The sequence below is a fragment of the Budorcas taxicolor genome, chromosome 7 (assembly GCF_023091745.1).
Source record: "Budorcas taxicolor isolate Tak-1 chromosome 7, Takin1.1, whole genome shotgun sequence".
Classification (NCBI taxonomy): Eukaryota; Metazoa; Chordata; class Mammalia; order Artiodactyla; family Bovidae; genus Budorcas; species Budorcas taxicolor.
The window spans coordinates 56,726,836-57,008,518 of NC_068916.1; the positions used below are offsets into that span (position 1 = coordinate 56,726,836).

Sequence of the window (281,683 nt, forward strand, 5' to 3'; positions counted from 1 at the left end):
CAGACCAAGGATCAATCCTAACACCTGCTAAAATGGAAGCCCCAAATTTTAACCACTGGACCACCAGGGAATTCCCAGAACATCTTTGTTGAATGAAAGAGTAAAGGAATGACAGATGATCACTTAGATATCCTTTGTCTCACAAGCTCTGGGCACACCATGGAAATGACAGAGACAATCATTCTATCCCAACATTCTTAAAATGCTGCTTCCACCATCGAGGACTCATACAGTCCAACATGACCAGAAGTACCTCGAGGCTGTAGAAACCCTAGTCCAAAGCAGTATCCAGACAAGTCCATCATCATTATGTGGATAAGCCCAAGGGTATCCACCAGACTCGAGATTCTTACTGTCAGTAATACAACCAAAGCTGGACCAAAATCCGGGAACTGGTTCCAGTCTAAAATGGTCTGGAAACTCATTCTGGTTCAGACCTTTCTAGCATAAGGCCAGTGAAGTAGGCATGTTTGTATTTATCATAAAAGCAGTAAAGAAACAAGAAAGCTTCACTGCTCTACAGCCCATCTGATGGGAAGGGGGAGGATGTGTGCAGTTGCAAGTTCAAGAGCTACCCAGCACCCTGTGTGCACCAGCTCTCTACGCCAGACCATGGCTTCATACCAAGTCTTCCAGCAGACTGCCTTCTGCCTGAGGGGCCCATGGCTGGTGGGGTCAGAAGCAGGGGATGGAACACTATCCGGACAACCAATAATACTGTCAAACCCTAGCTACATGGGGCTGTGCTGAGTTGCCTTGCAGGTGGGGTAGGGGGAGCTATGTGGCAGATCTGAACATCTTCATGGAAGGAAGCAGGAAGCAGACACTTACCATCTACACCCCATAGGTCTCTTGCAGGCGAGTCATGGCCATGGGACCAGCTGTCCATCAAGAGGCTCCTGGTGGTCAAGGTTGTTCCCATGAGCCTCCTCACGGGAGGAGATCCATTCAGGGGGCAGATCTGATCCATTCAGGGGGCATCTCCTCACTGGGGCATACCTTGAACCTGCACATTTCCAAAAACCACTTCCTCTCCTCTACCTTGAAGCAGTCTAAGTCTTATCTCCAAGACCTGTCCAAGGACGTGGATTTCCAGGTCACTGCAGAGGCCCTAGCCCTTGCTCCTCAAGGGTACAGGCCCCTTACCCACTCACCTTGACCAATAAACTGGTTCTGGAACAGTCCTAAAAACCCTTAAACACAGAGCAATGTGTAGAACGTGGAAAACTGTGCTCGGATGTTGGCCCATAATATAATTCTTCAGAGATAGCCACTGGTGGGGCTTCCCTGGTGGCTCAGCTGGTAAAGAATCTTCCTGCAATACAGAAGACCCAGGTTTGATTCCTGGGTCAGGAAGATCCCCTAGAGAACGGATGGCAACCCACTCCAGTATTCTTGCCTGGAGAATTCCATGGACAGAAGGGCCTGGCAGGCTGTAGTCCACAGGACCACAGAGAGCCGGACACGACTGAGCAACTAAGCATGCACGCATGCAAGAGGATTTTAGAGATTGATGTGCCATAAGCCTGCAAGGCAAATCCAGTTTACAGATGACCTCGTGCAGTATTTTTTTAAATATTTCAATTAGTTGCCATGAATTAAACATCAAAAGGTTCTTGTATCTGAGATATTTTTGTGGAGATTTGAAGGTGGGTGAGAGGGAAATAGAGTATCACACAGTAGCATGAAAAATACCATCACTTACAGCTTCTCTTGGAAAATTCAAAAATCCACCACCCTCCCAGTAATGACTATCTGAAACTGAGTAGTACCAGTTACTTCCACACAGGGTGTGCTCTCAAGGTTGTTACAGTCCCTACCTGACCCATTTATAAAACCAGTCTGGCCCTCATACGCATTTGAGTTTGCAATCATTAATGTCAATCCTTATGAAACCCTTCCATAATATGAGTATTAAGAGGCACTGCCTATAATTTTCTCTCTTTTAGTATATCCAGATCAATACACACAACTCTACCTATACATTCCTCTGAATGACCACTTTATGGTCCCTTCCTGACAGTTATTTAGGTTAGCCCCATTTATCTTCAGTTACAAACAAAAAATAACAGTAAAAACCCTTGTCTGTATCTTTGTATATTTGGGCATTTTTCATTTTTTAAAATTGTATTTATTTACAAGATAATACAAAGTGTACTCTTTTCGGCTGTACCGGGTCTTCGTTTCTGCACGCGGGCTTTCTCTAGTTGTGGCGATCGGGAGCTACTCTCTAGTTGTGGAGCAGGGGCTTCTCATTCCGGTGGTTGCTCCTGTTGTCGGGCCCGGGCTCTGTGGAGCACTGGCTCTAGTAGTTGTGGTACACAGGCTCAGTTGCCGCTTGCAGGTGGAATCTTCTGGGACCAGGGATTGAACCCGTGACCCCTGCATTGGCAGGCATACACTTAACCATTGGACCACCAGGGAAGTCCTGGGCATTTTTGTCGAATAAACTTGAAAATGTGAAATTAGTGAAAGAGAATAATGCATATTTAAAATGTCAATACATAAGGACAAAATACTGAAGTTGGGTTAGAATCCAAGCCATATTTTGTCCCCAAGCAAGAGGCAAGGAGTGGTTGAGACTGGAGAGAGGGATCAGAGATGAGTTTCCCAACTCACAAACATAGAGAACAGACTTGTAGTTGCCAAGCGGGGAGGGAGAAGAAGTGAGGGATGGACTGGAAGTTTGAGATCAGCAGATGCAAACTATTATACACAGAATGGGTAAGCAGCAAGGTCCTAGTGTATAGCACAGGGAAATATATTCACTATCTTGTGATAAATCATGAAGAAAAAGAATATAAATATGTGTCTAACTGAATCACCTTGCTATACAGCAGAAATTAATTTAATACTTGGTAAATCAACTCTACGTCAATAAGTAAATTTTTAAAAAAGAGATGAACTGTCCAGCATGTGAGCCCTCTTCTTGAATAACCACGCTCTTATACTCCTGATCTACCCACAGATGATCACCACAAAGATAATATTGCAAATGGAAAATGCAGATGCAGCAGGACAAATATATTTTAGGGTTCTAGCTAAAAATTATTTCACAGTCACCTCATAAACTGGGCATGAAAACAAAATGATGTAATAATTCTGGTTATATTTATGGGATTCTCCATTTGTTGTTATAAGCCAAAGGAATTTTTTTCATTTTTCATTGGTGTACAGCTGCTTTACAATGTTGTGCTAATTTCTGCTGTACCACAAAGTGAACCAGCTATCAGTTCAGTTCAGTACAGTGGCTCTGTCACGTCCGACTCTTTGTGACCCCATGAATCGCAGCACGCCAGGCCTCCCTGTCCATCACCAACTTTTGGAGTTCACTCAGACTCACGTCCATTGAGTCAGTGATGCCATCCAGCCATCTCATCCTCTGTCATCTTCTTCTCTTCCTGCCCCCAATTCCTCTCAGCATCAGAGTCTTTTCCAATGAGTCAACTCTTCACATGAGGTAGCCAAAGTATTAGAGTTTCAGCTTTAGCATCAGTCCTTCCAAAGAACACCCAGGACTGATCTTCTTTAGGATGGACTGGTTGGATCTCCTTGCAATCCAAGGGACTCTCAAGAGTCTTCTCCAACACCACAGTTCAAAAGCATCAATTCTTCGGCGCTCAGCTTTCTTCACAGTCCAACTCTCACATCCATACATGACCACTGGAAAAACCATAGCCTTAACTAGATGGACCTTTGTGAACAAAGTAATGTCTCTGCTTTTTAATATGCTATCTAGGTTGGTCATAACTTTCTTTCCAAGGAGTGAGCATCTTTTAATTTCATGGCTGCAATCACCATCTGCAGTGATTCTGGAGCCCCAAAAAATAAAGTCTCTCACTGTTTCCACTGTTTCTCCATCTATTTCCCATGAAGCGATGGGACCAGATGCCATGATCTTCATTTTCTGAATGTTGAGCTTTAAGCCAACTTTTTCACTCTCCTCTTTCACTTTCATCAAGAAGCTTTTTAGTTCCTCTTCACTTTCTGCCATAAGGGTGGTGTCATCTGCACATCTGAGGTGATTGATATTTCTCCTGGCAGTCTTGATTCCAGCTTGCGCTTCTTCCAGCCCAGCGTTTCTCATGATGTACTCTGCATAGAAGTTAAATAAGCAGGGTGACGATATACAGCCTTGACGTACTCCTTTTCCTATTTGGAGTCAGTCTGTTGTCCCATGTCCAGTTCTAATGGGTGCTTCCTGACCTGCATACAGGTCATACCCTCTTCTTCTTGAGCCTTCCTCTCACCCACCCACCCCCACCCCGCCCTCTAGGTCATCACAGAGCCCTGAGCTGCGCTCCCGGTGCTGCACGGCAGCTGCCCATTAGCCAGCTGTTTACGCATGGAGTGTGCGTATGTCAGCCCTAGAACCCCAGTTAGTCGCACCCTTCCCTCCCCCACCATGCCCCCATGTCTGTTTTCTCCATCCGCATCTCTACCCCTGCCCTGCAAATAGGCTCATCTGTATTATTTTCTAGATTCCACATGTATGTGTTAATATACCATACTTGTTTTTCTCTCTCTTACTTCACTCTGCACGACAGACTCTAGGTTCATCCACATCATTAGAAGTGACCCAATTATTTCCTTGCTATGGCTGAGTAATATTCCATTGTATATATGTACCACATCTTTATCCACTCATCTGTCAATGGGCATTTAGGCTGCTTCCATGTCCTGGCTATTTAAACAGTAAAATCAAAGAAATTTTTCTACAAATATATTGATTAGTTTTTATTTAGTTCTTTGATACTTCTTGTTGTTTTATCTATTAAAAAAAAATACTCCCTATACTTTCTCTCTTTATGTTTCAGGCTTATTTCCATTTCTGTTCCTTGTATATTACCCTGCTATTACTGTGTGAAGGTTGTGTATGTTTCCAAGTTTTGAGCTTTACTGAGGGGAACTAAAGATTAAAATCTAGGATCAAAATTACAACAAGGATTTGACTAAAATAGTCTCTCTTTATGTGATAAATGCAGCAAGTGGGATGACTTGGAGATTAACAGTAGAGATTGCCTGGACATAAGTCCTGACGTCCCCCCAAGCACTAGCTGGGGCCAAACAAAAACCTCTCTAAGCCTGTCTCCTCATCTATTAAGACTGGGGTAAGAACAGGGCTACAGTTCTTTGCATAGAGTCTGTCACAAAATAATGTTTATTGTTAGTATTTATTCTAACACAATGGCCACCTCCACTCCCTCTTAAAGTGTATAAGATGCTACAATGCCCAAGACCACATAAGCCACTGGGCAGCTACTCTGTGAGTTGATAATCACGTAATGACCAAATCGGAATGAATAACTCCTTCAGAAAAGAAGCCAGAAGTTGGGCTCAGTGTTAAGCTGTACTTTAGATACAACATGATAAATAATAAGAGGTCTGGTAAGAGGATAATGGCTAACCTTTACTTAGCCCCAACTCTGTATCACACTCTTTGAAGCATTTTATAAGCATCTTCTCAGGGAATGCTTACAGCGATCCTATGGAGTGAGCACTATTATTATCATCCCTGTTTTACAGGTGAGAAAACCAATTATATGATGTTTAATCAACTTTTTCTAAGTGAAGTCGCTCAGCCATGTCCGACTCTTTGTGACCCCGTGGACTGTAGCCCACCATCCTCCGTGGGATTCTCCAGGCAAGAATACTGTAGTGAGTTGCCATTTCCTTCTCCAGGGGAATCTTCCCAACCCAGGGATCGAACCCTGGTCTCCCGCATTGCAGGCAAACGCTTTAACCTCTGAGCCACCAGGGAAGCTCCTAAATATTAGCACTTTAAGTGAAGTGAAGTGAAATGAAGTCACTCAGTCCTGTCCAACTCTTTGCGACCCCATGGACTGTAGCCTACCAGGCTCCCCCCTCCATGGGATTCTCCAGGCAAGAGTACTGGAGTGGGTTGCCATTTCCTTCTCCAGGGGATCTTCCCAACCCAGGGATCGAACTCGGGTCTCCAGCATTCCAGGCAGATGCTTTAACCTCTGAGTCACCAGGGAAGCCGTAACTTTCTCTAAGTCATCCTCTTATTTAATAAGATGGCACTTCAGAAAGAAAAACAAATATTGTATCATATCACATATCTGGAATTTAGAAAAAATGGCACAGATAAACTTATTTGCAAAGCAGAAATAGAGACACAGATGTAGAGGACAAACGCATGGATACCAAGGGGGGAAGAGAAGGTGAGATGAATTGGGAGATTGGGATTGACATATATATGCTATTGTGTATAAAATAAATGACTAATGAGAACCTGCTGTATAGCGCAGGGAACTCTACTCAGTGCTCTGTGATGACCTAAATGGGAAGGAAAGCCGAAAAAAGAGGGGATCTATATATATATATATATATATATATGTATGTGTATAGCTGATTCACATTGCTATACAGCAGAAACTAAAACAACATTGTAGAGCAACTATACTCCAGTAAAAATTAAAAATATAAAAGATAGCATAGACCTTTCGACTTCAGAACTTATGCTGTTAACCACTATAGTAAGTTAGAAACAACGGCAGAAAAGAGTCAGTTACAGCTAGGGCAAAGTAAGGAGTTTGGCTGCTGTCGACTAATATCTTTCAAGCAACTACTGTGCACTAGACTATTCTAAGGGCTACCCACACATATTAGGAAGTTTATTCCTAATGTCATTCCTGACAGTTACGTATTCCTGATAGCACTTTTGTGGATTGGTGAAGCTTAGAACTTGTGAACACCGAGGACACAGTGCTGTTAGTGACAGAGGCGAGTTTCAAAGCATGTCTGCAGATTCCAAGTGTCAGGCTTTCTTCTTAGGAATGCAGTAAGAATTCCAAGAACAAATGACTCAACCTCACCGGTCAGCAAATATTTATTTGTCCCAGGCACAAATGAACGACACAGACATGGTTCCTGCACCATGAAACAGGGATTATTTGGAAGAGAAATAATTTATAGGGCTGAGTGAGTAACATTTTATATATTGGATAATTAATAAATAATCAGCACATCACAGGGCCCAAAAAATGTCTAATTGACTTGACAAATACTTACAGTAGTTATAGCAAAATAATTCTAATCCTTTCTTTTAGAAAAAGAGGAAGGTATCTGTTTATCATGTATTTTCCTATTATCCTAGAAGGCCTACTTATGAAGAAAGGCATGTAGGACTAATCAGGGCATTCAGGAAATTACTAAGTTTTGCAACTTTCCCACCTCTGATCAAAAGGACAAGATTGTGGTTACCCAATAGCCCAGGCAAAGAGTCAACTCTTGCACAGACTTGCCCTGAGTTTAATAAGTATTAAGGTTGGATCCTGCTTATGGTTTTGAATCAAAACATTTACTGATTTCATCAGAAAGGAAACTGTAAAGGAAGAGGAGAAAGACTGGTTTTGAGTGAAATAACTGATCACAGCCCTTTTCTTTTGTAAGTCACAGTATCTGTTACGGATTAATGTGTCTACATACAGCAATTTCAGAGCTTTGGTATTCATTTTCCTTTTCAATGGCTATCTTATCCATTGTAATTCATAGACTATTAGTGTTATAGGATTTAACTATTGTAAATGTTTTCGTAAATCTATGGTGATTTAAGCTATTTTTATTATCTTTGAAAACTTTATTACACCAGTAATATATGTTCATTGTAGAAAAACTACAAACACACCTGAGCAAAATTAAAAAATTAAAATCAATTGATAAGTCCAGTGGGCAGAAGTAACTATCACTGACATTTGGGCATATGTTCTTCTAGTCTCAATATTATATTTCTATTTAACATTTTTACATAACCTGGGCTCATATGGCTTGTGAGTTTCTATCATCACTTAATTGTGTATGTCCTTTATGTCATTAAATATACATCTCCACTATAATTTTCAATAGTTTTAGTATGTGTCTATCTTCTACCCATCTACTCCACTATTAATTTATCCATTTATCCATTACCCTATTGTTGGACATTAAGGATGTTTTAAAATACCACAAATAATTATATGAGGAACATATTTGGGTATATATCTGTTCCATTAGTATAAATTTCTAGAAGTGGTATTTCAGAGTCAAATAGGGACATATTTGTAAAACCGTGTCTAATTTTTTACTGGTTTATTTTTTTTTCTTTCTTTCTTTTTTTTTTTTTTTGAAATAATTATAGACTCACAAAAAGCTGCAAACATGGAAGTAGTATGGGGAAATCCCTTGGACCCTTCGCCAATCTTCCCTGAGTGATAATATCATATATAAAAACAATACAGTATAAAAAGAGGAACACTGGCATAATATTAGGTAGGTCAAAAAGTTCATTTGGGTTTTTCTGTAAGATGGTATGGAAAAACCTGAATGAACTTTTTGGCCAACCCAATACAATAACTAGGCTACAGACTTGACTCAGATTTAAACAGCTGAATTATTTTTTTAAATATTAATAGAATGGCAAGATGTATTCTCTCTTTCCTACATCTACAGATGCCTTTAAAACTCTCACACAGCTGCCTTTAGAACTCCTTTCCAACCCTCTGTAGAGGAAAGAATACAATGATGTGTGGTAGACTATTGTCTTTTATTAAAAATTAAGGGGAAGAAATGCAAGTAAGACTCTCTCACCCAATGCAGAGGTGGTTGAATCAACATTTATGGCACAGAAAATGGGTAGGATTCTGTCCTTCTTTTGGTTCTTTGCATCTCTCCAGTTCCTTTACTAGGGTGGTTTCAAAAAGCGGGGGTGCCCCAACACAGAGTCATAACAGTGAGTCACACCGCGAGAAAAGCATCCATTTCTCTTTCAGGCCTTTGAGCGCATTTAGGAGAAAGCCTCAGTTTAGGGCTGCTCTTCAGCGCCTCTCTCATACTTGCTAATTCTCCCTTTAACAAACTGTTTAGGCTGCAAGTTCAGAGGTAGGCAGGCAATATCAGTCAACTGGAATTCAATAGCATTTTATTAGTTTAATGAAATGCACTTTTGCCTTCAAATTGCAGCAGATGAAACTGGTTTTCCATTTACATAGTATTTTTGAAGCTCCCTTTTAAAATAAATTTATTTCAACAAAAAAGTGGTTTGATGTAAAAAAAAAAATGTGATTATGACTAAAAGCAACCAAACAGGGATCTAGTTCCCCAACTAGTTCCCCAACCAGCGATCCAACCTGCACCCCGCGCAGTGGAAGCACAGAGTCTTAACCATTGGATCACTAGGAAGTCCTGTGAGAGCATTTTGGTCAATAAGAAATTGACCAGTCACTTGGCCTGGCGTATTCTCTTTAAGAGTTGAGCTTGGGAGAGAGGCAGAACAGCCTGACTCCTGGTTCTCTTATAGGATCTGCCTACACAAGTGAAAAAGGTGAAGACAATTCTATAGCTATTAAGCACTTATTCAATACCTCATTTCACAGACTCCTCAGAACAACTCAGTGAGATAAGTTTCATTAGTAACTTCATTGGAAACATGAGGAATCCAAGGGATAGAAGAATGGAATAATCAGCCCAAGTAATCCATCTAGGTACTGGCAGGGCAAGGATTCAGACTAGGTGACTGCTGGTTCCTACCATTGTCCTGAAGTTTAAAGACCATTAGTCATCTCTGGGCTTTCCCAGAGGCTCAGCAGTAAAGCATCTGCCTGTAATGAAAGAGATGCAGGAGACTCGGGTTAGCTCCCTGGGTCAGGAAGATCCCCTGGGGGAGGGCATGGTAACCCACTCCAGTATTCTTAACTGGGAAATTCCACAGACAGAGGAGCCTGGCAGGCTACAGTTCATGGGGTCGCAAAGAGTCAGCCACAACTGAGCACGCATGCATGCACAGTCATCTCAAGAAAATCTGGCGTAACTCTTAGCCTTGCCAGGACTTTGGGTCACTGTGGGTCTGGTGATTGCATAGGAATTCCCTAAAGTGTATTCCTGACCTGCAGACATCCTTCTGATTAGAAAGGAAATTTCAGTTCAAAAAAAGACAAAACATCTAATAGCCATTCAACCACTGCCATTCTGCTTTCCTACACATTTCCACTCTTTGAAAGATGTCCACTTTTCTCCGATCCTTGAATAGCTCCAAAGGTTTCCCAATACCATTAGAAAACCAAATCACAAAAGGCAAATTCAGCATCATGGAAACAGATAATAGAGCTTCATTCAAATATTTAAAACCTATATTCAAATTTATACTAGGTACTGAGAACAGAGAGCTGGGAATTACAAAGCATGGCATCTGCCAACAAGAGTCCAGGGATAGTCAACAGAGTCTTCATGACCCCTTGACATAATACCTCAGATTTCCAGCAACTGAACTCCTTTAATGGACTTATGGATTTGTTTACAAATGATTGCTGCTGCTGCTAAGTTGCTTCAGTCTTGTCCTACTCTGTGCAACCCCATAGACGGCAGCCCACCAGGCTCCCCTTACGGAAAAGCTCCTAAGACCTCCAAAGGGTTAAGAACAGATCAAATGAAAAGAGCACATCTCTAAAATGATAACTCCAATGAGTAAACCAATTTTATTGACAAAACTGTCTGTACACCTGTTTCATGATTTAATTTTAAATTTGAAAGACACTATCTTAGCCTGAGACAAACACTTGCTTGTTTGAAGGTAATTTATTTGGGAGCAAAGGTTAGGGATGAAAGAGTGATACAGGGAATGAAGGAGAGATGATACGAGGATGCATTATTGCATTAGCCACCCAATGAGTGAGTGGTACTCATGCCACAGAACCTTCTGAACATGCATCTTAGTCACTTCAGTCATGTCTGACTCTTTGCAGTTCATGGGGCTCCATGAACTGTAGCCCACCAGGCTCCTCTGTCCATGGAGTTCTCCAGGCAAGAATATTGGAGTGGTTGTTGTGCCCTCCTCCAGGGGATCTTCACGACCCAGGGAGCGAACCCTCACCTGTTATGTCTCCTGCATCTACAGGCGGTTTCTTTACAACTATCGCCACCTGGGAAGCCACTGAACCTTCTGAAGAGTCTTATGAAATCTCAAGACTTCTCACTCCAAAGGATGAGAGGAAGAAGCCTTTACCATAGACTCACCATTAGTGAAAGGTGGTCCACACTTTTGGATCATGCACTTGTGACTAGAGAACAAGTTCCTATGGTATCCCATATTGCAACATCAGAGAAGCTCTGGAGCGGGAAGCAGGAGGTACGTGGCAGGGTCCTGACAGTGCCAGGTAGCAACCACTTGAATCTGCAAAACTTCTTAGTATGAGATGTGAGGCAGAGAACAAAGTGACATTCAAGAGGTCTCCAACATAAAACTATTATCAACAGCCCAGATACATTTTTTTTTTTTCTGGCCACACCACAAGGCATGCAGGATCTTAGTTCTGGACCAAGGATCAAACCTACACCAGTTGCATTAGAAGCGTGGAGTCTTAACCACTGGACCACCAGGGAAGTCCCTGCTCAGACACAGTTTTTAAAAACATTATGCCATTCATTCATAAATTCACCCAAAAAACATTTATTAAGCATTAACCACATGCCAATGACTATGTTAAGTACAAGCGATAAAGTAGTTTGTCTATTATAAGTGCTTTGCTCTCTTGGAACTTGCAGTCTACTTGGGAGGAATCAAGGATTCAATAAATTATTACAAAAATTACTGAATTACAATTGTGATAACTGTCATGAAGCATAGGATGATAAAGTTTCTAGTAATGAGAATCAAGGAAGGCTTCCTGGAGGAAGCAGCATTTAAGCTAAAACTTGCAGAGGAGGAGGTGAAGAAAACAAAGTGTGGGAGTGTAACTAGAAGAGAGCAACTAGAAAGCAAGCTGCAGGCAGAAAGAAGAAATATGAACAAATACCCTATGGCAGAAAAACTTAACTATCCCGAGTGAAAAGAAAAATCCAGTGGGACTAAGTGGATGAGCGAAGGGGGAGACATGGGCGTAAGTCAATGACTGAGCAGGAACCATATCACGTCTGGCCTGACAGATCAGAAAAAAGATCTCGATTGTATCCTAAGGTCAATGGGAATCTACTGAGGGATATTGCACAGGGGAATATTTACGATCAGATTTAAAAAAAAAAAAAACATAAATCAAGGTATGCTTGTACATACAAGCAGCAGAAACTCGTAAATATCACACAGCAGGTATATTTAAAAAGAGCACAGTCTGTAATCAGTACATAATCGTACAAATATAAACAGGAGTGCTGATGGGGTGAGGGTGGTTGGTGGCCTGAGCCTGGAGTCTGGGAAGCCTTGCAGAGTTCACCTTTTTGTTTGTTTTGGAGGACGGCTTGTTCAGTTGATCTGACGCCAGGTTTGCATTTGGGTAAGCCAGGATGAAATCCCCATTGAAAACTCTTCCCCTGCTTCAGAAGCTTCAAAAGAAAATTTCTCCTCGAATTTCCACTAAGACTAACCTCGTAGGTGGGCGATAGTAGGGACCACCTACAGGGTGTGACCTGAAAGGTGCTAGAACACCACTCCTGTTCAGTGTAAACTTTCTCTGCCCCACATTAGTGTTGGAAATTCTACCATCACCATTTTATTCTGAAGAAATTATAATTGTTAAATATAGTAGCACTGGATCTATTCTGACTTCCTGAAAGGGAATGTTCTCAGGGATGGGAGAATCTGCAGATGGGGTAGGTTACAGGAGGCATCCATAATATTGTGTATGAATCTTCACATAACACTTAAGTAAACATACATGGTGTACTTAGGGCAAATACATAACTTTATAACACGGGGAACAATAATGATAAGGAATCTAGGCCCTGGGATTAGGCCAACCTAGATCACAACCTCTGTGACTTTGGGAAAGTTATAGCATCCGCCTTGAAGGGTGGTTGGCAGGAAAAGGAGATAGTCTGTTCAAAGGCTTTGCACTGCTCTGGGACATAAATGTTACATTACTGGTCCTTGTGCAAGCATGTGTGTGCCAGTGTGTGAAGGTGCCGATGTGGGTATGTAAGAGAGAGAGAGGATGTCCAAGAACAGGAGAGGGGAGCAGGTAGAGTTCCCACAGGAGTGGCCCTCTCTGCAGGGTGGAAGGACAGGGGCCGCTCACAGAGGAGGCAGATCAGCTTTACCAAGCGGCGACAGCAAAGGGTCTCAAATGGCAAGGGGCTTCCTGATAAGCACAAAATCTAAACTGGAAATTAATTGAAGGAGACAGGTAACAGAGTAAGGTGTGGTAGTGTTGAAGCTCAAAACACCCTCCATAAAAGGGAGAGGGGGAAAAAAAAAAGAAACTGATCTCTGAAACTGACACAGATCCAAACTAGGACTCTGCACCTGGGGGGAGATATGACTTCATCTGCTCCATCCCTAAGATCTCCCCTGTTTCGAACGTCAAGCATGCTTGCTTTTTCAGAACTGACACGGAAGAACTTTCTAAAACAAACAAATCACCACAATCTGTTTGCTTTCTGCCTGATAAGGAATTGTCAGTCTTATGTCTGAGAGAGAAGACACGCTCTCTAGTCCCAGCGCTGCCCCTAGCTTACTGGGCAACTTCAAGGAATCTCCCAACTTCAGGAATCTCTCAGCTGCCTCATCTGCCAAAGAGTTTGATCGGTCACTTTCGTCATTATCTCTTGACTTTCTGCTGTCTTAGATGAGGTCCAGCTCACCTCAACCATCTCTCCTCCTCTTAAAGCTGTATCACCACAGGACATGGTAGTGAAGGCCACAGATCACCTGCCTCTTGCTCACCGTGTCTCTTGGGATGACTTATTTAATGTCTCAGGTCTCTGTTCCCTTCTTCATAAAATGAGGGTAAGAGGCCAGTGTATCATTGGGCTGATAGAAGGATTATATGAGTTCATGACGATAAAATATTTACAACAGTACTTGGCACAGATAAGGGCTACACTACTCTGTTGTTAGGTATTAATGATGATTATTATTATTTACTTTATTGGATAACTTTGTAGTGTAGTGTTAAAGTGTTAAATGAAATATACTATTGATAAATCAAGAAATAGAAGTATAAGCATTATTTGGGGCTATAAAAGGCTCCAGTGAGTAGGATAAGGGAAGCTGGAATATCACTTTTTCTTTTTACCTTTTTAAATTTATTATTATTATTTGGACCATGCTACATAGCTTGGTGACTTGTGGGATTTTAGCTTCCCAACCAGGGGCCAAACCCAGCCCTTGGCAGAGAAAGTTCAGAATTCCAACCACTAGACCACCAGGTAATTTCTACTTTCCTTTTTTTTAAAGCCCTCCTGTCCTTTGATTTTTCAAGGATGTGTCTGGACTACCACAACACTGTTGTTTTGTTTCGTTTTTTTAATTTCATAAGTTTGAGCAAATAGATCGCTCAAGTCCGTCTCAAATCTCACAGTTCAAGGACTGGCTGATTTTATAGAGCAGTACTTTTTAGGTGACCAGTTTATCTTTGTGTTCACAGCTACCTTAATACGCTTGAACTTTTCAGGAAATCCTCATAAAGGTTTGAAATAAACACAATCACCTTGGCATGTTCATAACTTGAGTGTGTTTCAATTTCCGGGAAAGGACAGAAAATGAGGAAGGGGAAGTATAAACTTTGTAAATACTTAACCTTAGAGGAAATTGACTTGTATTTTACCCGCTTGTAATCTTTTCCCTGAAATCGACTCCCACAAAGGAGGGAACGATTGGTAGCGGACTGTGAGAGCGCAAAGGGCAGAACGGCGGTGAAAGCGTTAACCGGGCTGGGTAAGGCGATCCTTGAAATGAGTTAAGACTCGAGTTAAAGTTTTCAAAGCGGCAGCAGCAGCTCCAGGGGAAACGGAAGCCGGTGGAGGGAGCCTGGCGGAGCATCGAGGACAGTGCTGAGCTGAACTCAGACCCGGGTGGCAAGCTCAAGGTTAGTGGCCCCCACCCCGCACACCTCCGCGTGCTGACATCTTTGGAGCTGTCTCAGAAGGCCGGGCGCCTTCTCCCAGCCTGGCTTGTCCTGTCTGCCTGTCTCCACCAGTGGGGCCACTGGCTCGTGCCAACCCTCCCGCTAGCGTTCCCCTAAGCCCTGGAGCTGAGAGGGACCGGGACCTGTTCCCAAGCCACTTTCCTTAAGAGGGGGACTTCTAAGACACCCACAAGGAAACTGTTTCTGGAACAAGGATAATTTTCAGAATACACACACGCACGCGCGCGCGCGCACACACACACACACACACACACACACACACACACACACCCCTGTATTGGCTGCCCCATCTTGGTTCTTGCAGGCTGTGACCACAATCCCAAATTCCTATCTGCTTCAGTTGAAACAGAACAGTTGTCAAAGTAACAAAACAGGCTGTGCAACTTTATCTATGGGAGGGATAGTGTCTCTGAGGCTAAGATAATCAAGGTAAGAAGGCGGGAAAAAAAGAGGAACGAAAAGAAAGAAAAAACTTTCAAGCTCCACAGCCTGGAGTTGAGGCAAAACAATTTTTGAAAATTAGGTTCTCGTAGAAATTGTACATTGCTAGAACAAAATAAAGGGGGAAGATGTACTGTGAAGGACAGAATTCTACAACTACGGGAGATTCCCATACACTTATGTAAACAGCTTGTTATCAGTGTGATGCAGATAACAGATACACTTAAAGAAGAGAAAGAGAGAAAATAGCTTCAGGGAAATTACATCCTGAGGGGCCTTTCATTTGAGATCCAGACGGAGTGCTGGAAAGCTTCCTCCTTGGAGCCCCGGGTCAGTTCTGTCTCCCTTCTGTCGCCTTGCTCACGGAGAGGCAATGAGTAAGTTAGTCCGGCAAGCAGTCAGAAGCTGTATTAGCTGCTCCCTCGCGTCCTCCAGCAGGCAGGAGTCGAGGTCTCTACCTGCTAGCACTGAATCAGAATGAGTCATCTGAAACTTGGGTGCGGAAACAAAAGTCCCTGCGAACCGCCTTATGAGGCTCTGCCTCCTGTAGGTGGGATATACCTCTGAAGGCAATCACAATTTTTTCCGTCTTCCTTTCTCCTTCAGACAAGCGGGCATCCTGACGCTCTCAAGAAGCCCCGTCTCTGCCCCACTGGCTCAGCTGACCAGACCATGTGGACTCTGCCCCTCCAGGTCAGGACTGGAGTTTTAAAATAAAATGGATGACGTGACGTTACTTGATCTTCTGGAGTGTCCCGTGTGCCTTGAAAAGCTCGATGTCACCGCCAAAGTTCTCCCTTGCCAGCACACCTTCTGCAAGCCATGTCTCCAGAGGATTTTCAAGGCCCACAAGGAGCTGAGGTGCCCCGAGTGCAGGACCCTGGTGTTCTGCAGCATCGAGGCGCTGCCAGCCAACCTGCTGCTCGTGCGCCTCCTGGACGGCGTGCGGGCCGGACAGGGCTCGGGGAGAGGGGGGTCCTTCCGCCGGCCTGGCGTGCTGACCCCGCAGGACGGCAGGAGGAGCAGGACTCACCCCAGAGGTCCGCAGTGCAGTCCTTTCCGGCTGGTGCCTAACGTCAGAATCCACATGGATGGGGTAAGAAAGATCTCATCTGTTCCTTCGTGTTTCCTTGGAGGTTGGGTTTGTGCGCGCCAGCAGCTGGGGCTTCTCTTCTTTTAGCTCTGTTTCAAAGAGCCGCTGCCGAGGATTCCCTGAGGATAAGTTTCTGTGGGTGGTGATTGTCGTACTGAGACTCAGTGGAACCCTGAGCCTATCCAGTCCAATCAGGAACTCTTAAAATTCTTAAAGCTACCCAGGTCCTCCCTGCTTCTGGTCCAGAAGGTGGTAGAACATGGAAAGCCTTCTTGACTGTTTATTTATTTATGTGTTTATTTTTTACTGCACTGGGTCTTTCTTGTGGTGTGCAGGCTTCTCATTGCAGTGGCTGCTCTTGTTTGGAAGCACGGGCTTAGAGCCTGCGTCAGTAGTTGTGGTACACAGCCTAGTTACTACTGCCATGTGGGATCTTCCAGGACCAGGGATCCAACCCGTATTCCCTGAATTGGCAAGCGGATTCTGAACCACTGGACCACCTGGGAAGTCCTTTGATTATATTCTTGGTCTTTCATTTCTGCTGTTCTGAGGCCAAACCAGGGCATGGGAAATGCACAGAGGATGAGAAAAAGAAAAACAAATCCAACAGCTTGTCACTTTTGCAATCTCAGATAAGTTACTAAATGTCAGGTTTTGTTTGCATTTTACCCAAATCCATCTTTCCACTCCCAGTCATAAAGTGCCATGATGACAATGCTCGTTCACAATCACTCAAAGTTATCAAGACACTGGACGCACAAAGTTCGATCAGGAAGGAAGCATCTATGTGGGTGGAGTGATTGACAGGAAAGGCTGGGCTGTGAAGTACAACCGACATGTACAGGAGCCCCGAAGATGTGTCTTACTTTACAAAACGAATAAACCATACAGAAAATGCACATCAGAGCCTCTAGGTGAGCCACAGGAGATCACCCAGTAATGCATTTTGTGTTTGGACAACGTGAATCATCCTGTCCAGCCTTGTGGGCACATCCTCGGGACTTTATATGACCTGCCTGTGAGCCTCATTCTGGGAAGCTGGGGAAGGGGATAACTCAAGAGAAGATCATGGTCCTGTGGCTCCAGGAGGATTATTGGCTGTCATCCCCAGAGTCAGTGTGTCCAAGTGGGCATGGCACACCATGGGTGGGTGGTTGGCATACTCAGAAATTCTGTGAACTGCCACATAAAGCAAGCTTTAACCCTGGCAGTTAACCACGACTTTAACCATGACTCCCTGCTGTGAAGAGTAGCAGAGGGTGGGAGGGTCTTCCCCGGACTCCTTCCCAACGAAGGACAATAGGCTCGGGAGTGCATTCAGGACAAGTTTCCAAAATATTCTTCTCAACAGCCTATTACTCCTTGGGCTCCCTGCACCCTTAAGCCACCCATGCAGCAGGGTAGTGTGGAAACTTTCCAAAAGGAGAGCAGGAAGAAACCGGGCTTCAGGGAGATTTCTTCACAGCAGACTTTTTGTTGCCATTGTGTGAGAGCACATTCCACAAAAGGGCTTGGTGCCCTCCTTTAAGGCTCCTTGTTAGCCCTGGGTCTAGTCAACAATCAGAATCCACAGGCTTGGAAGAGGAGGGGTAGGGGCTCCAGCTTTCTCAGGCAGGCTGTGTTTACAGAGCATCAGGCTGAACCTCGGGTCAGCAGATCTCCCTTTGAATTCCTGAGACCCAGCAACCTCTCTCCTCCCTCACCCTGCAAAGTCCGACTTGCCTCCCTGCAGGGCGGAGTATCATCCATCACTCAGAGAGTGCTGGGAGACTGGGAGGAGGCAAGTCCCCTATGATCTTCGCATATTTTTGTGCATGCTTTCTTCTTTTTGATGTGGCTATGTTGCTAAGAAAAGGTAGCAACAGATGGATCCACAGCTACCTACTTCTTGAATCACAGCAAATTCCCAGGTCCCTCCTGGCAATGGGGAGCTACAGGAACTAGAGCTCTTATTCTCTTATAGGAATAAGAGACAGCCAGTAAGAACCTGCATGTCCCTGGAAGTCTTTCACGAGGACCCATCACTTCAGACCAAGGGGCGGGTGACGGGGTTGTGCCCATCCTCTGAGCTGCACTGGACCGAGTCCTGCCATGAGGCTAAAACAAACCAAGCCGTTGAGGGCACCTGCTTTCCAGCAGCACCTGGTTTAGTGAAGATGCTCTGTGAGAGGGCAGAGCCAGGGGCCACTCCACACCCTCACCCATTTCCTCCCTTTCCTGAGCCCACCTTTCTCCATGTGGCTCATTTCATACCTTTTGACTCTCTCAGTGGGGATGTGAACAAACTATTCCTGGATGTAAATACAGCTCCAATTCTGCATCCTGTTTTACTCCCCCCAGATCTAGCTGACTCTCCTGAAGTGTTAAAGCAATGGTGCATCCCTGGGTTCAGATAATTGCAGATTATCTGAGAGTCTACACACTGTTCTGAGAGGTGGAGGTGTGGCCTTACATCCTCAGTCAAACCCTCATCAAGATACTTGCCCTCTTGGCCTCAGTTTACCCAACCCAGTCAACTCTTAATAATATTTGCTACCCTTCTCCCTCCAGGATAGTGTAAACATTATCTTTAAAACATACTCATATCACTTTAGAAAACCTATGCTGGGTAAATGCAAAGCATCATCATTATCATTCATTTAAACTGACCATATGACTGTGGGCAAGCCACTTCAGCTTGCTGGGTCTCAATTTAAAATTCTGTAAAATGGGAAAATGTATTATAAGAGTGGAGAGCCATGGTGAGGCTTAACTAATGAGTGTTTTCAAGGCACTTTGAGATCCTTAGATGAAAGGCATTTGGAAGATCGTTATCATAGTAAACATTATTATTGACTGTTTATTGTGCCCTGTCGTGCATGAGACATTCTACAAAACACAGCAGGAGTGATAGTCCTTGCAGGAGAGTGTAATAGGTGTTATTATTGAACTTGAGTCTACAAAGAGTCCAGGCCAGTGTAAAAATAAGTATAAAGTACTCTACTAATCGGGCATAAACAACCTGTTGTCATGGGGTACCATTTTGCAAAATACCTCTTCCAGAGGACTCAGTGTTAAGGTGACAGTCTCAAAGAGTTCATTTAATTTCCTGTTCAGGAGCTTTTTAAGTCCACAGTCTGTTCTGCTCACCTTGCCTCATCTAAAAAACAAGCTCATTGAGATCTTTCTGTTGGCTCAAAGGGGTCTGGTACTTTCTGTGCTAGCCAGTATGCCAGGGTGGAACCAAGAGCCACACTTCATCGTGCCAACCCAAGAGAGAAAAACAAAAATAGTCCATTGTGCCTACCTGTCTAAAACCCTCCCAAGCCAGTTGTGTAAAAAGAAAACTTGAGAAATGGCTGTAGGTTTCTACAGCATGCAATTATTTCAAGCCAATAGGTAAGATCAACAGACTCCTGGAGGACCCATGTCAGTGCTGATGTCACTGGTTCTTATTCCTTCCCGTATTGTGGCCGAGCCAAAGGAACTTTGCAAGTCTTCGAGAAGATTATAGGCTTCTGAATTGCTGATCGCTCTTCCTCCTTCCTCCACTACCCTTTAATAATATTTCTGATTTAGAACAGGGAGGAAAGCAGTGAAGCTAAAAACTTGCAAAGTTAGGCATTGAAAAAGCCACAATTCGGATTCTGATTCTGCCTCTCGATAGTTGCATACTTTGGATGAACCTCAGGACCAGCCTCCAATTCCCCTTCTGAAACCTGGAGATAATAGCAGTACCTACCTCTGAGGGTTGTTCAGTCAGTTCAGTCACTCAGTCGTGTCCAACTCTTTGCGACCCCATGAATCGCAGCACGCCAGGCCTCCCTGTCCATCAACAACTCCCGGACTTCACTCAGACTCACGTCCATCGAGTCAGTGATGCCATCCAGCCGTCTCATCCTCGGTCATCCCCTTCCCCTCCTGCCCCCAATCCCTGCCAGCATCAGAGTCTTTTCCAATGAGTCAACTCTTCACATGAGGTGGCAAACTACTGGAGCTTCAGCTTTAGCATCATTCCTTCCAAAGAAATCCCAGGGCTGATCTCCTTCAGAATGGACTGGTTGGATCTCCTTGCAGTCCAAGGGACTCTCAAGAGTCTTCTCTAACACCACAGTTCAAACGCATCAATTCTTCGGTGCTCAGCCTTCTTCACAGTCCAACTCTCACATCCATACATGACCACAGGAAAAACCATAGCCTTGACTAGACGGACCTTAGTCGGCAAAGTAACGTCTCTGCTTTTGAATATGCTATCTAGGTTGGTCATAATTTTTCTTCCAAGGAGGAAGCATCTTTTAATTTCATGGCTGCAGTCACCATATGCAGTGATTTTGGAGCCCAGAAAAATAAAGTCTGACACTGTTTCCACTGTTTCCCCATCTATTTCCCATGAAGTGATGGGACCGGATGCCATGATCTTCGTTTTCTGAATGTTGAGCTTTAAGCCAACTTTTTCACTCTCCACTTTCACTTTCATCAAGAGGCTTTTTAGCTCCTCTTCACTTTCTGCCATAAGGGTGGTGTCATCTGTGTATCTGAGGTGATTGATATTTCTCCCAGAAATCTCAATTCCAGCTTGTGTTTCTTCCAGTCCAGCGTTTCTCACGATGTACTCTGCATAGAAGTTAAATAAGCAGGGTGACAATATACAGCCTTGACGTACTCCTTTTCCTATTTGGAACCAGTCTGTTGTTCCATGTCCAGTTCTAACTGTTGCTTCCTGATCTGCATACAGATTTCTCAAGAGGCAGGTCAGGTGGTCTGATATTCCCATCTCTTTCAGAATTTTCCACAGTTTATTGTGATCCACACAATCAAAGGCTTTGGCTGAGGGTTTTTGGGGAGAAATAAATGAGACAATTCATGTCACTTAGCTTGCAGCACCATGACTGGTTCATATTATGTGCTCAATAAATTTTAGCTGGTATTGTTATTGTTATTAAAGCAACTCGAGACTTTCCACACTAAATTATGCACCATCTCCTGTTAATCAAGTGTCCCCCAGAGACGGTCTTTGGTACCCTGATTTTTGGTTGGTATGTGTGTCTCCAAAGGATGTGAGGCCATAATTCAGGTGTGTGATTCCTCCCAGCATGAGCTGGCTTGGTAGCTCATTTCCAAGACCCTTTAGGAGCTAGGAATGGATTCTAGGAGAAAACAATACTTGCCAGCTTCTCTTCTGCAAATGGCGAGCTCAGCAAAACACCATACACAGAGCAGCAACCTGGTCCAGCTTCCCAGCATTGCCAACGCCTCCTCAGCATCTGTCTTTCCTTTCCCCTGCATCTTTCTATCCCCAACACAAATGTCGCCGTCCTGGGTCTTGCAGGGCCAGACTCTCTCCCTTCTTTGTTAAACATCATGCCAACCACACACATTCCTATCTTGCTCACCCTACCTCAGCGAGAACACACCTGCCACCTCCAGCACACAGACCAGGTGGCTGTGTCCTAGAAACTTCTTCAGCTGGTGTGGCAAGCAGCTGAGATGGAAAAATGAGGTCAAAGGCACAGGGGGGAACTGAGGCTGGGGAGAAAACAAAGGGCATCCAGGCCCTTTCCTGGGTCTCAGCTGCTGTGTCCTACAGCAGTGCTGGGACACACATGGTCATCTCTGCTAAATTTGCAAGGCAGTTAAAACCATCCTAAGCCCCTGAAGATAGCAGGCAGATGGCACTGGGTCAGCGAGGCCTGGATGTGGCAAGTGGAGGAGCCAAGTTTGAGAAGTCAGGAGACCCAGATAGTTCTCCGGCTCCTCCCACATTTGCAAACCTTTTACAAAACCATATGGTTCCAAACTGACTTGACCCCCAACCTCTGTCAATATACCACCTTCTTAGTTACAGTCCTCCCCATTTCACTGATTACTGTTTAAGGACTGTGGTCAAACAGAGCTGAGTTTGTGCTAGTATTCAATTAGTTTTGAGTTGTGAGGCCTCAAGCAAATCACTTAACCTCTCTGATCCCCAGTTTCCATATTTGTGCAATGGTGATATTAACGGTGTACATATGTCATAAGGCTACAATGAGATGATGTATGTAAAATGCTTAGTATACTATGGTGAATGTTAAATAACAAAATGGTAACAATAAAGGACAAAGTTTGGAGCACTGGATTTGGAGCTCTTTGTACCCACACATAAACATACAGAGACCTCTGTTCAAAAATTAAGCGAAGGGGATAACAAAAGAAAAAGGGGTTCGTGAAAAGACAAAACTAGGGACTTCCCTGGCGGTCCGATCGTTAAGACTCCATGCTCCCAATGCAGGTGGCCTGGGTTCGATCCCTGGTTGGAGAACTAAGATCCCACATGCCAAGTGGTGTAGCCCAAAAGCAAAGGGACAAAACTACAGTGATGAAAAAGTGTGGTTTTCAGTGGTGACCAGGGGTTATGGGTTGGGAGAAGATTTATAAAGGATAGCGTGAGGGAGTTTTATGGGATGAAGGGACTATCCTGTATCCTGTTTGTGGTGACAGTTAAATGAATCTATATATGTGTTAACATTCATATGAATATATGCCAGGAGGGGAAAAAGTCAATTTTACTGTATGCCAATGTTTAAAATAATATTTTTAAAAATGAAAGGAAGCTCTTGTACATTTCTTTGAGTCTCTACATGATTTTCACCTGGCCTGCTCTGATGTCCCTTCGTGTCTGTGTATATTGGGTCAGTGCTATTGTGGAGAAGGATTTTGCCATCATTTAAGCAATCAGGGTAATTCCTGTGGGTGGGCTTCTCTCTGTTCTAGCAAACTATTCTATTAACTGCTTCAGTTTTCTCATCAGTTAGAGGTATCCGGCCAGTAGACAAACAGCAGTGCATCCCCTGGTGGAGATGGCCCAAGCAGATGGCTGGGGCGGAAGGTTCTCCTTACTCAACCTCAATTATCCATCATGTGCAGTGGGGCGTGTCACCTAAGGGATTAGGCAGTGCATACTTTGTGTTGTTTCGATGCCTCTTAGGAAAGGTTGTCTGCCCACGTGTCCCTTCATACTATGAAGACAGTATGGAACAAGGGAAAGTGCTTGTTCAGCCCTTGACACGCAAACAGCATCCCCATCTATCTCATTCCAGATGCCACTGCATAGCTTTTGGCTGAGCAGGGACCAGCTCATATATGGTTCTCTTCGATCTCAATATCTTCCCCCTTTTTCATTTATTTAATTTAGTTTATTTTTATTATTTTATTTTGACTGCTCTGGGTCTTTGTTGAGGTGTGCAGGCCCTTCATTGGGCACACAGGATTTCTCTAAGTTGCATCGCACAGGGGCTTTTTTTGCTATAGAGCATGGGCTCTAGAACACCTAGGCTCAGTAGCTGTGGTGCTCAGGCTTAGTTGCCCTGTGGCATATGGGATTTTAGTTCCTGGACCAAGGATCAAACCTGTGTCCCCTGCATTGGAAAGCAGATTTTCAACCACTGGACCACCAGGGAAGTTCCTCTTTCTCATTTTCAAATCTATGCTTATGTCTTAGATCTGTCTTTGACAAACTGTATTATGCAAGTGATTAATGGAGGTTCCATAAAGCTCCAGAGTCAAAGAAACCTGAGGTTGAAACAGAGTTAAACCTTTTATCTTTGCTGCAGGACTTTTCCGTCCTTTTAGTGCTAAAGAATGGTGAATCTCCAAGGAGCAGACAATGATAAGAAATGTTTCCCAAATTCCTGTGACAGTGGTAACCCTAAGACTTTTATTAGTGCCTTGAGTTATATTAATTGTCCACAGAACAAATTTTGGGAAATGTTGTCTTGTACTAATGCAGAGATAGCTGAGCCCTCAAAGAAAATCCCTATTATAATTAGAGACTATTGATGCATTCCAAGAAGAGTTGTAGGCAAGTTTTTGTCGTTAGAAGATATTTTTGGAAAACTGTTTGTTTGAAACTTGCTACCACCAGTTTCTGCAGTATTTATTTAGCTCCTATCATTTTATTTTTTGGTCATGACACACATTATATGGAGTCTTAGTTCACCCACCAGGGATCAAACCCACATCCCTTGCATTGGAAGTACAGAATCTTAACTACTGGACCATCAACGAAGTCCCCTAGCTTCTGTCAGTAGTCAGCCATAGGTACTTTGGGAATCTACACAAGAAAGTAAAGATTCTACCTTCCCAGTGCTTACTGTCTGATGGTCAGTTCAGTTCAGTTCAGTCACTCACTCATGTCCGACTCTTTGCGACCCCATGAATCGCAGCACGCCAGGCTTCCCTGTCCATCACCAACTCCCGGAGTTCACTCAGACTCACGTCCATCGAGTCAGTGATGCCATCCAGCCATCTCATCCTCTGTCATCCCCTCTTCCTCCTGCCCCCAATCCCTCCCAGCATCAGAGTCTTTTCCAATGAGTCAACTCTTTGCATGAGGTGGCCAAAGTACTGGAGTTTCAGCTTCAGCATCATTCCCTCCAAAGAAAAAACCAACTAATTAGATACATGTATTAAGCATATGTGTATAAATATATACATACATATCCCTGATTCAAAGATATTATCTATTATAAGATACATTATTTAGTTATAGCCATAAAGGGAATTTAAAAAGCACTACTATATTAGATGTTCACTGTAAGATACATCCAATTTTAGAAATGTTAAGATATGAAAAAAGGACTGTCTTACTGAAGAGTACATATTGTCTGATTCCATTTATATAAAATTCCAGAAATGGCAAACTATAGTGCTTTTTGGGTAATGCAAATGTTTTATGTGGTGTTATATAGGTTTGTCTAAATTCATCAAATCATACACTTAAAAAGAGTACATTTTTGGTGTATATATATATAACCGAATAAAGTGATTAAGACAAAGAAGTCAGACTCAAAAGATATTGGTTTATGAAAATGTCAGATGAGGAGGTGGTTCAGGTTAAGGGAAAGAAACATCCTTTAAAAAATATGGACATTTTAATGGTAGGAAGGACACAGTCAGAGAATGAAAAGGCAGGGTCTAGTCTGGGCACGTGAGGGCTATGGAAGATGGGATATCTTGAACAGAATGGAAGTTGGAAGAGAGGGAGAAAAAGGTGGAGAGGAGTTGGCATGACTGGTTATCTGCTTCAAAACCACCACTAGGAAGGCACATGTCAGTTACTCTGTAATTAAGTCTCTCTGTGTCTGCTTCCACATAATCACGTGGCCTATGGGTTGTATCTACCTGATGGATTCAGAGCAGCCAAACAAGATATCTCTGCTCTGAAGAGATGGCCAAGCTCCCTGGGTAAACTGAGGAGCAGTTCCCACTTCACTGGCAGACGGACCACTCTTTTTCATTGAAATGGTCAGGTTACCTGATAACCCCAGCATGCAGGAGCACTGGCCAGCACATCCGCAGCAATGGGGGAGCACAGGGCAGGGAAAGACAAGTCTATTCGTCATGAGCTGCTTCCTGCAACTTGGGTCTGTGTCAGCCGCCAGGGTCACACTGCTCCCGATGCCTGGCTCAGAAGCCAGGGCATTCAACAGACTGCTTCTAGGTGCCTGCTATGTGCCAGGCTCCATCTTGAAAGCTCACACCATTGAAAGTTCACAGCAGGAATGCTCATGGGCTCAGAGTCCAGGACTCAAATAGCAGCTGAGTTCACTTTAGATCTCTGCCATTTTTCCAATATTTTATCCAAGCACCAGCACAACAGGCAACTTGTCCTGGTCTGGGTCTCAGTACCATGCTTGGAGCACATACCTACAGCCTGGCCCAGATTAGGAACCCTCAAATGTTTTTTGAATTAATGAATGAACACATTCATGTTTTTGGTAGACTTTATGGAGTCATGGAATAATAACCCCTCATAATATGGAAATGAACTCTTCCTGAATTGAGCCATGACAAAGCTCTATGAGGAATGAGCAGCATATTATATTAGGCATAAAGCCACGTGGTGGATGAAATATTCTGGAGGTGAATCACCTTATTAAATACCTTTGGGGTGACGGACAGACCATACCGCGCAGAAAACATAGTGGGCCAAGTTCAAAGCCACTTAGCTCATGAATTGTTAACCCTAAGAAGAGAGGAAATGTGTTTCCATATATGACCAAATTCCTGTATTGGAATCCACAAATGCTATGTACTGCTCTGATGGTGGGAAAAATATTCATAGTGAGTTAATTTATACTTAGCCCCAGTGACAGAAAGGACGGAGCATCAGAAGAATTTGCCAGTGAGTAATGTACTAAATTGGCCTGGCCTCCTCCATGAGGGAAGCAGCATTTCAGGTAGGAACACGGCTCCTGCACCTCTCAGGCTGACAAACCTATGTCACACATGTGTATAATATAGAGAACATAAAACTGGCATCTTTAGCATTTTTGTGTGTATAGGGCATCACATTAAGGATATTTATGTTGTTGTGCACCCGTCACCACTATCCATCTGTCTCCAGAAATTTTCATCATCCCATACTGAAACTCGGTACCAGTTAATAGCTCCTCATTGCCTCCTGGTGTGTATGTGTGTGTGTGTGTGTGTGTGTGTGTGTGTGTGTGTGTAGATAGATAGACAAATAGATATTCACATGTATATTTTTAAACTTCTTTGTGGGTAAGAGGAATAAGTCTTTTAATGTCATTTTTAAATATCTATTCTAGTTTTCTGCTGCTTCTGACCTTAGACTTCCAATGAGATAAGCAAACAAGATAATGCTGTGATTCAGAACCAAGGCTCTCCATTCATGTGTGCTGGCTGTATGCTTCTGGTCAAGTCGTTTAGTAGCTCTGAGCATCATTGTTACAAGATGACAATAGGAAACTTAGCTCCTGGGGTTCTTGGGAGGATTCAAGAAGGCAGTTCCTGGAAAGTGCTTAGCACAGGGTCTGGACGAGGTGAGCTCCTAGTAAGGGTGAGCTGTCTGCTTGCACTCACCCAGGCAGGTTAGCTTGTAAAGCACTACCACGCTTATTGCGGTCAGCCTGCTGTTTTACTGCATTGAAGACATGGGGGTCACAGTGATCGTGGCTTCATTTGGAGGATAAGTCAAGACAATTCTTGTAAAGTTCTTAGCACAGGGCGTGACACATACTACTTCCTGATAATAATTGTGAGGCATTATTATTATTTCCTATGCCTCATTCAATCAGCAAGCATATACAGGATGCCTTTTATGAGTAAGACCCAATGCCAGGCTCTAGTGAAGAACAAAAGCAAATAATATATGATTCTTATTAACATGTACACATGGAAGAGACCCAGGAAAACTGAGTAATTCACCAAAATGGCTGAAACCCTGCCTTAAAGAGCTCATGGACTTTTGGGAGGCAGCCACTTGAGGTAATAATTACGAGGCAGGTAATAAGTGTTAAAACAAAGGACTTACTGTGTCAGGCACTGGGTAAAGCACTCTTTACTACAGAATCTACAGAATCTCATTTAACTCTACAAATCTGAGATGACTGCTACCATTTTGTCTACTTCACACACACGAGGTTTGTGCTCAAGAAGAGTTCATATAAGAAAACACAATGGGAGGAAATGACTGCAGATCAAAACTGAGCAATCCTGTGTTTGTGTTCAGGGCAGTTGTTAAGGTTGCATTTTATTTTATTTTTTTAATGCAGCGTGTTGTCTAGTCACTCAGTCATGTCTGACTCTTTGCAGTCCCATGCACTGTAGCCCACCGGGCTCCTCTGTCCATGGGACTCTCCAGGCAAGAATACTGGAGTGGGTTGCCATTCCCTTCTCCAGGGGATCTTCCTGACCCAGGGATAAACCCGCATCTTTTGCATTGGCAGGCGGATTCTTTACCACTGAGCCACCAGGGAAGACCTAAATGTAGCTGGTCTTTTGTTTCTTTTTAATTTTTTTTATTTATTTATTTGGCTGCACTGGGTCTTAGTTGTGGCACCTGGGGTTTTTAGCTGCTGCATGTGAACACTTTAGATGTGGTATGTGGGGTCTAGTTCCCTGACCAGGGATTGAACTCCAGACCCTGCATTGGGAGTATGGAGTCTTAGCCACTGGACCACCAGGGAAGTCCCTGCAGCTACTCTTATTCTTGACCATTCACAGCAACCCATGACACTGAGGACAGCAAAGCTCAAAATACACTAAGAGGCTTGTACACTGGGTGGGGAGTCCTGGCATCATGGTCCCCACACCGCTGGTTTGAAAAAATATGCCTTTTGGCTGCCATTCACACTCACAACATGGAAAGCCAAGAGGATTGATGAGAGAGCTTGGATTATTCACTGTTAACCTTCCCTGAGAAGCTAAGGAGAAATAAGGCAAATATTTCCCAGGGTGCCTGATGCAAACCACCCCCGTTTAAGGTTATCAGCCACCTGCCAGTGTTGGAGAAGGCAAGTGTGGAACCACTTGCCTAACTGGGAAATTGGTCCACATAGCCACATAGCTGCAGCCCATCTCAGTGTCCCTTTCACTCCTCCAGGAAGTCAGGCCTCTGTCCCAAGTCCCAAGCCAGTCGGCCACGGGTTCCTCCTCAGGCTCTCAGAGGCTACCCTCCAGCCTCCCAGCATATGTAAGCTCCTGAGGTTAAGGGGGTGTCTTATCTTCTCTGTACCCAGCAGAGTGCCTGAAATGCAACCAGCATTCAATATATATTGAAGTACTGAATGCATAGTGTTGGTGATAATGCAAGAAACTGCAGTTAGATTCAGCATCTTCAAGGCCCTGGTGTTTTCCCCTGAGACAAGAGGAAAGGAGACATCCCCTCTATCTCATCCCCTGTATCCCTTTCAGCCCCTGTCTTGTTGACCAGGGTGTTTCCTGACTCAAGGCCAGGTGTGTTAGGAATGGCACATAAGTGCTTGCAGGGGATTCAGAGGTGAAAAAAAGAAGTCAGACCAGTATGGAGCTAGATAGAGAGAATACCACAACTGGCAAGTGCATTCCTCTGAGTAGGTTCCCCTGGTTTTGCAGAATTAAGGATGATATCGCCACACACATAGGAGTATTTTAATTGGTTGCCAAGGCAATGCAGCAGAGTCAGTGGGCATGAAGCAGGAATAGATCTCTGCAGAGCTGTGCTCAGATTGGGTGCTTGGCTGTGACATTAACGAGCTGCCTAGATAGGAGAATGGCAGGGCTGCCATAAATCTTATTTGGGGCTTTTCTTCAGTATATGGAAATGGCAGAGAAAGGGAGGGGCAAAAGAGAAAACTTCTCTTTCTGGCCCTCTGGAGAAGCAGGAGAGGTAATCTTCTGGATTTCAAGTTTCTCCTCGGAGTGGTGAACTTTTGTGGATGAGGGAAATCTAAGGAGATTTGGTTGCATGCTGGAAGGAAGAAGGAATAGGATGATTGAAGAACAGAAGGAGATGGCAGTGTTTTCTTCTTCTTGAGAGATCATAAAAAGGGCCCAGGATGCAGGGGCCTGTATTTTCACAAAAGGAACACTTTCCATCTACTCCTTTTACTTCCCTTTGCATGAGCAAGGAAAAGAATTTGCTATTAAATACATTTCTTTTGGGGGCTTCCCAGGTGGTGCTAGAGGTAAAATACCCGCCTGCAAATACAGGAGACATAAAAGACACAAGTTCGATCCCTGGTTGGGAAGATCCCTGGGGAAGGCATGGCAACCCACTCCAGCATTCTTGCCTGGGAAATCCCAGGCACAGAGGAGCCTGGCTGCCTACAGCCCATGGAGTCACAAAGAGTCAGACATGACTGAAGTGCTTAGCATGCATGCATGTTTCTATTTATTTTTTCATTTTCTTAAGTTTTTGAATAACTTAAGTTTTTTTTTTAATTCACAATCATAGAACTTTGCGGTTGAGACAGGTCCTGGGTTTTCTAACTTCTCTGTTTTACTTGCTGTCCCACAACCTAGAGAATCAGGCAAATTTCATCACATGGAATGCTCGTCCTGATGGCCTGGGCAAGGAGGGTGGGACCAAAAGAGAGAGAAGCCAGAGGGGGAGGTGGACATTGCTCATCAGCACCTTAATAACTATGACCATCACACACCACACACCGTGTGCAAGACACTGTGAAGTAAGTATGGTTTTCTTGAATTCTCCCAACAACCTCTGGAGGTCCATGATGCTTTCTCATTTTACGGATGAAAGAAGAGGCAGGATTTGAACCAGGTTTGCCTACATCCAACGGCTGGGCTCTTAACAAGATCAGTTAGGGTGTCCAGAACAAGCATGGTGCTCCCTTGGGCACCCCAGGGAGCCCTACGCCATCTGCCATTGCCGGTCACTTTCTGTTGGCACCAACACCACCATTCTAAAGTGGTTGACAGACTTCCAGAGTACGAGGTGATCTCTAACCAATCCAGCTCCATGTGCATGATAAGCTGTGTCTTAACTGGATGCCACTTGGTCATAAATTGAAGGGTTTAAGTAGCAGAAGGGAGTCTAAGTGGGGGAATAGAGAGGGAGACCAGAGAGGGGGAAATGGAGTCAGAGAAAAGAGAAAGGTAGGGATAGAGAAAGGCAGAACAGACGCATGGGAGATGTAGACGGGGCAACAAAAACCAGGGAGGAAGGAGGAGGAAAGGGAGAAGTTGATCAAGGGAACAAGTGTGTGGGAGTAGTGGGGGTGGGAGGAGCAACCTTGGGGAGATGTGTTATCAGGAGACATGTCAGGTTTTGATCCAAAGCTGGTCTGCTTTTCTCAAAGTTAAATAGAGTTAGAACAAAATATTTATGCTCCATTCCTTTCAGAAACCTGTCATCAGGACAGGCAAAATGGTCTATTATAGATAAGGAAAAATAGAGCCTGAAATTCAGGAAAGTCAGCTTTTAATCCTGGCTTAGCTGAGAACCAGCCCTGTGACATGAAATGCATCCGAGTGCTTACTAAATGTTAGCAGTTACTATGGGTAAAGAAAAAGTCAGATTCTCTGAGTCTCTGAATTCCACTGTATCAGAGATTTTACAGAATATGGAAATGATTCAGAAGTATTTGAATTTGTGTTTTAAAGGAAAAGATGCATAAATTTCTCCCTTTTCAAGGCTTCTCTGGTGGTTCAGTGGTGAAGAATTCACCTGCTGATGCAGGAGGTGCAGGTTCAATCCCTGGCTCAGGAAGATCCCCTGGAGAAAGAAATGGCAATCCACTCCAATATTGTTGCCTGGGAAATCCCATGGACAGAGGAGCCTGGAAGGCTACAGTCTGTGGGGTTGCAAAAGAGTTGGACACAACTTACACATTGTTGCAAGTGGCAAAATTTCATTCTTTTTCATGGCTGAATAATATTCCATTGTATATATGTATACCACATCTTCTTCATTCATTCACCTGTTGATGGGCACTTGGGTTGCTTCCGTATCTTGGCAAGTGTAAATAGTGCTGCTAGGAATATTGGGGTGCATGTATCTTTTCAAATTACAGGTTTGGGTATTTTTCACATGTATGCCCAGGAATGGAATTGTTGCATCTTGTGGTAGTTCTATCTTCAGGTTCTTGAGGAACCTCCACACTATTCTCCACAGTGGCTACACAAATTTACATTCCTACGTGTTGGTGGTTTTTGTTATTGTTTAGTATTAGTATTGCCCCTGTTTTTGCATAGTTGTCCATCTTATTCTACTGGGAGCACCTGGTCCAGGATCCAGTTGCCTTTTGCTCAAACTATCTAAAAAGTAAGCAGTTCTGTCTTATGAAAGATCTCTGAAGTATCTCCACACTGGAATTTCAGGAAGCAATGACACAGTCTTAGAGAATGTCTCTTGAGATCTCTTCCAGTAAAGAGCCTCCAGCTGTAATAAACCTTGCTAAATCAATACTGTAACAGGAATGCTACTCTTGAAAGCACTATGGAAGACAAATATTTTTTATTCTGTACATTTGGGAAGAAACATGTAACATTATGTGGGTGCAAGATATGTGTGTTAGTCGCTCAGTTGTGTCCGACTCTTTGCAACCCCATGGACTGTAGCTGTCCAGGCTCCTCTGTCCATGGAATTCTCCAGGCAAGGATACTAGAGTAGGTTGCCATTCCCTTCTCCAGGGGATCTTCCTGACCCAGGAATCAAACCTGGGTCTCTTGCATCGCAGGCAGATTCCTTACCATCTGAGCCACCAAGGAAGCAAGGTAGGTTAGTGGTATAAACTAAACTCAATGAAAGGAAAAAATGCTACATTGCAGTAGTAGTACCACTAGTAGGTACTCATTACACAATTATATATTGGGTGTTCTCACTATGTACCAGGCAGAAAACTAGACCACAGGATATAACCATGAACAGACAGACATAAAATGTACACTCTACTGGGATCGATAAAAGAACAAAAAAGCCATGGTCTTAGTTGGGTTCCCCCAGGAATCAGACTCTGACACAAGAGTTAAGTGCTCGTAGATCATTTGGGATGTGTGAGGACATTGATCAGGGCGTGGGGACCTCATACAGGAAAGGGAGGTGACTAGCTAAGGTGTGTTTTGAAGCCACTCACCACAATGGGTTACTGATGCTTAACCCTTTGGAAAAACTGTGGGAAACAGTGTAAAACTCAGATCTTAGAATTATTGTGGCCAAGAGGTGAGAGATCTGGGGCATTTAAACCCCTATACCTGTCAGTCATTGGTTAAGAGCTACTCCAAGGGGCACAGTATGTTCTAGAAGCTCAAAGGAAGTCTTCCAACAGAACTGCAGGTGCTGGCTATTGGAAATGAAGCTGAATTGCAGAGAAATGGGAATGGGACCTGAGAAGATAAAGGCAGAGCACTAACTGTGTCACTTACATACACACGAAACAACCAAAATAATCACAAATTGTGCTAAGTGTCTGCTGTATAAACTAACTTTTATCTATACAAGGATATGAAATAGAGGATGAAAGGGAAGATCCTTGATCAGGGGAGGCATTTGTGTGGAGATCTGAGTGATGAGAAGGGAGCTCTGTGATGAGGCGAGGATGGGTTCTGGTGATGGAGGACATTATGAGCCTGATCCCAGAAGGAACTCGCTGAGTTTGGGGAACTGACCGAACACCCACTTGGCTAAGGGATGATAAGCAGTGAGGTGAGAGGCATAAGAAAAGGTTGCAAGGGAAGGTCTATAGGGACCAAAAAGCCATGGTCAAGCAGATGGATCTTGGATCCTGGATACAATGAGAAAGACTAAACCAGGGACACCATCTGACCTGATTTTCAATTTAATATATTACTTTGGCTCTTGGGTGGGAAGTGAATTTCTGGGGAACAAGAATAGAAGTATTGGGTTGACCAAAAAGTTCATTTAGGATTTTCTGTATAATGTTATGGAGGAAGCCAAGTGAACTTTTTTAGCCAATTGAATAGAAGATCAATTTCAAGTCTTCTGGATGTGTGACCTGGACTAAGATGGTATGTTTGATGGAGAGAAGTGGATGGGTTTGATAATACACTTGGAAGTAGAAACAATGGAACTTGATGGATTTGGGCATGCAAACTGGACCCTTGATGTGTCACTAACCTCACTGAAAACTCACTATGTGAAGCACTTCCATTTAATTCTTGCAACTTCTGTGTGAGACAGATACCATTTACCTTCATCCCATTTTACAGGTAGGGAGACTGAGGCTCAGAAAGAATGATTTACTTAGGGTCTCACAGAGATCAAGAGACAAAGCTGGGTGTAGTCATGTGAAAGTGAAGTCGCTCAGTCGTGTCCGACTCTTTGTGACCCCATGGACTGTAGCCTACCAGGCTCCTCCATCCGTGGGATTCTCCAGGCAAGAGTACTGGAGTGGGTTGCCATTTCCTTCTCCAGGAGATCTTCCCAACCCAGGAATCGAACCAGGGTCTCCCGCATTGCAAGCAGACGCTTTACCATCTGAGCCACCAGGGAAGACGGATGTAGTCATAGCTGGTGACTTTAAGATGCTCTACTGTCACATAACAAACCCCTCTCCCAACAACACAAGAGAATACTCTACACATGGACATCGCCAGATGGTCAACACTGAAATCAGATTGATTATATTCTTTGCAGCCAAAGATGGAGAAGCTCTATACAGTCAGCAAAAACAAGACTGGGAGCTGGCTATGGCTCAGATCATGAACTCCTTATGGCCAAATTTAGACTGAAATTGAAGAAGTGGAGAAAACCACTAGACTATTCAGGTATGATCTAAATCAAATCCATTATGACTATACAGTGGAGGTAAGAAATAGATTTAAGGGACTAGATCTGACAGAGTACCTGATGAACTATGGATGGAGGTTCGTGACATTGTACAGGAGACAGGAATCAAGACCATCCCCAGGAAAAAGAAATTCAAAAAAGCAAAATGGCTGTCTGAGGAGGCATTACAAATAGCTGTGAAATGAAGGGACGTGAAAAGCAATGGAGAAAAGGAAAGATATAAGCATCTGAATGCAGAGTTCCAAAGAATAGCAAGGAGAGATTAGAAAGCTTTCCTCAGTGATCAATGAAAAGAAATAGAGGAAAACAATAGAATGGGAAAGACTAGAAATCTCTTCAAGAAAATTAGAGATATAAAGGGAACATTTCATGCAAAGATGGGCTCAATAAAGGACAGAAATGGTATGGACCTAACAGAAGCAGAAGAAATTAAGAAGAGGTGGCAAGAATACACAGAAGAACTGTACAAAAAAGATCTTCATGACCCAGATAATCATGATGGTATGATCACTCACCTAGAGCCAGACATCCTGGAATGTGAAGTCAAGTGGGCCTTAGAAAGCATCACTACGAACAAAGCTAGTGGAGGTGATGGAATTCCAGTTGAGCTATTTCAAATCCTGAAAAATGATGCTGTGAAAGTGCTGCACTCAATATGTCAGCAAATTTGGAACACTCAGCAGTGGCCACAGGACTGGAAAAGGTCAGTTTTCATTCCAATCCCAAAGAAAAGCAATGCAAAAGAATGCTCAAACTACCACACAATTGCACTCATCTCACACGCTAGTAAAGTAATGCTCAAAATTCTCCAAGCCAGGCTTCAGCAATACATGAACCGTGAACTTCCAGATGTTCAAGCTGGTTTTAGAAAGGCAGAGGAACCAGAGATCAAATTGCCAACATCCGCTGATTCACTGGAAAATCAAGAGAGTTCCAGAAAAACAGCTATTTCTGCTTTATTGGCTATGCCACAGCCTTTGACTATGTGGATCACAATAAACTGTGGAAAATTCTGAAAGAGATGGGAGTACCAGACCACCTGACCCGCCTCTTGAGAAACCTCTATGCAGGTCAGGAAGCAACAGTTAGAACTGGACATGGAACAACAGACTGGTTCCAAATAGGAAAAGGAGTACATCAAGGCTGTATATTGTCACCCTGCTTATTTAACTTATATGCAGAGTACATCATGAGAAATGCTGGGCTGGAAGAAGCACAAGCTGGAATCAAGATTGCCGGGAGAAATATCAGTCATCTCAGGTATGCAGATGACACCACCCTTATGGCAGAAAGTGAAGAAGAACTAAAGATCCTCATGATGAAAGTGAAAGAGGAGAGTGAAAAGTTGGCTTAAAGCTCAACATTCAGAAAACGAAGATCATGGCATCTGGTCCCATCACTTCATGGGAAATGGATGGGGAAACAGTGGAAACAGTGTCAGACTTTATTTTTCTGGGCTCCAAAATCACTGCAGATGGTGATTACAACCATGAAATTAAAAGACGCTTACTCCTTGGAAGGAAAGTTATGACCAACCTAGACAGCATATTAAAAAGCAGGGACATTACTTTTCCAACAAAGGTCCATCTAGTCAAGTCTATGGTTTTTTAGTGGTCATGTATGGATGTGAGAGTTGGACTGTGAAGAAAGCTGAGCACCAAAGAATTGATGCTTTTGAACTGTGGTGTTGGAGAAGACTCTTGAGAGTCCCTTGGACTGCAAGGAGATCTAACCAGTCCATTCTGAAGGAGATCAGCCCTGGGATTTCTTTGGAAGGAATGATGCTAAAGCTGAAACTCCAGTACTTTGGCCACCTCATGCGAAGAGTTGACTCATTGGAAAAGACTCTGATGCTGGGAGGGATTGGGGGCAGGAGAAGGGGACGACAGAGGATGAGATGGCTGGATGGCATCACGGACTCGATGGACGTGAGTCTGAGTGAACTCCGGGAGTTGGTGATGGACAGGGAGGCCTGGCGTGCTGTGATTCAGGGGGTCACAAAGAGTCAGACACAACTAAGCGACTGAACTGAACTGACTGATAGTTGATTTACAATGTTGTGTCAAATGGCTGTTCTTGATATTAAATGAAGGACAGGGGAGCCTGGCGTACTTCAGTTCATGGGGTCGCAAAGAGTCGGACACAACTTAGTGTCTGAACAATAACAACAAAATCTGAATCACTGGGTTGTCCAGAGCCAACTCTGACCAGCTCCCTGGGTGCCTCCAGCCAGGAGCAGATTTGGGGCCATGTCAGTCTTGCATCCTTAGGTGCTGTTTCAGGAGACTTGTCTCTGAGGACTCAGAAAGACAGATTCCTTTAAAGGAGAAACCCATCCAAACAAATTCCTCCCATGACTGTGCCTCAGGCCTGACTGAGACTGGGTGTTACATAAAAGGCGCTCTTAACCCAAGTTTATCTCAGGCTTTCTTTTAAAATGCCACCTTGTAAGGAGTCATAAAGCACAGGTGCTGAGAGCTGAAAAGGATCATAAGAAACCAGCTGCCACAGTGTCTTCCTATACAAATATGGAGTCTGAGGCTTAGCAAGAAGAAAAGACTAGCCAAGGCTACACAGTTTACCTGTGAATAGATACCAGGAGCAAGGCCAGGCTTTCTGAATCTTGGCTTGAGTACCCTGTATTTTAACTGCCTTGCCTCTTGCACAGGCCATTGTAATGAGTTTGCTGGACTTGGATTGGAGGCCTCCAAAACAGATTTCAGCATAAAGCACTCCTTTAGAAATGTGAGCACATTCAGATCATGTGTAGTTTTGCAGCGTGGCCTGGTAAGGGCACTTTGAGACCTCTGGCCCTCAGCTGCAGTTTGGGCTGAAAAGCATGTAAACATTTCCACGGTCTTACAGTTTACACCCATTTGGAGCCTCAAGAGGCAGTTTCTAAAGACTTGGGGGAAAGAACAAGGGACAAACTACACAGAGAGACATAGAGCAAGATTGGATGGCAGTGAAAGAAAAATCTTTCCTATGTGAAACAAAAGGTAAGAAAGAGGTGAGCCTGGCATTGGCATCAAGTGGCTCAGTTTCGTGGGTACTGTTCTCTGAAAGCCCTTTCTTATGCAACCATTCCCCTAATAGCAACCACTATTTTGGTTTTGTCTTTTAAACATTTTAAATTATTTCCAAAAAATAGAAAAGTGATTACTGGCTCAAAGGGGATGAATCTTTTTGAGCCTCCTGACACATAATATTCATTTGCTTTCATCTGTGTTCATCTGAACTCTTTTACTTGCAAGTGACAGAAACCCACCTCAAATGAGCTCAAACAGAAGTGGGAGTTTGTTAACTCATGAGACGGGAAGTTCAGAAAACTGGTCTCAGGACCTCAAAAGACCCAGATTGTCCTGCCAGATCACTCCTATATCATAACTCCACTCCTTTCCCTATAACGGCATTATTCTCCCCAGTTACAAAGAACATTCTCCGTAATGTGGGTGGAAGAAGGTGCGTCCGCCAGGGTTCTTAGTTGCAAACAAGAGAATCCACCGCAAATAATAATCGTAGTAGTAATAATAGTGTACTTCCCTGCTGGTTCAGTGGTAAAGAATCCGCCTGCCAATGCGGAAGACTAGAGTTCTATCCCTGGGTCGGGAAGCTCCCCTGGAGAAGGGCATGGCAACCCACTCCAGTATTCTTGCCTGGAAAATCCCATGGACAGAGGAGCCTAGCAGGCTACAGTCCATGGGGTCACAGAGAGTTGGACACGACTGAGCAACTAAACAGCAACGAAGTGTAGAGGTAGTAGGAATAAAAGTAAGAAGGGGCAGGATTACTGAATTCACAGAATTTCCGGAAAGGCTGCAGAGACTGACTTGAGGCCACTTTGCCAGGAACACCACCTCAAATGACCAAGTGCTGACTTCCGGGGCGGACGTTGCAGACACTGAACACAATCTCGCCCTGCGCCCACCAGGGCCCTCCTCCTACTACTGCAGGTGGAGGTCACCTTTGTATTATCCCCACCGCCTTCCCACGGAAGTGCAGATGAGTCTTCCCTGGGTGCCTTCTTGTGTCACTCACTCCCAGTTTGAAGTCCAAGTCAGATCTCTGTCACTGACAGAGCCTGGCCCCTTGTTGAAAGTGGTACCGATAAAGCTGGCATTTACAGCTTCGTAATTTTGAGGCAGTTTCTCCCATGCACTAAAATTCATAAGAAGGGTGACTTTCTAAACACAGAAAGGGAGTTCAGATACATGGCACTCAAAAGAATCACGACCACATACTACAAGAAACGTGACAGCAGACAGCTGAGAGCTACATCGCTCTAGCTCCACGACCCCAGAAAGAAAGAAAGCTCTTTTCCAGCACCTCCTTGCTCAGTGCCTGTGTGCATGAGTGCTCACTAGTCGTGTCCAGCTCTTTGCCTGGCACATAGTAAATACCTGTTGGACTGAAATAATCCTGAAACTTTAACAAATAAGACCTGATTCCAAATCCCAAGACTCCTTTGTGTCTGATACTGACTAAGCTAAAATGAAATTAAAGTCCTGTGTTCCCCTGGTTTCCTTGTATCTAAAGTGTTTCTTCCCTGACTTTTGTTTAAAGGTGGGCAGGCAGACATACCTCATTTGTGTCTAATGTTCATGGCTGTCTGATTTCTTCTTGCAGAGGGAGAAAGCGGGATACAATATTTCTGATAAATGGAAACCTGGCATTTTTACCAATGGAAGTCTGCTGAAATAGAAGATGAGATTCTTACCTAGGAAGAACATGAACAGCATGTAAAATTGCTATTGGCACTTAAAGATACATTAGTAGGGTCAAAACTGGGATCAAAAAGAGTCCAATAGGCAAGGCAGATGACAAATACAATTCTTGGTTTCATTGAAAACAAGGCAGGAAGTTAAAGTGCAGTCCCTCAAAGAGCTGTCACAGGTAGCGTGATATTTGATAGCAGCACGCCACTGATGGAAAATTTTATACAGATGCTGAAATTAGCTTTGCTAACACATCCTCCAACAGCGAGCATTACCCAGCTTTGACTCTTGGAAAGTTGCCTGTGGAGATAAAATGAAGAGGGTAAACTGGTATGGTTTTTGAAGACAGTAGGATTTTTCAGGAACCACTGTATTCCTGCATCTGTGTCCATCCTTTTTTTTTTTTTTTTTTTTTTGCTTCATGTCAATTCAGAAGAGTGTAGTACGGAAAAATCCTTAGAGGGTTATCTTTAGTTATCACTTGTGACAGTCTTTCCCTAATTTGGTAGTAGAAACCAGCATGTATTGAGTCATTAGAATTTTTTCATTTCTCAGGAAAGCTCGATGACTCTTCCCCAGACCATCCTGCCTCTTTCTCCCTGTGGGGAAGGAGGGAGCCAGAGAAAGAGATAACCTTTCAGAGGCAGATGAAGTAAACACTCAGAAAATCCTAGGTGCAGATAGGGAACTATTTCAGAATTCTCTGGAATGAAAGGAATCAAGACCCTAAAATACACAAATAATAATGGTGATTCACAGTTAAAAGAACTTGGTGATTCTGGTGTAAAGAATTCAAAGTCAGGGCATCTACTTAGCCTTGTCTTAGAACCACAGTGGTTTTTATCATTTTAACTGAAATTGCTGATTGAAGCCATCAACTTATCAAGCATGAAAAGTTGGCCAAACCAGATGTCAACCTGAAATGTCAATTTTTATTATTACTGTTTAGACCAGCTTATCCAAGAAAATTTCCCTTGTGTCAACATAGTTTATCAGCTCTATGTGTGAGGATGTTTTCAGTTGCAATTTGCAAAACTCCTTGCCAAACTAAGTTAAGCAAAAAAAAAAAAAAAAACATGGAAGAGAGTGACTAGCGGATGTGTTGTTTCGTGGAGATTTGAAGAATAAATCTTAGGAGTGGCAAGGTTGGTGGGTTCATGGCAATCTGAATTCCATAGCTCTCTGTCTCTGCCCTACCTGCCACTGTCTTTTTCACTCTTAGAAAAGTTCTTTCCAGGAGAAAGATATTGGCAGCCAAACTCTATAACATTCTTAAGGCTGTTACTCTTACCGAAACTGAGGGTATTCTCCTTGACAATTCTATACCAGAGATGCTGATTAGCTTGCCTTGGGTCTTATGTGACCCTCTGAGGAATTGCTGTGGATGAGATGTAAGGAATACTCTGATTGGTCAGGACGAGGTCACGTGGCCACAGAGAGCAGGGTGGGGTCAGCCATCTGCACAACAGGGACAGAATTATTAGGGAATAAAGGGAAGGTAGCTCACAGAAGGAGAAGAGCCTGTGCAAACATCTCAGTAAGAATACACCTAAATCCTGGGCACATCTTTAGTATTATTTAGGATTAACTATATGCATGGCATTTATTCATGGCAGTTAAAAGCAAAAACAAACCAAAACACCAAGTACCTCCCAATGTTTTATTATATCCCTGAACTGTCTGACTTTCCATCCACCCTTTTTACCACCCCACAGTTGAGCACACCAAAATCCTGCCCACACTTTTTAAGGCTCCTGTTCAAATGCTACTTCTTCTTTTTCTTAATTTGTTTTAATTGAAGTATAGTTGATTTATAATGTTTTCAGATTTACAGCAAAATGATTCCATATATATAACAATGAAGTATCACCTCACACGGGTCAGAATGGCCATCATCAAAAAGTCTACAAATAACAGGTGCTATAAGACAGATCAACAAGATGCTACTGTATAGCACAGAGAAATAGATTCAGTATCTCCTAATAACCTATAGTGAAAAAGAATCTGAAAAAGAATATATATATATACATTCCACTGTAAAAGGAGAAAAGAAAAGAAAACCCTTTTATATGTGGTTGTATATATTTGTTAATTTCATACACCTCATTTATCCCTCCCCAACCCTCTTCTCCTTCGGTAACCAAAAGTTTGTTTTCTATGTCTGTTAGTCTATTTCTGTTCTGTAAGTAAGTTCCTCTGTGTCATTTTTTTTTTATTCCATGTGTAAGAGATATCATATGATATTTGTCTTTCTCATACTTCGCTTAGTATGACAATCTCTAAATCTATCCATGATGCTGCAAATGACATTTCTTCATTTTTTTGGGGGGGTGAGTAATATTCTGGGGTGTGTGTGTGTATGTTTACACACACACATCACATCTTCCTTGTCTATTCATCTGATAATGAATATTTAAGTTCTTCCATTTCTTAGTTATTGTGAATAGTTGTGCTATGAACATTGGGATGTGTATATCTTTTTGAATTAGAGCCTTTGTCTTTTCAGAATATGTGCCTAAGCATGGGATTGCCGGATCATATGGTAACTCTATTTTTAGCTTTTTAAGGAACCGCCATACTGTTCTCCATACTAACTGGCACTCCTACCAGTAGCGTGGGAGAGTTCCCGTTTCTCCAGACCCTCTCCCCAGCATTGTTATTTGTAAATGACTTTTTGATGATGGCCATTCTGACTGGTGTAAGGTGATACTTCATTGTTTTGATTTGCACTTCTGTACTAATTAGTGATGTTGAGTACCCTTACATGTGCCTGCTGGACATCTGCATGTCTTCTTTGGAGAGATGTCTGTTTAGGTCTTCTGCTTATTTTTTGATCGGGCTGTTTGTGGGGATTTTTTTAAATATTAACCAGTATAAGCTGTTTGTATATTTTGGAAGTTAATCTCTGGTCAGTTACAAAGTTTACAAATATTTTCTACCATTCAGAAGGTTGTCTTTTTGTCTAATTTATGGTTTTCTTTGCTGTGCAGAAACTTTTAAGTTTAATTAGGTCCCATTTGCTTATTTTTACTTGTGTTTCCATTATTCTAGTAGATGGATCTAAAAAAATAAAAATTGCTGTGATTTATGTTAAAGAGGTCTATGTTTTCCTCTAGCTTTACAGTATCTGGTCTCACATTTATTTGTCCCTGCCTGAGATTCTGTCTCCCTCTTCAGTTCCTATAGCAAGCCTCACCTGGCACTCACTTTGTCCTGCCTCCATGTATCCTATATATGCATGGTTTTACTGTACACACTGACCCCACCACCTCTGCTGCCAGATTAAAACTCAGAAAATACTTGAAAAAGATAAGCAGGCAACAGAAGAGGAAGAAAAGAGGCTAAGTCAGAATCCCCTTGGGACTCCATGCTTCCCTGACCATAACACTTGTCTCCTTTTCTGATGGTTATTTCTTGCCTTTTTCTCCTCCTGGACTCAGTTTCTTGAAGGCAATGACTATGTTGCTCAATTATTTCTTTCTTTTATAGCTTGCACAAAATAAATACTGGATGCATGGATGGATGGATAAACAAAAAATGAATGACTTAATAGAGTTAGCTGTGGGCTGGCATAAACCTTCCCCTTACCCAATAAAATGGAGAAGGCAATGGCAACCCACTCCAGTACTCTTGCCTGGAAAATCCCATGGACAGAGGAGCCTGGTAGGCTGCAGTCCATGCAGTCACTAGAAGTCAGACACAACTGAGCGACTTCGTTTTCACTTTTCACTTTCCTGCATTGGAGAAGGAAATGGCAACCCACTCCAGTGTTCTTGCCTGGAGAATCCCAGGAACGGAGGAGCCTGGTGGGCTGCCGTCTATGGGGTCACACAGAGTCGGACACGACTGAAGCGACTTAGCAGCAGCAACTACCCAATAAAAAAGAGGTCCAAAGAATGAAGGATTAAGCTCAGCTGGGTAAGAAATGAAAAACTGTATACTGGGAGGTATAAAGTTGAACATTGAACACAAAAGAAAGAAAGGAAGAAAGAGAGGAAGGACGGAAGAAAAAGGAAACAAATGGAGCACAATACCTTAAACTATTGCATAAGAGAATTTGTTTTCATATAATGAAAAACTACTAAACTGTTTAGTCCTGTCAGGCTGATTAAACACCAAACCCCCTCCTATCTTCACTTGTATCTACCTTTCAAGCCCCCTGAACACAGGGGCTGAATTAAGTAACATCAGGTGACCCTCTCAACCCTCTCCCTCATCCCCAGCTCTTTGATTCCTTGGAGTCCCCCTTAATTGTTTTGGGTTTTTATTGCCGTGTCACCATATCATTAGAAAGTATGAAAACTGCAGTTCTAGTTCAATTCTATTTACAACAAAACCAGAGGCGAGCATGTTATAGATGCGTGCCGTGTCAATTTTGACTATGGGCTCTTAAGTGATCTACTTCACAGTTCCACTTTGTTCTCACAAAAAACGCTCAGTAGAAGCACATTTTCTTGTACGTGCCGAGAATAATTAAATGGCCAACTCATTTTCGAGGCTTTTGTTATTTCTGACAGGTTTTTCAAAAAGCAAAAGCTAGAAGAGCCCTACTTTAGCCAATTGCAATTTTTCAGGTTTTCTCCTAGAAATGGCAGTGCTCTGTTTTGTCAGAGGTGTTTACCCTCGGTTTCTGTTTGATTCTGTAGGTAGTTATCAAATGAAGAGTGATGTGAGTTCACTTGTTTATCTGGGGCTGTATTAGACCAACAGTCAATGGTCAATTGACTCTGTGTTACACATCATCCTAAGACTATTCTGAGCAATCATCATTTTGCTATCTTGAGCCATCACCATTTTGGACTAGGATGATGGCAGTCTTCTGTTAAGCTGCCAGAAAGAAAAGAAAGTTGAAACTCAATTGTATTCATTTCAACAAACATTGCCTTTTGCACAGAGAGCAATACAGTGGGCATTTTGGGGTTTTCAAAGTTGAAAAGAGGCGAGGTAATCAGTGTTGATATGAGCCACTCTAAGCGTCATTCATCCTTTCAACGGATATTTGTCAGCCACCATATGCCAGACACACTGCAAGGTGTGGAGGGGCGCAGTGGAGAGAAATGGAGATGCAGCTTCCACTCTCAGAGAGCGTGCCAATGCATCAGAGATGCTAAGCAGTAAAACACATAGACACATGTAACATTCTAAGGTGTGTCTGGTAATAAGATGAAAAAGGTCCAAAAGATCTAGCCTACTCTTGGGGAGGGACATTTTAGACAGGAGTTGATGTTGTTATTCAGTCACTAAGTCATGTCTGACTGTTTGTGACCCCGTGAACTGCAGCACACCAGGCTTCCCTGTCCCTCATTATTACCCAGAGTCTGCTCAAACTTGTGTCCATTGAGTTGGTGATACCATCCAACTGTCTTGTCGTCTGTCATCCGTTCTCCTTTTGCCCTTGGTCTTTCCCAGCATCAGGGTCTTTTTCAATACTTTTTTTTAATTAAAAGAAGTTGATGAAGGAGTCTTTCTTAAAATGAGAATCAGAGATGAGAAAAAGTTACTTCCCAAGGGAGTGAAGGATCAGTTGGGATGACCCCACTAAAGAGCTGGGCAGGAGTATCTGAGGCAAGGGTGTAGCTTGTGCAGAAGTCCCGGCAGAAGAGAAAGTGAGCTATTAGAGGACCCACCCTCAGGCATTGTACAGAAGGGGCAGGGAGTCACAAGGGGAGAGGAAGGCAGGGGCCCAGTCAGATTTTAAAGGCTATGAGAAGCCACTGAAAAGTTTCAGATGGAAAGGATATGATCTAATTTAGGTTTCCTAAGGATCATCCTGGCTGTGTTTGTGTGAAGGACTGGTGAGGGCAAAGCGGAAGTAGGCACACTGTGAGGAGGGCAAGGCAGAGAGAGAAGACAATGGAAGCGAGACAGAGAAGTGATCTAGCTGAGACCTATTTTGGGACTCAATTCCTTCACCTTTAAAGTGGAATCAATAACACCTGTACCTTGAGGTTGTAAGAAGAAAGGAAGGCAACGTATGCGATGGTTTATAGCAACGTTTGACACGTAAATGCAACCTAGATAGCATATTCCAAAGCAGAGACATTACTTTGCTGGCTAAGGTCCGTCTAGTCAAAAGGCTATGGTTTTTCCAGTTGTCATGTATGGATGTGAGAGTTGGACTGTGAAGAAGGCTGAGTGCCGAAGAATTGATGCTTTTGAAGTGTGATGTTGGAGAAGACTCTTGAGAGTCCCTTGGACTGCAGGAGATCCAACCAGTCCATTCTGAAGGAGATCAGCCCTGGGATTTCTTTGGAAGGAATGATGCTAAAGCTGAAACTCCAGTACGTTGGCCACCTCATGTGAAGAGTTGACTCATTGGAAAAGACTCTGATGATGGGAGGGATTGGGGGCAAGAGGAGAAGGGGACTACAGAGGATGAGATGGCTGGATGGCATCACTGACTCGATGGACATGAATCTGAGTGAACTCCGGGAGTTGGTGATGGACAGGGAGGCCTGGCGTGCTGCGATTCATGGGGTCGCAAAGAGTCTGACACGACTAAGCAACTGAACTGAACTGAACTGAACTGAAATGCTCAGCAAATGTTAACTATTGTTGCTTGCATAATTTTCAGACCAATTTTCAGAATGATTGAAAAAAAAAATAAACAAACCTCTCTTCTCTCTATTGAGGACCTCTTGACAGGGGTTCTAGTTCACAGTTCAGTTCAGTTCAGTACAGACCCAAGAGACAGAGGAGATGTGGTTCTTACACTCAGAATAATCCAGACTTCATGGGTGGGAGTGAAGAGATGATAAGATGGGTCCTTATGAAGCAAATAGAATTAATGACTTCATAAACAGGGACCAAAGATCCTTCAAAGGGCCTTTTCTTTTTACCCTTTAGCTCTTATCCTTTAGGCGAAAATCTGCCAGTTGGAACCCTGATACTGGAACAGGAGCCCTAGTTTGAGCTAAATACTGTTTTAAATGGTTCCTACTTAGGCAACTGCTTCAAAACAATAATTTTGTGTAGAGAAAAGGTGCCCAGCCTTTAAGTAAACTCAACATAGATATGAATTCACTCTTCTAATTCTCCTTTTTACGATTCCTGTTCAAGTTGGTCACTGACCAGGTACCAAGCACTGAAAGCAGTCTGTAAACTGTCAGTGGAACAAAGATGCCTCAAGGTAAAATCCTTCGGCAGAAGTGCCAAAAGAGAAATAATGTTTGTTTAGTGCCTGTCAGACCTCGTGAGGTAGGCTGTGTTCCTCTGCTTCACGGTGGAGGAGACTGAGGCTGTGTGAGTTCAAGGTATCAGCCTCAGAGTGGGGCTCTGAACCCAGGTCTGCCTACCAACAGGGTGTGGACTTTGGACCACTGTGGGCTTGTTTCTCTCTTCTAGTCAATAGTCAGGACTCCTAGAAGCTGAATTTATGGCAAGTTATTTCACCAGCAGTAGACTCCTTAACTTTGTTTTGTCGTTGTTGGGGTTTTGTTTGTATTTTATTTTATTTTATTTTTTAAATTTTTATTTTTACTTTATTTTACTTTACAATACTGTATTGGTTTTGCCATACATTGACATATCTTATTTTATATTGGAGTATAGCCGATGAGCAACGTTGTGATAATTTCAGGTGAACAGCAAAGGGACTCAGCCATACATATACATGCATCCATTCTCCCCCAAACTCCCCTCCCACCCAGGCTGCCACATAACACTGAGCAGAGATACCTGTGCTATACAGTTGGAACTTGTTGGTTAACATTTTCCATAGAGCAGTGTGTACATGTACTTCTTAACTTTGATTTCAGGAGATCCTTGAATTCCTGACACTCTGTGGAAAACCATACACATGTCTGCCTGTGTGCAATTTCCTGGAGAGAGAGTCCATACCTTCATCAGATTCTCAAGACTGTTTAAACTTGGCTTAATCTATCAAAATTTGAGATATGTGTACTTATTAATTTAATAATCTCACTTGTGAAATATTAGTGAAGTGCTTAACAATATTTGTGTATAGATGCTCAAGCTCTGCATCATTGCTTATAAAAGAAAACACTGGAAACAGCCCCAGTTGTGAGAAATGATCAAATAAAAGGTGATCTATCTATACAGCAGAATATGTATTGCCATTTTTTAAAATGAAGATAGATCTAAATATACTAATAAAGCCTGTCCCAAAGTATAACTAAATGAACAAAAGCAAGATGTAGAGCATATCTATATGTGCTATATGGATATTTTGTTAAAATTATGTTTACATATGTTTGTGCTTGTATATGGGTGTGTATATGCATAGAAAAAAATCCTAGAGCATTATTCTCTAATATAATGTGAGCCATGTATATAATTTAGCTTTGCTTGTGGCCACATTAATTTTTAATCATGTATTTTAGTTAATCTAATACATCAAAATATATCATTTCACATGTAATCAATATAAAAATTATAAGATCTTTTCATTCTTTCTGCACACTAAGTCTTTGAAATCTAGTGTGTACCTGCAGCACATTCAATTTGACTAGCCACGTGGTAAGTGCTCAGTAGCCACATGTGGCTACCATATTGAATAGTGCAAATCCAGAATCATAGACATCAAACTACAGTCTGCCTGCAATGCAGGAGACCCAGTTTCTATCCCTGGGTTGGAAAGATCCCCTGGAGAAGGAAATGGCTACCCACTCCAGTATTATTGCCTGAAGAATTCCATGGACAGAGGAGCCTGGTAGGCTATAGTCCATGGTGTTGCAAAGATTCAGACATGACTAAACAAGTAACACTACACTACTGTCCAGGAAGTAGAACAGAGGAGAGAGCAAAAAAGGGAGCTATATCCTCTTAATACAGTTTATAATGTCTAGTTTTTTTTTTTAATTTTAAGTCTTTATTGAATTTGTTATAATACTGCTTCTATTTCATGTTTTGTTTTTTGGCCAGGAGGCATGTAGAATCTTAGCTCCTCCGCCAGGAATCGAACCCGCACCCCCTGCATTGGAAGGCAAAGTCTTAACCAATGGACCCCCAGGGAAGTTTCTAGATTTTTTATAGATAAGATTTATTTCTTCTTAATCACATATATTTTAAAGAACTGTTAGGAGCAGCATAGAGGTACCTGAATTTGTTCTCAAGTTCAGCCAGATATCCAGCCAGACTAGAACATATTTGAATGTATTTTGTAATCTAGAACAAATTTTCTAGATCCAGGATATGTAAATATTTACATGCTGCTGCCAAACAGATAAATCAAGCCATCAAGTGTTTATTAAAAATGTACAGTGCACTGTCAGAATGTCTGTCATCAAAAATAACATAATTAAATGTTGATGAGGGTATGGTGAAAAGGGAACCCTCATACACTGTTGGTGGGAATATAAATTGGTGTGACCGCTATTGAAACAGTATGGAAGTTCCTCAGAAAAACTAAAGAGTGTTTACCATATGATCCATCTATCCCACTCCTCGGTATAATGAAAACACTATTTCAAAAAGATAGATGCACCTCAGTGTTCATAGCAGCATTATTTATAAGCTAACCTAAGTATCCATAAAAGATGAATGGATAAAGAAGATGTGATGTATGTATATACAATGGAATACTACTCAGCCATAAAAAATAACGCATGTTGCCATTTGCAGCAATACAGTTGGACTTGGAGGGTATTATACCATGTGAAATAAGTCAAACAGATAAAAAAAAGGCAAGTGCTACATGATATCAGTTATATATGGAATCTGAAAAAAAACAGCAAGCTAGTGAATAAAACAAAAAAGAAGCAGACTCACAGACAGAGAGAACTAACTAGTGGTTACTAGGGCTCCCCAGTGGCACTAGTGGTAAAGAATCCACCTGCCAATGCAGGAGACATAAAAGGTGCAGGTTCCATCCCTGAGTCAGGAAGATCCCCTGGAGGAGGGCATGGCAATCCACTCCAGTTTTCTTTGCTGGAGAACCCCATGGACAGAGGAGCCTGGTGGGCTACAGTCCATATGGTCACAAAGAGTCAGCCACAACTGAAGCGACTTCACACACACACACACACACACACACACACACACACACACAGTGGTTACCAATGGGAAAGGGGGAGATGCAATATGTGAGTAGTGGATTAAAAGGTACAAACTATTCAGTATAAAATAAGCTACAAGAATATATTGTACAACTCAGGAATATACCCAATATTTTATAATAACTATAAATGGAGTGTAACCTTTAAAATTACAAATCAGTATGTTGTACACCTATAACTGGGATAAGATTACACATCAACTGTACATCAAGTTAAAAATGCATACTGTGAAAAAAATCTAGTGAAAGCTAAACCCCATATGGGTTATGAAGAAGAAGGAAGCACAACTCTTGCCCTTGAATTTAGAATTTTGCTGGAAGAAAAGACTTATTTATGGAAAAACTAGAGAAAAAAATTCAAGGCTGAATGGCATCATCAAGTAGGCAGTGTAGGGCTAACAATGCAATGGGAATTCACAGAAATAGGAATTGTGGGAAGTAGAAGGAAAGGATGGAAGAGAAGGAGATGAGAAACAATTTCAATCATGGATGAATTAGATCAGAAGGACTCCAGGTTGTCATGTAGCTAAGTGGTGATGGAAAGGGCTGGAAGGCAGATTCCAGCACCTCCTGTTTCTCTCCCTGGTTTTTGTAGCAGCTACAGAGGTGAGGGGATAAACCAGCTTAGAGGAAAGAAGGATCCCAGCTGTGAGTTGTCAAAGAACACCAGGCAGATCAGGATGGGGTGGTCAGTATACCCGCCAACATGTGTGTGTGGTTCCCAGGATTTTGAATGACCAGAGTCATCCTGTAGCATCACATATCGTGAGCATATTCTTCTAGGACTTGTTCTCTCCCTACCCCTTTAATCTGAAAATACTCTGCTTAACAAGAAAGAAGAGATTCATGTGCAAAGAACCTACTCATTCTGCCTAATAATAATAATGGCTAATCATGTTCAAGCTGGTTTTAGAAAAGGCAGAGGAACCAGAGATCAAATTGCCAACATCCGCTGGATCATGGAAAAAGCAAGAGAGTTCCAGAAAAACATCTATTTCTGCTTTATTGACTATACCAAAGCCTTTGACTGTGCGGATCACAATAAACTGTGGAAAATTCTGAAAGAGATGGGAGTACCAGACCACCTGACCCGCCTCTTGAGAAATCTGTATGCAGGCCAGGAAACAACTGGACATGGAACAACAGACTGGTTCCAAATAGGAAAAGGAGTACGTCAAGGCTGTATATTGTCACCCTGCTTATTTAAGTTCTATGCAGAGTACATCATGAGAAACGCTGAGCTGGAAGAAGCACAAGCTGGAATCAAGATTGCCGGAAGAAATATCAGTAACCTCAGATATGCAGATGACACCACCCTTATGGCAGAAAGTGAAGAGGAGCTAAAAAGCCTCTTGATGAAAGTGAAAGTGGAGAGTGAAAAAGTTGGCTTAAAGCTCAACATTCAGAAAACGAAGATCATGGCATCCGATCCCATCACTTCATGGGAAATAGATGGGGAAACAGTGGAAACAGTGGCTGACTTTATTTTTTTTTGCTCCAAAATCACTGCAGATGGTGACTGCAGCCATGAAATTAAAAGATGCTTACTCCTTGGAAGAAAAGTCATGACCAACCTAGATAGTATATTCAAAAGCAGAGACATTACTTTGCCGACTAAGGTCCATCTAGTCAAGGCTATGGTTTTTCCTGTGGTCATGTATGGATGTGAGAGTTGGACTGTGAAGAAGGCTGAGCGCCAAAGAATTGATGCTTTTGAACTGTGGTGTTGGAGAAGACTCTTGAGAGTCCCTTGGACTGCAAGGAGATCCAACCAGTCCATTCTGAAGGAAATCAACCCTGGGATTTCTTTGGAAGGAATGATGCTAAAGCTGAAGCTCCAGTAGTTTGCCACCTCATGTGAAGAGTTGACTCATTGGAAAAGACTCTGATGCTGGGAGGGATTGAGGGCAGGAGGAGAAGGGGACGACCCAGGATGAGATGGCTGGATGGCATCACAGACTCGATGAACGTGAGTCTGAGTGAACTCCGGGAGTTGGTGATGGACAGGGAGGCCTGGCGTGCTGCGATTCACGGGGTCACAAAGAGTCAGACATGACTGAGCGACTGAACTGAACTGAACTGAACTGAATGATGACCAAACCCTTTCTCTCAGGGCTTTACATGTATTAACTCATTTAATTCTCACAGAAACCTTGGGTAACTGTACCAACATCATCCCATTTTATATCCTGGAAACTGAGATTCAAGAAAAATTAAATATTTGAAATACTTCTCCAACATTTTATTACATTTTAACTTAATTTTAAAAAATAAAAATAAATTTATTTTTTCTCTAATGAATTGCAATGTCACCATTATCTCATATTAATTGAAGTGTGTCATATTATGGACTTTATTTTATGCCACACTTTTATTATAAAGACTTCATAGAGTATATAAGTATCTGAGAAGTCTAGTCTCTAAAATTTCTCTAATTTTTCAATGTTTCCCTGAATTACATGTTTACATATAAATTTGAAAATCAACATGTATTGCCTGAAGAAAAATAAAAGAAACATTAAATAGCTTGCTTGCCCAGATTTCTACTGCCAGTAAGGGCTGAGTTGGCATTTGATATAGTCTGAGCCCAAACAAGCATTCTTCCATTCCCTCGTAGTGGCTTGTTTGTTTTTTGAAGTAACATTGATTTATAACATTATATGTTTCATGTATACAATATTATATTCCTTCTGTATAACCTACAATGTGCTCACCACCAAAAGCTTACTGTCCATCTGTCACCAGTTGATCCGTTTTACCCATTTCACTCTCTTCCCCCACTACCCATCCCTTCCCCTCTGGTAGCAACTACCCTGTGTCTATGTGTTTGTTTTTTTCATTGACTTTATTTCGGTTTGTTAATAGCTTTTTTTATTCCACATAGGCATGAAGTCATACAGTATTTGTCTGTATCTGTCTGAATTATTTCACTTAGCATAACACCCTCAAGGTCCATCCACGTTGTTGCAAATGGCAAGATTTCATCTTTTGTATGGCTGAGTAGTATTCCATTGTATGTGTGTCTTTGTGTGTGTACACAGCCATATCTTTTTTCCTTCTTTATCCATTCATTCGTTGATGGGCACTTAGGTTATTCCCATATCTCATGTGTTATAAATACTGCCACAGTGAACATGGGGTACAAATAAATTTTTGGATTACTATTTTCATATTCTTTGTATAAATACCCAGAAGTGGAATAGCTGGGTTATATGGTTAGTTTTGTTTTTAATTTTTGTGAAGCATCTCCATACCTTCTTCCATAGTGGCGGCACCAACAGTATGTGAGGGTTCCCTTTTCTCCTTATCCTTGCCAACACTTATTATTTGTTGTCTTTTTGATAATAGTCATTCTGACAGATGTGAACTGACATCTCACTGTGGTTTTGAATTGCATTCTCCTGACGATTAGTGATGTTAAGCCTCGTTTCACGTGCCTGTTGGCCATCTGTATATCTTCTTTGGAAAAGTGTATTCAGCTTCTCTATGCGTTTTTAATCAGATTTGCCCACCCAGGACTCTTGACCACTGTGCTATGTTTGTTTTCCTTCCTATTGAGTGTTGAATGGGTCCCATCTTACTCTAGCAAATGAAATGGAAGTCAGCATGAGAAAACTATTCTTTCAGTTTTTCCCAACCCCCTGGGAATTAAGAGCTTTGAGAATTTTTTTTAAGAGAGAAGTGAACTTGGTGATTTTCAGATGTTCTGACAATTAACAAATGTGTAATTTTCCCTGACATGCTTAGAAATGCAGTTTGATCTCCACATTATTCTCAGAGCATTTGAAAAGGAGGGAAATCAATCTTTACAAAGCTTTGACTCATTTCTGAGTCATAAGGAATATTAATGAGAATCCAGTTCCAAGGACTTCCAACCCTAAATAGTCTCAAGTTTTGAGGTTTCCTTTGCATTAGGCTGGTTCTTCTTAGATCAGGGCTCTGCTTTGTCTTGTAAGAACTTAGAAATTCAGCCCCAAACAGCCTATGAATATTATTTGCATGACTGTGTCTGGACTTGAAAACTCTGCAAGAAGCCATACAAACTAAGCCTTTGGGCTTGGAAACTCTTCCTACCAGTCAAAAGCAGACAAGCAGGCTTTATTTGTTTGTAAGTAAATGAAGCAACAAGCCAGTAAGTAGCAGTCTGCCTCTCTCCTTCCCTCTGGACCCCAGCATCAGGAGGTAACTGTGCTAGTTGCAGGAGCTGGTTGAGGGAGGAGGAGAGGGGATGAGTGCATGCGGGGCTCCTCACATGTGTCATTTCACCTCTACAGGGACTATACAGGGTGGGGGTTATTCTTTCCACTTGACTGATGTGGAAACTGGAAATTAAGATGGGTTGTTTTTCTGAAGTCTCCCAGCCAGCAAATAGCTCTAAAGCCTGTGTTTATTCCTCAACACCATGCTGTTTTCTAGGATGGGGGAAGCAAGCATCCAGGCTTGAATGACTGATCAAGACGTCCACTGTGTCCAGCCACGTGCTAGGTGTTGTGGTGAGGACAAAAACAAACATCACATGGTCTTAGCTGATCCCGGCAGTGTTGGTACATAAGACTGTCAATCCAGAATGGGCAGATTAAGACCCATCCACACAGTTAAGACACAAGACAAAACACAAGACCTGGAATAGCCAAAAAGTGAAAGTAACAATGATGATGTCTAACAAATTTGAGCATTTAACAAATCTGAGCATTGTATATGGACTAGTTCTTTTAGCCCCACAACAACTACATGAGGTTGGTGATATTGTTATCATCCTCATTATAAGGAGGAAGAGACTGGGCCAAGGTCACTCAGCTAGGAGTGGAAAAACTGGGATGTGAACCTACTTTCTCTCTTCAGTGAATATACTTCTTGGAATTTAGAGCCAGAGAGACTTTGTTTTAGTCCTTACTAGACCATTCATTCTGGCAACCCACTCCAGTGTTCTTGCCTGGAGAATCCCAGGGACAGAGGAGCCTGGTGGGCTGCCATCTATGGGGTTGCACAGAGTTGGGCATGCCTGAAGCGACTTAGCAGCAGCAGCAGAAGGCCATTCATTCATCTGATGACCTTGAGCATGTTATTTAACTTATTTTGCTTGCATCAATTCCTCTGGAAAATAAATAAATAAAACTAATAATACCGAAAGAGGGAGGGAGGGAGGAAAGAAGGAAGAGAGAGGTCACATTCTTAATCATATTAGGTAGAGAAAACAGGAACTCCTTGAGCATCCCAGCAGAATAGCAGAGGCTCCATTTCTACTCTTCAGGACCAGCTGGTGTGCTGCCTCCAAAGGGAGTGCAGATGTAAAGGATGTGGAGGATGTGGAGTCCCCCCATCACCATGACTACCACCCCAAATACTTGACTTGCTCCCTGCAGATCAGGCTCCAGGGTGCTATTCACAAGGTAATCACCAGTGACTGTCCACAGCTGTAGACAGGGCAATGGCCTAGATGCAAAGTCCTCTCCTAACCTGGGCACTGCCTCAACATGTGAGTATCTGGGGCCACATGACGCCAGCAGGAAACACCTGCTCTGCAGCTGCCCCTACATCCTTTGTCCCCTTCTGGGAGTTACAGAGGCTGCATGTATTATCTTTACCTCGGATGATCTACTGCCGTGGCAAATCACCTGGCCCATTTGGTTGAGAGATTTTGAGAGGAGCTGGGCCTGGCATTGTCCATTACCCTGGTCCTCGTTTGAGCTCCATGGGGGTGAACCTTGGTCCTACTTGCTGCTCTAATCTCAGTGGTAAGCACACAGCAAGGTGTGAGGGATACAGAGGAACCAAGCTATGAACCTTGGCCTTAAGGAACTCACACTTCACTGGAGTGAGACAGGCGTGTGAACACACAGTTAAAATGTAGTATCTTAAGAGCTATGGTTGGAGAAGGCAAGGTCCCCTGGAGAGAAACTTGACCTGTGCTTGGAAGTCAAGAAAGGCTTTGAATGAATGACACCTCAGCTGAGACTTGAAAAATGGATAAGAGACAGCCAGTTAAAGAACATGGCAAAGAGGGTTCAGGGCATAGGAACAACATATTCCTGTAGCAGGAAGGTTCTGAAACGAGAGATCTAGGAACAACAGAGAAAGAAAGAGCAACAATGAAGCTAAAGAAGTTGACAGTGGCCTTTAAGCCATATTGAGCTTCCCAGGTAGCACTAGTGGTAAAAAAACAAACAAACAAAAAAATCTGCCTACCTATGCAGAAAACACAAGAGACATGGATTCCATCACTGGGTCGGAAAGATCCCCTGGAGGAGGAAATGGCAACCCACTCCAGTATTCTTGCCTGGAGAATTCCATGGACAGAGGAGCTGGTGGGGTACAGTCTGTGGGGTCACAAAGTAAAGTGAAGTGAAAGTCGCTCAGTCATGTCTGACTCTTTACGAGCCCATGGACTATACAGTCCATGGAATTCTCCAGGCCAGAATACTGGAGTGGGTAGCCTATCCCTTCTCCAGTGGATCTTCCCAACCCAGGAATCGAACTGTGGTCTCCTGCATTGCAGGCGGATTCTTTACCAGCTAAGCTACCACAGAAGCCCTGATCGTAAAGAGGGAAGCCACCAGGAGTCTCAAAGAATCAGACACAACTGAGTGAGCATGCATAACATTTATTACCCATGTATTATGTGCAAGGTCCTGTGCCAGTCATCTTTACGTTCATTTTATCCCCATGTGCAGTAGGTGTTACTAACATTCCCATTTTGCAAAAGAGAAAACTAGGGTTGAAATCAAGTCCATTTCTCAAGTTTACCTAGTGTAAAAAGAATTTACAATTTACAGAATTTACAATCATTTCTACTAGATAGATGCCACTGTCCAAGTTTATAACTACTATTCTATGTTTTAAGAGAGCCGAGAATGGGAGAGAAAAAGAAAATAAAAGAGAGAAAAAAGAAATAAGAGAGAAAAGGGTTTCCAAGTAAATGCAAATTTGTTCCTAAAAGAATTGGCAATCAATAAGGAAATCTTAGGTCTATAATATATTGGATTGGTTTCAGCAGGAAGCAGCCAGTTAGAAAAACGTGAACTTGAACTGAAGCTGATAGGACCATTGATGAGTCTCAGCTTCTGAACCCTTTTCTGGCCCACCTGGGTTTTTCAGAACCTGGAATGAAGCGCTGTAGTCTGGGACCTTGGAGATGCCAGCTCATCCAGGCAGTATCCTGTACCCACCTTCTGCCAAATTTCTACAGAAGCACATCTGGGCCCAGGTGGCTGGGCCAGAGCCTGGGCTTGTTTTTCACGGCTCATTTGCAATGTCCTGTTCTATTCCTGGGCGCTCCATCCTTCCCAGGTGACACTGGAGCTCAGTTTTCCAACAGTCACTGTAACTCAATTGCTCCAAAAGTGCTACTCAGCGTCAGTCCTTGGAACTAGTATTTTCCAACCCTTGCTCCAAGAAGGAAGGCTGAACATTGTACAGCCCTGACTCCTCTCCGATGTCTGCACGGAGCAGCTCTAGGCAGCACAGGAAGCCTCCTCCCACAGACAGATGACTCTCAGCCAGCAATGTGAGGGAAAGGAAGGGTTTAGACACAGACCCCCTGCATCAGTTTGGGGCTGGCAGTATGATTAACCCCAACCCCCACCCCCACTGCCTGCACTGTTTGACTTGACAAAGACCCCAGCTGGTCCCCTCCTGCCCAGAGGGAGAGATGAGTAAAACCAATGACTTTACGGTTCACAGTCAACCCTGTGGGAGTCTGACCAAGCCTTAAATTTGAACTGAGTTCAGACTTTACGCTGCGCCCTCAGCAGAGAGACCAAGGAAACAGAAGACATTTTGTCCTCATACCTGGCCCCTGCCACTCACAATCTGTGGCGTTGCTCGGGGCCTCATGTCCCTTTTCTGAGGGTTGGGACAAGAGGACCTACCTCGTGGACTGTTATGAGACTCAGGTGAGATGCTGCCTTAGGATGTAGTACTAACTAACCAGTAAATGTAACTTATAGCAGACACTCAATAAGGAATGAAGGATGTTGAAAAGTTCCACACCTGCAGTGAACAACGTATACAAATACTGTGCAGCTTGAGCAAGACTGTGACACGTGACATGCACAGCAACAAAGAACTTTCCTTTGCATGTGACGGATTTAGTAATATTTGTGGAGTTAATTGACCTGGAATATCGAGCAAGTACAACCAAGAAGCCGCTCCTATAACACTACCTGAAGAGGGATCATTAATAAATGTAGGATGCAAGAGGCCGGGCTTCGTCCTCAGACTCCACCACCTGTTTATCAGCTGTGTGACCTTAGGCAGCCAATGCCTCCTCTCTGAGCTTCAAATTTCTTTGCCTGTAAAACATCAGTAATAACTGCCTCAGGACTTCCCCGGCAGTCTAGCAGTTAAGACCCCATGCTCCCAGTGCAGGGGGCACAGGTTCAGTTCTTGGTTGGGGAACATAAGATACCACATGCTGCACAGCACAGCTGAAAAAAAAAATGCCTAATAGGCTGGTTGTCAAGACTGAATGAGATATTGTATCTAAAGGTGCTTTAGCCTGGTTCCTGATCCACAGTAAACACTCGATGATAAATAATGACTTTCATTCACTCCTTTACAGACTGAGTTAAGGAGGGAAAACAAAAGGGAATTTTTCAATTGACATGCACATGCCTAAAGATGAAAATGACTAACTGCTTAGAAACCATCATGCTGCAGTTTCACTCCCCAAATTGAGAGAAAGATTGCCTCATTCATGCCCGACTGGGAATTTGAATAGTCTTGTTCTAACTGGAAAAGTCAATGAGAAGTGAAAGATATTAGTCACTGACTGATAAAGTATCTGAGCTGGATAGACTCTTAGACCAAACTGAGCCGAAGTGATATCGCCACTGTAACCCAGTCAGCCCAGGCAAGCCTAGGACATCAAAGAGAGGCGCACATGCCTCGGCCATCCAGTTGACAGCTAGGCTCTCCACCCAGTCTTCCCCATGGTTCTCTAAGCTCAGGTCATTTGAAACCATGTAGAGCCGACCCACCGTGTGATTCTGGGCAAGTCCTGTCATCTCAGTTAGTGTTTAATAATAGAGCGTGTTAGAACAGAAAGTCACTCAAAGACTCACCCACTCACCACGTTGCAGAGTCTGGCACGTACCCTTTTGTCTATACACACACTGCACGGGGCAAGAACTCGTTACAGTGAAGTGCATTCATGTCATAAGAGCAGTGCACGACCTGGACCAACCCACACCCTCATCTCAGTGACAGATGAGAAAACTGAGGCTTAGTGAACGTCAGTTGAACAATTAGAGGCAAGCAAGGAGTGAATGGAAGCCAGAACCCAAGTTTTGTTTTTGTTTTTAATTTGGCTGCACCAGGTCTTAGTTGCAGCATGCAGGATCTTTAGTGAACTCTTAGCATGCAAACTCTCAGTTGTGGCATATGGGATCTAGTTCCCTGACCAGGGATTGCACCCAGGCCTCCTGCTTTGGTAGCTTGGAGTCTTAGCCACCAGACCAGTAGAGAAGTCCCTCGGGTCTTCTGACTGCTAGCCCAGAGCTCTTTTTCTTAGGTCAAACTACCTCCCGCACCTACTATAATAAAAGAAAAGACACGGTAGCTAATGGTTGCTGGCCACCTATACTTTGTTCTGACATATATGTGTATTATTTTTCCACAGACTCAAGGAAGGGAATTAACAGCTATTGAATACCAACTATATACTATAGATGCCTTACATACATTAAAGTCTCATCATACACCTCATCTTTTATATGTAGAATCTAAAAAGAAATGATACAAATGAACTTACACAACAGAAAGATATTCCAGACTTACAAACAAACTTATGGTTGATAGAGGAAGGGATAGTTAGGGAGTTTGCGATTGACATGTACACACTGCTGTATTTAAAATGGATAACCAACAAGGTCCTACCCTACAGGCACAGGGAACTCTGCTCAATGTTATGTGGCAGCCCGGAGGGGAGGGGCATTCAGTGGAGAATGGATACACGTACATGTATGGCTGAATTTCTTCGCTGTTCACCTGAAACTATCGCAACATTATTAATCGGCTGTACCACAATACAAGATAAAAAGTTCAAAAGGAAAAAAAGTCTCATCATACACCCACAGTAATAAAAGATAGCATTTATTGATTAAAGATAGCCAGGTGCCATTCTAGGAGATTTTTTTTTGGCCGCACCTTGCAGCTTATGGAGTCTTAGTTCCCCAACCAGATATTGAACGCAAGCCAGGCCCTCAGCAGTGAAAGTGTGGAGTCCTATCTCCCGGACCACCAGGGAATTTCTTGTAGGAGCTTTATGTGTATTTGCACATGGAACCGAGCCAAAGAGGTATCGTGGGCTGAATCCAACCTCTGCTTATCCACCCTTGACATTTGACTGTATCAGCTGCTTGGCAGGAGGGCAGGCCTCTAAGTGTAACTTACCTGCCCAAATATACACACAGGCTACACGTGGATATGTGGTGCAGGGGTCTTGACAGCATCTCCACGTGGCTAGTCCTATTACCACTCACTTGCTGAGATGTCACAGCTAGGTAGTGGAGTTGAGGCAGGATTTGAAACCAGAAACTCGGACCCTTGTCTCATATGTGGGCTTTGTGAGAGGCAGGTTGAGACAGGAGTTCTAATACATCTTGAGGACAGAAATTCTGACTGCTTTACTGACGTAGCCCCAGTGTCCAAAAATGTATCAGCACGCACAAAAACACTCTGTAAATCTCGTGGACTGCTTGACACCCATTTTACAGATGAGGAAGCCAAGTGTCAAAGAGGCTAAATGACTTGCTTCAAGTGACACAGAGAGTCAGAGATGGAGCTGGGATTTGAATGCAAGTCGCTCTGACTCTAAAGCCCCTGTTCTTTCCACAATAGCATTCTGTCATTCATAAGCATTTGCTGAGTGTATTGAACTCTATGTACTCAGGAATATGGAGCTACAAAGATTAATAAGATTTAGTGCCTACCAAGAAATTGGAATCCTAACTGCTGGCAAGAATTCTTATTCCCCTGAAAAAGGACAGAGATATGTTTATGTATGGCTAGGTCACCTTGCTGTACACCTGAGATTAACACAACATTGTCAAGCAACTATACTCCAATATAAAATTTAAAAATTAAAGAACTCATATTCCTAGATTCACGTCCCCCGATTTCTTACTTCAAAGCAGATCCAAATAGTATAAGCCCGCAGTACATTTTAAGGCAAGAGAGTTTCCCAAGCCCAAGACTGCAAAAGTGGCCGCTCAGTATATCGGCCACACCTATTTCCTTCTCTGCACAATTGGCTGGAATTTCCACAGAAGACTGTTGCAGGGAGAATGGATTAAATCTATGCAAACCTGGGGCAGCCAGATCCACATCCCAGTTCCTCTATATTCCTTTGAAGTGATGTCCGCAGGTGACTTTTTAGATATATCTCCATGCCCTCTTTTTTTTTCGAGATTTTTTAAATGTAGACCATTTTTAAAGTCTTTATTGAATTTGTTACAGTATTGCTTCTGTTATTAATGTTCTGGTTTTTTAGAGTGAGGCATGTGTGAAATCTTAGCTCCCCAACCAGGGATCAAATCCAAACCCCCTGCATTGGAAGGCAAAGTTTTAACCACTGTTCCGCCAGGAAAGTCCCTCAGTGCTCTTTTGCTTTTTCCCCATTTACCAAAAAAAAATGAGATACTTAAGTCAGAACATTAGGTTAGGAAAGTTACGCTGTTCTAAAAGCAGCAATCACGTTCTGATGAGGAACATTAATTCAGGATTTGCTTCATTTGCCTTCCTGGTTTTGTGTTCTATCATATTTAAGAGGCAGAAAGTGGTTAGAAGAGAAGCGTGGTTTAACAAAATATCTCTAAATTCGTTAGTTGAATTCCACAGGGCTGTGTGAGCAATCTCATAATAATCCTACATCAATACGAGAGAAGTTGTAACTAGTTCACTTGGTGTAATTATAGGGCAACTCACTTTCTGCCAGGCTTTAAAGATAGACTTTCAAATGTTCCTTTTGTTTTTTTTTTTTTTGGCCTCCCGCTGTGTGTGGGGAGCAGCTCAGGCTCCTGGGATACCAGCCAGAGCTAAATGGGGCCAACCGGAGAGAGAGGCACCAAGATTTGGTTCCTGTCTCCTTCTGCTCAGACTGCTGAGAGGCTAAACCTCTTGCCAAAATGGTCTCCTGTAGAAAGCTCAGGAACTGGAACCAGTACAGAAGTTCTCCCATCTTTTGATCAGAGAAGAGTTGGTCAAACCACTAGGATGATTGCAAGATACACAGCACAAAGCTTTAGAGTTTGCGCCAGAACCGTAGTTCCCCACAAGTGGTCCCCAGACCAGCAGCATCAGCATCACCTGGGAACTGGTTAGCGATGCAAATTATTGCACCCCACCCCAATATACATAAGAAATTCTGAGATCACCAGCAATCTGTGTTTCAACAAGCCCTTCAGGCGAATCTCAGGTGCTCTAAAATTTGAGAACCTCGTCTCTAGGGACATGATATTGAAGAGCATGATCCTACTAGCTTTGTCCAGGACATGAGAATTCTCACTTGTAAGGAGAGATTTACTCAAACAAACCATATCTAAGCATTAAGATCTTTGGAGCTGAGTAGAGCAGGGCTCAAATCCAGGCTCTGCCTTTTACCAGCCATGGGGTTTAGACACAAGTGATTTAACTGCCCTGAGTGATAGGGTGCTGGTAAATGTTTAACAAACAGCTCAGTGGGAATGCAGTTTTTGCTGATTTCCATGGTATAAATACTCCCATCTCAGCTAATTTCAAGCTACCTTCATGATGGTCAACCAACTCAAACAATTCGTGAAAATGTAACAATTAGCTCTCATAAACCCATGCAAGCTGGTGCCAGCACACCACTGCCTCTAAGACTCAGTTTTCTCATCTGTCAAGTGGATGAATTTAGTATTTACCTTGTAGACTTGTTGAAATGCTGAAGAAAGACAATAATGAGATACTTATATGTGCAGGCACTTAGCATGCCTTATGTCACTGAATTCTCATAACCATGAGTTGGGTACTATTTTCCTTTCTATTTTATTTATGAGGAAAGAGCTGAAGTGTCCATGGTCCCACACTTAGCAAGTGGGAGAATCTGAGCTTGACTGCAGAGCCTGTAGGTGACAGACATGTATATAGACTTCTTAGCACCATGCTAGGCCCAGGATGTCACTCGGTAACTGGTAGCTATTATCACCATAAAAACAAACTTTTTTTTTTTTTTGGCTGTGCTGCACAGATGTGGGATTTTAGTTCCCTGGCCAGGGATTGAACACATGCCCCCTTGCATTGGAAACACGGAGTCTGAACCACTGAACTTAACCAAAGAAACAGACGCTGCATTCACTTTCTTCTGGGAGGAAGGGCCAGTGTCAGGGCATTCAGGCTGCTGTAGCAAATACCACAGACCAGGTAGCTTATAAAGCACAGAAATTTCTTTCCCACAGTGCTGGAGGCTGGGAAGTTTACAATCAAGGCACCAGCATGGTCTTGTTCTGGTGAGAGCCCGCTTCCTGGTTCACAGTTCATGTCTTCTCCCTTCTGCCTCATATGGCAGAAGAGCTAGGGAGTTCTGTGGAGTCGTTTTTACAAAAACACTAATCTTGTTCATGAAGACTCCATCTACAAGATCCAAGCACCTTGCTAAGCCCCACATCCTAATTCTATCATCTTTGGGGGCTAGGATTTTAACATAAAAATATTCAAGGGACACAACATTCAGACCAGAGCAGCCAGGTTGTCTAATGGAAAAGCCAGCTGTGTATTAGTCGTGGTACTTATTTAAGCTCCTCCCCTCCCCAATTTCGTATAGTTTTCCCCCAGGCTTTTTCTGTGCTTACACACTGATAAAATATATATACCTACACATGTGAGGGCTTCCCTTGTGGCTCAGTGGCCAAAGAATTCACCTGCCCACAGAGGAGATGCAAGTTCAGTTCCCAAGTTGCCAAGATCCCCTGGAGGAGATGGCAACCCACTCCAATATTCTTGCCTGGGAAATCCCATGGACAGAGGAGCCTGGTGGGCTACATCCATGGGGTTGCAAAAGATTCAGACACAACTTAGTGACTAAACAGCAGCAAATATGTAGTTTTCTATTGGATCATAGTACACATATGTACACATAGTACACACTTTTTTTTTTTTTTTGCAATTTTCTTTTCTTTTTAACCTAAAAACATATCATGGACATCTCTCTGATGGTGGTCCATACCAATCTGTTGCATCCTCTCTCAAGCTATTTAGCACTCCTCCCTGGCTAAATGCCAGCATTTATTTAACCACTTCATGACTGAAGGACATTTAGACTATTTCCAGTTCTTCACTCTTATAAATTACTCCCCTCTCCATAATCTTTTATAAATTGTTGCATATGTCTGAAGGAAAAATTCCTAGAACTAGGATTTCTGGGTTAAAAAAAAAAAACCCACCCAGTTTAAATTTTGATCAGTGTATCCAAATTGACTTCTCAATGTGAAATTGAGAAGGTATTCGAAAAGAAAGTGCCTCATGTAAAGGTGCACAATATTGCTCATTATCAGAGAAATGCAAATCAAAACAACAATGAGGTACACCTCACACCAGTCAGAATGGCCATCATCAAAAATTCTGACAACTATAAATGCTAGAGAGAGTGTGGAGAAAAGGGAACCCCTACATTGTTGGTGGGATTGTAAGCTGGTACTATGGAGAACAGTATGGAGGTTCCTCAGAAAACTAAAAATAGAGCTACCATATGATCCAGCAATCCCATTTCTGGGCATCCAGACAAGATTCTAATTTAAAAAGATACATGCACCCCTGTGTTCATAGCAGCACTATTCACAATAGTCAAGAGATGGAAACAACCTCAGTGTCCACTGGCAGGTGAACAGAGAAGATGTGGTGCACACACGCAAGGGAATACTGCTCAGCCATAAAAAAAGAATGAAATGATGCCATTTGCCGCAACACGATCCAACTGGGGATTATCATAGTAAGTGAAGTCAGAAAGAGAAAAACAAACACCATATAATGTCACTTATAGTGGAGTCTAAAATATGACACAAATGAACCTATCTGTGAGACAGAAACAGACTCAGGGACATAGAGGGCAGGCTTGTGGCTGCCAACGGGGAGGGCTGGGGGAGGAACGGAGTGGGGATATGGGGTCAGCACATGGAAGCTCTTATATGGAGGATGCATAAACAACAAGGTCCTACTCTATAGCACAGAGAACTAGATTCAATATCCCTTGATAAACCATCATGGAAAAAATATAAAAAAGAATATATATGCATGTATGTTTATATATATATATGTATAAATGTATAACTGAATCACTTTGCTGTTTAGACCTCTAAAAGTTTTTGTTATGAAAGTTTCTTAATACAAAAACCACAAAATAATAATTCTGAACTGCTGTGTAACTATCACTTGGCTTCCACAATTATCCAGTCTTATTTCATTTATACCCTGCTTTCCCCTCCCACTAGATTAAATTGAGATAAAACTCATGTATCATCTTCTACTATCTGTGCACATCTAAATAGGTACCTTTAAAAAATAAGGATTCTTTTTTGTAAACATAGCCTCAATACCATTATCACATCTAAAAATTCTTTGGTATCATCAAAAATCCAATTAGTGTTCAGATTTCCCCAATTGTCTCAGAACTTTGTTTTTATTTATCTGTAATTGAAGGATAATTGTGTTACAATATTCTGTTGGTTTCTGTCATATATCAACATGAATCAGCCATAGGTATATGTGTCCCCTCCCTCTTGAACCTCTCTCCCACCTCCCACCCCATTCCACCCCTCTAGGTTGTCACAGAGCACTGGGTTGAGCTTCTTGTGTCTCAGAAGTTTTCAATGATTGTATTGTTTGAATCTGGATCCACCAATGACCACACATTACCACTTGATTGACTTGCGTTTTACATGTCCTTTACTCTCTCTATTTCATACACACACACAACACTTTCTCTTATCTCTCATTAGAGGAATTCGGTCATTTGTCATATAGTTTCCCACTTTTTGAATTTTTCTTATTGCATCCTTGTTGTGTCATATAATATGTTCTTCAGTTCTTTGTATTTCTCACTCTCTCTCTCTCTCTTTTTTTTTTTCTTTTTTTGGCCATACCACGCAGCTTGTGGGATCCTAGTTCGCCAACCAGCATCAAGATTGTTCCCTCCACAGTGAAGCGCAGAGTCCTAACCACTGGACCACCGGGGAATTCCCCTTTCTGTATTTTTTTTAACTGTTATATCCAGAGCTGTGCTGTCCAGTATAATAGCCACTAGCCACATGTAGCTATTTACATTTATATGAATTAAAAATAAATAAAATCTAAAATCCAGTTCCTCCTTAACAATAGCCATATGGCAAGTACTCAGTAATCATGTGTGGCTGGTGGATACTGTATTAGACAGTACACGTTTCCATCATCACAGACAGCCGTTTGGACAGAATGCTTCTAGATACATCATCATATCCTCTATGACTGTTTGATTATTTTTTCCTCATTTGTGCTCGAGATAAAGATGACCACCCCAAAGCTTGCATTACTAGGCAGGCTTTGGTAATATAAGAGAAGTCACTCACGCGCCAGACCACCCCCACCTGTTTTAAGTGGCAGCCATCTGTGTCTACAGACAATGATCATATGTTTGCAATGAGACATGGAGCTACGTATGAGATTCCGTGACGCTAAAAGGTCAGCAGCTCCCAGCGCACTAGCAGCCCTGACCCCTCCCTGCCTCCTCAGAAGGAAATTGAGGGAATCACCGCTAACACGGAAGGCTCAGGCTTGCAGTTATAGGGCATGCTGGTTCCAGAATACTCCCAACCATTCCTCCTTTCCCAGAGGGGCAGGTGCTTCTGTCTGGAATCTTCTTCCTGCCTTGTGTCTTTGTCTTGGCATGTGTGTAATGAGCACATTTCAGAGCACACCAAACAGGTTTCTCAGCTTGTTTCAGTGACACTTGGCAGAGCCCGGGGCAGGGAGGGGGGCCACCACGAGGCAGGGGAGGGGAGCGGCTGCTATGGAGATGAGCAGTCTGCCTGGCTGGGCATTCTAGAAGAAACCCCATGCCAGAATCCTGAGAAAACCTCAACCAATCTATGAGAAAAGGGATTCTCTGGGGATCCTGATAGGAAATAGTACAGAAAGCAGAGCATGCTGTGAGTGTACGGTTGGGAGACCGTCGTTCATGGGTTCATTCATTCTAAAACTACTTATTGGCCATAGACTGTGTTTGGCACTAGGATCAATGGTGAACTCAATAAAAGTTTCTGCCCTCAGTGTGGGATGGACGTGTACACACTGCTATATTTAAAATGGATAACCAACAAGCACCTACTGGACAGGCTCGATACTATGTAACAACCTAAATGGGAAAAGAATTTGAAAAAGAAAAGACACATGTCTAACTGAATCACTTTGCTGTACACCTGAAACTATCACAGCATTTTTAATCAATGGCATGCCAATAAAAAACAAAAACTTTAAAAAAAGTTTCTGCCCTCCCCAAGTTTACAGTCTTGGAGGACGCAGATCCATAAACAAGCCATTTGAACAACCCCATGATGGGGGTGGTACTAGGGAGTGTCATTAAAGTACCTGGAAGAGATCCCTGCCCCTGATGTGGACTTTCAGGGACACACTGTATAAGCTGAGACCTGAAAGTGAAGTAGCAGTTGGGCAGGAGAAGAGGAGGGTGGGATGCTGAAAGAACATCCTGGAAGAACATTAGAAGTAAGTGTGCACGAGGCATTGGCAGCACAGGAAGATGCGTGGTTGGGCCGCAGTGGTCAGTATGGGAGGAGAATGACCAGGGTGAGGAGTGGAGAGACAGGGACTGAGCAAATCCCAGCTTTGGGAGCTGAGGCAGGTCCTAGCTTCCTGCACCTCGATTTCTTCCTCCACCAAATAAGCATAACTCTACCCCTGCAGCATGATGGTTAGAGCCCAATGACCTAACAGATGCAGAAGTGCTTTACCACCCATATCCCAAAGTCCCAGTTGCAGAAAGACAACTGTACTTGTCTATACAGTCTTTCACCCCTGGAGCCAGTGTGAATTAGAGAGCTATGTCACGGCATCAGGCTATGTCATGGCATTTAACTCAGCTCCTCTGGGCCCATGAAAGGCAATAACACATGTCTCCTGTCCTTCCAACTCCATGTTCAGTGACACCAGGTTGGTAGCCCAGGTAGTGTATTTACATCATGGCAATTGGCAAACACTACAAATCAGAGCCATCTTTTCCTCTTTGTTGGAGAGCTTGTTAACCAGCACACCACCAAGATGAGGAGGAAAGGGATAGGAAGAGGAGGAAACCTGGGGCAGCAATTATCAAGGAATGTCCATCCACAACAAGAAAGATTCTTCACAGAGTGGGTCTCTCTTTTTTCTGCCATCTGAAGCAGGCCCACCAAAGCCAGCCCTCAGGGAAGAGAACAGCAGGGCCACTCTTTCATGCCAACCTGCTCTCAGACATGCATGAGGAGTGCCAGTGACGCCCGGGTCACAGGGCTGGGACTGGAGCCTCTCAGATCAACAGCTGCTGGAAGCCGCTGTCTTTGGCTCATGTGGCCAGCAAGAAATTGGACTTCAATGTTCTGAATAGGCAGAAAAAGATACCTCCTTGCTCCCTTCTGCTCCCTTTCCTGGGGCTGCCAGCTGGCATTTTTTGTCACTCATCATGGCTTCCTGCAGCAGAGATTAGACCCTTGATGAAAAGGACGTGTGGGCAAGAAAAAGTCTTTAGCAGTAGCAGGCTCCAAGGCAGGTATACATTGGCGAAATGGGGATGCAGACACAGCTCAAAGCTCATTTCAAGTAATGGGGCCTTTTTTTAAGGATGACCTAGAGAAATACTGTTTTTGTCTGTGGCTAGCATGCCTGGATACTTTTCAATCCTGAAAAATAACTAGTTGGGCCTGCTAGAATTTTATGGCAGGAGCAGAAACAGCAAAATATCAAAGATGAAGTTGAATTTAAGTGGCAATGGTGTGGCTTAATATTCATTCTTTCATTCATTCAACAAATGCTTTCATTCAACAAATACAAGTATTGAGTTACTACGTGCCTCTAGAATGTAAGTCCCGTAAATGCAGAGACAGCATCTGCCTAACATACTGTAGGTTTTCAGTACATTTGTGTTGAATAATAAGTTGATGGCATTGCTTTGTCAGGTGTGGCTGCTTTGCACACACCATGTTGCTTCAGTCATGTCTGACTCTGTGACTCTGTGGACAGTAGCCCACCAGGCTCTTCCATTCATGAAATTCTCTAGGCAAGAATACTGGAGTGGGCCGTCATGCCTTCCTCCAGGGGACCTTCCAACCCAGGGATCAAACCTGCATCGTTCACATCTACCGCATTGGCAGGGGGGTTCTTCACCTCTAGTGACACCTGGGAAGGCCAAGAGTAGTACAAAGATGGACAAATTGTAGACCGTGCTGAGGCAGAGTTCAAATCTGGTGGACAAGCAGACAAGTAAACCAGCAGTTATGATACAAGGTGATGAGTGTTGTGCCAGGGGAAGTGTAGGGTGCAGTGGCTCACAGGAAAGGAGGCTCAACTCAGCCTTGTGGGATGAGACAGCAAAGGCTTCCCAAAGACCGAGATGCAGAAGACAGAGACTCCATGCCAAAGATATTGGCATCTATTTGATAAGACCTTATGGAAAAAAAACAACCATCCATGTATTCTGCAACATCTCATATTCCTAGGAAGACTACAGGCTTTATCTTACTGGGAACATGACTGCAAATAACTGCTGGACTACTTCTATGGCTTAGCCCTCAGAAGCAGTTTCTATTTCTCAGGGACTTTCAGAGGATTTCCCTAAATTCAAGCTTCCCACTCCAATGATCCAGGGCCGAGTGTGACAGACGACTTGTGGGTCTTTAGTATTTCTCTGATGTCCAGTCACTCACTCCTAACATCAGGTCCAGCTCTGTAGGCAAGCAGGGTACTCTCCTCTAAGGTCACATCTGCTCCATTTGATGAAAAGGAGAGGGATGCTGTGAATATTTATTTCAAAGAGGCAGACATGACTGCAGAGGTGCAGAAGGTCCTGGTGGTGACAGTCTTGTCTCAGGGACAGCTGAACTGAGAGAGGAGATTGCTAACTTCCAGGGCTTTCTATTTTCAGCAAAGGCCATACAGACTTTTTCTTTGGGTTATCACCAGATTAAGATGCCAGTAAGTCTGAGTGGGCACACATACACAAAAACACCTGAGGCTGAAAGCAGGGAGACTAAGTAAAGCATTTGAAACCCAGGTGTAACTTTTGAACAGCAGAAGACAAGCCCAGCCACTTCAGCTCTGCTTGCCAAAGTCACTCTCCCTGAGGGTCTGGGGCGCTCACATCCCTTCATTGCTCATCACATCCTGTCCTGTGTGGCACCTTTGCTCAGCACCCATTCTCCGGAGGAGAGAGAGCAGAGAGAGTGGTGGGACAAAGCGCCTCTACCCAGGACTCCTCAATGGCTAGCAACATTTTGCCAATTTGGTTTTGTCTCATCCATTGCCCTATTTCTGGAATATTCTGGTATATTCTAAAATAGTTCCCCTAACAGGGAACTCTGCTCAATGTCATGTGACAGCTCAAATGGGAGGGAGTTTGGGGGATAATGGATATGTATATATGTATGGCTGAGTCCCTTTGCTGTCCACCTGAAACTATCACAACATTGTTAATCAGCCATACTCCAATACAAAATTAAAAGTTTAATTAAAAAGGAGATCCTTTTTTATTAAAAATTAAAAAATAGAGATCCTCCTGGGGCTTTAATCATCCACCTAATTTCCCATTATCATGAGCATTGGAAGGAAAGATAAAATTCACCTTCTTCGCTTTGCAGTTAAGGAAACTGAGGCCCAGAGAGGTTCAGTGCTTTGAGAACCAAGTCTGTAAGTTGTGTGTCTCATCTTGCGCTACCTCCAGTGCTCAGACCCGATGGCTCCATGATCAGAAACACCGTGCTGTTTAAGTGCGTCATTCCTCCTTCCACTCCAGAAACCTCCACGCGGAGGTAAAAAGATAGAAAGAACTTGGGGGAGAAAGCCAGTGTACATGGGAGCAGAGCTTTCCCCCCAAGGGGAGAAGTGGCAGTGATTGTGGGAGGGTCATTTGACTCATCTTTCCTCCCTCTGTGTGGTGGCTTGGGCTCAGTTTCTCAAACCATATGGAAAGACACTCATAAACTAAGCACCACACCTTTAGGAAAAGCTCTCTCGGGGAATGGGAAAAATGAATGAGGGCAGAATGGCCCCCCAGAATGGGTGAGGTGGCTCCTCCCTTTGTCCTTCAGGCTCCCACACACCTCCTGCCCTTCCTTCAGGGTTCCCTGTGCCCTCCTGGAGGAAGACAAGGCCACCAACAGCTTCAGGACCAGACACCTGGCTCATCTCAAAAGCAACCCCAAGCTGGCTATGAATGTGTCGGGGATTACTTCCTATGCTGGGGGGATGAAATCACCTCCAAAGCAATCTCAGAGAAATGTTTGGGAGGAAAAATGAAAGCATGCTAATAGTGACCCTGAAAAGAGGCTGCTGGTCGTGAGTGGTTCTCTCTCTGACCACTGCTGTGAACTCCTGCTTTCTTCCCCCTTTTTCTGCTTTACTGTGCTGTGTTTAGTTGCTCAGTCATATCTGATTCTTTGCAACCCCATGGACTGTAGCCGGCCAGGCTCCTCTGTCCATGGGGATTCTCTGGCAAGAATACTGGAGTGGGTTGCCATATCCTCCTGCACGGGATTTTCCCAACCCAGGAACCGAACCAGGGTCTCCTGCATTGCAGGTGGATTCTTTACCAACTGAGCTATCAGGGAAGCCCCCATATGGACCACAGCCCTGTCTAACTCAATGAAACTATGAGCCATTTGTGTAGGGCCACCCAAGACAGACGAGTCATTGTGGAGAATTCTGACAAAACATGGTCCACTGGAGAAGGGAATGGCAAACCACTTCAGTATTGTTGCCTTGAGAACCCCATGAACAGTATAAAAAGGCAAAAAGATATGACACTGAAAGATGAACTCCCCAGGTCGGCAGGTGCCCAATATGTTCCTGGAGATCAGTGGAGAAACAACTCCAGAAAGAATGAAGAGATGGAGCCAAAGCGAAAACAATACCCAGTTGTGGATGTGACTGGTGATGAAAGTAAAGTCTGATGCTGTAAAGAGCTATATTGCATAGGGACGTGGAATGTTAGATCCATGAATCAAGGTAAATCAGAAGTGGTCAAAGAGGAGATGGCAAGAGTGAACATCAATATTTTAGGAATCAGTGAACTAAAATGGACTGGAATGGGTGAATTTAATTTAATTCCTGCTTTAGGACCCCTGATAACTCAGGAAGAAAGCAGGAGGGACCAGGGGAAAGAAGGCTGGCATGTTCCGGGTACCTTATTGATATTTGATTCAGACGGAAGGAAGAAATGCCACGTCCACTGACTCACAGTGGCTGGAGAGAAAGAAGGTACATGTGGGTCTGTGGGTCTATGCCCTCCCAGCTCTCTGCCCAGAAGCAGGAGAGGCCTGAGACAGAAGACTTCAGGGAAAGAGGGTAGAGATACATGACAGAAGTCATAGGACAGAAGAGACTTTTTTAAGTTGGAAGATAATTGCTTTACAATGGAGATGTTTAGCTATAGAACCAATAATAAGAACCTTCCTTGTACTGGTTCTTTTATTCCTCAGGTTCTCTCACCTCCCTATTTTCCTCTATGACACTCCAACTTCTAGTTATATACATAATTGTTTACTTATAAGTTTGATCTTTGTTTCCCCCTACAACTAGACAACACCTGGCATAGTTGGCACTCAAAAACACCTAAGGGACTTCCCTGGTGGCCCAGTGGCTAAGACTCTGTGCTCCCAATACAAGGAGCCCGGGTTCAGTCCATGGTCAGGAAACTGGATCCCACATGCTGCAACTAAGAGTTTGCATGTTGCAACTGAGAGTTCACAAGCCACAACTGAAAGATTCCATGTGCCACAACTAAGAGCTGGTGTAACCAAATGAATATTTTTTTTTAAATACTTATTGAAAGAAAGAGTGAGACATAGGGCTGGAAAAGCCAGTCCAGAATGTATAACAGCAAACTGATTACTCCCCTCTCCTCCACTGGGCAAAAAATATCTAAGCATTCTATTTTAATACTTATTTGCTAAGAATTTTACTAAGTATTCTGCATAACTTATCTCATTAGGCTTCTCAGCAAACCCATGAGAAAGTGTGTTCAGGATCCCCAAGAATCCCCAGGATTCAGTGATTCCCTAGACAGGCTCACAGAACTGAGCAAATCTGTTATACATACCCCACCAGGCTCCTCTGTCCATGGGATTTCCCAGGCAAGAATACTGGAGTGGGTGGCCATTCCCTTCTGCAGGGGATCTTCCCGATTCAGGGATCGAACGTGGGTCTCCCGCATTGCCGTCAGATTCTTTTCCATCTAAGCCATCAGAGAACCCCCTTATATGCAGTTACAGTTTATTACAGTGAAAGGATACAGACTAAAGTCAGAAACAACAAAAAAAAGAAAAGCACATAGAATAGAATCCAGGAGAGACCTGCCACAGCTTTTAGTCATCCTCTCCCAGATGAGTTTCACAGACAGCACTCATTTCTCCCTGTAACAGTGCATGACAACACACATGAAGTATTGCCAACCAAGGAAGCTTGCCGAAGACTCGATGTCCAGGGTTCTTACTGGGGGTCAGTCAGGTAGGTGTGACTGGCTTCCCATGCAGCTGGCCTTAGTCTCTAGCCCCTCCAGAGGTCAAGGTTTTACTGCATAACTCAGCCTCTCCCCAACATAAATCGCATTGCTCACTTAGACTATCTGCTATGTCCCAAGGCTCCAAGCAAACAGTTCCTCTCGTCAGGCAGGATTTTCTAGGAGCTTAGAGGTTATGTCTCAGGTGAATGGGCCAAATCTTCCACTGGAATCTGCAGTTTGGCTAACACAGATTTGCTGAGTTTACTGCACAAGAAGTATTAGTATTAGCCCCAATTTATGAATGATCCATACTAAGAGTCAAGAAGGCTAAGTGATTTGGCCACAGTTACCAAAGCCAGAATGCAAACCAACATCTTCCTTCACTTTGACATCTGTGTTCCATTGCACCCTAGTACCACTCCCTGAACAAGTAAAATTCTCTACGATAAAAACAAATTCTCACAGTATGTCTCATAAGCCTGGCCTCAGATAGGAATGTCCAGATTCAGACCTTCTGGTGATCTCAAGCCCCCAGCAACAGATGGTCTGGGACTTATCAAGGCCAGCCAGATATGATGTTGTTGAGTGAGTGCTGGGAGGGTGGGGGTCTCCCTCCTCACCAGAGGTACATGAGCACAAGGGCCAGCCAGCACTTTCTAAAATATACTCCCTTGCCTCCGCTATCTGCTCCAAAAGGATTGTCACCATGAGGGAAGGAGGCAGGATGGCTCAGTTGGCCAAGAAAGCAACTAGGAAGTGAGGACCCAGGCCAGTCAGCTTGACCCTTTGCCTCACGAGCAGAGTGAAGTCACCGGGGAAGTAACGTTTACTTTACCCAGCATTCCCCAGGCCTGGCCTGCCAATCTTGCAAAGTGGTTCAGATGGCAACACAAAGTCACACTAGCGGAGTGGAGCCTCTGAGAAGCCTGCCAGCAAACAAGCCTGTATCAACTCAGTGATTCCTGAGCCTATTTGAGTATGGAACCCTTTCTGAGTATGTGTAGCACTAAATGGTTAAAATTCAGGGCAATTTGGAAAATAGGACCTAATTCTCCTTTTTTTTTAATTTTCTAGCTCATGCAAATAGATCTTTCAAATAATTATTATCAGTTATAATTAGTAATCTAATATGCATTCTTTTCCTCCAAGAATGGCAATTCCTGGATTTTTCTGGATTAATTCACAAATGCATTCATTCACCAAGCATTTATTAAACACCTGCTTGTGTCCAGGCCTCAGAGATAGAATTTCAGAGGTGTTTCAGACATGAACCCTAAATTATCCGGTAGGGAATTCATAGCCTGGTGACTGATAACTTGAGCCAAAGGCCAGAATGTTTTCTCTTGGCTCCATTCTCCCGTGACGGGCCACCTTGTGACCACCGCAGGGAGGTAAGCAGCTAGGTCAGCGTGTTGGATTTGGCCCCACCCAATGCCAGGAGTAGAGAACCAGGCCAGCCTCTTTCTAAACAAGTGGGGAGTGCCACTCATGCATGGTAAACAGCTCGTTACCCAGGAGCAGGCTGAACGCTCACTGCAGCAAAGCTTTTTCCCTTGTCTGCATTCCTGTGATGGTTCCATTCAATCTGGGCTGCCTTTCTCTTACCCTGTTATCAATCCACCTGCCTCCTTCATTTTCCAGTTGGAAATAAGCTCAGAGCTTGTTGGCAGATAGACCTGCTGCTGTTTTTGAATTCTGCCATTTGATTATTTCCCTGTTTTGCAGTTTCACTGTCTATAGGGTTATAATATGTATTAATCAAGACTTTTTCAGTTTCAGGGGTCAGAAAACGATTCCAGGCAATTTCAATAATAAACAGTACATTGAGAATATCATCTCATTTAACTGTGTATCCTTCAGGCAAAGCTGGATGTAGACATTCACATTTTATTGCCAAGGCTCTATCCATCAATACCTATTTATCTTATGATATCGCTAGTTCTTGTGCCTTCTGCACCTTCATTCAGGAAGGTGTGTCTGGTGTCTGGGAAATATCATCACTGGTAGTCCAAGGCTCACCACCTCCAGGCTCATGATCCAAAAGAAACACTCTCTTCTTGGGTGTCTATATATCACACATCAAAGAAGATTCTAACTGACCCAGTTTGGAGCACATGCCTGCCCTGTACCAGCATTATACCAGGAGGATTTGGGCATTCTGTTACTGAGCCAAACTTGGGTCCACTCACCCACGTGGTAAACCCAATCTACTGACATCAGTTGTGGTGAGGAAAGTGCAGCATTAATTGCAGAACACCAAGCAGGGAGAATGGGTGGCTAATGCTCAAAACACCCAAACTCCCCAAAGGATTTCAGGGAAGGGATTTTAAAGGCAAGCTGAAGGAGAGGGTTGCAGGATGCCTGATCAGCTCATGGATATTTTTCTGGTTGGTTGGTGGAGAGGTAACTGGGTGGTATTTAGTGAGTTAACAGCATCAACCTTTTGGTTTTGACTGGTCTGGGTTCTACCTGTATGTGGTCATCACTTTTTTCACCTGATGGGGATTTTAGTATCTATAAAACAACTCAAGGACATGGCTCAGAATATTATCTATCATCCTTGATGAGAAACGAAAGGTCCTTGACTTTGTATTATGGCTAAACTATTTATTGTGTCTTACTTGGCTGTCCTTATTTCTGCATTTTCTCATCTTAAATTGTTTTCTGAAACTCAGGGAAGCCTTCGGAGGCTAAAACTTTTTTCATATAAACAAAAAGCAGAGAACATGGCACTGGATAGGGGTTAGTTCTGTCCCCAGAAAGGCCCCCACAGGGCCTTGCTCAGTTTATTAGTGGCCAGCCTGGGCCACATACCCATGTGTATGTGGTGTGGCCAGAGTGAATGACATGCCTCTGAGAAGATGGATCCAAACAGGTGGATCCTCAGAGAAGGGACGCTTGCCATTTTACTAGTAACACACATAAATACTACAACATAATTTTACCATGAATATCTCTACATGTCCCTGTTTCCTTATTTCAGTGTCCTGTGCTTTATCTTCCCTCAAAAGATGGCCCTCAAGGCTTTCAGACCCTGCTGAGGTGACAGATTAATAGACTGGCACATAGACTTATTAAGCCTTTTCAATCTCAGACAAGGATAGCTTGTTAGCCACACACTCAGCCTTCCATTGGATTATCTGGGTTTTTGAAAAGCACCAGGAAAAACATTTGGTTATGACCTGACTGAAACCTCCACACTCACTTTATCCTCATCGCCCCTCCCACTTGCACCTGTCAAGACAGGAAACAGTCAGGGTAGTAAAAGCTGTTTCCGGCAATAAACCGGGTGATGGCTGATGTGGAACTTGGAGTCATTTCCCCTTGAGAGAACCTTTGAGGACCAGATAGAATCAACAAGCTGAGTCTCTCCAGGTGCTTAACTTTTACATGAGGGCTCTGGAGTTCAATAATTCATGCTAATGCTACCAGCAGCAAGCAAATCATGCTAATGCTACCAGCAGCAAGATTTTGATTATAAAACAATACCCCAAATGAATTTTATGATGGATGACATACTAGGTGATTTCAGGAAGATGAAACAGAAGTCAGGGCTTTGAGGTCAAATGAATGGAAGTCAGTCTCAGGGCTGCTGGTCATTGGCTGTGTGACTTTGCCTGAACGTTGAACAGCTCAGAACTTCTGTTTCTTCATTGATAAAATTAAGATAAAACTGTTTCACAGGCTTTGAGATCATATGAATGAGATAGTACATGGAAAGTGCAATTATTCTTGTTGTTTAGTTGCTAAGGCCTGTCTGACTCTGTTGCAACCCCATGGATGGTAGGTTACCTGCCATCTCCTCTGTCCATGGGATTTTCCAGGCAAGAAAGCTAGAGTGGGTTGCCATTTCCTTCTCCAGGGGATCTTCCCAACCCAGGGATCAAACCCACATCTCCTATGTCTTCTACACTGCAGGTGGACTCTACCACTGAGCCACCTGAGAAGCCCGCAGCAGGGCAATAAGACAAATTTCTATGGCTTGTCAGAACCACAATAAGTGTTCGTTCATTTCCTTTCCCTCTTCAGATTCTCTCTCTTTCTTCTTCCTCATCCCCACCCCCACCTCCACCACCTTTACAACATAGAAGCCAATGTTTCCGAAAAATATGAATGTAGAACTGAGAATAAAAGGGGAGAATGAAGAGAAAAGGTGATGAAAAATATTTTCATGTTAAAAGTAGAATTTGCAACCTGCTTCCACAATCCTTTATCTCTACTGAGGGGATATGGAGATAAGATGGAGATGGTCAGACAATTAGTACTATCTCAGGGTTTCAAAGTTTATGTCTCTTCAAAGAGATTTAAGCAGTTTGTGCAGTTTCAGTTTAATATACTTGCTCCGTGGTGATTAAAATATATAAGCCACTTGTATAGGAATGTCTTCCAGAAAAGAAAGGAAAAAAGCAACTTGGCCATTTACAACACCTACATTGAATCTCCATTGCTCCTATTTTAGTTAGAATAAAATGTAACTCAGACCAGAGGCATCAAACTGGGACGAAGGGGAAAGTGTCATAAAAATGCAGCTAAACAGTTCATGAACTTAGGCAAATTTTTAACTTCTCTAATCCCCAGTTTTCTAATCACAGGTGGTGAGAATTAAATAAAAGATATTGTGGAGTGCTTAGCACAGTATCTGGTACATAGGAAGAAACACTGAATAAATATTAGATGTTGATATCATCTTATTATGCAAAGTCAAAAGGGCTTAAATTCTTTTTCCCCCTAACTTTTCATTCCTCCTTCCTTTGCTTTCCTTTCCTTTTATGAATCAAAAATGACAGTGTATTAGGCAAGATGGAAGTTCATTTAGCTTTCAGATAAAAATTGGGAAGTAAAGTAATCCAGGACTTGCCTAGTAGTTCTACAATGCAGACTACTTCCCCCCCCTTTTTAGGTGAGACTTTCATCCTCATTGTTCAAAGTGGCAGCTAGAGCTCCAGCAATCATGTCCACATTCCCCATAACAAAATGGAGGGAAGGAAAAGAAAGTCAGTCCTTCTCAGTAAGGACATTTCCTAAAATGTACTTATATCCTTTCGGCCAGATGTAGCTGCCAGTTGAGTTCAGTTCAGTCACTCAGTCATGTCTGACTCATTGCGACCCCATAGACTGCAGCGTGCCAGGTTTCCATGTCCATCCCCAACTCCCGGAGCTTGCTCAAACTCATGTCCATTGAGTTGGTGATGCCATCCAACCATCTCATCCTCTGTCATCCCCTTCTTCTCCTGTCTTCAGTCTTTCCCAGCATTAGGGTCTTTTCCAGTGAGTCAATTCTTCGAATCAAGTGGCCAAAGTATTGGAGTTTCAGCTTCAGCAGAGGCTGGTAAATGTGACCTATGTATGCCAAATACTGACGTACCCAGAAAAATGTGATTTATATTATAACATAAAACTGAGAGAAGGCATAGAGACTGACAACTATTACTCCCTGATATAACTCACCCTGGGAGTCTAACATATTTAGATCATTCCCCAGAAATCCTCTGCTCTCATTCTGCTTGCACCTGCTTACTTCTCATGTAAGGGAACAGCTTCTCCAAAAGGTAGTTCCATGGTTTGTTAATCCTACTTAGCTTGGCTTATTTTCCTCCTAAATTCCTCCCATACCTTTCATTTCTCATCCCCCAGCTTCATTCATTTTCTTTTTACCATCCAATTTTAATAGACAACACAATTACTTCATTGTAGAAAATTTAGAAAACACAGCAAAGCACTTAAACTTTTTTTTTAATATTCAAAAATCTCACCATTTAGAAATAACCACTTTTCAAATGTTAGTGTATAGCCATCTAGCATTTTCCTCAGGTAAACATATATATATATATATATATATTTATAAAGAAAGCCTAGCATACATAACTGTTTTTAATCTCTTCTGTTATACTTAACAGTATGAGTAACTCTTATGTTGTTAATTATAGATCAACATCATCAACTTTAATGATTGCAGGGTTTTCCATTGTATGGGTGTATCATAATTTATTCAGCTGTTTCTGTTTATACACAACACTGTGTTAAACCTCCTAGTACATACATCTCAGCTCATTTACCCACCAAATGAGCTGTGTTCCTGTGGTTGTCTGTCTCCCCAGGGACCAGCAGAAAAGCACTGGTCTGCCATCCCATTAGCAATACGGTGCTGTTCGGGTCTTATCTCGATCCCTAAGCTGTTTGCAGTTCATTTCTAAATGAACATTGAAGACTCAGAAGGTCCTTGAAGAACTGAATTAATGTCTCCTTACCTCCCCCTCATAAATAGCAAGACTGTCCCCAGCCAAGGGGCTACTCCACCCGATGACTGAGGAAAACACAAAACACAATACAATTAGAGGTAACACTGAAGGGCTTTCTATAAAACCCAAGGTACTAGAACTTTCCATTTGTCAAACTGACTTCAAGCAAGACCAGAGTGAGACTGTTTCTCTGTGGAGAAACCAGTTTCAATTAGGAAAAAAAATGCATTTGACTGAAATAATTGTTTAGACTGACAACTGATTTGACAAATAACAATTCTTTTGCTGATTATTTTTAAGTGATGATTGATTTCTGATTGTTAATTTGTCTTAGTTGTGCTTGCTAAAGACACAAACACACAGGGGGTTTTCAGTTTCTAGACAAGGCTGGAGACAAATTATGGTGTATCATTCTCACATAGCACTTTCTATTTTCAGGGAGTTTTCACCTCAGTTTTCTTCCCATTAACACTGAGGAGTAGGTAGAACTGATATCATTAGCCCTACATTACAGATGATCATTCTAAGAAGTGTCATCTGTTGAGCACATTCTGTGCACAATATGAAGTAATACACAAATGCATCATTAATATCCTTTAGTCCTCACAGCAACTCTAATAAGGTAGATATTGTTATCACTTCATCTTATAAGTGAACATGGTTTAAGAAAGATGAAATAACTTGACTGTAGTCACACAAGAGCAAAGAGGTGAAGCCAGAATTCAAAATCAGTATTCCTAGCAAGAGTCACAGTCTTACCCAAGTTCCCATAGTTGCAGAGTCAAGTTCAAAGTCCTGCTCCCTGCATAGTGATTAAGAACAGGGTCTCTAAAATCAGATTGTCTGAGTTCAACCCCATATCACCATTTCCCAGCTGTGCCACCTTAAGTGAGTTACTACACCCCTGTGCCTCAGTCACTCCACCTTAGAAACGGGGATAATACTGTCTGTCTCAAAGGTTAAACAAGGTAATCCACCTATGGCACTTAGTGCATGGAAAGTACTCTGTACTTAGTAACTAATGTGACCCCCTTGGTCCCTCCAGCCTCTAAGCCATACATATTTTCTTGATCTGTGTCACTGCAGGTGCCTCGAGCGAAGGCCTTATGCAACTACCGAGGGCAGAATCCTGGTGACCTGAGGTTTAATAAGGGAGATGTCATCCTCCTCCGAAGACAGCTGGATGAGAACTGGTACCAGGGGGAAATTAATGGAGTCAGTGGAGTCTTCCCAGCCAGCTCCGTGGAGGTCATCAAGCAGCTGCCCCAGCCACCCCCACTGTGCCGGGCCCTCTACAACTTCGACCTTCGTGACAAGGACAGGAGTGAGAACCAGGACTGCCTGACCTTCCTCAAGGTGAGGATCTGAGAAGCCACCAAAGTCACCAGTGATCACATAAAGGCTGTGGCAGAACTTAAGTTGTTTGTTTAATATTTGTTGATTTTTTAAAATTACATGTTATACAGGCTTCCCTGGTAGCTCAGTGGTAAAGAATCCACCTGCCAATGCAGGAGACACAGGTTTGATCCCTGGCTTAGGAAGATCTCCCGAAGGAGGAAATGGCAACCCACTCCAGTATTCTTGCCTGGAGAATCCCATGGACAGAGGAACCTGGTGGGCTACAGTCCATGGGGTCTTAAAAAGTCGGACACAACTTAGTGACTAAACATCAGTGAACAGCGTGTGCCTATATATGTTATGTGTTTGTATACTTCAAACTATATGGAGGTGAAGTCACCAGAGAAATCTAACAGGAGTCTGATGGAGGTCCTCAAACATTTGTATTGCAATTATGAAACTAAGTATCCATACCCTCATTCATTCATTCATTCTGCAGTCACTTGTGACCACCTGTTCTTTTCAGACACTGGGGAGACAGCATGAACAAGTCACAGCATCTGTGCTTGGGCAGAGTAGTGGGAGAAACAGATGGTTAGACAGAAAATTGTAAACATAGTTTAATAGCATGCTCTCTAGAATTACGGATCTTACCTCTTCATTGAGTGTCTGTAAGGATATTCTTGCTGACCAAGGTCACTACTGCTTGTTTACAACACTATTTTGTCTGTAGACATTGCCTTCAAAACACTCCAAACAGCAACTACTGAAGCCTGCATGCCTAGAGCCTGTGCTCCTCAACATCAGAAGCCGCCGCAATGAGAAGCCTGCACACCACAACAAAGAATGACCCTCACTCTCTGCAACTAGAGAAACTCCGTGTGTAGCAACAAAGACCCATCACAACCATAGATAAATAAGTACATTTCTAAAAACCACTCCAAACACACACAATAACATAATTATATCTTTACACATAAATAACCTCTTACAAGATATATTTTCCAAGGACATCAGTTACCCTACGATTTTTTTTACCTCTCTTTTTTATTGGCTGATTCTTCACCATTTGCAAGTAACAAGTCTGCTGAAGTCTAGACCATAGCCATCCCTGTATATTCAGGGTGAGGGGGGTGGATCCAGGACACACTGAGTCCTGAGGATGCAGGGTCCGTGGATTCAGAGGGTCAACTGTACTCTAAGTCTCAAATCTGAGCAACCTCCGGGAGGTAGTGAGGACAGGGAAGCCTGGTATGCTGCAGTCCATTGGGCTGCAAAGAGTTAGCAACGTAGCAACTGAGCAACAACAAAATTCAGTACTTATTATTCCCTAAACATTCACATTTTCTCATAGAAACTAAAGTTGGGGTAATTTTTATTCTTTGCAACTTAAGTCAAATACAAGTGCAAGTAACACTGCTACAGTAAGTTCAGGAAAAGTCTTTTGTTTTGTAAAACATTTTTATTCCATCACTCCCTGAAATGAGATTTGCTTCAGATTCCCTCAGACCAGATAACTTCACTGTCCTCCATATTATGAAATACTGATCTTTGTTATTGTCTTCACACCTCAGAGTGAGTCCCCTAAAACATACCATTCAGTAGCTGACCTGCACATTTTATACTTTTGCTACAGCCAGAGGACAGCAGTTCAATTCCACAAGCGTTTATTGAGTATTTACTTTATGCCTGGCATTAGACACTGAACTCTGGGGACACAGCCAGAGGAAGATATAGGCAGGGAGCATATCTGCTTTTGTGTCCCCTCTCTGGGAATTTGCAAACTGGGACACTTACCCAAGAACTTGCTCATTCATTGAATTCATCCATGTACCAGGCTGTCTATGCAGATACAGTGAAGAGTCATTGTCCATATCTTCATGGAGCCAGCAGTCTAGTGGAAGGAGCAGACACATAAATGGGAAATTATGACAAAGGACTCAGAAGAGACGATTTGCTCCCTCCCAGAAGATTATCAGTGCTTCCCCAACGGCTCATCATTAAAGAATCTGTCTGCCAATTCAGGAGACACTGGTTTGATCCTTGGGTTGGGAAGATCCCTTGGAGGAGAAAATGGTAGACTGCTCCAGTATTCTTGCCCAGAAAATCCAATGAACAGAGAGCCTGTCGGGCTATAGTTCACAGAGTCACAAACAGTCTGACACGACTGAGCACAGCACAGTGGCAGAAGGCTGTCATAGGCTGAGACTTCACTGGGAAATCTCATGGTCTTCCTAAATTCAGCATGTCTAAAAAAAAACTCAAGATCTTTTCTCCCAAAGCTACTCTTTTCCTGGTATTTTCTGTCTCAGTAAATTTTCCAGTTTATTCACACTTGCATTCATTCATTCACCCATGCATGCACTCAAGAAATACTGTTTAAAAATTGTGAATCACTGTGTTGTACACCTGAAACTTATATTGCACATCAACTATACCTCAATAAAAAAAAAATATAAAAACTGATTGGTTGACTGCTAAAAGGAAGCCACTGTATAAGGTCCTGGGGACAAAAATGATCAAGATAGATCCAGGCCCTACAGACACAGAGTTTATGGTTCGATGGGATAGACAGACAATATAGCAATCATAACATAAACATGTGTAATTGCAGATTATAATAAGGACAAAGAAATCTAAGAAACGGTACAGTGCCATAATGAGTTTAGATTTGGATTCATCTACATTACTAAGGGACATAGATCAGAGAGATCAGTGGATGAATATTCAGATTTAGATGGATGAATATTCAGACTTAGATCGATGAACAGGTGTGGACATGGAAAGATGTTCCTGACATGATATTAAGGGAAAAAAACAACGTATCCTATATGACTTCATTTGAATGAATACAAAAGAAGCCAAATGAATATACATGCTAGAGTCAGAGTGGAGGTAACCTCTTGCTAGGTGTCAGGGAAAAGCACGAGAGCCATCTAGGTGCTGGAAATATTCATCTCTGTTGCTCCAGATCGGGGCTTTGTGGATATATTCAACTTAAAAACTTCATCAAGCTTTACATCTAAAATATTTATGCTTTATTGTATGCCTGTATACATGTTTTTGAAAAAGTTTTTAAATTTTTAATTTCTAATTTTTATATTAAATATAAAATATATTATAATTTTATATATTTATTTATATATTTTTTAATCTTCATATAAAAGAACCTGGGGAAAAAACATGTTAACCAAGAGGTTAACACTGATTGTATCTATATTGTGATAGAATTCTTTATTTTGCCTATTTATGTTTCCAAATGTTTCTACAAATCTCCATATAACCTTTGATAATAAAAACTTGAATAAAAAGCCATTTTGTGTTTGATACATTAAAAATTGAACATGTTCTGAAAAGTGTTCAAAATCAGAATACAATGCATTCTTCCTTTTGCTAAGTCTGTCTCCCTACGTCTTCCATGTTGATTTCTCATCAGATTAATTTAAATGAAAAGCCCTGATTCTGCAGGTGATGGAAAATTAGAGACATTTCCAAGTTTTCTTAATGGATTTCCTTGATACTCCAGATTATTTCTACTCCTCTTTTGGTCTTAGTGACCCAAATACTGCCCTTAATGGAGAAAAGAGTATTTTAGCAGAGAGATTTTATAAATAGATTATGAAAGAGTTACCTTACTTGCACCTTACACTGTCTGAGATTCCAAGCTGATCTCCATGGAAAGCTTTCCCTCCCAGAAAACTGAGAGTAAATGCTAACCAAGAGACTTTCTCTCTTTCAGGATGATATCATCACTGTGATCAGCCGAGTGGATGAGAACTGGGCAGAAGGCAAGTTGGGAGATAAAGTCGGTATCTTCCCAATCTTGTTTGTGGAGGTACGTGACTATCAAATCTACATCTGATGCGAGGTTAGAATTATACATGGACTACAGTGATGCCTGAGAGAATTTTCTATTTGATATGAGGCTTATTTCACAACTAACTAAAGTCTTGAAAGATGCTAGTCCATAATACCCGTTTCTGAACTTCTCTGCTGGTCCAGCGGTTAAGACTCCATGATTCCAGTGCAGGGGGCACAGGTTTGATCCCTGGTCCAGGAACTAGTGTCCCATATGCCATGCTGTGAGGCCAAAAACAGTTTTTTTTATTACAAAACACCCATTTCTGGCAACAGTGTGGGAAAATAGGCCTTTTCATTCTGCTGATGGGAGTACAAATCACTGTCATCTCTCATCTGCAGACTCAAACTCTTATCAAGAATATTGAAAATGTACATCTCCTGTGAGTCATGAATTCCACCCATGAGAGTTGATTATAAGGAAATAATAAAACAAATGTGCTAAGAAGTATGTACAAAATGCACAAAAATGTTTACCATAGCATTGTGCATAGTGGTGAAAAGTCAGAATATGGATTTAGTTTTTAATTATGGTGATGGAAAAATACAAGCCCACTAAAAATAAAATGTTTAAAGATAACACTCAATATCAGGGAGTATCTGGCATTATGGAAAGATGTTTGTGATTTATTGTTCAGTTCAGTTATATCAGTAGCTCAGTTGTGTTCAACTCTTTGCAGCCCTATGGACTGCAACACACCAGGCTTCCCTGTCCATCACCAACTCCCAGAGCTTGCTCAAACTCATATCCATTGACTCGGTGGTACCATCCAACCATCTCATCTTCTGTCGTCCCCTTCTCCTCCTGCCTTCAATCTTTCCCAGCATCAGGGACTTTTCCAAGGAGTCAGTTCTTTGCAGCAGGTGGACAAATTATTGGAGCTTCAGCTTCAGCATCAGCCCTTCCAATGAATATTCAGAACTGATTTCCTTTAGGATGGACTGATTGGATCTCCTTGCAGTCCAAGGGACTCTCAAGAGTCTTCTCCAACACCACAGTTCAAAAGCATCAATTCTTCGGTGCTCAGATTTCTTTACGTCCAATTCTCACATCCATACATGACTACTGGAAAAACCATAGGTTTGATTAGACAGACCTTTGTCGGCAAAGTAATGTCTCTGCTTTTTAATATGCTGTCTAGGTTGGTTATAGCTTTTCTTCCAAGGAGCAAGCATCTTTTAATTTCATGGCTGCAGTCACCATCTGCAGTGATTTTGGAGCCCAAAAAAATAAAGTCTGTCACTGTTTCCATTGTTTCCCCATCTATTTGCTATGAAGTGATGGGACCAGGTGCCATGATCTTAGTTTTCTGAATGTTGAGTTTTAAGCCAACTTTTCAGTCTCCTCTTTCACTTTCATCAAGAGGCTTTTTAGTTCTTCTTCACTTTCTGCCATAAGGGTGGTGTCATCTGCATATCTGAGGTGATTGATATTTCTCCCAGCAATCTTGATTCCAGCTTGTGCTTCATCCAGCCCAGAGTTTCTCATGATGTACTCTACATATAAGTTAAATAAATCAAGGTGACATTATACAGCCTTGATGTACTCCTTTCCCAATTTGGCACCAGTCCATTGTTCCATGTACAGTTCTAACTGTTGCTTCTTGACCTGTGTACAGATTTCTCAGGAGGCAGGTAAAGTGGTCTGGTATTATCTCTTTAAGAATTTTCCACAGTTTGTTGTGATCCATACAGTCAAAGGCTTCGGCATACTTAGTGAAGCAGAAGTAGATGCTTTTCTGAAACTCTCTTGCTTTTTCAATGATCCAACAGATGTTACCAATTTGATCTCTGGTTCCTCTGCCTTTTCTAAATCCAGCTTGAACATCTGGAAGTTCTAGATTCATGTACTGTTGAAGCCTGGCTAGGAGAATTTTGAGCATTACTTTGCTAAGCATCTGCCTGCAGTGCGGGAGACCCAGGTTTGATCCCTGGGTTGGGGAGATCCCCCAGAGAAGGAAATGGCAACCCACTCCAGTATCTTGCCTGGAAAATTCCATGGACTGAGTAGCCTGGTGGGCTACAGTCTATGGGGTCGCAAAGAGTCAGACACGAGTGAGTGACTTCACTTCACTTTTGCTAGCGTGTGACATGAGTGCAATTGTGTGGTAGACTGAACTTTCTTTGGCATTGCCTTTCTTTGGAATTGGAATAAAAACTGACCTTCTCCAGTCCTGTGGCCACTGCTGAGTTTTCCAAATTTGCTGGCATATTGAGTGCAGCACTTTAATAGCATCATCTTTTAGGATTTGAAATAGCTCAACTGAAATTCCATCACCTCCACTAGCTTTGTTCGTAATGATGCTTCCTAAGACCCACTTGTCTCTGCGCTCCAGGATGTCTGGCTCTAGGTGAGTGATCACACCATCGTGATTATCTGGGTCGTGAAGATCTCTTTTGTTTAGTTCTTCTGTGTATTCTTGCCACCTCTTCTTACTATCTTCTGTTTCTGTAGGTCCATAGCATTTCTCTCCTTTATTGTTCCCATCTTTGCATGAAATGTTCCCTTGATATCTCTAATTTTCTTGAAGAGATCTCTAGTCTTTCCCATTCTATTGTTTTCCTCTATTTCTTTGCACTGGTCACTTAGGATTCTTAACTAAAATAAATTTTAATGCTTGTAGAGTTTCAGATTTAGAAAATGAAGTTCTAGAGTTCTGTTTCTCAACAATATGACTGTGACTATAATTAACATTACCAAATTGTATACTTAAAGATGATGATTATAGTAAATTTGCTATGTATTTTTTCATCACAGTTTTAAAAAAGCAAAGTAACTGCATGAAACTAGCTTTATAAATGTGTGTGTGTGTGCATAAATGGATAAAGGACTGGAAGAATATGTTCCAAGATATTAACAGTGGTGATCACCAGATGGTATGATTCTAAATGATTTTCATTTTTTTCTCCCACCCTGTATTTTGTAAATCTTCAGAAATTAGCCCATATTACTTCTTTTTTTTTTCTACTCTAAAAGAAAGAACGAACACCTGTTAGGTTATCTCCCTGTTTCTCCAGATAATATATCATCTATAGCCTCTAACCTCTCTAGCTGTCAGCCTCACCCCAGCTTGAAGCAGGTTATCACCAATTTGAAAGAGAGATTTCATTGTTTAACTACATTTGTGGAGTGCTTACCAAGCACAAAGCTTTAAAAGTGAGCAGTGCCGAGCTATAAAAGAAGTAAAAGGTGTACTCTTGGCCCTCTAGTAGGGTGGGGTGAAACAAAGCAGAGGCCGAGTTGCAGAGAAGTGACCAGCATTTCCATTTGAAGAGCCAGAGCAGGTTGTGAAAGGAGTGCCCAGAACACAGCCCAGTTGTGGGGTTCCCTCTATACCACCCCCTACTCAATCTGTATGGAAGGAAGGAAAGATGGAAGGGAGGGAAAGAGGAAGGGCCCAGAGAGGCTGGGCCTCCTACTCTCACCACCAAATGATAGTGCTTTTTCTCTTGTTGAAGCCCCATCCAGGTATACCCACCCAGTTCTCTACTTGTTCAATTTCACTCATTTTATGAGGCTCAGCTAGAAACCTATTTTTCCATAAAATTCCAGTAACTAGTTGGAACATTTAGCTGTCTCTTTCTTCTCTGAACACCTGATTGTACTTCACAGGCTAGCCCAACACAGAGCAGATACTTTGTTAAATAATAATAATTTTAGCTTCACAAGCAAATGAATGAAAAAATATTTGGGAAATGTTCCAACTGACCAGGAAAAAAACTCAGAAAACCATCCTTTCAACATGACCTCATCCCTCATCCTAAATATATATTCAATCATTCAACTAATTTTTCATTGAATGCCTGCTGTGTTAGGTCTTGTGCTAAGTTCTAGTGATACAAGTTAGATATGGGTCCCTAATTTCAAGGACTGTAAGGTGAGACATTAATGAGTAATTATAAGTGTGATGAATGATGCAAAATGTGAAGGAGAGGGAATTACTGGGGGGAAGAGGGTATGATGTGCAACTTACTTGAGTAGGGTGTTGGCAGATGCCTTGTAAGCCAAGATCTGACAGATGATTAGGAGTTGTTTAGGTAAGAATGGAGGAAAGAGAGTTTTGGGGACTGGAGGTAACATGTGCAAATGTCCTGCAGGATAAGGAAGTGTGGTAGCCTCCAAAGAACGAAAAAATACTAGAGCTGAAGCTTAGAGAGTAGGAGAGAGACAGGAAAACAAAACCAGGGAAACAAATGGGAACCAGACCAGAGGGGACCTTGTAAACCTTCCTGAATTAGTCAGGATGAGCCAGGTTATGCCATGGTAATCAACAGCCCCCATATCTCAGTGGCTTCACAAGAAAAGCTATATCCAATCCATATTACTTGCTCACCACGCAATGGTGAGAGGCTGTGCTCACAGAGTCATTGAGGAATGCTGCAGGATGAGGCTGGGCCATCTTAAAGCTATGCCATCTGGAACACATGGACTTCCTAGGTTTCAAGGCAGCGGAAGAGTAAAGAAGAGGGAGTTGTATACCAGCAAAGGCCTCAGCTCTGTGACGTTGGTCACTCCTACTCATGGTTCATTGGCCTGAATGAGTCACATAGTCCCTTCTGTCCTGAAACCAGCTGAGAAGTATAGGGGTCCACATGGAATATTTGCTAAGCATTCCTGCCATATCATAAGAAGTTTGAACTTGACCCAGAAATCAGTGGGCACAATTGAAATATTTAAAATGAGGCAGTGACTCCACCAGGTTTGGGTTTCTTTTTTTGATTATTATTTTTACTTTTTGGCTATGCTGGGCCTTCGGTGCTGCACATGGGCTTTCTCTAGCTGTGGAGAGAGGGGCTTCTCACTGTGGTGGCTTCTCTTGTTGGGGAGCACTGGATCTAGCCCCACAGACTTCACTTGTTGCTTCACGTGGACTGGATAGTTGCGGCTCACGGGTTCTAGAGCACAGGCTCAGCAGCTGTGGCACACAGGCTTGGTTGCTCCATGGCGTACGGAGTCCTCCCAGAGCAGGGATCAAACCCATGTGCCCTGCACTGGCAGGTGGATTCTTTACCCACCCGGGAAGTCCAGATTGGGGTTTCTTAAAGATTGCTCTGAATGCAGCGGGAAAAATGATTTGAGGAGGATATCCTGCATGGATATCCTGCATTTTAAAAAAAAAAATTTTTTTTTTTTTTAAAGCAGAAAGATCATGAGCTACTCCATCACTCAGTTAGAAAATGACTGTGGCTTTGACTAGCAGATTGGAAACAGTGGACAGATTCCAGGACCTGTTAGTAGGTAGATCCACAGGAGCAGGGGACGAGGGAGAGGATGTGGTCAGAGATAACACCCCGCTTTTGGCTTTGTGTGCCTAGGTCAGTGGTAGGGCCATCTGCTGGATGAGGCAGCACTTGGTGAAGAGGAGCAGTTATGATGTTTGGGAGATGATGGTTATGTCTCCAAGGACAGAGATCAGCTACAACTAATCCCTGTGCTGAGCTCAGTTTCTCCGTCAGGTCCGACTCTTTGCAACCCCATGGACTGTAGCCCACCAGGCTCCTCTGTTCATGGGATTCTCTAGGCAAGAATACTGGAGTGGTTTGCCATGCCCTCCTCCAGGGGATCTTCTCAACCCAGGGATCAAACCCAGTTCTCCTGCATTGCAGGCTGATTCTTTACCATCTGAGCCAGCAGGGAAGCCCAAGAATACTGGAGTGGGTAGCCTATCCCTTCTCCAGGGTAACTTCCCAACCCAGGAATTGAACTGGAGTCTCCTGCATTGTAGGTGTATTCTTTACCAGTTGAGCTACCAGGGAAGCCCCTCAACTAATCCCTAGCTGGATGCATAGGAGGTGCTTAAATTTTTGTAGATTAGAGCTTGCATAGTCCCTTGTATTATTTCAAGAAGCTTCTTCATCAGTATGGGAAAACAAGGCATCATTGATTTTATTACCCATTTCTGATACCCTTCTTTCCCAAAACGTCTGCATTTAATGATTATTCATTTGGATACTTTCCCCACCACTCCACCTCTAAAATTAGTGATTACAAGAACCCTCACGATCATCATCAAACTAGCCATCGCTTCATTTGTTCTTCTAATTGCTAGGAGGGGGAAAGATAATCAAGTGGTTGCTCTAATCTGGGAACCTGATTTTCAAAAATTACTTGAAATCCAAATTGAGCTTTTTAAAGCAGCACTTAAATGTTGACTCCAGTCATTTCATTAAGACCAGCACTTGCTGAGAACTCTTTAAATAAGTTTTGAACCACCAAGGCCATGCAGAACAACTGGAAGGCAGGAGAGCTTCCTTCTGGGAGCAGCAAGGTGGGGCGTTTTTGGCATCAACAGGATTTTTCTTGTTAATGTATCATTTGACTTATTGAATTGCACCTGGATAAAAGGTGCTAAAACAAATGCCAAGCTTATGCCAGTTTTTGTCAGGACTCCTCCTGCGGGGCCTGCCTGGGTCATGTGAACCTCGCTCAGCCCAATGAACCTCAAGGATATTGTTTTGAATGAGTGAGTGCAAATTGAAGAGCTCTGCAGTCCTTCCCCGACTGAGCTATTAATCACACTGGCAGAGGACAGCGAAGACCTACAGTCACATGGGGCTCTTTGTCTGTGTTGCTGATGGAAAACACTCACAGTGTTGCTCACCTAGGGACAGAAAAATTAAGTGGAACCAGAAAAAATATATATTTATTTCATTGTGGCTGTGAATGACCAGAAAGAACTTTACTCATTCAGCTCAGAGGGTGTGTTATCCCCTTCCTGGGGGAACAGTAGCAGGAGGTGTGCTCTGGGGGGAAGTGAGGCATGGTCCAGGCTGCCACTAGAACTGCCCTAAGTAACTTCAGTAATTTCCCAATTGATCACCCTCCTTCTGGCCTGACACTTCTGAATAGCAGCCAGAATGAGCTTTTGATGCATTTATTTTTGTTTATATACAGTAAAATGTGCTCTTTTAAGGGACAACTTAACCATCGTCTCCCAACATCATGATTGCTCCTCATCAGCAAACGTTACTTGATCCAGCAAATGGCTCTACTGCTGACCTAGGCACACAAATCAGAAAGTGGGACATGATGAATAACCACTTCCTCTCCCCGACCCCATGCTTCTGTCAAACTCCCAATCCTGTGGCTCTGCCTCCTGAAAGGCCCTGGAATCTGTCCACTTGTCTCCAATCTATTAGTCAAAGCCACAGTCATTTTCTAACTAAGTAATGGAGCAGCCTCTTAATAGGTCTTTCTGCTTTTCTGATAAATGTATACAGTATAACCACACCACCATCAAGATGTAAAATAGTTCCTACACATCCCCAAAAATACGAAGGCAGACTGCCCCTTTGAAGTCAGCTCCTTCCCTGACTCCTGCTCCCGGTAACCCCACTGATCTATGTTCTGCCCCTGCAGTTTTCCTTTTCCAGAAGGTCATAGAAATGGAATAGAAAAGAATGTAGCCTCCAGAGTCTGGCTCCCTTCACTTAGCATAGCACCTCTGAGGTTCACCCATGTTGTTGGGTGTATATGAAGCTCATCCATTTTTATTGTCAAGTCACATTCCACGGTAGGGATGTGCCAGAGTCAGTTACTCACTCACCAGCTGAAAGACACTGCGGTTGTTTCCAGTTGTTTGGCAGCTAACACTAAAGCAGCTATAAACACTTGCATGCCAGTTTTTGAGTGAGCCTAAGTTTTCATTTCTCTTGGGCAATTACCTAGGAGTGGGACTGCTGGGTCAGATGCTAAGTAAGAAACTGCCAAACCGTAGCATGAGCTTTTAAATAAAGGCATAAATCAGATCATGTCACCCTTCTACCCCAATCCTGCCAAAGGCTTCCTGTAACACTTAGAATAAACTTGAAGCCTCCCAGCCTGGTGTGATACAGCTCCTGCCTGTCTCCATGGTCTCCTCTTTACCACCTGCTCCTCGCTCCTTCTAGACCATTCTCCTTTCTGATTCTTTCACGTCTTTTTCTCAAACAGTCTGAGCTTGCCCCCTCTTGGGGATTTTTCCACTAGCTTACCCTGCTACCTGGCGTGTTTTTATCCCCACCTTTACATGGCTGGTTCCTTCTTGGCATCTGTGTCTTAGCTTGAATGTCACCTTCTCAGCAGGTCTTCCTTGACACCTCACCAAACTCCCCAAATCTGGGGCCTCCTCCCCCTGTCACTCTCTGACACATCAGAGCATTTATTACCGCCTGAACTTTATTTATTTATTCATTTGGTTGTGCTGGGTCTTAGTGGTGACACATGGATCTTTAGTTTTGGCAGGCAAACTCTTAGTTGCTGCTTATAGGATCTATGAATAGCTCCTATAATATTACCAGGAATGAAACCCATGCCCTCTGCATTGGGAGTAGGACGTTTTAGCCACTGGACCACCAGGGAAGTCCCTGCCTGATATTTTCTTGTTTAGCTGTTTATGTGCTGGCTCTGCCATGTATAAATCACCCCTTTGGGGCCTCAACTCTCTTATCTTTAAAGTAATAATGCCCCTTTCCCACTTGATGATTTTTTTCCCCAATAGTATAAGCTTCTGGAGACAGAAACTACATCTTCTTTAAAATTCTCTATCTCAACTCTATTAATCATCTTAATCATCTGAACATTTTCATTAGAAACTTCTTAATGAAAAAACATTTCTTAAATGAGCAAATTCCCTTTTCCCTCTATCGTTGAATTTCAGAATTAGAATGAGATGTGCAATTTTAGAGAGCAACTGGTGACAAGCATCATGATGAAGATACTTTTAACTGTCCTGGAAAGTTTATTCCCACCACCCCATTTGTCAGCATATTTCCAATTTCTGAAGGACATGAACTCATGGGCTGCTTGAAAGGCAGAGTATTCGAAAAATACAGTACAGTCAGTGGTGGTGCCGGTACTAGAACCAGCTGAAACTCGATGGCAAGGGCTGCTGTTAGGTTTACAGGAATCCTGCTAGACAGTGCTTACATGCGAGACAGTGGTAGATATTTACACCACAAATCATGGTAAGGTTGTCTGTCTGTTTTTCTGATGTACCAGCACTAAGAGGTATAGAACAAGAGAGGATGGAGATCAAAGTATTTAAAAGAAGCAGTAAAAGATGGTCTTAGCCTTAGATGATCCAGGGTCCTGAATGGATTTACATTCTGGTCAAACTTATCAAACGTGTGAACTTGAGCAACTTCATCCACCCATTCTTCCACAAATACTTATGGAACACCCACCCTGGGATACAGCAGAGAACACCCTGCCCTCAGGTAGCTAACAGTCCAGTGAAGGAAAGGAAGGCAAATGATTGCAGTGTACAGTGGGAAAGCATGGGGGCTTCGGGAACAATGAGAAGGACAAGCAGCTGAGTCAAGGTTGGGGGAGGGGCGACTCAGGGGGAGCTAGAAGAAAAGGGAAGGGTCTTCCAGGTAAGGGAAGCTGCGATGAGGCTCAGAGGGATAGGCAAATCAGAGCAGGGTATCATGGCTTGTTTTAAATTCTTCAGCCCTCAGTAGAGTTGTACCTACGTTGCAAGAGAGTTGTGAGAAAAGATTGATACAGTAGAGAGATTGGGACTTTATGGATAAAAGACGGAAACTGTCCAAGGAGTGACACTTGACGTGGTGGCATTGGAGCTGGCTTCAGACCAGCCTGGGTAAGGTAGAGCTGCTCACACGAGGTCAGGATGACTAAATTCGTATTGGATCTTTCATCTTTTCAGCCAAACCTCACCGCAAGACACCTTCTAGAGAAGAACAAAGGCCGTCCATCATCCCACATGAAAAACCTGTCCCTGGTGTCCTCCCCCTCCAGAGGCAAGGCAATCAACGCGCCCACCCTCCGAAGGGGCCCGGGATCCAGGAGGAAGGGGCCCAGCCAGTTCTCCATCACAACAGCCTTGAACACCCTCAATAGGATGGTGCATTCTCCCTCGGGGCGCCACATGGTGGAGATCAGCACCCCAGTGCTCATCAGCTCCAGCAACCCCTCTGTGATCACCCAGCATGCGGAGAAAGCAGATGCTTCTCCCAGCTCCATGGGACAGGTAGGGAACAAACCCCCAGGAGAAGGCCACTCTGGAGTTGGGCAAGTGGTCCACACCATGTCACAGGCAATACTGGATATTCAGTACCTTCTAAGCCCTTATAATGCGTTAATGATAACTAATGTCATATGTATTATATGTCAGAGCTGTCTTTACATGATCTCATTTCACCCTTGAAACAGCCTATGACCTAGGTATTATTATTATTATTGTTACCCCTGCTTTACAAATGAAAAGACAGGTTTAGAGGCAGGGGGTTGCTTTCCCATGCAAAGAGCCATGGCATGGTTCCTGCCCCTTAGAGAAGATCCCTCCTGAGCAATAATAGCATGGTTTCTGGGATCACAGTCTGACATTCACTGTTTCATCCTCTGGCAATGTGTCAGACATCACATGGAAGGGAAGGAAAAGAAAAAAAGAGAAACTATGGGTTACTGGGTGTTTTCAGGACTAGCTATATACTTTACAAGGCTCAATGAAAAGTGAAAATGCAGGTCAAAAATGATTAAGAATTTCAAGATGGCAACAGCAGAGCATCAAACCGAGTGAAGGGCCCTTTGGATGAGAGAGCCCCATGTGACTACACATGTCACACACTCATGAAGCCAGCCGTGGTGTGTTCCTATGACTCGTTTAATAAGATAATATATATAAAGTGCTTAGTACCGTGCCTGGCACACACTGAGTACCCAATAAGCATTAGCTCTTAATACTATTATTATTAATATTACCAGTTATTATTAAGCCTGGCCCCTGAATTGCCTACTGTAGGGAGATAAGCCAAAAAGCAATCCTGACCACCCGGCCACGCAGACATACTTCTAACAGCATGAGGCTATTTAGGTTGAAGGATGCTTTAAAAGATGAAGGACCGGAGATATGAGGAAAAGTAATTAAGAACTGCATGTCAGGTATTCTGCTATAAACACTCTTTGGAACCATGCAGGTGGCAACTTGAAAGGACAAACCTCAACCTGCAATTTTTTTTTAAGCTGTAAATCTTGTTTTTAAACATGATTCTCTACCTTGGGATTAAATGACTTAATTGGACTCTAATCCGTTATTAACAAGACAAGGAGGAGGAGAAAGTCAAGGGCTCCTCAAAGACCTGTGAGCTGGTCTAAAAGGAAAACAATCACTTCCAACAGCACTTCAGGCTTTATGCCACGTCTGCATCTCTAGAGGGCTGGCTGTGGATGTCATTCTGCCCGCCACTTGCATTACATACATACCGCACACACATACAGTTACACTCTCCCCTGCTTATACACTCTTCCTTCATTAAAAAAAAAAAACATGAATTTCCTTCACTTCCTACACACACATTCCAAATACTTTTTTACAAGTACACACACAGTTTGTGCCCAAAGTTCAACACTCCCTATACACACACACACACATTCTCCAACGTGGGGACCTAGTGACACACTTAAGTGAAAGACCAGCAGAATTTTCTTAAACCGTCCTTTCTATACAGACATAGGTATAGGAAGCACAGCCCACATCCTAGGCTAGCTAGGCTAGGGAGACCTAGGCTAGCTCACTCAGCTATAAGTTAGCTTTCCAAAGGATTTAGCCAAGAGTCACTTTTCATGTGCTTTTTAAGTTCTTTTTCCTGGTCAATTTACCTCATAGACAGAGAGGCTAGACCAAAGTAGAGAATCCTAGCAGGATTCCAAACAAGTATTAACTAAAAACTAACACGCTGTCAATTGTCTCGGACTCTTTGCAACTCCATGGACTGTAGCCCGCCAGGCTCCTCTGTCCAGGGAGTTTTCCAGGCAAGAATACTGGAGCGGGTTGCCATGCCCTCCTCCGGGGGATCTTCCTCACCCAGAAATTGAACCTGCATCTCTTGCGTCTCCTGCAGTGGTAGGTGGATTCTTTACCTCTGATGCCACCTGAGAAGCCCAGGTATTAGGTGGCCAAAAAGTTCATTCAGGTTTCTGTACCATCTTATGAAAAACCCCAACTGAACTTTTTGATCAATCCAACAGTATTTCTTCTTAATTTTCACAAATGGTGAGAATTCCAAAGTGTAGCTTTGGCATATCCTGTCCCCAAGGAACCACTGCACAGTTCTGATAGCCTTTTCTAGATTCAGATGGTGTGGGATTATCAGTATTTCTACATTTGCCCAGATATTGTCAAAAACACCCTTGTAAAATGTCCCACCTAAGAGCTATATCTAAAGATGAGGAGCAAGTTGAGCCAGTGACAAGGTCTCCTATTTCCTTTGCCTCTAATGTCCTTCAGAGCTGTGACTGGATCTGGCTTCTCAAGCCCCTCCTTCCTTCCACATCCCAGCACCATCTGTGGTACATAGTCCCTAGTAGGTTCTCAGTAAATCAAGGAATCAAGACATTTGACTTAAACATCTGGGCAGATAGTAGTGACATATACATAGAGAGGGAAGACGGGAGGAGGAATTGTTTTCCATAGAAAGACCACAGGTCATTGTAACTCTTCCAGCCAGTAGACATCTGTTGAGTGCTTACAGTGTACTAGTAACCATAGCAAGTCCTAGGTATTCTATACCAAAACAATAAGAACAGCAATAATAATCTCAGACATTTATTGAAAGTAAAAGGATAGGAAGGAGGGAGGGAAGGAGGGGAGGAAGGAAGGAGGGAGGGGAAGAAGGAAGGAAGGACAGGAGGAGGGAGGGGTTTTCTTTCTTGCCAGTCTCCTGAGTGCTGCCCTGCATTCTAAAATACGGTAAGAGCCTTTGTAGGAGACGTATTCTTACCACTTTATAGCAAAGTAATTAAGGCCCCAAAAGAAAAATGGTTTGGCCAAAGTTCATGTAATTAGTGACCAGTAAGAGTCTGTATTGACCCTAGAATCATGTGACTCTGGCTCATGGACTCTTGTCACCCCACTATGCCATCAGCAAAGATGTCATCAGGCAAAACCATTACATCAATGTTGATTATCTTGAAAGTCTTCAGCCTCCCTTTTCTTGCTTATCTTCATTTGACTCCCTGTAGACTCCAAGGCCTTCCATTATTCTCTTACCTGCCCACCCCTCAGTAAAGAATTTGCCCTAAGCCTTCTGCCCCTCAAGAAGGTCTTCATTTAATATCACTTTGTTCCTTTATGAACTACCAACTGTGCCCATGTTTTATTCACGGCACTAAAGGCAGCAGGAGTAAGTTTTTGTCCCCAAGGAATTCACAGTCTAGCAGGGATATAAAACATAAATGATTGTAGTGGAGTTAGGACTTCCTGAAATGAGATGAAGACCCTGTTGGCACTGACCTCAGTCATGAAGATACTTGGAATTTTGCAACCAAGAACCGTCATAGCGACAGGTATTCCCTTTCCAGTTTTTCCCAAGCCTTTTGGTGATATCAGAAAGTCTCAGTTTGGTGCTGGTCTTTCTGGAACATCCTGTACCAGGGTACTAATCTCCTTGAATCAGGAAGAGAGAGCAAGGCTTCAGGCACCAGTTGCCCATGTCTGAACTTCATAACGCTGTGTGCTTTTATCATGTTGTTGGATGGTTATCTTCTGTATCACGTAAGAGATGCCAGTTTTATGTTCACAGAAGTCTATGAAAAAATTTTGCTGTATTAAAATTTTAAAGCTTTTTTTTTAAAGAACAGTATGTTAACAAGGTACAAGTGGGAAGTAGATATGGCAAAAATCTATAAAGATGGGAGGCAGTATAGTTTAGAAAGCAGAAGTCCAGAGTAACTACATGCAGAACTAAGACACGTGTGAAGTGCTACGGACACAGATAAGAGGGCATTTGTTAGCTTCATTCTCCCCGTTGTGGCCTCCATACTCTTGAAAACCCAAATCTGATACACTGCTTCTCCTCCCAGTGAAGGAGTGGGTTTCCATGCCCTCCTCCAGGGGATCTTCCTCACCCAGAAACTGAACCTGCATCTCTTGCATCTCCTGCTCCCTACAGTCTTCAGAGGCAGTAATACTGGCATTAATTAAGTGGCCACTGAAAGTCAGAAACTATAAAACTTTTTCCCTTGCCTCCTCAGAGCAATTCTCTCAGGGTTACTTGAGATGCTGCTTCAGCCCTAAAAATGTTTGCCAAATAAGACATAACTCTCAAGAAAAAAAGAAAAGAAGAAAGAAACTATAAGAGATGATGTACAGACATTATGACTCTTCTCACAACTCTTCAGAGTAGGTGTTCATATGCCCATTTTACCAAACAGCCCAAACTATGGGACAGAAAAATCTGGAAACTTTTTCAAAGCCTTAAAGCTGGAAAGACCCAGGATTTGAGGGCAGATCTGTGCTCTCTCTCCTAAATAGTTAAGGGCACTCCAGACCCTCCCTGATCTGACTATAGTCTTCCAGCCTCCCCGCTTCTCCCCTATACGTGCACACATGAGCATGCAGACCTGCATGCTAAGTCACTTCAGTCGTGTCCAACTCTTTGCAACCTTCTGGACTGTAGCCTGTCAGGCTTCTCTGTCCATGGGATTCTCCAGGCAAGAATACTCGAGTGGGTTGCCATGCCCTCCTCCAGGGGATCTTCCTGACCTATGGGTCAAACTCAAGTCTCTTACGTCTCCTGCATTGGCAGGTGGGGTCTTTACCACTAGTGCCACCTGGGAAATCCACACATGAGCATATACACACAAAAGTTGCAGTGATCTCCTCAACATTCATGAGCACAGTAGATACTGGGCCACCTCTTGGCTTTTTGTCCTTGTACCCAGCATAGTGCCTGCATTATTCTGAGCAATGAATAATGTTTGTGAAATAAATAAATGTTGCTCCTCCTAGAATTTATTTTTGGTGCAATTGCCTGTCACAAACACATCCATACCCCAAGCCCTGTATGCATACTATTTCTTCAAGGAGACTCCTGCCACTCCTCTTCTGCAGAATTCATTCTTCCCCTGTGTTCACATCATATTGTCTACAGTTGTGTTCTCTGTGCTGGAAGTACCTCATGTATATCTTAAAGGTTCACTAGATTGAAAACTTCTTAGGGGCAGAATTGGAGTTTTATTCATTTATGTTACTGTTGACATTCCAAAACCCCAATAAGTTTTCTAATAGCATATTTTGCCTCAAGAATCAAAAACAAAGACAGAGGCCTCTAATTTACTTAAATATCAGGTTGGCCAAAAAGTTCATTCAGGGAATTTTTGCCAACCCAGTAACTACCAGTCCCCTTCCACTCTTCTGATTCCCCAGAAAACAAAAGAGGTAAGACAGAGAGGGGAAGGCAGGTCACTGAAGTCATTCCTTGCTGTGCGCTTCCCACACCCAGGCCTCCTACATCCCATCCCAGGCCGGGAACAGCCAGTCTAAGCATCGTTTCCCTGGCTCCTGGGAAGATGAGCTATCGTGCGCCTTAGGGAATTCTGAGGTCTATAAAGCTGACTTTCCTTTCGATCTAATATCTGAAGTATCCTGAATGAAGCCGTCTCTGGGAGCTTCAGCTCTAAGTCCAGGTCTCCTACGTCCCTTTGTCTCCACCTTTTGGAGAAGTCTCCCTACCCGAATTTCCAGTACCCAGGATGGCCATGAGAGATGCTTTTTACTGAGTAGTAAGATCTTTTTCTTTCTTTGGACACAGTCTCAGTGCTAATATATGTTTAAGATTCTTAGCTAATCCTCCATCTAAGGTAATTTACAGAAATAAGCTTAACCCTATGCTTATATTCTTATTTTGATATCTCCCAATACAAATTTCTTTTGTCTTTAAAATTTTCACACAGCAAATCCCTACTCACTAATGATGCTGTCGGAGCTCTCTTGAACTGGCCAAACTGGCTACAAAGAGTCATGGGTGGAAGGTGGGGAGGCTCCATTAAATGGACACTTGGCCCCTCAAATGTTCTGTATCATGTCTTCATTATCTGTCCCAAAGTACCTTCTATGGAACCTAACAGGTGCTTGAGATATCTTTATTAAATTGTCAAGAGCACACCCCTTAGGTGAAGACAGCCCCTTAAACTGTGCTCATACATTATCAGTTAATGCCTTAGCAGAACTTCCCTGGCAGACATCTGAAAGCAAAAAAAAAAAAAAAAAAAGACACAGAGTAGAACCAGAGGGCCTCTGCCACCCTCTGCTTTGCCAGATCCCTGGGTAAAGAACAGTTAGGAGCCACCTAGAGAAGCAGTGTCACGTAGGGGAAACCCCTCCAGCCTTAGACCCAGACACCTCTCACCCATCCCAGTGGTGAGACTTCAGACAAGTCAGGAGCCACTCTAAGCTTCATTCAGTTTCCATCAAGAAAAGAGGAAGAACTCCTACCTCACAAAGTTGTTGGGAAAATCAAAAGATGTAAAACGGATATAAAGTGTTTGGCTTCCATTTTTATTACTCTCAAAAATGTTAGCAGTCAAAATTTCTTAGTAGTTAGTTGCTAGATTTCTCTTAAATCACTCTCCTGTAAATTTTTGGAACTTTTCTGTAACAGGAAATTTCAAAAATATACAAACGTTAAAAAAAGAACACAATGAACCCTCCTGTACATATCACCCTGTTTCAGCAATTATCCACTCCTGGATCAATCTTATTTCAGCCATATCCTCACTCATGAGCCTGCTCCCCCATCAATTGTTTTAAACCAAAACTCAGATATCATATTATTTCATCCGTAAACATCTCAGTGTCTCTTTAAAAATATCAGTATTTTTCCCTAAGAGTTTAACATAAGCACAATCCCATTATCACAGTAATTTCTTTAAAGCATTATTCAGCCCATGTTCCAATTTCTATATTTGCTTTATACATGGTTTTCTTACAAGATAGTTTGTTTCAATGGCATCTGAATGATGTAAACACCTTGCATTGGGTTGATGTGTCTGTTAGATTTCTTTTATCCTACAGGTCCTCTTGCTTTTATCCACTCTCTCTCTCTCAGATCCTCTTGCTTTTATTCTCTCTCTCTCTCTGTCTCTTATTTATCCTTTGCTATGGACATGTACAAAAGAGCCAAGTCATTTGTCTTGTTACATTTTCCACATTCTGGGTATGACTGGTTATGGCTATCCAGTGTCAACACACTCCCTGCCTCCATTCATGAGAAGCCATTCATGACCATTTATTGGGGGTTGCAAAAAGGTAACATTCTAAATCTGTCAGCCCTCCTGAATTTTAAATTACAATGCTTCTTTAAGAATGATTACTACTTTCTAAGAGCTGATGATGTGTAAGATCCTATCCTGTGACTTTTAAATAAATCATCTCACAGTGATCTCCAAACTTGTATATCGTAGGCCCTCAGCGTCTACTGGGGAATCCAAAGTTAACCACTATGTATTTATTCTCTACCACCTGCTCCATGTTTGTCTTTCTCTGTCTTCCTTGTTTGTTCCCGGGCGTTCCCCTGGTTCAAAGACAGGACTCATTTCTCAGCACCTTCTCTTTTCTGGCATGTTTGCTACCCCTGAACTACTACCCCTTTTTCCACTGGTCGCTGCCAGCTAGGCTAATCTCCCCGCCTGCCTGTGCCAGTCTCCTTGTTTACAGCCTTATCACTGCCCTCAGGCCACCTTCTCAACTCGGCCTCTGCAGCCATGTGTTCACCCTCCTGAGGATCAGCCCTCACAGCTGGGCTAAGACTGGGTTTGGTCTGCCTGGAAGAAAGGACTTCCGGGTTGCTGTGGGGATAAGGAGATGACTTTATGTTTCCAAACGTGGGTTTAGAGACTGGTTTTGTGTTCATGCGTCTGCAAGAGGGAAAACATAAATCAGCACAGGAAGGATCTCATGAGAGCCAAGGAGAAATCTCTCCCATTGTAGATTGTTAGAAACCCAGTGCTGAAAATGCTGAAGGAGCCTATGGAGACTGTTAGATTTGGGGTGGTTTTTATGTTTCCCTATAGAGGAAAGGCTCTTAGTATGAATAGAAGGGCTCTGAGTCCTTCTCAAAGGTTCATGCCATGGCCTTACCTCCTAATGATTAAGTGACAATGAACTAAGCACCTTTTCCCACCGAGCCTCTAGTCCTCATCTGCAAAATGGGTAGGTCCTTCCACCCAGGGTCTTTTCAGGGATGAGCCATAACCCACTAAGCTGCCGCCATTGTTTTTACCTGCCTGCTTCCGAGCAGAGCGTTTTGAACAGCGGTCCTCAACCTTTCGGGCACCAGGGACCGGTTTCGTGGAAGACAGTTTTTCACAGATGTCGGAGGCAGGAGGCAGGTGGGATAGTTTCAGGATGCTTCAAGCACATTACTTTTATTAGGCACTTTATTTCTATTATTATTACATCAGCTTCATCTCAGATCATCAGGCATTCGATTATGGAGGCTGAGGACCCCTGGTTTAGAACATAGCATCATTTGGTGTGATTGAGGAGAACCCCTGGCTTAAACCAGGCAATGAGCCAGACATCTTCCAAGATCTATGTGACCCTTCCTCTGAATTCCCTAAGGTATATTTTTCACAACTCCTGACTGACATGAGAGTGATCTTGTCTCATTTTATATGTAAGAAAATTGGTAGGAAGAGGTGATTCCATAAGAGTCAATGTCTTTCCCCGAAATGAAATAAACTAAGTGCAGTTTAAGACCAAACGAAAAGTCCTTTTACTACAGCATTTAATGCCTCACCCTTGAGCCAGGTCGTCCAGGCTGCAGCAGCAGCTCTCGGCACAGCACTCATGCTGTCACCCCCTGACGTGCCGCTGCGTCGCCAGTTAGGCCTAAGAGTCTGACCCAAGGGCTCCCTCCCATCCAGCCACATGGCCCTGGGGCAAGCATTTTGCCTCTCTAGGTCCCAGCTTTCTCATCTTCTAGGTGGAATAATCAAACAGACCTGAGGATTCTGTTGCTGTGTTAGTGAATAGCACACTCAAAAGGTAAATGGCACCCAAAGAACTGTTCCTATTATTTAGTTAATGATGGTCATGGTTGTGGTTCCTCCGGTTGTCCCTCTTTTACACAAGAGTCCTGTTTCCCTTCCAGCTACTGCAAAGCGTTCTCTGGCCCAGTAATGTCAGGTAGAGTTCTCTAAGAGCTCATTAACAAAGAGCTGCTTGGCACTTTAGGAAGAAGTAGTATAGTGAGAGGATGAAAGTAAGGGCTTTGGGGGTCAATCAGCTCTCATTCTGCTTCTTACTGAGCAGCATAACATCAGGCAAGTTACTTAATCTCTCTGGGCCTCTGTTTTTTCATCTGTAAAATGGAACTGGTGTAGTGATTCTTTGATTCTTTTTTTAAAAAAAAAAACCTCTTAAGATTGCTGTGAGGATAAAATGAGGTGATGCGTGTACATGAGCTAATGGCCAGGGTTTGGCAGAGGTAAATGGCTCAATAAATGTTCACTGTGTGATTAACGTTGGGTCAGGTCCCCATGCCCGTGCCCCGGGGCTGGCCTGTGCAGAGCGTGCCGTTCACCAGCAGCACGCTTCAGAAGGATGCTCTGTCAGAGCCTGCCTGGGAGTGCAGAGGCTTCCAAAAGTCCCTGTGTTTCATTGAGAAGCAATGACAATTGTGGAAGTAGGGAAGGAGTATGGCTTTGGGCTTGTATCCAGGGGCCCCTGGGGCAATTGTACTTGCTCAGCTCAGCCTCTCAACTGTAACTCCAAGGGGAACCCATAGGAGAAAAGCCAGGAGAAAAGACTGGACAAAGGAGGAGACCAGGGTGGAGACTGAGGCAAGGTCTTGTTTCCACCATCTTCTGTTGGTACCTTTCAGCTTTTTCTCTAAGCCACATCCTTACCTGATCTGGTTGCCCAAGTGCCTCATGGTCCACCAGTGAAGCAGCAGTTGGGCACTGGGCACAGGCAATATAGTGGACCAGATAGATATGGTCCCTATGCTCATGGACACTCCAGACCAGCAGGAAAGACAAATACTGATCAAAATACTATAAATACCTGATTACATGGTTATAGATGTGCAAAGTGCTGTGAAGTTGAAGAATGGGGAGTGAAGAGACTCCGCATGGTCAGGGAAGCCTATTAAAAGGCTTCCCTGAGGCTGTGACCTTCAGGTGGAGACCTAAAGGATAAAGAGAGTAGGCCAAGGGAAAGGAGAAGTTGAATTGAGTCCCTCTCCTTGGCCCCAGTGACTTTATCCTGAAGTTACACCAGGAAACAGCAGCTCTTGGTGCCCTGTGAGGTCCCTGAGGTCCCTGGGGAAAAGCCATTCTTGTTTCTGGTGACCAAAGCAACTTTAGTAATTAACCTGGCTTGCTTCTTTGATTCAGCATTTCTCCAACAAGAGCTTAAACTTTACATCATCATTCTGCCCAATTAATCCTGGGGCCCCAGCCCTGCCTGGGTGAAAAAAGGAGTGGCCCAGCCTGCACTGCAGACAGTTTAACACAGACGCTATAGCTCTGGGAGCCGGGAGCAAGAGTAACTGATCCCCAAGGCCACCGGGGTCTGCAGCATACATAGACACACACACACACACACACTCTGACAGAATTCAGCAAGAAGAAAAAATAAGAGAGGAAAAATAAAATAGAAGGACAAGAGAGAGAAAAGCGGGGTATAAGGAGGGACAAGGAGGGTTGTATAGAGAAATGTGGGATCATGGACAGTCCTTAATGGCACAGGGACCTTGTCCATGTGGCTCAAACTTGCAAGGACTCAGTAAGAGCACCTTTCACACAGACCTGTTAGGAAAGTGAATGAGATATTTACAGAAGGATTTCTCAACCTCAGCCCTGCTGACATTTGGAGCTAGATAACTTTTTGTTGTGGGGACTGTCCTCTGCATCACAGGGTGTTTAGCAGCAGCCTTGGCTTCTACCTACTAGATGCCAGGAGCACCCACCACCCGGTTGTGGCAACAAAAAAATGCCTCCAGACATTGTCAAATGTCCCCGAGGGTCAAAATCAGCCCCAACTGTGGACCGCTGATGTGCAGGACATAGCCCAGGGCCTGGCATACAGTACATGCAGAATAAATAGCAGCAAAGGGGACTTCCCTGGTGGCCCAGTGGTTAAGACTCTGTGCTTCCAATTTAGGGGGCACAAGTTCAATTCCTGGCTGGGGAACTAGACCCACAGTGATGTTGGCCAAAAAATAAAACAAAATTAAATTTTTTTTTCCTTTAATGGCAGCTAACATGAGGTCTGTGCAAGGCAAACACCCTTTCTGAATAGCAGCCCTTTCTTCCCAAACAGATGCCAAGAATATAACAGCTTTGGAGGAAACTGGAACTTTCCAAAGGCAGGAGAGGTAGACTTGCCAGTGCCATCACTGGACACGTGCAATTGGAGACTCATGTGCCCGGGATGGAGAGGCTCAAGGGAACCTGCGTATTGACTGGATTGTTGGGACAGGTCCACTTTCCACTCTGCTCAGCTCGGAGGGGAAGGAGCTAATTTGTGTCATGAGTAGCAGGTGTCAGGCCCAGTGCCAGGGTCTTATATACAGACCAGCTCTGGGAGGACTGTGAAGAGATGTAATTACTTCCATGTTAGATGGAGGAACTGTGACCTAGAGAGGCTAAGTAATTAGCTAAATACTATGCAGCAAGTACATTTCAAGATTTGGGTCTGACTCTCTTCCAAGCCCATACTCTTTCCCCACCCAGGTGGCAGGAGTGGGACTTCTCATACACTCACTTGATCATTCGCAGGGACAGTTTGAGAGCAAAGCGAGGGCAGCAACCAGGCTCAATGGGATGGAATGATGGGATTGATTAGTAATGTCTATCATGGGCCCAGGAGTAGGAAAAGGAGGCAGGTGTGCCATGTATTTGCCATCCATGTACAGGCCCATAATCCACGATTCTGTGACTCTGTAATCATCCTAGCTGGCATGATCTGCAGTTGTACTGGACTAGAGGTACATCTGGGGTTTTTCAGCAAATTAGCTGCTTTCATGTTTTCTCAAGTCATAGCTGAAAATCAAGCCTTCTCCGTAAGTGAGGGTTTCCACAGAAGGCACAAGGAGCCTGCTCTTAACAAACTTCTCTCAAAGGAAAACAAAATAAAAGCTTCTATCACAGTCCTTTGTTAATGCTTGAGGAATTTTATTTTCAGTGAGTAATCATGTACTCAAAAAAGAAAAGGAAAGAGAAACTTCTGGGGGAAATTAGCCATCTTTTTTTCATAGAAAAAAGTTGTTTATTGTATTTTCAAAGCACAAGCTTTGGAAGATGCCATATCCATCCTTCTCCCTCTCTTCCCATTCCTAAACAATCCAGCCCTGGTGGCGAATTGCGCAGCTAATGCATATACTAAAACCTGCTTACAGGTGCAGAGAACATTGCAAACACCAGGTTGTCTGTTTCCAGACACGTCAGCGAGGGCAATGTGCTTTCTCATGGCTGAGTCGAAGGCAACTCTGAGGACAAGAGGGGGCAGAGTCACAGGAACAGACCCTTCCCTCCACTGGGCTTAGTTCAAGCTGCCTAACTGAGCTATCTGCTCTGCCCACTGCCTTGGCCTTGACCTTGACCTGAGCTGCCACTGATTAGGGAAGGCACTTTGCCTTCCCCATTCTATTCACAAACATGACATGCCCACCACGTGCCAGACAGCCATTCATTCGATAAAGATTTGCTGACTTCCTGTTATGTGCCAAGTCCTGGGCAAGCCTTGGGAAGACCAATCCTTAATATATTTGAAGCAGTGTATACCAGGTCATAGAGAGCATTCATGATTTTTCAGTCATTTTCTTGCATTCCTTTCAAGTGGGCAGAACGTGAATGAGATTGGAGAATGTCTGCCCTTGATGTTCAAAGTCATATTCCCCATGCCTAAGATTAGGCCCTTGCTGGGCCCTCATCTCTCAGTCGCCAGAGAAGGACTATACTCTACAAACTATTTCTGCTATTGACACCTGGAAATTATCCACTATTCATTTATTTGGGGGAGCAGTTTAAATAGCAAACTACAGGCCACTGGCCAGATGCTGCCTTCAGCCTGGTTGTGTATGGCCCATAGCTGTGAAAGATTTTTGCAGGTTTAATTGGTTGGGGATAAGAGAGGCTCAAAAGAAGAGTACTCCATGATGTGTAAAAACTAAATGAAATTCCATTTCCAGCATCCAAAACTAAAGTTTTTTTGTCTTTTTTTTAAACTTTCTGGCCATGCTGTGAGGCATTGCAAAATCTAGTTCTCTGACAAGGGCTCAAACCCAGCCCCAATGCCCTGCATTAGGAGTGCAGAGTCTTACCACTGGACCAGCAGGGAAATCCCCCAGAATAAAGTCATATTGGCTCACAGCCCCACTCGTTCTTTCTGTATTGTCCCCTCCAGTATTCTGGCCTGGAGAATCCCATGGACAGAGGAGCCTGACAGACTACAGTCCATAGGATCGCCAAGAGTCGGATACAATTAACACTAACACTATTCCTAAGGAGTTCTGAGGTCCTAAGGCCTTGGTGAGAACGTGTATACCTGGTCACACAAGGGAAGAGGCAGCACAGAAGCCTGGGAGACACCAGAGGCACCAGCTGGTTGAACCCCCTCAGCCATTCATCTCTGCCTCTGGGTGTATGGCTGTCACCTCACATCTTGTTTTGGCATTTATGAAACTGCTGTCTTCTTACCCTAATCTCCTTAACCATAAGGTAACTGGGGCCTCCTGTCCCCCTCCAGGGTTAATTCTAGTTGAGCCCAGCATGTGGACGTGTTTAGGAAATGTTAGTTGATGTGGAGTGAAGAAGTGAGTGAAACCCAGTGGGTGTACCCAGGTGTCTGAGTCAATAAATGTAAATAAGAGATCGAGAACTGGATGAATGAAGGAATGATCAAGTGATTGGGGGGTTGGATGAAAGGAAGGAGAGTATCAGTGAGGAAGTGTCAGTGAGGGAATGCTTGTAAGAGTGAGGAACTGAACAAAGAACTAAGTGTAGGACTTCCCTGGCAGTCCAGTGGTTAAGGCTGCACACTTCCACTGCAGAATGCACAGGTTCGATTCCTAGTCAGGGAGCTAAGACCCCACATGGCACAGCCAAAAAGAAAAGGAGAAATAAGGGTATAAGTGAAAGTAGGTGATGGGCTCCCTACAAATGCCACATAAAGAGGATGAAGGGTGTTACCGCCCAGCTCCACTGATCCCATTGTGCCTTGCTTGCTCACGCCCTGCCAGCCCTGGGGATTTAGCACTTAATCAACCCCCTCCCTTGCTGAGGGTGTGCCCATGCTTTAGTGCTTTAGTGTCTAGGGCTTCTGTCAGAGGACAAAAACACCTGCGCCCCTGGGCGTGGGGCCAGACAACTGCCTCCCAGACTGTGGCCTCCCATATATGGAAAAAATATGCCTCCGGAGGATGTGTCCTCCACCCCAACCCTTCTGTGCACTGCAGGGGACAGGGCCTACCCCAAAGCTGAGGGCCCCACGAAGGCACACTTTCCAGGTGCAAAGGGTGGGCAGCGTGTCAATTTGGATGACATTCATAGCCAAGATCATCCTAACCAGGTGGGAAGACTGGAATCAAAACCAACCTCTTCAGTGCCAGCCCCTCCCATTATTCTGTTTCCTTCCTAGCACATATATTTGAGTCTCTTGCCTCGTTTTCCATTTTTGTGTTTATTGTTTTGTCTGCTCCCTCATTAGAATATAAACTCTCTGAGGTCAGAGCCAGGTACAGGGAAGTCTCAATAAATACTTGGCAAAATGAATGAAACATAGTCTGGAAAACAAACCATGTAAACCAACCACTTGAACCAGCTACCATCACAGGATCCCTTCTCACAGTGGGGACTTGACCTGACTCTGCCACCAAATTCCACATGTGACCTTCAGCATGCCATTTCCCCTTCAGAGGCTCAGGAGGTTAGGTCAGACTATTTCCACAGTCCCTTGCAGCTCTCGTATGTTGTTGTCCCTGGTTAGTCGCTAAGTCATGTTCAACTCTTTTATGACCCCATGGACTGTGGCCCGACAGGCTCCTCTGTCCGTGGGACTCTCCAGGCAAGAATACTGGAGTGGGTTCCCATTTCCTTCTCCAGGGGATCCTCCTGACCCAGGGATCAAACCTGAGTATCCTGCTTGGCAGGCAGATTGTTTACCATCTGAGCTACCAAGGAAGCTGCAGCCCTCATATACTAGAGTTGTAAAGCCAAGAGGAGGGACTTCCCAGTGGTCCAGTGGCTGAGATTCCAGGCTGCCAATACAGGGGGCCGGGGTTCAATCCCTGGTCAGGGAACTAAATCCCTTATGCTACCACTAAGAGTTTGCATGCCACAACTAAGACCTGGCAGAGTCAAATAAAGAAAAATATTAATAAATAAAGCCAAGGGTATTGGGCTTCAGGTTTTCCAAGGTTCAAATATAGTTAATAAGAACCTCAGTCCCCTTACCACAACTGTAAAAATATATATATAGCTTTGACTATTACATAAGGGACAGCCATTCCATCTGGCTCATGATCAGGATAAAGTGACACTGGGTGTGGTGACATCCCTGTTTTGGCCAGAGGCCATCTGAGCATCAAGTGTGACTATTCAAATGCAGCCATTCCTCCCCCTCAGGCTTTGCCAAGCCTCCACACAAAGCCAAAGTCTGCCTTGATGTCCCACCGCCTATGCCTTATGAAAGCCATAATTGTGTGCCATGAAACCCTGGGAGAGAAAGCACTCAGAGATCTGTTCTCAGTCATGCTTGCAGGGTTCCCAGAAAACAGGCAAACTTGTCCTGGCTCAGCCCAGCAGATAAGGTATAGACATCTGGAGAGGGCAGGTCTGAGGGCTCCAGCCCTCACTGACTAGTGCACTCTGAGGACCCTCCAGCCCTGACAGCCTCTTGATCCAACCTCCCAACTGCACACGCTGCTTTGAACACTATGTAGGGAGCTCTGAGAGTGCTAGCTCTCAAGTCTGGATGTTTAGGTTTGAACCCCAGCTCTGCTCACTTGCCAGTTCTATGGCCTTGGTCAAATTTCTTTAATGGATTTTTACCTTGACTTTCATCTGTAAAATGGGACTGGTGATGATAATAATAGTATTAGGTTGGTGCAAAAGTAATTGAGGTTTTGGACTGTGAACTTTAAATCATTATAACTAGGCTCAAACACATCTTTATTAATCCAAAATAGGAATCACTACAATCAACATATTTTTGCCAACTAGAAATAAATTTGCTTATTCCTATAGCATAAAAATCCATGCTTTGGGATTCACGGAAATCTTGGAAAGCATTTTCTGCCTCCTGCTGGTTGCGGAAGCATTTTGCCTGCAAAAAGTTGTCAAGATACTTGAAGAAGTGGGTAGTCAGTTGTCAAGTGGTCAGGTGATAGGTTTTCTCTGGTGGTTCAGACGGTAAAGAATCTGCCTGCAATGCAGGAGACCCAGGTTCAATCCCTGGGTCAAGAAGATCCTCTGGAGAAGGGAATGGCTATCCACTCCAGTATTCTTTCCTGGAGAATTCCATGGACAGAGGAGCCTGGTGTGCTACAGTTTATGGGGTCACAGAGTCTGACAGGACTGAGTGACTAACACTTTCACAGATGAATATGGTGGATGAGACAAAACTCTGTAGCCCAATTCATCCAACTTTTGAAGTGTTGATTGTACAACATGTGGTTGCCGGTTGTTGTGGGGAAGAACTGGGCCCTTTCTGTCAACTAATGCCAGCTGCAGGCATTGCAGTTTTCGGTCTGTTTCATCAACCTGAAGTATATTTCATATACTTCTCAGATATAATGGTTTCACAGGGATTCAGAAAGCGGAAACAGACCACCAAACAGTGACCATGACCTTGTCTTTGGTGCGAATTTGGCTTTTGGAAGCTCTTTGGAGCTTCTTCTCACTCCAGCAAACTGAGCTGGTCATCACCGGTTGTTATATATAAAATCCACTTTTCAGCACACGTCACAACTTGATCTAGAAATGGTTCACTGTTGTTGCATAGAATAACAGAATATGACACTTCAAAACGGTAGCTTTTTGATTTGTAGTCAGCTCATGAGGCACTGACATATCGAACTTTTTCACCTTTCCAATTTGCTTCAAATGCCTAATGGTCAATGTTGAGTTCTTCAACAACTTCTTATGTAGATGTTAGAGGACCAGCTTCAATGATTGCTCTCAATTAGTTGTTATCAACTTTTGATGGCTGGCCACTGTGCTCCTCATCTTCAAAGCTCTCGTCTTCTTTGCAAAACTTCTTGAAGCACCACTGCACTGTACATCCATTAACAGTTCCTAGACCAGCTGCACTGTTGATTTTGCGAGTTGTCTCTGCTACTTTACGACCCATTTTGAACTCAAAAAGAAAATCGCTCAAATCTGCTTTTTGTCTAACATCATTACCATACTCTAAAATAAATATAAAATAAATAGCAAGTAATAAGTCATTAGCAGAAACATGAAGCGAGAAATGCCCATTAAAATGACATATAACAATACTGCACTTATTTAAGAATGTATTCCAATATCAAACAGCAAATTTCAACAAAGCAAAAACCACAAAACCAGCCTAATACTTAGCCTTTTGGTGTGTTGTGAAGAGGACTTGAGCTAATAGGGTGCTTAGGAATGGGTGATCCCTAGGAAGCAATTTAAATATTAGCACTTTAGGTTGTTGTGATTTCCAAGATCTGCTGTGGTGTTCTCTATCTTATCTCAGTGAGATTAGACACTCCTTCAGGGCAAAGACTGTGCCTTCTTTTCAACCCATCTCTCATTGCCTCACTCAAGGCTGGAAACACTCAGAATGCTTAACAATCAAAAGGCATCAGACATTCATCCTCAAATGCCTGTTAGTCCGATTCCATGGACGCTGAGACTCAGTTTGTGAGAAGAGGCTGAGCTAAGGAACATCAAGAGAAGATAAAGAACAAAAAGTAAAACTTTCCCCTCACACACCAAAAAATATATATGGCTCTTTTGTTTGGTTTTAACAAATTCTAAATGCCAACAGAAAAGAGAGTTGGGAGGCTGGTGTCTTCACATCTCTCCCAGATGGTTCAGACATGGACCTTTCTGGAAGCAGACTCAGCAGACGTTTATTGAGTGCTAAGCCACTGTTCTACAGGCTGGGAAAACCAATAAGTTGACAGTTGTTCTAAGCAAGGGCCTCCTTCTTAGTGCAAGTCCATGATTTCATTCCTTCCAACCACAGTGAGATGAAAATATGATACCTGGAAATGGAATTTGTCTGAAAGGTTGTGCTCTCCCTTTATTTCCTGTTGGATGCAGTGCCCTGAAAGGTGAGGCCCATCAGTTGTGCAAACAGCCTGGGGTTAAAAGCTGGTGTGGTCCACTCAGGACACACAGAATTGCGCCAAAGTCAGTGGAAGCACCACAGACTAAGCCCTCTGGGCAGACAAGCAGAACTACTGAGATCTAAGTTGACAAGTAGTGTTAAACTTGTAGTAGAAAGTTTCTCCTGATTTCTACAGAATCTTATAAAGCCAACAAGCACGCTGTCCAGAAAGAGGCTATAAGTTCCTGCTCTGGAATTCCTACATGTTCTTTTCACTCACTGTAGATTCCTGAGCTTGTCTCAAGAAAGGACCTCTGGCTCTCGGTGGACTTTACAACCACATTCTATCAACCCCATGGGAAGGAAAAATTGTTAGGTGACAACCACATCAGAGGTCTCCCAAGTGTCTCCTGTAACAATAATCCAGAAGAGGAACACAGACTTGTCAACCAAAATACATCAGGCAGTGTTCCAGGTACCATGACAGCTCTAGATCCTATAGTTTCTAAGACTGTAAATCCTTCATTTACTAAGGGGACTTAATTACTCAGAAGCAGCAAAGACAACTACTTCAATAACGTGGAGGGGTAGTGAGTGATTAACTGTTTTCTCTTCTTAAAAATATCCATTAGGGTTGCTATGATATCCTTTGAGAAATTTTAAAAATAATGAGACAATGGATATGTGGCAAGTAATTAGCTTTCTGAAGCTGCCAAGAGAACTTGACATTGTCACATGATTCCTGGGCTCATAGATTTTTTTTTTTTTTTTCCTTTCGGCTGTACCACACCACCTGTGGGATGCTATTTCCCCAACCAGGGATTGAACCCAGGCCCTTGGCAGTGAAAGCACCAAGCCCTAACCACCTGAACACCAGGGAATTCCCTTCACTAAATTCTTTAGAAGGAAATTTTTTTTAACCATTAACTTTCCTTTAAAGTCCTGCTTCAATTTCCTTCTCCAACTGAGTCCCCCAAAGTAAACCTATAAACACTGACAATCCTTAGAAAAAATCCTATTAACCCTCACCTAAAACAGGTGAAGGAATTTAGGGCCAGGCTGGTAAAATAACTTCCCCAGGGTCACATGCTGAGAGAGTAATAAAGTGGGGAGCTATACCTAGGAAAATCTGCATTCAGAACCCACGTTTTGTACAATGATGCCAGGTTATCTCTTGACTGGTCTTCGTCTGCTACTTTCTCCGTCTAGCTCTCCTTGTGGGTCTCTTTTTCTTATTTCAACAAATAACTGTCTGCTCCATTCTCTCCATCATAAAAAGCCACTTTCTAAGACATGGTGTCTGTGTCAGAGGCAGGGTGAACATGTGAATTTCTAGATATTCAGAAATTGCTCCTCTTTGGGATGCTCTTGTTTGAAAGATGTGAAGGCTGGACCCAGGTGTAGGACAGACAGAAGAGTTCTCATTCAGTATGTGCCATCCTGGTGAGCAGTGGCCTTTGTCATCCATCTCCAGGACCTGGCACAAAGTTTGGTACTCAGTAGGTGCCTGACAAGCATCTCCTGTGAATAAAGGCCATGAGAGGACCCACAGCAGGCTCAAGAGGAACTTTGCTTGTTTAGATTTTTATAGCCCCTAAGGAAGCCCAGTGAGAAGATTTTATTATAATTATTGCCAAGCAGTTACTTCTTCAAATGGAGTGTTATGACTAGGAGGGCAAGAGCTGTAATTAAGGTTTTGGTATAGCCCAGCATTTCAAAAGGCATTGATGGCACTCAAGTCATCAGACTCCACTTTGGTACTAAAATCCTGCCTTGCAGGCAGCAAGCTGTTGGGCTCAGGAGGACATGAGGTCAAAAATGGAAGGGGGAGTAGTGGAGCTGGGGACATTCTTTGCCCAAACAGAGGACTCAACTTAAAAAAGAGGATTTTGCCTTTCTGGTTTGAGATGTGGGGTTTTTTGTTTGTTTTAAATTTTATTTTATTTTTCATTGGAAGATAATTACAATATTGTGATGTTTCTGCCATGCTGCTGTCACTTCAGTCATGTCTGACTCTGTGCGACCCCATAGACAGCAGCCCACCAGGCTCCCCCGTCCCTGGGATTCTCCAGGCAAGAACACTGGATATGGGTTGCCATCTCCTTCTCCAATGCATGAAAGTGAAAAATGAAAGTGAAGTTGCTCAGTCGTGTCCGACCCTCAGTGACCCCATGGACTACAGCCTTCCAGGCTCCTCTGTCCATGGGATTTTCCAGGCAAGAGTACTGGAGTGGGGTGCCATTGCCTTCTCTGTGTTTCTGCCATACATCAACATGAATCAGCCATAGATATACCTATGTTCCCTCTCTTCTTAAATTTCTCCTCCACCTCCCTCCCCATCCCACTCCTCTCCCCATCCCACCCCTCTAGGTTGTTTTTGCATTTTCTCAAGAAGTCTATGCAAAGTCCAGCTGTGGAGAGGTGCCAGAGCCCTCCTTCACTGGAACCTCAGCATGCATGAGAAGAGCCCAGTCCAGTGTCAGGAAAGAGACTCCTGAATACATGTCCCACGTACAAGGCAAGTCGGCCGTCACTGGGTCTTTCTCAAAGGCAATCTGGACTATCGAAGCTGGCCCTTGAGTCCCAGAGAAAGAATATTTCCTCCGTAAAATCCATTCTCATTGAGAAAGTTCCATTTTCTTCTTCTTTTTTGATGTTTTTTATGGTGGTAAAGGGGTAAGAGTCACATAATAGAAAACATACTGTTTTAACCATATTTAACTGTACAGTTCAGTGACATCAAGTACATTCACACCATTATGCAAATCTCACCATCATCTATCCCCCCAATTTTTTACCTTCCTAAACTGAAACTGTCCCCATTAGAAACTAACTCCCCATCTCCCTCCCCACTCTTTACCTCCCACTCCCCAGTCCCTGGCACCTACCAACATAGAGAAAATCCTGTCTTCCGCTTCTTCTCACACATCTGCTTTGTATGTCTCCCTTCTCATAATAGTAGCAATGTTACAGTTTGGCGGGTTTTTCATATGAGCCCAACATTGTGCAAAGTACTTTGCATGCACGTTCCAATTGAATCCTTATGAGAATCTGATGACGTAGGTACTGTTATTGCCCCTTTTTATAGATGAGGAAACTAAGGCTGGGAGGAAATATGTCTGAGCCTCATACAGTCTGTTAGACTGCCAAATTTAAAACTCAGTTCAGACAGCCCTAAAGTCCATTCTCTTAGCTATAGCTTCATAGTGTCTCAAGGAGTTATACAGAAATCCACCGAATCAGTGACTGTCCCCGTGGGGTTCTTCTTGAGTAATGAGGTAGTACCCTGGAGATGCTAAGGGCTTGAACTGACAGTGCGGGGCGGGGACCACATCAGCTGTGGTTTTCCAAGCTTCTATACAGATATTCCAATACCACATTTCTCCCCAGCAGAGGCCAGTGAAAGTGAAAGTTGCTCAGTCATGTCCGACTCTTCGTGACCTCATGGACTATACAGTCCATGGAATTCGGTAGGCCAGAATACTGGAGTGGGTAACCTTTCCCTTCTTTAGGGGATCTTCCCAACCCAGGGATCAAACCCAGGTCTCCCACATTGCAGGCAGATTCTTTACCAGCTGAGCCACAAGGGAAGCCCCAGCAGAGGCCAGTAGTCAAATAAATTAAGCAGGAATTTATCTTCAGCAAGCAAGGTTTATGAAAAATATTTTACATCTGGGACATAGCTCTGGGCAACCCTCTAGAATCGCATTATAACCATTAAAGAAATTTAAAATCTTCCCACAAAGAAAACCCCAGGCCCAGACAGGTTTACATGTGAGTTTTTTCACACTTTCAAGGAGGGGATAGTTTCACTTTTTACAAACTCTTCTAAAGAAGGGAAGAAAAGAAAATATATCCCAACTCATCTCATGAGGCTGAGATATTCATAATTTCAAAAACCAGAAAACAACAACATAAGAAAGGAAAATTTGAGTTTTACCTAACTCATAAACATAGATGCAAAACCCCTCAAGTGTCCATTAGCAAAGCAAACCCAAAAATGTCTGGAAATAGAATATACCATGAGATGGGGAAACAGTAGAAACAGTGTCAGACTTTATTTTTGGGGGCTCCAAAATCACTGCAGATGGTGACTGCAGCCATGAAATTAAAAGATGCTTCCTCCTTGGAAGGAAAGTTATGACCAACATAGATAGTATATTTAAAAGCAGAGACATTACTTTGCCGACTAAGGTCCGCCTAGTCAAGGCTATGGTTTTTCCTGTGGTCATGTATGGATGTGAGAATTGGACTGTGAAGAAGGCTGAGCGCTGAAGAATTGATGCTGTGGTGTTGGAGAAGACTCTTGAGGATCCCTTGGACTGCAAGGGGATCCAACCAGTCCATTCTGAAGGAGATCAACCCTGGGATTTCTTTGGAAGGAATGATGCTAAAGCTGAAGCTCCAGTACTTTGGCCACCTCATGTGAAGAGTTGACTCATTGGAAAAAACTCTGATGCTGGGAGGGATTGGGGGCAGGAGGAGAAGGGGACGACCCAGGATGAGATGGCTGGATGGCATCACTGACTCGATGGACGTGAGTCTGAGTGAACTCCAGGAGATGGTGATGGACAGGGGGGCCTGGTGTGCTGCGATTCATGGGGTCGCAAAGAGTTGGACACAACTGAGCGACTGAACTGAACTGAACTGAACTGATGATTAAGTTGGCGTTTTCCATAGACTGATGGGTTAGTTTAATGTTACAAAATTAGTTGGTATAATCTATCTCGTTAACAAATTAAAGGGAAAAAAAGACCTTTTCAATAGATATAGAAAAGGGTTTGATAAAATTTCTATAGCTATTCATTATGCATATTTTAAAAATCTTAGCAAGCTAGAAGTAAAAGGGAACATGATAAATGGAATTTATATAGTCTACAGCAAATATCATACATAATGGTAAAATGTTGAAGGCATTCTCTGTAAGATTAGGAAAAAGAATAAAATGTCCATTATGTTTTACCTCAACACAGGCCCTCCCAGAGCACCTGGAAAAAAAACGAAAGATAGGAAGGAAGATAGGGAAAAAAAGTAAAAGGCTAAATATTTGAAAAGAAGAAACATAGCTGTCATTATTTGTAGATGATATTACTGTCTATATAGAAAATTCAAAATAATCTAGAAAAGTATATTAGAAATAAATAAGAACTTAGCAAAGTTACTACATACAAATTAATACAAAAAAGTTCACTGCATTTCTGTATTTTAAAAAGAAAAACACAGAAAAATATTTTTTTTAAAGGTATATATCATTTACCATAACAACTCAGTTTATAAGTGCAACAAAACATATGCAGGCCCTTTTTGGAGAAAATGTATAAAACTTTACCAAAAGACATTAAGACCTAAAGAAGGTTGGCAGAGGGAAGGACTGGGAGTTTGAGATTAGCCAGTGCAAAATACAGAACAGATAAACAACAAGGTCCTACTGTATAGCACTGGGAACTGTAATATATTTGGTATTCTGTGATAATAATGGAAAAGAATATGAAACAGAATGCATATATGTATAACTGAATCACTTTGCTAAACAGCAGAAATTAACACAAGATTGTAAACCAGCTATACTTAAATAAAATTGTAAAGAAGACCTAAAATAAATGAAGAATTGTGCTCTTGGATAAAAGGACTCACGGTTTTTAGGATGTTGATTCTCCCCAAATTTTTTTACAAATTCAAATCCCAGTGGGTTCTTTGTGTGGAAGTCAAAATGTGGTTCTAAAATTCAAATGGAAAGACAAAAAGCCAATGACTAAGATACTTCTAAGAAAGAAGATGGAATTTGGTTAGGGTGAAGAATGGGACCTACCCTATCATATCAAATTTTATTTTAAATCTATAGTAATTAAGATGGCCTGGATTTAGCATAAAGATTCTATTAAACCAATGGAACATACTGGAGAACCTAGAAACAGATACAGCATGAAGACTTGATTTATGACAGAGCAGGCTTTGCAGATCAGAAGGGAAGAATGAACTATGGTGCTGGGTTAATTGGGTATCCATGTGGAAAAAGATGAAATTGGATTCCTCCCTTGTCAAAAAATCAATTCCAGGTGGGTTAAAGACTTAAATGGGAAAGACAAAACTATAAAACTTTTAGAAGACAATATAGAAGTATATCTTTATGACCTTGGGATAAAAAAAAATCATATTCAAGATTCTTCAAAAGTATAAACCATAAGGGAATATATTGTAAATTTGACTTTCTTAAAAATAAAAACTTCAGCTCTTCAAAGGACACCACAGAGTAAAAAAATGCAAGCTACAAAAAATTCATATCCAAAATATTAGAACTCCATAACTTAAGAAAACAACTCAAGAGAAGGGAACATAGACAAAGAAAATGAACAGGCATTTCATACAAGAAACAAGAATGGCCCATAAACATTCAAAAAGGAACCCAAGCTCATTATTACTCTGAGAAATTCATTTGAAACCACAATGAGATATCATTTCACACCCACCACAGACAGGTATTAAAAAGCTCAGCATTCCCACACACTGGGGTAACAGGAATTGTCATTCACTGCTGGTGGAGGTGTAAATTGTTACAGCCACGCTGGGAACCAGTTTGTTATTACCTAATAAAACTGAGCAGGCTCCTATACAGCTCATCAATTCCACACACAGGCATAGATCCTAGGGGAACTCTTGTACGTGTGCACAGGGGCATACACAAGAATGCTCCTAGCAACATCATTCAGGACAGCCCTGAACTGAACATCACTCAAATGCCACATAAATGATAGGATGATTAGATGGTGGTAGGTGTATATGATAAAATGTGGGACAGCAGTGAAAACCAACCACAAAAACCTAAAGCAGAAAAACGCAGGTCACAGAAGAACACACGCAACGTGCGTCCATATGCCCTGTGTTCAGAGAAACAGGCAAACCTCAACAACATGCTAAAAGTTGCACAGAAAAGTGCTGGAACCATTAGCTAAATTTCTGCATTGTCAGTTCTGGGAGGAGGAAAGAGATCTGATTATAGAGGAATATGCAGAGGGCCTCTAAGCACAGTGTTCGATTCCTGTTTTTACTCGGTTTTGTGAGTTGGGTGGTGGTGTATGGAGATGTTAGTTTTCTTATTCTTCTTTAAATAACAAAAAAATTTTATATACATTTCTATGCATAGTGTACATATATATATAATTTTTTAATGTCAGTAACAAGGGAACATAACAGAGGAGAGGTGGGATGGGGGTGTGGAAAGGGGAAGGGTGACAGAAACAGTGTGATCTGCTCAAGGAGCTGAAAAAAGATCCACGGCTGAAGGAAGTGAAGGAGGGAGGGGGAGGGGGATGGGAGGAAGGTGAGGCTGCAGAAGGGGCAGGAGCCAGATCACAGAGAATATTCTAAGCTTCAATGACTCCCTGGAAGATGGAAATGGAGTTGTCTTCACAGCATTACACAGGATTACCCCTACTGACCTCACTATGTACTTTAGAAGACATTTTTATTTTTATTTTTTTTAATTTTTTGCCATGTCTCACAGCAATGTGGGATCTTAGTTCCCTGACCAGGGATCAAACGCTCGCCCCCTGCATTGGGGGCAAGGAATCTTAACCATTGGATCACCAGGGAAGTCCCGTAGAAGATACATTTTGAGGTGGACCTAAAGTAACCTGCTGCCAGCTCCTGAGTGAATTTCGTTTCTCAGACAATGCTTTTACTCTCAGGGCAGATCATAGCACTGGGCAGCTGCTCCCTGCTCATCCAGAACAGGGAAGGATTGCAGGCTGGGCTGGCTCTGAGACCAGCTTAGGGAAGGAAGGGGAGCAGTCTGGTAAACGAAGTTCTGACTCTGCAAGGATCTCGCTTCTGCCAGGGAATGAAGAAGAAAAACAAACAAACAAAAAAGCACTTCATAGTCCACCTGTCTCCAGATCTATCGTATATTACAGGGCACACTGGCCAGGAACAGTGGTCGTCAGGAACATGACATACCTGTGACCCTGAAAACAGAACTTTGAGGGCTTCCCTGGTGGCTCAGTGGTGAAGAATACTCTTACCAATTCAGGAGATCCAGATTCAATCCCTGGTCTGAGAAGATCCCACATGCCACAGAGGAAATAAGCCCATACGCCACAACTTCTGAGCCTATGTTCTAGAGCCTGAGAGCCTCAAGTATTGTGCTTACATGCTGCAGCTACTGAAACGCTCGTGCTCTAGAGCCTGTGCTTTACAAGAGAAGCCACTGAGATGAGAAGCCCACGCACCGCAGCAGGACAGTAGCCCCTGTTTGCCAGAACTGGAGAAGAGCCCACATGGCAATGAAGACTCAGCACAGCCAACAAATAAATAAATACAATTATTTTTCTTAAAAAAAAAGAACGCTAGAATTTAGCTAGAAGGCCTTTCCTGGGATACCCAAGCATGCCTCACAGACGTCAGCTCTCTAGGCACATGGAGTTAAGTGCTAACCTTGAAAGTGAAAGTTGCTTAATCGTGTCTGACTCTTTGCGACCCCATGGAATAGTCCATGGAATTCTCCAGGCCAGAATACTGGAGTGGGTAGCCTTTCCTTTCTCCAGGGGATCTTCCCAATCCAGGGATCAAACCCAGGTCTCCCTCATTGCAGGCGGATTCTTTACCAGCTAAGCCACCAGGGAAGCCCCAAGTGCTAACCTTGGTCAGCACTTAAAAGGGCTCCTGGTGTCAACTTAACCACCCACTTGCTGGCCTGAAAAATCACATAATCTTTCCATCTCAGCTTATCTGTAGAAATGAGGATGACAAAAATGAGGCCTGTGTATCACAAGTTAGTATTGGAATCGCAGCATGTGAGTGAAATACCTCTTGGAGATCAAGGCAAGCCTCTCCCAGCAGCTTCCAGAGCACTTTGAGCCCCACCCTATCCCTCATGCCAACATGTGCTATGTTTATGTAACTGTGGGTTTAAGTTCCTTCCCTGGTATACTGGGTGAGGTCCACCTGAGGAAGGAACTCTGTGTGTCTTGGTTGTTCCATTAGCTCCAACGCTGAGGAACAAATAAGGCCCACACTGCAACTGCTGAATATGGCTCAAGTCTCTTGTAATAAAAGAAGAGAATGAATTTTTAACTCTATAAAGTTCAGTGGTCAACTCTAGATTATCGATAGTGGTGGTATAGAAACTACCATACAATACTTATTTTCTGTCTGTAAAAGGCAGCCCTTCTTCGAGCCCTGAGTGAACACTCCATAGGTTCAGGCCCTTGTTCGTTCCTGGGCATCCTGAGATGCTGGACCACAGGGGCTGGCTCACGCTCTATTGAGGAGGACAGCACCCCATGCCCTGCAAACTCCTGAGAGGCATGCACCCCGGAAGAGACAGCTGAGTACCACAGCAGGGGTGGGGCTGGGGGACAGCAAACATATTTTGGAAAGCCAGGGACCTGAAAGCTCCTCTAGAAGAGAAGAAAGGAGGCCTGCTTACTCCCATCCCCACCTCATTCTTGGGTCCTGCTCTCAGTCCAAGACCTCGCAGGGCTGACACATAAAAGAAGGTGCTCCACCCACACCACCCACACCCTGCACAGCAGCTAATCTCCTAGTAGACCAAAATAAGTAATATTTAATTAAAATATACACCCTACTATATATAAAACAGAAAACAAGGACCCACTGTATAGAACAAGGAACTCTATACAACATCTTGTAATAACCTATAATGGAAGAGAATTTTAAAGAATACTTGTAGGTGGCACAGTGGTAAAGACTGCCTGCCAATGAAGGAGACGCAGGAGATGTGGGTTCAATCCCTGTGTCGGGAAGATCCCCTGGAGGAGGAAATGACAACCCACTCTAGAATTTTTGCCTGGAAAATCCCATAGACAGAGGAGCCTGGCAGGCTACAGTCCATGTGGTCACTAAGAGTCAAACACAGCTTAGTGACTGAGCACACCCACATGTGTATTTTTATCTATGTATTTATATCTATATATAACTGGATAGGGATTCCCTGATGGCTCAGATGGTAAAGAATCTGCCTGCAATGCAGCAGACCCCTGTTCGATCCCTGGGTTGGGAAGATCCCATGAAAAAGGGAATCCCAGAGACAGAGGAGCCTGGCTACAGTCCATGGAGTCACAAAGAGTCAGACACAACTGAGTGACTAACACATGACTGAATCACTTTGCTGTGTACCTGAAACTAACACAACATTGTAAATCAACTCTGTTTCAATTAAAAAAAATTTTTTTTAAAATAAGCAATATGTACTTTGGCCACCTCATGCAAAGAGTTGACTCATCGGAAAAGACCCTGATGCTGGGAGGGATTGGGGGCAGGAGGAGAAGGGGACGACAGAGGTTGAGATGGCTGGATGGCATCACCGACTCGATGACATGACTTTGAGTGAACCCCGGGAGATGGTGATGGACAGGGAGGCCTGGTGTGCTGTGATTCATGGGGTTGAAAAGAGTTGGACACGACTGAGCGACTGAACTGAACTGATTCAGCACTTACACTGTGCTAAATAATACACATGAGTTCTTTTATTCAATCCTCATAACAACTCTAGGAGAGAAATACCATTATTGCCCCCATTTTACAGATGAGGAAATGGAGGGGCCACAGAAATTTATCCTTGCCCAAGATTACATATGCTAGAAAATGCTCGAGCCGCAAAGTCAAATGCCTAAGTAGGCTAGAGCTGCCTCCAGAGGGCTGGGCGAGGGTGCCGAGTCCCAGATTTGGGAGGCCAGGGCCAGCGGAATGCTGCAGCAGCTCCCGCCAGGCCCGAGCCCCCTCTCCTCCCTTACTTAACACCTGAAAACGCCCAGCGGCCACACAGCTGTGCATTCCTCTGCTCCTGATAAAGACTTCTTTTCAATGAATCACTTCCTTCAAAAGAAGGAAAAAATGCTTTTAGATCATTGCAGAAATTCCCACCCACATTCTCGAATACCAGCACTTTCTCTCATCCTGCTCAGATCCCCGGATCCTACCCCAGGAAGCACCAGAGCCTAGAAGACCACAAAGGTAGCCTCACAAACCCTTTGTGGCACGGGGACCTGAGGTCATAGGTGACCTCAGGAAACCACCCACCCACCAGAGGCCCTTTCATTCAGACAGGCTGGGCCTGTGTCTTGAATACCACTGACAGGAACAGACCTGCCTTCCTCAGAAGCTGGCCATCTACCCGGCTGTCTTCATTTACCGGGTGGGGCCTTCGTCTCTGTCTTGTCCTGGCTGTCCTTCCTCCCTGGTTTTATCTTGCTCTTACTCCATTCATTCACTCATTTTTGTTTTCACCTTACTGATGGAACCTCTGTCTGATCCCTAGGTATCCACATTTGAGTTTGCCCATTTTCAGGTGGCCCCCTGACATATGAGGATCACTAGCCCACTGTTAGGTTAACCTGTCACCCCTATATCCTTTGCTAATTCCAGCATTTGGGCTGGGTCAAGCTAAGGTCACTTCCTGCAAGCTAGATAATATAGTCATATTTTTTAACAGCTTTATTGAGTTATAGATACATACAGTAAAGTTCAACGATTTTAACTATACAGCTCAATGACTTGGCAGATGTTAAACGGCATGTGATGACTACTGAAACCGAGGTACAGAATCTTTCTATCACCCTCAAAAGTTTCCTTGTGCCCCTTTGCAATGAATCATCTCTCCCCATCCCTGGCTCTTGGCAATTTTTAACCTGTCACTACAGAATATGTAGTTTTGTGTGTCCTGCTGCTTTTACTTAGGATGATGTTAAGATTCATCCACATCATTGCATGTATTGCTGAGGGGGTTTCCATTGTGTTTGTACCACAGTTTGTTCATTCACCAGTTGATTGGCATTCAGGTTGTTTTCAGCTTCTGGCTAAAACAAATAAAGTTGCTATGAACATTCCTGTACAAGTCCTTGTGTGGACATAAGTTTGCATTTCTCTTAAGTAAAAACCTGTGAGTAGGATTGCAGTGTGGTAAATATGTTTTAAGGCTTCCCTGGTGGCTCAGAGGTTAAAGCGTCTGCCTGCAATGCAGGAGACCTGGGTTTGATCCCTGGGTCAGGAAGATCCCCTGGAGAAGGAAATGGTAACCCACTCCAGTATTCTTGCCTGGAGAATGCCGTGGACAGAGGAGCCTGGTGGGCTACAGTCCATGGGGTCGCAAAGAGTCAGACACGACTGAGCAACTTCACTTCACTTCACTTCACTTTACTAAAAATGGCCAATTCATTGTCCTGTGGCACCCACCAGGAGCAGATAAGAATTCTAGTTGTTCCACATCCTCACTGACACTTGGTATGGTCAGTCTTTTTAATTTCAGCCATTCTCATAGGTGTGTAGTAGTATCTCATGGTTTTAATTTGCATTTTCCTGATTATTGTTGATGTTGAACATTTTTCCATGTGCTTACTAGCCACTTGATATTATCTTCTTTTGTGATGTCCTTTGCCCATTTTAAAAAATTCATTTGGCTGCAGCAGGTCTTAGTTGTGGGCATGTAGAGTCTTTGTTGTATCATGCAGAATCTTTCATTGCATCGAATGGACTCTCTGGTTGTGGCACGCCAGCTCAGTAGTTGCAGCCCATGGGCTTAGTTGCTCCGAGGCATGTGGGTCTTAGTTTTCCAACCAGGGATCAAGACCACATTTCTTGCATTGCAAGATGGATTCTTAACTGCTGGACCACCAGGGAAGTCCCTTTTGCCCATCTTTTAATTGGGTTGTCTTCTGAATGAGTTATAAGAGTTTCCCCAGTCTTAATCTCCCCCTTTCTTCTTCCTTCCTCTGTCCCCCTGGATCTTTCTCTTTCCCCCATGTGTCTTTGTCCCAGTTTCTGACTCTCTGCCCCACTCTCAGAGCTGTCCACCATCTCCCTTTCTCCCTCCTTCCCCATTTGTATTTTCCCTTCTCCTCCCTGACACCTCAAACTGAAAATCTGGCCTCCCTTCCCATTTCACCTTAGAAAGAAATCCAACACAAACCCAGTGATTTCAGTTCTGGCAGGTTTCCCTGTTCCAATTAGGAGCGAAATACCCATCTCTCCAGCTGAAGACCTAGAGAAGTAAAAAGATAACTTCTTTAGGTGTAATGGAAGGATGGTTTTCTTTGCATTTTGGCATCTTCCTCCTCCCTAAATGATTAATAGTGCTTATGGATGATAGGACTTTTTACTCAAGCATAACAATGGAAAGTCACAGGTGTTATGTGAAGTTCATCCTGCTTAATCAGTGATCCAACAGCCTTCACAAACATAAGATTAGTTGTTCACATAATGTGGCTCTCCCTTGGCATATCTCCCAATCCCAGAAGGATTATATCTTGCCCAGTCGCAAGGGAGGAGCAGCCTAACCCAAAGCCGGCAGCTTGTTTGAGGGAACCAGTATGACAATGTTTGATTGCAAAGTTCACAACACTTTATGAAGTATTAGAGACTTTCAGATGGATGACCAAGGAATGGTCTGGGTTTTTTTTTTTTTTAATAAAATTTTAAAGGTCATATTCCACTTACAGTTATTACAAAATATTGGCTGTATCCCCTATGTTGTAAATACATCCTTGTAGACTATCTTATACCCCAATAACTTGTACCTCCCACTCCCCGACCCCTATATTGTCCCTCCCCACTCTTCACACTGGTAGCCCCAAGTTTGTTCCCTGTATCTGTGAGTCTGCTCTCTTTTTGTTATATTCACTAGTTTGTTGTATTTTTTAGATTCCACTGTTTATTGTTGTTGTTAGTCACCAAGTCATGTCCCAACTCTTTTGCAACCCCATAGGCTGTCACCTACCAGGCTCCTCTGTCCATAGGATTTTCCAGGCAACAATACTGGAGTAGGTTGCAGTTTCCTTCTCCAGGGGATCTTCCACATCTCCTGTGCTACAGACAGATTCTTTACCAATGAGAAACCAGGGAAGCCCCCCAAATCTTAAAAATGTATTGATACACGGAAAAAACAATAGAATAGTGTCCATAATGTGGCATTTTTCCATAAATTAAATAATAAACAGGTATAGATATATGATGTTGGTATATGCATACATACATTTTCCCAAAAAAAAAAAAAAATCACAAGAAAGCAGTAGCAGTGATGAGATTTGAATAATACAGTTATACTGGGAAAAGGGTAGTAAGCAATATCATACAGTATTTGTCTTTCTCTTTCTTATTTCACGAAGCATAATGCCCTCCAAGTCCATCCATGTTGCTACAAATAGCAAAATTTTGTTATTTTTATGGCTGAGTAATATTCCATTGTGTGTGTATATGTACCATATCTTCATTATCCATTCATCTGTTGATGTACACTTACATTGCTTCCATATCTTGGCAATTATAAAATATGCTGCCATAAGCATCAGGGTGCATGTATCTTTTCAAATTAATGTTTTTAGATTTTTTGGACATGCACTCAGGAGTCAAATTTCTGGATCATTTGGTAGTTCTATTTTTAAATTTTTAAAAATTAAAATTTAAAAAATTTTTAATTTTAAAAATTTAGAAACTTCCATACTGTTTTCCACAGTGGCTTCAGCAGTTTACATTCCCACCAACAGTGTATGAGGGTTTCCTTTTCTTCCTGTTCTCACCAACATTTGTTATTTGTGTTCATTTTGATGATAGTCATCCATTCTGGCTGGTATGAGGCGACATGTCATTGTGGTTTTGATTTGCATTTCCCTAATGATTAGCAGCATTGAGCATCTTTTCATGTGCCTGTTTACCATCGCATTTAATGTCGATTCCATTCTTCTGTCCATTTTTAAATCATATCATTTTGTTTTTTTAATGTTGAGTTATGTGGAGTATTTATATATGTTGAATATTAATCTCTTACTGGTCATATAATTTACTGATACCTTCTCCCATTCAGTAGGCTGTCTTTTTATTTTGTCAATGGTTAACCTTTGCTGTGCAAAAACTTTTTTTAACTAGGTCCCACTTGTTTATTTTTGCTTTTATCTCCTTTACTTTAGGAGACAGATCCAAAAATATTGCTACAATTTATATCAAAGAGTTTTCTGTCTATATTTTACTCTAAGTTTTATCGTATCCAGTGTTACATTTAAGTCTTTAATCCTTTTTGAGTTTATTTTTGTACATGGTATTTGACAATGTTCTAATTTCTTTTACATGTAGCTGTCCAGTTTTCTCAGCATCATTTATTGAAAAGACTGTCTTTTCTCCATTGTATATTCTTGATTCTTTTGTCATAGACTAATTGAATATAAGTACGTAGATTTTTTTCTGGGCTCTCAAACCTGTTCCATTGATCTATGTGTCTGTTTTTGTGCCAGTACCGTTTTTTTTTTACTGTAACTTTGTACTGTAATCTGAGGTCAAGGATTGTCATCCCTCTAGCTCTGTTCTTCTTTCTCAAGATTGTTTTGGCTATTTGGAGTCTTTTGTGTTTCCATACAGATTTTTAAATTATTTTAGGTCTGTAAAAAAAAAAAATTCCTTTGATATTTTGATAGGGATTGCAGTGAATCTGTGGGTTACCTTAGGTAGTATGGTCATTTTAATAATATTGATTCCCTGCCAAGTTGGACTTTTTCCTAAATTTCTTCTTCTGATCTTTCATTGTTAGTGTATAGAAATGCAACAAATTCTGTATATGAATTTTGTATCCTGCAACTTTACTACTAGAGTTCTTGATGAGCTCTGAGCTATAGTAGTTTTTCTGGTGGTGTCTTGAGGATTTTCCATGTATAGTATCATGTCACCTGCAGACAGTAACAGTTTTACTTCTTCCTTTCCAATTTGGACTCCTGTTATTTCTTTTTTTCTCTGGTTGCTGTGGCTAGGACTTCCAAAACTGTGTTGAACAGAAGTGGTGAGAATGGACCTCCTTGTCTTATTCCTGATCTTAGAGGAAATACTTCCAGCTTTTCACCATTAAATATGATGCTAGCTATGGGTTTGTCATATCTGGCCTTTATTATGTTGAGGTATGTTCCTTCTATGCCTGCTCTCTGGAGAGTTTTTCTCATAATGATGTCAAATTTTATAAAAAGCTTTTCGTACATCTATTAAGATAATCATATGGTTTGGGACTTTTTAAAAAGCTTATTAAAATATATTTTATATACAATATCATATTTCACATACCATAAAATATATTTTACATTTAACCCATTTAAGATATATAAATAGAACTATGTAATGTTTCTTGTGTCTTGCTTTTTTCAATCGGCATAATGTTTTCACAGTTTATCCATGTTATGGCATATATCAATACTTTATTTCTTTTGTGGTTGAATAATCTTCCACTGTAAAATATTATTCCATTGTATAGATACACCATGTTTTCTTTATTCATTCTTCAACCAATAGACATTTAGGTTATTTCCACCTTTTGTCTATTATAAATAATACTGCTGTAAGATTCAAATACAAGCTTTAGTGTGGTTGTATGTTTTCATTTCTCTTGGATGTCAGACTTAGCGAATCATATGGTAACTCTACGAGTTATCTGAGGGGCTGCAAAACTATTTTCCAAACAGCTGGAACCATTTTACATTTCCACCAACACTGTATGAGGGTTTAGATTTCTCTATACTCTTGCCTGGAGAAGGCAAAGGCACCCCACTCCAGTACTCTTGCCTGGAAAATCCCATGGATGGAGGACCCTGCTAGGCTGCAGTCCATGGGGTCGCTGAGGGTCAGACATGACTGAGCGACTTCACTTTCACTTTTCATTTTCATGCATTGGAGAAGGGAATGGCAACCCACTCCAGTGTTCTTGCCTGGAGAATCTCAGGGACGGGGGAGCCTGGTGGGCTGCCGTCTATGGGGTCGCACAGAGTTGGACACGACTGAAGCAACTTAGCAGCAGCAGCATAGTCTTGCCAACCCTTCTTACTATCTAACTGGAATGGTTTTCTGATCCTATAACTGAATTGAAACATCACACACACATACACAACCATACATATATTTATACAATCATTGACACAGACACACACACAAAACTATTTCCATGCCTTCTTGCACACACCTCTAGAGTTCATAGACATATATACAGAATTCCAGATAGACGTTCACAACCATACATACATATGTCACACATAGCATACATGCTTATCTGATCCACATGCATGAACACAATAAGATATACAATAGACCAGTGCCATCAAACATGTACATACAATTGTCACAGGTTCTGAATAAACATACACACTTGTACACACATACTCAGTAATGGATTCACAACTGCTCAAACACACATTATGCAAATAATAGTTGTACCCACAAAGCACAGTCCTAAAAAGGCACATATATGTAGCTACCATCACTAAAAGGTAGATAACTGAAGACTGGTTGAATGTGTTTACTCTGGATGGCATGGAAATAGTTGAGATTTCATTAATATTTGGTGTAGTGGGTAGAAAGATGTTTTCATTCATTCATTAAGTTACAAGTAACATATTAAGCATATAAGAAACACAAGATAAACAAGACATAGTCCCTTCCTCATGAACTTGTAGTCTAGTGATGGGGGATGGTCAGTAAATAAACAAGGAAACAATCACGGTCTGTGATATGTGCTGAGAAGAAAATAAGCAAGGTAAAACATTAGATAATAAGAGAAGCCTCAGGATAGTTGGCAGTTTCCAGATGCTTTTAGAATTTTTGCTCCCTCTTTCAGCCTGGAAAAGTGAAGAGGTTGCAGATTCACCATCACTAAGTCACAGGATAAACCGGTGTGTGTGTGTGTGTGTGTGTGTGTGTGTGTGTGTGTGTGTGTGTATTAATACTAACATTAGTGAGAGTATGGGCTCAGGACCTGGAGTACCTGGTTTTCAATGTCGGTTCATTCTAGTTGAGTGATTTTTCTCTTTCCCTCAGTTCCTCATCCAAAAATAGGGATAATAATAGTTCCTTTAATAAGGATTAAACTAGCTGATACTTACGAAGCACTTAAAACTGCCTGGTGAGTGTTCTCAACATTAGCCATCCTATCATTTTTCGAGAACAGGTTTTCTTAGAGGGAGGTGAGTGCTCTAGGAAATGGGTGGGGAGGGGCTGGGGGAACATAAAGAAGAGCCTGACAGTGCTCTGTTGACTGTAAATTGAACGAGCCTTCATCCCAAGCCTTATCTGAGCAGTCTTTTGGAATGTGACCCTGGCATACCACCCCAACAGTCCATAAACCAATCCACCACCTCTCTGCTCTGCCCACGGCCACAAACCACAGAGAAAAAGACACACGATGGGTGGTGCTGGGTGTGCCTGTTGGTTTTTAGTTGCATTAGAATGCAGCAGCTCTGCTGTGGGTCTGGCTCCTAATGCTTGCTGTTTCTGCAGGTCAGCACCTATCCCCCTGCACCTGCCTCCCCAGGACATTCCACAGCCATTGTCAGTCTTCCTGGCTCCCAGCAACACCTCTCAGCTAACATGTGAGTAAAAAAAAAAAAGAAAAGAGTTCAACCCTCCACTCCTGGTCCTGGCACAGAACAGTCATCTTTGCCATCCCTCTGTCATCAAGCATCCCCATCCCTAACCATCCCATGCAGAGAAACAACAGCTTCCCTTCCTTTACAATGTCCAAAGGAAATGATGAAAATTACAAATTACCGAACTACATCATCCTGGCCCATTATTTTACAAAAGCAGAAAGAGACTAGATTATGTACCAAAACCTTACAGGGAGATTGGGTACTGAGTGATTTCTGTTGTTTTTCTTTAGATTCACAATGCTTGGTCATCAGTAGATGCTGCTGTATCAGTGAGAAATAAATATAACATTTCAGGAGGGAAAGAAATCTTGCAGATGAGAACATTCTCCTAGCCCCTTTGATAAAACCTTTCAGTGCCTCAAAGTCCTTAGAGCAGTTGTCCCCAACCTCTGGGCTCTAATGCTGATGATCTGAGGTGGAGCTGGTATAATAATGACAGAGATAAAGTGCACAATAAATGTACTTTGTGCACTTGAACATGTACTTGAATCATCCTGAAACCATCCCACTGGCGCCAAAAAGATTGGGAACTGCTGCTTTAGCGTCTATCCAGCTCGAAGCCATACACTTTTAATGCCAAATCTGGGAAAGCAAAGTGGGTTATTTTTAATGCCTTTAGTTGGGTAATTATTCTCCTTCCAAAGCCTAACTACTCCCCAGGGTCTTTATCCCCCAGCTCATACCTGGATGTTATCTACCCAAGCTACTATGTGGACTTCAGAGTGGAAAGTCACTGCTCCAACCCAAGAACATTTCTGCCACATTTCAAGCCCATCTTCCTCCATCCCACAATGCAGCCAATATTCATTCTACTGTGTGCTGAAACACTGAAATTAACCCTTGCCTCCCACTACCCCATGTCCATCTCCTGCCTACATTAAGCTAGCATCTTGTGAGTCAGACACGTCACTACCCTCAGGAGAGAGAATGGATCAGAGAGGCTTCTATGCTGACCCCTCGGTTCCCTGAACCTTGATGGCTGTGACCACTGTCTTGAGGGTACTCTAAGCAGTGTGAACAAGCATCCTATATAAAACCATCACTTTCAGGCTTTCGACCCAACTCTGCCACTGATTCCTGGTCACCAACTCCTTTCTCTGTTCTCAGCCAGTTTCCCCAATGTCAAAATACTGATGTGACCTCAGTGAGTGACCTGGAGCTTCAGAGTACTCTATGCAGGAGGGAGGAGATGGAGGGGGCAGGGATTTGGGGCCCTCCACTGCAACTGCAGTAAGATTCCACCATTTCTATCTGCCTTACATAGTGAGGTTTCAATTCTTAAAAGATGTTTAGTGCTAACCACTGGGTCATGGACTCTGAGTTTTCCTCTCCCTTCACCCTTTGCTGGTTCCATTAGGCACACTCACCAGCGTCCTTCACCAGTTCCCTGTGTTTCCCCAGGTTTGTAGCTCTGCACTCCTACTCAGCCCATGGACCTGATGAACTGGACCTACAGAAGGGAGAGGGTGTCAGGGTCCTGGGCAAGTACCAGGACGGCTGGCTCAGGGGCGTCTCCTTGGTGACCGGGCGAGTTGGCATCTTCCCCAACAACTATGTCATCCCCATTTTCAGGTGCGTCCTCTCCAATCTCAGGAATCAGAGGGTTGGATCATCTAGGCAAGAGTCCATCTCTGAGTGGAATGGCTGAAAGACTCAATCCTTTCAGAGCGTGGGCCAAGAAACAATTTTTGCTTCACTATCCTCCTAATGGTTAATTTAAAAAAAAAAAAAAAAGTAAAATAGTTATCTTTTAAATAGCTCTTCACATTTTACAAGTATTGATACTTTTGCATCTTTTAACTCTTTGGCTATGCTCCAGTCGGACACAACTGAGTGACTTCACTTTCACTTTTCACTTTCATGCATTGGAGAAGGAAATGGCAACCCACTCCAGTGTTCTTGCCTGGAGAATCCCACGGACAGGGGAGCCTGGTGGGCTGCCATCTATGGGGTCACACAGAGTCGGACACGACTGAAGTGACTTAGCAGCAGCAGCAGCAGCATGCTCAAGTATCCCAGTAGGTGGGTGTTATTTTACAGATGATGAACGTGATGTGCAGTTAACCAGCCTGCTCAGGAACTAGACTTCAGTTCTACTGTACAGCCCCCACAAATCACTCTTCACTGTCTTCACCCAGACACTCCATAATCATAGAACAATGGGAAAGCCCAAAGATCAGAAGACCTATGGGAGCACCTTAGGAGACTTCCCAGGATGTGGTGCCATTAGGCAAGGTTTTCGTGACTCAGACCACTACCCATACATCCAACCCCCCACTCATGTGCTAGTTACCCTGCAGGTCTTCTTTCCAAACAGCTTTCCCAACCTTTTTCATTCTCTGGCACATTCATCAGTTGCACTGCTGCACAGTTTGTTCAGCCACCTCATACAACCACAAGTACACACAGGCCCCCAAAACTATCCATGGCTCCTCCTATACGTCCAGGTGCTACCTCCACCCCCTATAAGTCCAGGCAAAGCCTATCACAAGGTACCAAGCCCCTTACCACACATAAACACTACCTTTATGACATACCAGAGAGTCATAACTCCAAGGAAAGGGATAATCCCATTGTTCTCTATAGGGGTTAGAGCAGGAGTCATATGTGGCCAGTTTGGGGGACCTTCCTGTAGGTGGGCAGTGTGTCCAGAGGAGGGCTGCAATGGTGAGAAAATAGAAGCTACATCACTGGATAAACCTAGAAAGACACTAGGATTGTTTGAGTGCAGAAGACAAGGGTCAGAGAGACCATAATAGACGGTGTAGATCAGGAAGCAGGCTTGTTCCCTCAGGGGACAGTGAACCAGTGAATACAACTTAGAAGATTCTGGTTCAATAAAAGACTGCGCTTGCTTTTATTGAGGTGGCGGATCCCCTTTCTAGATAGAATACAGGCAAAGTGTGGGTACCAATAGATCCAGGCAAAAAGATTTCTTTGCATGCCAGAAAGTTGGAATAGAAGGTCATAGTTACTCCCTTCGGTGGTTTTTGGAATTTGTTAGAAATTTGCAAAATCCCCAAAGGCAAACTAAGGATGCCTATAACTGATGCTTTAATCCATTTAGTCAGCAAATATATACTGAGCACAGTAGGTTAGGCACCCTTCTAGATACTGGAGAAACACCAGTGAACAAAATACACAGAAATCTCTGCCCACTGGAGCTTATACTCTGGTGGGATGGACAGAAAGGACGTGTAAGGAATATAAGTGGTGTGCTGATGATAAGGTCTAAGGAGAAAAAATCAGTCAGGAAAGGGGGATAGAATTTATGTAGGGGTGACTACAATGTTAATAGTCTGGTCAGGGGTGGGCTGGCTGAGCGGTGAGAAGGAAGAACAGAGGGGTGCGGGAAGCGCATTCCAGGGAAGCGCATTCCAGGCCCAGGGAACAGCGAGGACAGATCAAAGGCCCTGGGGAAGGAGCACCCTGACCTGAAGGCCGAGGGGCTGGATTAGGGAAGGGAGGGGGCTCCTACAAGATGAGGCCAGAGTGGTGACAGGGATTCAGATTCAGAATTTGCTCAGTCATAATGAGGAATGTGACTTCAACCATGTTATAGGGCTTGGAGCAGAAGCGTGACATGATCTAACTTGCATTGTAATTAGAACCCCTCTGGTTGCTGGGTTGAGAGTAAACTGTAGAAAGGTGGAAGCAGAGAGACTGGTTAAGCGGATATGGTAAGAATCCGGGGGGTCGGGGTTGGGGGGAGCTAGGGCGGGAAGGGGGGCGGTGTTGACGGTGAAATGAACAAAGGTGCTGGCTGTGGAGGGAGGGAGGGGGCAGTGGTTAGATTGTGGTTTATTCTAAAGGTAGAAACAATAGGATTTTCTGACAAATCCAATTCTGGGTGTAAAAAGAGAGGATTCAAAGTGAATCCTGAGTAACTGAAGACAAGGTTGCCTTTTACTGAGATGGAGTTGAAATCCAAAAGAGGAACAAACAGGTTTTGAGGTGTTAGTGAGGGGAAGCAAAAGCCTGGTTTGCAGCACATTGTCTCAGATGCCTTAGTATTCCTAGTAAATGGTTGCGTCTATACACATCTAGCATTTAAGAAAGAAGTCTAGGCTTAAGATGAAAGCCCAAAGACTAGATGAAATCATCGAGGTAAGATCCGTTGTGGTGGAGAGAATGACGGTGAGCCGGGAGCTCAGTTCCTCAAGGAAACAGGGAAAGTGATGTCTGCAACAAGGCAGAGTAGGAAATGGTAGAGTCTGTTCTTGTGAGTCCAAGCTGGGAAGTCTTGAGGAGAGTGGGAGGATAGTTCAGAAGTGACAGAGAAGAGCAAAGACCTACCTTAACACATGAATAGTCTTCCCTGGAAGAAACTATCGTGAACTCTCTAGGGCCATCTCTACTACTCTAGTGGGGCATTTGCATCAGGCCTTAGCCTAAAGTCCTGATTATTCCATAAAAAAACCATTAAAGTAAGAGTCACTGTATAATTCATCATCCAAACTAGGACACTTTTGAGATAGAAGAGGGACACTACCAGGAGTGCAGGTGTAAACTGAGACTCTCCCTGGAAAATCTGGACTTAAGGTCACCCTAACTAGAATGCACATGGGACTCTGTTCCAATGTAGTTCAAGGCTCCAGCTTCCCATTCTCTCCTTGGCTTTTCTCCAAGGTAGATCTATTCTTGGGCAAATGATGAGCTTCTCGACTCACTCTATCCGAGGTGGCAGTGTGTCTGATGGTGGATAGATGTTCAGCAGCACCGTAGGTGGCCATGAGTCCCTCCCCACCCCTGGCTCATAGAAACCTGATTATGTGCATATATTGAGATGCTGCTGATGCTGATGCTGATGTGTGTGTTTGCTTCCAGGAAATCAGCATTTCCAGAAAGGAAAGTCACTGTCACAGTATAATCTCCTTAGGGCTATTAGTTGACACCAGATCAATGCTTTCTCTGTGTGTATGTTTCCTCTGACAGCCTCCCAGATGCAGAGAAAGTTTCCATCCCCAAAACCTTGGATGCAGATGACATGCTCAATTTGTCTATCTAGGGGCAGCTCACCCTTGTTCTTAACAACCCTTCTCACTGTGGGAGGCTTGGTTCCTCCCAGTTCTCAGGGCTAAATGAGGCCAACCTTTGTCAGTGGAGTTTCTGCGACTGAGTGGGTTGGACTACATGTGCGAGGTCACTTTCTGCTCTTTGGTTCTGTGTGAGTGAGAGGTTTTCCCCCCATTTTCATTGTGTGTTTGCAGGGATGGCTCTGCACTACCTCCAGCCCCCATGGTGTACAGGACTGCCTTTTCTAAGACAGCCAGACCTCCAAGGTGTGAGGTGCCCCCTGAGATTTGAACCTTTGCTCTTAATCAGCATCATCTCCTAATGCACTGAGCCAGACAGAGTCTGGGGATCAACTGAGAGACCAGAGTTGACCAAAATGCCAGGGTTTCGATTTACGGTTCAGCAAGTGAGCCTTTTAATTACCGAAAGAGGAGAGGCTGCTGGGGTGTGTGAAGCTCCAGCACTCTGCTAGAGGGTAACGCCAGCCTGTCCAGCTATGCTGACCACACCTAGATCTCTGCCACCACGACCTATTCCCCAGATCCCAGAGATAGCCCGTGGGTCGGGGGTACACAACACTTGTCATGTTTTCATTCAGGCCCTTCGTAGCAGCACCTACATGCTTTGGGGTTTCCTCCTCCACACCCAGTCTCAATGGAGGCATGTTTCCTCCCATTTTAGAGGCTGCAGAAACCAGCTGCTCCCCATTCCTTCTCCTCCTCTTCACTCTCCCTCTCCCCTCCCCATCCTCCCCAACCTCCTCAGCTCATCACCACAGCTGAGGGGGACAGGCTTAGCCTCTCAGAACTTGGAAACGGGAACAAGGAAGGAACAAGGGAGGAAAGTACATGGGCCAAGTTGAAGACCGTTCATGGCGAGCACTCAAGCAGCAGCCCCTGATCAGACACTCCCCACCTCAGACTCCTGCCTCCCACTCTCAGCAGCCTCCCTAGGATCCTGTTTCCACGCTCTTTCCACTCCTTTCTGTCCTCCCAATAAACGCCTTTCTGCCCAGTAAGCTGGGATATTTCTCTTTCAGGCAGCCTTCACCAGACTCATATGCCATCCCATTGCCTAAGGGGTAGAGAAAAGTGACAGGTGGGCCACCACTCACTGTCCTTTAACTTGCTACACAGAACTGTATAAAGACTGTCACAGTGCAAGCTTTTGCCTTACCAAGAGGCTACTGCCAGTACTGAGCAGGGTAGAGGGCACATGTGTCAGGCCCCTTTCATGTACTACACAAGTTCTTAAGGGCTTATATCTCAGGTAGAAAGGGGGACACACTCAAAGCAGTACAGTGGGGCAAATCAGAGGCAACATGCTCACCTCCCCCTTAAACCCAGAATGCCTTTCAGTCTCTCCATCTAGAAAACAGGGATCATAACGTCTGCAGATCTCGGGTGTCATGGGGATTAATGAATGTATGTTAGCACAGCATTTTGATGTTAGAAGAACATGCTGGGTAAGTGCTGAGTGGTTTTTTTTTTTTTTTCTGGCTGTGCTGGGTCTCTGGGTCTTCTTCATTGCTACTTGGGCTTTTTTCTTGTTGCAGTGAGCAGGAGCCACTCTCTATTTGTGGCGCATGGGCTTCGCATTGCAGTGGCCTCTCGTTGCAAAGCACAGGCTCTAGGGTGCTCAGGCTTTAGTCGTTGCAGCTCCTGGGCTCCAGAGCACTGGTTCAGCAGTTGTGGCACTTGGGCTCAGTTGTTCCCTCGTGGACCAGGGATCAAACCCATGTCTCCTGCACTGGCAGGCAGATTTGTTGCCCCTGAGCCACCAGGGAAGCCCATGTTGATCTTTTTGCCAAAAAACATAGAAGGGTTCAGTGTTGGGAAGGGGACTTGAAATTTAGGAGTTTCTGGAATCCAGCCTCATCTGGGCCCAGAAAAATGAGGTTGCACCTCAGTCTATAAACAATTGTCCAAAGAAAGGACTAGTCAAATAAGCCTGGCTCAGGCCTCATTAACTTTTCTGTACTTGCTGCCGCTGCCACTGCCAACCATTTTGGAGCCTGTCTTCCCTGTTGCTGGTCCATTTTGCAGCATCCTACACTTTGAGGTCTTTGTTTAAAACACAGGCAGGTGCAGACACTGCCATGAAAGCCAGCGCTGGGGAGTGCTCTCGGCTCAGCCCTCATCTCCAGAATGCAGTCTGAGCTCGGACTGGTGGCCAGCCCACTCCGCTTCCCTGACTGCATCCCCAGAGACCAGAGGAAAATGAAAGCTGTGGACAGAAACCCCCTCACCACAAGCATCTGTCCCCAGGGCGTGTGGCTGCATATGCTTCATGGGCAGAGCTGGCCACATTAAGTGGTGCCTTTCCCATCTTGTGCAACACTGGTGGCTCATTATTAGACTACATACAATTTTTTAAGCAAAAGAGGGAGAGAAAAAGGAGAAATAAGAGGAAATTACCTAAAGAGAAACCTGGAGGCATTGACAGGGAGGAAACTACATGGGGACATCTTTGTGCCAGGACCTTGGTTGAGTTGGTTACCTCCAGGGAATTAGCAGAGGTTACTGAATCAACAGAGTGACAAGGTGATTGAAGAGCTACTCCACTGGGGCTATGATGTTGGGGTAGGATGGGACGAGGACAAGAGGAACGTGTAAAGTGACAGCCATTCCCCACGGGGTTCAGGGAGCTGCAGGCTGGAAAGCGATGGGCAAGAGATTGCTGTTTTCAAAATTTAAATACTATTCTTAAAAATTAAAGCCTAAAAAAAAAAAAATTAGAGCCTAAGGCTGAAGGATTAGGTTTTGTGGAGGCATGTGTTGGGCCTACCAGCTCCTTTGGTTTGTTTATTTCAAGCAGGATACAGGGTTTTCCAAATGATGAATGCTCTGACTAGCCAGAAGGTAGTGTATCTCTCAGTGATAAGAGCGTGGGTGACAAGGGCCAGCCTGGACCTGAGTTCAAATCTCAACTACCAGTAAATCTATATTTTTTAAATCTACAAAACAGTAGTATTTATAGTTGCTAACTCAGAAGGCTGCTGTGAAGGACGCATGAGATAATGTGGGCAAAGGACTTGGCCAATGCCAGACATACAGTGAAAGTGAAAGTATTAGTCACTCAGTCATGTCCGACTCTCTGTAACCCCATGGACTCCCCGTGGAGCCCACCAGGCTCCTCTGGAATTTTCCAGACAAGAATTCTGGAGTGGGCAGCCTTCCCTTCTCCAGGGGATCATCTCAAGCCAGGAATCGAGGCCAGGTCTCCTGCATTGCAAGCAGATTCTTTACCATCTGAGCCTAAGTGCTCAAAATGTGTGACACAGAATGGCTGGCTTCAGTGCTAAGTGCATTATGGCAGCCTTTCAACACTTTAATAATATATGCAGAACACAGAAGATATAAAATAAGTCATATAAAATCTCTGCCTCCAAAGAGTAGAATCTAGTGGACAAGTCACTGAACAAACAAGAAACTGCCCCTCCAAAGTGAGATGAGCACATACAAGGTATTATGCTCTAAACTCAGGGCTGAAGGAACATGGGGTGAAGAGTGATCAGAGCTGGAGTGAAAGAAGATGAAATTCAAATCTTCTTGTCCCACCAGGCCTTAGTAGGAGACCTCGTCCCTCCCTTAGAGTACCCACACAGTTATTCCAGGTGTGGGAGCTGAGGCCTATCTATTTAAGACTCTGTGTGGTATGTATATATGGGTAGGAGTAGGTGAGGAGAGGCCACATGTGGTATATGGTTGGGAGCTGACTGTGGTATATGGCTGGACTCTTGACTGAATTTTTTCTTTTTCTATTTCTTTAAAAAAAAAAAAAATTGCACAACCAGAAAGACATCTAGCGTTCCAGACTCCCGAAGTCCTGGTCTCTACACCACATGGACGTTATCCACCTCCTCTGTGTCCTCCCAAGGCAGTATTTCAGAAAGTGATCCCCGGCAGAGCCGGCCCTTCAAGTCTGTCTTCGTGCCCACGGCCATAGTCAACCCTGTGCGAAGCCCAGCCAGCCTGGGGACCCTAGGGCAGGGCTCTCTCCGCAAAGGACGAGGTAGCATGAGAAAGAATAAGTGGTGGCAGAGAGGTACGTGCCTAGACCTGAGGGATGGGGGCGATCTCACTCTGGGCAAACAGAGTGGTTTGGGGGTTTTGTTTTGTTTTGTTTTGCAAAAACAAGGATCTTTGCTTTAAGGTTGCTTTACATTTCCCAAATATCAAATTGTTTTATTAGATTAAGCAAGAGGGTCACAGCCCTCAGTCACTACATACACACACACTGATTGGGATGATACCAGCCCTGAGTACCAACGTGTAATTAGAACATGGCCTAGGCTGGATGCTGGTTCTTACTAAGACAGAATGACCAAAGCACTTGCTGGATCAGTGTTTCTCAAACTGTGCTCCGTGGAAACCCTCGGGGGTACCAAAAGGGAAATGAAGGATGCAGGGGAGGAGGAAAAGAGGAGTTGATGCTAAAAGCCCCTGAATCCCACTTTGTTTAACTAATATATGTACAAGTTTAAAAATTATATTATACAAAATTACACTATATTGTACAAATATATCCTTCCAATCCTTCACCCCCAGTCCCAAGTTCTCATCTATGTACATGCATACCGTGTAATCTAATACACTGTTCTGCACCTTGCTTTTATTTTTATATAACATCCACCTTGCGTGCATGGCAGCTACATAACTTCCTTCATCTTAAAAGCTGTGCTTTTATCTTCTAATATATTGAAACTCTGCATAAGACTTCATTTTGGGAGGTTCTAAAAAGTTTCTGAGACCCATTGTTCTATAAGACATCAAACCTCTATATTTGTACACCTCTCTAGAAGATGACAACAAGCTAAGCTAAGCTAACTTGATTTGTTCAACATCCCCTGACTTAGCCTGGGCTCTGCCATCCCTCCTTCGATCTTAAAAAAATAAAGGTGAACATGCAGTACTAGTCAGAGCAAAGGATTCGCATTGGGGCAATATGCCACACAGGAAAATGCCCTCAGAAAATTAAAGCAGTTATCTTAGTTCTACTCTTTCTCCGTGCTTTCTAGTCGCTTGCTTGGCTACTAATCTCAGCAGTCTTGCCTGTTTTAATTTGAGCCACTCGTGCCTCCCTCCTGCACCCTCCAGTGCCATCCTCCCCCCTCTCCCTGCAACACACACAATAAGTAATCCCACCACAATAGCCTTGGGAAAGTTACTTACTTCTTGGGTCTTCAGTTTCCTCATTTGAAAAATGAAAATAAAAATAGCACCTACCTCATCAGAGTAATAAAAGAATCCATTTAATAGTAATGATACGGTGCCTGGCACACAATAAGCACTCAAGAAATGTTAGCTATTTTTATAGCATTAGTGTCTTATAAGTATTATCATAGCTGTTACAATTCAGCAGATCATGTTAGGTCCACCCATAATGTGAATGTATCATTTCACGTAGTGCTGAAATGTTCACACTTATGAATGCCAAGAAGAACATCCCCATGGCAATGTTTCCCACTTCCTTTTGGACACTTCCTCTCTTCCTTACATCTGTCTTGATCAACTTGGAGTTTTGACCGATTGCATTGTGTGCACATGTAATAAGCTCCAACCTCTTGGAAATTAGGAACCCATAAGATAAACAGATATGGCAATAAACTGATTTTTCACTCATTTCCAAGAGCCTAAGGACAGGTCTGGGCTTCCTTGATGGCTCAGACAGTAAAGAATCCACCTGCAATGTGGGAGACCTGGATTCGATCCCTGGGTCGGGAAGATCCCCTGGAGGAGGGTATGGCAACACCCTCCAGTATTCTTGCCTGGAGAATCTCTGTGGACAGAAGTGCTTGGTGGACTACAGTCCATGGGGTTGCAAAGAGTCAGACACAACTGAGTGACTAAGCACAGCACAGCAAGGACAGGTCTGCCCAGCATGGCTTTGACTTTTCTAGGTCCCCGAAGCTTTCTCTCTCTCCCTTTCCCCAAGGTGAGGCTGGTCAAGCTATCAATCTCCCCAAAGCAAAGAGAAATGACAGAGAATTGACTATATGCACCTCACAGGGCTGTCAGTGGGAAAATAAATGTCGACATTGAAAGGTCAGACTCGTGTAAGCGGTGGCTGGCTTGCCAGCGGTGGCTGAGAATACCGACGCTCTTGAGTGAGTGTCTGCTTTTCATGTTCACACCCATCCTGATGAAGAGTCACGACACAGAACATGGCCTTGGATGGGCCCTCTGTGCCAGACACACGTAACTTTGATTCACACATGTGTCCGTAGAGTGTCACAGAGGACTAACATCTCTGCTATGGCTGCAAATGCTGGGAGACCCTTATGGAGAAATGACCCACAATGTGGCTCAGGGTGTCTCTCCTACTCCCCACCTCAGAGTACAATAACTTGCTGATTATCCAGATCACCCATAGGACATGTTCTCAAGGGGTGGGGAGCTCCTGTGTTCTAGAGAATTTGAGGGGAAGGAATGGCTTCCTTTTACAGAGGAGGCTCATCTCAGTTAAAAGCAAAAAAAAAAAGGAGGGGGGAATGAGCTCAGGGAAGTGAAAGGGGCAAAATCAAACTCCTAGACCATGCATGCATTTTTACAGTTTGCTTCTCCTTTACCTAGAAAAGAAAAAAAAAGTTTTCAAACATGGGGGCATTTATTATGTTCCAGGCACTATCCTAACACTTTGCATGCATCATAAAATATAATCTCACCTCAGCCCATGAGGTACTGTTGTTAGCTCCAGTTTACAACCAGAGGGGCCGAGGAGCAGGAAGGTGATGTGACTGACCAGCCCCTGGCTCCTTGAGAAGAGATCAGATTCCAGAGCTTGTGTCATGGGACTTGCCGAAGCTCATCTGTTCCCAACCCTAACTCGGAAATAGCCTTTCCAGATTTGCTTCCAACTACTGTCACATTTGCCCAGTAGACATGGTCTCTAAATCCCACTCAGCCTTCCTCCCCACAGACCCGATGAAGAGCAGAGGTCCCCATACCACAGGCATAATGCTTCCATCAGAATTTTCTTCAAGAAGTTGGTCAGAGTCCCCTCCCCTCTCTCCTCACTCTCCCTCCTGCTCATGCCTCTCAGCTGACTCATTCTTGTGAGTCTGTGTCTGCTGTCTCTTGCTTTGTCTCTGCTTTTGTGTCCTCTTTGGTCTGCATGACATTTCTGTTCTCTTCTCACTGTGAAGCCCTCTCTTTAGGACTGTCTTCTTCATATCTGTGTGTGTGTGTGTGTGTGTGTGTGTGTGTGTGTGTGTGTGTGTGAAAGAGAGACAGAGAGACAGAGAGACAGACAGAGGACGAATGGAGGTAATACACCTTCTGACACCACCCCCCACCAACACTCACCTAGCCAGTCATTGGCTGCCAGCACTGGCAAGCAGCACTAAAAAAAGAATAAGGTCACCTTTGAAAGACCCTGGGAGAATGTGAGCACAGTCAAATTGGGAAAGCACTTAACTATTCTGGGATATCAGGACGTACTGCCTACTCAGTGGCCCCCCTCCACCCCCAGCTGCTGTCAGCCGCCCCAGGGCTGATATCTCTGTCTTATAATTCTCAGATGGATCTCTGCAGAGACCCGTCCAGTCGGGGATCCCCACCCTCGTGGTGGGCTCCTTCAGACACAGCCCCACCATGGTGGTCCAGCCTCAACAGTTCCAGTTCTACCAGCCACAGGGGGCCCCCTCCTCAGCCTCCACGGTGGCGGCAGAGCTGGGACCCAAGCCCACTCCCACCGGGGAGCCTGCCCTCACGTGCGTCAGCAGGGGCAGCGACACCAGGATCCACACGGCAGCCAGCTCCCTCATCATGGAAGGCAAAGAAATTCCCGTCAAGAGTGAGCCTCTCCCCAAACCGCCTGCATCTGCCCCGCCCTCCATCCTGGTGAAACCAGAAAACTCAAGAAACAGCAGCGAGAAGGTAGGAGTAGGTGACATGGCAGCGGTAAAGAATCCTCCCGCCAGTGCAGGAGACACAAGAGACGTGTGTTCAGTCCCTGGGTTGGGAAGATCCCCTGGAGGAGGAAATGGCAACCCACTCCAGTATTCTTGCCTGGAATGTTCTATGAACAGAGGAGCTTGGCAGGCTACGGTCCATGGGGGTCACAAAGATTTAGACACACTGAACATGTATGCATGACCATGAGGTGACGTGAGGAGGGCCTGACTCTTTAGACCCCTAACTTTGCACAGTGTCTCAGCTCCTGAGATTTCAACTTTGAATGGATGAGGAATCAAAGGAATCCTCACACACAACCCCCCTCCACATCCTTATACCACCTCCATCCTCCCTGGACATGTTACTGAACCTCCTTGATGCTTCCAGAATATCTCATACATCCTACTTTCAAGGCCCAGGGGTGACTTGAAAAAGCATGGCTTTGGCCTCAGATACAATGTTGTTTTGAATTCCAGCTCTGCTGCTTGCTAGCTGGTGGCTCCGGTTAAAACATTTCACCTTTCTGAGATTTTTTGCTTAATCCGTAAAATGGCAGTAAGAAGAGTCATAGCCTCACAGGACCGGAGTGGAAATTATATGAGATGAGTAAAGTGCTTACACAGGGAATAATGTGTACCTGTTCACAGTATGGAGGAGGTAACTGAGACACAGCAGAGTGTAAGTGACTTGTCAAGGTCACACAGAGCTGTAACTACTCAATTGACCATTATCAGGACCTTTGTGGTTCTGTGGCTTTTCCATAAGAAGACATAAGAATTTTTGTAAACGTTTTATGTTCTCAGTAATATCTTTGAGGAAAGAAGGATGGTGGGATGGAGGAGGTAACAAGAAAATTAGGTGACTGTTACTGTTTCGTTTTGGGACTTCCCTGGTGGCTCAGCAATAATCTGCCTACAATGCAGGTGATGTAGGTTCAGTCCCTGGTTCAGGAAGATCCCCTGGAGAAGGGAATGGCAGCCCACTCCAGTATTCTTGCCTGGAGAATCCCATGGACAGAGGAGCCTGGCAGGCTACAGTCCATGGGGTCGCAAAAGAGTCAGACACGACTTAGCGACTAAAGAAACAAACAAAAGACAGGCAATGGCCAAGGTAAACACTGATTGTACCAGACAGATCCTGTAACAGGCTAGGAAAGAAGGGAGAGAGGAAAGGCTTATGCAAATGTGAGATGGTGACTCCCACACAGACAGGGAGCTGCTGATCAGCACCAGCCAACTGTTGGCAGAATGGGGCCCTGGCCCCGGTGCACCTGAGCTATATCATAAGAGACAGATGAAATCCTGACTTTTATATATGCAGTCTCCCAATTTTTCATGTTAGCAGCTAAAACTCTTAAACCTTCTGTAGACAAAGTGTAGTCAGCGGTGTCTAGTTTGCTGGCTCTGCTTTGAGGATTTATAAGTTAATCACAGAACTTGACGCAGTCAGCAGGTAGGCCTCAGGGAAGAGGTGGGCCTCAAGACAGGCCTTACTGGCAGGTGGAGAAGAGAGAGGGGAGGTGAACTTCTTATATTTTCTCTAAAGGATCATACCCTCTTGCCTAGGACCCTGTTCTTAGGTCGGTGATTGCCCCTTCTATTTCTCCTAGATAATCCCCATTCTTCAGTTCTTGATTGAAATAACTCCGCCTTTAGGAGGCCCTGCCTGACAAGTCCCATTCCAGCTTCAATTGGATACTCCTACCCACTCCCTTAGCATCTTATTCTTCCCCACGGAAGCACTGGTTCTCACTGTCATCTGTCAGGGAAGTTCTGTTCACTCTTGGATTTGTACATAGCACTTGACAGAGTGGTGATCCCTGGTGGACTCTCATGCAGACACAAGTATTTGCTGGAGGAACACATGAATGAGGCATTCCCAGAAGGGACAGGGTAAAGGAACAACGTGAGCCAAGTCCCGGGGGAAACAGCACAGTTCTCACACCTCAGCCATGTCCCTTTGTTCTCCTGTTTTACAGCAAGTCAAAACTGTGAGATTTCAGAACTACAGTCCTCCTCCCGCCAAACACCACACCTCCGGGAAGCCTGAACAGCCAGCCACCCCAAAGGGGTCCCAGCCTGAGGCAGCCCCCTTGGGCCCGGAGATGACCATCCTGTTCGCCCACCGAAGTGGCTGCCACTCTGGACAGCAGACAGACCTCCGGAGGAAGTCAGCTTTTAGCAAAACTGTGACCCCGGCGTCCACTGCCTCAGCCACGCAGACCACGTTTCCCAGCAAATGAATCTACAGGCGGCTTTTCCTAGACCCCAAAGAGGTGAATTGCATTTAAATATAGTATGCCTCCACTGAGGGCGTCCTGCTGTTCTTTGGGGACTTGAGCATGGGTCCTGTTCTGCCTTGTTTAGCTCCAGGAAAGGACAGGTGGGAGTGCAGATTCCTGCCTTGGCTAGGAAGGTAGACTAGGTGACCTTGCAGACGTAATGATTCTATGTCTCAAGACGACTGCCCAGACCAAGGAATGGGAGCTCATCCTGCCCACTCTCGTCCCAGTGTGGAATGTGCGCCCCTCATTCCCTGTGCTCTGTGTAGAATTTCTATGATGCTCTAAAGCGGGGTTCAGCCGGGGGATCACAGTGGTAGAATGCTGGCGTTACTTCTTTGACCTCAACATCTTAGAACAGCTTCTGCCAGACCACTAGTAGGCACTGTATATTTTTCCCCTCCATTGAGTCACAATCCTGGCTGCCAAGGGAGAACTTCTGGGAAAGGTATGAGACGAATGCTGTGAACATTCTAAGAACCCTCTAAACCAAAGAGAGCCAGCTCCCTGGCTTTGCTCCAGACAAGGTCAGAGAGAAAGCTGACTGCTGTCATACTTGAAGCTTCTCAATTTGTTTGCCCACATACAGTCCTACACAGTAGATAAGCAAGAAGCATGTACTTATGGAGAGGGTCCTGTATGATACTATGGACCATCGTTCATCCTTGGCTCTAGACTGACTTCCCCAAGAAAACACAACATGCTTAGAAACAACTTCATAAGGGGTTTGAGTTTAGATATTCATTCTGTTTGCACTGCAAACAGTCTTTACTTCCACTGATTTCTTCTATTTGGGGCAGACTAGATGTTTCCCTGGGTTGCAGGATAAGGTAACAATGTTATGGGGAGGGTGGCAATCCAGAGCTGGGTGGGGGTCTCTTCTAGAGGAAAGTGTCTGTAAAAAGGGACTGGACAAATAAAGTTGGAGAGGAAAGGGAATAAGAAGGAGGAGATGATGAGAATGAGAGAGAAAGACAGAGGGTTAGGGAATGAGTCAGGGAAGAAGACCAAAGAGAAGATCAACCTTGACATTCTTGGCAGGTGGGGAAAGAAGGGCGGAGTCTGCAAAGCTAGGTAATCCCACTAAGATGGGGGCTGACTGAGTGGGACAGCCAGGCAGAGCCTTGTAAACAAGGCTAAAGGGCAGCCCAGGGAGCAGAGACAATGCTGTAAGACAAACCATTAATTCTCATTAAACTTAATTATTGTGATTTAACATTTATTGCATGCCCATCAATGTGGGCACTTCAGTGCATGAATGCCATTTACTACTAAGCCTGGATATCATTAAAAAAAAAAAATAGTCAAGTCTAATTAGACCTTCTCCCTGGACAGTTCTTAAAGATACTGGGATTAAAAACATTTATCTTTTACATACCAACCACACACTTGGCAAATTGAATTATCCAGACTTTTCCAGACCTTCATAAAACACAAACAAAACCATCATTCTGCCAAGAACTACTGCACATGTCAGACCTTTGGGGTCGCTAGGGCCAGTGTGGCAACACGTTCTGGTGCTTCTGTGAGATACTGACCCATGTCTACTCCACAAAATCGTCACCCCAACTGCATGATTCAGTGAGGTGGAAATAGTCATCCAGACAGAGAAATGGAGAAAAGTCACCAAGGCAGGCAGGCATCGTATGATTTGTCAAAATATGAGTACCTACCCCTCGTATTTACCCCAAAAAGTACTCTCAATGAGTTTAGCAATCTGCCCCCAGAGCAGCAGACGTGACCTGCCCAGACAACCAAATATTTACTCTGTGCCTCAGTAGCACTGGAGCCAGTTACTTTTTAACTGATGTGGCTGAAAAGCAGGTTTGAGTGTAATGAAGACACAATCCATGCCCTCCAAATGAAACAGAATATTCATTCCATTGCCCACAATCTCTATAGAGTAACCTTTCTGAGAATTGTAAGCAATGCCAGACTGGCCACTCCCATTCCATCCAGCCCCCTTTCCCCTGCTCAGCAGCAAACACCCTCCCAAACAAATCCCAGCTCTGCCGAGTCACCTGAGGATTTGAAAAGGGTGGTAAAGCTGAACTCGCTGCCACTCCCTGTCATTTGTTCCATCACCCTGTTGGACACTACATCCTCTGCTATAATGTCCGCCATAACCTTATAAGGCAAATGTAACTCTTCCAGTTATAGAGCCTGGGGAGCCGAGGCTTGGAGGGTAACCGCAGACAGTGGCAGAGCGAGCTTGCAAGCTGCCCTCACCCTGAGTTCAAGCTATCTAACTTCAGAGCCCAATCGGGACTGTGCTCAATGAACCAAAAGACCAGCCTTGGTGGCAGCTCACCGCCTTCAGACCATAGAGAGGAGGCACAGTGCGGCGGCCACAGTTGCCGGCTCTGCTGCACACAGACTAGCTCCAGTCCTCATTTGCCACGTGCTAGCTGTGTGATGCTGGGCAAGCTACCTGACTTCTCTAGGCCCTGCCTTCTTAAAAGCCATGATAATAGTGCCAGCCTCACTGGGTAACTGTGAGGGTTAACTGAGGTAACGTAAAGTGACTGAAGTCATGCTGGTACATAGTGAATACCTGAAAAAGGTTAGCCTTGAATGTTTTTAAGGAAGTGGGCTATTGAAATTCCAGGCAAGAAAGTCTAAATAAGGGCCTGCCCAGGGCTGTGGTGCTAAAAGGAGCCCAAGTAACCTAGTCATGGAGGTCAAGACACAGTCTAAGCTGAGTCCTGAAGGACAGGAAAGAGTCAGGCAGGCAAAAGGATGAGAGAAAGGGTGTCCAAGCGGGGTAAGAAGCACTGGCAATGGGTTTAAATGTAGCAACCAAGTCAAGTTCTCTTGTCCCCAAGCACAAAGAATCCACTCCTGTGTGGAACATTCCAGGGATCCCAGGTGGGTGTGGAACACCTCACGTCTGAAGCCAGACATTCCTGTGAGAACTCTATACCCTCAGCCAAGACTCAGAGTCCCTAGAAGAGGTCCACCTTCACCCTGTGATCAGCCCTGACACCTCAGTGCAAGGAAGGCTGCTATAGGCAGGCTGTGCTGGGGCAGGAACAGAGGGGGGACACCTGAGAGATGAAGGAGGGGCACAACCAGTTGAGGACAGACTCTGAGGACCACACTTGAGGAAATGGTTGCCGTAAGCAGCTAGTGGTAAAGAAAACTGCCTGCCAGTGCAGGAAACATGAGACCTTCAATTCCTGGGTCAGGAAGATCCCCTGGAGGAAGGCATGGCACCCACTCCCATATTCCTGCCTGGAGAATCCCATGGACAGAAGAGCCTGGTGAGCTACAGCCCGTGGGGTTGCACAGAGTCAGACACGACCAAGCACGCACACACAAACAGCATCAAGGTCCTCACTTAAAGCCTGTCTCCTTCCCGGCTGGCATGGGACCATCTACACTTCCTCCCCCGCCCACTCCCATAGACAGAGCTTCTGCAGGAAGATCTTAAAGCAGTGGTCCCACCTATGACTCAGTGAGAGGCCGAACTAAACACTGACTTCTGACTCACAGATTTTCAGCTTCCCTGGGACTTTCAGAAAGTCCGTCTACATCAGGCCCACATTCCTGATGGGCACCCATCCAGAGGGAGCTGCGTCAAGGTCAAGATTTCAGTGAAATGGACACGTGCTCTTCAATTTGCCTTGACCCCAGCAGCCTGCTTCACTCACTCACGTACCTGCACCTGTGTGTTCCCCTCCAGACTATGTTCCACTTCATCTCAGAAGCATCTTAAACCCCTTCTACATAGAGCTGGGTCCCCAGATATCAGCTGATCCAGGCACACAGGTCTCAGGAGCATAATGGTCCCTGCCAGGGCCCTACAGGATGCTGTTCAGTAGTTTTGGGGTGGGGACTAGGCATATGTGTTTTCAACAAGCTCCCCAGGTGATTCAGAGGTACATAACAAATGAGAGAAAGTTCACCTTTCTTAAATGGTATAGCAGTGCTGACATTTGGCTCTGAAATTCAGCAGGAATATGGTCACACTGGTTGTCAATATATTGAAAGCGTCCTGTACTGATAGGTGAATAGTAGATTCTCTGAGCTCCCCAGGGCTCTCCCCACTCTCACACCCTGGCTCTTTCTCCAGGTCCTCCCCATCGCTGTCCTGTCCAAAAGCTAAGGCCAGCTGCAGTTGAGACCCGCAGCAATGAAACCCTTCTTCATTCTGATTAGCTAATACCTATGACATACTGGGGTTCCCTGGTGGCTCAGACAGTAAAGACTGCCTGCAGTGCAGGAGACCTGGGTTTTACCCCTGGTTGGGAAGATCCCCTGGAGAAGGGAATGGCTACCCACTCCAGTATTCTTGCCTGGGACATCCCACGGACAGAGGAGCCTAGGGTCACAAAAAGTCAGACACGACTGAGCAACTAACACTTTCACTATGTCATAATGATTCTGAAATGTCTGGACTGTTACCCTGTTGTACAGAGTAAGGCCCAGAGAGGTCACTCAGAAGTTGAGAGCACTACTATCAAGCCCAACATTCTTCCTGGCCCCCATCCTGGCCACTGTTCAGCCCTTAACATTTACCTTTGTAGGCCCTCAGCTGAAGCAAGGAGCTGACTTGGAGGACAGGTGTTTCCATGCCTGTTTACCTGTCTTTTTCAGCTAAGAGTTTCCTAGGTGTAAATGATAAACTTCAGTGTCCCAGCTCCTCTGGTCTCATACAGGCAGGTAAGGAAGCATGTACTTGACTTCAACAAGATGAACAGGCCCCCATCTTGATCCTCTCACTGCCTCTTCACACAGGCCGGCCCCACAGAGTCCGACTCCCTTCCCGGGGAGCAAGCAGCTGAAACAGGCAGGATAACAAGGGCCTCGCCAGCTGGGAGCACGTGCTTAACAAGCTGGGCCCTCCCGGGGCAGCAGCTGCTGCCACTGAGGCTTCTCTCGCTTATGTCTTGAGAGTGAAGGCCCCAGTTCCCCCTCAGGTTGAGTGAAGGGAATGTTAGCACTTGCAGAAACCTCTTAGGTGACCATGAAAGACAGTCACTCAACAGGCAGGACCAAGTTGGGGAATTAACTCCAGAGAGCCTTACAGCAGGTTGGCGTCATTGAGCGTAAAGCTCACAAGGACGTTTTGCCTGAAATAGAACAATGTTAAATGATGATCAAGCCATCTGCTGTTTGCCAAGCTGTAGTATCGTGTCCTAGACCAGAGTAGAAACACAATGTTCCCAGGAAGCCCTTCCGCTGATCGACCTACACTTTGACAAATGGAAGGCAGCAGAGGTGGGATCAAAGATGATGGGATGGAGGACATGGAGGAGCATTGCAGATTCACCCATCGATCCATCCAACAGCAGTTAATTCACCACGCACCCTGGCCCAGGCTCTATGAGAGGCAACGAGGATAGAGTAAACAGGATAGATAAAATACAGATGGCCCCCACAGAATGGTGTTTCTTACTACTTCTTTTCTGAATCTGGGCTCCTGTCTGCTTTTCTCCCCTTTTATAATTAAATGTCCTATGCTGGTAAGTCGCTTCAGTCATGTCCGACTCTGTGCGACCCCATAGACGGCAGCCCACCAGGCTCCCCCGTCCCTGGGATTCTCCAGGCAAGAACACTGGAGTGGGTTGCCATTGCCTCCTCCAATGCATGAAAGTGAAAAGTGAAAGTGAAGTCGCTCAGTTTGCTCAGTCATGTCCGACTCTTAGCGACCCCATGGACTGTGGCCTACCAGGCTCCTCCGTCCATGGGATTTTCTAGGCAAGAGTACTGCCAGCGCCTTCTCCGAAATGTCCTATAGACATAATTATATAGGATCATGAAACCAGTAATCATATATCTACCACCTAGCTTTTTAAAAAATAATTGAAACTTGCTGTGTGCTTCTCCCAGTTTCATTCCTTCCTTCCCCACCTCCCACTTCCCTCACAACCTCTATCCTGAATCCCATGTTTATCATTCCCATGTTTATATCCCACTCATGTACCATATGGAACTTTCAGCACAGCTCATAGAGGTACTCAGTAAACACTAGTCAAAGAAGATATTGCAACCTGAGGCCATACACACCCAGCCTGAATATTTAAACTCCCATCTGGTTACTGTCATTGGGACTCAAACGCTTTGATTTATTCCTGGGATTTGAGATTCTGATGCACTGGCATGTCTGGTTTTGAGGCATTCGAGTTTAAAGGGGTTTTTACAAGAATTCTTCCTAGTACAGCTGCTTTAGGAGACCCTGTTGCTCCTGAATAAGGAAAATATGGGCTGTGACTGTGCCTACATTCCTTGAATATAGGGTTTTCAACACAGCTCTCCTCTGCACCTTGCCTGGAGCCTCTGGGTAGCCAACTGCAGAAACCAGAGTAGCTTCTCAGATTCTGAAACTAAAACACATCTTGCTGCTGCTGCCAAATCCTTCCAAGAACTTCATGAAATGCTCAGAGAAAAATTATCTTTGTCCACAGACTACAGATCAAGAAACTGAGACTCAGGATGTTTCAGCAACTTGACTAAGGTCACATAATGAGTTTGAAATGGAAGGGAGACTACTAACTCTCATCCAGTGATAATTGTTACCATTTACTGAGCACCTGCTGTGTACCAAGCACTGTACATGTGGCATGCCATTCAATCCTACCCAACCCTATGATGGCAGGTACTGCTGTTATTCCATTTTAGAGAGTAGAATTATGGCCCAGAGGTCAAACGATCTGTCCAAGGTAACAAGGACTAGAACCCAGAACTCTTAAATCCAAACCTTAATCTAAAGTCACCATGTCCCAAGCATCCCTGGTGGCTCAGTGGTAAAGAATCTGCCTGCCAATGCAGGAGACACAAGTTCAATCCCTGACTCAGAAAGATCCATTAAAAAAAAAAAAAAAAAGAAGTCATCATGTCCCTCTTCTTCAGTGGCAACTGTAAACACACAACATGTTGAAGTTGGAGAGGATGCAAAATGTGTGTGTTCTGCAGAAACCACAGGGATGAAGATGGAGATGGGAGTGGGGGGATGGTTTAACTCGGGGTGAAGCCCTCCCAGAGAATTAGTCTATGGGTCTTACCAACCAAGAAGTAGGGGTGGGAAAGAAGGTGACTGAGAATATTCTGTACAGAGATATCTGAGAAGCACATCTACCCCTGTTGCAAGGGCGGCCAGGCACAGCCAACTTGAAAAAGAACCAAAGCTTGCAATGTGGTTCTGGATCATTGACATCAGAACATGATGATCATTCTGTGGTCTCTAGGTCTCTCCCTCTTCACAAGTCTATTTCTGGTTTTGCCTGTCCTCACTCTAAATAATATACAGTTCAGAAGAAGGGGGTTATGATTTCCAAAATGACCCCCACTTTCATCTTCTCTGTGGGAACAAGAGGGCTCAGAGAGCTGACATCTTCCAGTGTTCCATGCTGATATTTATCCAAAGTTCAAAGGCAATTGCTTTGGGGGAGTAAATACACACCCACAGATGCAAGCTAATTATGCAAATAGGGTCACTGCTGGATGGACAAGAGCTGCAGTCTGGTAAAGACTAAATCGATGCCAGCCAAGACCCGGAGAGAAAGGCAAAACACATTTGCAAAGGCCACTCTGTGTATCCTTGGTTAATGCTGTTAGAAACCATGCTAGTGTGACCGACTGACTTGATGAAGGCCATCTGCAATGTCAGAGTTTGACTGCTGTAGCCCACACATGTCCTAGAGGCCAGAGCCATCCTAACACCTTTCCCATGAAAACAAGGACTCCTCCCTGGACCATCCAAGTGGATTGTGAGAACTATTTGCAGTCAGGAGACTCACAAATTAGCAAAAGCAAGCTTGAATCAAAACATAAGGAGGCAGCAAAAACACCTGAAGGACCAAAGAAGAATTCAAATAAATATCACCTTCAAAGGATCATACCTAGATTCCCACCCCATTCTTGCCTGGTCATTGGGAGATGTTTTTCTTCTCTGTCTAGAAGAGACCCAAAGGACCACACTCCCTGAGGAAGACATGGTAGTCACTACTCAAGAGTGATGGCAACAGCTTCCATGACAAAGGACAGAGCGGTCAAACAGAGGGGATCATACTATATGGAAGGGAAGGCTTCTTTTAGATATCAGAACCACATTTCCAAATACTCCATCCTGCATGTTCTATTTATAAACTGAATTCTTTTTTAAGCTTACATTCAATTTAGATGTTGGCATATTTGATAGCTTGGACCTTCTTCATGGAAACCTCCAGTAAAGAACTAAATTTTAAAACATCAGTCAACAGGGATTTGGGGGTAACTATTCTAGCTGTGTTCCCAACCCACTGGAACTTAACAAGATATGGAGAAACAACAAAACATAATAGCTAGAGTGGTGGGTTTTGGAATCAGATTATCTGGGGTTTGGCCCCAGCTTGTCACTTACTAGTTATGTTTCCTTTGGCAAATGACTAAAGCAACTTGGAAAAGTTACACCACCTCCCTAAACCTGCTTTTTCATCTATAAAATGGGAATCAGAATCTCCACCTCATAGGATTCTCAGAAGGATTAAACAAGATCCTGCATGTACAGCCCCGACTGTGGTATGCAGTACATCAAACTATTCAATAAACAGTAGCTATTACCCATACATACATAGAGGCACAATTCAGAAATGGAGTATAAGAAAGAGCTAGTCTCGATCAAACACACAGATGTGCGAGAAAGGAGTGATAAAGAAGTGGGGTTTTTGGTTTGTTTTTATTTTTTTAATATGAACCATTTTTTATTTTTATTGCTTCCCTGGTGGCTCAGACAGTAGTCTGCCTGCAATCAGGGAGACCAGGATTTGATCCCTGGGTTGGAAAGCTCCCGTGAAGAAGGAAATGGCAATCCACTCCAGTATTCTTGCCTGGAAAATCCCATGGACAGAGGAACCTGGCAGGCTACAGTCCATAGGGTCGCAAAGAGTCAGACACAACTGAGCAAAATCATATATTTACTACAATATTGCTTCTGTTCTGTGTTTTCAGTTTTTTGCCAACAAGGCATATGGGATCTTAGCTACCCAACCAGGAATCGAACCCACACCCCCTGCATTGGAAGGCAAAATCTTAACCACTGGACCAGCAGGGAAGTCCTAGAAGGAATGTTTTAGTTGTCAGGAGAGCTCCACTGAGCAGAAAGAGATTCTGAAAGACGGTAGCATGGAAAATGGCTATTACATAGAGAGGAAACCACCTGGGTTTTAGAATCATATGTCCCTGGGCTCAGATCCTGGCCCTACCACTTTGTGGTTGTCTAATCTTGAACCAAGTTAACTAACCTCTCTGGGACTTTCTTTACTCATCTGAAGTGTGAAAACAATAATCAGCACTTCACAAAGTCATTGGGAAGATGAAGTAAGACATAGGCCAGGTGCTGGTGTGCAAAAGGGACCCTAGCAGTGAATTTTGCAGTTATGACAAAGACGTGATGCAAGATCAGGAGAAATGCTAGAATAAGAAAAGATCCTTCTAGCTGCCATTCATTACACGTGCACTAAATGCGAGGCATTGGTCTAATCCCTTAGGGCAGGGGTCCCCAACCTCTAATGCCTGATGATCTGAGGTGGAGCTGATGTAATAATAGTGGAAATAAAAGTGAAAGTCACTCAGTCATGTCCGACTCTTTGTGACCCCATGGACTCTATAGTCCATGGCATTCTCCAGGCCAGAATACTGGAGTGGGTAGCCAGTTCCCTTCTTCAGGGGATCTTCCCAACTCAGGGATTGAACTCAGGTCTCCCACACTGCAGATGGACTCTTTCCAAGCTGAGCCACCAGGAAACCCAAATAATAACGGAAATGAAGTGCACAATAGATGTAATGCACTTGACTCATCCCAAAATGATCCCCCTGCACCTAAATCGTGGAAAAATTGTCTTCCACGAAACTGGTCCCTGCTATCAAAAAAGGCTGGGGGCCACTGCCTTAGAGGCTTGTTACAGGGAGGTTACAAACATAGTGAAGCAGGTGACCTGGATTCAAATCCAGACTCTGCGTCTCTTCCCTGTATTACCACGGAAAAGTCATTTAATCTTCCCAACCTCTGGTCCCCTTGTTTGTAAAATGCAGGTTCTAATTGTGCTTTCTTTGATGGTTTGGTGGGGATTAAATGAGATAAGGGGCGTGAAGTCACTAGCACAATGCCCAGCTCATAGAAAACACTCTGTGACGTTAGCTGTCATGACTATTTACACATGCCTTTTCACACTTAACCTTCACAACAATCCCATGAGTTGGGTGTTATTGTCCCCTATTGTAGATCAGATCTGAGGCTCTGAGGATCAATCACTTGTCTAAGGTCACATAAAGGAAGCAGTGGGGCTGGCTCTGCAAGACTAGAAAATCTCAGCGTCTTTGTTCTTTTCACTTTTCAGATCAGCTGGTGAATGGTGCCAGGGTTGAGGCAATATGACAGTTATTTTTAAAAGCATCTCATGCCATAACCCTCATCAGTCCTTTGTCTTCTGGTTGTCCCTACACCTTACCTCCCATCTGTTGAAGGTCTGAGGTTTAAGGTTGTGTATGACCCTGAATGCAGCTAGTGAGCACCTTGGTGTGGCCCCTCTGGGGACTTGCAGCCTCACAAGGTTGACAAGGTTTATGAAATGTCCATTCTGATTTGCAAACAGGTCTGACACAGACATGCTTCCAGCTGGCTGGTGATTTCAATAACAACCCCTCCTCCTCAGTGCCAATTAACAGAAATTAAATGTCCCTGGCACACTTTGTAATTCAGGAAATGTATGTGCTGATTAGTTAAACCCCTGCTGGACATGCCATTATGACCAAGGGGCTCCAGGCCAACATCCCAGCTCTCACTCCATCTCCATTTAAAGTCACAGAATGTTTTCTTCCTGGGTAGAAATCAATGTCACCTCATTCACTTATTCATTCATCTTCATTCAACAAATATTGAGCATCTACTGTGTGTGAGGTTTTGTTCCATACAGTTCACAACAGTGAACAAAGCAAAGCAAGTAATGGTCCTGCCTCCATGAAGGGCAATAAATGGAAAATGATTAAACACACAGGATTATTTCTATATGACAGATGCTATGAAGGAAACAAGCTGGTGGGACAGACAATGACTGGAAGGTATGAGTGACATTAGGTAGAGTGGACAACAAAGGTTTCTCCAAGGAGGCCAGCTTTGAACCGAGATTCGAAGACTGAAAACTCAGACATGCACAGTGACGAGATGAACAGGAACAAGCTCAAGGTGTCAAGAAAATACATTCATTTATCAAACATTTTTGGTCATCAATCAATTATGTGTTGAATGAACAACTGGAGAATAAATGAATCCTCCCTTTTCCTGCCAAGAAGGATCTTCACAGGAAGAATGAACTTAAAGGAGATGCCACTAACTTAGAGGCAATTTGCTTCCCTTTTCTTCGGCCCCATTTCATCCCTCAAACAAGGGGCTTGGATCAGGTATTAGCATTCCAGGACTGCAGGATCATAAAAACTCACCTTCCAAAGGGACTGGCCCTCGCAGCTCTTTAAAGCCACGACTCTGCAGCATGCAAAAAGCAATCTCATTTTTCTAAGTGGTCAAATGGTTGTTTGGAATTATGTAGACAAGGCATAAAATGTCATCTCCTTTGTTATCATTAGGATACGTTTATTGAATTCCCATGCCCACGTACTCATTCCGAGAATACTTATTATCAGTTGCCAGCCTCCCTTTCCCCTTCCCTCCCTTCCTCCTTCCCCCTCCCCACCCCCAGCTCCTTCACCCTCTTCCGCTCTCCTCTCTCTGGGATAGCAATGAACAGCCCAGGCTATAGAATCAGAACACCCATTGTACCTCAAATGTGACTCACTATGTCACTCTGGGTAAGTCATTTCACCTCTCTGAGTCCCAGTTTTCTCATCTATATAGTGAGAAGAATAATAGAGGCCATCTCATGACTATCATATAAAGTATAATAAATACTGAGCTATTGTTATCCTCATTTTGTTGATTAGGATATAAGATTTTAATAACTCTATTTAGGTTTTTAAGGCAAAAGAAACTCCAGTAATGAGTGTGATCATGAGCCAGTTTAATGGTCTGTATCCACCTGTATGGTTTTCCGTTCTTTGAGATAATCAAGAAGCAGGATTTTAATACATAACCTTGAAGAGGTCGCTTAATTTATAGCAATGCTTTTGAGCCAATAATGAGAGACAGACCCGCTGCCTTGTGCCAGACACTCTTTTATGTGCTTTACTTATATTGACTGATATTTTTAAATTTTCATCTTTTGTTTATTTTAATGGGAAGATAATTACTTTACAATGTTGTGTTGGTTGCTGCTGTACAACAGTGTGAATCAACTGCGTGTATACATATGTCCCCTCTTTCTTGAGCCTCCCACCTCCCTATCCCAGCCCTCTAGGACATCAGAGAGCACAGAGCTGAGCTCCCATCAGCTATCTGTTTTACACACAGTAGTGTATATGTCAATCCTACTCTCTCATTTCATCCCACCTTCTTTCCCCACTGTGTCCACAAGTCCATTCTCCACATCTGCATTTCTATTTCTACCCTGGAAATAGGTTCATCAGCACCATTTTTCTAGAACAAGACAAGGGTGCCCACTCTCACCACTCTTACTCAGCATAGTTCTGGAAGTCTTAGCCATGGCAATGAGAGAAGAAAAAGATATATTGACTGATTTTAAAATCTCACCATAACCAGACAAAGTAAACACTATCACTGTGCCCATTTTACAGATAAGGAAACTAAGACCTAGAGAGATTAAATAGTTCCCATGGGGTCACACAGCTGGGACTTGGTGGAGCTTGGGAATAAATCCAGGCAATTGGACTCTAGTGTTCACTGGAAGCTACTTGCCACCTCATTTAAGATGAGACACCAAAGTTTTCCTGCAGACATCAGGGTTTTCTACTTCAGGTAGACCTGTCCCCTGATCACTTAATAAACAAAGAATCATCACCTGCCTAATCCTAAAGCCCCTGGCCTGTAGATACAGGACTGATATGAGCTGCTACCCAGTATAGCACAATGCCAGCCACAGGTAAATTCACACCTCCTGCCACTGATGGGATTTTGAGGTGTCTATTAAGATGTCAGTGGATCCTAGAGTTGAAGTTCTTTCTATATCACTTAGCACAACCTGGAAGGTCAGATTCATGTGGCAGTCAGCCCTTGACTGGCAGTTATTTCCTATCACTAGCCTGTCCCTGTGCTGACTCTTAGAAATGCTACATCACAATAAAGGTACTTAAAGAGCTAACAAACCGCTACTACTCCCTTGAGATCAAGAAGCAGTCGACGCAAATCACCTTGCCTGCAGTCTCAGAGGGATATGCCCCCAGGTGCTGATGTCAGGCCTGATGTGCAGACCAAAGCCGTCATTTCTGGGCCCACTGTGATAGCTATGGGTTGACCCATTTCCAAAGGCAGGTGCCCAGCTTCAGAGCCAGTACCCACTTAGGCAAAGATAAAAGAAGCAGGATATGACTAACACAGGCACTTTCCCTTTTAAGGACTAAAAGTTGTGAAGTTACTTGGTGATCCAATGGTTAAAACTCTGTGCTTCCAATGAAGGGGGCATGAGTTTGACCCCTGGTCAGAGAACTAAGATCCCGCTTGCTGTATGGCATGGCCAAAAAAGATAATAATAAAAAATTTTAAATAATAAATAAAAGTTGTGAACAGCAGGCTGAAACTCCTGCCCACGTTTGGGAGTGGACAATGGAGACAGCGTTAACTCCAGATCCTGTGTAACTGATTATCTTGATGGGAGGCAGACTCTGTATTTATGCCTGCTTCTCCCTCTGAATAAGAAGCAGTCCCATTTAGCCCCTCATGGCTCTTACCTGCTGTTATGGTGAGTGAAGCACATCAACAAAGGAGTAAGTCCTGCAATTCACTGGCAGGCCCTGAGAGGGTATAAAAGCTCAGTGGTTAGCCCAGATGTGGCTGCCTGCTTGAAAGCTCAGCCTCCTTCAGTACACTCTGTCTCTGTAACAACAAATCATAGTTTGGCCTTTCGAGAGTTGGGAGTTCGAGTCAGACTCCCCAGATTGCTGTTTCCCGTAAACTTTGCTTGCAAGATCCAACTGTCCCATGTCACCCTGAAAAGAATGAGGCTGTGATCATCACTAAAGTTTCCCCAAGGAGAAAACTGGCCTGTTAAATCAGCAGGAGTCCTTGGATAGAAAAGAAATCAGGCTCCAAAGGAAAGACATTGGACAGGAGATGGAAAATTCCCTCTCCTACTTATGTCCTGTTCTACTAGGTTTTCATGGAACTGACTTGTGGACAAATCCTGAGCCTGGGTCTTTTAGAAAACAAGTCTTTCTCAATGTTCTGGGACCACTTTCCCATTACCCTCTTAGTTTTCTCCTGTGCCCCTTCAGCATAGTCGGTTGGGACTTCATTTGCGTTGAGAAGGGCCAAGAGCCAAGCACTGGCAGCAAAGTCGTAGAGAGCAGCCAGCTCCTGTGATGCCCATCCAAACCGCCTGCCCTCACCTGGACAAGGGAAAGCCGGAAGTGTTGGCTGCACTTCCTCCTGAATGTGCTCAGGAAGAGAAGAGGCCCCAAGGGACACACAGGGAGGGGAGGACATTGGCTACATGTGTGGGGGTAATAGGGATGCAGGTTGAGTTTGGAAATCAAAATACAATATTTCAGGCTTTGGAGAAATTCTGAGGCCTTGTGAATTTTAAGTTATTTGAAATAATTTCAGATATCTATAAGTGTTGCTAAAAATGTACAAGGGATTCCTGTATACCCTTCATTACTAGGTTCCCTAGATATTAACATTTTCCTATGTATGTTTTGACCCTCTCTCTTTTAAATATGTATATACATATATACTAATTAAATGTCAAATTAAAATTTAATATAAATTATATATATAATCTTTCCTAACCATTTGAGAGCAAGCTAAAAATGTTCATTGTCCCCTAAAATATTTCAGTGTATATTTTCTAAAAACAGGGATGTTACCTAACCACAATATTATTCCAAAATCAAGAAATTAACATTGATATGGCACTATTAACTAATCTACAGCTCTTATCCAATTGTCCTATTCCTTTACGGAGAAGAAAGGTTTTAATGTCCTGTCTAGGATCCTATCCAGGACCACACATTTGTCTCTTTAGTTTCTTTTCATCTGGAACAGTTCCTTGAGTCATTGTCTGCTATGATCCTGGCATTTCAAAGAACATAGGCCATTTATTTTACAGAATGTCTCTCAATTAGGGTTTGCCTGGTATTTCTTCATCAATAGATTCAGATTGTTCATTTTTGGCAGTAATGGATAATAATCCTTACAAGTAATCAAATAGGAATCCTTGAGTCTATACTATGAGAGAGAAGGAGAAACTCTTCCTGACAGTAGAGTCCAGCTACAAAATATAGAAGGAATGATGGAATTTTATTAAAATCACCATTTGGTAACCACTACAGTAGCCACTGGCTTGGGCAAGAGTCACCCATGGATATTAAAAGTAGTAGGTAAAAGCCTGAAGAGCTCAGAGTATCTCCTCCAAAGATGCTTATTAATCAAAGTGGAAAATAGCAACTTGATAGTGGAGAATGCTGGTAAACAACCACCTTAACCCAAAGATCAAGTTGGCATCCACAAAAATGGGAAAATAGAGAGTATGTGTCTCCTGATATGATGAATGGACAACACCATATCTCTCTTGTGAAATTAAAAGACATATTACTGCCCAAACAACTTAAGAATGTTAAAGAACTGTAGTTGGAACCGGGCTACATTTACACACAATAGATTCTGAAATCCTTTTCACCTTCACAGATCCCGCCTTGGAAATCTTCCTTGGAGGAGTAGTAATAACGGGATGCTGAAGAGAACAAACCGTCTGCTTGGATGGAAACTCCTCAGTGCAGAGTTCTGGGCCATGTGATACTCCTTGGACATCAGGGACGGTACAGGAATACCAATAGGCTGGTCTCCAAGACAGAAGGAGAATAGGAGAAAAAGTAAATCTGTCTTCCCACAATATCAATGGGTGGTGGGCCAGGCTGGAGGAAACACAGGAGCCATGAGACATTACAGGTTACACAAGACCCTTGGCCCTCCTGTTTTTCTGTTCTGCTGTCAAAGCCAAATTTCCTCTTGCCAATTTCTCACACCTTGGCACCTAACCGACAAAAGAAAAGACCAGACATCAAATGCCTCCCAGAGTTGTGTCTGGCCTGTTGCTTCCAGCTCGGTTTAGACCAATGCAGGGGGGTGGTATCATAATCTCCTCTCAGGTGTTCAAGCCAGAGAGGCCAGGGCTTCTTCACAATGTCCCCAGCCTTCACCTCCTCCCTTGACCACACACGCTGCATCACTCCACTACATCTGCATTCTTTTCCATTCCAATTCCATTCTGTCTTTTCACCCTGACAATCTCTGATCCAGAGAGTTTTTGTTAGAAGCCCCACAGCATTGGCTTTATCTGCCAAACGGTAAGGGAGGAGGCAAGAGGCACAATGAGACCACAGAAAGGCTAATGCAGTGATGACATCTTCTCACACATGGTCTGTGAGGGTGCCACCAGTTGTCAGTCATCTCTTTCCTCTCAACGACCATGACTAAATGTTGGTTCCATTTTCTCTGGTGTCAATGTGGGTTTGGTTGGCTGCTCTTTAGCGTTGGAAGCAATGAATATGGAGATGCTGCCTTCAGATTCTGGAATCTACTTGTTACAGCCATGAAGCCCTCCAGCTCACCTATAGATAGGTTTCAATGACTTCACTTTTCAGGGCACTCATAGAATGTCAGAGTTGGGAGGAATTTTAACTTTGTAGATGATATACCAAAACGTTAGGTATAGGTAAGCTGTCCACTCAAAAGCAAGTTGTATAAACTGGATTGGGGAAAACAATACAACTTTTAATTCCCAGGAACCATTAGTTCACGTTGGCTAATTATAAATATGTCCTCAAGGCTCTCTTGTTCAGATTTGCTTCTTCTTAGACTGGCCTTGGAGAAGGCACTGGCAACCCACTCCAGTACTCTTGCCTGGAAAATCCCATGGATTGAGGAGCTTGGTAGGCTGCAGTCCATGGGATGCTAAGAGTCGGACACGACTGAGCTCACTTTCACTTTTCACTTTCATGCATTGGAAAAGGAAATAGCAACCCACTCCAGTGTTCTTGCCTGGAGAATCCCAGGGACAGGCGAGCCTGGTGGGCTGCTGTCTATGGGGTCACACAGGGTCGGACACGACTGAAGCGACTTAGCAGCAGCAGCAGCAGCAGCAGACTGGCCTCTGCCTCTCACATTTAGAACAGCAAGAAAGCACCACTCCCAATATTTATACATGCTGCTTTTTTCATCTTTGGAATCTTTTCACAGCTTACAGTTTCATGGAGGGTTTCATGAAGATTTAGCTTTTCCTTTGAACCTGCTTAGCCAGTAAAACAAATTTTTTTTTCCCCAAAGCACAAATTAAAGAACCTGATTTATTCCCAGCCAAATTAGAAGCTTAAGAAAAGCTTCCCCATTCCCTAAAGTTTTCATCTCTGGACTGTCAGCTTCAGAATATAGATTTCAAATGGCCATGAGTCAAAAGTGGTAGAGGTATGAGGAGGCAGATTCAGATGAATTTGAGTGATTAGAATGAGGTCAGGCCAGAAATGCACCTGAGAATAGTTTGCTAATCATTAGTTCTGAGTTTCATCTTCTGGAATTATTGCTTCTTATATTGGGTCGGGGAGAGGGTATTATTTAGAGGAAAAAAGAAGAAAGAGAAAACAGAAGAGAAAATTTCACCTTTCCATGGAAATATCAGCAGATAATCTATAGACTCTTGTGTCTCTGCTTGTTTTTTCAGTACAGTGTTTTTTAATAGACCAAAAGAGAATCTTTATGAGGTAATATGTATGTGAATAATGTTTATAGAAGGGGTATTACATGTTAGTCATTATGGACAATTGTATAAATAAACCTTAGACATGTAAAATATATTATAAAAATTATTTTATAGAGCCAGGGACACTTTTCATATCTTTGTTCTAAAACATAGAGAGTTACAGGGCTGGCAGCTTATTTCTTTGTTAGTACATGCCACTAGAAAGCCAAAAGGTGTGGTGGGGTTTCATGTGTTTATTTTCTGGTTTTGTAATTTATAATGATCTGAATGGATTACTTTGAAATGTCTGTTGCTTATGTATGGGTATTGTTTGCCCACAAGGAGTTATCAGAGATCCTTTCCACATTTTGTATCTTAGAAAATCAAAAGGAATTTTCTAGTGAGAGGAAAAATACATAGAAGAAGCGTCCACGGTTGGGTAACTCAGATTTGTACCACTGACAGTGTCTCGTAAGTCCGAGGAAATAGACAGCTCAAGATCAAGGCTGTTGTCTCTCACTTAAACACTGGATGTTGGATAACTTTTCTCCTGGGAAGGAAGCACAGATTTTTGTTAATTTCTTTCTTCATGGACTTGACAAGTTCTAGGGGAAATCAGAAGTCATGGCCCTTAAGCCACCTTGCTTCAAGACAACTCTCCACCATCCATTGTCAAAGAACCGTCCATGTATTAATTCCGTTTGATATTCCATGATTCACTGGCAATGCTTTTAGAGCCCAAAGTTTTACTTTCTTGGATTTGTGGCTCTAAAGAAGTGTTAAGTTTGCTCTACCGCCCGGGCTGATTAGAAGAAGCAAAGGGAAAGTGGTGGAAGTGGAGGGGGGCTTCCTTGTGGAGAGGTTCACTCACACCTCTAACCACCTCTGACCACAGCTGAGAGAAGCCCTCGGCCAGTAGCCAGTGCATGATCTGCCATCTGCTCTTCACACAGTGAGGGGTCATCATGTGAGAGTGGAGAGGTCACCCCAGTCTCCTTTGCCAAAATTTCATATTGTTCCCAGCTATAAGCTTGTGAAACGCAGTATGTGTTTTCGGTCAAAACAATAAAAGAGGTTTATTTTTCACTTAATAGACTCATCCCTCAGGCCTGTTTTTTTTTTCAGTAGCTGACTTGGAGAGGGGAGTACTTTATCATGTATTAAATGTCAACACTGAGCCTTTTATTGTTCCCAAAGGGCTTTGGCTGCTGGCAGCTTCCCTGGACATCCAAAAGCAGGGCTGGGAGGAGAGGAGCGACTTTGTCAGATAGGAATTGACTATTTTCAGTGGGGATGACTGGGGGCAGAGTGAGTGACACTTCCTTTCCACACTCACCAGGCTGAGTTCACCTCCTTAGAACAAATCCCAGTTTGTAAAACCACAAGGGGACCAAGACAGCCTCTTGGCCAGAAACCTTCTCTGCTTGCTTAATGCACAGCCTCAAGAGTCTGACTGCCTGTCACCTGCTAGCTGTGTGGCCTTGGGCAAGTTACTTAACGTCTCTGTGGTTCTTGTCTGGAAAATGGAACTATAATAGCAGTTTCCTGAGGAATATTAAGGATTAAATGTCCTAAAATATGTAGAGTGCTTTGAATAGTGCCTGACACATACAAGTGCTCAATTCATGTTTTACCACCTTCATAATATTTGCCCTATCCACCAACCATTTATATTATCATTTACTTAATGTTCTTCTTCTAATTAACTTAATTTTAATCTAAAACTTGATAGAAAACTTTATATCCCAACTGTAAATGGAAAAGTATATCATTTACTATGAATATAAGGTAATAGTAAATAGTAATAGTAGCTAATATTTACCAAGTCCTTGCTCCTTTCTGAACATTGAGCTAAGTGTCTTGACTTGTTAAAATCCTCACAACCCTGTGAAGTTAGTACTGTTATTTTACAGAGGAAGACACTAAGGTACTGACAGATTCGCAAATTTGCCTGTAGTTACACAATTAGTAAATGAAGGAGGCAGTTCAGCTTCAGACCCCAGGGTCCTCAGCACTGCTCTATGCTGCCATGCTAACAAAAACAAGAGTATTCTACTCACGTGGTAGATGGTGAGTGAACTAGTTTCCTACAGCTGCTGTAACAAAGAACCACAAACTGGATGGCTTAGAACAACACAAATTTATCCTCTCACAGTTCTGGAGGCTGGAAGTCCAAAATCAAGATGTTGGCTGGGCAGTGCTCCCTCTGAAACCTCTAGAAGAGGTGATGCTAAAGCTGAAGCTCCAATACTTTGGCCAACTGATGTGAAGGGCTGACTGATCAGAAAAGACACTGATGCTGGGAAAGATTGAGGACATGAGGAGAAGGGGGCAACAGAGGATGAGATGGTTGGATGGCATCACCAACTCGATGGACATGAGTTTGAGCAAACTCCAGGAGACAGTGAAGGACAGGGAAGCCTGGTGTGCTGCAGTCCATGGGGTGGCAAAGAGCTGGACACAACTGAGCGACTGAACAACAACTCCTACCTTCAGGTACCCCCAGGCATTCCTTGGTTTGTGGTAGCATCACTCCAGTCTCTGCCTTCACACAGCTTTCTCTCTGTGTGTCTCTACCTTTGTGTCTCATCTCCTCTTGTAAGGACAATAGCCATATTGGGTTAGGGCCCACCCTAATGACTCATCTTAATTACATTTGCAAGACTATTTCCAAATGAGGGCACATTCACATATACCAGGAGTTAGGACTTAAACATATCTTTGGTAGGAAGGTGTTGGGGGAGGGGAACAATTCAACAGCTGCCCACCTAAAGGCCTTGAGTCTGGAGCTAAAGATTTACACATGGTGGAGAGTTGGTCATATTCAGCAACAAGCTGAGGCTCTCTCCTTTGTGCAATCAGGATTGAAGGAGTCAGGACAAAGGAAGGGCAATGCTCCTGTATTACAGTGGTATTTAGGGCCCAGTCCAGATCCTATGTGATTCACTTTGCTGTACACCTGAAACTAACACAGCACTGTAAATCAACCATACTCCAATAAAAATTTAAAAATAAGAAAATATAACATTAAAATGTAATTAACCATCTTCTGCCCCATCATTGATACTTTGGGAAAAGAGGCTTAGCATAAGAAAGCCATATAACAATTCTTCCAGCTTCCCAGACATCCCTTGTGAAAGGGGAAGATGGTTGGGGGTGAGGGGGGCCAATTCAACCTTCCAAACTCCAGGCAGGGTGTGGAGGGCACAAATTTACCTCTCTAACCTGCCTAACATGGCCGAGCTGGGACAGCAACTTCAGACCAATAAGTGTCTTCAGCAGGGGGTATGTGTGAAGAAAGGACAACAGTAAACACAGTAGTGGGAAACCATTTACTTTCATGCTACTTCAGTGAAAACTTAAGAACAATCTCTCCACCAAGAGGGATTTAAGAGGAGGGTGTGGGGAAGTGAGAAAGGAGAAGTTTTCTTGCTCTATCAAATAACAGTTTCTTTGGTTGAAGGGGCCATATAGATTTCATAGAGTTGGGAGGTTCTCACCTTGAGTTCCTGGGCCACCTGGCAGATGGAGCAAGGCCAGCAACAGTGCACTGCCAGCCAGTCCTCACACAGGGTGCCCTAGGGGAGAAACCGTGTGTGTTCTGGTGCCGTCACACAGGCTCAGTTTCGCGACCTGGGGGCCTCCGCAGTGTTACCTCCTGGCCCATCCCACCCACTGCTCCCAAGACCCACCACCACCCTGAAGTCATTGCTCATGGACACAACTCCACTGGGCTTACTCGGGTGCCAAGCACCTCGACTGCTAACCAATCCTTGCAATTCAGAGACCGGCCCTCAGGACTTCATACTTGAAAAACACTGTCTCACTAACAGAAAATTCTCTGTCAACATCTCTTTTTTCTCTTAGAACTTAATATTTATAATTATTTTATTTACTTATCTGGAGTAATAAGTGTACATGATCCAAAATTCCCACAGTAAGAAGGGAGAGGAAGTAAAAAGTAACCCCCCCTGGCCACCCAGTTACCTGTCAGGACACAACCATTGTGGGCAGTCCTTATATAGACTTCCAGATAAATTCTAAGTCTAGGCATACAGATATGTAAAGATATGTACATATTACATTTTACATATATATATATTCTTTTGCTAAATATACATCTTAGGGATCATTCCACAAGAACAGATAAAAAGATGCCTTTTTATCTGTACACATCTGAGTAGGTATGACTTGTCTGTCCTCAGACTTTCCTTGTACCTCAGTCTCAACCACACTAGAAATTTTCTGGTTCTTTGAAGTGTCCTCAGGGAATCCCCTAAGTGAATTCTGTATATGCCAGAGAGCCTACATTTTAAGTGAGATTATCCCAAGTTTATCCTTCAAATTTGTTGCATGTCGACCTGTCATCATTGGAAAGATTGAGGGCAGGAGGAGGAGATGACAGAAGATTAGATGGCTGGATGGTATCACCGAAGCAATGGACATGAACTTGGGCAAACTTTGGGAGATGGTGAGGATCAGGGAGGCCTAGCATGCTGCAGTCTATAGGGTCGCAAAGAGTCAGACACAACTGGGTAACTAAACAACAACAACTGTCTTATCTTGATGTAACAAGAGAGAAACAGAAGTGGCTCACTGGCCAACAATCTAATTATAATAGGTCTCCCTTGGAAATACCCTTCAAAATGTGGCACTTTGGTTTAATATACATCCTAGTAACAAGTGAAATGAGAAATTTCTTCCCTTTCCTTTCCCAAAGCCTTCCACTATGTATGGTGTTTTTAATATCCTCACCCACACCTCATTTATAAAAATAATCACAGGTTTGAAAGGCATCCATCCAGGTTCTCATATACATATACATCCAAACACACTTACCCGTATTTTAAGTCTCTCTCTGGTGCCAATTCTCAGCGCCAAGGTGGACCCAGGTAACAGTGGCCAACAAAAACACTCTCCATAATGCCTGGCGATGTCGCACTCAAGACATATGGGACAAAAGAGGCCACAGAAACCTGTCAATAACCACATAAAAGCAAGTCAAGGTGCTCAGAGGTGCCTGGAGTCACTTCACATCTCAAAGAGCATTTACAACCCTATGCCATCAATTTAATGCTGCTTTGTCTCCCTACAATCAGGGATTGAGGATGAATAACCAATTCTCAAAACTCAGTGTATGAAAATTGCCATAACTGAGCCACATCAAAATTGTCTTCTTTTGTTAAACACTTGTGAAGCTGAACCTGCTACAATTCTGTTAACATTCACTACAGTAATTGTTTTTACTGTCAAGAGTAAAGTATTAAATAATTTTTATAGTTGAAACGTGTTGTTTCTATTATGCTCATCTATCTAATTTCAATATTTAAAATAGACACAGTATATAATACTTTTGAATAGCAGGCATCTTTTTTATATATGTGATTGAAAGCTCTTTTATGATACACTGATTCTGCCTACTATTCTTATCAGGACTTTATTCTGTATCTCAGGCCTGAAGGTTTCTCTAATGTTTGCAGTTTCATGGAGCCACTGACATCTGCCAGTTTTAATCTGTAAACTAGTAGAAGCTTGGTTCCTCAAACATGTACTGGAAACAGTTGATCATTTATTCATTCATTCATCTTTAACTTACTGATACCATTCCCTACACATCCTGCATGAGCCATTAATACAGAGATTCTGTTTTAAATACATTTTGGGGTCATGGACCCTTTTGAGTATACGGTGATAGCTATGAACTTTTAAGGGGAAAGAAAAATACATGCACACAGAAATGCAAAATTGTGCACTCAGTTTCACAGGGTTCAAGGATCCATTGAAAGCTATCATTGGACCGCAGGTTATAAATCCCTGGTAAATGATTAAGATGTTAACATCACAGCAAAAGATCACAACCTTGATGAATACAAGTAATCTGAACTGTGAAAGAGAAAAAAAAAATTAACCATAACTTTTAAAAATGTATTCAATAAATACGTAATTGAGGCATAATTTATATACAAGAAAATCCACAGACCATAAACTTTGAGTTGGATGAGTTGTGACAATCACATTCACTGAAGTACCCAAACATGTAGAACACTGCCCTCACCCCAGAGAGCTCCCTTGTGTCCCTTCCCAAATGATCCCAGTCCTCCCACCCCACTCCAGTCATGATCACTATTCTGATTTCTATTCCCATTAAGGGGTATTACCTCTTTGTGAACTTCATATAAATGGATCATGTTTACTTTTGTAACTGTCTTTTGTTCAACCGCATGTTTCTTGAAATTCATCTATGTTGTTATAGGCATCTGTACTTTGTTCTTTTTATTGTTGAGGAGTAACTCCAATGTATAAATATTCTATAAATCATTTATCTATTTTCCAACTGATAATTCCATTTTTTGCTATTATGGTTAAGTACTTTGAACATTCATATGCAAGTATTTATGTGGACAGACATTTCCATTTCACTTGGGTGGATTCCTGCAGGTGGAATTGCTAGGTCATGGGGTAGATGTAAATTTAATCTTACCAGAAATTCACAAAGAGTTCTTCAAAGTATTTGTGCCACTTTATATTCCCACCAGCAACATATGAGAGTTTGTTGTTCCACAGCCTCACCAACATTTGCTATCATCAGTCTTTTTTTATCTTATTCACTCTACTGAGTGTGACATGGTAGTGTTCATAGCCTTCTAGTGCAACAGACACAAAGGCTCACATACCATGTCACTAGCATACTAGAAGAATCAATATAGTGAAAATGAGAATGCTACCCAAAGCAATCTATAGATTCAATATAATCCCTATCAAGCTACCAACGGTATTTTTCACAGAACTAGAACAAATAATTTCACAATTTGTATGGAAATACAAAAAAACCTGGAATAGCCAAAGCAATCTTGAGAAAGAAGAATGGAACTGGAGGAATCAACCTGCCTGACTTCAGGCTATACTACAAAGCTACAGTCATCAAGACAGTATGGTACTGGCACAAAGACAGAAATATAGATCAATGGAACAAAATAGAAAGCCCAGAGATAAAACCACACACCTATGGACACCTTCAGAGAAGGCAATGGCAACCCACTCCTTTCTTGCCTGGAAAACCCCATGGACAGAGGAACTTTGGAGGGCTGCAGTCCATGGGGTTGTGAAGAGTCAAACATGACTGAGCGACTTCACTTTCATGTTTCACTTTCTTGCATTGGAGAAGGAAATGGCAACCCACTCCAGTGTTCTTGCCTGGAGAATCCCAGGGACAGCAGAGCCTGGTGGGCTGCCATCTATGGGGCCGCACAGAGTCAGACATGACTGAAGCGACTTAGCAGCAGCAGCAACATGGACACTTGATCTTTGACAAACGAGGCAAGAATATACAATGGAGAAAAGACAATCTCTTTAATAAGTGGTGCTGGGAAAACTGGTCAACCACTTGTAAAAGAATGAAACTAGAACACTTTCTAACACCATGCACAGAAAAAAAAAAAAAAAAAAAAAAAACCCTCAAAATGGATTAAAGATCTAAACGTAAGACCAGAAACTATAAAACTCCTAGAGGAAAACATAGGCAAAACACTCTCCAACATAAATCATAGAGCAGGATCCTCTATGACCCACCTCCCATAGTAATGGGAATAAAAGCAAAAATAAACAAATGGGACCTAATTAAATTTAAAACCTTTTGCACAACGAAGGAAACTATAAGCAAGGTGAAAAGACAGCCTTCAGAATGGGAGAAAATAATAGCAAATGAAGCAACTGACAACTAATCTCAAAAATATACAAGCAACTCCTGAAGCTCAATTTCAGAAAAATAAATGACCCAACCAAAAAATGGGCCAAAGGACTAAACAGACATTTCTCCAAAGAAGACATACAGATGGCTAACAAACACATGAAAAGATGCTCAACATCACTCATTATCAGAGAAATGCAAATCAAATCCACAATGAGATACCATCTTATGCTGGTCAGAATGGCTACTATCCAAAAATCTACAAATGATAAATGCTGGAGAGGGTGTGGGGAAAAGGGACCCTCTTACACTGTTGGTGGGAATGCAAACTAGTACAGCCACTGTGGAGAACAGTATGGAGATTCCTTAAAAACCTGGAAATAGAACTGCCATATGACACAGCAGTCCCATTGCTGGGCATACACACTGAGGAATCCAGAATTGAAAGAGACAAGTGTACCCCAATGTTCATCACAGTACTGTTTATAATAGCCAGGACATGGAAGCAAGCTAGATGTCCATCAGCAGACGAATGGATAAGAAAGCTGTGGTACATATACACAATGGAGTATTACTCAGCCATTAAAAAGAACACATTTGAATCAGTTCTAATGAGGTGGATGAAACTTGGAGCCTATTTTATAGAGTGAAATAAACCAGGAAGAAAAACACCAATATAGTATACTAACGCATATATACGGAATTAGAAAGATGGTAACGATAACCCTCTATGTGAGACAGCAAAAGAGACACAGATGTACAGAACAGTCTTTTGGACTCTGTGGGAGAAGGTAAGGGTGGGATGATCTGAGAGAATAGCATTGAAACATGTATATTATCATATGTGAAACAGATCGCCAGTCCAGGTTCGATGCATGAGACAGGGTACTCAGGGCTAGTGCACTGGGATGACCCAGGATGGGATGGGGAGGGAGGTGGGAGGAGGGGTTCAGGATGGGGAACACATGTACACCCATGGCTGATTCATGTCAATGTATGGCAAAATCCACTACAATATTGTAAAGTAATTAGCTTCCAATTAAAATAAATTAATTTTTAAAAATGCCCTGTCAAAGACCAGTCTCTGACTCTTCATCCCTCCCTCCTTCTTCAACAGTCAGGAGTACAGAATCCCACTCCTAGTTTCAGTGACAAAGAAGCAGAAATCTAGGAATGCTGTTTTATCTTATAACCTCCAGGGGATGTGCCTGGATTCTGGACTTCCTCCATTTCATGTAAGGGGTGAGGGAGCACATGCACACAACGGGCATGAGGCTGGAATGGGAGGAGGATGAGGAGCAGCCTACCTTCCAGGAACAGAATGTCTATTTCCTCTCTTTCATCAGGAATCTTGAGATAATTGCTAGATTATGTATTGCAGTCATCACTTGGCCCAAAGCAAACACTAAATTCAGCCTTGATTAAGTCTAGGATGTTTCAGCCCACAGTTAAAAAGATCATTACTCCTAGCAAGATCAGCAAGCCCCACACAGCACTGACAACTGGTACGAACAGGTCAAGGGATAACAAGTGGCCCAAGAACTTACCGTAAGTTCAGAGTGGTAATATGGTATGCAGCCCTGATTTAGGGAACTTTGAAATCACGGTACATAGAAGTCAACCAAAACTAATTTTATGCATCAGTTACAAAATACAGTAGTGTGTATCTCTGCAAATAAAAAATTAATCAAAGTTGCATAATTATAAAGCTGGCAAGCTAAGTGAGTAATAAATTGTGTTTATACAATTGCCTGCACCGTACCACTTTAACTGACAAAGAAATGCCCACCATCCTTCATAAGCCTTTTGTAAAGATGTTGTTTTGTGCACTGGAATTCTTGTACCTTATTTTTATGACTCATATGTCTTTTTAAATAACACATGCTGTTAATTTTATTTTTAAGCCTTCCCATTGTATAGCCACGTTATCTTAGTGTTCATTATGAGGCAGTAATAGATACTGAGGAAACACACCCAAAATTCAATTACCTTGGGACAGAAGCCAGATATAATAAAAACAAAGCACTATAAAAGCCAAAGTTTTATTACATAATAGCTGGTAATTACACAGATTTTACCATGTGCCAAGCCCTGCTAAAAGTACTTTACATGTATTAACTCACTTAATTCTCACAACAATCCTATGAAATTTACTCTTACTAGGCCCATTTTACAGATGAGCAATCTAAAGCCCAGAGGATTGAAGCTATTTGCCCAAGTTCATACATTTATTAGGAAGATGCAGAGGCCACGTTTAAACTCAAATAAGTCTGACGCCAAAGTCTCAACTACTACACATAACACATATGCCATATGATCTCACGTTTTATGTATTTATCTAGTAAACAACTGTGGAGTTGTGTGTTCCAAGACAGTGCCCTCACTACCACCACTTGGTATTTTTTCCTGTGGGACAGGCTGAAATTATGCAGCTTCTTTAGGAAATGAAAGATCTTTGCTCAGGGCAGGATGATGGAATCCTTTGTCTGAAGGAGACTCTCGGAGGAAATTCTGCTACCTATATCATAGACCAAGGTTTAGTATCCAGAATATACAGAGAAATCCTACAAATCAATATATAAAGGATTAAACAAAAGAAAACGAACATAAGACATGAATAGGTAATTCACTCAACAAGAAACACAAATGGCCAATAACAAACATGACAAGTTGTTCAACATCATTAGTAATCAGGGAATTGCATATTGACAATCAGAAACCATTTATTACCAATAAGAGTGCCAAATTTTTCTTAATTTTTTAATATCAAATGTGGGACACTGTAAGAAATAGGTACTCCCCACACAGATGGGAGTGGAAATTGGCACACTTTCAAAAGCAACTTGGCTGAATCAAGTAAAATTTTTAAATACTCTGGGATCCAGTAATTCCACGTATAAAAGTAATGCTGACACATGTACACAAAGAGGCAGGTACAAGGATATCCAGTGCTGCATTATTTGTGACTTAAAATGTAAAACGTGTATATTGATAGACAAAAGCATAAATAGATCATGATGATGTAAATCATACTAGGGAATGATTAAGAATGCAGTGAAAGATAAATTAAGTAACAACAGAGATAAATCTCTAAGATATATTTTGAGCTAAAAAAATCAAACTGCATAATAATATTATAGCATAATACCATTTATGCTTTGTTTAAAGAGCTACAAAGCAGTAGTATATATTACTAATAGATGCATATGTAAATGAAAAAGAGTGACATGGTTGTTTTCTGTAATGTTCCATTTTTTAATAAAATAAGCATATTCATGTTATTTGTGTATGCATGTGTGTGTGTGTATATATATATATACAGACACACACACACATATATTCCAATCCATGGGATTTTCCAGGCAAGAATACTGGAGTGGGTTGCCATTTCCTTCTCCAGGGGAAGTCCCCGACCCAGGGATCGAACCCCGGTCTCCCACATTGTAGGCAGACGCTTTACCATCTGAGCCACAAGGGAAGCCCCATATATTCCAATACATACATATATAGATATGTATGTATATATATATATATATATATTTTTTTTTTTTTTTTTTTTTAAGAAACTCAGGGTCAAGAAAGATCCAAGCCATAAATGCAGCCTCTTCCTCTTACACTCAAAGGCCTGTGGGTTATGTCAGCTCCCATCGCCTAAATATTCCTGGCCTGTTCTCTGACATGAACTCCACCCTCAAGCATGGAATGTGGCTCACTATTCATCCCTCTAACTCACAGAGGGAGTCAAGATAAAAAGGAGCCACAGAGAACCATGTGGAGCCCCAGGGAGCAGAAGCAGGAAAAGTGGGTGGAAACTACAGTGAGGCACATTTCAGATCAGTTATTACAAAAAGGCAGAATCACCTAACAGAAAAAGATGCTTAAAAAAGGAATAGAGCTTGCTCATACATTGAGGCAGGTGGGAGTGTAAATTAGTACAGCTTCTAAACGGAGAGCTGTTTGGCAGCATCCGTGGAGACGTAAAATGGGACATGTGCTCTGACCAGCAGGTTTCAGTTCAGTTCAGTCGCTCAGTCATGTCCGACTTTTTGCGACCCCATGAATTGCAGCATGCCAGGCTTCCCTGTCCATCACCAACTCCCGGACTTCACTCAGATTCATGTCCATCGAGTCAGTGATGCTATCCAGCCATCTCATCCTCTGTCGTCCCCTTCTTCTCCTACCCCCAATCCCTGCCAGCATCAGAGTCTTTTCCAATTAGTCAGCTCTTCGCATGAGGTGGCCAAAGTACTGGAGCTTCAGCTTTAGCATCATTCCTTCCTAAGAAATCCTAGGGTTGCTCTCCTTTAGAATGGACTGGTTGGATCTCCTTGAAGTCCAAGGGACTCTCAAGAGTCTTCTCCAACACCACAGTTCAAAAGCATCAATTCTTTGGCACTCAGCCTTCTTCACAGTCCAACTCTCACATCCATACATGACCACTGGAAAAACGATAGCCTTGACTAGACGGACCTTAGTCGGCAAAGTAATGTCTCTGCTTTTGAATATACTATCTAGGTTGCTCATGACTTTTCTTCCAAGGAGGAAGCATCTTTTAATTTCATGGCTGCAGTCACCATCTGCAGTGATCTTGGAGCAAAAAAAAATAAAGTCTGACACTGTTTTCACTGTTTCCCATCTATTTCCCATGAAGTGATGGGACCAGATGCCATGATCTTTGTTTTCTGAATGTTGAGCTTTAAGCCAACTTTTTCACTCTCCTCTTTCACTTTCATCAAGAGGCTTTTTAGCTCCTCTTCACTCTCTGCCATAGGGTGGTGTCATCTGTGTATCTGAGGTGATTGATATTTCTCCCAGCAATCTTGATTCCAGCTTGTTTCTTCCAGTCCAGCGTTTCTCATGATGTACTCTGCATATAAGTTAAATAAGCAGGGTGACAATATACAGCCTTGACGTACTCCTTTTCCTATTTGGAGCCAGTCTGTTGTTCCATGTCCAGTTCTAACTGTTGCTTCCTGGCCTGCATACAGATTTCTCAAGAGGCAGGTCAGGTGGTCTGGTATTTCCATCTCTGGAAGAATTTTCCACAGTTTATTGTGATCCACACAGTCAAAGGCTTTGGCATAGTCAATAAAGCAGAAATAGATGTTTTTCTGGAACTCTCTTGCTTTTTCCATGATCCAGCAGATGTTGGCAATCTGATCTCTGGTTCTTCTGCCTTTTCTAAAACCAGCTTGCACATCTGGAAGTTCACGGTTCACGTATTGCTGAAGTCTGGCTTGGAGAATTTTGAGCATTACTTTACTAGCATGTGAGATGAGTGCAATTGTGTGGTAGTTTGAGCATTCTTTGGCATTGCCTTTCTTTGGGATTGGAATGAAAACTGACCTTTTCCAGTCCTGTGGCCACTGCTGAGTTTTCCAAATTTGGCATATTGAGTGCAGCACTTTCACAGCATCATCTTTCAGGATTTGAAATAGCTCAACTGGAATTCCATCACCTCCACTAGCTGTGTTTGTAGTGATGCTTTCTAAGGCCCACTTGACTTCACATTCCAGCATGTCTGGCTCTAGATGAGTGATCATACCATCGTGATTATCCGGGTCGTGAAGATCTTTCTTGAACAGTTCTTCTGTGTATTCTTGCCATCTCTTTACTCCTCAGCAATTACCCGACAGGTCAGTGGACACACATATGGCGCCGATACGAGTATACTCACAGAGCACTGGTTTGAATAGCAAAACATCTGGAAACCACAAAAAGGTCTGCTAGTAAGAACTGTGGATAAATGAATTGTGGTACTTTCATACAATGGAATCTATGCAGCCATTTAAAATATTAGCTCCAGAAGAGCTGATATGGCCTGATCACCTATATTGTTAAATTAAAACCAAATAAAAACACAGAACTGCGTGTTTATAATTCCATTATTTGCATCAATTATATATACCACATATACAGGAAAAATCTGGAAGGATAGATACTTAAATATTAACACTGTTTATCTCTGGTGGCTGGAATTATAGGGTACTGCTTTCTTCCTTTATAGCCTTTTATATTTTTCTTTATTCCTATGATTATATGATACTTTTCTAATTAAAAAATTAATCTATCTTCACTAAAATGGTTTATATCTTTACAGACTACATTGGGGCTCAGGTAAGAGTGATGGGCTCTGGGAACAACTGGGCAGCACGGGAGAACAGGGATGGACTTCCTGCTCTTCACATACTAAAGGGACAGGTACTTTTGAATTTTGTATCATGTGCCTGGTAATCTATTTAAAACCATTTTTTAAGCACTGAGCAGGCTCCAAGGGAGAGGAGCCCTCCTCCCTAGAAATGTTCAGAAAGCCAAGGCTGTCAGGTCCTTGCCAGGCCTCCTGTAGCGGGAACTTAGACAAGCTGGTGAGGGCCCAGACCAGGTGACCTCAATATCCCTTCTGATTCTGTTTGTATGATTGTTTCAGGGAAGTGCAGTAAAGAAGGAAACAAGTGAGAATACAGGTTAAAATTCATTCATTGATGTGTCTGTCGTTCAGGAAATATTCATAAGCACCTCCTGTTTGTCAGATCTCTGCTGGGCAAGACCAGTGAGCATGACCAGTTGTGACTGCTTGCAGATGGTATACAGTGTACCCAAAATACAGTTCAGGGATGTGACTCCAAGTCTGGGGCCTTTTCATGCCTCTTCCTCTTCCAGAAAACCAAAGAGAAATTCCTGGCCTGTTTCCCCCTCCCCATCTTGGGCATCTGATGATTCCTCGTCCACACAAATCTCTTTGCTGCCTGACACTTATGGTGCCTCCACAGGGAAGGTGGTTTTAGTGGCTGGCTGTTTACCATCTTTCAGAAATCAGCTTAAGTCAGTTCCCCAGAGTTGCCATCCTTTACTTAACCCCTATAATTTCCTTTCAAAACACCCTGTTTATTTCCTCCATGGCACTTAGCCCCACTACAATTATTTGTCTGTTTGCTTATTGCCCATCTCCTCTCAGAAACCATCTCTGTCTTGTTCACTATTATGTCTGTAACACCTATCACATGACTATACATAGGTAAATACCGGCTGAATTATAAACCCAGGTTGATTACACCTTCCACATCAACCTCCTCTGAGACAACATCACAAACATCCCCAGCTGGAACAGCCAGCCTTTCACCCGTGAAGCCATTTCACAGCCACTTATTTCATCTTGGCTTCATCTTCTCATCTGAGCTTTCAGAAGCCACATCTTCAAAGGACATAGAAGCACCTATTTCTAATCCCTGTGCGGTGTGAATTCAGATGAAAGAGCCGAGGTGGGAAGAGGGAGGCAGTTTAAAAAATAGAATCGCAATTAAATGAAGAATCAAAATGTCAGAAATAAATGGAAATCATCACTGCTCATAATGTACCCTTTGCTTAATGGATGACAAATTGTAGCAGTCATTCTCAACATTTAATGCAAAAAACGGTTCCCAGGGTGGGAACCTGATGTGAAACAAAGTCATGGAAAGAAGATCTCCATTTTGTTTCCAAGTTTGCCACAACTACTGTCACAGTGATTTGCTTGAAATAAAACTTTGTGGTTGAAGTAGCCCTTTTAGACAAAGAAGGAAAAAAATCCACCACTCATGGCACTAGTGCTCCAGCTGTGTCCTGGGAACTGTGGTGCAGACAACCAGCGTATAAAGTCCTACTGCCTTTAAATTTTCTGGTGAGACAATGAGCTTAGAGACACTATGAGCAGTCATGAAGCAGAGGCCCATCCAGGGAAGATCAGTTAGGACACAGAACATTCACGATCACCTGGTACTATAATATCCATGGTCTCTCCTGTGCAGGTGACGTCCAACTCTAAAGAATACTGTATTCTTCACATGTCCTTCCTTCCTCCCTGGCCCTAGAATGGGCTCTCAAATGGACAAGCAGGGACCCAGAAGACCCAGTGTTCTGGATCTCCAGAACATTGTTGGGGGTGGGGTGCAGAGCTAAGCAGTGAAACAATGTTTAAGGCAGAGGGGGTGGTGGAGTGTCCTTTCTTTGATCAACTTTTTTAAAGTACTCTTGGAATTAGGCAGCAGCTAGTCTGGAGAATCTAGGGACAGAGGAGCCTAGTGGGCTGCCGTCTGTGGGGTCGCAGAGTCGGACACGACTGAAGCGACTTAGCAGCAGCAGCAGCAGTCTAAGTCTCCTGATTCTACTCTTTGCTCTCAACATGCTGGAAGATAAAAATTTATACTAACAATATTAATACTTGAGATCTACTAAGGTCTTTACTGTGTATTATTGCAGTGGGGAGGGGGGTGTTCATGATAACACACCCCAGCAGTGAATTTGGGAAAATACCCCTTCACTATTGCCAGCCGTAGTGGGAGAACTGTCACTCAAAATGCCCTGGGCTGGTCAAGCAGCAGGTATGACTTAGGCTAGGCAAATTGGGCTCCATTGCTGACAGAGTAATTCTCAGACAGGAAAGCATAAGGATTAAAATGTTTGGAGTTGACCAGTTTGTCAACTATCTCCTGATAATGCATCTTGTCCCTCGTAAGCACAGGTTTTCATTTATTTCCTGATTTTGTGAATTGCCCCATAGCCTCCTAATGAAATTCATTGTTTGCTTCAGTATTAATTTCCTAGGGCTGCCATAACAAAATACCACAGACTGGATGTCTCAAACAATAGAAAGTATTTTCTCACTGGAGAATCTGGAGGCTAGAAGTCTGAAGTCAATGTGTTGGCAGAGTTGATCCTCCAGAAGCTCTGGGGAAAGTCTTTTCCATGCTTGTCTCCAAACTTTTGGTAGTTGCTGGCGCTCCCTGACCGTGTCTGGTTTATAGATGCATTATTTAATCTGTGCCTGTCTTCACATGGCAATCTTTGCTGTGTGTGTGTCCAAATTTCCTTAAGAATACCAGTCATTGGATTAGAGCCCACCCTAATCTAGCATAACCTCTTTTTAACTTGACAACAATGCAAGACTGTTTCCAAATAAGGCCACATGCAGAGCCTATAGGTGAACAGGAATTTTGAGGGGACAGTGTTTAACCCAATATAGTAGGCAACCAAAAAAGACTCTGATCCAGTTGTGTTCCCAGACCAGTGTTCTTGAGTAGGTTCTATGCATTATCTGCTTTAATCTTGACAATCTTTAAGGTGGACACATTTATTTACCCTCATTTTAGAGGTGGAAAAATGAAGACTCTGAGAATTTGTTCAAAGTCAAATTGCCAGTAAGAAGCAGAGTTAAGATTCAAGGCGAGGACTATACCCAACACAAATGTGTTCTCCTAACCACTACATTATATTTCAAGCTTTGCTCTACTTGGAAATGCATTGATACCCCAACTCCCAATCACCAGCTACAAGCTATGAAAAGAAAATCGTCCAGTTCCCAAATTGGGGTACAGTCTCCATATCTCCCTATGGTTATTCTGCCTTCTCTGTAACTACAACACTGGGTAACAACCAAAATCAGAGAGTGTGGACAAGAACCAGGAAGAATCCTAAGAGAATCAGAGAACAGCTGCCATAATTGTCTGGTCAGGAGTTCACATGCGTAGCAGTGGCAGGAAGAAATCTGCTGGGCTCTGGGTCAGATGGTCAAAGGGATAGCAACAGAAGGTATGGTTTAGAGCTGGGAGGTCTCTTGGCTGTGAGGCCCAGGCAAACAGTGAAGGCTCAGGCTTGGATGATCAGAACACCAGAAATGGTTTAGAGCTTTTGACTCAGCCAGACCCAGCTGAATAAGCCTTGGATTGGATAATGGCTCAGAGCTCTCTGGTTGATACATCCTGTGAGGCTTTAGGACAAATTCAGATCTTGTCAGAGCCTCTACAGGGTGGGAAGCCATATTCTTTGAAAATATTAAAGTCTATTGAACTTAAGAAACTAGCCCTCATCCATCAGAAAGGCAACCACCCCCTAAAAAAAGAAGATTCTGTGACCAAGTTACTCCTTAGGGCAAGAGCATCAGGTCCTGGAAAAGGATACTGACAGGTGGTACCAGAGACCAGTCAGAATGTCCTAAGGTAGAAATAGAATCCATGTGCTCTGAACTTTAACCCAGGGGAAAATCATGCAGTACAGGACAGTGCTGCTGGTGCTTCTTCACAGCTAAACCAGCATCTGAAGATTTCAGTCAACAAAGGGAGCTTCTTTTTATGATTGGTCTTACTGTTATGAGAGTAATACACTTTCCTCACAGAAATACTAGAAATAAGCAAAAAGAAAAATTATTCATTAGCATACCATCTGGAGACAACTGCTATAAGTATTTGTATTTGTATCCTTCCAGATATTTCTCTAAATATCCTCCTCCAAATAATGTCTAATATGTATGGTTTTACAATCTGATTCTTTAACTTAAAAATGTATCCCAACATTTTTCCATTTCAGTTAAGTATCATTCTACAATATGACTTTTAATGGCTGTATAATTCATGGTATGGAAGCCCCCATTGAATACTTGGTTTGTTCTAGATTGTTGCTACAATAACCAGTGCTGCCAATTTTAATGATATTGCTAAAACCTTGCACATGATTTGTTTCCTTAGACTAAATGCCTAAAAATGTAATTACTAGGCCAAAGGCTACATTACACTTGAGGTTGTTTTTACAGGTATTACTAGCCATTCACCAAGAAACCTGTAATAATTTATGCTCCATCAGCCGCAGACAAAGGAGCCCATTTTGTGCATCTTTGTTTACAGTGGATTTTGTCACTTAAAAAATCTTTTAAGTCACCACTTACTCTTTCAAAACATCCACATCACTGAAAGCAAAATTCTTCCTGCCAAGGAGTATATCTGAGTCACTAGAATATTAGTCCAGTTAGTCTGAAACCATTTAATTTCTGTCCTTGCACCTAACATAGTTTTTCTACCTACTGGTGTCTCAGGAAAGAAAATAGTAAAGAACTTAAAGGAAGAGAAAAAAACATACAGATTCTCCTATCTCTGCAGACACTGAAGAGGCCAGTGCTCCAGTCCCCACCAGTCTGGACAATGGATGTGATTGCTGTCCTGCTGCTGGCTCCCCGGAAAGGCTGCTTCACCACAGCCTGGGCTGGTGCACAGCTCCTGGAGAGTCAAGGATGGTGATTAACTTGGAAACAAAGAAGATGATTCAGAAATATACTCATCAAGCCAGGACAGAGTGACCAAGAGACAAGGACCCAATGATCCCCAGTGGCTCTTGTTCCATAGCCCAAGCTGACCTTACCATCTCCCTCCCTCCTCCTCCATCACACCACCTCTTCTGATTTTTTGCCCCATTTTAATTAATGCATTACTATTCCAAGTCCCATTATTCAAACTCAATATTCAGTCTACTACCTCAGCAATTCTCTGTGTTTCATAATAGTTAGATTCACAGATTTGGAACCAAGGGGCCTCAGCTCAAACCTCAGTGTGCCCCTTCCTGGAAGTTTGACCTTGGTTAAGCTGCTTAACCTCTCTGCTTTCTGTTTGTTAAAATTTAAGAAGAAAAAACTACCATATACAGTTATTATATCAACTGAAGGGCACATAATTCATTTACTGTGCCCACAGCATGTGTGACTAGGTGACCATGAGTAAGACTATATTGCAAGGATTTTGAACCTTTATTGAAAAGACAAAGAATTAGACTAAGTGTACATACATCTAAATCTGGACGAGGCTACTGAACAGATGGTATCATTTAAGTGAATAATCTCGGCTTTAGAATATATCTCAATACCATACTACTGTATGTAGGATTGTCCTAGTGCAGCCACAAAGTACAGCTTTGGTTTGATTTCCCCTGAAGGGCACAGATACTCTGCTCAATCATTCTGAAATAAAAAACCAGGCCCAGGGGACAGGCTTCAACAGCGAGGTGAGAAAAAATTTCTGTCTCTTTCTTGGACTGAAAGTTAGTTTTGCCTGAACTCTTACCATAGGGATATATCTGGAATGAGTACTAGAGTGAAGGATAAGCTGTCGTCTGGCCTTGGAAGGGGCAGGTAAAGAGTAGGGTAGAGGGGCTGAAAATGCATCTAAGCCTATACATAATAGGAGTTATTTTTTCCCTCTGCTCTTTTAGCAAGCTTCATTATGAGTTTGCACTTGGTCTCTGCTGATGTGTTATGAAGAAATACAGAGCCTGCCTCATACTCGAGAGAAAATAAAGAGACAGCAGAATTTCTTCCTATAATAGCTGTTGCTACAGGGCGTGCATGCTCAGTCGCTAAATCATGGCTGACTCTTTGTGACCCCACAGACTATAGCCTGCCAGGCTCCTCTGTTCGTGGGGTTTCCCAGGCAAGAATACTGGAGTGGGCTGCCATTTCCTATTCTGGAACACTAAGACTAGAGGCCAGGAGAGAATGCTCCTGAACATCCTTAAGGCAACACTCTGGGGGCATTTTGGAAACAGCTGGGGAGTCCTTTGAGAACCTCTGATTTGGAACATTAAAGCCAATGGGATTTCATGTTATCATAATATAGGGACATTGTTCTTGTTATAAAGATCCACATCTCTTTTTTCATTTCACCAATATTGCCCAAGTCCAAACCTTCTCAAACCTTACAGCACATTCAGTTCAGTTCAGTAGTTCAGTCATGTCTGACTCTTTGCGACCCCATGAATTGCAGCACGCCAGGCCTCCCTGTTTATCACCAACTCCCGGAGTTCACCCAAACTCTTGTCTGTCGAGTCAGTGATGCCATCCAGCCATCTCATCCTCTGTCGTACCTTCTCCTCCTGCACCCAATCCCTCCCGCATCAGAGTCATTTCCAAGCTTGTTAAAAAAAAAATAATTCCCAAGCCCTATTATACCCAAGCCCCAAGACCACTACACAGGACTCTAGGGACGACGCATAGAAATTGATATTCAATGTTTCCAGGCAATTTCCATGTAGTCATCCTCATAACAGCTTGAAACCTGAAACAGGTGGACTTGGGAGACTTATGATCACTGCAATGGCTTCTGAGTCTCCTACCAGGTAGATGGTGATGTCAATGTACCAGAGATGGCAAGGAAAACAAGACTATGAGGTAGGGTGGAAGGGATAAGGGTGCTCGGAACCAGCCAGGCTATAGTGCCAGCGAGACACGTCAGCTGGGAACGCCACACCAGTTTGGAAGAGCAAAGGAAGTTAGGAGTGACCTACCTAGGAGTGTGAAGCAGAGCTAAGAGACATCTCACCCTTTCGTCCATTTGACATTATAGACAAGGCATAGGGCCTAGCAAGCTTTACAAGAGCCTACAGAAGTGTTTAAGACCTGGAAAAAATATATTGGCTACAAAATATAAAAACTGCAAAGTATAAATTAGTAAATGCTCAATTAAACATAAAAATCTAGTATCATATCTATCTCATTAAGGTCAAATTTGGAATTCAGACGTAGTATCTCACTACATTTGAAAACAATTGATGATTTTCTAATTTTGTAAAAAAAAAAAAAATCCAAGAATGACTGACTGCTAAGCAGTAGCTGCTGCTGCTGCTAAGTCTCTTCAGTCGTGTCCGACTCTGTGCGACCCGAGACGGCAGCCCACCAGGCTCCCCTGTCCCTGGGATTCTCCAGGCAAGGACACTGGAGTGGGTTGCCATTTCCTTCTCCAATGCATTAAAGTGAAAAGTGAAAGTGAAGCTGCTCAGTCGTGTCCAACTCCTAGCGACCCCATGGACTGCAGTCCACCAGGCTCCTCCGTCCATGGGATTTTCCAGGCAAGAATACTGGAGTAGGGTGCCACTGCCTTCTCTGTAAGCAGTAGCAGCCAATCATAAATTACTCAGAGCCCAATAATTTCAAAAGCAGAATTATAAAAATTCTTTCACTTACTATGCAGCAAAATAATAATAATAATGGGTATAACATTTGGTATGGGTGCATTTTAATATATTTGTTGTGATATGGGTTAGGGCCTATTGTTATAGACTGAATCATATCCCCCCAAATTCATATGCTGAAGACCTAACTAGCCTCCAATGTGACCACATTTTGAGACAGGGCTTTGAGGAGACAATTAAGGTTAAATGAGGAATAGAGGTGGGATACTGGTCCATAAGGACTACTGGCTTATAAGAGAGGAAAGGCCATGTAAAAACACAATGAGAAGGCTGCAAACCAGGAAGAGTCTTCATGAGGACACAACCATGCTAGCACCCTGATTTCAGACTTCCAGCCTCTGGCCCTGTGAAAAGTATCTGTTCTGTGAGCTACCCAGTCTGTGGTATTTTGCTATGAAAGTGAGCAGACTAAGGCCCTATGAAGCTTTCAGATTGGCCCTAGAAAAACTACCTCTATATGTATCTTATCTCCTCTGCTTCCATGTGAACTCCCTGCAGTCAGGGGGCACCTGTGCTTTCTCCCTGTATCCCCAGGCTCTAGCACATTCCTCGAAACTTAGTGGGTACACAACATTCGCTGAATTGGATAAAACTGAATTCACGTATCTCTTCTGTTATATATTGTTATTATTGTTCAGTTGCTCAGTCGTGTCCAACTCTTTGCGACCCCATGGACTACAGCACGCCAGGTTTCCCTGTCCTTCACTATCTCCCAGAGTTTCCTTTAATTTCATGTCCATTGAGTCGGTGATGCTATTTAACCATCTCATCCTGTCATCCCCTTCTCCTCCTGCCTTCAGTCTTTCTCAGCGTCAGGGTCTTTTTGAATGAGTTGGCTTTTCACATCAGGTGGCCAAAGTGTTGGAGCTTCAGCTTCAGCATCAGTCCTTCCAATGAATATTCAGGATTGATTTCCTTTAGGATTGACTGGTTTGATCTCCTTGCAATCCAAGGGATTCTCAAGAGTCTTCTCCAACATCGCAGTTCAAAAACATCAATTCTTCGGCCTTCAACCTGCTTTATGGTCCAACTCTCGCAGCTGTACATGACTACTGGAAAAACCATAGCTTTGACTAGATGGGCCTTTGTTGGCAAAGTAATGTCTGCTTTTCAATATGCTGTGTAGGTTTGTCCTACCTTTCCTTCCAAAGGAGTAAATGTCTTAATTTCATGGCTGCAGTCATTGTCCACAGTGATTTTGGAGCTGAAGAAAAGAAAATCTATCACTGCTTCTACTTTTTCCCCTTCTATTTTCCCTAAAGTGATGGGACTGGATGCCATGATCTTAGTTTTTTGAATGTTGAGTCATAAACCAGCCTTTTCACTCTCCTCTTTTACCTTCAACAAGTTACATCTGTTATATGAGTCCTCCTCAAATATAGCTATAAATTATGTGACCATAACTGTGTTTCATCCTCTAGTAAAGGCACAACTCTCAGGTGTGAACTGATTACATAAAAACATCAAGATTTTATTGAGAGTAGCCTAAAAGCTTCTTATATGCCTCCACACAACCCAGTGCATTTACCTCTTAACGTGATCCCTACAAGTTGGGACTTCCATTACTACACTAAGAATTTCCAATGATTTTAGTAAAGGAATTTCTTAGAGCTGAGCCCCTAGATTAGATTTGCCTCAGAAATGTACTTATAGCTTGGAGCCCTAGAAGAGAATTTTCTGCTTCTACCTCAGATTATATGTGTAACACCCCATTACGGCAAGGAAGCCTCTCCTCTATTCCAAATCAAATAACTGAGATAGCTTTTCCTTGGTGGGGGGGAAAAGACTGGGTTTTGTATGTATGTGTTTGCTTAATTTTGAACTGAAGAATTGTATTATTTTCTTTCCTTGGATATTCTGAATCTTTGGCCATTTTTATGTTTGAATTGACATGCATTAGCTAAAACATTTCAGTTCAAGATAACAGCTCATGTGTCAAAATTAAAATAACCATAGCTACCCTTAACTGAGCATCCACTATGTGCCAGTTACTTCGTAGTTCCTTTAAAAATTGAATAGTTATTCAGGGGCTGCTACAGGCATCAAACTAAAGTAGTTATTGTAGCTTCCTGCAGATTTTGGACACGACTGAAGTGAAAAACTTGGCTTAAGACTCAACATTCAGAAAACTAAAATCATGGCATCTAGTCCCATCACTTCAAGGCAATTATATGGGGAAACAGGGTAAACAGTGACAGACTTTATTTTGGGGGGCTCCAAAATCACTGCAGACGGTGACTGCACCCATGAAATTAAAAGACGCTTACTCCTTAGAAGAAAAGTTATGACCAAACTAGACAGCATATTAAAAAACAGACATTACTTTGCGAACAAAGGTCCATCTAGTCAAAGCTATGGTTTTTCCAGTAGTCATGTATGGATGCAAGAGTTGGACTATAAATAGAAAGCTGAGCGCCAAAGAACTGATGCTTTTGAACTGTTGGAGAAGACTCTTGAGAGTCCCTTGGACTGCAAGGAGATCCAACCAGTCCATCGTAAAAGAAATCAGTCCTCAATATTCACTGGAAGGACTGATGCTGAAGCTGAAACTCCAATACTTTGGCCACCTGATGTGAAGAACTGACTCATCTGAAAAGACCCTGATGCTGGGAAAGACAGATGACGGGAGGAGAAGGGGAAGACAGAGGAGGAGGTGGTTGGATGGCATCACCAACTCAATGGACATGAGTTTGAGTAAACTCTGGGAATTGATGATGGACAGGGAAGCCTGGCATGCTGCAGTCCATGGGGTCACAAAGAGTCAGACATAACTGAGCAACTGAACTGAACTGCACAGATTTTGGGCTTCCCCAGTCTTCCTAGGTGGCGCTAGCGGTAAAGAACCCACCTGCCAATGGAAGATTCATAGGAGACAAGGGTTAGACCCCTGGGTCGGGAAGATCCCCTGGAGGAGGACATGGCAACCCACTCCAGTATTCTTGCCTGGAGAGTCCCGTGGACAGAGGAGCCTGATGGGCTATGGTCCATAGGGTCACAAAGAGTTGGATGCGACTGAGCACACACACACACAATGGCTCAGCAGGAAAAGAACCCACCAGCTAATGCAAAAGACACAGGAGACATGGGTTCAGATCCTGGCTCAGGAAGTTCCTCTGGAGGAAGGCATAGCAATCCCCTCCAATATTCTTGCCTGGAGAATCCCATGGACTGAGGAGCCTGGAGGGCCACAGTCTAAAGGTTTGCAAAGAATTGGACATGACTAAGCACACACACATGCCCAGCTTTTATCTCTGTATATTACTCTATATTCTATAGGTAGAATCTTATACTACCATTAAGAGGAATGAGTTTGGAAGCAGTGGGTAAAGCTGATGGTCAGAGTTTCTCAACCTGAGCAGCTAACCGTTTGCCATCAAATCCAGCAACTTCTTCAACTAGTGCAAAGGGAACAGAGCTTAGATTTAGACAAAGTCAAATGTGGTTCAGCTGCATCCTAGTTGTTTGACCTTGGAAAACACAAACTGCCCCAGCCCTTAGCTCTGGTCTCCTCTTGCATTAAACTGGGTTTAAAATATCCTACTTACATAGTTGCACTGAAGATTAAACACCAGGTACTTGGCATATAGTAGATAGCAGCTACTGTTATTATTTAAATTAAGGATCTTGCACGTATATACTGTTCTCTGAGAAACTAGTAACAGAGGAAGCAGACCCGGGGCAGTTTCTCAGTGGTCACGTGTGCTACCCAAATACCTCAAAATTCAATCAGGGGGACTAATCATTCCAGTCTGCCCTGGCCTAAGGGTTTTCCCAGGATGGAGAGTCCCAGGCAGACCAAGAGGGTTGGTCACCGAAAGGGAAAGAAGCAGAGAGGGGCTTCAGCTGGTGGAAGGCAGGAGGCTGACTCCAGTCATTCTCATTATCAGCTCCTAATAAGTGAGTGCTGAGAGCTGGATGACATACACAGCCTTTCCCCATTTCACCCTCACTCTTTCACCTCTCTTGGCAGCTAAATGCACTCCCCACTGCATGTCCCCACACATCTGATGCTTTGACTGGGGGTTGGGGGCAGAGGGTGTTCATGTCACCATCTCCTTATTGAGACTTGCAGCACGTGGAATTTATTCTGCCTTCCACTGAGGCCTCCTTGATTATTTCAAACTCTTCACTAAAGTCAAGACTCTTGAGTTTTGATTTCAAAAGGGTGGAAATTACTGGCAGTCACCAGAAATAAAGTTTCGCTTGATCAGAGTTCATCATTTTAAGTTAAGAATATACGGACACCCTTTCATCCAAGTCAGCTCTTTTTTCACCAGCCAAGCAAGGCCAGGAAAAACTAGTCAGTTTCCCCCCTTTCAGGTACACATGGGAAATGATAGCAGCTACTTTCTTCCTGAGCCCAGTTTTCTTTTTCCTGGCTCCCTATAAGAGATTGATTTGATATTCCAACCAAAGAGCAAAAGTTGGGGGTAAAATCACCCTACTTCGTACCTCAAGTTGGAGATAAAATGTTGTTCATCCTTAGATGATACGAGTGAAAGCAACAGAGGTGCATGTGTGTTGAGAAAGGAAACATCCTCAGGAAACTTAGAGAAGTAATTTCCAAACCAATCCATAGTTAATAGGTATTTTCTTGTCACTTGGGGTATCCTTTTTCCCTTCAACAATAAGCTGATTGATTCTAAACTTTGGTTCAATCCAAAATGAAACACCTAAAGAATGTTGCCTTGATATTCTGGAACCTGAGGTCATAGCAGTGTAACTGACAGACATCTTATTTTTTTAAAGACAGGTACACACCTAACTGTGGGCAAGGCCATCTTACTAACATGAAAGGAGATACTGCTGAAGATATAGTGTCAGTTAAATAAAAAGAAAACTTCTCTTCGGTGGAAAAATCCCTTTAAGAGATAACTAGCAAACATTTATCTAGCTAAGCATCACTTGCCCTTTCCTTAGGGGACTCAGAGGCTACAGATTTCAGCCATGCCTTGTAGCTGAGAAGCGATAGGGAGGGGCCTCTCACCATCCCCAAGGCTGCTGGTCCAATTCAGCAAGACATGAGTCCCAGAACCTGAGAACAGAGACAGAAGGTATTTAAGCCCAGAGATCATGCTTGAAACCACGTAACAAAAGATGGTTTTCTAAAGTTTAAGCTATGCTAAGTTGTCCCAAGCCTCTAAGGATTTTCACAATTCCTAGAAGTCTCCTACTCTTCCATGGACTTCTTTGATTACAGCAGGAGAATGGTACTGCCTCTTCCCTACGTGGCCCAAATGCAATCTAGTGAACAAGGCAGGGCCTGGCTAGTGATTGCCTCCCTACTGTTCTGCTTCTTCATGGTCTTAGGAGCCTCTGAAGCACACCGTATAGAGACATGGACACCAGAAACACTAGAAAAATGTTTCTGGAGAAGAAAAATTCAAGAAAATTGCACACTGAGGGGAAAGGTCTGCAATCACAATTCAGTGTTACACTAGAAAGAAAACAGCAGCCAACTACACTGTACCTTCTTCCCATCAGAACCATAAAGAATGACCATAAGGAAGGGTTCTGAACTTCAAAGCATTTACATGAACACAGTTGTTAGCAAAAGCCTATATAATCCCTCCTAATCAACATACTTCAGATATAGCTTCATGACTGCCTTCATTCACTAGGTCCGGGCGGCTCTCATTGTCTTGTTAACTCTAAGGATGAATCCTACATGAAGGACAGCCATGTTGCTTACCACTCTATTTCAAGTGCTTAACACAGCTGTCTAAAACAATATTAATAAGCACTCCATAATTTGTTGAATAAATGTGCTATCTATGAAAATTCAAGGTTATAAGAGTAACAGAAATTAAGAAATGAGTACTAGTGTTGCAAAAAGATTTAGAATAAGATTCCTTTGAAGAATGAGCAACATAAGCTAATTCCATATTTTAAAATTTAATTTGTCCCAGCTTCTCTCATCAAACATCTATTGTATAGGGCTTCCCTGGTGGCTCAGTCGGTAAAGAATCTGCCTACAGTGTGGAAGATCTGGGTTCGGATCACTGAGTTGGGAAGATTCCCTGGAGAAGGGCATTGCAATCCAGTATTCTTGCCTGGAGAATCCCCATGGACAGAGGAGCCTGGTGGGCTGCAGTTCATGGGGTTGCAAAGAGTTGGACACAACTGAGTGATTGAGCACAGCACAGCATTTGTTGAATAAAGTGACCAATCCACATGCCACACAGCTCTTTTACCCAAAAAATAAATGAAAAAGAGAAAGAAGAAAAAAGAATGTTCTTCTTTATAGAAGAATGACAACTATTTATGGAAAAGAAATGACAGCTGAAACCCAGTCCCCTAAAACAGAGTTCCCTTGCTGAGTTCATGACTTACCATGCTATAAAAAAGCCTTTTTTTTTCTTGTTCAGCCCCTCTTCCCCTCAGGATTAAGGTGTATCAAAGAAGGGGGTAACTGAAATTGAGCAGGATATTGCAGGGGCCTCTCAGGTACAGAAATCCCTCCATGTTCCCTGTTTTTTTTTTATTTGCAGTAAATGCCTTTAGTCTCCTAGGCCTTCCCACTAAGTAGACTAAAGCAATTACTAATTAGGGAAGTGAGGGAATGCAAAAACGAAGGAAAAGCAAACAGTTCAGTGAGAAAACAGAGGCCTAGCTCCTCAAAGGATATACCTAACAATCTGATGCATATCTTCAAGTTTTTCTGCAGAAACTAAGCCCCCACCACAACCTGGTAGAAGATAGTGATTATCTACTAATCATAAGCACAGAAACCTGAAACTAGCTGGAACGAGAAAGCTGATGATTAAGATTCCCAAAACGCTAGCCTGTTATTTCACCATCAACCAATGAGAAGAAAGTGAAGGAGCTACAACCCTCACCCCAAATGTTGTCTGTAAAAACTCTTACTTAAAAGCCATCAGAGTTCCAGTCTTTTGAGCACAAGCTGCCTGTTCATTATCCCTACCTGTGTGTTAATCACTCGGTCGTGTCCGACTCTGTGAACCCATGGACTATAGCCCACCCGGCTCCTCTGTCCATAGGATTCTCTAGGCAAGAATACTGGAGTGGGTTGCCATTCCTTTCTCCAGGTGATCTTCCCGATCCAGGGGTTGAACCTGGTTCTCCTGCACTGCAGGCACATTCTTTAGCATCTGAGCCAGCAGCAAAGCCCATTAACCCTGCTTGGCACCACACAAATAAATGCTGTACTTCCCTTCACCGCAACCCAGTGTCAGTAAATTGGCTTTGCTGCACAAGCAAACCCACGTTTGGTTTAGTAATATTTTGGCAATAGAAAATCACCATTTTCACAGTCTCCAACATAATTTATTCAGGAAAGCACTGGGGTAGTAAAACCGTGAGATAAATAATTGAGAATAGGATATTCCCAAGATGCCAAATCATCACTCTACAGATTTGCATTTGTAAAAGAAATAACCAATCTTAACTCTGGAGAAATACTCAAAATGTACCTTTACAAGAAAAATTCTGTAAGTGACTTTAAAAATATATACCTTTACAATGGAAAGTTCTGCAAGTGATCAAAATCAAAATGTATCCTTAAAATGAAGGGTTTAAAAAATTATAAAATTTAGCATTACTAAGAGTGGGACAACAGGAAGTAATGTTTAACCTAAACCTCATTATCTACAGACCATGCTGTCCAACAGAAATAAAATGCAAGTCACCTATGCAATTTAAAGTTTCCCAGTAGCCCTTTTTAAAAAAGTAAAACAAAATCAATGACATTAACTTTAATATATTTTATTTAATCCAATTTATTCAAATTATTATTTCAGCATATAATCAACATAAAAGAAAATTATTACTGAGGTATGCTATGTTCTTTTCATCACAGTAAGTCTTTGAAACCTGAAGTGTATTCTCTGCTTTTACCTCACGGCTCAATTCAGACTACTCACATTTCAAGTCCTCTATAGACACATGGCTGGACAGCACAGTTCTAGACCTAACTCCAGTATAAGGAAAACAAGGGATACAACAAACTACCACTTACTTCTCCAAAGTGAAGAGACATGACGTACTCCTTTGTCACATTCCTCAAGCCCTTACTTGGCAGCAAGGATCATGTCCTATCCTGTTTGTTTTTCAAGTGTGCAAGGTTTTTCCTCCCTACCTTAAAACCAATTAAGTTCTAAGGAGAGCAGTGAGCAATTAGAAAACTTAATTGATGCTACAAATCTTGGGTGGGAACTCAGTATTCTCTAAGACAGAGGTGAAGTAATGTCCAAAGAAACTAACAGAAAACAGCATAACAAAGTATCAGCTAACACTGAGAACCAGGCACATAGATAACTAGTAAAGTCACTAGAACGACTAAGTGAATGAATTTCTCAAAAGAAAAACAGACACAACTACCACAAACTGTAAAACACATGAAGGAACATGTCATCTTATTCCCACCTCAGAAATTCGCAATGATTCTTGAGGTAATTAAATCAACTTCGAACATCTGCCTAGAATCCAAGAATCATTACAAGGCCCAATTTACTGCTAACTTATCTATTTCCAATTTCTCTCTCATTCTGCCAAGATAAACACTCCATTCCCGGCATCATCTCCCAAACAAGCCATGCATTTGCTTTCACCCCATCCACACATAGTTCTAAAAGCTAGAAACACAGCTCTGCTCTCTCCTAGCTGCTGCTCCAATCCTAATCGCCCTTCATGTCCCACCTCATCTGCGAAGTCTTATCTGACTCAAATCCAACCAATTTTTCCCTCTTCTGACCTAACAGCCCTGATACCGCTGGCCTTGGTCAAATGTATTCTTGTCTCTCATGCCTGCTGCTGCTGCTGCTGCTGTGTCGTGGCAGTCGTGTCCGACTCTGTGCGACCCCACAGAAGACAGCCCAACAGGCTCCTCTGTCCCTTGTCTAATACGCGTGCTTCAACAGACTGGAGACAGGGAGGCCAGGACTCTAACTCAGCTCTGCCACTGGTGTATGGGCTATGGCCACGGCACTTGTTCTCCCGAGGCCTGTTCTTCATGTGGCCTCTTTTCTATTCCTAGAACACGCTGCATGCCCCTGCCTCAGAGCTTTCACACCTGCTGTACCCTCGGCCCAAATTATCTGCTAACAACACTATATATACATTTACTCTTGAATGTACACGCTCACTTCTCTAAATTTATTAAGATACACTTCCACAAATACAAAACTACATATCCTCAGTTTGTCACTATATAATTCTATACAGATTCTATGAAACATCAGAAATTTATAAACAACCGAAATGCCCCTCCATAAGAGACTAGTTGAATGAATTATGGTACACCTTTACAATACTACAACACAGAGGAAAAAAGAGGAGGGACAGAAGGGGACAAAGGAAGAAAAGGAGGAGGACAAAGAAAGAAAGAGATCTCCATGAACTAAAATAGAAAAATATTTACATATATATTAATCAAAAAATAAAGTTGTTTAAAAAGCAAGGTATAAAACAATACATACTTTTTAATGAGAAAAGAGGAAGTACATAAAAATAAACATTTGCTTGCTTTTGGATAAAGAAACACAGGAAAGATAATCTAGAAACTAATGAAATGGTTAGCTATAGAATATGGGAAGGTGGTGCAAAAAAGTAAAAATTCTCTGAATGGTTGTAATTTTGGCTTTTGAACAGTGTTAAGTATTTGTGAAGAAAGCTGAGCACAGAAGAACTGATGCTTTTGAACTGTGGTGTTGGAAAAGACCCTTGAGAGTCCCTTGGACTGCAAGGAGATCCAACCAGTCCATCCTAAAGGAGATCAGTCCTGGGTGCTCTTTGGAAGGAATGATGCCAAAGCTGAAACTCCAGTACTTTGGCCACCTCGTGCGAAGAGCTGACTCACTGGAAAAGACTCTGATGCTGGGAGGGATTGGGGGCAGGAGGAGAAGGGGACAACAGAGGATGAGATGGCTGGATGGCATCACTGACTCGATGGACATGAGTTTGAGTGAACTCCAGGAGTTGGTGATGGACAGGGAGGCCTGGCGTGCTGCAGTTCATGGGGTTGCAAAGAGTCGGACACGACTGAGCGACTGAACTGAACTGAAGTATTTTAATTACTCAAAAAATAAATAAAAAGGGAAAAAACAAAGCATAAAATTGAATGAAAAGAGAAACAAATGACTGTATTAAAACCACAAATGAAAAGCAATTCATTCAGGTAACATTTGAACTTTGTCTATATGCTTTGTCTATATGTTTTAGTATGGAACATTTTAAGGACGTAAACAACTGCAAAATTTTTCAAAAAAAATCTATATTGAACTCTACTTAGTAAACTTGTTGTTCATAGTAGCCCTGGATTGGTAATTTTAAAATTATTAACAGACCAAATGAGTAAATATACTGAGGTTCTTGGGAGCCAGAGTTCTCACTCTGTGAGAAAATACAAATATTTTCAGGAAGAAGGCAAGGAAGAATTGTCATGTTAGATAAAACTATGATTTTAAAAATATGTATACATATATTTCTTAGCTCTGTCCACTGGAAAGTCCTAAAAAAAAAAAAATTTAGGAGCAATGAGCACACAAAATACCCAGATCTTGATTTCTTAATACCATTCTCCATTAAAAAGAAGCAGGGCTCCCAGGAGAAAAAAAACTGATTTCTGCTCTGGGACAGGACAATACACGGTGAGCTGGAAACTTCTTGTACCGGTAACCAAAGAAATGTTCCAAGACTGATGAGGAGACAGCAAAAGGACACAGGAACCAGCTTGAAGGGGCTCCCACTGGGTAATAACTCAGAAAAATTTGGGCAGTCAAAGCATAATGATAGTAATATGTTATGGCATATATGAAAAAAGAATCCATCAGTCCATAGCGGTTTGTAAAGAATGAAGAAAGACAAAAATTGGAAACAAAGGGGAAATCTCTTCTTTACAGAAGAATGATACCTAATAAATGGAGAAAAAAAATCATAAAAATTAAGAACTCTCATACCAGTGTAGTTACTGGCAGAAAAATGATACATGAGTGCAACCACTTCCTGAAAGTTTGCCAGCAAACAGGATATTCACATAAGTTTTAAAATATTTATTAATTATAAAAGGGAAAAATTACTTTTTCAGTTGAGAAATCTGAAGATGCTACTTTAATCAATGATCAAACTTAGCATCATCAGTAATAGGAATATGCCAACAATATATGAATCCAGCAATCATGAATACATTATGCAATGGGAAATATTACTCATGTAGTACTCTTGCCAAGACTTAAATCTGAATTCAACCAGGAGAAAATAGACAAATCTAGATTGTGAGGCAAGCTTAATAACAACTGGCATAGAGTCCCATCAAAAATTTTACTGTGACAAAAGACTAAAAAAGAAAAGCTGAGAAACTGTCGTAGTGCGAAAGAGATCAAGAGACATGAACACAAAATGTAATGCCTAATCTCTGAATAGATCCTGAAAAAAGTTTATTGATGAGATATTTTGGAAATTTTATTATTCCTGTATTAGGAATGCTTATTACCTAATATTGCTAAACTATACTGTGCATATAAAATATATGTCCAATGTTACATTTCTCGGGCAAGATATGTGTATATTGTGTTTTACACAGGAAAATGTCCTAGTTCTTAGGGGTGCCATGCTAAAGTACTGAAAAATGAATTGTCATGGTTTCTGCAACTTACTGTCAAATGGCTCAAATTTTTTAAAAAGTCTATTCTAAGTGCAAGGTGGTATCACGGATAGGATCCTATAATAGCAAAAAGACATTAGTGGAAAAACTGGTAAAGTCCTAATGAAGCCTTTAGTTAATAGCAGTGTACCAATATTACTTATTTTTGACAACTGAATCAAGGTTACATAAAATGTTAACATTAGGGGAAACTAATGAAGGGTGTACTGGAACTTTCCATACATTGCTGCGGCTGCTGCTGCTAAGTCACTTCAGTCGTGTCCGACTCTGTGAGACCCCATAGATGGCAACCCACTAGGCTCCTCTGTCCCTGGGATTCTCCAGGCAAGAACACTGGAGTGGGTTGCCATTTCCTTCTCCAATGCATGAAAGTGAAAACTGAAAGTGAAGTCGCTTAGTCGCGCCCAACTCTTAGCGACCCCATAGACTGCAGCCCACCAGGCTCCTCCATCCATGGGAGTTCCAGGCAAGAGAGAGTACTGGAGTGGGTTGCCACCGCCTTCTCCCTTCCATACATTAGATGCAACTTTTCTATAAAGCTAAAACTATTCCAAAATAAAATTTTTAAAATGTAAGTTTAAAGAGAGAGCACAAATGAAACAAAATGTTAATAACTGATAAATCTCACTGATAGGTATATGGGTGTTTACTGGCTGATTAACTTTTAGATAGGTTTAAAATTTGGCAAAATAAAATGTAAAAATAAAATAAAGCTATGGAAGGTTAAAAGTAAATGGATAGAAAAAGATATTCTATATGAACACTAACCAAAAGAAGACTGATGTTATTCAATCTTCTGAATAACATCAGAAGCATCATAATATATATAAAACAAAAACTGTTTTATATAGATCAAAATATATTTAGCATCAAACACAGCATAAAATATTATATATAAAACAAAAGTTGTCTGAACTAGAGGAGAAATGTATTAATCCGGGGTCGTGAGATTTAATACGTCTCCAAAATGGAGAGTACACTAAGAAAACAGAAGGTAGGATACAGATTTGGACAATTCAATCTGCATCTATGACCTAATGCACTATGTAGAACTCCACAACTGCAGAATAAACATTCTTTAAAATCTCACATGGAACATGTATAAAGACTGTTCATACACTGGGCCGTAAGTCTGTCTTTATGCGTGGAGGCTTCTGAGGTGCTGGCATCGTGCTATTCCTTGACTGTGAGGTGATTACATAGGTTTTTGCTTTGTTGATGAATTCTGTTTCATTGTTCATTTTAGGAAGGTAACCAGCTCCTATGATATTAATACAATAAACCCAATGCAACTTGTTTTTCCCTCAGTATTTCAATTAATTGCTGTTTTTTTCAGTTGCACATCAAATAAAATTATAGGCTTACATTTAGAGGCTTCCTTATACAAAACTTACACATCTTTAAACACAAAAAACATATTCAGTCTAGCAAGACATCTATTCTAAGAGAGAGAGACTGGAATTGAGACTGAGGGAACAGAGAATCCATGAATCCCAACTCACCTGTAATCCAAGGAAGCATAGGTTCATAGGCTCACTTATTAAAACAGGCACAATTACTCACAATACTAAAATTATTTTCCTTTTTCTTTTTTTGACCAAGCACATTTCATTTAATTTGCCAAGTTAAACCCAAGTAGCCTTTGTTTAGGCCTCAGGAAGGATTACTTACTTTGATTTAGGGAGTAACTATAGCTATGCAGATTGAGGAAGCAACAAAAGAATCGAATGGAGGGCAAACGAATTAGTTGCCCCAAAAGAACCAAACAAATATGATATGATTATTAGCCACAATAATCCTATTAGTCCTAAGTATATTATCACTACTACTACTATAACCTGATATAGTAGTATAGTAGTATTCAGTACCAATCATTGAAGGTCAGCAGCAGCATTTCAGAAGGTTTACCACTTGGCAGGTACTACACTATTAATATATATGTAAGATTTTCCTACATTGTTTCCTCTGAGTATCTCACAATAAGCCTAGAAAGTAGGTACATTATTAGTTTCATTTTATAGATGTAGAAATGGGTTGAGTAACTGGCCAAAAGGACACAAGTAGCAAGTGGAAGAAATGGAAATCTAACTTAGCTAGTCTGACCTCAGAGCATGTAATCTTATCTACTCTGCTATGCTGCCTGCTCCTAGCAGATAAACAATGATATGTACTTGATGCTCTCTGAAGGATAGTTCAGTTCTAACATTCTATGATTTGTCTTAATGACTCTGTAATAAAGAATTCAGCTAGGCCCTGTAATCTCAAATTGTATGAAGCAAACTAAGGAAGCTCAATAAAATCTCTTCACATGATCTGAAAGTTAGAATTCAGGTTTCCTAGGATTATCAGAATTGGTCTTTCTCCACATGAAATCCTTCAAGAAATGCAAATTTTTTATTGCTATCAGTCAATATCTAATATTTTTTCCTCATATGAAAAGAGATGACACAGACAATATCTAAAGACATTCCAGAAAGAATAAAAAAATAAATATGCAACACTGTTGGCTTGATCTTTAAACACAACTGAACTAAAAGCAAATCTGATAGATGCAGATTTCTGAGGGCGGAAAAAATCCTCTCCTTTAAAACACCTAAATTTAGTATAATCAAATAACTATTTATAAATTATCAATACTAGCCTTGAGAAAATATTACTGGTGGCTAACTGAATATATCAAAGCTAAAAAAAATTATTTTAAGACCTATTTGTTCTTTATACAAAATACTGAGTGATCACAATCAAATCAAAATATTCTCATTTGTTCTTTTAAAATCATCATGAGAGTTCTTTTTAAAATCAAAACTGATTATCTAATTACTCTTCTTTTTAAAAAAGAAAAACAGCTAACTCCATAATGGATGTAATAAAAAAGTTGCTAGCTACTCCTTACCCCTCATAAATAACATGAAGTACACCTCATACAAGAAGCATACTGACACTTTTGCATTAACCTGAAGTACTCACAAGCTTCTGGGAAACAGCAAACATCTGTTAAAAAAACAAAAACAAAAACAAAGTATGGTACAAACTATTTCTATTTGAGGCCTCAATAAGGAAAAAAAATTTATTAGGTCCAAGAATTGAAGAAAATTTGGTATAGTTACGAGTACATGCAGAATCTGATGGTCAGAAATTAAATCTATTTAGGTCCAGCCTAAGGTTCTCGGAGCCTACCTACAGGCACAATCATAGCAGTAATATCCTCAGAAACCAGGATAAATCTCCTGTGCCTTTGTTTAATGAACTAAATAGATCATTGTATCACCAATATCTGCCCGTAGCCCATTTTCAGTAAGATGAATTTTCTTGTTCATGAGATCCACGTGGAAAACAGCATGCTCAGAAATGGGGGTCTTTTCAGTGTGCTCTTTTCCCAGGACAGGAACTCGCCGAGGCCCCAACACTGGATCGTCAAATCTCATCAGTTTCACTTTGGAAACGTCTACAGCAAAATAAAGTAGCAATACGAACATTAATTACAGTCACTAGCGCAAACCCATGGCTGAGTCTCATAATTCATGTTTTAAACACACTCATTATATCTTAAAAAATATTTTCATCAGGTTATTAAACAGGACCCAAACTCAGAAAGCAAACATAAATCTAACAAATCTTCATCCTCTGTCAGCTTTCACCCAGATCAAAAACTGGCAGAACTTCTGTATAACACATCTTCTGGAATTATAAACCAAGGGGAGGGACTGAGTATATTTTTGAGCATTATCCTACATGCTCTCTCAAATCACTTTTAATACACTTCAATTAACCATTTTTCAGAACATTAAAAAACCTAAAAGTTTTTTTTTCCTTTTCTTGTCTTGCTTCTTGGAATATTTTAAAGTGCAAGAATTGTAGCTTTCTTTTGGAAGATAATTTTGGAAACAGAATTACTGCCCTAAGAAACAGCATTATCAGATTCTTATTTTGCTTAAATGATGAAAAGTGTATTAACAAGCTGATGAGAGACAACGAAAGGAGAACAGGGGGAAAGGGCACAGACTTTAGAATTTTGAGCTTCTGGATGAGCTCCAACCCTCCCCTGCTTGAGATTTTCCTGATCTGCTCTTGCGCCAAGATGATAAGACAGCTCCTGGCAAAGAAAGCGCTTGTCCCTTGAACAAATTTATGATGCAACAATCCTGCCAACAACTGAGCCCAAAAGAAATGTATTTATTTCAGCAATTCTGAGACTTTTCAACATCAAATGGTTTTATTTTACAAGGTGGAAAAACACCATAAATAACTACAAATGCTGATTCTGGGCTTATTGCTCATTCTAAGCGTAGCATGGCTAGTTTATGCTTAACTTATCTATGGAAACTGAAGATACCTTCTGACTTATTTCCCACCCTTTTCTAAAGTAGATTGCTGGGTGGTCCATAAGCCATACTCCCTCATGCTGCCTTAAGACTATGACTCTTAGCATGAGAGGGATAAGATTTTTAAAAAAAGATAAAAGGAGACATTAATGCAGCTGGCAGCTATTTGAGGAGTACAAGTTATCCAGGCCTTCTATTATCCTTGGGAAACAAAGACTAAAGGATGACAAGCTTAGAGTAGGGATCTGAGGGTTTACAGAGCAATTACCTGCAACTACCATGAAGGCAATCCTGCCTAAGAGTCTTTACAGAGGTTCTGCAGAGGCCATATAATCTATCCCCAGATACAGCACAAGCCCTGAAAATTAAAATGAGAAAGAAGCAGGCCGAGTTTTCATGACAGCCATGGTCTTATTTGAGTGGAAGAATACAATTCACTTTAATAGCTATTGTAATTCAACATGCACATCAGTGGTATCAAATTATTTTCTTACGGAAGCAATGACAAGTCCTGCCAGCAGATTTTATGAACAAGGCCTTTTACTGCAGATATGCCTCTGTCTTTCTGTCTCAATCTCTCTGAAACAGACCTCCCTCATCATTCCAAGCAATTCGGAATTAAACTATTTCAAAGAAGCCTTAATACCCAATCAGGCTCCTAAGTGACAAAACACATCTGCTTTGATGTTTCCCCATGTACTTCATCACTGCAAATAAAATTCTTGGGGCTTTCTTAGTGGCTTTACTATCTTTTCTTATCCCAGACCTGTCTTATCATTGAAAATGTTGAAATTTAAGTCTGCAACTACACAAGATTTAAGGCACTTAGAGAAAAGATGAGAATGATTGAAAGTCCCTAGGGATTGATAATGCAAAATGGAGCTTTTCACCTCCAAATTATTAGTTCATATGTGGCATGAGTTTTGAGTGATTTAAAGTTATTATCATCAAATAGTTACTCCACAGCCTTTGTGGAGTGAAATGATGATTTTAGTTCCTAGTTCCTCCTGGACCTAGATCATAATCACCCTCAATACAACTGGCACTAATTGGACAACTTGCTGGCTATCATAGCAGACAGAGAAGTATGTTATTGAATTTCACTCCTTTCTCATTTCACTTACTCAGTTCTCTTAGATATCAAAGTATCCTGAGGGCTTTTGGAAAAGTCTTAAGTTTAGAGCTCTTCTGTAGATACTTGGAGGAATATCAATTGCAAACTCCCCCTAATATTTCTCTATCTATTTTCCAAAATTCACAGCAGCTACTAATATCAAACTTAAAGCACTTTATGATAACATTATTCACAGCTAGAATAACAAAGGAAGTAAGAATTATGCCAGAAGCTCAGTGAGAAAAGACAAGCTGAACAAAACACATCGGTACAGTTCCGAAGAACCTAGTCAGTGCTGTATCTGAGAGTATTTAAAGGTAAATCAGGTTTAACATATTATATAATCCAATTTCCAATACACGAATAAAGCCTCTTATGCACTACAACCTCATAATTATCCTATCCAGTGGGTGCACACAAATACCTATTTTCTTTAGAAGCTATTATATTGTTCTTCAGAGTTAAGAGTTCTTCCCATTACAAAATTTTCTCATGACCAATATATGCAACATAAAACAGCAAAAAGGAAGGCCACAAAATGGCTTCCTGTATGTTCACACTTCAAAATTTTCAAGTTCTGCTTTTTGTGGCCTATAAGTTGCAAGAATGGCACTATCATTCTACAGTACCTGGTTTATTGAGGGAACATGCTAAATGTCTACATAGATAAACCTTGAAAACATTTTGCTAAGTGAAATAAGACAGACACGAAAGGACAATATTGTATGATTCCACTTATACAGGTAACTAGGAGAGTCAAATACACAGAATAAAAGAGCTCTTGCCAGGGATTAGAAGGAGGAAGACTGGGAAGTTATTGTTTAATGGATAGAGTTTCAGTTTGGGATGATGAAAAAGTTCTAGAAATGGATAGTGTGACGGTTGCACATCAATATGAATGTATTTAATGCTAATGAACTACACACTCAGAAAAATGATTAAGGTGTTCAATTTTATGGTTTGCATATTTTACTGCAATTTTTTCAATTTTTTAAAATGTCTACAAAAAACAAAAATTCCCAGTCCTAACATATTGCTTGGAGAAGGCAATGGCACCCCACTCCAGTACTCTTGCCTGGAAAATCCCATGGATGGAGGAGCCTGGTGGGCTGCAGTCCATGGGGTCACCGGGGGTCGGACATGACTGAGCGACTTCATTTTCACTTTTCACTTTCATGCATTGGAGAAGGAAATGGTAACGCACTCCAGTGTTCTTGCCTGGAGAATCCCAGGGACGGGGAGCCTGGTGGGCTGCCGTCTATGGGGTCGCACAGAGTTGGACACGACTGAAGCGACTTAGCAGCAGCAGCAACATATTGCTGGTACACAGTGAAACAAGTTATCAGCATTTCCCTCATGCACGTTCCCTTCACCCTCACAGGGCCCATCCAAACGATGTTTTCTCCATCAGACCAGCCCTGATCACCACAGCTGGAAATAAATAAGCTCGCCTTTCTCTCTGCTGCAAGTCGTACCTGCACCTCTCTTACTGTATCAGCAGCTTCTCCTTAGAGACTATGTACTCCAGTAGTTAAGTCCCCTACTCCTTCAGGAGATGCAGTCTCCTAGTGAACAGTACTTTGTGGACTCCCCAAAACCCTTAGTACCTACAAGGAGTAGGTACTTTATCTCTACACATACTTTATCTCTACAATAGTCTCTCAAAAATTTCGAGAGAACAAAAAATGCACGGCAGAATGAAACAGGGCTATTTTAAGTCTTCTATGTAAATGGAATATTGTTACCCTGAATACAGTTTGAAAAACTAGGTCACTGTATGGGATCTTTAAATCTTTTCAGGAAATTTTTATACTGATGGTATGTGGCCCAATCAACTCTTGATTGCCACCAAGAAGAGAAGGGAGAGATCATGCAAAACAGGGAATCTCAACATTAATTTGTCTTCGTAATTTGGAAGAAAAATAATTTAGAAACACACTAACTCCCTCCACGCATAAGATCAGCTGAGTGATTTTAAAAAAGAACTACAAATTATTATATCAAATCTAATCATAAAAGATATAGACTTAATCTTGCTAATAAATTAAGACTATTTACATATTTTACCCAGAGGCATATTGTCTAAAAGAAAGAATATGAGCTTTGCAGACAAAGACCTATGTTTGAATTGTTTGAATTCCAGCTTCAAGATTTACTAGCTGTATGAACTTTGTAAGTTATTTAGCCATGCAAACCTCTACTTCATCATCTGCAAAAGGGAAATAATACCCTCAATGTTAGACAGTTGTAAAAGGATTAAATGACTAACACATGACTGCTACTGCTAAGTCACTTCAGTCGTGTCCGACTCTGTGCGACCCCATAGACGGCAGCCCACCAGGCTCCCTGTCCCTGGGATTCTCCAGGCAAGAACACTGGAGTGGGATGCCATTTCCTTCTCCAATGCATGAAAGTGAAAAGTGAAAGTGAAGTCACTCAGTTGTGTCTGACTCTTCGCAACCCCATGGACTGCAGCCCACCAGGCTCCTCCATCCATGGGATTTTCCAGGCAAGAGTACTGGAGTGCGGTGCCATCACCTTCTCCGAACACATGACAGACACACAAAAAATTTTATTATTTTTCTCTTCCTTCCCCAGGAACAGATTCAGTCAAGCAGGTTAATTTGGAATATTAAGGGAATATGTTGCTTAATTCTGAATATCCCTGAGAGATGGAAATTGCTTGTTATAATTTTAAAGCTACATGGAATCCTGGTACTTCCCTGCTGGTCCAGTGGCTAAGACTATGCTCCCAATGCAGGGGGCCCAGGTCCAATCCCTGGTCAGGGAATTAAAATCCCACATAGTGCAACTAAGACCTGGAGCAGCCAAACCAATCAATCAATATTTTTCAAAATAAAGCTAGATGGAATCCTGGAAAACCACGTAATCCAGTGCTCATTTTATGAAAAGAGAAATCAATTTAGAGCTTCAGTGACATGTCCAAGTCACCAAGCTACCTAGTCACAAGGTCCCAAAAGAGAAGATAGGTGTCCTAATTCTGTGTCCAATATTCTTTCCACATTACATGACTGTCCCTAAGCAAGCCAGTTACTCTTCCTTCTTCCTGCTGCTTAGAACTCACAAATCCATGAGCTAGTGCCAAACGTGCACTTCAGGGAAGCCATTTACCTTTGATTCCTCGGTCCACTTTCATTAAACGCCTGAGTATAGAATCACGGTTATCTCCTTGCCTGATTTCAATTTTGGTTGAGAAGTGGCCACTGAATGGTTGAGGATTCAGTAGGGAAACTAATACACCAGGCTAAGAAAATAAAGAGAAAATGACTATTAATTAGAAATCAAATCTGAATACTGCTGAGAGAGGAGTGTCTGCTAGACTTTTAATGTCCAAGAAATACAGACTTAATTCTGATATTTTAAAATCAAGATCAAAGGATACTCAAGTATGAAGGAAAAGATGTACAAAAGCTCATGCTTATAACCAAATGCCTGCATAAGAGTGACTATGAGTACACATATCTGTACTGATGATGGATAGTAACAACGATTCTATTTTCTCTTCCACAACTACCACCGTTTACTGAATTCCTACTAGGTACCAGATGATGGTACTTTATAGACATCATCCCTATATCCTGAAAAGCAGTTCCTTAAGACCTCTTTTCACAGATAAAAAGCTGAAAACCAGAAAGATTAATAAAGCAGCCCAAGGTCACATAGCTACAAAGAGACAGAGCCTCACATTACTGAGCATAAACTCAGTTCTATATCATACTACTTTCCACATTGTATAAGCTATATAGTTAAAGACAATACTCATTATTTTAAGTGAAAGAAGTTAACTGAGCGTTATGAAACGTAAATACATAGTAGCTTAAGGGAATGCTTGAAAGTAGCTTGAAATAAACACATTTGTATAGGGAACACTATTTCATGTACCTGTCTCCATGGCTCAAATGACTATACTTTTGAAGCCACCATATCTTAATGTAATGAGACTATTTATAATCTGATGATAAACTCAGGAGGTCTGCATGATCATCATTACCTCATTCTTTCAAAAGAGACCTTTTCTGTTTGCTGGGTCTTTGATGAAATGTGGTAAGAGTAGCAGGATCTATGTTAATTCTTCTGCTTATTAAGAAAAGTAGGGCATTTCATGCAGTCTCACAATGGCACTCCACCAGACTTTACCAAATGCTGCCATTCTGAATGGATTCTTTAAGAGTTAATAAAAAGCATTACAAGCAAAATATGAAATGATTCATCAGTCTGGTTTATGCCAGAAGCCAAAAGTCTTAAATTAAATAACATTATCAAACCAAAACTCATCCGAAATATGAAAGCTCCCTCTCTCTGTTTAAAAGTCTCACATTTCAATGTCCACTATCTTTTTTTAAGTCACGTTTTGAAAATCATATTCTTATTTTTAAAATCACAAGCAATATCTGATGCTAACCGTAACAGGAGAGTAAGGAAAAGTGAGGACTGGACTAACTAGGGAATTAGAGGATCTGAAACCCAGTCCCACTCCTGACCAACTATGTGGCCTAAGTCAAACTAATCATTTAACTTCTCTGGACCTCACTTTGCTTCCATCTTCAACATGATGGGTTTAGATGTAAAGCTCTGTAAGGTCTCTTCCAGCTTTAAAATGTAATGATTTAGTGAGATTCTTTCAACTTACTTCCGTTCTAAAAACATTAAGTGGTTTCCCAGGACAGCAATCTTCCCTGACTTTATCTTCTGCTTCAGAGGCAAATTTGACTTCTATATGTTCTAGCTAAATAGAGAGGGGAAAAAATGGAAGTCATTAGTATCACTTAATATGATTGAAATTAATCATCACCTCATTTCACCAAACAGCAAAACTAGGTTCTCCACTTGATATGAAATGATCTATGCAATTTTATTATTTTCCATATAAACATTAAATGAAATCTATAATCAATTATTTAACACTCATCTTGGATGTCTCATAGTATGTTATTTATATAATCATGTTTACCATCTTCTATATGGAAATCTGACATTTACCTGCTGCCTACAAGAAAACAATAAAGAGGATAAAAGGCTTTCACTCAAATAAATGGAAAAGCTCAAAGTGAAAGTAGCTCAATCGTGTCCAATTCTTAGCAACCCCATAGACTATAGAGTCCATGGAATTCTCCAGGCCAGAATACTGGAGTGGGTAGCCGTTCCCTTCTCCAGGGGATCTTCCCAACTTAGAGATCGAACTCAGGTCTCCCACATTGCAGGCACATTCTTTAACAGCTGAGCCACCAGGGAAGCCGAAGAATATGGGAGTGAGTCGCCGATTCCTTCTCCACTGGATCTTCCCAACCCAGGAATCAAACCAGGGTCTCCCGCATTGCAGGCAGATTCTTTACCAGCTGAGCTACCAGGGAAGCCCGGAAAAGCTCAATATATGTAGCAAATTGCATATATATATGAATATAAGATGACCCTAAATAAAAAGTGTTCCCACTGTCCCAATGAAAATATCCAAGCAGTGTTTTATTTCCATGAATACATATGAACATTTAGAAATACATAAAATAGATGTCTACTAATACTTAATTATGCATTTATAATTGTTGTTTCTGTTGTTTAGTGATTAAATCATGTCTGACTCTTTGCAACCTCTTGGACTGTAGGCTGCCAGGCTCCTATGTCCATGCGATTTCCCAGGCAAGAATACTGGAGTAGGTTGCCATTTCCTTCTCCAGGGGATCTTCCTGACTCAGGGATCGAAACTGTGTCTCCTGTTTAGCAGACAGATTCTTTGGGAAACCCACACACTTATAATTACATGACATAAAATATTTACTTAGAAATGATTGTTTCTTTCATTCCCATATTTCATAAAACAATTTTTTTGAAATATAAACCTGTTCTGTTTTTGTGCTTAGTTGCTCAGTTGTGTCGGACTCTTTTGAGACCCCATGGACTTAGCCTGCCAGGCTCCTCTGTCCACGGGGATTCTCCAGGCAAGAATACTGGAGTAGGTTGCCATGCCCTCCTCCAGGGGATCTTCCCAAACCAGGGAACGAACGCAGGTCTCCTGCATTGCAGGTGGATTCTTTATCATCTGAGCCACCAGGTTTTCATTATTCTTAGAACCACTTTCTGAGTCCTCTAACACAATTTTCTATAGATAATTATCTTTCCTTCTTCCTAAGTTGAATGAGAGACAGCATTTTTAGAATCTATATATTAAACTGTCCCTGGTGCATGAAGATGGGATGGGGAGAAACTCAAATATGTGAAAGCTACTGGTAGTGTTCTGTTTCCTGAGTTGGGCAGTAGATTCAAGGATGTTCATGTATTACTAACTAGGGGGAAAAAAGGGCCAAACATGGACCACTGATGATATATCATGAATCAAGGATTTTAATCCAAATCTGTCAATCTGAGGTCTTAAAGGGAAGTGGGAAAAAGAAGCAATTCAGAGCGTTCCATAATATAAGAGATTTTGAAAGTATATGACTATAAGGTCTCTTCCTCATTTTGAAGAGAAAACTTGGGCATATACAGTTAGTATTTTAGATACAGAATAATTGATAAGTGAAATAAGGTAACAGATAATTTCTTCTTCCGGTAACTCCTGTACTACCCATTCTCTTGCCCCCTACAATATATTTGGCAAGGGTACTAAACATAGAAGATGAAGTTTTTAAAAAGGCTTATTATAAAACAACAGAACTGGATTGTTTACTATAGTCAGTTAGTTATTATAACCCCAGGCCCCTCTTACCTCAAGAGAGTTGGTCAGGTAGACTATGTTCTCCATGAGCACTGCCTGTTCATCAAATTCTAATTGCAAATCCAGAACACGAGGTCCCATCTTCTCCAGATTTTCCTAACAGCCAAAGTGGTTTTGAAAAGCAAAATCACATTAAGAATATGTTGAAAAGAACATGTTTCCGCCAAAGCAATCAGTCTCTCAAGTGATAAAATCTTCAAATTTGAACAGTTAAAGGAAAGGCCTTGGACTCATGGTTTCCCTTATCTATGTTTGCTCACTAATGAAATTACTAGCTGAGAGTAATTATAATTTAAAGTATGATAAGATTAAGACAGCACGGAAAAGACTAGAGGACAGGTTTTCAGATTTATAAAAGAAATATGATTTCATCATTGTTTATTTAGCCTGACTTAACAAGCAGATCCAAAGAACTTGCTTTGACAAGGAATCAAACAAGTGTGTTAAAATATTCCTCAGTTAACTAAAAAAAAAAAAAGTAAATTAAAAGTTTCTAAGGTACCACATCAAAGACTATTTCAAGGAACAGTAAATTAATAATAACCAGACATAGAGTAGCATGGTTGCATATACAAACATATGTAAATAGAGAGCCAATGGGAATTTGCTTTATGACTCAGGGAACTCAAACTGGGGCTCTGTGATAACCTAGAGGGGTGGGAATGGGTGGGAGGCGGGAGAGAGACTTAAGAGGGAGGTATATATGTGCACCTATGGTTGATTCATGTTGATATATGACAGAAATCAAACCAATATTATAAACCAATCATTGATCAATTAAAAATAAATATTAAAAAAATAATAAGGGTGCCAAAATGAAATAAATAAGTATATAACCAAACAAAAAAATCCCTATAAATTTTAAAATATCTTAAAACCTTGATTTAAATGGGTACTCGGATAATCCTAAAACATAAAAACCATTTCTTTAAAAAAAAATTCCTTATTCTTAATTTTCTTTAACATTAAATAAAGTATTTGCTGCTCAAGATGCAACCTTCAAGAACTATGCTCAAATGCACAAATATAGCTAACCTGACTAGAACATATTTCCTTTATTTATATGAAAGTGACCTGACACGATTCTTGATGCTCACTACCTTCATTTATCATCCAAGTTGTTTCTTTTCCCATAAAGTGCTAGAAAACTATTCTTATTCCCAGATTTATTAAATACTTTTCAAAGTTACAAACCACTAATTTGCCTGGTAAATCATCATTACTGAAAAAATATTTTACTACTTGAAAATTCTAACACTGGTTTTTCGAAAAGCCAACCCTTGAATCTAACATTATTTAAAATCGGTTTTACTGGATTCTGTAAAGCATGTCACCAAAATTTATCGCCTGTGCAATGAACAATATTTTGTTGATTTTTTGTTGATATTTGTTGATATTTTGTTGATTCCCATATTGACAATGGATCTGACATTGGACCGATGGCACTAGCTGAAAACCAATGAATTATGAGTATACCCACAAACATAACTTGATTAGTGTAGGTCAAGCCAAGATTCTCAATTATTTCTGAAACTTCAAATACCATAAGGTTCAGACAGTTGACTATGTGTCCTTAGGAAAGCCTTTTAATTCTCCTAGAAGCAATTCACCCTAATACAGGACAAGCTCTGAGTTTTGCTTTCTTATCAGGAAGGCATCTATAGCCTCCAAGGTTGAAGAATTAATCTAAAGCATAATAATCATTACATGCTTAATAGGGCGGAAGACACTGATTAACTTTTTTTTTTAATTTACTGAGCTTACTTTTTGACAAGTAGTATTAAAATGTGTTATATGTATTAACTCATTTACTCCTCACAGCACTCCTAAAAGGTAGATTCTATTAATTTCCTATTTTATGGATGAAAAACCTGTGGCCCAGAGAATTCAAGTGATTTGTCTAAGGCCTCCAAACTAAGAAGTAACAGAAAATAGGATTGGGGCCAAGATCTGTCTGCCCCCAGAGTCTGGGATCTTAAGCAACATTCAGTTTTGTTTCTGTTTCTCTGTCAAGAAATCCAATAGATCAGCTATCTATATGAAGAAAGCTAAGAGTTTAACCCAAAGGTTTTCAATGTGTGTGTGCTAAGTTGCTCAGTCGTGTCTGACTCTTGCGACCTCATATTGTAGCCTGCCAAGTTCCTGTCTATGGGATTCTTCAGGCAAGGATACTGGAGTGGGTTGCCATTTCCTTCTCCAGGGGATCTTCCTGACCCATGAACCAAACCCAGGTCTCTTGCATGGCAGGCAGATTCTTTACCAAATGAGCTACAAGGGAAGCCCTCAATGGGGAAGCTGGAATTGGGGAGCAGACAACCAGGAAATAAATGTCTCCAATGTCTGGAGACATTTAAGTGTCATAACTTGAGTTGGGGAGGGAGAAATTCTACTGGCATCCAGTGGGTAGAAGTCAAGACACTGTTAAACATCCTATAGTGCACAGGAGAACAGCCTTCCAAGAACTATCCAACCTAAAATACAAATAGAGCCATTAATGAGAAACCCTAGTCTAACCGCTACAAACAACATTTATCCTGTTAATAAGTTAAACCTATACAAACGTAGAATCCTGTTTCCAGTAATAGGATCTAGTAAAAAGACCCTAATGGAAGCCAAAGAATATGCTTCCTCCTCAAACTGAAAAGAAGGGCAGGTAGAACATGAAGAGAATCATTTAGTGCAGTAATTCTAAACCAATTTTTCTTTCACAATACATATTTTAACACACTCAGCAATTTCACAGGTAAAACCCAAATATAATCATTCATTGCCACAACCACTGACTGAAAAGTCATTTCAGCAGATTTCCGGAGAGAGATCTTGCCCAGAGTTTTCCTCTTCCTTCTACGATCCTAGCTAACCATCATTACCCATGTGATCACAGCTGCACAAGATCCACAGCTTACCTTAATCATGGCGACAAATGGCATCACTTTCTTCATATATTTCTTCAGTTCTGGCAAACTGCCTAGTTCACCAGCAATGACTTTGTTATCAGGCAATTTTCCACTGTTGTTCTAAAAAAAAGAGTGGGAGAGGAATATGAGGGAAAATATTTTTAAAATAATGTAAGATAGTAGATATGCCTATAAGAAACTGGCCAGAAATGAAACAGTGGCCACCAGCCTGATAGAGAAGAGCAGAAAAGGGGGCACACTCCAGCATCATCGGGAAGTGAAAGGTAAATGAATAATACAGAAAAGAGTCTCCTGTTTCCTCTAAATTCAAAGGACACATGTGTTTTAGGACAGAGGAGAAAAGCAAGTGCGTCATGCAAAGTATTGAATTTTTCCTTATGTTAATGACACTTTTAGGATCATAACATTAGTCCTACCTGGTGATAAAATGGTCTATAAAGATCTCATTTGTCTTTTAACTTCTAAAAGCAATTCATTAGTCAAGCAAAATGAAGATTATACAACTATCATACAAGATATATATAATTTGTGTTTTTGAGCACTCTTCTTATAAACTATTACCACAAATGTGAAAAAAGAATATAATTTCTTTATAATAATAATAATAATTTCTATCTACCTAAAAGTATTATAAGCACTAATATGCACACCGTCCCAAATGTGCTGCCTAAATTTAAATTCACTCGTACAAACATCAACAGAGGAGTAATAAAGCAAGTGGCCTTTTCAGAGTTTTGGATGACCTGTTTTCTCCTTAATATAAAAGCACTGCACCAAAGCCAAGGGTTGGGAATAAATCTAAAAGAAAAATAACATATAGTAAGATTTCCAATAATCTATTGACATTCAATTCTAACCTTTACTAGAGTACACAGGAAAAAATATTTTCTCCACTGGCAAAAATGTTGCTTTGAAATACATAAGGAAGAGAAAAGGAGAGGGTGAGACACATTCCTTTTCCCTATGTCACTGAATAAGTGTCATACTAAACATAAGAACATTCCTCTGGATTATAAACTGACACTCTTTGAGTTCTTTAGGATAAAAACAAATGATAATTTTAAAGGAAGCTGGTCATTCTGATGTTGAGTCCAAACTATATAATCTAGTCAATGAATATAAATTAAAGTATAACTTCTAAAAGAACAGTGGTGATGGGTCTTTTTTAATACCTGGGATATTCCATACCATATTGAATTCTTCTGCTGTTTCCTTGAAAATGCTGATAATGAATATATAAACCACTGAGGCACAATTTCATTTTTCTGACTACCAAAGTAGCTTTTACTCTTTTATTTACCATAAGTCAAAAATCTATAAGCAGACTCTAAGAGCTACTTTCTCTTTCTATTATATACAATCAAGGGAAGAAATACTTCCCCATAAAGTCAGGTTCACAAAGATTACGAAAACACTTGCTCTTCTCTTTCCATCAAGTCTTACAAATCTAAAAATTCTCATAAGTATTTCTTGGGCAACTATGAAAAGTAGTGAGACAAAATTGCAATAAAGGTCTAGAAAATCAAAGCTATGGACTTCTCCTTTATATTATCACTTTATGCTTTGGCCATAATCCCTATTTTGTCTCTTTCTCAAGTGTACCTTAATGGTTTCTGTCCACCAATAACTATTCTTTATAACCTAGACAAAAATTCCACAACATATAAATTTGTTTCCATATTTTGAACATGAAAGGAAAAAGGTAGGTAAATTTTTTTCTTTAGGAAAACCTAGAATTAAGTTTAAATATTGAGTTTCCTTCAAATATAACTATCATATGTAATAGCGATTTACCTGACAGTCTTAAAAAAAAAAAAGGAAACACCAAACTCTCCATTTCTACTGGTAGTTATCAAACTGGCCACTTTCTTTTAAATTACTCAAGCATCAAGCTTCAAACATCATAATGTTAAGATTTCATGAATCCCAGTGTTCAAGGTACAATGAAACCAAAAGGCAAACTTAGTTCTTTTGCTTCATAATTTTAACCAATATATGAAAAAGTTCCACATCTCTTATTACATACTACTAGATCCAGTATTTTTGTATGAAAGTTTCAGAAATGAAACAGTTTTTCCCTCAGCATCCATTTAAGAGCCACAAAGGACACTCCACATCTAAAGGTAATTAAACGAAGATGCTGTTCTTCCTTCCCCTAGACATTGCCAACATCCTGAAAACAAAAACAGTATAAGCAGTACACAACACTGCTTGGAGGGGGAATGTCTACTGAGAGAATTACCTCAAAGTGATCACGTAGAACTGACAGGGTGATGTGTTGCCAAGACGGATAGTTCTTTGCTACATAGATGGTGCAATGTGAAGGCTTTTCAGGGGGCTGCTTGTCAGTCTTCTATAGGGCAGAAGAAAGGAAAAAACATCTACTTATTTTTATATACACCAAAAATGAAATAAACTTCCAGTGTATACCACTACTTCCTTTAACATTAAAAAAAATCAATTATAGAACTGCATTAATAATGAAAATAGCCCTATACATTTTAATGAAAGTTGTCTTTATCTTCATCACTATTAGATGTTATTTGACCAATAACTTTTAAGTAATGACTCTTAAAAAAATGACTTCACCTTCCCTTTAGCAGGCATCATATAGTTCTTGAGTCGCAGCCTAAGGTCATGTGCTACTTCCATGAGATACTGTGAGGAACGTATCAAGCTTTCATCCACAGGACCTGCCAGAGGCCATGAAGCAGTCATAATTGAGTCAGGCTTGAAAAAAAAAAACAAAAGGTTCACTGAGATTAGACAACAGAACTATTTTATGATTCTTGGTTACAGTTTCATACCAAGGCTACCATCTGTAACTGTGTGCTCAAAGTTCAAACCTGACTACATAGAACACACTTTCAGCCCCTGATCTAATGTTCCCTAGAATTCAAGCTGTGAAGTCTGACTCTACATCCTTAATTAGCATCCATTTGTACAAGCATATTAATACCCACACACATATGCTCACTTTCAAAGAAAATTATGTAATGCTAATTTGCCTAAATTTAATCATTATTATATAAATTACACACACTCTCAGTTTTTACCCTATTAATACATCTAGTACTGAAAGTATGGCTATTTGGAATATATTTCATGAACACGTTTTTGCATTCTTCACACAGTGAAAAACACAGAAGAGCTTGGCTAATAAGGCTGGAAAGGAGTTATTAAACCAACCAATCTGTTTATCTGCAAGCCTGAGAGAAATAATTAAATTTACCTTCACAGTAAGAATGCTAATATAATATCCCTGAATATGCAGCCCTATATATGCCAGGAATTTTATATAAATTTTTTTATATTTTATAAATATAAGAATATTTATGCAAATATACACTTCTACCTTTGTTTATAAGCAGTTCATAACAGTTATATATATCTTTCAATATTTTCACCTTAAAAACAAACAGCTAGAAAAACATTATTAGTTATACATATATTAAAATATATATTTGAATGTATTCAAATGTATTATAATATTTCCTAATAAGAAGGTGATAAACAACACACATAAAGTAAATTATACATAGTGTGTATATAAAGACTCATATATGATGTTTCTATCTAAAAAGGAGACAGCTTTAATTTAAGCTGCTGTAATAATTATAAGATGATGAACCCAACATTATATTTAACAGTACTCATTTTCAGTCTTTTTCTTTTAAGTAACATTATTTAATGAGACAAAAATCAAAACCACACAGAACATCTTAAATGCAGAACGCTACCTTTCCCAGGAGTGTCCAGATGTGCTCACACAAATGCGGGCAGAATGGAGCCAAGAGAAGCGTCTGAACTTCAATAAACCGGAACACGAGGTCTCGGTGCATCCCTTCTATGGCCAATTCGCGGTACTTATCTTTTGCGGCCTACAAAATTTGGAATTCTTTATCATTTCTCTCCCCCTACTTCTTTGAAATAAAATTAAAGGAAAAAAGTTCAATATCTCTATTTTAATGCATTTTTAAGTACTTAGTCTTTAAAAATTTCATAATTTCTGAAAAGGTTTTGCTTTCTTTTTAAGATTCTGAAAATAAATGTGTATCAATCCTTAGGTCCATAACAATAAATTGTTTAAATCTGTACATCTTTGATGACCTTTACTATTAAACAGTTTTTAAGCACTTCTTAGCCATTTAGGATTCTTTAGAGGGACTGTTTGTTCACATCCTTTGGTTATTTTTCTTTGGATATCTGTATTTTTTTTTTTGATGTGTCAAAAATACTAAAATACAGACTGTAAGTAATTTTCCAATTGTGTATTTTTAAGATGATTTCAGTTGTGATTTTCTTACCTGTGTTGCCAGATTCATCAGTATTTTTTTTGATTGTTCCATTCTTTTGTTTTTATGATTAGGAAATCTCTTAATTACAAGATCAAATAAATGTTTGATTAACCCCGTTTTTCAGAAAAAAAAAAAATTTATCAATCCTAACAAAAGAATATTGCACTTTTATATTACTAATTCCCAAAAGAAATATCTGAAAAAGACATTTTGTAATGGACATAAAAATTGAACAATTTAAACTGGGTACTAAGGTGAATGCTCTAAGTAACAAATATTAAGTACTAAAAAGCCTATAAATATGATACACTGATATGCTCAGCACTTATCCTTATTTAACCACATTTCTGGAAACCAAATTACATAAATCCCAAAGTGATATTCTACAAAACTGAGAAAACCTACGTTTTTACTTCAACCACTTGGACTGTCAAACTTGAGGATATACTGACACCTTGTGGAAAATCTCAGAAAACATTTGCTTTCAAACTTACCAGCAATTAGTTTACAATTAGGCCTTTTTTTTTTTTTAATCAATTTAAAAATGCTTTTCTGGAAAACATGACTAAGTTTCAGATTTAACCTCAATTAACTCACAGCTCAACTAGGAACAGAATTCTTTATATTAAGGAATTATTTATATAAAGGAACATAATAGAAAAAGTACCCAAGAAAACTACTTAAAATCATAATTTATTGAAGACTTTACAAGTTTTCACTGTCCATTTAAAAGATGAGTCATTATGCTATAGCGGGAGGAAAAAGAAGAAATGTACAATATTTACATTGAATATTTTATGCTATGAAAATTAACAGCTTACCTGAAACTCAAAAAAACCTGTTTTCAAAGCTTCTTTAAACATCATCTTTTCATAGTTTTGATCTGTCTTTATAATTCCTGCATTCATTTCACTACGGAGTATGGAAAAAAGGTAACTGAGTTTAAAGGCAAGTGTATATAGGTATAAAAAAAACTTCCACATATATTAGCAATACGTGAACTGTGAACTTCCAGATGTTCAACCTGGTTTTAGAAAAGGCAGAGGAACCAGAGATCAAATTCCCAACATCCGCTGGATCATCGAAAAAGGAAGAGAGTTCCAGAAAAACATCTATTTCTGCTTTATTGACTATGCCAAAGCCTTTGACTGTGTGGATCACAATAAACTGTGGAAAATTCTGAAAGAGATGGGAATACCAGACCAGAAGCAACAGTTAAAACTGGACATGGCACAACAGACTGGTTCCAAATAGGAAAAGGAGTGCGTCAAGCCTGTATATTGTCACCCTGCTTGTTTAACTTACGTACAGATTACATCATGAGAAACGCTGGGCTGGAAGAACCACAGGCTGGAATCAAGACTGCCAGGAGAAATATCAGTCACTTCAGATATGCAGATGACACCACCCTTATGGCAGAAAGTGAAGAGGAGCTAAAAAGCCTCTTGATGAAAGTGAAAGAGGAGAGTGAAAAAGTTGGCTTAAAGCTCAACATTCAGAAAATGAAGATCATGGCATCTGGTCTCATCACTTCATGGGAAATAGATGGGGAAACAGTGGAAACAGTGGCTGACTTTATTTTTTTTTGCTCCAAAATCACTGCAGATGGTGATTGCAGCCATGAAATTAAAAGATGCTTACTCCTTGGAAGGAAAGTTATGACCAACCTAGATAGCATATTCAAAAGCAGAGACATTACTTTGCCAACAAAAGTCTGTCTAGTCAAGGCTATGGTTTTTCCAGTAGTCATGTATGAATGTGAAAGTTGGACTGTGAAGGAAGCTGAGTGCCAAAGAATTGAGGCTTTTGAACTATGGTGTTGGAGAAGACTCTTGAGAGTCCCTTGGACTGTAAGGAGATCCAATCAGCGCATCCTAAAGGAGATCAGTCCTGGGTGTTCATTGGAAGGACTGAGGTTGAAGCTGAAATCCCAGTACTTTGGCCACCTGATGCGAAGAGTTGACTCATTGGAAAAGACTCTGATGCTGGGAGGGATTGGGGGCAGGAGGAGAAGGGGACAACAGAGGATGAGATGGCTGGATGGCATCACCAACTTGATGGACATGAGTATGGGTAAACTCTGGGAGTTGGTGATGGACAGGGAGGCCTGGCGTGCTGTGATTCATGGGGTCGCAGAGTCGGACACGCCTGAGCGACTGAACTGAACTGAATATGAGAACAATGCCTGAAACATTTCATACTGCTCTATCACAAAACCATCTTTGTGTTCCTTAAAACTATTATAGCCTCCCACTGTCTATCTACTTGAGTACTGTCATCTGACACTGCTTAGAGATCCTATTTATGAGAACACAATAAATTTGATTATGAAGTCAAAAGTGCAATATGAAAATACTTTTAATAAGACTATAGTCAGGTTTAATTGTTGCATTTTAAACAATGGACACCGGAATAAAAAAGATATTCCTTATGCTACCTCAGGCCCTTCAGAATTGGGCCTAATGTGGCCCCAATTTGTCTGATCTTCTACTTCTGCCCTCCACACACTATACTTCAAAGAAATACCACACTCTTTGCATGGATTTCTCCTCTCCCTCAAAATTTCAGTTTATTTTTTAAGAAACTCAGAACTCACATACCACCTCCTCTAATTTCCCTCTATTCCTACTATTGTAATTGGTCAGAGAAGTGTTTTTCTCTCCTCCTACAATGAATGATCAAGTCTTAATTCATCTTTGCAACACTGGTGCTTAGGATGGTTCCTGATACAAACAGACTGATATATATCTTATGAATGAAGCAGGAAAAAAAGACAATTCTTTTCTTTTAAGCTACTTTTCCTTTAACCATTCCATCCTCCTCTAATGCAAGACAGCATGGTGCAATGGTCATGAAAATAGGCTTTGGAGACAGAAACAAATTCAAATCCCAAGTCTGAAATGACTAGCTTTGAGGCATTTAATGAAAAATTAAAATTTTTCTAGGCTTCAATTTATTTAATTATAAAATAGAGCTAGGACTCCCCTAGCCAGAAAATTTGGAAATATGCCAATATGCCAGCAAATTTGGAAAACTCAGCAGTGGCCACAGGATTAGAAAAGGTCAGTTTTCATTCCAATCCCAAAGAAAGGCAATGCCAAAGAATGCTCAAACTACCGCACAATTGCACTCATCTCACACGCTAGCAAAGTAATGCTCAAAATTCTCCAAGCCAGACTTCAACAGTACATGAATCATGAAATTCCAGATGTTCAAACTGGATCTAGAAAAGCCAGAGGAACCAGAAAGCAAATTGCCAACATCCACCGGATCATTGAAAAAACAACAGAAATATGTACTTCTGCTTTGACTACGCCAAAGCCTTTGACTGTGTGGATCACCACAAACTGTGGAAAATTCTTAAAGAGATGGGAATACCAGACTATCTGACCTGCCTCCTGAGAAATCTGCATGCAGGTCCAGAAGCAACAGTTAGAACTGTACATGGAACAACAGACTGGTTCCAAATCAGGAAAGGGGTACGTCAAGGCTATATATTATCACTCTGCTTATTTAACTTATATGCAGAGTACATTGTGAGAAATGCTGGGCTGGATGAAGCACAAGCTGGAATCATATTGCCGGGAGAAATATCAATAACCTCAGATATGCAGATGACACCACCCTTATGGCAGAAAGTGAAGAAGAACTAAAGAGCCTCTTGATGAAAGTGAAAGAGAGTGAAAAAATTGGTAAAACTCAACATTCAGAAAATTAAGATCATGGCATCTGATCCCACCACTTCATGGGAAATAGACGGGAAAAAAATGGAAACAATGAGAGACTTTTTTTTGTGGGCTCCAAGATCACTGCAGATGGTGACTGCAGCCATGAAATTAAAAGACACTTGCTCCTTGGAAGACAAGTTATGACCAACCTAGACAGTATATTAAAAAGCAGAGACATTACTTTGCCAACAAAGGTCCCGTCTAGTCAAGGCTATGATTTTTCCAGTAGTCATGTATGGATGTGAGAGTTGGACTGTAAAGAAAGCTGAGCGCCAAAGAATTGATGCTTTTGAACTGTGGTGTTGGAGAAGACTCTTGAGAGTCCCTTGGACTGCAAGGAGATCCAACCAGTCCATCCTAAAGGAAATCAGTCCTGAATATTTATTAGAAGGACTGATGTTGAAACTGAAACTCCAATACTTTGGCCACCTGATGCGAAGAACTGACTCCTTGGAAAAGTCCCTGATGCTGGAAAATACTGAAGCCAGGAGGAGAAGGGGAGAACAGAGGATGAGATGGTTGGACGGCATCACCAACTCAATGCACATGAGTTTGCGTAAACTCCAGGAGTTGGTGATGGATAGGGAGGCCTGGCGTGCTGCAGTCCATGGGGTCGCAGAGTCAGACACGACTGAGCGACTGAACTGAACTGAACCATTATTTCCCTGGTGGTCTAGTGGCTAAGACCGTGCACTCCCAATGCAGGGGGCTCAGGTTCGGTCCCTAGTCAGGGAACAAGATCCCACATGCTGCAACTAAGAGTTAGCATGCTGCAACTGTTAATAAAAAATCCTGCAATTAAAGATCCCACATGCCACAACTAAGACCTGACGCTGCCAAAGAAAGAAAGAAAGAAGGCTAATAATATTTTCATTATATAAAATTGCTATAAGGCTAAAATCAGATAATGGATCCAAAGTACTTAGCATAGTTCCCAGCACAAGTAAGCTTTCAATGAAGAGTTGCTATTATTAACATCTAAATTTATTTTAAGTGTTAAAAAAAAAAGAAAATTTAAAAATACACCAGGACTAAGCAAGTCTTTAAAGTAAAAGTGGTTGGGGACTATACATTACCTGGCAAAAACTTTATCATTGAAGGTATTGGCAGGACCACTTCTTAGGCTATCCCAGTTAGCAACCATTTCTTTCACCCATTCCACCCAGGTATATAGGCGGAGAATACCTGCATCTGCCATGGCTTCCACAAAGTTAGCATCTTCAACAGTGTCACCAGCATCAGCTAGAGCCAAGCGCATTCCTTGAAGAAGAAAAAAAATTAATTGATAATTTAAAAATGTAGTTACTGAATATAAACTATGTGCCCAGGTGGGTACACTGCCAAGCCCACATATAAATTAAGAAACAGCAAGTGCTTTAAACCACTGCATGGATCAACAGCAAAAATAAAGATCACCAAAAGCAGAATCCATAATGATATTGTTAAAATATTTGAATTTCTATATTGATTTGCAGACACTCAGCATCAATATGCGTTTCTTCTCAGGCATGTTGTGCTAATGAGATAAAGTGATCTTTAATGAGGCAGAGGAAAAAATGATAAACTTGGGAAAGATATCCCTATCAACATCTCAGCCTCATTTAAAGGCAGCAAAATATTATGATTATTTTAATGCATAAGAAAATAGAGTGGTGCCTTGTGTGCACAAATACATATTTTCTTACTTCTAAAAGCAGATTCTTCCAGGTTTCTTATTAACAAAATACAATTTTTAAAACAAAATCTTCCATCCTAAAATATTTTTTAAAAAAACAAAAACAACCCACCCATCTGTAAGAGTCTAACCAATTAAATTACAGGACATCCTTGCAATGGAAGACTATACTGCTATAAAAGAGGAAACTTAAACTGAACTACAGACTTAATTCAAAATTTCACCAGCCTTTTCTCTAATATCCTTTTTCTGTTCTAGGATTCAATCCAGAATCCCACCTTGCATTTGATTGTTTTATTTCCTTGGTCTCTTCAAATCGTGACCATTTCTCAGTCTGTCCTGGACCTTGACTACTGATGGGTAGTCAGGAATTTAACAGAATTTCCCCCAACTTGGGTTTATCTGATGTTTTCGCATGATTAGATGGAGGTTATGAACCTCTGGCAAGAATATCACAAGAGTGGTGCTGTATGTCTTCTCAGTGCATCATTATCGGGAGGTACATGATATTGACATGATTTACTATTGCTATTGCAAACCCTCCTCATGTGGTCAGGTAGTGTCTGCCAAGTCTCTCCACTGTAAAGTTAATATTTTTCCCTTTGTGATAAAGAAGTGTCTTGGGATAAATACTCTGAGAATATGCAAATAACCTTTTTTTTTTTTTTCCTAAACTTTCATCCATTGATTTTGGCAACCACTGATGGATCTTGTTGTAACCTCAGATATGCAGATGACACCACCCTTATGGCAGAAAGTGAAGAATTAAAGAGCCTCTTGATGATAGGGAAAGAGGAGAGTCAAAAAGTTGGCTTAAAGCTCAACATTCAGAAAACTAAGATCATGGAATCAAGTCCCATCACTTTATGGCAAATAGATAGGAAAACAATGGAAACAGTGACAGACTATTTCTGTGGGCTCCAAAATCACTGTAGATGGTGATTGCAGCCATGAAATTAAAGGACGCTTCTTGGAAGAAAAGTTATGATCAACCGAGACAGCATACTGGAGAAGGAAATGGCAACCCACTCCAGTACTCTTGCCTGGAAAATCCCACGGATGGAGGAGCCTGGTAGGCTGCAGTCCATGGGGTCGCAAAGAGTCAGACACAACTGAGCAACTTCACTCTCACTTTTCACTTTCATGCACTGGAGACGGAAATGGCAACCCACTCCAGTGTTCTTGCCTGGAGAATCCCAGGGACAGAGGAGCCTGGGGGGCTGCTGTCTGTGAGGTTGCAGAGTCGGACACAACTGAAGTGACTTAGCAGCAGCAGCAGCAGACAGCATATTAAAAAGCAGAGACATTACTTTGCCAACAAAGGTCCGTCTAGTCAAAGCTACGGTTTTTCTAGTAGTCATGTATGGATGTGAGAGTTGGACTGTAAAGAAAGCTGAGAGCCGAAGAACTGATTCTTTTGAACTGTGGTGTTGGAGAAGACCCTTGAGAGTCCCTTGGACTGCAAGGAGATCAAACCAGTCCATCCTAAAGGAAATCAGTCCTGAATATTCACTGGAAGGACTGATGCTGAAGCTGAAACTCTACTTTGGCCACCTGATGCGAAGAACTGACTCATTTGAAAAGACCCTGATACTGGGAAAGACTGATGACAGGAGGAGAAGGGGATAACAGGGGATGATATGGTTGGATGGCTTCACCAACTAGATGGACATGAGTCTGAAGAGGCTCCAGGAGTTGGCGATGGACAAGGAAGCCTGGCATGCTGCAGTCCATGAGGTCGCAAAGAGTTGGACGTGACTGAACTGAACTGAACTGATGGATCTTGTCTGTGACAATATTACTATGATATTTCTCTAATGATGATTTTATATTTCACTCAATTCTTCCACATTTATTAGTTGGAATTCTTCTGAAAAGAAGAACAGTCCCTACTCCCCAACTTACTTATTCAATAATTACTATATATCCCTAAGGGTTCATGAATATTTAATTTATGCAAGGGGTTATAATTCAATACTATATTATTTACTTTGTCTCTTAAAAAGTTCTTGCTTGGGCAATTGGGAGCCCCTTCAAGCTGGCTCCTGTGCCCTTTGAAACTGTCCCCATCCTTTCTGAAACATTTTCTCATTTTCTGGCATCATAAAATATTCCATGTGCATTTTGTATTTTCCCTACTCCAGACCTCAAATCAATCCCTGCTCCTAGGACCCTAGTTCCTTTTACTAGAGAATGGTATTTAGAAACCAAGATCTGAATGCCAGGTGTTTCACCGTTAACAAGTGTTTCAGTATCCACAGGCTCTCAACAAAACTAGGAAATAAATGCATGTATACTAACCCACACATAAATCTATGTTTATTTTTATTTATTTTTAAAATATTTATGTTATTTGGCTGCACTGGGTCTTAGTTTCAGCATGCGGGACTTCAGTCTCCACTGCGGCATGTAAGATCCAATTCCCTGACCAGGGATTGAACTGGAGTCCCCTCCATTGGGAGCAGAAAGTTTTAGCCACTGGACTACCAGGGAAATCCCTATGTTTATTTTTATGTCTGTCTGTATAAAAAGTAAAACCCATGAGTTTATGCTGATACTGCCAATTTCAATCCAACACCAGGGAGTTCATTTGAGCATTTCCTCTTAACTTATTTATAGCTTCTGACACTGAGCTCTCACCAACAATATTTGTTCAATCCCAGTAAACATACAAAAGTTCCAGAACTGCTAATATACACTTCTTTTAAAAAAAAAACTAACTACTATTGTGTAGAGTTCTTTTCGTCTTACTATGTTGTCAAAATACTGTTTTTCTAAGCAACTTAGGTTAGTTAGTTCTTCCCTATCCCTTTCAGTACAGTCTCAAACTGTGGTAGCCTTGATCAACAAAAAGAAGTGCCATGCTGACCAAAGGCTAGGTTACATAAGGAAGGACTGGCTCCTGCAGGTTAGAGAGTACATTTTTTCTCCTGACAAAGTAATGATTAAATGAAATAGCAATGAAGTCAGGGAAACATATTTTTCAAACAAATATGTCTTAACGTCTCTACAAACCAACTATTTAATTTTAGAAATAGCATGAAATTGGGTTTGCAGGTGGCACTACTGGTAAAGAGCCCACCTGCCAATGCAGGAGACATAAAAGATGTGAGCTCAGTCCCTGAGTTGGGAAGATCCCCTGGCGGAGGGCATGGCAATCCACTCCAGTACTCTTGCCTAGAGAACTCCACTGACAGAGGAGCCTGGTGGTTACAATCCATAGGGTCGCCAAGAGTTAGACATGACTGAAGCAACTTACCCCAGCATGAAATTAGGAACAAATCAGGCCGCACTAACAGTGAGTTTCCTTTGAAAGAAGACTCTAATAATCTTAGCTTAAATTTGTTTCTAAACAGATATTAGCAATTCTTACATTTTAAAAATTATGTCGCTTGTACACAAAGAAAACATGAATATTTTAAAGTACTGGTAAAAGCTAAAGAGAAAAGCAATGAAACTGAAACAAGAATGCTAACTGTCTTCTGCAGTCTGAGGAGAACTGGGGACACTAAACAGCAGCAAGGACAAAAACCTATACTCACCATCAGCTGAGTATTTATCAACAGCTTGGGACAAAGTGAGGAAGTTGCCTGTGGATTTTGACATCTGAAAAAGAAAGTCAATGATAAGGCTTTAGTAAGAGTATATATAAATAAAATAAACCAGATCAGCCACATCAAATTAAATGAGCAGGCTATAATTAGATAAAGATAAAAAGGATTAGAAACATGCAAAGGAAAAGACACCTTACACTTATTTTACAGAGGAAAAAACTGAAATCCAGTCAATACAATGACTTGCCTGAGTAACTAATCTTGTCAGTGACAAAGCCAGGACAACATCTCCTGTGTGACACTCAGTCCATGGCTCTTTCCATTAACTGACACTGTTGCTTGGGAATTGGTTTAGACCTGTGCAATGATTACACTATAACTATGGAACACTTCAGCTGGTTATAAGAGCTTTGTAACAATTAGAGTCATTCAGAAATGAATGGACAAGCTCACTAGGTCAAAATTAGGACTTTAGGAAACTTCTTATCATTAGGGTCACAACAGTTGCTTACTCAAGTTGTGCTCTGCCTCAGGGCAGCACAAGTAAGTAGGCACTGTGCACAGCCCACCAATCTTTATTGTTTAAAAAACTGCTGTGCTTGGTAACTTTGCTAACACCAAAGAGAAGTGGCCATTCTATCAAGTTTCTACTACAGAGCAGTAAAATCTTGTAATAAAATGAGTATGAAACTTAAGTGAAAGTGTTAGTCGCTCAGTCATGTCCAACTCTTTGCGACCCTATGGCTCCTCTGTCCATGGAATTCTCCAGGCAAGAATAGTGGAGTGGGTAGCCATTCCCTTCTCCAGCAGATCTTCCTGATCCAGGGATTGAATATGGGATGTCCTGAATTGCAAGCAGATTCTTTACTGTCTGAGCCACCAGGAAAGCCCTCTACCAGGAACATACAGTGTATACATAACACAACAATGTGGAGACCAAAGGAAACATGTTATATTAATAGCAGGATTTATATTTGTACTCTCATATACACACATGCACACACATATATATGTAAATACATATACAGTTCCACTTTGGCCTACAAAGAAAAAATGAGTTCAACAATCAAAAGTCCTTGCTGATTTAACAAAATCTATAAAGTAGCTATTTTTCAGCCTAATGTACAAGTTATCCTAAATGAACTTTTTTTATTCCCTGTTAGGGCACTGGTTAAAAAAATATCTCATTTTGCAATTCATCTCATCTGCTATTTGTTTAAATCTATAACTATTTTCATTATGATACAGCAATGAATATTCTTTAATCATTAATATTCCATCAGATATATCAAGATTCAATGGTTGGACCAGGTCCAACTTGTTAGAATTGTTATTAATGAGAAATATATAACATTGCAATTTAATTTTTTTGTTTAGTTGAGGAAGCGTGCCCCTTTCTCATGTGCACAAAGGCATTATAGGGGCACAAAAGGGCTTGTCAAGAGGTTGGTATAACTCCTGTTGAGGATACTGAATAATCAGATACTTATGAAGCATTAAAAAAATCATATATATTAATATATGTACTATCATTATACTACTATGATACTACTAGTGTAACTGTAGTATATTAGTAGCAATAGGGGAAGTTGCAGTAGTATAGGGAGAGAGATACTGTCTGGAAAGAAGCATTAAATAACACTTAAGAATACTACAGGCTCCAGAATTCTATTATTCTAATTTAGAGGCTAGTCACAGTAAAAAACAAAAAACCACCAAATTATTTTCTCAACTTAATGAGAAAGATATTGTAGGATCACAAAGCTAAAATCTTTATATTTCCTGTCCCTTTCTCTGTCTCTCTTCTCTGATAACAATCCGTCACTCTGTCACTCTAAGACAATTATTATATAGGAAAGTTTTCTTCATTCCACCTCTCAATTAATACCATCTACTCCACTTAAACTCAATTTTAAAGATAAATCTTTAATTTACATTGGTAGTACTAAAACTTTTAAATGCAAGATTTTTAACTCTCTGATTTTCATATTCTTTATTTCTTTAAGAAAGTACAACATCCTAAATCTGAAAAACATTTCTGCAGAATTCTAACGTTTCAAGAGGTAATAAGCATTACCTTCTCAGAGTTGAGGAGGAGATGTCCATTCGCTCTCACAGCTACAGGCCATTTATCACTTGACAGGTAAATGTTTAAAGATAGAAAATAAAATTTAAAGATTATGGTTTAGCCTTAAAAACTTGAGGTAAATGCTAACAGTCATAAACATTTCTTAAGGCAAATGTGCAGGGATATTTATTGAGTCCTGTTTATAACAGGAAACAAATGAAAACAAGTATCCATTAGTAAAAGGACTGGTTTATAAATTATGGTGCAATCATACGATGAAATACTATGAACTATCTTAAAAATACAGGTCGGGCTATATATAGAGATATAAAAAGATCTTTGTTGTTTAGTCACTAAGCTGTGTCTGACTCTTTTGCAACCCCATGGACTGCAGCCCGTCAGGGTCCTCTGTCCATGGGATTTCCCAGGCAGGAATACTGAAATGGGTTGTTATTTTCTTCTCCAGGGGATCTTCCCGACCCAGGGATTGAACCCACATCTCCTGCATTGCAGGTGGATTCTTTCCCACTGTGCCACCAGGGATAGATCATCTTCCATGAAAAGTTGCAGTGAAAATCACATGAGTTACTAAAAGTGATTATAACAGTGGTAACATAAGCACCTGAAGCTATCACTTATCTATAATTTTAACACCCTCATATATGTCCAAAACTTGATGCAATGGGATAAATATTCAACCATGTTACTAACAAGTACTTCTAAGACACCTGATTTCTCCAAAAACACATTTAAACCAACAGAGAAAACTAACTGAATGACAAGAACCACATCAGATTTATTTTATTCCTCTTCTTCAAAATCTCTCTTTTATTCTTGAGAAAGAAAATGTAATCTCATTCTAAATGCAATCTCACCCTAAATACAAGAAGTTCCATGAGATTGCTTCGGTTCTGCAAAATAAAATTTGAATAGTGGGAGGGGTTTGTTTCTCCAGCTACTTGAAGACAGGAGAGAAAGACACAGGGACATGTCTGGGTCAAAAGGGAAGATGACAGAAGGAATACTCTTGAGCACATTGTATTAAAAATGCATCTCTGATCCAGATTCTAGTCAGAACATCATGACTTAATACTGGAAACTTGGGGCTCTCAGCTCTAAAGGGATGTTTCCTTCCCATTCTAATGACCTAGGCTCTGTTTGAAATTGCCTGTTATTTCAGCATCTTAACAGGTCAAATGAGTCATGTAATAGGTCAAGCATATTACTGACTGACCATCAAAGTATCTGAAATGTGAAATGCTTTGGCAGCCCAAAGCAGGTACGAGAATTTCTGGATATAATAGGAGAAGGTGTGCTTTCTCCTTCTGTACATTTAATGTAAGAGAAAGAATGTATTGGCAAATCTAACCTTACCCTCTATAATAACATCAGTATATTTGAAGCCACAAGGAACCCTTGTCAATAATCAATACGTTTAGTTTACATCTTTTTTAGCACTCACCATTCTTCTGGCCACATAGCCACATGATTATAAAGGAAATATGAAAGATGATTTGGAATAAGATCCTTGCCAGAGGCTCGAAGATCCACAGGATACCAGAACTCAAATTCCTGCTTTAACTGATCTAATTTTTCCTTTGGGATCTGAGTCTTAGGAAATGGAGCTTCCTTGAAGAAAATATAATCCCAAACCCCCTTGGTCATTTGCTGTGGTCTGTATTAAAATAAAAGTAACGAATAAACAACAATAGAACATATATATATATAGTTTCTTTGAAAAAAAACAGCATTCTAATCCAACCATAAAGTAGAAATCTTTTTTTTTTTTTTTAAGTATTTATTCTGTTTATTCATTTATTTGGCCGTGCTGAGTCTTAGCTGTGGCATGGGGGATTGTCATTGCATCGTGCCAGATCTTTCATTTCAGTACACAGACTCTTTAGTTGTGGCACACAGGCTCAGTAGTTGCACAACTCGGCCTTAGTTGCTCCTCAGCATGTAGGATCTTAGTTCCCCGACTAGGGATTAAACCTGCATCCCGTGCATTTCAAGGTAGATTCTTAACTCCTGGACCACCAGTGAAGTCCCAGAAATCATTTTCTCAATGTTCTACAGTAACAAATGAGAACAAGAGACTCCCATAAGGATAAAGAGTGAGTAACAGAGGGGTTATTTATTACTTTTTCTCAATTCAACAGCAAAACCATCATAACAAAATTCCACTAAATGAATTCTTATAAAAACTAATAATTAGAAAGTATTTTCAGGGACTTCTCTGGTGGTCCAGGGGTTAAGAATCTGCCTTCCAATGCAGGGGACATGGATTCAATCCCTGGTTGGGGAACTAAGATCCCACTTGCCAAGGGGCAAATAAGACCACATTCTGCAACTATAGAACCCATGCGCTCTGAAGCCTGCACACCACAATTAGAGAGAAAGCTTGAGCACTGAAAAGTCCTTGCACTGCATCTAAAGATCCGGAACGCCAGAACAAAGATATTGCCTCAACTGAGATCAAATGCATCCAAAAATAAATTAATTTTTTTTTAAAAAAGCATTTTCAATATATAAATCAAAAGATGGTATCTCATGCTAACAAATCACCTTTCTTCCTCTATCCATTTACCAACCTGATGCCCAACGGAGACTCTGCTTGCCCACGCAAGTTACCTCCCTGCAGCAGGTGTGCAACTGTGTAAAAGGCCATGTAAATAGTAGAGTCAGAGAGCGATTCAATCAGCCACTGCTCATCCCACGGCAAACGAGTACCTACAAGTAAAAGGAAGAAAATTCGCGTAAGATGAATCTAAGAGACACTTCATTCCCAGAATTCACATTTTCAAAACCAGGTCTCTAGCACTGACAAAGCTACTTCTGTAGGTTCTTAAATTTACTTGAATAATAGAAACTGATAAATTTTTTTTTTAATGGTGAAGCACTAGAAATTTTCTATTAAAAATAACTGCACCATAAAACTATATGGGTTAGATACTTCTACCATCAGGTGAATAGGAGGGGGGACCAGATCCTAGTTTCTCTCACCCTCTAACCAAAAACCTCTCACTTCCAGCTCAGAAAAACAATAGAAGAGAAGGGAAAATGGCAAAGGGTTAACCTGCTATGTAACCGGAAAAGTCATTCACACGGAAACCTGAAGTTTGCTTACCTAAGCCGTAAGTTCTCGAGCAAGCGTGCTCCTGCAGCCAATCTAAGGTTGCTTCAAAATTCCTCCTAGTCTCCTCACAGTACCTGGACAGAGCAGAATATAAAGTGTTTCTCCTCTTCAGCTTCACTGTCTTCCTCGTTTCTCATCTCCTTCCCCTTCCCCTTGGAGAAGGGAATGGCAACCCACTCTAGTATTCTTGCCTGAAGAATTCCATGGAAGGAGGAGCCTAGCAGGCTACAGTCCAGACTCACAGAGTTGGACATGACTGAGCAACTAACACTTCCCCTTCCCCAGCACCTTCTCCCATCTTACGTTTCCAGGTTCTTTAAGCATTGGGATGTCTGTTTTTTCCAGTTCTGTTCTCCATAATCCAAGTACCTGGGAGTGGACAAATTGATTAAAAAAAAAAAAGTCAAGGATAAGCAAAGTGACGGGAAAAAATTTCTGCTTGCTATCTATAAAAGAAACTAACCACTGGTCACACAGGGCCACAACGCATTCATCTGAAGACCTGGACATAACTTGTTTCTCTGGTTCCATGTAAATATATGCATCTCCCTAGATGAAAGTAAATAAAAATATGTCAGATACTATGTCAAAGCAATCTCTATTCCTCAAGGATAAGAAAAGAAGTAACTTAAAAAAATAAATGCTCTACCACCAATAACTAAATTGCAAGTTTTCACTATGTCCTCCCTCTTCCCAGAGTAGAAGTTACTTGCCTTTCTTTCTGTATACCACTTGTTTCTGAAAAGGCCTGCATCTTTATTAATCAGGTGGATCACCTTCCCTAGGTACAGCTTATTCCTTTGCAGAGTAAAAAATGTTTGACAGCTTCTACTACTATGGTTTGAAGGCTATAGCAGCCTTCTATTTTTGTTATAAGAAAAACATAAAAATTGGAAACTAAATGCATGGAACTGCCTTTAAAAAAACACATGCATGAAAACTAGATATGGAAAATAATATTACTAAAGATTTATAGTATCGTGAAAAATTCCCACTAGAAAACTGACCATAAATTTTATTTTTTTTAATATTAAAACAATTATCTCTTAAGGTGTTACAATCCCAAGCTTATTAGGATAGTTTTTTAAAATAAGATTCAGCATTGTTATTCATAAAATGATTCACTGCTCTGTGTACTTAATGCAAGTTCTTCATACTGAAACAGGTAGGACTTTGGTTTAACAATGCTAAATTAAAAACAGACATTCAATTAACTCTGCTCCTTCTCGAAATTGGAACAAATGACAACAAAGAGGTTTTCTTTTTAATGGTATGAAGTTATAAAGACAAGAATGGGAGAGAAATAACATCAACCAAATTTTGGAAACTAAAAAGCAGAATGACTGACAATTGTATTAGTGGACCAAAGGAAGCTAGCTGAATCCTAAGCCCACAGGAGAGAAAGCTGAATTCTTGTGGCTCAGTTGGTGAAGAATCTGCCTGCAATGCAGGGGACCTGGGTTCAATCCCTGGGTTGGGAAGAACCCCCGGAGAAGGGAAAGGCTACCCACTCCTGTATTCTGGCCTGGAGAATTCCACAGACTGGATAGTCTATAGGGTTGCAAAGAGTCAGACACGACTGAGCAACTTTCACTTCACTTCACTTGCATTACAGAACCTCCAAAAGACTCAAGATTTGTGGCACAAGACAGTTCTGGAAAAGGAGGTAACATGAGGCTGGAAAGAGGAAGACTAACTGAAGTCTTTTAAAGAAGTTAGAACCAGATACCCTAATCCCACACTATGGAAACCAGTAGCTGCCTCTCCCTGTGCCTGCAGAGCAATGAGGGTTTACGCTCCAGAGAGGACAACACAGTTTCCCAACCGGAGGACAAAGCTGAGGGAATGGGTTTCATAGTGAAAAGAGGGGGATTAAGGGAAAGTCAGCACATGGGTACTGATACCCACTCTAGCAATCTTCCTTCACGTTAGCTCCCAGAATGTTCACTTAGCTTAGACCCTTTAAGCCAGAAACTGAAGAATCTTCTGAGGGGAACCTAACAAACCACAAAGCCCTCATTAACAACAAGGCTAACATCAGGGCTTCCCTCTGGCCCAAATGGACCTTCCAGATCTCTCCCAGTGACAAGTCCTACCTATATCCAAAAAGGTTCCAATCATCTTTTTGCATGCACTCTTAAAAATCAATAGCCTTCCTCAGACTAATAAGAAATTAAAATTTCATATTCATGAAATAAGAATTGCAGCATCCTATCACGAAAGATCAGATAACAAACGTAAGTCCTTAAACTGGCTCTGAGTTGGTAAATGCTTAAGCTGAGTAAGAGGTATACAGGAATTCATTACACTACTCTACTTTTTTATGTTTGAAATTTTCTACACAAAGAAAAAAATCTAGTGATTTTTTAGGAATATTTATTTATACATACATGCACAAGCACATGTGGAGCTGATATAAAAAACACACAGTAAACAAATGCACAAAAACTCATAGGAAGAAAAAGTTGAGGGACTCCCCCAGAAGGAAAAGCAAAAGAACTTCCAGAGTCTAATAGAGCCAATATCTGAGTAGTAAGAATTCTGAAAACAAAAATAAAAAATAAGAAGGGATAAAACAACTAAACAAAAAGTTAATTTTCCCAGAATTGAAGAACAAAAAGTTTCCAGACTGAAGGAGCCAATCCTACACCCAGAAGAATGAATGAAAACTAATCTACACCAAATAAATCATCATGAAATTTCAAGAGAGGATTCTATACACTTGGGGAGGGAGGGGAGACATAGATCATGCCATACCAGTTTTGGCCTTCTTAACAGCATCACCAAACCAGAACACCATGGGTAATGGCCTTCAAATTTTTAAGGGAAAATTATTTCTAACCCAGAATCCTACATCCAAGCATTCAAGTATGAGGACAGAATAAAGATATTTCAGATATAGAAGGTCACAAAATTTACCTTCCAAGCACCCTTTTCCAGGAACATTTCTAGAGGCAGAGCTTCAACAAAGCAAGAAAGTAAATAAGAAAGAAGCAGCCATGGGGTCAAGGAGATTCAACTCAAGAAAAACAAAGGAAATCCTAAGTAACAGTGGAGGAACATCCCAGATGACATTTGTGCACGCCTACAGTAAGCAACCAGTCCAGATGACTACAACAGGCTGGAAGGCTCTGAGAGAGCTTTCTCTAAGATGTAAACAATAGCACACTGATATGTTTGAAAGTATAGAAAAGAAAAATAAACAGTTGGACAGAGTTTGGGGATGAAGTGTCTATAATTATATTTAAAAATAAAAAAGGTAGAGAAAGAAAAAAAAGACAATTATTAACTCCAAGGAAAATCAAAAGCTGAGGAAGAGAAATTCTCATTGTACACTACATTATGGATCAGCCATGTCTCAACACACTGACTACCTCTCTAACCTAAGTTATAATATACCTATACTAGGAAGATGTGGGGTGAAGAAGTATATACAAATGTGAGGTTAGAGGGGAAGACACAGGTTGGAGAAGAGTTAAATCGTGATCTTTCATAGCAGGAAATCAATGGCTAATGCCTAAAACTGAAAAAATTTTAAATTACACTTCAAGCATTTAGATTAGAGATCTGTAAGAGAGGTGGAGATACTAAAATAAATAACAAAACAGATGAAAGTAAGCCTGTCCAAGCAATAGAAATTTAAGAGGCTGTGGATGAATGGAGAGGAAACTGCTGCCTTTTTTTAACAAGTCTTACAGTCCACAGTCTCTCTGTATTACAGGGATATGTAACTATCAAAAACAAAAATTCAATTTCAAAAGTTCAGCAGCTAAGTAACTCAACAACAAAAAAAATTAAACAAAAGTGAAGAGGGGCAAAAGGATGAAAGCAAAAAGTAAAGCACTACAGAAAGAATTGTTAACTACCACTCCTGCAAATGGTCACTGCCAGAAAGCATCATTAAAGTTCACTGTATGTAATCTACACATGCCAACTTTAGACCATTACCTTCATCAACATCACAGGTGGGATGTTCAGGTTAAATGAATTGCTATTATTAAACAGGTCTTCAATTTTATATGTAAATAAAAGTATGTCTTTAATACAGCTCCAGGTTCTACTACAGAAAATTGCTAATTAACATTGTAAAGTCTATGAACCAAAAGCGCTTCTAAAACAGCCTTCAGGGGACAGTCTATTACATACAGTGTCGATCATCTTGTTTCTAATAGTCTTCTTTACGTCTTGGACCTTCTGTCCTTTAAATCCATCCACCAACATTACCTAAAAGGATAAGAAGTGTAAAAACACATACAATTAAAATTTGCTTTGGGTCCCCCCTTCAACTTTCTCCTACCTAAACTTACCTCCACAAACAACCAAGATATTTTTAGTGTGAAATTTATCATATTTATAACCATACATCTTTATTTTGGCACAGCTTGGACAATTAATACTTATAACACACTTGTTTTTCTTTTAGTGTAACCAGGATATGTATTATGAACATGATTAGAAAGAAAAGTTCACTTCCTTCCTTCCCACTTCTTAGGTTTCCATGTGGAGAGAATTCCTCTGCCCTAACTCACATCACTCCCGAAGGCTTTGGGGGAAGGAACAGAACCAATGCAGCTCAGCCCCAATTAGGTTTCTCTTTTCAACTCCATCTGTTGCCAGCAAGGATTCTCCTTTGCCTGGCCATGTGATAAACTTGGCTCTGAGAGGAAGGCCTACGGTTTCTCAACTCTGCCTTTTATGTAATGGGGAGATTTAATTCTCAGGCAAAGTATTGCCTTGCCCATTGCTGTCACAGAGCTAAGACACCATTCCCTTCCGACTGATACTGACCTCCATCTATCTGATTCCTGTTGACTCTTTCAAATAGGTTTTATCTTTTTGAGATTTTGGGGGTTTTTTGGCCATACCTCACAGCTTGTAGGATTTTAGTTCCCAATCCAGGGATCAAACTTGGGCCTTCAGCAATGAGAATGCAGAGTACTAAGCACAGGATCACCAGGGAATTCCCAATACTTTCTACCTTAAGTGGAAAGACATGTTTTCTATTTTCACCTCCAATCCTCTAACGTGCCAAAATGCTCCACATCTATTTAATTCATCATTATGAAATTATAGATTATTGATTATCATGGCACAGGGGTTAACAGCACAAATCTTAGAGCCAAGTTGCCTAGTTTCAGTTCCAGCTCTGCTTTGACCTGGCTATCTGGCTGATACTGGGTAAATTACTTAGTGTCTTAGTACCTCAATTTCCTTATCTGTTAAATGGGAATAAGTGCCTACTTTGCAAGGTCATTTTGAGATATAAATAAGTGAATATGTAAGTGCTATATTAGTGTTGGCTTTTAGTGTCATCTAAAACATGGATGAGTTGAGTTTTAAAGAAAACATATAAACAATATTTGGTCATACAGAGAAATAGAAAGCAAAAGTAAAAAACATTCTCATTTACAGCCTTAAAAATCTTCATTTCAACCTCAAGTTACTAACAACTTGACTGGGTTTTTACTTTCACTAGCCTCGCCTTCTTTCCATGGAAATGTAAGCCACATTAATATATGTACAGTAAGGAGAAAAGAGAGGCTCAAAAATGGTGCTAAGATGGCATGCAGTAGTTGTATTAACAAGTAAATTAATGAACTGAATGAAACTGCTTATTTAAAATTTCATCTCATTAAGAGAACAAAGGGACCGGGTATTGTCCATGCAATAAACCTTTGGCGTGTATTGCATAATAAGACGAACTAACCTTAAAAATGTTCTTGAGAAATTCACTCAGAGATTAGGGGCACAAAAATGGAACTTCTGTAATACTATTGGACCAAAATAGATTTAAAAAAAGAAATTTGGAAAGAGAAGAACATAATCTTATAATCAGTTCAGTTCAGTTGCTCAGCCATGTCTGACTCTTTGCGACCCCATGGACTGCAGCACGCCAGGCTTCCCTGTCCATCACCAATTCCTGGAGTTTACTCAAATTCACGTCCATCAAGTCAGTGATGCTATCCAACCATCTCATCCTCTGTCATCCCCTTCTCCTCCTGCCTTCAATCTTTTCCAGCACTAGGGTCTTTTCTAACAAGTCAGTGCTTTGCATCAGGTGGCCAAAGTACTGGAGTTCACCTTCAGCATCAGTCCTTCCAATGAATATTCAGGACTGATTTCCTTTAGGATGGATTGGTTGGATCTCCTTGCAGTCCAAGGGACTCTCAAGAGTCTTCTCCAACACCACAGTTCAAAAGCATCAATTCTTTGGCGTTCAGCTTTCTTTATGGTCCAACTCTCACATCCATACATGACTACCAGAAAAACTATAGCTTTGACTAGATGGACCTTTGTTGGCAAAGTAATGTCTCTGATTTTTAATATGCTGTCTAGGTTGGTCACAACTTTTCTTCCAAGGAGCAAGCATCTTTTAATTTCATGGCTGCAGTTAACATCTGCAGTGATTTTGCAGCCCAAGAAAATAAAGTCTGTCACTGTTTCCATTGTTTCCCCATCTATTTGCCATGAAATGATGGGACCTGATGCCATGATCTCAGTTTTCTGAATGCTGAGTTTTAAGCCAACTTTTTCACTCTCCTCTTTCACTTTCATCAAGAGGCTCTTTAGTACCTCTTCACTTTCTGCCATAAGGGTGGTGTCATCTTCATATCTGAGGTTATTGATATTTCTCCTGACAATCTTGATTCTAGCCTGTGTTCCATTCAGCCCGGCATTTTACATGATGTTCTCTGAATATAAGTTAAATAAGCAGAGTGACAGTATGCCACCTTGACGTATTCTTTTCCCAATCTGGAACCAGTCCATTGTTCCATGTCTAGTTGTAACTGTTGCTTCTTGACCTGCATACAGATTTCTCAGGAGGCAGGTCAGGTGGTCTGGTATTCCCATCTCTAGAAGAATTTTCCAGTTTGTGGTGATCCACAGTCAAAGGCTTTGGCATAGTCAATAAAGCAGAAATAGATGTTTTTCTGGAAGTTTCTTGCTTTTTCAGTGATCCAAGGAATGTTGGCAATTTGATCTCTGGTTCCTCTGCCTTTTCTAAATCCAGACTGAATGTGTGGAAACTCTCAGGTCATACACTATTGAAGCCTCGCTTAGAGAATTTTGAGCATTACTTTGCTAGTGTGTGAGATGAGTACAATTGTGCAGTAGTTTGAACATTCTTTGACATTGCCTTTCTTTAGGACTGGAATGAAAACTGACCTTTTCCAGTCCTGTGGCCACTGCTGAGTTTTCCAAATTTGCTGGCATATTGAGTGCAGCACTTTCACAGGATCATCTTTTAGGATTTGAAACAGCTCAACTGGAATTCCATCACCTCCACTAGCTTTGTTCATATCTTATAGTAATCCCTCTCAAATCAGGACACAGCTGAAATAATATTAAATTTTTCTATATTTTTTTCTAAATCACTAAGAAGGAAATCAAAGATCATGGAGTACGTAAATCAAACAAAAATGATAACAAAAATATTACTTACACCATCATAAAAACCCCTTAGGTACAATTTCTCCTTTGCTTCTGCAAGTTTTTCTCGGTCATTCTGGCTCTGAATTTTCAACTCATCACAGATAGTTACGGCAGAAAGCTTTCCAAAATCTGGGATTTCAATGACTGGCACCTGCAAAAAAGAGAAATGTGAAACTATTCACACTGAATGAACATAAAAACAGCCTTATGGGCATAGTCCTTTGCCTCCACTGTCCAATGAAGTCATATGAGATTTTATATATCATTAGGTCAGCTCCACACATTAGGGAAAACATCCAGATGTGAATCTATCTTCCTACTGTCCATGGGAACCACCCAAATTCTCTGCACCAACCCCCACAGTGTCCTTTCCTCACTACACATATAGCTTCCACAGCTCTCAAGCCCTCACTGGGCATATAATTTACTGAATAATGTTCAAAACTGGCAAAATGATGCATGCATGTGTGCTAAATCATTTTAGTCATGTCAAACATTCTGCAACCCTATGGACTGTAGCCTGCCAGGCTTCTCTCTCCAGGGGATTCTCCAGGCAAGAATACTGGAGTAGGTTGCCATTTCCTATTCCAGGGGATCTTCCAGACCCAGGGATTGAACCCTAGTCTCTTATGTATCCTGCATTGGCAGGCAGATTCTTTACCACTAGCGACACCTGGGAAGCCAGCGAAATCAGGTAAACAACTAAATTTATGGATGGTCTTTTTTCTGATTTATATTAAGTCTTCTGGAGTCTCCATGAAAATTATTAACTAGTAATTTACATTTCTAAAGACACTAACATGAAAACATAAACATTCATGTGTAACATGGCAAAATTTTATCTTTAGAAGCCTGGAAATTTGCCACATTAGAAAATAAGTTACTACAGAATTGGTGATACTAAAAGGCAAACTATTTGTTTGTTCTTGAACTGCAGGTGCCAAGAGCTAAGAAAATGCCTACTGTTAAAGTTTTTTGTTTGCTCTTATCCATCACAGCAGATATCAAATTAAAGTAAGTAAACTCTTAAACTCCCTCTTATTTTCATTCTCTGTGAGTTGGTGATGGACAGGGAGGCCTGGCGTGCTGCTGTCCATGGGGTCACAAAGAATCGGACACGACTAACAGACTGAACTGAACTGAACCAATTATTTAATTCTGTTACGAGTGTTAGCTCTTTTCTTCCTCTAATGAAAAGATGGACATTAATATCCCGAATCATCTATGTACTCACAGGTTCAAATGGCAAGACCATGTCATCTCTAATGCCGTACTTCACTCGTAAGGCCTACAAAAACAGAAAAAAGTTAACACTAATGATCAATATTTTTCTGGTATTATCATTATGAGAAGTACCCTCTAAAATTTTCTTGAAGTATTTTTCTTCTTCTCTCCATAACGACCAATTTTTTAATTTTATAGAAAAAAATCTCAAGAAGGGATGTATGACTTTTAAAAACTAAACAGCTTAAGTTAGACTGAATAGCGTAAATGATGAAACTATACAGTCAAAAGCAAAAGTTCACACAGACACACACATATCACTTAAAATGAAGTTCACATTCCAGTTGCAATGAAAATGCAAGTATCAGAAAACTTGTTTTTACAAAACTTTCTCTTGTTAGCAATCAGGTTGCTCTTCAGCAGGTGAATGAATAAACATACATCCAGACAACAGAATATTATTCAGTGCTAAAAAGAAACAAGCTATCATGCTATGAAAAGACATGAGAAACCAAAATGCTTATTACTAACTGAAAGAAAGTCTAAGAAAGCTACATACCATATGAATCCAACTATTACACGACTTTTGGGAAACGTAGAACTATGGTGACAATTAAAAAGATCAGTGGTTGCCAGGAGTGGGAGGAAGAGAGATGAACAAGAGCACAGAGGATTTTTAAGGCAGCGAAAATACTCTGTGTATCATAATGATGGACACATGTCATTAAATGTTTGCATAAACCCACAGAATGTACAACACCAAGAATGAACCCTAAGGTAAACTATGGACTCTGGGCAGTTATGACGTCAATGTAGGTTCACCTTTGATAAAAACGTACCACTCCAGTGAGTGACACTAACAATGGGGGAGGCTATGCAGGTGTTGAAGCAGGGGGTATTACATGGGAATCTCTGTGCCTTCCTCTCTATTTTTATTATGAACCTAAAACTGCCCTAAAAAAAAAAGTCTTAAAAAAGATTCTACGGGGACTTCCCTGGCTGTCCAGTGGTTAAGACATCACGCCTCCACAGCAGAGGGCGCAGGTTCAATCCCTAGTTGGGGAACTAAGATCCCGCATGCCTCGTGAGACAGCCAAAAAAAAAACAAGGTTCTATGAAATATTATTTTTAAAATTCAAGTCACAGGAAAACATATAAGTATCAAGAAACAGGTTAAAGATAGCATTAAAAAAGATATCTGCATAGTTTTTCAGCCTAATCCAATAGTTCAGTGGTGCCTAACAAATGCGATGAGAAAGAGGAAATGTGAACATGAAACACAGAAACTTACCTGCTTTTTCTTCAAGTCTCTGAGGGCAGCAAAATCATCAGGAGAGTCAGAAGGAACACTTGTGACCACACCAGTGCCTTGTAAAGGAAAATGTGGAATTAACTAATAACAACCAGAATGTGTCCACCAAAGAATTTCTACAAAGAAGTAAATTCTTTACCTTTATCCTCCTTGATGGTGAGCATTGGGAGAACATAGATCACCTTGTAAGATGTTAAAGGTGCAGAAAGTGATGCACCAAGAATATCCTATGTAAGAAAAAGATCAGTATAAAGAGGAAGTAATTTATTCTAATCATTAAATTTTAAAACTATGTTTATATTTCAAGCCATGAGAAGCTAGTAATCAGCAATACTCATTCTTTTTTACCTACTAGACTAGAAATAACTGAAAATAATTATAAAGCCCAAATCTTGTAATGTTGTGAGGAAATTAGTACACTAACATTGCTTCTAACTTTGCACTCCTTGAGGAAAACAATATAGGAATCCACAGCAAGAGTCACAAAAATGTTCACACAGCTTGGACCCAGCAATCCAATTCTAGGAATTTACCTCAAAAGATTCTTTGAGAATCTGCCCAATGCTGTGTTAACTACATTAGCAAAACCTGGAAACAACTAAGACTTTAAATGATTTTTTTTTTAATCACTTAATTAAATATGAGACATCAGCAAGATAGAATATTATGTCTCTGTGTTTCTATTTTAAACAATAATTAAAAAGACAGTTAAGAAGACATATCTAGTTTCTCTTTAAAATAAAAAAAAAAAAATGCTACAGAAATGCACTTTTCAATTCCATATAGTTTCCTTTACCCATATACATAAGTTGCTTATAGAATTAGGAGCCATACTGATAAAGGCTAAATATCATTAACAGTTTAAAGCTATTTTTAAAATTATATCACCCATTTCCCTCATACCAGAATCTGCTCAAATTAACAAGGAAAGAAGTTGCATGTAAGAGCAAGAAAAAAAAAACTTTTGTCATTAATACTGTTCCCCAAAACCTCTCAGACGGAACTCTAACATTAGGAACTAATGAGATGTGGCAGGACTGCTTATAACAGATGAAGCTATTCAAATATCCATTATACAGAGTCATTAAATAATTTGTGGCACAGCCAAACAATGGAATACTGTGTAACAGTAAAAAATAAGAACAAAAGGAATTCCTTGGCAGTCCAGTGGTTAGGACTCTACTTTCACTGCCAAGAGCCCAGGTTCAACCCCTGGTGAGGGAATTAAGATCCTAAAAGCCACATGGCATAGCCAAAAAAAAGAAAGAATGAGAACAAGATGTTTATTACCAAGAAATAGCTAAGTAAAAAAGAAAGTAAAACACTGAACAATGTGATGAAATACAGTGCCATTTGTGTGTAAAAAAAGAGGGCTAAAGAATATATATGTATGTATTTGCTCGTATATACATGAAATACTTCTGGAAGGATTCACAAGACACTGGTTTCACTGACTGCTTATGGAAGAGAGAACTGAGTGATTGGGAGTATTTTGTGTACCTTTTCTTTTTTTTTTTGGCTGCACAGCCTGCAGAATCTCAGTTCCCCAACCAGGGATGGAACATGTGTCCTTGGCAGTGAAATCACAGAGTCCTAACCACTGGGCAACCAGGGAATCCCTTCTTTTTGTCTTTTAAATTTTGAGTCTTATGAATATTTAGTAATCTAGACAAAAAATAAATTTACAAAATAAGAAATAAAAGTCCAATTCAAAAGGAGAATTGAGATGGTATTCTACTCATCTTTTTCTTTTAAAAGATTTTTTATTAAGATACCAAAGATCAGCACTTAACCAAAGGGAATAAAACACCCTAGTAAATAAGTAAAATAAACCTAAGTAAAATAAACTCTAAGGATACTACACGTGCTCATGCACAGTCATATCCAACTCTGTGCGACCCCACGGACTGAGGCCCACCAGGCTCCTCTGTGCATGGGATTCTCCAGGCCAGAATACTAGAGTGGGTTGCCATCTCTTCCTCCAGGGAATCTTCCCGACCCAAGGATCCAGCCCAAGTCTCCTGGGTCTCCTGCATTGTAGGCAGATTCTTTACTGGCTGAGCCATCGGGAATTTAGTTAAGATCAAGACTTCCTTTCCAGAAAAAAAGCAGCTGCTACTGCATACCAGGAACACGGGTAATCATATTAAAAAAGTAGTATCGGGACTTTCCTGGTAGTTCAGTGTTAAGAATTCACCTGCCAATACAGCAGACACAGGTTCAATCCCTTATCAGGGAAGATCCCACATGCCATGGAGCAACTAAGCCCATGTGCCACATCTACTGAAGCCCATGTGTCTAGAGCCTATGCTCTGCAACAAGAGAAGCCACCGCAGTGAGCAGTCTGAGCACCACAACTAGAGAGCAGCCCCTGCTCACTGCAGCTAGAGAATGCCCACGCACAGCAAAAATGACCCATTTTTCAAAAGGAGTAATATAATGTCTACTGCAGCTATATACTAAATCTCTTGAGGAGAACTGTATTTTTCAATCAGATAATTACTGAGCAGAAACATAAGATTCAAAAATGCTATTTTAGGGAATTCCCCGACAATCCAGTGGTTAGGACTCCATGCTTCCTCCGCCAGGGGCCTGGGGCTTAATCCCTGGTCAGGGAACTAAGATCCCACAAGCCACATAGTATGGTCAAAAAAAAATATTTTCTAATAAATACATAAATAAAAATGCTGTTTTACTGATGTGGTCACACAATGAATATACCGCAGCAATTAAAAAGCAAACAAAAAGAACAAACTACTACTACATATACATGGGTGAATCTCACAGGCATCACATTGAGCCAAAGAAGCTAGACATAAAAGAGTACAGACTATACAATTTCACTATGTAAAGTTCATGAAGAGCGACTCATCTTTGGTGACTTAAGTCATGTTAGTGGTTACCTCTGCAGAAGCAAGGATGTGAAATGGACAGGAGAGTGCCTTCTGGAATGCTCCAACTGTACATCCCTTGATTTAAGTGGTGCATAACATTTGAAGACATACCAAAATACACACTTACGACTTACACACTTGACTGTACATATACCTCAACTAAAATGTTTTTTTAAACATTCTTTTCTCAAATTTCATTTCTGACATTTTCCTCTAAATGCATGCCCTAAAATAAATTCCACTACCCAACTTACCTCTCCCATTAACTCTTTAACAACAGGTACCACTCCATTGTCCTTGGTAAAGCCCTGGTATGACATATTTCTTGCAGCTCTTTGGGTGCAGATGAATATATCGCCATTCATTGTCTCAAATCCAATGTACTTCATATCAGGGCGAACCCAACAGTTTGTTTGTCCAAACATAGTCTCAGGTCTGAGAGTAGCAGCTACCAAGAAGATATTTTTCCCTTTCAAGCCACTAAGAAGAAAAAAACACACATTTACACAAAATATGTTGTGGATTCTATCACAACTATCTGATGTTTCAAAAAGATGAAGCCACAATTCTTTGACAAACCTACCTTAATTTGGATGGGTATGGCTCAAGCACTTTCAACTTGATTAAAGTATATTCCTGAGGTCCAACACCCTAAACAAAATAAAAATTTGAAAGAGGAAAGAGTTGGATTAAACCTACTAATCTATGCAAGAGATCTGATTCAAATTTCTAAGATGGGTTCTTGCACTGCTAGAATAATTCTTCCTTCCAATGAAAAGACTGTCAGTGGTGTGTTGACCACATGGAAGCCTAATGTGTAAGAAATGACTTGAGAGACCACCATCCTACCCCACACCAGACAGAACTGGTCAAGGAGGTCCAGACTACTGAGTAAGGTTTGCTAAGAGCTCTCTCGAGAGGGAAGAACAAGGGGAGAGTGACTTGGATTAATCAGCCAAAACAGTGTTTGCCAAAATGGGAGTTAGAAGATACAATCAATATCAATCCTACAGAGCAGTCATCACAGACATACGATGGACCAGGGATCAAATGATGTGTATTCAAAACCTAGCTTGGGCCCTCACTTGTGGCCTGCCACAAGGAGTCACAATCACTCTGAACCTTCATTTCTTCATAAAAAATAAAATTAATTAATTAAAAATTTAAAAAATAAAAAACTGTGCTGTGCCTAACACAGCACTGTCCTGAGGAACACATAAGATAATGACACATAATGATAATGACAAAATGCTTTGAAAAACTATAATGTACTATTGAAACTTAAGATATTGCTATCATTGACTATATTAAAGCTTAACACTAGCCTTCTGAAGGCTCTCAAATCTTTCAAAATTTTGATCAACTCTCACTTCTGTCAGATAAGTTATATCATAATTGAAGGCTGATTTTGAAAGGTAGTCACTAGCCTATGAATGTGTTCAAAGGTGGTAACAGAGAATGACACACTCATAGGGACTACAAAGTTCACTGTTGTTGATTTACTCTGCCAAGGATTTAGACGAATGATTTACCCTTGCCTCATCCAAGTATTACAGGGAACAATGTCACTAATGTGTCTTCCAGGAATGCAGAATGAACTGATGTCATGCATGACTTGAAGTACTTTGAAAATAAGCAGGCATGTGACCAAAGCAAGTATAAATGGAATCTGTGTACATGAGTGAACCACATATCTCATTATCTTTCCTCATGGTCTCTTTTTAGAACCATGCACTCTCCAAGTGGTGTTTCTCAAACATGAGCAGGCATATGAATCACACAGAGAACACATTAAAAGACAGATTCCTGGTCTCCACCCTCAGAGCTTCTGATTCAGCAATTTAGGGGTGAGGTTCAAGAATCTACTTCTCTAGGAATTCTCTGGCAGTGTAGTGGTTAGGACACCACGCTTTCACTGCCAAGGGCCCAGGTTCAATCCCTGATCTGGGAATCCTGCAAGCCAAGCTGAGTGACCAGAAAAAAAAACAAAAAATCCAAGAATGTGCTTTTCCAGCACAAGTTGATGCAGCTAAACCTACCACCAAAGTTCTAGAAAAGGTTCTAGAGAAGATACAGGTACCTATGATGACAATCTGCCTCCCTCTTTAACAGCCACCAGAGTATCATGACTTACACCTCAATACTGGAATAAAGCTATTTTTAGGTTTCTGATTTATTTCTTAAACTCTGTGACCACATTAAGAATTATTACAATAAATATTCTATGTCACAAATAATTACCTCCCCAGTTTGTCTGTCATGATCCATGCAAGGCTGTCCATCTTTTGGAGAATAAATGGTATACCTAAAATAAAAAATAAATGACAAACATTACACTGTACAAGTTTTATCCTAATGGATTTGTCAGTGTTGTTCCTAACATCTCACAATATTTCTTCTAACTAAAACTTCTGAATAAATGTCTATATCATTCTTATGTTTTTATGGGAAATTTTGTTGCCAACACAGTTACTCAATGAAAGCTTTTTGCCTTCATCAAAGGTAATACCACTGAAAAATATTCACTGATCTTGGCTTTGTGGTATGAAACAGAAGACTGTAGAATATAAATAAGCTTTTGAAATGCAAATACCTTTTAATGAGCCCATATGATCAAGGGAGAACTTTACAGAACAATTTATAGAGAAAAAGGATAAACTAAAACACAAATACAATTATTTTTCTACTTGGCTAGAATACTTAAGAGAATCTTTCCTGAGACGATAAAAGTAGAATCTTTAGTGAGACCCCCTATTCTCCCAGGTTCTACTTGTCACAAACACTAAGCAGCTCAAAGAAATTAAGACACTGGCCAGACAAAAAGGAAACCAAAAGAAATAAGAGAACAAAAAGAGGAATTATAAAAAGAGAAAAGATAATGGAAAAAAGTAGGCTCTGGGCACAGAGAATTACAATACAGGAATTATATGATTTTGCTTTATTAAACTGAAGGACAACAAACTCACCGCTTCCCAAACTTAATTCTGCTTCTTTCTTTTAATGTTAGAAACTGCCACCTGACAAATGAATCATAGTAAGGATTAACATCAGTGGTGATGAAGGACCGGCGCCAATCTACCTACAGGAGGAGAAAGGAAATGGTAATTTTTTAGAAATTTATATAGTCTCTATAAAAAGGAATTCCCATGAATCAATTATTTACTCGCCTACTCCTAACTTTTCAATGTAGAATTATATCAAATGTCAAAAGCAAACCAAAAAACTTCAAGTTCCATCTATTAAATATATGTCACAATTATCACATTAATTTATGCTTAATAGGTAAGCTTTTAAACATATATATTTACATATTAAACATATAGGAATTATAATAAATTAAGAAGGAACACTGAAACAACATCTTTTTGTGTCCCTAAATATTCAAGCTACAGTTGGGTTTCTTCAAATCTCTTTTTTTTTATTTTATTGAAATACAGTTAATTTACAATGTTGTGGGTTTCTTCACTTGAACAGTACTCCTTTTTACTAATTGCTAGTATATCTATATATATTCCAAAACAACAAACATTAAAGTACTTCATTGCTTACCTCAAGGCCCATGTGGTTCTAATCAGAAAATAACAGTACCAAGCCACTCGTGGAATACTGATGGAATATATTATTCTAAATCAAGAGGCGGTCCAAATCTTGTATAGTCACACGAATAAAACTGTGTTCTTCACATTGCCTTAAACTACAGAGGTGACCAGCATACCTTCAAACCCATTCTCTTCAGATCCTGGACAGCCAGTGGTGGGAAATATTCAAGCCAATGTTCTGCTTCAGAAAATCTGACTATCTCATCATCAGAAAGGCCGAGGGACTTCATAATGTCCCACTGGTATTTAGAAGATCCAGCTTTAGCAGCCGCTTTACTCTGAAAATAACCAGCAAAACCAAACTCCATTAAAGAACAACTAACAACCAGTTAACAAACTCCAGAACCATAATAATTTTAAATGAATGATCCTATTTGGTAGTTTTTTTAAACTCTAAAACAATATTACTGACATATAGGAATACTGCAGAATCTGGATGTACTGTTTTATATGCCAAACCTGTATTCTGACACCAAAGGTAAGTAAATGGATGGAACCATAAAAAAATTATCATCACAAAGATAAGTTCTTAGCACCAAACCTTCTCTATTTCCTTTTTTCAAATACCACATGAATCTTTTTTAGTTATGAATAAACCACTAACTAGAGTTTCCTCCTTTTCCAACATTTATCAATATCAAAAAAGTAACCACATGCCAGGGACTGAAGGTGGGCAAAGGTGTTGGACCATAAAACTATAAAAAGGTAGGAGGAGGAATCTTGGGACTAAGGAAACCGATCTCTATGTACCGTGGTGGCAGAAACAAGACTCTGTGCATTTGTCAAACCAAGGCAATGATATATTCCAAAGAGTGAATTTTACTTTATGTAAATTAAAAAAAAAAAAACTGACCAGGATGTTGGAGGAACTCAAGATAGAAAGCAGACTGTGACAAAGTTATCTAACTGTATTACAAATGCACGCTATAACCACACTAAAGGGGTAGGAAAGAAAGAACTTTAGAAGTAACCGGAAAATAGCGTGTTGCTGCTGCTGCTAAGTTGCTTCAGTCATGTCCGACTCTGTGCGACCCCAGAGATGGCAGCCCACCAGGCTCCGCCGTCCCTGGGATTCTCCAGGCAAGAACACTGGAATGGGTTGCCATTTCCTTCTCCAGTGCAGGAAAGTGAAAAGTGAAAGTGAACTCGCTCAGTCGTGTCTGACTGTTAGCGATCCCGTGGACTGCAGCCCACCAGGCTCCTCCACCCATGGGATTTTCCAGGCAAGAGTACTGGAGTAGGGAATAGCGTGTTGACTAGATTCTAAAGACAAAATGAACTATACCCAACCAATGTATTTTAGTTGGTAAAACTGTTCTGTAACTACTGGTAGACAACTGAACAAATAACAGATATGCTGTAAATAATGAGAGCTAGGTTCCCTACTGTTGGAGAAAGGAGTCACAAATAAGCAAAGGAAGAATGCTAGAATGAGCCCTGTGGTGCTAAAATAGAGCCAGAGGCATCAGTATGCACTTAGAAAAAATAGAGACAGAAAGAGAACAACAAATGCTATATGATATCACTTATATGTGGATAATCTAAAATATGACACAAATGAACTTACCTTTGAAACAGAAATAGACTCAAAGATATAGAGAATAGATCTGTGATTGCCAAAGACAAGGGGAGTGGGAGAGGGGTTGTTTAGGAGTTTGGGATCAGCAGATTTAAATTATTATACACAGATGAGTAAACAACAAGGTCCTACTATATAGCACAAGGAACTATATTCAATATGCTGCAAAAAAAAAAAAAAACCATAACAGAAAAGGAAAAAATATTTTAAATAAAGAAAAAATATAGGAATTCCTGGTCAATCCAGTAGTTAAGATCTGGCTCTTTCATTGCTGTGGGTGTGGGTTTGATCCTTGGTCAGGGAACTAAGATTCCTGGTTGGTATGGCCAAAAATAAATAAAGTGTTTACATTAAAAAAAAAAAAGAAAAAACCTCATTTTAAAAAAATACAAAGAAGTAAATACAGACACATACATACGCAATGGCACCCTACTCCAGCACTCTTGCCTGGAAAATCCCATGGATGGAGGAGCCTGGTGGGCTACAGTCCATGGGGTCGCTAAGAGTCAGACACGACTAAGCAACTTCACTTTCACTTTTCACTTTCATACATTGGAGAAGGAAATGGCAACCCATTCCAGTGTTCTTGCCTGGAGCATCTAAGGGACGGTGGAACCTCATGGGCTGCCGTCTGTGGGGTCGCACAGAGTTGGACACAACTGAAGTGACTTAGCAGTAGACATACACATATTTCCTTGCTCTTTCTACAGAGAAGACCTAGAAACAATGAGCATACCTAGCACTCAGAATTTAGTTTCTAAGTACCATTTTTCAATAAAAGGAAAAAGGACTCCTTGGAAAAGTGGCTAACTCCAGGGCTAAAATAGGGAGAAGAGAAAATGAGCTTGCAGCATCTTGTGGCACCTGAAAGTACAGAAGTGCTCAGAAAAAAAAAAAAAAGGAATAAAAGAAAAGATGAGCGCATGTCAAGTGGACAAAGGAGCCAACCTAAAGATTCCCTTAATGGCCAATGCTAGAACAATCTGAGCAATAACAATAACTCAGCAACAACAACAACAAAAACCAATAGTATTAGATTATAACTCAAAGAATAAATAAATATGCATGAATCCACACTGATACAAAAAAGAAATAAGTAAATGAAGAAGAAACAGAAGAACTCCACATAATAAGTGTAGAAGGATGAGGGAAACAAAAAATCAACATTAGAACAAAACAGCAATAACCAGTGCAGGCAAGATCCACTGATGAATGCTAAAATTAGTGAGGAAATATATATTTTTTAAAAAAACAAGATGTTATTCCCATAGTCTCGAAGTATCTCTCCCAAACCATACATGAATCACAAAGGGAAAAATGAAATCTTCACAGTAGGAAACCTGACAGATACCACCTAAACCAAATGATCAAGGTTAACATCACCAGTAATAAGACATATCAATATCTTATACTCCTTGATTGGATTCACTGAAGATACAACACCTCTCAATCTACTCATGAGAAAGCATTAGACAAGCCTAAAACAAGAGATACTTTATAAGTTATCTGACCAGTCCTTTTCAGAAGTGCTAAGATCAGGAAGACAAGACAGAAGAGACATGACAAGCAAATACAAGATGGGATTTTGGATAGGATCTTAGAACAAAAAAGAATGCTAAGGAAAAACTGGTGAAACCAAATGAAGTTGGTAGTTTCTCAAACAGTATTGTTCAAATGTTGGTTTCTTAGATTTGAGGACTGTACTATGGTTATATAAGATGTAAACAAACCCTATGCAATCTTGCAATTCTGTAAGTCTAAAATTATTTCAAAATAAAGTAAAAAGGGGGGAAAAGGCAATCAAAAGGTGAGAAAGATATTTTTGCTTCATTACTTTTTAAAAATTAGTGACTACACTTTATGTGTCAGACACTACTATATTGTTACTCTGGGAATGTACATATAAATCTGACAAATATAAATAAAACTTCAACCAAAATAAGTATCATCAAGTTACCAAACCTTTTTTCCTTTAGCTTTATCCTTAATTATTATATCTTCTGTTTTAACATTGATTTCTTCCTCTTCCTCTTCCTCATCTGGAAAATCAGGGGGGCAACCATAAAGTTCTACTTCTCTTTTCAATTTATCAGCACATGCCTACAAAAAACACAACATTAGAGGCAGTAAAGTTAAAAATTCCAAGGTAGAACACTTTGAGTCTTTTTGTTGTTTCCATGGCCAACTAATACTGACTCTGAACTTTTTAGCAATACATCTATAGATGTGTAGATCATTACAGAAAACTCATGATACAAATCATGTACCTAAAAATTCACTAATTTACTTCATTTACTTGGCAATGACTCAATGCAATATAATTTATGTTAGGCGTCAGAAGTACAAGAATAAAGATATATTATTATCATATTGAAAACAACTCTAAAAACTACATTTCTCAATTTAAAGATTACTGTCACATATACTATATTATTTATCATCACAAGGCTACTAGGTAGGTAGGATGAGAGATAATATGCTAGAAAACAGACACTGAAAGATGAAGTGATTTATCCAAGGTTATAAAGCTAGTGAGCTACAGAAATTATAACATGAACCTACATTCTCAACTTCAGCTCTTTTCAAGTGTACCGTATAATGAGTTCACTGTCACAAACAAAGATGACACCACGTATACAGTGTTAATGGAGAAGGCAATGGCACCCCACTCCAGTACTCTTGCCTGGAAAATCCCATGGATGGAGCCTGGTAGGCTACAGTCCATGGGGTCAATAAGAGTTGGACCCGACTGAGCGACTTCACTTTCACGCATTGGAGAAGGAAATGGCAACCCACTCCAGTGTTCTTGCCTGGAGAATCCCAGGAATGGGGGAGTTTGGTGGGCTGCCATCTATGGGGTCGCACAGAGTCGGACACGACTGAAGCGACTTAGCAGCAGCATACAGTGTTAAAGTTTAAAAAAAAATACAAATATAGAGTTGTGAATCTTCAAAAAGGGAAGGGATGCTTCTAAAAAGAAGAATTTCAGTTAATAAACGGGAAAAAACAAGACAACTAGAAAGTCATCATTTTACAACCACAAATTCAACTACTGAAAGACAAGGATCATGAAAGGATGCTAAAACCACTGAGTTATTGGGTAACCAGATATTCAAAGGGTCTTAAGGTATCATTCCATAAATGACTTCTTAATGAAAAAAGAGAAAAGTTAACTTTAGAATGAAGAAACATGGACATTATTAATATTACTAAAATGATACAAGTTGACATACGGCTTTTGATGTCAGACAGTAGGAAGCATAAAAAGTATAAACCTGTCAGAAAAGACATTTTGGGACAGCTAGGGAGATTTGACTATAGATTAGATAATGATAATATTACATCAATGATTAATTTCTTGGAGAGGATAATGGGATAGTGACAATGTAGAAGAATGGCTTTGTTCTCAACAGATAAAAGCTGGAGTGTTTAGGGGTGACACGCCATGAAGTCTGCCAACTTACTTTCAATGAGTTCATAGACGAAGAAAGAAAAAAGCATGCATGTATTGTATGCTGAGAGACAGAACTAGAGCAACTGTGCAAATGTTAATATTTGGTAACTGTAAGTGAAGGGTATCTGGCTGTTCACTGTACCGTCCTTTTACCTTCCCTATAGGTAGGACATTTTTCAAAATAAAAGACTGGCGCATAAAAAGAAGTTAAATTTCCCAACTCCCAAGGATTTAGGGAATCCTTTCAAATGTGTTTTTCTTGCCCATTTTATATTAAAAATTATTTTTAATATAAATTTATGACAAATTTAAGACACTTACTAAAATGACTGAAATAGAACTGTTCATTATTTTAGACCAACAGCCTATATATGCCATGAATGCACAAAACAGTGTCCACTGTACTTGTTAGTAGTCATTATCTAATTCTAAAACAGAAATGTGAATATATAAGGTAACCAAAAGATATCAAAATAAGTTAGAAATCACTCAGACCTTAATGTTTGCCCTTTAAGCACTTCTTCAAATGTTTTCTAAAAATTAATTTTACTATAATAAATTCAATTCATTTCAAAAAAATACTTTAACATAGTACAGAAGTATGTATTTGAAAACCCTATTTCAAATTCTTGAATTGGATATTACTATTTGCTCTAGGCTAAAAAGAGTACACAACAATCCCCAAGCAATCTTACCTTAATGGGCATTCCAGTACAGTGTAAACCAAAAGGAAACAGGCAAGTCTTCCCTTTCAGTCTCTGGTACCCAACTGCAAACTACAGAGAGAAAATCAATTTTAAACTACAAATTTAAATGCTAGATGAATACAAAATTCTGACTTTTCACAATTAGTTTTGTTTTCCTCTTCCCATCTTCCTTTAGAGCACCAGTTAGATGTTCTAGTCATTCCAGAGTTACACTTTTTTTCTATGTCTTCACCAACCTAAGAATTACTTTTGAACATATACACATACCTAGAACACTGTGCACACACACATACAGCATGTGAAAATAGAAAACTTAAATTATTTAAATATAAAAACCATGCTTAAAATTAAGGAACTCTAAGTTCCCTTAACAGGAAATAAATTCTATAGATGTCATTTTCTTCAAAAGAGTATTCATTAAAGACCCTCCATTCCATTATATTAAACAAAAAAGAAGCTTTACCTCACATTTAGATAAAGAAAATGTGTGTCCCAAGTGAAGGCGCCCATTCATATATGGATACGGAAAGGTTACAAAGTACTTGTCCTTGCTGCAAAACAATCATGTAAGAAAGAAAGTACAAAAAAGAAAATGTTAAATTCCTTTAACAATTAAGGGTGTGGTCAAGAGAACACTTTACTGTAAGTAACTTGCTTAACTTTTAGTTATTTAAAATATACCGAAAATTAAATTTATAAATCCAGAAATTAAAAGGTCTCTATAATTGAAATATATTTTTGATTTAGAAAAAAATAAGATATTTATAGGTGGCTATTAAAGAAATAAATATCCTTGTAGCAAATACTGAAGGGTTTAACTTAAGCTAAAACACTGAATAAAAAAGATATACAAAAAAAAATTAATAGAAAACCTTAATGTTTTACTGATTAAATGAGATATGCTTTCACTATACATAAAGCAATTTGAAGTCCCTCAAGTAAAATAAAACATCCTCAAAATACGTATGTGGCAAATTCACTTAAAAAAGCACCTTTTAAAAGCTGCTTAATTATGTTTTAGTCCTTTTTTTAATGAATCAAGTATATCAAGCAGACATATGTAAGTTATAAAACACAATGAACACCTGTAAGCACCCTATCCAACTTAGAAATTCACTGAAGCTACCTGTGTGCTCCTCCCCATCCTCCCGCCAGAAATCACCTTATCTTGAAATTTACTTTTGACATTCCTTTGTTTTTTAATAAGTTGCACATATGTCTATGCCCTTAAACATCATTTAGTTTCACTCACTTGTGAGCTTTATTTTAAATACGGTCTACTTCACAGATTCCTCAATTCTCTTTTTTCACTCAATGTTATATTTCTAAATTTCTTCAGTTCATTTTCTTTCACTGAGCAAAAGAGCTTTCAAATTCATGTTAGATTATTTTAAATTACTTTAGAGTTGACCAAAATTCTAGAACCAAACAGAAGCTTCAAATTCTAGTTTAAATTATAACACTAGAGAAACTCTATGCTCCCAATGCAGGGGACTCAGGTTCCATGTCCAGTCAGGGAACCAGACCCCACAAGCCTCAATTAAGAGATCATATGCAGCAACAAAGAGCGAAGATCCCGGGCGCCGCAACTAAGACCCAACACAGCCAAATAAACAAATAAATTTTTTTCAAAAAATTGGAAAAAATAAAGTATAACATCAGAAACTTTGTCTTAGAGCAAATCCTTCTCCTCTCTTAGAAAAAGAATTCCATTGGAGTGCAGCTTAACAGCAAAGATAGACTTTGGAATTAGAAAGTCCTGATAAGAAGTCCAAGCCCTGTCAATTAATTCCTAGCTATGCAACCTTAAGCCGGTTACTTAACCTCTCTGGTCTTAGTATACTCATCAATAAAACAAGAATTAAAATATTGGCAAACTTAAAGCATTATTAAGATTAAACAAGAACACACAGTTTAAAAAAAGTATATTTCCTACTGCCTTGGCATTTGAACAACACGTGTTCAATAATAACTACTATTATTGTTATTGTCCACGTATATCCTCAATTCTAAGAAGCACATTTTGCTACATTCCAACATATCTGAAATTGCAACTCAACTTATAATTGATGCACATATTTACCATGGTACTGTATAGCAGCAGTTACTTTTTGTTTCTTCCCCAATACCATTTAATTATGTTATTGTCAATTCTTAACATCAAGGCAATATACATTTATAAAATAAGATTACAGAAACCCTTCAAAATGTATATTCTGTGCCTTTGGAGATAATTATCACTATAATATGATTCTCTGTAACAGAACGACATCCTTTTATCAGTCAGCAAAGACAAAACTTAAAAACATTCTCCTTTGTCTAACTATGAGAAATAATAGTTTTTTAAAAAACTTTTACATAGGAAAAAATCCTTAAAGAATTCCACAGGAAAGAGGATGCTAATTTGAAATAGAGAAAATGGAAGTCACCTCCTTCAGCCTGTTTCAGCCATTATAAATACAATCTGCTTTATTCCTGCCACACAGCAGTTTCTGAGCCAATGGTTCTGGAAGTATAACATGAAGAACCTCACAAATGATTGCTCACCTGGTCTGTTTCTCTAAATTAGACGCGTTGACCTCAAACACCTTCTTGGCATCCCATTTTTGTTGGACTTCTTTCTCAATCTTCTTCAAAAAGTCCACTTTGGCTGTTCCTTTTCTTTCCTATTAGACACAACAGATACAGAATAATCCACTCTATATTTCAGTAAACTTGTTTAAAAAAAGCTAAAAAAGATCTGGGTTCACACAGAAGTGAGCCATTTACTGATAATCTTTCCATGGTTATCTTGAAATTTAAATGAGTTAAGATTAAAAATTAGGGTTATCATGACCTGATAGGGTTATCCACTTCAAATTCAAAGGGATGATTAAAGACTTACTTAAATACATAAAAAAGCTTTGAAATTCTTTTTAATTAGATACTACAATAAATAAAACACTGATTTCAAATATTCCTATTTAGTTAAAATAGGTGAATACTTAAAAAAAGCATAGGATAGAACAGTGTCTGCTTGTTCAGCTACAATTATTGCCACCATAGGAGGACGGTGAGGCCCAGCAGATACAGGCTGCAGGAGGATTAGTCATCTACATGGTTTTTTTTTTTTCCCAAGAAAGCTGATGAAGAACTTCTCCCCAAAATGGTTAGCAGGCTATTAGTATGAAATTTAAATGAAACAAAAATTATACAACAATATTATTAATTAAAAGAAAATATGCTAGGCAAGTACTAACTAAAAACTGGTTAATTAATTAATACTAATTAACTGAATGAAAAATGCTGGGCTGGAAGAAGCACAAGCTGGAATCAAGATTGCTGGGAGAAATATCAATAACCTCAGATATGCAGATGACACCACCCTTATGGCAGAAAGTGAAGAGGAACTCTTGATGAAAGTGAAAGCGGAGAGTGAAAAAGTTGGCTTAAAGCTCAACATTCAGAAAATGAAGTTCATGGCATCTGGTCCCATCACTTCATGGGAAATAGATGGGGAAACAGTGGAAACAGTGTCAGACTTTATTTTGGGGGGCGCCAAAATCACTGCAGATGGTGACTGTAGCCATGAAATTAAAAGACTTAATAACTCCTTGGAAGGAAAGTTATGACAAACTTAGATAGCATATTAAAAAGCAGAGACATTACTTTGCCAACAAAGGTTTGTCTAGTCAAGGCTATGGTTTCTCCAGTGGTCATGTATCAGTGTGAGAGTTGGACTGTGAAGAAAGCTGAGTGCCGAAGAACTGATGCTTTTGAACTGTGGTGTTGGAGAAGAGTCTTGAGAGTCCCATGGACTGCAAGGAGATCCAAACAGTGCATCCTAAAGGAGATCAGTCCTGGGTGTTCTTTGGAAGGAATGATGCTAAAGCTGAAGCTCCAATACTTTGGCCACCTCATGTGAAGAGTTGACTCATTGGAAAAGACTCTGATGCTGGGAGCAATTGGGGGCAGGAGGAGAAGGGGACGACAGAGGATAAGATGGCTGGATGGCATCACCGACTCGATGGACCTGAGTCTGAGTGAACTCTGAAGTTAGTGATGGACAGGGAGGCCTGGCATACTGCGATTCATGGGGTCGCAAAGAGTCAGACACGACTGAGCGACTGAACTGAACTGAACTGAATTAACTGAAAGCTGATGTAACTATATTGATATTAGGAAATATAGCCTTTAAACCAAAAATGATTACTAGACAGAGGATACAAAGTGGGGCATATTAAGAAATACATTTGGTGGTTTGTCCTGTGTTCTTGGCCAGAGCTCCTAAAACTCTCAGAATTTCCGGAGTGATGGGAGTATCTTTTGCTATTCCTAACGAGCTGCTTTTGAACAACCTGAGTTTGTGCTAATGGGGTGATTGAGACCCTAAGATAGCCTTAAGATGGGGCTGATCATCAAAAATATCAAGTAGTTAGAGGTTTAGAAATTCAGGCTACTGATCTCTAACAAGGGGAAGCAGAAGGAGGTGCTGAAGATTAAGATCTATAAAAACTCTTCAATGGGGAGACTTGATGATCTTCCTGGATGGTCAACGTGTAGAGGTATTGGGAGAGAGGCCGCCTGAAGAGGACATGGAAGCTCTTTGAATTATCTGTCCCCAACCACACTTTGCCCTCCACCCCTCTTCAGTTTGGTTGTTTCTGAGTCATATCTGTTATAATAAATCAGTAAATATTTAATAAAAAGAAAAGAAACAAAATGGCAAGCATGCCTTCAGCATATTGGATCTATCTGGCAACATTCCCATCATTCCTTATGCCACCCTTGGATGAAAATAAACAGAAAAAATACACATGATCACTCCAACTCTGAAAAAGAAGGGCTATAACTTCCCTCTCAGTCTGTGACTCTGTGAAAAAGAATTAGCTGCTAAAAGCAGGTGTGCTGAAGAACACAGCACTCATGCAACTGCCAAGTGTGAAAGCTGGATACCATACACAAATCTAATTCCGTTTTGAAAACTTAATATTAGTGTCTAGAGTTCTATTTTCTTATACAAAATTACCTGAACAAAATTAGATTTTCATCCCCTTCTTATATGCTAACGTTTCCAGATGCTGCATCGTTTTTAAATGAGAAAATGCCTGGGCTCTACATCTACTTCTACAACCTACTAGGCAGGTAACCTTGCCAAGTCATGTCATGTCTCCCTCTGTACTTCCACCCAACAACTCAAAACATGCTTTCTACTTGAATCACAGATATGCTCACAGATATGCTGCTATTTTTAGACAGCTATTTTTTTTAATGGTTACATAAATTTGAAGTAATGATGCAAACAGTACTTCTGGGCAATTAAAAAAAAAGTACTACTATTTCTTCAATAACTATCTTAAATATACCTTCTGTATTGTATGATAAAAATAAGAGTATTAAAATTAGGTAAGATTCAGTATAAATCTACCATAAATTTGTCAATTCTGTTTTACTATTTAACTTTATATATATTTTTTTCTTTTTTTCATTTGGCTGTGCCTCACTGCCTGTAGGATCTTAGTTCCCTGACCGGGGATGAAACTCCAGCTCTCGGCACTGAAATCACAGAGTCCTAACCACTGGACCATCAGGGAATTCCCTCAGTTTTCTACATTTTAAATCAAAGGATGATTTATTATTCCTTTTAATTTTTTTAAGTAAGTTTAAGACAGGAGAGAACAAGCAACAGAAAAGATGAAATGTCAAATTACTAGGAGGAGGTACAGTGATGGATTAAAAGGACCTTGCCACAAAGGCAAAAAGGAAATAAGAAACAATTCCATGCTTGAAACATCATGGACGTAAGTTTAATAACCAAAGGAAAATAAAAATAAGCAATTTTTTAATTTCTATAAATTCTGACCAGATCATAACTGCCATGCGTGGAAATTATATCAAAATACAAATACGATCAATGCAATTCCCTTTCAGATGTTCTCTACTGCTCTCTGGAGAAAGTCCAGGCTCGTAACCCTGGCACTTAGGGCCCTTCTTATCTCATCCTTGCCAGGTCCCTTCCTCTTCCCTCTCACCATCACTCCAGGCCTATCAAGCCACCTGCACTTTTCCAAGTGTGTCACACTTCCTCCGTCCCCTCTGGGCCTTTGTTCAAGCTATTCTCTCCACCCTCATTCCTCACCAATCTTTTTTGCCTAACTAGCTCATCCTTCAGTTTTCAGCTAATCACCTACTTTGAATCCCCAAGAGTGGATCAAGTACTATTCTTATTATGTCCCTACCTATCAGTATTACCTCTATGATAGCACTCATCACACAGTATCATATCTATCTTTCTCACAACTCTAAGTTTATTCACAGTGGGGACTGTGTCTCATCTCTCATTATATCCTCAACATCTAAGCTTATATTTTGTTTGTTCAATCACTTGTCGGGTCTGACTCTACAACCCCATGGACTACAGCACACCAGGTCTCCCTGTCCCTTACCATCTCCCGAAGCTTGCCCAAGTTCATGCCCATCCAGCCATCTCATCCTCTGATGCCTTCTTCTTCTGCCCTCAATCTTTCCCAGCATCAGGGACTTTCCAATGGGTCAGTTGTTTTTATCAGATGACCAAAATGCTGGAGTTTCAGCTTCAGCATCAGTGCTTCCAATGAATATTCAGGACTGATTTCCTTTAGAATTGACTGGTTTGATCTCCCTGCTGTCCAAGGGGCTCTCAGGAGTCTTCTCCAGCACCATGGTTCGAAGGCATCAATTCTTTGGTGCTCCACCTTCTTCACAGTCCAGCTCTCACAACTGTGGGGCTTCCCATGTGGCTCAGATGGTAAAGAATCTGCCTGCAGTGCAGGACTCTGGGGTTCAATCCCTATGTTGGAAACAGCCCTGGAGAAGGGAATGGCAATCCACTCTAGTATTTTTGCCTGGAGAATTCCATGGACAGAAGTCTGGTGGGCTACAGTCCACGGGGTTGCAAAGAGTCGGACACGACTGAGTGACTAACCCTTCACTTCACTTCTACAACTGAACATGACCACTGAGAAAACCACAGCCTTGACTATATGGACCTTTGTCAGCAGAGTATGTCCCTGCTTTTCAACACACCATCTAGGTTTGTTACAGCTTTCCTGCCAAGAAGCAAACGTCTTCTGACTTCATAGCTACAGTCACCATCCGCAGTGACTTTAGAGCCCAAGAAGAGGAAATCTGTCACTACTTCCACCTTTTCCCCCTCTATTTGCCATGAAGTAATGAGCTTATAACAGGCTCACAAGTACCTGTCAAAAATTTAAAGATTTAAAAAGAGAAGTGAGGAAAAAAAGAGAGAGAAGTGAGGAACTTCTCGGGTGGTCCAGTGGTTAAGATGCTGCCCTCCCAATGTAGGCGGCCAGGGCTTGGTCCCTGCTCAGGGAACTAGACCCCGCACACCGAAACAAACATCCGGCACAACCAAATAAACAAAATACAGTAAAATGAAAGGAGAAGTGAGCAACACATTGCCAGCTTTTGCACACTGTGGCCATAGAAAATAAGACTAAGAACTGGGTTGCATTTTTGAATTAAGATGCTAAACAATCTGAAGTCTTTCCTAAGAATTTCCATAAAATTAAGTGTGTATGTATTACATAGTTGGAAATTTCTTTTTCCAAGAAAGAATAAGGGCCTCCATGGATTCAGTCTTTTCTGAAGGACTTCTAAAAGACTTCATCTAGACCTCAGCTCCTTTGCCCCCTCTTACTGCAAAATCCTCTTTTTAACAAGTAACCTTTAAGTCTCTCTATTCCTATACATGCTGACCAATTTTCAATTCCAACATACAAGGACTACCATTTGAAAAAAAGCTATGGCAGAGACAGCAGTTTGCCTATGCAATATCCATTCCTTCCCATTCTTCTTCAGCAACAGAAGCCTAGTCTTATTTAGGGTAGTGCATCAGAGGCAGTTAAGCATATGGTTCCAGGAGAATTCAGACAGGAACTATGCTTCTGGGTTCTGCCAAAGCAGTTTTCAGCAAAAGAAAGTAAATCTCTTCCGCCCAGCCCTTAAAACTGCCTGTATAACTCCTAACAGCCATTTAACCTATAGATGGAACAGGCACACTGCATAGGGCCCATAATACTTCTAGGGGCTCATCAAAATATTTTAGTATCTTTTAAAATCAGGAGAAAAAATAAATTTGGGGATAGAAGAAAACTCTTTAATATGTAATATTCATATGTGTCTTTATACCAACACAATTGTCAAATATAATTACTTTTTTTTTTTTTTTTTTTACAAAGGAAGCAGCTCACAAAGGAAAAGTATCTAAGACCTCATGAAGCCTAGTTGTACTTCCTATGCTAGGGTCATGGGTCATATGAAATCCCAGTGTATCATTACTAAATTCCTCTCTCCTTAAATCAACTTAAGTTGGCTTCCACTGCATGCAACCGAATAATTCCTGACATTTACCCAACTGGGTTGTGAACTTCTGGCAGACAGCATCTTTTAGAACTTTTATGCTCACCTCAGCACCACATACAATGCTAACAGACACAGAAGTCATATGACAAATATTTTTTGCCTAAAAATGACCATGTCACCCACTTTAAAGAAGGGCATGAAAGCAACAGTCTTCATAAATTGCTTAGTACTGTTTCTTTTCACTGTACTGAGAATGATAAATGTAGGAAAGCTCTTCTTTGAGGTCTCTGCTTTTCAGAAAACCTTGTTTCTCAAAACCACCAAGGTCAATTGTAATGAAATCTGATATTGGCTCCATCACCAACTTGCTGTATTACTTTGAGCAAGTCATTGATCAAGCTGAGTCTTAGTTTCTTCGTTGGTTACTCAACTAAACAACTGGGTTTTTTTCAGTTTTGTTTGGGGTTTTTTGGCCATGCTGCGTAGCCTGTTGGATTTTAGTTCCCTAACCAGGGATCAAACTCTTGGCCCCTGCACTGAAAGCACAGAGTCCTAACCATTGGACCATCAGGGAATTTCCAACAATTGGCTATTTAATGAGAGCAAAGTTCCTAAACTTCAGCTCTACTGACGTTTGGGGCCAAATAATTCTGTTTTCAGAGACTGGCATGTGCACTGCCAGATATTTAGGAACACCCCTAGCTCCTACCCACTAGCTGCCAGTAGCATACCTCCAACTGTCCTGATCTAGAGTCTCCAGACCAACTGTTCTCTGTGGGACAAAATCACCTCCAGTAAAGAACCACTGAACTAGCTAATAAACTTTGTCATACATGTATAGCATTGTGCAATTATTAAAACTTTTATGCACATTGGAAGGACAGATGCTGAAGCTGAAACTCCAATACTTTGGCCACCTCATGCGAAGAGCTGACTCACTGGAAAAGACCCTGATGCTGGGAGGGATTGGGGGCAGGAGGAGAAGGGGACAACAGAGGATGAGATGGCTGGATGGCATCACCGACTCAATGGACATGAATTTGGGTAAACTCCAGGAGTTGGTGATGGACTGGGAGGCCTGGTGTGCTGCAATTCATGGGGTCGCAAAGAGTCGGACACAACTGAGCAACTGAACTGAACCCTAACTTCTTTGATATTAACAACAACCCTAAGAGATGGGCAACAATCACCCTAAGAAATGGGCAGACCAGGGATTACTATTTCAAAGATGACGAATCTGAAGCTCGGGGATCATCATGCCAGCAAATGGTCAGACTGGACAAAAACTCTCATCTTCTCAGTCTTATTTCTGCCTTCTCTTAGTACTCTGGCCATAGCCTAGCGCCATTGGCTATAGAACCTAGACAAGACCCTTAACCTCTTTAACCCTCCATTTCTCTGCGTATCTATAAAATGAGGTTAACAGGTAATAATTATATCTACCTTCTACTATTATTATAAGGATTAAAAGATATAATACACATGAAGGACTTAGTATAGTACCAGTGTGCATGCACACTAAGTAGCTTCAGTTGTGTCAGACTCTGTGCGACCCTACGGACTATAGCCTGCCAGGCTCCTCTGTCCATGGGATTATCCAGGCAACAATACTGGAGTGGGTTGCCGTGCCCTCCTCCAGAGGATCTTCGGAACCCAGGGATCGAACCCACATCTCTCCACATCTACCTGCATTGGCAGATGGGTTCTTCACCACTAATGCAAATTGGGAAGCCCAGCATAGTACCAGAGTGAAGGGAGTGAAGTTGCTCAGTCGTGTCCAGCTCTTTGCAACCTCATGAACTGCAGCGTACCATGCTCCTCCATCCATGGGAGTTTCCAGGCAAGAGTACTGGAGTGGGTTGCCATTTCCTTCTCCAGAGGATCTTCCTGACCCAGGGATCGAACCCTGGTCTCCCACGTTGTAGGCAGACGCTTTACCGTCTGAGCCACCAGGGAAGTCCTAGCATATTACCAGACCCATGGTAAATGCTCAATAATGCTAACCATTATCACACAGAGACAACTGGACATCAGGTACTTCTTGTTGCATGTCAAAATGGGATTGTGGTTATGTCTTAAGAGAATTTTTCATTATATTTTTTAAAACTTACTAAAATATGTATGGATGAAATCATACAGTGCCTTAAATTTGCTTAAAATGAATCTTAAGACGGGGAAGTGGAGGTTCCGGGAAAGATACAACAGAAACAAGACTGGCTCTAAACTGTCAATTACTGAAGTTGGGTGATGGGTACATGGAAATACATAATACTATTATTATCTCTACTTTGTTCACTACTTAAATTTTCCAAATGAAAAGTTTAAAAATAATTTTAAAGTTGACTATTATCTTTATTACATCACATCCCCTGGTCCCCTCTAAAAGTCTTCTGACATGTAACTAAAAGGGATTAAAAGTGTCAAAAGTTCTATAAAATATTTCTATGATATGAAGAAAATTATATTGCTTACTCTTCACACATTCAATTATAAAGTAAAAACTAATTTTACATCCATGCTGCTGTACTGCTACTGCTAAGTCACTTCAGTCGTGTCCAACTCTATGCGACCCCATAGACGGCAGCCCACCAGGCTACCCCGTCCCTGGGATTCTCCAGGCAAGAACATCCATGCTACTCCATGTTTATTACCTTATACACTTTACTATTATAAGGGTTCTATCAGAGTTAGAAAACTTTCATTATAGGAGTGAGCTTGCAAAAGAAATTTCCCCATTAGTTTACAATTGTGATAGTACAATGATTAAGAGAATGAGCTCCAGAACGGGACCAAATGAATTAAAATTCTACTTCTTAGTAGATCTGATCTCACTTCCTCTATTCTATACAAGAAGATCACTGCTCTCTTCTATATCCATTTTCCCTTTCTATAGGACAATTTCCATAAGCATACAATCACAATATAATTTCTACTGTCCTTAAAAAAAAGAAAACCTCTTTTAACCTTCATCTATTACCCCATTTTTTTGGTCTCTATAAAATTCTTCAAAAGAGGTCTATACTCATCATCTCCACTCCCTTTCTTTCCATTCTTTTCAAAAAAAGCTTTTCATTTTTATTGGAATACAGCCAATTAACAATGCTGTAACAGTTTCAAGTGTACAGCAAAGGGACTCATACATATACCTGATCCATTCTCCCCCAAATTCCGCTCCCAACCAGGCTGCCAGGTAACAGTGAGCAGAGTTTCCCAATGCTGTACAGTAGGACCTTGCTGGTTATCCAATTTTTAATACAGCAGTGTGAACATGGATCCCAAACTCCCTTCCACCTGACAACGCTAAGTTCCCATTCATTCAGTCAGGACCTACAAGGCTTTACATGAACTACATCCAATCATCGGTCAACCTCCACCACCACCACCACCAGCAGCACACATACACCATCAGCATCATCACCATCTCCCCTGGAAGACCCCTCCTTTGAAACATATAATCCTCCTTGTTTCTCACTCACACGGTTGACTCTGCTCGGAAATCTTTTCCTTCATATAACTGCATGGCTTGCTCCCGTACCTCGCTTTTGCCACAGTGTCACCTTGGCAAACGGAGAAGACGATGGCACCCCACTCCAGTACTCTTGCCTGGAAAATCTCATGGACGGAGGAGCCTGGTAGGCTGCAGTCCATGGGGTCGCAAAGAGTCGGACACGACTGAAGCGACTTAGCAGCAGCAGCAGCAGCACCTGGGCAAAGACAGTCTTGATCCTCCTTCCTGATCTATTCTTGTTTACAGCACTTACCCGCACCTGACATATTTTACCGCATACTTTAAAATGTAGCGCGCACACACGTAACCACCATGAATACAGAAAAGTTTGTCTATTTTACAAAGAGGCGCTCAACAACTTGTGTTGGAAGGAGGAATCAATGTTACATACTCTTTCTACAAATCAGCTTTTAGAAACTTTGGTGAAATAACACAAGTGACATGAAGTAATCTGTAAAGTTAAAGATACCAGGGCCTGGCTCATCAGCTAGCACGAAAAGGCAAGTCCTCACAACAGCCAAGCCTTAAACGTGAGCGGCAAGGCCCCCCACCTTTTTTTAGAAAATGATTCTTCCCTTCAGGACAGTGGCTACCACATGGAGCCCCAACTCTGGAGAATGCAGCCAGACGGGTTCCAAGCCCCAGCCAAGCGAACTTTCTTCCCGCCAAAACTCACCGCCATGGCGCCGCCCAGCAGACTGTGAAAACCCACGACAGTGACCTCGGTGATCCCCCCAAAGGAGTGGTTACTATCTTTCCCCTCCCTCTCGGGACTGCCAGGCCTAACACGACACTAAAGCACACACTGCACGCCTGATGAGGCAATCTCTAGCGCACTAACTACCTCCGGGGGTATATCGTAGCCTTCTGGGAATTGTAGTTCTCAGACCTCTAAAACCCACGTCCTGCAGGCATATACTGACTACATTTCCCAGAGAACAATAGGTTACCGGAAGTCTAATCGATAAGCCACTCAAAGGGACGCCGGTAGTGACGCTATGAACATGTTGACCTACAAAGCCCTAACTACAAAGCCCATGATGCAGTTCAGGGTCGCTGACTGTAGCGAGGGCGCTATAACTGACGTGGGGTTCCCTGGCCTTCAACCTTTTCAACATACATAGCTGGGTTGGGTGTCTTGTCAGGATGCCAGGAAGCAAAGTGTATTCGTCTTCAGTAACTGAAGTGCTAATTATGATTTGCCATTGTGCACAGATATTTATGACTGTCGGTGGCATTCGAAAGTCCAGAATTTAAACATTTTGAAGCCATTTTTTAACAACTTCCAATGTATTAAAGGCGGAGAAGGCGATGGCACCCCACTCCAGTACTCTTGCCTGGAAAATCTCATGGACGGAGGAGCCTGTGGGCCGCAGTCCATGGGGTCGCTAAGAGTCGGACACAGCTGAGCGACTTCACTTTCACTTTTCACTTTCCTGCATTGGAGAAGGAAATGGCAACCCACTCCAGTGTTCTTGCCTGGAGAATCCCAGGGACAGGGGAGCCTGGTGGGCTGCCGTCTCTGGGGTCGCACAGAGTGGGACACGACTGAAGCAACTTAGCAGCAGCAGCAATGTATTAAAGGAGAGGCTGGAAACCTCCTGGTCCCAGTCCCTGGTTGAGATTGTTTCCTCTGTGTCACCAACCAACATGGAGCTGTCTACGTACTAGTCTCTAGACACACGTGCCCATTTAGTTCTTCAATTGCACTAGCCACTTTTCATGTGCTGGAAAGTCATGTGGCCAGTTGTTATTATATCTGGACAGTTGCAGATACAGAAAATTTCCATCATCAAAGAAAGAGCTATTGAAAAAAATGGATCCAAGGCTTTTACTTTCTGGTTGTCAGATTCGTTACTCTCACATGCTTTCCTTTGTCAATTCAGTAAACAGTCATTAAGCATCTATTGTACAAAGCACTTGGGAGGGGTAGAGGTGTGCCCAGGCCAGAAATGTGTCTTCCTAAAAGAATAACAGGAAAAAAAAAATTAATGAAAATTTTAACAAAAATAAAATTTAAATTATATATGTATAATGTACATTATATTTACACTGTTCAACAACTAGTTTTGAAATATAAATTTAATGATGACATAACACAATGCCTGGAGCGTGGTATGGGCTCAATGAAAATTCAGTGGCTCAATGAAAATTCAGAAGAAGTTAAGAAGGAACCTTAGGTTATAGAGAGCCTACTGAAGGTTCCCTTGCTTCTGTACTCTTACACACAAAAATACTCCCCATTATCCTCCACCTTTAGCTACTAACCATTTAGACATCACTTCCTGACAGCCCAAGTCTGGGTTAAATGTCCCTTTCTTGATGTTCCCCAAAGCAGCTCCTTCTTGCCCTCCCTTGTGAAAGTTATCTAACCAAATTTTTATTGTTTGTTGACCTATCACTAGACATAAGCTCCATGACAGCAGAAGCTGCCTAACATAGTGTCTGGCACATAGCATCTGGCACATATCTGGTATCTTACAAACATTTATTGAATGAATGAAAGACAGGATCCTCACCCTCCACAGCTCTTATAACTATGGTTAGGATTTCCTGTTCCAATTCTGCCCTAACCAGTACTATTTGTCATCTTTGATTCATCGGCTTCCAGTCCACATTCTTCATACAACAAATATTTATTAAACATCTCCTATGACAGAGGATGAGATGGCTGGATGACATCACTGACTCGATGGACGTGAGTCTGAGTGAACTTCGGGAGTTGGTGATGGACAGGGAGGCCTGGCGTGCTGCGAGGGTCGCAAAGAGTTGGACACAACTGAGCGACTGAACTGAACTGAACTGTGATAGTAAATTGTGAAAATTATGAAAAACCTACCTCCATGCATCCAACTGCATCCTTGTCAACTTTCTTATTTAAGTGATATTTTTTTCAAGAGTCATTGGTTTTCATTCACTCAACAAAAATTTAATTCGCTTATACTATAACCAGTGCACTGCCCTAGATGCTGGAGATACAACACTTGAATAAGACAGGCACTGTCACCTCTTTCTAGTGGAAGAGGCAAACACTGAAGCAATGGGAGGCCATGGAAGTAAGTGTTTTAAGTGAGGAAGGGGAATGGTCCTATTTGTGTTTCATAAAGATCTTTCTGAAGAAGGGTTGAAAGGAATAAAAAGTGGAAGCAGAAGGCTGTTGCAATTGTCCAGGTGAGAGATGATGGTAGTTCAGACTATAGTGGTGGCAATCAAGGTGAAGAAAAGTAAACAGAGTCCAGAAATATCTAAAAAATGAAAACTACCGCAACTTGATAATATGGCTTTTTGATTGGGAAGTGTTCATTCTTTGAGTTTCCCAGGTGGCACAGGGGTAAAGAATTTGCCTGCCAATGGAGGAGACGCAAGAGATGCTAGTTCAGTCCCTGGGTTGGGAAGATCCCCTGGAGGAGGAAGTGACAACCCACTTCAGTATTCTTGCCTGGAAAATTCCATGGACAAAGGAAACTGGCGGGCTACACTCCATGGGGTCACAGAGTCAGACATGACTGAGTGCACACACACACACACACACACACACACACACACACACACACCCATTCTTTGTTCTGCTATGTGGAATACCCTCTCTAGATAAATGAAATTAGAAAGGTAGCAGAGTGGTTAAGATCTCAGGCTGTGAATCAAACCAAGTTCATTTATTAGCTAGGTGACTTCAGGCAGTTCAATTAATCACTCTGGTTTAAAGGTAATAATAGTAAGCACCTCATAGGATTGCTATGAGGATTAAAGAAATAATATGTATATAGATATAAACCCTGTGTGCATATATATATATACCCAGCATATAGTAAACACTTTAAAATGTCAGATATTTTTATTATTATTTTAGGAAAATTGGTCTATAAACACGAATCTGATTAAAATAGAAAAAGCTTGCCTGCAGTCCATAATAAATCTCTTTCCTAGCCTGACTGAGCTAGTTAGCACCATATAATTGTGTGATATACCTTCACCAACTGTCAAATCATTTGCACTCATTCTTTAAAATTCCACAACAGAGCTCATTTCATTTTGTTTTGTTTTCCAAATCCACCCCACTGGTCACTCTACTGGATTCAATTGAGTCAGCATTTCTAAATTGAGATCCATAAAACTATAATTAATTTTGGCTTGTCTCTGAGTCCCTTTATATTTGTTTTTCATGCTTATTTACCTAACTTCCCAACCTTTATATGACACGGGCCAAGAAAGGAATTGTGGGCATTTATTTTCACACTTCTGTCTCACAAATGTGGCATGCAATAAATATGGTTGTCACTTCCCTACCCTATTAGACACCTTTTTTTTTCTTTAGGCTATTTAATGTATTTATTTATTTGGGCATTATCTGATGGCCTGTGGGATCTCAGTTCTGCCGCCAAGAATTAAACCCACATCCCCTGCATTGGGAGAGCTAAGTCTTAGCTACTGGACTGTTTAGGAAGTCCCTCATCCTTTGTTTTTAAATGATTTTGTTTTCCGACATTAGTGTTCTGCCTTTACTTTTATGTTTCCTAAATGATGGACAGATTATTTTTTATAGTCTAGGCGATTAATATAAAGAGAAGGAAAGATTCTCTAGGATTTATGGACTTTAGCTGATCCCGGGGTTGCACTGTGTCCAATTTCCAACAGTTAATGGGCAACAGAGAAAGTGTATGTATGTGTGTGGTGCTCACAAGCTTTTGAGTAAGATGTCTAGGTCTGACTTGGAGCTTTGTCCTGTGATAGTTCTGCTCCTTCAACCCTGGGACTCCGGGTCCTCACATAAAATGTGTGGGTAATAATAGAGCCTACTTCCTGGGCTTGCTGTGAAACTAAAATGACCTATATCAAAGAAGGTGATTAGTGTGGTTCATGGTCTAAGTGCTCAAGAAAGATTAAAGAGAAAGAAAAGTGGATGACTGGAAGCCAGTTTGATCATTGTCATGGTCTGAATCTTTGGGTCCTCACAAAATTCATATGTTGAAATCTGAATGCTCAATGTGATAGTATTACAATTTATGAGGTGCTTAGGTTAGAAGGATGAAGCCCTTTTAAAGGGATTAATGTACTTATATGTGATTCCCAGGTGGCACTGGTGGTGAAGAACCTGCCTACCAATGTGGGAGACAGAAGAGACATGGGTTTGATCCCTGGGATTAGGATTGGAAAATTCCCCTGGAGAAGTAAATGGCAACCCACTCCAGTATTCTTGCCTGGAGAATCTCATGGACAGAGGAGCCTGAAGGGTTACAGTCCATGGGGTCACAAACAGTAGGACACGACTGAAGCGACTTAGCATGCACGGATGCAATGCTCTTATACAGGAGAGCCCACAAGCTCCCTAACCTCTTCTACCTTGTGACGATACAAACAGCAGTGTTCTACATGGAAGAGGGCCCTCATGTGGCCATGCTGGCACCCTGCCCTCAGACTTCCAGTCTTCAGAACCATGAGAAAATTTCTGCTGTTTACAGGCCTCCCAATCCATGGTATTGGGTTATAGCAGCCCAGATGAACTAATTTAGTCATTCAGGTAATGGGAACTCTGAATCTGACTGACATGAGCTAGGAACAACTAGCCATATTAATTAAGAAGACAAATGTAACCAAATTAGAGAAGTTGCACTTCTAGGTACCAAAGTTTCAAGAAGCCCCTGTTGCCTAGATTCCTCCTAAAGCAGTGATACTTGTAATTCTTAGGACTGGGAAGTCACTCATTCATGCCATCCCACTGCAGACTCAGGATCCACATGCCTCAGCCTGCTCTTGTCAACATTCCACCGAGCATTGCCAGGGTGTTACAGGGTCATATGGGAAATGTGACACCTGAGTCATCAAAACACTGCGTGTGATTCCTAAATAACCTGCCTATCCAAACTGCTACCAGCATTTCCATCACCAAGGGCCTCCAGAAATAGAAGGAATGGGACTTCCCTGGTGGTCCAGCGGTTAGGAATCTGCCTGGCAGCACAGGGGACACAGATTCAATCCCTGGTCCGGGAAGATCCCACATACCTCGGGGCAACTAAGTGGGTGGGCCACAACTACTGAAGCTTGCATGCCTAGAGTTCATGCTTCACGAGGGAAGCACCACAGTGAGAAGCCTTAGCACCACAGCTGGAGAAAGCCCATGCACAGCGACAGAGACCCAGTGCAGCCACACATACATGCACATATGAAATAGAAGGAAAGAGGGAAGGATAGACAGATGGAAAAGAAGAAAGAAAGGGAGGAGGAGAAAACAAACAAGTAAAGACAGCCAATCACTTATTACACAGCTTCCAATTTCAGTGACTATATTTTTAAAATTAGGTTGTGCATTTACTATATTGGGATTCCTATTTTTACAGTATCAGTGAAATCAGACTGGTCTAAATATAATACTGGAATGAGTTGCCATGTCCTTCTCCATGGGACCCAAGGATCAAACCCAGATCTCTTGCATTACAAGCAAATTCTCTATGTTTGAGCTACCTGGGAAGCCCTAAGTTCAAATATGTAAATTAGGAGCATAATCATGGTCTTACATTTTTTTCCCTAGTAATTGGCCAGGCTCCCATTTTCCGTGTAGCCAGAAGTCAGTATCTTCCTCTAGATGCCATTCTAGGTAGTGTCTGAAAATGTGGGCTCTAGTGCCAGGTTGCCTGACTGAATCAAGCACACCCCCATTCCAAATTTGCTGTATGACCTTGGACAAATCACTTGATCTGCATAGGCCCATAACATAGCAACAATAATAGTACTTACCTAGCAATATTGTTTTCATGATTATATTAGTTAGTCATTAATATTTATTGCACATCTATTATATACCAGGTTTTGTTTCCAGCACTAAAGATATAATGCAAACAAGGAAGACAAAATCCTTGACCTCATGAAAATTCTAGTTAGGATGAGGTAAAGAAAATAAATTCATGAAAAAGTTTCAGACCATGAAAAATGCTATGAAAATAAAACAGGATTATGTGACAGAGAATAACTATAACACTAATAACACTAATAATAATAACACTAAGAGAAATGTAGTGTTAATTTAGATGGATGGTCAGAGAAAGTTTTCCTAAGGAGGTGATGTTTGAGCTGACAAGAAAAAGTCAACCATAAAAAGATGTGTGGAGGGACTTCCTTGGTGGTCCACTGGTTAAGAATCCACCTTGAATGCAGGGGACACAAGTTTGATCCCTGGGAACGAAGATCCCAGATCCCTGGTTGGGGAACTAGATCCCACAGGTCACAGGACAACTAAGCACTTGCGCCACAACTACTGATCCCATGCGACACAGCAAGAGTCCACGCACCTCAACAAAAATCCCAAGGGTTGCAACTAAAACCTAACACAGCCAAAAGGAAAAAAGATGTATGGAAAAGAGTTCCAGACACGGCTTCCCAGGAGGGTCAGCAGTAAACCTGCCTGCCAATACAGGAGACAAAGGAGATGTGGGTTCAGTCCCTGGGTCAGAGGGATCTCCTGCAGGAGGGAATGGCAACCCACTCCAGTATTCTTGCCTGAAAAATCCTATGGACAGAAGAGCCTGGCCTGCTACAGTCCTTAGGGTCACAAAGAGTCAGACACAACTGAGCACACACACATGTCATGTCAATTATATCTCAATAAAACTGGAAGGAAAAAAAATTTTTTTTTAAGTTCCAGGCGAAAGGGCCAGCAAATACAAAGGCACTGAGGTAAGAAGGAACTTGAAATGTTTGAGAAACCTAAGATGCTTTGTCCTCACACCTTTCTTCTCAAGCATCCAGCACCCCTTCCTCACATTCAACTGATGCTTCCTTCCTAATTCACTGAAAACATGGACGCAAACTGTAAAGAACTTCCATGAGTTCCTTTTACTACATCTACCATTATACCTCTGCCCCTTATCATGAGCTCTATTTTCTACTTATCATGGATAATCGGGGCTCCTATTAAGACCTAAACTCCATTTGTACACTAAATCTCATTGTCTTTTCCTACTAAGAGATTTTATTCCCACAGTTGCCCACTTCACCTTCCACATCATCAAATTTTCTTTCCCTACTAGATCACACCCATCCACCTTCATACATATCTTCTAACCTAACACAAGCAAAGGAAAAACAGAACAAAATATAAACACATCCTCCCTATCCCATCATATCTTCTGGTACCCTCTTTGTTCTACTCCCCTTTACAATAAAACTCTTCAAGAGAACTGTCATACTGTCTCCAATTCCTCTCTTCTCTTTTTCTCCCAAACTTTTTCCAATTGTGTGTTCACCTCCTCCATTCCATGGAATTGTTCAGATCACCAATAACCTCCTTATCCATATTGCCAAATCCAATGGTCAATTCTATGTCCCCATCCTACCTGATGGAGAAGGAAATGGCCACCCACTCCAGTATTCTCATCTGGGATATCCCATGGACAGAGGAGCCTGGTGGGCTACAGTCCATGGAGTCACAAAAGAGTCGGCCTCTACTTATCAACTAAACAACAACATCTTACTACAAGACACAGTTGAAAACTCCATCTTTCCTGAGGCACATTTCTTGTTTTTCTGTTCTCCTCCTCATCACTGGCCAAGTCTTCTCAGTTTACTGCATATTAGTCCCTTTCCTTGTAAATAGGAGTTTGCCCTAATAGCCTTTCTTTCGATACACTAAATTCCTGGGTGGTCTTTTCCAGGCCCATGATTTTCAATACACTTTACAATGTTGATAGATCCACAGTTTTAAACACCAGGCCCCATCTCTCATGAACTTCAGACTCTTAGACTCAACTGTCTACTTGGTATTTCCACTTGGATTTTTTTCCCTACACTGCGCATCTTGTAGGATCTCAGTCCCTTAGCCAGGGACTGAACTCAGGCCAAGGCAGTGAAAGCCCAGAACCTAACCACTAGGTCACCAGGGAATTCCCTCCACTTGGATTTTTATATTGTGTGTCTTGCCTAAGAAATTACCCCAAATTCAGGGGCTTAAACCAAGTTTTTTTTTTTGTTTTTTTTTTTTTACTTTTGGTCATGCTGCATAGCTTGCAGGATCTTAGTTCCCCTACCAGGGATCAAACCCATACCCTCAGCAGTAAAAGCGTAGAGTCCCAACCACTGGACTGCCAGGGAATTCCCAAAAATAACCATTTATTATCACTCACAGTTTCTGTGGGTCAGAAGTAGTTTGGAAGCAGCTTGACCGAATGGCTCTGGCTTGGGGGGCTTTCATGAAAATGCAGTCACATGCCGACCAGGGCGGTGGTCATCTGAAGGTGTGACTGGGGCTGGAAGATCTACTCCTACCATGGCTCACTCAAAAGGCTAGAAAGTTGGTCCTGGCTGTTGGTAAGAAGTCTCAGTTCCTCTGAATCTGGGCCTCTCCGAAGGGTTGATTGAGTGCCTTTGGACATGTGACTGGCTTTCCCCAGAACAAGAGGTCCAAAATAGGAGCTACAATACCTCTTATCCTAGACTTAGATGTAAAGGACTGTCATTTCAATGCATTCTGTTGATCATACAGAGAAGCCCTGATCCAGTGTGCGAGCAAAGGACACCATGAGTGTGATCCCAGCAAGTTAAGGATTGTTGGCAGCCATCTTGGAGAATGGCCACCACCATGTCTAATGTCTAAGACAATGTCTAATTCGTGGTCCAAACTGAATTCATGATCTACCAGCCATTTTCTAAATCTGCTCCTCCTTCATTTTCCCCACCTCAGGCCAAGCACCTTGGTTTCATCCTTGACTTCTCTTTGTGTCTCACACCAACAATTATTCTGTCAGTAAAACTCCTTGACTCTACCTTTAAGATACATCCAGAATTTAACTTCTTACTCTCTCTTTCAGAGCTAGTCTGGTCCAAACCAACATATTCCTTCCTAACTGGTTTCCCTTCCTTCACTTATGTCCCCTCCAGTCTGATAACCATGAGGCAGCCGTAGCCATAACCATAGCTACTATTTAAAAATAAAACCCTAAATCATATACTTTGATTCCTCTGTTTAAAACCTTCAGTGTCTTGCAGTCTCACTCAGAACAAAAATTCAAAGTTCTTACCATGACTAACAACGTCCTCCATGATCTGGCTTCTTACTACCTCTTTGATCTCTTCAACCACTATTTTCTTCTTGGCTCATCCCATTGCTTTCCTCCTTTCCTCAAACTGTCAGACCATTGCTTTCAGATCACTGCTCAGTCCTTTTAACTTCCCCATCACTCTCTCGCCCCTCACTTTGTTTTATTTCTTTATAGAATGTATCCAGCTATATGATATAGTTGTTTACTTGTCACCGTTCTCCTGATGCTAAACCAGATCTCCAGGACAATGCATATTTTCTTCACTGAACCGAGGCCTATTACAGCACTTTGCCTTCGATAGGTTGGCAATCAATATTTCTTGGAAGAAAGAAAGGCTAAATGCAGGAACCAAAACAGGCTAATATATGCAAAGTTGATTGGCAGAGTGCCTAGCACACAAGGAGTATGAGTTATTATTACTTGCTGTGTCCAAATCCCAAAGGGCTTATTCAACCCAAGGAAGAGAGGGCAGTTGTCTTCTAATATCAGAGAGGTAACCAGAGGGAATTGGAGTCTGGTCAGTCTACTGTTGCTATTTCCTGCTTAAAAAAATAAAGTTACTATTATTGCAGTGATGCTTCCCACATTTCTCCTGGATGTTTTTCTAATCTGCAAGGAAGGATGGCAGACTGAGGCCCCTGTGAAACTCTTAGAGACTGGCACGTGGACTAATTCTGGTCCACACATCCAGAGATGCCACTTTCAACCTTTCCTCCCTGTTGACATGGCTCTCTCCATGTGAAGTAACTTTTTTAAAAATTGAGATAATTGTAGTATCATAAGCAGTTGTAAGAAATAAGGCAGAGAGAACTTTTGCACACTTGTCCTAATTCCCCTGATGGCAACATTTGCAAAACTATAGAATACCATAATCAGAATATTGATATTGACACGTTTTATATGTAATCATTTGTGCACGTCTGTGTGTGTGTGTGTGTGTGTGCGTGTGTGTGTGTGTGAAATTCTTTACAGCATTATCATACCTGTAGTTCCCTGTACCCGTCCTGGCAGTCAAGATACAGAGCAGTTCCAGCTCCACAAGAATCCCTCATGTTGCCTTTTTAAAACCACACTCATGGGGCTAACCTGGTAGTTCAATGGTTAAGAATCTGTCTACCAATGCAGGGGACATGGGTTTGATCCCTGGTTGGGGAATTAAGATCCCATATGTCACAGGCAACTAAGCCAGTGCACCACAGCTACTGAGCCTGCGCGCCCTAGAGCCCATGCTCTGCAACAAGAGAATCCTTGGCAGTGGGAAGCCCACAGACCTCAGCTAGAGAGCTGCCTCCGCTCTCGCCCGGGGTGCAGTAATGACGACCCAGGGCAACCAAAAATTAATTCATTAGTCTAAAATACCATAGCCACTTTCCCTTCACACCCCCATCTCTGTCCTCTGTTATATAAATGGAACCACACAATATGTAACCTCTGGGGATTGGTTACATACTGTATTGCTTTTTTTTCCTCATTCAGCATAATTCATCCAAATTGTCGCATGTATTAACAGTTCCTTCCTTGCTGGAGAGAAGCGTGGAGTCCCATTCCATGATACGTTATACAGTTTAACCAGTCACCTGTTTAAGGCCACCTGAACTGATTCTTGTTTGGGGCTATTATAAATAAAGCTGCTCTAAACGTTTGAGTACAGGTTTTTCAGTGTAAACAGAAGTTTGCATTTCTCTGGGATAAATGCCCAGAAGTGTAATTGTTGGGTCATATGGTAGTTGCAAGTTTAGTTTTTAGAGAAAATATCAAAGTGTTTTTCTAAGTAGCTGTACCATTTTACATTATATCAAAGTATGAATGATCCGGTTTCTCTGCATCCTTATCGGCATTCAGCGTTGCCAGTTTTTTTAATATATATTAGCCAACCTTAGAGGTATTTAGAGAGAAACAACTTTCTTAAAAAAAAATCCTTTTAACATAGTTCTCCTAGGAAAACAATCGATATTTCCATAACCAAGAGACTATTCTGATTGACCGGCAATTTGGCTGTCCACTCACCTGGACTTTGTATAAGGAAGATTCGAGAGACTTTTACTAAAGCAACTTTTCTCTGAGCCAGATGGGCTGCTCCAGGGGACCTAAACTCAGGAGAGACTGACATTTTGATGGGTGTGCTGTTCAATTAGCTGATTATTTACAAATATACAGACATGACAGGGTCTGTTTGTAAGCATGAGCTTCCTAGTTTGAAATTCCACCAAAGTTCAATTTAACGGCATGTGAAGGAAGTCTATTGTGATTGTAAACGTCACAGAGAAAATTCAAAGATGACTCTCCACTTCTCTTATTGTACGTCTGGGACATTCTCATAGGTTGGAGAATAAGGACCAATCCCCCTCCGCCAGCCTTCCTGCCCCAAAATAGGCACAACACAGTCTGATTTTGCAAAGCCTGTCTATCCCTGACAACACTTGTGCGAAATCACCCACTGACAGCTCTTCCTGGTGGAGAAAACACTTAGTTGCCCTCACGCCTAGGAAGAGAACTTGGTCAGAATGAGCATGTCTTTTCTTCTTGTAGTCACTCTCTCTTTTCAATGTCCAATATTAATAATCTCTTTTTTCCTTTGATTTCTTTCTTTCTCCTCTATGCAAATAAAATGAGAGAAAAGTCAATATTTGTCAAGTATTCATGTTAACATCCACCTTAACTAAGGAAAGAACATTTATTTGAAATCATTTTTACTCTGTATTATCCAAGAGCAGTGCCTAAGATATGGTAATGGGTTCAATATGTATTTGCTGAATGAACCTCATATTTCAGTGTTTGCCAGTGAGGTGATTAAGTGAAAGTTACAGGTGTGGGCTTTGGAATCTAACACACATGGTCAAGGCTGGGCCTCTTCACTCGAGCTTATGACCTTTCTGGGATGCAATTTTCTTGACTATGAATATTGTTTACTATACAGGGGTACTCTGAGCCAGATAGGCAATACACTGAGATATTTAGCATGGGGCCAGCATAGGGTAAGTATTCAACAATCTTGGATTTGATTATTATTTCCAATGCCTATCAGACCACCAGAATCTGAGCTCCCAAAAGGCAGTGAATGGCTACTGCTGCTGCTGCTGCTAAGTCGCTTCAGTCATGTCCGACTCTGTGCGACTCCATAGACAGCAGCCCACCAGGTTTCACCGTCCCTGGGATTCTCCAGGCAAGAATACTGGAGTGGGTTGCCATTTCCTTCTCCAATGCACGAAAGTGAAAAGTGAAAGTGAAGTCCCTCAGTCATGTCCGACTCTTCACGACCCCGTGGACTGCAGCCTACCAGGCTCCTCCGTCCATGGGATTTTCCAGGCAAGAGTACTGGAGTGGCTTGCCATTGCCTTCTCCAGTGAATGGATATAACTCTTCAAACTTATGTCTCTGCCCCGGCCCAGCACACAGAATCTGGTACCTAGTACAGTGCTTAATATAGGTTATGTTGAATTAGTATATATGTGTAGGCACTCTCTTCAGGGTAGCCCAATAACTGAATGACTGAAATCAGTACTTCATTCATTCATGGACTTCAGATGAGTCAGTTCTATGCATACAACAAATAAAGTATAAGGAAAATTCTGGACCGTGGCTACTGACCAACTATCTAGGAAATGGAGTGGGATTCATCCTATTGTATTCCACTTCTGGAAAAGCAACTCTTCCATAGATGCCACTTTCTCAAGGTATGGTTTCGAGTTTGACATCTACATTCAAATACTGAGCTTATATCTATCCATCAATGCTATCCTACTCAGTTTAGAAAAGTAATGACATCATAACTTGAAAAAACAGGGAAAAGGAAAAAACTATCCATGGTCTGCAAACCCAAATATGACTATCATAATCATGTCTGTTTTACTCCCTGTAATAGTCTTGATTAAATGATGCCCTCGGTCACTAGAAAGCCCGTATCTCGGCACCTTCATCTCTGAAGTAAGGCTTGGAAATTTGTTCTATAAATATTACATTTGAAAAGTACTTTGAAATTCTGGCAGCAGAGTGATTTATTGTGAAAAAGGCATTTCCTGTTCCATATCAATCATGCCATCAAGTTCTTGCCTAGCTGCAGGACTAAGCAAATCACTTTTACATTTCTCTTTTTAAAATATCTATCATTTGTGGGTAATGCTTCATCTCTGCAGGGGAAAGAAGTGAAGGGAAAATGAGGATAAGGATAAAGCAAGAAGAGGAGAAGAGAGAGAAGAAAAGGTAACAGCTGAATGTGTCAAAGCTCTGGGCTTGCTGTTAGAAGATCCAGATGTTACTTAGTTTCTGTGGACTTGACTCAGCTGCAGAGTTGGGTAGGAGATAACAGTGAAGGAAGTTCACCAGATAATTTCTAAGTGTGTTTCGCTTTTATTTTTACCTATTATTTCGCTATGTAAGGGGTCCGTGCTTCCCAGGTGCATGTGTGCATGCCAAGTCTCTTCAGTTATGTCTGCTGTTTGGAATCCCATGGACTGTAGCCTGCCAGGGGATTTCCCAGGCAAGAATACTGAAAATTTCTGTGATTGTGATTTTCATCCTGTCTGCCTTCTTACAGATAAGGATAAAAACATCTACTTCTGCTTTATTGACTACGCCAAAGTCTTTGACTGTGTGGATCACCACAAACTGTGGGAAATTCTTAAAGAGATGGGAATACCAGACCACCTTACCTGGCTCCTGAGAAATCTGTGTGCAGGCAACAGTTAGAACTGGACATGTAACAACAGAATGGTTCCAAATTGGGAAAGGAGTACCTCAAGGCTGTATATTGTCACCCTGCTTATGTAACCTACATGCAGCGTACAACTTGCGAAATGCAGGGCCAGATGAAGCACAAGCTGGAATCAAGATTGCCGGAAGAAATATCAATAACCTCAGATATGCAGATGACATCACCCTTATGGTAGAAAGCGAAGAAGAACTAATGAGCCTTTTGATGAAAGTGAAAGAAGAGAGTGAAAAAGTTGGCTTAAAACTCAACATTCAGAAAACTAAGATCATGGCATCAGATCCCATCGCTTCATGGCAAACAGATAGGGAAACAGTGGAAACAGTGAGAGATTTTATTTTTGTGGGCTCCAAAATCACTGCAGATGGTGACTGTAGCCATGAAATTAAAGGACACTTGTGCCTTGGAAAAAAGCTATGACCAACCTAGACAGCATATTAAAAAGCAGAGACATTACTTTGCCAACAAAGGTTCATCTAGTCAAAGCTGTCGTTTTTCCAGTAGTCACGTATGCATGTGAGAGTTGGACTATAAAGAAAGCTGAGCGCCGAAGAATTGATGATTTTGAACTGTGGTGTTGGAGAAGAGTCTTGAGAGTCCCTTGGACTGCAAGGAGATCCAACCAGTCCATCCTAAAGGAAGTCAGTCCTGAATAATCACTGGAAGGACTGATGCTGAAGCAGAAACTCCATTACTTTGGCCACCTGATGCGAAGAACTGACTCCCTAGAAAAGACCCTGAAGCTGGGAAGGATTGAACGCGAGAGAAAGGGACCATAGAGGATGAGATGGTTGGATGGTATCACCTACTAGATGGACATGAGTTTGAGTAAGCTCCGGGAGTTGGTGATGGACAGGGAAGCCTGGCATGCTGCAGACCATGGGATGGCAAAGAGGTGGACACAACTGAGCCGCTGAACTGAACTGAACTGAATACTTTAGTGGGTTGCCATTTCCTCCTCCAGGGGACCTTCCCTACGCACGGATGGAACCCAGGTTTCTTACATTTCCTGCACCAGCAGGCGGGTTCTTTACCAATAATGCCACCTGGGTCACTTCCCAAGTGGTTCAGGGGTAAAGATTCGCCTGCCAATGAAGGGGACACAGGAAACGCGGCTTCTATCCCTGGATCGGGAACGTCCCCTGGGGGAAGAAATGGCAACCCACTCCAGTATTCTTGCCTGGAGAATCCCATGGAGAGAGGAGCCTGGTGGACTACAATCCACAGGGTTGCCAAGAGTTGGGTGCACACACATGTAGGGGGTCCACAAACTAGCCTGCAAGCCAGACCATGTTGGCACCTGTTCCTGGACACCTGTGAGTTAACAATAACTTTTATACTTTAAAATGGTTGGAGAAAAAAAATGAAGGGAATAATATGTTGTGACACATGAAAACACTCTCACATTGAAATTTTCATACACCTTTTATTGGAACACAGCCACAGTCATTTGTTCCATATTACCTATGACCTATTTCATGCCAAGAGGGCACAGTTGGGTAGTTGTCAGAGACCTCATGGCCCACAAAACCAAAAAATATTTGCTGTCTAGCCTTTTACGAAGAGTTGACTCATTGGAAAAGACTCTGATGCTGGGAGGGATTGGGCGCAGGAGGAGAAGGGGATGACAGAGGATGAGATGTCCGGATGGCATCACCGACTCGATGGACTTCGAGTCTGAGTAAACTCCAGGAGTTGGTGATGGACAGGGAGGCCTGGTGTGCTGCACTTCGTGGGGTCGCAGAGTGGACACGACTGAGCGACTGAACTGAACTGACTGAACTGAGACTTTTACAGAAAAAATTTGCCTACATCTGCTACATATGTATATTACAGTCTGCCTGCTTATTTTGGGTTGACCCATCTCTTTTATATGAGGTGTATGCTCATCAGGTATTTTTCATAATGTTATGATTACAATGCATAATCTCATAAACTGTCCGGCTTTCTAGGAAGAAGGACTGTTTGTTTTGCTCACCACTAAAATCCCAGTGCCTTACACAGTGCTGGTGTATAGCAGGTGCTCAGTAATCGTTGTTGAATAAACATTCTAACACCAGTGCCAAGCCAGTCATTTCAAAACTCCAAAAGAGAATTTTTTATCTAGTACAAACCAATTTGCCCATTTCAGTGATTTCAATTTTTTAAATATTATTTTTAAAAACTTTTTTGTTGACCAACATCTTCCCTGCACAAAATCCCCATCGAACTTTAGAGAAGCAATGAAAAGAGAATTTTTAAAAAAATGGAATCCTTTTTCTCCCTTATAGAGAATATACTAAAAATACTGATAAAATTGAAATGGCTTCTGTCTTTTGCAACCGTTGCGCCACGTTTTTAAAATGACGATTATTGGAGTCCAAGGAAGGGTTGCCATAGCATTGTGCATAATTTAAGCACAGCAGCAAAAGATACCAGCATGCGTGCCGAGCAAAATGAGCGTGTGAGGAAAAAAAAGTAAAATTTTGCGTTCTGTGCACAGTGTCGAACGTGAACGTATTGCACGTTATGTTGCAGATTTACTACAGCTGAGTCATTTCGGGACACTAGTGTGTGTTTCCAGGAAAAAAACGGGAGGAAGGAACCAGGCTGAGGGGCTCACCGGTTCCCCCAGGCACTCTC

The 281,683-nt window shown here is 41.7% G+C and overlaps 3 protein-coding genes across 4 annotated transcripts; 1 reads left to right on the top strand and 2 right to left on the bottom strand.

Moving 5' to 3' along the window:
* Window positions 1–14,698: 14,698 nt before the first annotated feature.
* Window positions 14,699–145,841, top strand: SH3RF2 (SH3 domain containing ring finger 2). The gene is made up of 10 exons (XM_052643910.1): window positions 14,699–14,795; window positions 15,903–16,392; window positions 80,147–80,416; window positions 84,138–84,233; window positions 93,907–94,230; window positions 130,534–130,625; window positions 132,087–132,257; window positions 139,498–139,748; window positions 143,223–143,581; window positions 145,578–145,841. Exons 2-10 carry the CDS (start codon window positions 16,015–16,017, stop codon window positions 145,839–145,841), a joined length of 2,205 nt encoding a protein of 734 aa, XP_052499870.1. The 5' UTR covers window positions 14,699–14,795; window positions 15,903–16,014.
* A 21,256-nt stretch (window positions 145,842–167,097) lies between these two features.
* Window positions 167,098–189,685, bottom strand: PLAC8L1 (PLAC8 like 1). Its single transcript, XM_052644351.1, has 4 exons — window positions 189,561–189,685; window positions 182,232–182,368; window positions 168,500–168,636; window positions 167,098–167,238 (listed from the first exon to the last, which is right to left on the bottom strand). The coding sequence occupies exons 1-4, from the start codon at window positions 189,683–189,685 to the stop codon at window positions 167,098–167,100; spliced, it is 540 nt and encodes a 179-aa protein (XP_052500311.1).
* A 10,096-nt stretch (window positions 189,686–199,781) lies between these two features.
* Window positions 199,782–265,132, bottom strand: LARS1 (leucyl-tRNA synthetase 1). Of its 2 annotated transcripts, none has more exons than XM_052642571.1 (32): window positions 265,002–265,132; window positions 255,022–255,140; window positions 252,938–253,025; window positions 252,463–252,543; window positions 250,276–250,413; window positions 246,851–247,012; window positions 246,102–246,214; window positions 245,377–245,440; window positions 243,719–243,786; window positions 243,390–243,615; window positions 240,381–240,468; window positions 240,221–240,297; window positions 238,940–238,993; window positions 237,716–237,856; window positions 234,418–234,495; window positions 230,735–230,820; window positions 230,575–230,640; window positions 230,263–230,345; window positions 229,727–229,865; window positions 228,598–228,810; window positions 227,145–227,202; window positions 225,056–225,119; window positions 220,915–221,098; window positions 216,932–217,022; window positions 215,553–215,693; window positions 214,402–214,542; window positions 214,055–214,165; window positions 211,801–211,911; window positions 208,886–208,990; window positions 206,816–206,911; window positions 205,297–205,429; window positions 199,782–200,173 (listed from the first exon to the last, which is right to left on the bottom strand). In XM_052642571.1, the coding sequence occupies exons 1-32, from the start codon at window positions 265,005–265,007 to the stop codon at window positions 199,968–199,970; spliced, it is 3,531 nt and encodes a 1,176-aa protein (XP_052498531.1). In that variant the 5' UTR covers window positions 265,008–265,132; the 3' UTR covers window positions 199,782–199,967. The 2 variants fall into 2 exon arrangements, with proteins under 2 accessions (XP_052498531.1, XP_052498532.1); XM_052642572.1 differs by lacking the exon at window positions 265,002–265,132 and adding an exon at window positions 264,877–264,986.
* Window positions 265,133–281,683: the final 16,551 nt, after the last annotated feature.

Coding starts and splice junctions, on each gene's coding strand:
- SH3RF2 (XM_052643910.1), top strand. CDS start 16,015: ATGGATGACGTGACGTTACTTGATCTTCTGGAGTGTCCCGTGTGCCTT. Junction 16,393..80,146: donor TCAGAATCCACATGGATGGG/GTAAGAAAGATC, acceptor GTGTCACTGCAG/GTGCCTCGAGCGAAGGCCTT. Junction 130,626..132,086: donor CAACACCTCTCAGCTAACAT/GTGAGTAAAAAA, acceptor GTGTTTCCCCAG/GTTTGTAGCTCTGCACTCCT.
- LARS1 (XM_052642571.1), bottom strand. Junction 234,496..237,715: donor TAAGGGGTTTTTATGATGGT/GTAAGTAATATT, acceptor TTATCCTTTTAG/GTAATGTTGGTGGATGGATT. Junction 211,912..214,054: donor TTCTACGTGATCACTTTGAG/GTAATTCTCTCA, acceptor TCTTTTTTTTAG/AACAACAGTGGAAAATTGCC.
- PLAC8L1 (XM_052644351.1), bottom strand. CDS start 189,685: ATGGATTGGTTTGGAAATTACTTCTCTAAGTTTCCTGAGGATGTTTCC. Junction 182,369..189,560: donor CATTTTATCTCCAACTTGAG/GTACGAAGTAGG, acceptor TTGACTCTCCAG/GAGCTGTGCACCAGCCCAGG. Junction 167,239..168,499: donor GAGAGAGACTTAAAATACGG/GTAAGTGTGTTT, acceptor TTTCTCCCCTAG/GGCACCCTGTGTGAGGACTG.